The 287,226-nt window shown below is 44.0% G+C and overlaps 6 protein-coding genes and 2 long non-coding RNA genes across 49 annotated transcripts in view; 3 read left to right on the forward strand and 5 right to left on the reverse strand.

Moving 5' to 3' along the window:
- Positions 1–22,450: 22,450 nt before the first annotated feature.
- P2rx7 (purinergic receptor P2X 7) lies at positions 22,451–66,574 on the forward strand. 4 transcript variants are annotated; one of them, XM_005329606.5, is made up of 13 exons: positions 22,453–22,686; positions 38,171–38,339; positions 39,426–39,494; positions 42,972–43,044; positions 44,137–44,236; positions 47,719–47,799; positions 48,745–48,874; positions 50,236–50,372; positions 57,019–57,109; positions 58,423–58,488; positions 58,576–58,725; positions 60,545–60,646; positions 63,643–66,574. In XM_005329606.5, exons 1-13 carry the CDS (start codon positions 22,562–22,564, stop codon positions 64,138–64,140), a joined length of 1,791 nt encoding a protein of 596 aa, XP_005329663.1. In that variant the 5' UTR covers positions 22,453–22,561; the 3' UTR covers positions 64,141–66,574. The 4 variants fall into 4 exon arrangements, with proteins under 4 accessions (XP_040145428.1, XP_005329663.1, XP_040145432.1 ...); XM_040289496.2 differs by lacking the exon at positions 22,453–22,686 and adding an exon at positions 34,268–34,734; XM_040289494.2 differs by having other exon boundaries at positions 22,451–22,686; positions 58,423–58,725.
- LOC110598593 (uncharacterized) lies at positions 41,654–94,578 on the reverse strand. 2 transcript variants are annotated; one of them, XR_002484453.3, is made up of 4 exons: positions 94,335–94,578; positions 86,549–86,626; positions 83,243–83,331; positions 41,654–41,823 (listed from the first exon to the last, which is right to left on the reverse strand). It is a non-coding gene; the product is annotated as an uncharacterized LOC110598593 (long non-coding RNA). The 2 variants fall into 2 exon arrangements; XR_002484452.3 differs by lacking the exon at positions 41,654–41,823 and adding an exon at positions 67,016–67,307.
- Positions 94,579–95,076: 498 nt separating this feature from the next.
- On the forward strand, positions 95,077–110,065 carry P2rx4 (purinergic receptor P2X 4). Of its 2 annotated transcripts, none has more exons than XM_013360485.4 (12): positions 95,077–95,210; positions 98,807–98,954; positions 101,504–101,575; positions 101,684–101,765; positions 102,299–102,395; positions 105,477–105,557; positions 105,661–105,802; positions 105,898–106,034; positions 107,991–108,084; positions 108,214–108,279; positions 108,528–108,623; positions 109,082–110,065. In XM_013360485.4, exons 1-12 carry the CDS (start codon positions 95,077–95,079, stop codon positions 109,106–109,108), a joined length of 1,176 nt encoding a protein of 391 aa, XP_013215939.1. In that variant the 3' UTR covers positions 109,109–110,065. The 2 variants fall into 2 exon arrangements, with proteins under 2 accessions (XP_013215939.1, XP_005329661.1); XM_005329604.5 differs by having other exon boundaries at positions 101,684–101,756.
- On the reverse strand, positions 104,380–157,350 carry Camkk2 (calcium/calmodulin dependent protein kinase kinase 2). Of its 15 annotated transcripts, XR_013434821.1 has the most exons (19): positions 157,208–157,350; positions 141,583–142,109; positions 136,410–136,457; positions 135,443–135,496; positions 134,775–134,826; positions 134,261–134,394; positions 132,655–132,691; positions 129,119–129,140; positions 128,881–128,969; positions 127,548–127,747; positions 126,935–126,988; positions 124,911–124,984; positions 124,731–124,818; positions 123,503–123,631; positions 119,191–119,291; positions 118,716–118,758; positions 111,948–112,168; positions 111,221–111,285; positions 104,380–109,570 (listed from the first exon to the last, which is right to left on the reverse strand). XR_013434821.1 is itself a non-coding variant. In XM_078039194.1 (18 exons), the coding sequence occupies exons 2-17, from the start codon at positions 142,048–142,050 to the stop codon at positions 117,535–117,537; spliced, it is 1,629 nt and encodes a 542-aa protein (XP_077895320.1). In that variant the 5' UTR covers positions 142,051–142,109; positions 157,208–157,350; the 3' UTR covers positions 115,245–115,378; positions 117,528–117,534. The 15 variants fall into 15 exon arrangements, 10 of the variants coding, with proteins under 10 accessions (XP_077895317.1, XP_077895318.1, XP_077895316.1 ...); XR_013434820.1 differs by having other exon boundaries at positions 111,221–112,168; XM_078039194.1 differs by lacking the exons at positions 104,380–109,570; positions 111,221–111,285; positions 111,948–112,168 and adding exons at positions 115,245–115,378; positions 117,528–117,570.
- An 8,660-nt stretch (positions 157,351–166,010) lies between these two features.
- On the reverse strand, positions 166,011–205,676 carry Anapc5 (anaphase promoting complex subunit 5). 2 transcript variants are annotated; one of them, XM_078039201.1, is made up of 17 exons: positions 205,358–205,676; positions 201,468–201,547; positions 200,142–200,251; positions 199,075–199,267; positions 193,037–193,103; positions 190,065–190,166; positions 187,632–187,822; positions 182,133–182,214; positions 181,437–181,526; positions 179,706–179,848; positions 178,486–178,621; positions 174,736–174,810; positions 173,598–173,719; positions 172,967–173,074; positions 172,744–172,891; positions 166,992–167,154; positions 166,011–166,337 (listed from the first exon to the last, which is right to left on the reverse strand). In XM_078039201.1, the coding sequence occupies exons 1-17, from the start codon at positions 205,562–205,564 to the stop codon at positions 166,126–166,128; spliced, it is 2,229 nt and encodes a 742-aa protein (XP_077895327.1). In that variant the 5' UTR covers positions 205,565–205,676; the 3' UTR covers positions 166,011–166,125. The 2 variants fall into 2 exon arrangements, with proteins under 2 accessions (XP_077895327.1, XP_077895326.1); XM_078039200.1 differs by having other exon boundaries at positions 179,706–179,887.
- Positions 205,677–247,342: 41,666 nt separating this feature from the next.
- LOC144375244 (uncharacterized) lies at positions 247,343–252,288 on the reverse strand. The gene is made up of 2 exons (XR_013434831.1): positions 251,923–252,288; positions 247,343–248,420 (listed from the first exon to the last, which is right to left on the reverse strand). It is a non-coding gene; the product is annotated as an uncharacterized LOC144375244 (long non-coding RNA).
- Positions 252,289–252,360: 72 nt separating this feature from the next.
- Positions 252,361–270,043, forward strand: Rnf34 (ring finger protein 34). 8 transcript variants are annotated; one of them, XM_013360414.4, is made up of 7 exons: positions 252,365–252,507; positions 254,531–254,587; positions 261,661–261,879; positions 262,955–263,362; positions 266,224–266,328; positions 266,785–266,986; positions 269,134–270,043. In XM_013360414.4, exons 2-7 carry the CDS (start codon positions 254,558–254,560, stop codon positions 269,322–269,324), a joined length of 1,155 nt encoding a protein of 384 aa, XP_013215868.2. In that variant the 5' UTR covers positions 252,365–252,507; positions 254,531–254,557; the 3' UTR covers positions 269,325–270,043. The 8 variants fall into 8 exon arrangements, with proteins under 8 accessions (XP_005329655.2, XP_077895340.1, XP_013215868.2 ...); XM_078039215.1 differs by having other exon boundaries at positions 263,312–263,362; XM_005329598.5 differs by lacking the exon at positions 254,531–254,587 and having other exon boundaries at positions 252,361–252,507.
- A 4,357-nt stretch (positions 270,044–274,400) lies between these two features.
- Kdm2b (lysine demethylase 2B) overlaps positions 274,401–287,226 on the reverse strand; it is a 125,544-nt gene continuing 112,718 nt past the window's right edge. For 9 of the 15 annotated variants that reach the window (XM_078039207.1, XM_078039203.1, XM_078039206.1 and 6 more), the window contains 6 exons: positions 286,978–287,226; positions 286,248–286,411; positions 286,000–286,161; positions 285,131–285,349; positions 275,404–275,531; positions 274,401–274,767 (listed from right to left, as the gene is read on the reverse strand). The exon at positions 286,978–287,226 is cut by the window's right edge and continues 425 nt beyond it. In XM_078039207.1, coding sequence (XP_077895333.1) covers positions 274,615–274,767; positions 275,404–275,531; positions 285,131–285,349; positions 286,000–286,161; positions 286,248–286,411; positions 286,978–287,226 — 1,075 coding nt within the window. In that variant the 3' untranslated portion in view covers positions 274,401–274,614. Of the gene's footprint in view, positions 274,768–275,338; positions 275,532–285,130; positions 285,350–285,999; positions 286,162–286,247; positions 286,412–286,977 lie in introns of all 15 variants that reach the window. The other 6 variants (XM_040289507.2, XM_040289503.2, XM_078039205.1 and 3 more) reach the window with 1 other exon arrangement.

The following is a 287,226-nucleotide window of genomic DNA, read 5'->3' on the forward strand; positions in this document are numbered from 1 at the left end:
GACCTTCAGGTAAAGAGAGAAGAGAGATGCTAAGAAGCTTCCCAGGAAAGGGATGCAACTTGATAAATGCAGAGGGGCCCCTAAGAAGGCAGAAATACTCCAAGCAGGCCACACTATGAGTTCAGGGACTTCCAGTCTGGTAGAAGCTTTTGTTGTCCCAGGTCTGACATGGAGGCCTCAATGACATTCAACCTAAAAGGGCCTGCAGCCTGGGATGATGGGTGACCAAACAGCCACAAGGATGGGCCACCGAGTAGTGCCCCAAAGCTTTGCCACTGCAAAAGAGCCCTGGGACTTGGCATCTCCCAACGTGTGTTCAAGGTGTGTGTGGGGGGGGGGGCGGGGGGAGGGGTGGTAATAAATGGGATTACGTTCCTCTCCACCCTAGCAGGACAGGGGCTCAGAAATGGATTTCAGTGCATTATAAAATAATGTCATTCTTCTTGAAAATTTGAGTCATTGACTAAAATTGATTACCTCCGTAGGCATCGGTCGGTCCAGGGACATGACACTCTCCAGGAAACCAAGGAGAACTTAATAAAGCACTATTTATATGGTGTGGGCAGGGCATAGGGCTACTAACAATGGACCAGCAACAAAGGCAGCCATCGCTGCCCCTGAGCCTGAAGCAAGAAGAGAAGGGACAGGCGCCAGAGGGTCAAAAGAGCCCCTGAAAGGAGGGAGCAGCCCTAGGAGCCTCTGCAGGCAGCCAGTCCTACCCTGCCTCCTTGCACCCTCTCTGATCTCTTGCCTGGTCTTAGTGAAACCCACAGCCAGCCAAAGGGGAAGGGCGCTCCTCTGAGGCCACCCATGCAGATGCCTCCTGGGACAAAGAGGAGGGAAGAAGAACTCAGAGCAGGGATCTGGAGGGCGGGCTGATCCTCTAAAGACTGAGTTCTGTGGTCAGAACAATGGGCCATGAGGCCTTGCAAGGTCAGTCCATCCACCCCACATCTTCCCCTTTCTCTCTGGTAGCTGAAGTTCCAGGCATCACAGTGGGTGGGCTTAAATCCATCAGACCACCTGCGCCTGTGCAGCATCTCAGTAAATCTTCACAACAAACCTGCCCGGACCTTGTGTTTCCCCTCCATTTTATGATTAAGGAAATTGAGGCCTGGGAAATTGTAAAGCCACAGAGCTAGTAGCTGGCTGAGCTAAGATTCGGACAGGAGTCCATCGAACTTCAAGGCCATTTTTACTAACCCATTAAACTGGCTCCAAACCAGTTCCACAGTCTGGAAGAAGGACTAAATGAGACCCCTGAGCAAGCAGGGGAGGGGATCTCACTCAGGAGGGCTGTGGTCAACAGCTGGCTGGTTTGCTCTTTGCCTAGGTGCCTCATCTCTACCCAGGTAGGGCTAATGGTTTGAAATCCAAGCACATACCCAAAGTCAAAGGAGGAAAAGATGGAGAGAAAACACTTAGCCCAGGATGGGGGAAAAAAAAAAAAGTGTATTTTCATTTCAGATGCCTTTCAAGGGCTTTTTCCCAGCTGAATGTCTGGTGTATTTATAGAATTCAGGGGGAGTACTTAAGGGTAACCGGCAGTGGAGCTGCATTTTGGGCCATCAGGAAACTCAGGATCATGCAGGAAAAGGTTGATGGGAGGGGACAAGAAAAGGCCAAGAACAGCAGGACACAAACGGCTTTGTCCTTCATGCTGCCAAGACCTTCTCATCCTCCTGGGCTGGTGACGTCAAATCAAGGTCTGTGACAGGGCCATAGATGGAATTATAGAATCAAAAGGATGGGCAAGTGGATGGGTGGATAAACAAGTCATGGCCGGTGCACCAAGTAGAAGGTGACTGAGGCTCTGATACCAGGCCACGCCACACACAATCCTTGAAGACGCTCGGCTGAGGGAAAGAAGGGGCGCAATGGGACCCATGTTGCGTGACTCCATGGCATGAAATACGTAGAGTAGGCAAATTCATAGAGCAGAAAACAGATTGGTGGTTTCTGGGGAACAGGTGGAGGGGTAACACAGAACAAGTGCTTAAGGGGAGCCGAATTTCCTCTTGAGGTGACAAAAACATTACTTTCTTTGTTTTCTTTCACCTCTGGAAGTAGAGGTGATGGTTACATAATATCATGAATGTATTTGATGACACTGAATTGTTCCCTTTAAAATGGTTGATTTTATGTCACAGGAATCTTACCTCAATTAAAAAAAAGAAAAGGTAGACAGGGTCCCAGGAGGTCAAGCAGGGTACCTCAGGCCTTCCACACTGTTTTTACTCCCTACAGCTGAAGTCCCAGGCACTGGGTGACATTCACCTAATTTCATGACTTTCTTTGTTTTCTTTCACCTCCCCAAACAATGGTGTCCTTTATGTTGCAGGAACACCTTGAAGCTGCCCCAGCCTCAGGACCTTTGCACTGCTGTTTTTTCATCTTTCACCAGGTCTCCATTAGCCTGGCTCCTTCTGCTCATTCAGATCTCAGCTCAAAGTTTTCTTTTCCAGTGAGGACTTTCCTGAACCTCTTACTGAAAGAGGTTCAGGAAAGTCCACCCCACCAGTCATTCTCCATCTCTATATTGGTCACCTTGCTGGCCTCTTAGAGGATATGGAAATCAATTTGGTGGGTCTTGATTAACATTTTTAAAAATCAAACAAGGCCAAGCATCGTGGTGCACACCTGTAATCCCAGCTACTAAAGAGGCTGAGGCAGAGAATTGCAAGTATGACAAGTTTGAAATCAACCTGGGCAACTTAGTGAGACCCTGTCTCAAAATATATATATGTGTGTGTGTATGAGTGTGTGTGTATATATGTGTGTATGTGTGTGTGTGTATGTGTGTGTGTGTGTGTATGTATATATATATATATATATATATATATATATATATATATATATATATGGAGAGAGAGAGAGAGAGAGAGAGAGATTGAACCCAGGGCCACTTAACCACTAAAGACACATTCCCAGCCTTTTTTATTTTATAACAGAGTCTTGCTAAGTTGCTTAGGGCCTTGTTAAGTTACTGAGTCTGGTCTTGAGCTTGTGATCCTCCTACCTCAGCCTCCTAAGTCACTGGGAATATAGGTATGTATCAGTGAACCTGGCAAAATATAAAATTTTATAAAGGTCTGGGGATGTAGCTCAATGGTAGAGCACCTCTGGGTTCAATTCCTAGTTTGAAAAAAAAAAAAAAGAAAGAAAGAAAAGAGGGAAGGGAGAAGACGTTTTTTGCTTCCTAATAAATTGCTCCAAATGTTTTGACTTAATCAACAATTTCCTGAGCCCCAGCCCCAAATCTGTGGGTGAGCCAGGCTCAGCTGGGCTGCTCTTCTGCTCCTCACGGATCTTCTGGGGTCACTCACAGGCATCCACTGTGAACTCTGCTGGGGTCAGGCTTCCCTCCTGTCCCAGCTTAGTGCTGACTGCTATTTCGGTTTCAGGGAACATTCTCATCCCCCATCATTCCATGGTCTGAGCCGAGCTCTGTACTTGTACCATGAGCATGAAAGTGGAAGCCGCCAGGCCTCCTCAAGCCAAGGCCCAGACCAGGCACAGAGTGGCTTCTGCTGCGTTGTAGTGGCCAAGGCAAGTTCACAAGAGCTGACCAGATTCCAGGGAAGGAGAGCCGGCCCCCACCTCTTGATGACAGAGCAGCCTGACTGCAGCTATCTTTGCTAATGATCTTTGTCGATTGTTTTGTGAAAGTTTTATTTCAGTCTAATGCATGTGTGTGCTCTGTGACACATGGTAAACATTTCTTTACATTTTTTTTTCATAGCACTGAGCGTTCTCTGAACCTTGTTTACTTTATTATATGTCTCACCCATTGGAATAGAAACTTCCTGAAGGCAAGATCTTGTCTTGTCCATTGCCGTATTTCTAACACCTAACAAGGATTAGCACTTAATAGGTGCTTAATAAACCTCTGTTGTTCTTGAGTAGGTTGTTGTTGGATCAGTTATCATTTCTTGGGTGCTAAGAACTTAAAAGTATAATCTCATGTAACTTGTTCTGTACATATTTGAGTGCCTACTGTATGCCAGGCATTATTTGAGCTACTGTTGCAACAACAGGGAATAAAATAGACACTTAATATAGATTCACTGTAACACCAGGGGAGTATTGAACAGACAAGGAAACTGTCAGAGTGGTCAGGCACCTTGTCCAAGGTCGCACAGCTAATACCTTTACCCTGACACCTGGATCCCCTTCACTCTGCTGTGGTTGTTGGATTTCACCCAGAAATGGTCTTACATTGTTACAGGTCTCAACTCCTGCTCTTGCTTCTCGGAAGGATCAAACTCGTACTTCTGGGAATCAGACCCATGGGAACGAGAAAGTCCCATGACCTCAGAGTCTGTGCTCCCCCCGAGTGCCCCCCCCATCTATGACGATGGCTCACACCTGGGGTGTTGCAGATTTGAGCCACAGATCTCAGTCACCCCCACTGTCTTATCAACATGTGACATCCCCAAGTGGCTGGGGCCTGCAGGCCCGGTAAAGAATGCAGCCTGGGTAAAAATAAACCTGCCACATTCTTTGGCAGCCCCCTGCCCCTTCCCTCTCTGCAGCCATCCATCCGGGCAGCACAGTCTGCCAGGGAAGGCAGAGAGGGAGAACCGGGTGGAGGAAGCAAGTGGTGTTGCTGTCCAGCCCTGAGAAAGAGAGGGAGAGAGGGAGGGAGAGGGAGGAGAGGGAGGAGAGGGAGAGAGATCACCTTATATGGGAACATGCGCAGACAATATGTGGCAAGGGCTGAGAGGGCAGCACAGGTCAGATACCAGACAGATGGAAGAAATTAAACATGGACAGAGCGTGTTCCCCGGCCCTGAAAACAGCTCTTGTTTCACAGCATGGCCCCACAAAGCCTGGCCCGGTTTCCTTTTTTTGCCTAAGCCAGCAAGATGTGTGTCCCAAACTCCACAGGGCTTTGATTCAGACCCCGGCTCCGTGGCCTGGCTGGCAGAGATCTCAGTCCATTTCTTTGACAAACCAAATTCCTCATTGCAAAGCAAAAGGAAAAGACCTATTTGTCAAGAGTTTTCAATTTCTCTCCAAAGCACACAAGTGAGTGGTTCTTGATTAGCTGACTTTTCATTTCTCATTCATTCATTCAACAAATACAGAGGACTGATCCTCATGTCTGGAGCCAGGAGTTGGAAGCGCGGTATTAATGATGGTAATGATAGTTATGGCTCCTTGATCTGCTCTTATTTGATCCATATTTCAACAATTCGTAATGATTTCCTTAGTACCTTCCATGGTCCAGTCATTGATGATACCAGACGCAGGTCCACCCCCAAGGGGTTTAGAAGGAGAGTGAGGGAAGCCGGCAAACGGCCCTACTGGGATCTCACAGTGGCTCTGTGCTGGTCCCATCATGGTCTCCATTGAACCCAGGGGTTTTCGGCCTCACCCTACAGACAGCCAGGGCTGGCTGGGTCCTGGCCATGCACGTGCTGCTCTGTGCGTCACAGGGTATTTGGCAGGATCAGTAGCAGCCACCTCCTTTTCTCCCAGTTGTGACAAACAAAAAAATGCCTCCATATATTGCCAAGTGTCTCCTGGGGGCAAAGTGGCTTCCAGTTGAAAATCACTGATTCCGTTGATGAGGAAGCAGACTCAGTGTGGGTGAACAAACCTCTTACAGGCCATTCCACTGGTGGGTAGGATCCACACCCGCATTATCTGATTTCAGAACCTATGATCCTCACCATGACAGTGTGAAGTGTCCCCGTTCCCTTCAGGACAGATGGCTGTGAGCTTGGGTGGCTGCCAACTTCATTATCTCATTCCACAAAACACACATTCTGTATTCATCAGGATCCTCTGAAAAGCAGATGTCAAGATGGGCTTCCACTTGCAGGAACCCACTGAGGGAATGCCTGTGAGCGCTGGGTGGAAGCAGGAGTGAGTGGGAGAGCCCGAGACTGCCATGCAGGCTGCACCTGGGAAGCAGTGGGTGGGCGGAGCCTCCGACAGCATCCCTGTGCAGAGAAGGTTTTGGCCAGGCCCTGGGAGACAGGCACCCCTAAGAGGAATCCAAGATGGGGCAGCAAAGGGGCTGCACAAGGACTTTCCCTGTGCTCGGTCCTTGGCTGGGAGCAGCCTGGAAAGCGTGGCCTTGGCATGAAGTTAGCAGATCCAGAGAGACTGAAGGAAGGACCGTGGCCACCAGGCCACATCACCAAAGCGTTGTCCATTAGCTACGTTCACCTTTAGGCAAGGAGACTAAAAAGGCACCCACCATGTGGTGGGTGACAGGGACAGTGGGCACCTTGAAGCACTGTCTTGAGGGTTTTGTTTTTTTTCAGTACTTTACGACTGAGGAACATCCCTAGTGCCCATCCCTAGTGCCCTCTCCTAGCCTCCACCATACCTGGGCTGTCCCGAGCCTCTGCATGACCTTTAGAGCCAGCTCCAGCTCAATGGTCACCAGTGAGCAGTGAAGAATACAGTCTCCAGGGATGACTTACCAGTAGCCTGGTCAGAAGGGCACTTGGTGAGCCTTCGTTCCCATCTGCATGTCGGGGCTTACCCACCCGATGGCGGGAGGACTGAATGATTGCGTGTGAAAGTGTGTGGAATGACCGCACATCTCTTTCCAGATGAGGGTAGATGAACTGTGTCCATTCCTCAATATTATAAGAATATTTTCCAGCCGGCCATTCTCTCCCCCTTCCAACTAGGAGTCATCTCTGCATCTACACAAGGAAGCACTAATGGGCAATTCCATGCCCTAAATTTGACAGACAGCTAAATAGTATTGAATCACAGATTTTTTTTTAAAAGGATCCAGCATTAAAAATTAAGATATTTCATGTAAGAATCTAGGTGGCCAAAAGCAGGATTAAAGACTTGGCATCTCTGCTTCCATTTTGCACCTGTGTCCTTTGCACCTTGGATTCTGGGATAAAGGCCTGATGGATGAGCATCCTGTGGGGAGTGGAAGCTACCCGGCAGGCAACAGCCACTTTCTTATCATGGACAGGGCCCTGCCAGGCCAATCACCGAGTCACAATGAACCAGACCACACCTGATGGAGATCACCTGTTTGGCAGCTACGAAAAGTCTCCAGCTGTGCAAACCTCCAACCCTTGCCCTCCTTTCCTCCCTATAAATCTTCAAAGTCATCATCAGCTCCTTGAGGATGGGTTGAGCACAACATAAGGATGTGGGTCCCCTTTTCTTTCTGTTGTAGCCACATTGATTAAAATTCTCTTCATATTTTCACCATTACCTTTTCTGCTTGATTTTTAGGGTGAGTGGCCAGGCACAATTTGTTGGAAGCCTAGAGCCTGCCCTAGGACTCTGGTAGCAAAAAGGCTTCCAGCAAGCCGAGCTGGTGGCTCACACCTGTAATCCCAGTGGCTTGGGAGGCTGAAGCAGGAGGATCGTGAGTTCAGAGCCAGCCTCAGCAATGGTGAGGAGCTAAGCAACTCAGTGAGACCCTGTCTCTTATAAAATACAAAATAGGGCTGGGCATATGGTTCAGTGATCAAGTGCCCCTGAGTTCAATCCCTGATACCGCCCCCCTCAAAAAAAAAAAAAAAAAAAAGCATATAGCAAGCCAGCAGCAATACAGCTGAATTATGAGCACGATGAGGGCCTGCTGACTACCTTCCCCAAAGCCAGCCTCCCTTTCCTCTATTTCATATTCTCTGAGCCCCACTATTGACGCATCTTTCCTCTTCCTGTGGCCATGTGCTTCTTAGAAGCAGCTGTGAGGCCCAAACCTGTGCTAGAGGTGCACCCAGCCAGGCCTTCTGTGCAGTGGAGGGTGTCTAGCAGCGTCCCTGGCCTCTATCCAGTAGATGCCTGTAGCATTGCCTCTGCCCCCCACCAACTTGTGATGACCAAAGATGTGTCCAGACATTATCAAAGGTCACCCTGGGGTCAAGTCTAAGAGAACAAGAAGTCCGAAGTCTGCATGCCGATCTCATTGCCTTGGTGACCAGTTGTTTAGGCAGGGCTACACGATCCACTTCTGGCCAGTGAGACCTGAGAGCAAATGGGCTGGGGAGGGTCAATGCTTTGGTAAAGCAATGCAGGAAGACGGTGTCTGGTGGTCCTCAGGGTTTAGCTTCCTTGGGTGTGATGGCTGGAAATGCAGTTACCGTTTTGCAGTCAGTGGGGAGTTCATTCAAGGACAAAGGCTTCAGGATGAGGATGAGACACAGAGAGAATCTGCTGATGTTGTTGAGTGGCTGTGGAGAGTACCTTGCTGTTTTCTGGATGTTCCTTAAATTCAAGTGCTTTAGCTCACTTGAGTCCTGGTTTTCTGTTATAGTCTCTTACCCGATGCAGGAATCTGTTGGAGACAATGTGCACACAAGCAGATCAAACAACCACCAAAAATAGTGACTGGGCTGTGATTGCAGTGTGGGTGTGGGAATCTGGAGTTGGGGAGAGGGTATCCCCTGATAATCTTTTTCTTTCGAACCACCGCTAATCTAAGACTATTCTAGCACCATAAAGAATTGATAATAACTGGGGCAGGTTCTGAAACGGTGAAAGGGGCTCCATTCCTTTTGTAAAGCAAGGAACAGTAATGTAGACCAGAACCTTCTAACACTTCATCACACCAAAACTGCTGCAAAGCAGCAAGTTCTGTTGTCATTAAGCAAATATTTCTCAGAGTCCACTAAACAGCCTCTAAGATGGAGTCGATTAAGAAAGTGCGAAGCCAAGTATCACAACTTCTAGAAGCCTGTTCTCCACCCCCTGAAAACTGGGAAGAATGAGATGAGAATTTCCTGATATTGAGGAGCAGACGTGCTTCATGAACCATAAAGTAGGTACAGGATTATCGATGCTATGCAACCCAGACCCACAGGGATGTGCTTTTAAGATTCAAATGGTCTACATTTAGGACGAGGTGTGACCAGCATACCACTCAATGGTTTATATGAAACATTTTTAAGTTTATGCCTCTAGGGCTGCTTTCTCAGCTGTACATCATGGCAAGAACTTGTTCTGATTATGCTCTGAGGATAAAACCAAGACTGTTTGAATATTATTTCACCACAATTTTTTTGCCCAGGGTCAGGCAACAACAGCTCAGACGCCATAGTCAACGTTGGTGCGTTGCTGCCCTCTGCTGGTCAGTACTGGTGCCACAGAGGGTTACGGAGAGGACAGGCTCCTTGGACAGGGAAACCCCACACACAGCAATGCAAGGGATTAGCCCCAGGGCACAGGGCTGGTCAGGGACAGATAGGAGTTTTGAAAATGGCGCTCTTCACTCTGCTTTTTCTGGAAATTCTCCATTATGGTGTCATTTTGATTATGCTCTTGGGGGTTTTCCAAATAGTGATGGCAATTTTTGTCTCCTTTGCAACGCAAACTCATTTGGCTTCTTCTCTTTTTCTTCATGCCATGGTAGCCACTCGGGGCCCTGAGGTCCAAAGTCCTGTCCAATGCTGAGTGCTTTACAAAAAGTGGGGGGGCGGAGGTTGCTCCAGAAGAATAGAGTTACTTGAGATTAGGAAGAGTGGAGTGAGGGGAGGGGAGGGGAATGGGGTAGGAAGGAGAGTAGAAGAAATCAGACATTATTACCCTTTGTACATACATAACTATACGACTGGGATTCTACATCATGTTTAATCAGAAGAATGAGAACTTATACTCCATTATATATGGTGTATCAAAGTATATTCTACTGTCATGTATAACTAAAACAAATTTAAAAATTTAATTTAAAAACTTTAAAAAATTATCCTGGATTCTTACTTTGTAAGGGAGGCCAGGAAACTAAAGCTCAGAGAGGTTAAGACACTCGCCTGAGGTCTAACAGCTAGTAAGTACTTAAGCTGGGATCTGAACTCTTGCTTGAGACCTCAGGGTCGGCATTCTACCACCAAAAACCAAAAAACAAAGCAAAACATCATGGCAACTTGTTTTGAATATGTGATTTAGAAGGATCTGTGGCTTTTGAGTGCCCCAACTGGTATTTGCTGGGCGGACACATGATGAAAAGATAGACAGTAGAAGGAAGACTTTTTTGAACACCTATTATGTGCTGATGATATTCTTGTATATTCTCTTCATTAATTCTCCTACTGGCTCAAATGTGATCTTGAAACCTGTCCCTGGTACAGAGGCACAGATGAGAAAACTGAGTTTAAAGAGGTTAAGAAGGCTGAGGATATAGCTCAGTAGCAGAGTGATTGCCTAGTATGAATGAGGCCCTGGGTTTAATCTCCAGCCCTGCAAAATAATAAAAAGGTTAAGAAATTTGCCCAAAGTAACTCAGTGAAATAAGCTGGGATTTAGACTCTAATTCCTCTGCTTAGTGTCAGTATCTGAAAATATTATGCTCTTAAAAACATAAGTAAAGAAGCCAGACACAGTGGCACACGCCTGTAATCCTAGAGGCTTTGGAGACTGAGACAGGATCACAAGTTCGAGGTCAGCCTCAGCAACTTAGCAAGGCCTTAAGAAACTTAAAGAGACCCTGTCTCAAAATAAAAATGGCTGGGTATGTGGCTCAGTGGTAAAGTATCCCTGGGTTCAATTCCTAGTACCAAAAAATGAACAAACAAAAAAGCAAAAACATAATTAGGGGAAAGTATATGGTAGCCTGGTCAGGCTGGAGCACAGGTTTCAGGTATGGCTTGATCAGAATGTTCAAATGATGTCATCAGGAACTCTTTCTTTAAAAAAAAAATAGTTTCAAATGGTCACAATATCTTTATTTTAGTTATTTATTTTTATGTCATGCTGAGGATTGAACCCATTGCCTCACATGTGCTAGGCAAGCGCTCTACCACTGAGCTACAACCCTAGGCCCAACTCTTCCTGTTTCCTTGGTATTGGTGGCAGGAGTTCTTGGTCATCCTCACTGTGTGGATCCCTGCTTTCAGCAGAGAACATGGTCAACACAATAAGAACTGCATTTCCGGAGCTGAGGTTGTGGCTCAGTGGTAGTGCACTTGCCTAGCACGTGTGACGCACTGGGTTCGATTCTCAGCACCATATACAAATAAATAAAATAAAGGTCCATCCAAAACTAAAAAATATTAAAAAGAAAAAAAAAAGAACTGCATTTCCCACCTTGAATTGCAGGTAGGTAGAACTGTGTGACTAGTTCTGACCAATGAGCTGCAAGTGGAAGTGACAGGTCATGGCCTTGAAATAGGGAACATGCCCTTTCCTTCCCCTTTTCTCCTTCCAGTCTTCTGTTTGAATCTGGTCCTGGTGGGGAGTTATTTTGGACTATGCATCTGAGAGCATCACCCTAGAGGTGCCAGAGCTGGATCCTTGGATGAATTCATTGCCTACAGCTGCCACATCACCCCTGGAGCATCTTTATCGAGACTCTACGTGAGAAAGAAAGCCACCTCTACCTTACTTAGGCCACGGTTACTTGTGGTGTGTATGGCGTATGGTTGAGCTCACAGCCTAGCTGATGGAGTGCTGTGTCCAAACACTCCCACTGTCCTTAGGGAAGAGAAAGGAAAGACATAAAGATACCACCCCTTGATAAAAGCTGGTTATGAGGCTGCGTGACCTCATTTCATCATTGAGACACACCATAAGGTCGGCATGACTGTCCCCTTTTACAGATGAGGAAAGTGAGGTTGAGGGAAGTTAAATAACTTTCTCTGTCACACAGAAGTGGCTGGGTTGAGATGTGAGCTCAGAACCACTTATTCAAATTAGCTCCAGCAAACAATGTTTATAATAAGGACACAGCACCCATGGAATCTTCCAGAAAGACTGTAGCACTGGGTAGGGCAAGAATCAGAGCAATTCCAGGGACATCAACAATCAGTTAGAGGCCCCTTCACTCTTATGCTCCCCTTTTATGTGATCCCTTTGCAGTCTTGTCTCTTAATCTGCATTCTCCATAGTGAAATCCCAATGGGCCACCAGTGGCCAACAGTCTGGCTCTGTGGGTGGATGTCCACTCTGGTCCAATGAACCAGGACTAAGGATGTGGATGGAGTTTGTTTCAGACTGAGCTGGAAGGGGAAGTTGGGCATGGCAGGAAATCTACTCTTCTTTGCTATAGTTCAATATTGGAAAGTCAGGTTGTTGAACCTGGGCGTGTCCTTGTCTTCTGACTTCCTCTGTCCTGTCATCATTATCATCAGATCTTTATTTGTTAACAGCTGCAGTTCACCGAACACTATTGGGGAGCAGGCATGGGGCTTCGAATTGATCATCTTGTATTTCCCTTAATGAAAACTGGTGGCCAGGGACCTTTCTTCATTTGAGATTTCAGAGGTGCACTTTGGGCAAAGCAGTACCTAGGATCACTGGGCTTGCTCTCAGTCAGAGAAACTGAGCACCAGGTGGAGCTGAGGACAGAGGTGAGGGACCTACAGGCAGATGCTAAGTGGGAGACGATTCTAGGCACAAGGGAAATGGGGGTGCATAGGGAAAAAGCCAGAGAGAGAGGAAAGCGCTGAGGGGAACTTGATCTGATTGGAGAAGAGACCATTAGAAAATGGAGTGTTGCAAAGAGCAGGGGACAGTGCAGAGATGGACGCCTCTCCTCCCAGCCTTTGGCCAGAGCCCAGGTCCTTGCTGCACCCCTTCCTGGGGCCTCCAGGGATCCCAAACTTGGCTTCCTCTGGCTCTTTGGCTCTGGTCTCTCTTCCTGTTTGCTGAATCTGCTTTATCCCAGGGTACCATCTCTGTGCCCGGCCTTGGTGACATCACCCCGATCCTGCCTCTTCCACTGACTTCTGCATCTGGCCTAGAGCCCTTGAGCTGGACTGAGGTACTCTGATGAATGTCACGTCACTGATTTAACAAAACAATCCCCAGCACGTCAGCATCATTGATGGGAAGGTGCTGTACATTTGGGGGTGTCACAGAGTGAGGCTGGGCTATAGTGAGGTTTGATTGCAAGGCACAGATGCTCCAGAACCATACATCACACAACGAGGGCCTGTTGGGTGGGTGCCCAGAGGGAACTGTAGAAGATGGGATCTCATGGAAGAATAAGAGGGAAGCTGCAGTTGGGCTCTGGAGTCCAGAACTCCGGGGCACTTTCTAGGAGCACCTCTCCAGGGAGCCTTGGACTGGCGGCCTTCCCGCCCCAGCCCAGCCCAAGCTCCCCTCCCCCTCTTCTCCCTCTCTTGGTTTCGTGGCCTCAATTCCCATCTCTTCAGCAGTGACTTTCCTCTGCTTTCCCCTCTGTGCTCTGTAGCAGAATGTCCCGCTGGGATTTGATGGCTTTCATCTCTGCTCTAATGAGAGAGGAGGTGTCTCATTATTCAGGGAAGACCTGTCCTCTCCCCAGGGCAAGGTGTTCAGCTTTGGGGTCAAAAAAAAGGAGATGCTAGGGGCTGGGGATGTGGCTCAAGCGGTAGTGCGCTCGCCTGGCATGTGTGCGGCCCAGGTTCGATCCTCAGCACCATATACCAACAAAGAGAACTAAAAAATAAATATTAAAAATTCTCTCTCTCACTCTATCTTTAAAAAAAAAAAAAAACCTTTAAAAAAAAAAGGAGATGCTGTGAGGAGCACGTGGACACTGTGGTGGATTAAATAAGAAAAGAAAAACTACACTTGTTTCCTCAAAAATCATCATATGATCTAGCAGTTCCGCTGGTGACTATATGTCCCCCAAAGAATTGAAAGCAGGGACAAGAACAGAAATTTGTACATCTTTGTCCACAACAGCCACAAAAAGCAGAAACACAATGTCCGTGGACAGATGAATGGATAAATATAACGTGGAATATCCACACAGTGGCATGTTATTATTCCACGTTTAAAAGAAGTTGAATTCTAACAATATAAGCTACCACCTAGATGAGCCTGGAAGTGAAGCACCCACCCAGATACAAAAGCACAAATATTGCATAATTCCAGTTATGTGAGGCTCCTAAAAAAGTCAAATTCATAGAGGCGGAAGGTGAAGTTGTGGGTGCCAGGATGGTATGGGGCAGAGGAACAGAGGGTATTAAGTTGCAGTTTGCGGTAATAAAAAAAGATCTGGAGCCAGGTGCTGTGGCACATGCCTGTAATCCCAGCTCCTCCTTGGAAGGATGAGGCAGGAGGATCACAAGTTCAAAGCCAGCCTAAGTAATAGTGAGGCACTAAGCAACTCACTAAGACCCTGCCTCTAAAAAAAAAAAAAAAAAAAAAAAAAAAAAAACAAAACAAAACAGGGCTGTGGCTCAGTGGTTGAGTGCCCCTGAGTTCAATCCCTGGTACTGCTCCCCAAAAAATCTGGAGATGTGTGGTGCTACGGTTTGGATGTGTCTCCCAGGGCTCATGGTGGGAGACACATCCACCCTAATCCCCAGATTCATATGGTATTTGGAGACTGTTAGGGTTAGAGGAAGTCAAGAGGTGGGGACTCTGTGATCTCATCAGTGGCTTTATAAGAAGAGGAGGAGTGATCCAAGCTAGCACACTCACTCTGTCTTGTCATGTGATGCCCTCTGCTATGTTATGAAGCATGGGAAGATCCACAGGATCCAACCAGATGCCAGCGCCATGTTCTTGGATTTCCCAGCCTCCAGGACTGTGAGCTAAATGAACTTGTATTTTTGTTGTTGTTGTTGTTGTTGTTGTATTCTTTATAAATTACCCAGTCCCAGGTATTTTGTTATCACAACAGAAAATGGACAATGACAGACAGTGGTGATGGTTGCACAACAGTGGGAATGTGCTTGGCATTACTGAAATGTATACTAAATTATAACAGTAAAGATCACATTATGTGTATTGACCACAATTTTTTTTTTTTAGAGAGAGAGAGAGATTTTTTTTTTAATATTTATTTTTCAGTTTTCGGCGGACACAACATCTTTGCATGTGGTGCTGAAGATGGAACACCGGCCGCACGCATGCTAGGCGAGCGTGCTACCACTTGAGCCACATCCCCAGCCCCCACAATTTTAAAAAAGCTTTTGGTTTCCGGAAAGTTGGAGGTAGCCAGCCCGTCTGCCATTTGAGTGACAGACTCTCTGCTAGTTGGACTGCAGGAGAAGCTGGCAGAACTCTCAGGAGAGAGAAAGAAAAGGGATCTTCGCTTTAGGTCCACACAAAAGCAGATGCCTGAGCCACACTCCAGTATGGGCATGTTCCAGGGCCCATCTATCACCAGGAGCTGCCAGGGCGAGTGTACCAAGGGAAGGATGACAGGGGTGACCTGCCAGGTGCTAGACTAAAGATCTACCCGGAACCCAGGAAAACTGCCTCTCAGAAGTGAGGTTCTTGCCTATCTCTACATGGATGCTGTTTGTCCATCTGCCTGGATGGATCTCAAAATGCATGTTTAAAAAATAAGTCAAGTCAAAATGACTTAATGTGAAAACAGAAGTCCCGAGGTAGGGTAGCATCAGAGTCAGTTAACTTCATCCAAGTTCTTTCCAGAGGATGGGCCATCTGAGGACTGGGAATCATTCTGCTCTGCTATCCAGAGCGTGCAGCATTAGAAAGACTGTCCCTTCTCTGGACTCTTTCTTAGGAGTGACCTCTTCCTTTGGGTCCTGTGACGGCTCCTCTGACCTTAGGGATCCATGGAAAGAGAGGGAGGAGCACATGCTGAACCCTTTTATGGGGAGAAGCCATTCAAATGAGGCAAGGGGTGGGATTACAAAGGTACAGGGGAGTGCAGCTCCACCCCTGTGGATGCCGCCTATTCTAGGGCCACGCCTTGTTATAGGAGCCAGGGAAGAGTCGTGGCACTACCTCCAGCTACAGTGTTCGTTCAGATCTCCGTGGTGCGTCAGGTCCTGACTTAAGGTGCCTGCATTTAGAGTGGGATCCTCTCAAGCTTCAGTGGCCACACCAGCCTTCATACGCATTGCCTACCGCTGCCCGCAGGAGAATGGGGTTAGGACGACACTCCTAAATCGGAATGGTCATGTTTCCCAAGGTTGAAACCTGAATGATTTTGGGGATTCTGTTATCAAAGAAAAGGAGAAGGGGTCTCAGATGGGCCACAAGGAGCATCTGCTACTGATGAGCTTCAGCGATTCATGGATACTTGGGAAGGGCTCTTTTGTACTTGCTGTGGGTTAGGAGTATGAGCTCGTCACTCTAAGTCAGAGACAGCTTGCCTATCCAGCTGGTGAGATGAAGAAAGAGACGGGAGTGGCCTCTGCACATGGAGTTCTCTCTAGCTCCTGTTCTTTTAAGACCTGGGTCTTCCCTGACAGCCCCCACCCCCCACTTAGAGGATGCTATCCCTCTCCCGCTCCCTTGGTGTCCTCTCTGATCCACAAGTGTACCTGCAGAGCCACGGTCCTCTATCTTGAGTAAACTCTGAGGCTTATGGCTCCTGGCTGCACCACCTTCTATACCTTCTCTTTGATGATGTCCACTTTCAACCAATCAACCAACCATCAACCCTTTCACTCAGATGGCCCATCCTCTGGCCCATCCTTCCTCCCACCTCATTGATGACATTGGTGACTACGAAGCTGACCCAAGGCCCAGCCAACCTCCTGGTCCCTGCTCTTGTCCTTCCTCATTCCAATGACCTTTGTCTCCATTCTACCTTAACTACCACCTCTCTTGATCAGAGATTGGCCCCAGTTTCTCTTGGGACTAACCTTCTCTAAATTCTTCTATTTGCCTAACCACAGGCTTGGATCCTCTGTTCTCTCCATTATTATAGCCTCATTCTTTGAGCTCCAGAGGCCCCTGGCCCTTCCCCTTCTCCCTCTCAGTACTCTGCTCCTTCTACTTCCTTTCCTGTCCAATATAGATTCCATGCTCCTTACTTGGGCCATTTTCCTTCCAGTCCCTAGATGATGGACATTGTGAGTGACTCTTCAACAGCCCAGTCCAAGCTGGTCGAGGTCATTTCCTGGCTCTTGCCAGGAGAGGAAGAGGGTGTGACTGGCTTTAGCACTAGAGGGTAGGGTGATGGAGAGAGAAGGATTCTGAAAGATCTCCCAGGGTAGAGACAGAATAATAGATGATCGTTCTTTTTGAGGATGAACTCAACAGTAAGGGGGTGATAGGGCAGAGGGACAGAAAGTCCTGGATCATTGATCATGTGGTCAAGCCACTAAAGCAACCCCCCTGAAATTAGTTTAACTAATTTCCCCCAGGATATCCTATTCCATATGGTAATACCTTATTTCACATTTTACTTGTGTCAAGCAGTTGGCTCCTTCAGACAAAAACATACAAAATAACATCGTTTTCAATTTGCACCAAAAAACCCAATCCTGGATCAATATAAGTTTCCTTTTATTCTGTTTTCCTACCTTTCCTTCATAGACAGATGAAGAAAACCACAGGACCTTCATCCCCTAGAAATGTCAGGTGCCTCTCTGACCTCCACCATTGGCAGGAAAGCCTCAGTTCCCCCGTCCATCCCCAGACTTGGTGTTTAGGGTTGCAGAACGCCTCAGTTATTGTGTGACATGGCTGTCTTGACTAGGAGATAGATTTGCTTAAGTTCCCAAGGCTAGTACGTGGATCTAGCTCACGTGGCGAGGAGTGGAGGAGAGATCTTGGGGTTAGGATAAATTCAGCATTCACAAGAAGGAGAGAGCAATTATACCCAGAATAATCTGCATGAGCCAAGTCATTCCCTATGCCTGGGTGGAGTTAGGGGATAAAGAGGAGTGCTCTACCCTGTGTTGTGGGGATGGCAAGACTCAGAGAAAGGTGACTCTGGGGGGAAGGGAGGCAGAGAAATACAGCCAGCCTTCTGCTCCTGTGTCTTGGCCCTGGCTAGTTGAGGGACGTAACTTGGTTTACACTGTTCCAGGAACAAATGTAAATAACTATAAGAAACACAGATGACACCAGAGATCACAAATCCTAAACCAGCTGAACCACTTGGCAAGTCCTGGAGGGTGACTGGGTGCAGAGGTGGGCAGTGGATTGTGTGGGTAGACCCAGGCCCCTGTCATCATCTCATCCCAGAGACTGTTGTAACAAATGCCAGGTCTCTAAGTCTCAATGCTGCCTGGAGTTCCTGCTTTTCCTGCTGGCTCTCTGTTCTTGCTCACCATAGCAACTCCTTTGAATTCTCCTCCAGCCTCCTCCTGCCCGGTGCCTCCCCCTTGGCTCTTGTCAGGCAACCCTCCTCCTCTCTCACTCAGGAAATGGACCTTTCTCACTCTGCTGCAACTGGACTCGCCTTTCCCTCCCTCCCTCAGACACAGCATGACTCTGTCCAATAGAACTTTCCGCAGTGGTAGCCATGTTCTGTCCCATCACTATCTGAAAGGTAGCCACTGGCCAGGTGTGGGCATTGCAACAGCTGGTATAACAGGGGGACTGGATTTTTTCACTTCATCTCATTTTAAGTAATATAAATATGAACAGCCACATGCGGGAGAGGCCACTTACAGACAGCACCTGTATGGTGCAGCTGGAAGAAGACCAGAATGCCCGGTTTTCTGCTAACCCTTGACATCACTAAGCAGGAGACTCCTGACCAATCTATTATACAAATTCTGAAAAAGAGCATGAGACGAAGGGAGAGAGGGTTGGAAAGGCACAAATATAGTGGGGAAAATGTTGCTTTGACTTTTTTTAGTCATTGCAGTTCTTAAAAGAGAAGCCACGGTGCACCATGGCTGGCAGGTGGTGCATCTCAGGACAGTAAGACTCATGCCATTGCTGCAAAGCTGGCCTATGCTGACACAGACATGGAGTCTGAACAGGAGGAAGGACCAAACACCAACCAGGTAGAGGAGGGTGCGGTGTCCCCACTGGAGAGTTATTTTAAAGGGTATCTGGTTATCTTAGCATTTCCTACCTTAGTACAGAATGTGTGTGACTTGCAAGTCCCATTTTGTGTAGTGATTCAGCTCACTTCTGGTGGTTCCATGACATTCCCAATATTAACATAGCTTTTTTTTTTTTTTAAGAGAGTGAGAGAGGGGAAAGAGAGAGAGAGAGAATTTTTAATATTTATTTTTCAGTTCTCGGCGGACACAACATCTTTGTTGGTATGTGGTGCTGAGGATCCAACCCGGGTCGCACGCATACCAGGCGAGCGCGCTACCATTTGAGCCACATCCCCAGCCCTTGACATAGCTTTTTAAATCTGACAAGTTCAAGTACCACATCCCCCTCCCCCACACAGTTAACCAATGGCTCTGAGATGCTATTTTGGAGTAATTTATGTCTCTGCTGATTTTAAGTGTTTTTATGGTACACCAATCTCCTACCTATTTTGGGGTCAGTCTGTCGCCTGCTTACTAGTGCTGCTTTATCTACACAGCTTGGGCCAGGTTCATATGTCCTCTTGTGGCCCCTGGCCATGCTCTTCCTGTGGGCTTTGGCGCATATTGCCTCCTGTTCTTCCTCCCCTCCCAGGGACCTCTACTTAGTCTGGGCACTGATGTCCTTTTTCAGCCCCCTCTAGGTCACAGTACCCTTGACCCTGGACAGACCCATGGCTCCCTCTGCTCATTCCTCAGTGCAGCCAGAGGGGATTCTGCAAGGGTGCAAATGAGATCCTGCCATGCCCCTCTTTATACACCCGGTACACCCACCGACTGCTCTTAGGATAAATTCCACATTCCTGACACACATAAGCCTGAATGGGAGTGACCTTCCTCCCCAGCATACATCACCAAAGATCTGGGTGCAAGTAGTTTATTTGGGGAGTTGGGCCAGGAAGGAGAAGGTGGCCAATGCATGAAGCAGAAAGGGTAGGTGTGACTGAGGGCATCTGGGTTCAGTCCCACTGGGGACCTCTGGGAGGAGCCCTGGAACTGGGGCATTTAACCAGCAGTGCCCCTGCCTTGGGGCCTCTGTTCTCTGAAGGCCAGCTCTCCCTCCCTTCTGACCCTCCTCCTGCCTCTCCTTATGAGGGCTGCCCAGATGTCTGTGCCCTACCCATAGCCATATCCAACTGGACCACAGATCAATAGCTAAACCAATCAGATTCACTCCCCTTGGATCCTGGAATTGGTTTGCAGTGAACTGTGGACACCTCACTCTGAAGGGTTTTTGCTCTCAGAGAAACAGAGAAAGCCAGAGCTGGCAGTGGGTGTCCAGAGAGACAGAAGAGGGACTACACAGCTATACACAGGACGGAAAGCAAGCCCAGTGTAGGGCAGTTTAGTTTCTGCTTCTAGTAACTGGTTTTCTTGTGGTTGGGCCACATTTCCTGCACTTGAGTTCTTTCCCCACCCTTTTCTTTCTTTATTACTTTTTGTTTTGTTTTGCGTGTGTGGTGCTGAGGATTGAACCCAGGGCCTTGTGCACTCTACCAACTGAGCTATATCCCTAGCCCAAAGTCATCACTGTTTTAAGCCATGAGATTCTGAAGGTGCTTTGTTATTGCTGCATGATCTGCCCTGTCTTGACTGATACGAACACAAAAAAATGCTCAGAAAGAATGGCTGGAACTGCTGACTATGGAGAGAAGAGAGCTCTAGAAAGATAAGATGGAATCATGGAAGTGAAAGTTAGAAACCAGGAGAACATGGGACCAGGAGAGTCATAGAAATCAAACAGAGAAATTGCTCCAAGAAGTATAGAAGGTTGGTGGTGCTGAATGTGCCCAGGGGTCAAGTAAAACAAGTAATAAAATATATCCACAAAATCTGGCGACCAAGAGGTTGTTGGCATCCTTCCTGAAAACAGCATCGTGCAGTGGTGGTGATGATGAAATGGGACAGAGGGCTGAAGCAGGAAGGGACAACTGGGAAGATTCAGCGGCAGCCGGAGATGGCAGGAGCAAAGCCCTAGGGAAGCACTCTGCCTGCTCTGAACACTTCCTGTTCATTGAATCATAAGAGGTGTGGCCATCTGTGTCTGGCTCCTTTTGCTTAGCATGAGGTTCTCAAGCTCTCCCGTGTTGTAGAATGTGTCAGCGCTTCTTTCCTTTTTACGGCTAAATCATATTTCTTTGAATATGTTGATTGGATGAAACTTTTGATGATCCATTCATCCATGGACGGACATTGGACTTGTTTGCCTGGGCAGAGCTGTATTCCTGAGTTTCTGGTGCTCTTGGGAATGCATGAATGAATGAGTGAACAGAGCCGTCCAAGGTCACAGAGTTGTTAGGACACAAAGGCAGGACTGGGGGCCAGGCAGCTAGCCCTCTGGAACTGCATTCTAACCATCAGGCTTTACTGCCCAGTGCAAGTCCTGTTCATCTCCTGTTTTTATAGATACAGGTTGCTGTGTCACTCAGAGTGCTGGCAGGAAAGCTGTCACATACTCAGGTGGCATAACGGATGAGGGACCTTTTACAAAGGTGTGGGCAGAGTTAAGAAAAAGCATTGAGGGACAATTGGGCTGGGGCTAGCAGCACCCCGTAAGGAGGGAGTGGTGGCACCAATATGCAACTGAGCAGGGAGGGGCCAGGAGACTCGTGTCCAGCCTCTATTCTCCAGCCTCCTGACCTAGAAATTAGGGAGGCTCTGATGCAGCTTATCTGGGTGAGAAAGAACAAATTAGCTCAGACTGGAAAACTAAATATCTCCCTGGCCATTTACTAGCCTGGAATAACAGGAAAATGGATAAAGTCAGCCACAAAGATAACAGGGAACAATATGTCTCTGCATCTATGAAGTGATAATATTCCCATCCCATCTTTGACAAACTGCTGCTTTCTTCCTCCTGAGAAACACGCCCCTCTGAAATCACACACAGTCAGAAACTTGGCTATTTGCAGTGATATGACTTGGAATGAAATCTTTCACTCTTGCCCTGAGGATCTAAGTCACTCTGACCCAGAGAAGTGCCTCTGTGTGTACCTCAGAGCTTCAGATAAAGGGTTTCTGGATACAAGGCTCTCATCATTGATCTTGGCTTTATTGCTTCTAAGGAAACAGGGCCCTGGGTCCCCTTTGCAATCTATATTTGAAGTTGTCTGCTTTCCTCTGAGCCTATTGAAACACAACTTCATCTCAACTCCACCTTCCTTGGAATCCTACAATAGCCTCATCTCCTCCCTTGTTTGGTGATATCCTGGGCTCCCATGGTGGGGCATCTCTCTCACAGGAAGGTCAAGAAACACAGTGGACTGCCACTTAGTTCCTGGTGATCTGAGGCTGATTGGGCTGTCATGGGTTCACCCCCGCCTCTAGGGCACAAAGGAGGATGGAGAGTAAATCTAGAGGATCAATTGGGAGAGATTCAGCATAGAAATAAAGTACCCCACCATCCAGAGTATTGTCAAAGATAGGGGAAGGAAAAGGGGACACTTTCATTCAAGAAGTGCTCCTATACATCTGGGGTTGAATAAAGAGCTGTAGAAAGGAATCAATCTGTGAGTGGGGTTTGAGGCAATGGAAAGATCTAGGCTCTTTCCACAGGCACAATGGAAGTATTGGGTCTCCTGACATTTGAAGGGCTGCCCCTTTCTCCCAAATGAAATGAGTTCAAAAAAGCGAAAGGAAAGAGGGGAAAGGGAGAATTCTAAAAATGCCACACTCTGAACACCATCTTTGTGCAGGCGTCTGGGGGAGGCCAGCTGGGGCGGGGTCCTTTGCCAGTCGGGCCTGTAGGACTTGGTTCTTCTTGTTTATCCCAGTCACATCTGGGGCAGCTGCCAGAGCCCGCCCCCACTCTGCCGTCATTGGAGGAGCTCAAAGTTAAAGGATCCCACTAAGAATCAGTACGTTTCATTTTGCGGTTCCTGGGGGGGAAGTGGCAGTCGCCCTGGCCTTGAGCAGGGAGCCAGCCTCTCACCATGCCGGCCTGCTGCAGCTGGAGTGAGGTTTTCCAGTATGAGACAAACAAAGTCACCCGGATCCAGAGCGTGAATTATGGCACTATTAAGTGGATCTTGCATGTGATCATCTTTTCCTACGTGTGGTGAGTGGCGCAGGGGGTGCGCAAATCTCTGCAGCGAGGAAACCCCAAGGGGCCGTTTCAGGTGCACATCCTGAGTTCACGTGCCTTTCAAGGCTGAGGACCTCCCAGCAACTGGGAGGAAGCTGCGCAGGCTGCAGCCGGAGGAAGCCACTGAGGGAGGCGAGTGTGACTCCATTCAGCTCCAGCCCAAGCCTGCCAGGTGGCGCAGGGCTGGGCATGCCTGGGGAAGGTGGGAACACAGGGCGACACCCTGGATTTCCAGGGAGGAGGCAGGGATTTCAAGTACACCTGGTGATACTGTTGGCGTCTGGATAACCATGCTGAGGGGAAGGAATAGGACCAGGCTTGTAAATGTCTCTGTGGGCTCCCTTTGTTTGTGTTTTGTTTTATATTCGTGTGTGGGTATGGTGCTGGGGATCAACCCCGGGGTGTTGTGTCTAGAAGCTGCTCTACCACTGAGCCACAACCCCTGCCCCTGCTTTTATTATTTTAAAAACAGTTCATTGAGATTCATACACTGTACAACTTGCTCATTTAAAATGTATAAGTCGCTAGTTTTTAGTGTGTTCACAGAATTGTGCGATTATCAGTATAATCAATTTAATACATTTTCCCCTCCCAAAAAGAATCCTACACCCCTCAGCCATCATATCCAGCCTGCCTCCTATACCCCCCTCAGCTCCAGGCACCCACTAATCCACTTTCTGTCTCTGTGGATTTACCCTTTCTAGATATTTCATATAGTTGGAATCATGCAGTGTGCGGTCCTTTGCGACCCACCTTTTTTCTTTACCATGTTTTCAAATGTTCAACCATGTTGTAGCATGTATCAGTACTTCATGCTCTTTAATGGCTGAATAACAGTCCATTGCATGAATAGGTCACGTTTATTTATCCATTCATCAGTCGATGGACATTAAGGTTGTTTCACCAATAATGCGACCATGAACATTTGTGTCTGAGGTGTGGTGGTGTGTTCTCATTTCTCTTGGATGAGCACCTAGGAGTGGGATTGCTGAATCATATGCTAATGACATTTCACCTTCAGAGAAACAGATGGTCCGTTTCCCACAGCTGCTACATGTCTTCACATTTCCACCAGTAGAATGTGAGGATTCCAGTCTCTCCACACCCTCACCAACACTTACTAGTGTGCCTTTCTTTTTATTATAGCCAACCTAGTGGGCATGGGGTGGCATCTCTTTGGGTTTGACTTCCATTTCCCTTAAAGCAAATGCCTTATTCTCTGTGGTGGTAGTGGTGGTGGTGCTGCTGCTGCTGATAATAATAAATTGTATCCACACAGGGAAACACTGTAGTGTACTAAGAGAACATCTATTTTATAATCACTTAACCTCTCTGAGCCTGATTCTGCATCTGTTCAAATCATTGTTGTGTCAAACAGGGAATGTAGCTGGGTGTGGTGGTTCATATTTGTAATCAGAGACTTGGGAGGCTGAGGCAAGAGAATCACAAGTTCAAGGCCAGCCTCAGCAACTTAGCCAGACCCTATCTCAAAAGAGAAAAATAAGAAGTGCTTGAGATGTAGCTCAATTGTATAACAGCCCTGGGTTCAATTCCCCAGTACTGAAAAGAGGGGGATAGCACCAAAATCCCTTATGAGCACCATTAACTGGTAGTTATTTTTAAAAATTATATTTGTGAATGTAATTGGACATCCTGTCCTTTGAGTCTCAAAGTAACCACATCCAGGCTTGGATTTGAGATCTCAGGATGAAGATACAAAATTTTTCTCCCATCTTTGGGCCTTGGTTCCCTCATCAATAAAATAGGGATCATTGTTGGGACCATTAAATGGGCTAATAAATGCAAAAGTGTTAGAGAGATGTATGGCACATAACAAGCCCCTGTCGGAGTGTTAGTCCTTATTAAAACACCATTGTTAGGATTATCATTATTTATTTCACACATTTACTATTTAACAAATATTTATATTTATATATATATATTTTTTAAAAAAGCTAGAGGTCTGGGGTTGTGGCTCAGTGGTAGAGCACTCACCTAGCACGTGCAAGGTGCTGGGTTTGATCTTGAGAACCACAAAAAAATGAATGAATAAAATACTAAACAACTAAAAAAAATTTTTTTTAAAAAAAGCTATAAAAAAGATAACTCTAGGGGCTGGGATTGTGGCTCAGCGGTAGAGCACTCACCTCAGCACCACATTAAAAAAAAAAAAAGCATTGTGTTGTGTCCATCTACATCTGGGGAATAAATGTTAAAAAAAAAAAAGAGTAAAAAAAAAAAGATAACTCTACACAAAGTGCTTTTTTCCCCACTTTTAAAAAATCTGGTCCAATTAATTATATATGACAGTAGCATGCACTTTGACACATCATACATAAATGGAGTATAACTTCTCATTCTTCTGGTTGTACATGCTGTAGAATCACACTGGTCATGTAGTCATGTAAGCACATAGAGTAATAATGTCTGATTCATTCTAATATCCTTCCTAACCTCATACCCCCTCTCTTCCCTTCACTCCTCTCTGTCAAATCCAAAGTAATTCTGTTCTTCCCTAGCCGCCCCCCTATTGTGAATTAGCACCTGCATATCAGAGAAAACATTCAGCCTTTGGTTTGGGGGGATTGGCTTATTTCACTTAACATGATATTCTCCAGCTGTATCCATTTACTGGCCAGTGCCATAATTTCATTCTTCTTTGAGGCTGAGTAATATTCCATTGTGTATATATACCACATTTTCTTTATCTATTCATCTGTTGAAGGGCACCTAGGTTGGTTCCATAGTAGAGCTATTGTGAGTTGAGCTATAAATATGGATGTGGCTGTGTCCCTGTAGTATGCTGATTTTAAGTCTTTTGGGTATAAACCGAGGAGTGGGATAGCTGGGTCAAATGGTGGTTCCATTCCAAGTTTTCTGAGGAATCGCCATACTGCTTTTCATAATGGTTGCACCAATTTGCAGTCCCACCAGCAATGTATGAATGTGCCTTTTCCTGCACATCCTCGACAATATTTATTGTTGCTTGTATTCTTGTTAACTGCCACTCTGATTGGAGTGAGATGAAATCTTAGAGTAGTTTTGATTTGCATTTGCATTTCTCTAATTGCTAAAGGTGTTGAACATTTTTTCATATATTTGTTGGTTGATTGTATTTCTTCTTTTGTCAAGTGTCTGTTCAGTTCCTTAGCCCATTTAATGATTGGGTTATTTTTTTTTTCTGTTAAGCTTTTTGAGTTCCTTATATATCCTAGAGATTAGTGCTCTATCTGAGATGCGTGTGGTAAAGATTTTCTCCCATTCTGTAGGCTCTCTCTTCATGTTACTGTTTCCTTTGTTGAGAAGATTTTTAATTTGAATCCATCCCATTTATTGATTCTTGATTTTATTTCTTGCACTTTAGGAGTCTTGTTAAGGAAGTCAGATCCTAGGCAGATGTGGTAAAGATTTAGGCTTACATTTTCCTCTATTGAGCGCTAGGTCTGTATTCTTGTGCCTAAGTCTTTGATCCACTTTGAGTTATTTTCATGCAGGGTGAGAGATAGGGGTTTAATTTCATTCACAAAATGCTTTTTTTTTACTGTTTTATTTAAAAATATAAAATCAAAGAAAAAATATTGCTAATTTGCTTTCTTCCTCTTTGTTAATGGAGTATCTATTAATGTTTCACCAAATGGGGTCTCATAGCTCACAGCTTGGGAATGCTGCCTTAAGTGACAGGCAACCAGGACTCAGCCCGCTGTGATGCGGTAGACCGCAGGACTGGGAGAGGTAGTTTGCACCAGGTAGTACTGACCTGGATCACAGCCAGTGGGGGGCTCTTGGGCTGAAAGGGCAAAGAGCCAGGCTAAGGAAGTAAAGTGAAGCCTCAGTTCTGAGCATGGTGAACAAGGCAGGGGCTGGCTACAGGAGAAATAAGGCAAGAGCCTGATCAGCTTCTTGGTCTCTCCCAACCAAGTCTATATCTGGAGTTGAAGGCAAGAAGGCACCGACGAGAGGCGTCAGGCAGCTCCAGCTTGCTGGGCTGTAGGATCGTGGGGACAGGATGCTGACCAGGACTGTCAGTCAGAGTTTGGGGTAGTCATTGACAAAAATCTAACTCAAGTTAATCACAAAGCCACCATGTGGGATCTATTGGATCATGAAACTGGGCAATTAAAGAGATGGGGCTGTCCTCAGACAGGAATGAACATGAGTTTAAACTAGGTCACTGGGGTGGGGCTCTCTCCCCGAATCTGTTTGGCTCTACAGATGCTCCTTGGCTTATGACAGAATTATGTCCTGAGAAACCCATTGAAAGTTAAAAATATACTAAGTCCAAAATGCATTCAATACACCTATCCTATTGAAGATCACAGCTCAGCAAAGCAGTACACCGTACAGTGCAGTTGTGATCGTGATTGCTGGCTGTCTGGGAGCTGAGGCTCACAGCCTCTGCTCAGCAGCAAGGGACAGTGCTGGGGACCAGAGCTGTGGCTCAGTGGTAGAGTGCTTGCCTAGTATGTGTGAGGCACTGAGTTCAATTCCCAGAATCACATAAAAATAAACAAATAAAATAAAGGTATTAAGGTATTGTGTTCATCTACAACTAAAAAAAAAAAGCTCAGGGAAAAATGATCAAAATTAGAAATACAGTTTCTACTGAATGCTTATTCATACCATTGTAAAGTCAAAAATCATAAGTCCAATCACTGCTTGGTTGGGGACGGTCTGTATGTAGTTTCCTTCTTGATCAAGCTAAGTAGCAAGATGACATATCCTCACACCCTCTCCAGCAGCTTCAGGGGAACAAACCAATCTCTCCTGACAACTCTGGTAAGAAGGTCCCAAGGAAGACTCTGATTGGTCAGATCTGAGTTAGGGGTCCCATCCCTAAACCAATCACTGTAGCTAAAGGGATGGTGTCTTCTGAATTGTCAGCCTTGGGTCACGTTCTGGCTCCTGTGCCAGGAATTAGGGAGAAGAGGGCAGTGTGAGCCTCCCCTGAACCACTCCCAGTGAATTTGCCTTAGGAAAGAATTCTGTTACCAAAAGAAATGGGAGGAGGAAATGGAGAGGGTACACACAAAAAGACAAATATATCTTACAAGGTCATTTTAAAAGCCAGAAATTCCAGGGACCTCTGAAGACTACTCTGTAGTCCTGGTTTGTCTCAGCCTTGCAGCTGGGCTGTGGAGACTCTGCCTCAGGTCATTACTGAGGCTGGGTCCTTCATATTCTTACCTCAGCCCCTCTCAGTCTCCCTAGGAGCCCTGCTCCCTACTGGCCCATGGGGGTCTGCTGACTCATCCTGGTACTTGACCTCTATTTGGTTTGCTAGTGACCACCAAGTTATCATCTAAACCAAGCTCCCTAAGAGAGGCTGGGCCTCCTCCAGCTGAGTAGAAGTGAGGCCACCAGAGAGGTGGTGGAGGCATCAGAAGCCAAGGAAGAGCAAATCCAACACAGCCCAGCCCCGGGGGCCCCTGGGAACAGAACTATGAGGAGATTCACCACATGCTCAACCCACCCTTGGTTCTGGGTGATTGAGTTTCGGGAGCCATGGGGTCAAACAAGACCCACTTCAGGAGGAGACCCCTGTAGGAGGAAAAGACTCCCACCATGTGACACAGACAACCAAGAGAATAGTCGTTGAAAGGTCTGGACGAGGAGCAGCAGGAAGGAGGGAATGCTCCAGAACCTGGTGAGAGAGGAGGGAGGAGCAGGGGCCAGGGCACGGAAAGGGCTGGAATCTGACTCGCAGTGCCAAGAGAAGCCTCTGAAGAGTCCGACACAGGAGTGGAACTGTCTCACTTGTATGTCTAAAGGCCACTGAGCTGAGTTGGATTGTGTTGGGACAAGAATGAGGTGTAGGGACCAGCAAGAGGCTGCTGAGGTCAGCCAGATGAGAGAAAATGGCGATGGGTGGAATGGGATGTTAGAGTTGGGCAGACGTGGACCAAGGCGGGATGTGCTCTGAAGACAGGACTGGTGGATTTGCTGGGGGTAAAGGAAGATTTAGGATTCTGGTGGATGATGATGACAATACCCTCTCCCCCATGTGCAGGACCTGGGAGAGGCGCTGCAGCATTCCCAGGGACATCAAGCCAGCAATTAAAATGCCCCAACTCCTACCGTCAAGCAGCATCCTTTTATTAATATTGAACATCAAAACATGAAAAAAAACCCTGAAAATAATATTAAAACAATGCCACAAAAATGCATTGTGCTTTTTTTTTTTCCTTGAGTACTGGGGATTGAACCCAGGGTTGTTGTACCCTGACCTTCATCCCCAGGGCTTTTAATTTTTTTGCTTTGAGATAGGGTCTCACTAAGTTGCTGAGGCTGGCCTTGAACCTGGATTTTCCTGCCTCAGTGTCTGAGTAGCTGGGATTACAAGCACAGACCCCTGTGCCTGGCAAGTGAGGGCCTTTCAAGTGAATGACTTTTAGGAAAAGCTGCCTGGTGGACTTTTCCTATTTTGCTGTTTGATGGCAGAGGCTTCTAGGTGGACAGGTTCCTGGGGATGGCAGCAACCCTGCCTCCCACCTGGGGCTGGTCTCTTTCAGCCTTTCTAAGCCGTTAGCACAGCCTGAGAAGAGGATTATGGACCACATGGATGTCACCTAGCCAGAAAATACAGTGCCTGAAAGGGAAGTCTAAGGGGGCCTGGAGGAGGGCCAGAGTATAGACAGCCTTGAGCTCCACCCTGGTACTGAGAAAGCATGGAGAGACATTTCCCCACACCTCTACATCTTGCTATGAAAATGTTCAAACATAGAAAACATTAAGGGTTTTATACCTATTGTTTCATATTAGAGAAATCTTTGTGTCATATGTAATAATACCTGCTGAGCACTGTGAGTGCTTAGCATGTGCCAGGTTCTGTTTCTAACATGAGATGTGGGTTAGCCTATTTGACCCTTGCAGATAATCCTATAAGACTGGTTCTTGAAGTGAGCAATCATGACTGGAACACCAGAACTATGTTCAGAGGAATCCCACCTTCCAAGCTCTGCCTTCAATAGAGGTTGCAACTGAATTTCCCAGCCTCCTTTGCAGCTAGGATGTAGCACGAGACCCAAGCTTTTCTAGTTTACATGCCATGTAGCACTTTGGTATGCAGGGAACAACATGGGGTGATGGGTATGAGCAGAATTCAAATTTAGGAACATAAAGTATTGCCCTTTGACCTGGGAGTTCCCCTTCCCTGCACCCCAGGCTTTAGAAGGTCCTGCTCTGTTCCTCTTCCAATAGTGAGCTTCCCTGTGGATTAGGGGGCATGTGAAGCTGTATTAATTTCTATGTTACTGAACAATAGAATCTAAAGCAGCCCCGCAGGTGGAAATCAAGATTCAGGGCTCTGAGTTCTTGCCTGGAGATGGAGGAAAAAGCCACATCAGAGCTCCTTGGCTGCTGGCAGAATTCAGTTCCTCGAGGCTGTGGGACTGAGAGCCCTGTTTTCTTGCTGGCTGTAAGATCCTGAATCCATCTTTGTTCCTCACCATGTAGCCCTCCCAGTCCTCAAGCCTCAACAGTGGGAAGAATCGGTCTTGTGCTTCACATGCTTTCCCAGAACCAGGTGAAGAAAACTGTCTGCTTTTAAAGGACTCATGTGATTGTGTTGGGCCCAGAAAGATGATCCTCCTGTTCCAAGGTCAACTGTACCATGTAACATAACCTGGAGGAGAATATCCATCATAGCCCAAGGTTCTGGGGGTCATACAGGATGTACACACAAGATGCAGGACATCCTGGGGCCATCGTAGAATTCTGCCGTCACAGGGGCAGAATGTGCCCACCCACCCCACTATAGTCCTGGTACCCAAGACACCAGAATTTTCTTCTTAAGTGGCTCTGAGCCTCTTTCAAGATTTGTCCTCCTGAAACCACACCACAGTGCCCATGAGCCTGCTTGTAGGCCCAGGGGTAACCAGTGGGCAATGCTTGTAGGTGGAAGGCATGGAGGGAGTGTGGGCGTATGGTCTGAGTCATACAAACAGTGTGCAGCAGGAGCCAGAAGTGAGATGAGAAGGTGTGGATTGTGGACCAGGAGCCTCTTTAACCAGCACTTCCATGTTCTAACACAGAATTCTAAGGAGCCTAAGAACTATAAATTTGAATCTGGCCTTCCATGTTGTAAGGAAGGTATATTTGTCAGGATACATGAACAAACTCATTTTATTTATGGCTTTCAAATGTTTAAACATGATTCCGAGGTGCCTCTGGGGCCTGTACATGCATATGGACCTCTGCTTGTTCTCTTGCCCAGGTATAAGTTTCTTAAGGTTGCTGTAACAAGTAAGCACCAACTTGGTTTCTTTTTTTTTTTTTTTTTTTTTTTTTTTTTAGAGAGAGTGAGAGAGGAGAGAGAGAGAGAGAGAGAGAGAGAGAATTTTTAATATTTATTTTCCAGTTCTCGGCGGCGGACACAACATCTTTGTATGTGGTGCTGAGGATCGAACCCGGGCCGCACGCATGCCAGGCGAGCGAGCTACCGCTTGAGCCACATCCCCAGCCCCCAACTTGGTTTCTTAAAACAACAGAAATGTATTCTTCCACAGTTCAGGATGCCAGTATTACTGGGCTGAAATCAAAATGAGCAGGGCCATAATCCCTCTATAGGTTCTCAGGGAAAATCTGTTCCTGGCCTCTTTAAACTTCTGCTGGCTGCAGGTGTCCCTTGGCTTGTGGCCACATCATTCTAGTCCTCAAGACCAGTGTCTTCCATTCTCTCTCTGCTCTATCTTCCACAGGACCTACTGTGTGCATCAAATCTCTCTGTGTGTCCCTTTCATGAGGATACATGTGATGGCATTTAGGATTCACCTAGATAATCCAGGATAAGCTCAACCCTTAATCATATCTACAAAGACTCTTTTCCCTAATAAGATTCCAGGGGTTAGGACTTGATATCTTTGTGGCCATTATAGGCAGCATACTATAGGAGGTAACCTTGATGGCATCCTCATGCAAGGAGTGGCAGTGGCTGCGATCTGGCACCCATTCCCAAACACTATTGGCATGAGCTGCTCCCTGTTTGTGAGTTCCCACATAAGGGTGGAGCTGTGGCCGCCAGAAATCTTTTTCTAGAACAGCGCCCTCTCCCTGGGTATTGTTCCAGGCTGTGTGGTGTCTGCGCAAAACTGATTCAGCCCTCAGAGATTATATGAACTGCCTAACATTCTTTAAACTGTTTTTGTCCTTATTTTTTCACAACTTTATTGAGGTATAATTTACATATTATGAGATCACTAAAAATTTTAAGTATGCACTTTAGTGACTTTATATAACTTTATCAGGTTGTGTGACCATGGCCACAGTTCAGTTTCAACACATTTTGTCACCCCATGAGGACCCCACATGCCCATTGCCAGCCACTCCCTGCTCCTGCCCCCAGGGTTTGCCCATCCCAAGGCAATCAATGATTTATTCTCTGCCTCTATGGATTTGCCTTTTTTAGATCGTTTTCTTCCTAAACTCAGCAAAATGGATTCAATTATTTAGAACTAGAAACCCTGCCAGTAGAATTACCTTTATCATTTTAGAAGAAGGAACAGTGACTCTGATGGTTTAGATACCTTGCCTAAGGTCACCTGGCTAATCAGAGCTACCTCTGGACCTGAGCACCTCACCCAGGTCCCTGCTCTCACTAGAGCAGTGTGGAGAGGGAACAGGATGGGGCAAGACTGTAGGGAGGGACACCGTGTAGGGGACTCCTGGGTCACCCAGGTGGGAGTGGGTGGGGGCCTGGGCTGAGGAGGTGACAGTGGTAGAGGAGAAAGGTAGCTGGAGTAGAGAACTTTTAGGAAGATTAGAACAGTATTTGTAATTGAGTGGATGAGGGGGAAAAGGGACATGAGGGTCCAGCAGTGTGCCATGTTCCGGCTTGGTGGTTGGAATAATTTCCCAGGATAGGAAATGCAGGGGAAGAAGCCAGTTTGGGGTAGAAGATGAGCTCAGAAACCAAAGGCACCCAGTCCAAGGTGCCCCTGGGACCTGTACAGGCTTATTTTGATGGTATTGGACACGTGAGTCCAGAGCTGTAGATACAGGTCTCTCTATGGCCAGCATGCAGATGGTTTGTAGAACCCCAAGAGGAAGCTGCAGTTGGCCAGCAAGAGAAACAAGGAGCCCTAGAACAGACCTCGTGCAGCACTAACCTTCAGGGGTAGGGAGCACAGAAGTCCCCAGAGGATTTTGAGAATAGAAACCACAGAGATCAAAGAAGTCAAGGGACTGTGGATTCTTGGAAGTTAAGGGAAGAAGAGGAAAGTGGTACCTGGTCACTGGTGTCCACTGCCACTTAGAGTTGTGCAACCATCTCAGGAAGATCAGACCCATGGCGTGTCTGCTGGATTTAGTGGAAATCACTTGGCAAGGGAGGCCCTGGAGAAGCAGTGGAGGTGGGAGCCAGACTAAAGTGGGTGGAGGAGTGAATGGAGACGCGGAAAAGGATGTGGTGACTCACTCTTTCAAAAGACTCGGCTACAGGGGAGCAGAGAGGCATGGAGCAGTGTATAAGAGTGCGGGACTGAGCGAGGGTTTATTTTTAAGATGAGATGTGGTATTTAAATGCAGATGGTGAAGAGACAGGAGAGGAGGGGAGTCGATGGGAACACGTGGAAATCATCCTCATTATCATCGTTATGTTTATTGTCACCAATGAGCAATCACAGGAACGCTTGCTCTGTTCTGAGACTGCTCTGATTGATAGACCTTTCTTACTTGGAGCCTGGTCCTTTCAGCTCTAAGTCTGACCCCTCTGGTCCCAGCCCTGTCCTGTGTTCATTCTGCACTCCACATGGCTCTATGCTGCTTGCAACTCTCCTCTCCACCACACTAATCTCCCTGAGCCCTCGGGCCAGCACCTCCCCACTGTCCAGACCCTTGACTGTTCTGGGGAGACTCAGAAAATATACTAAGTCTGAATTTGAAGCAAATCAAAGAATTTTATTTTACCTCTATTTCCCTGGCGAGGGACACTTCTACCATGCCCAAACGACCTTCTGATAGAAGCGCACCAGGCTGTCTGTGGTTCCAATATTTAAGGAAGAATAGCACATCCTATGAATCTGCAAATTGCAAGCAAGCAGGGTTCAAGGGCTGAAAAAAAACAGTGAGCAGAGCAGAGTCAGACGACCGCATCCTGGGTTCAAGCCCAGTTGTGGTTGTACATCCTGGGTTCAAGTGCATTTGCAGATGTGTGAAGCTCAGAAAACCAGTTTTTTAAATAATTCTTAAAAACAGCTTATATAACAGTTTCACACGAGAACCATAAAGATGGAGTCATTGGTTATACTTACTATTTTATTAGTCTCTATATTTTTAATCTATATAACTTATTAATTGTATTGATTAATTCAGACCATAACATTGACCCTCTTGGCCAAGCCCACATGGCCACCACCGAGTTTGTGAAGACCCTCCTAAAAGGTGGTGTGCTGGGGCTGGGGCTGGGGCTGGGGCTCAGCAGTAGAGTGCTCGCCTAGCATGTGCAAGGCCTGGGTTCAATCCTCAGCACCAAATAAAAATAAATAAGATAAAGGTATTGTGTCCAATTACAAATAAAAAATAAATATTAAAAAAAAGGCGATATGCTCACTCTTTGCTTTGCTGGTAGAAGCATGAAGTGGTTCTCTGTGGTCTGACAAGGGAGTGGAGATGTAAATGTGTGTGGCCTTTGGCTAGATGTTCCTCCTCAGGAGCTAGCGCCCTGGGTGGGAGAAGATGGAGAAGATGCTTGTGTGAATGTTCCTGGTGACACGGGTGGAGGGCAGATAGTGAGCCCAGTGGTCAGGCTCTGGGCTGGGCGTGAGTTAAACAGATGTGAAAGTAATTCACCCTCAGGGCTCTCCTTTCACTTTGGAGCTACCTTTGCTCAGGAAGTCCAGGCGCTCTCAGCTAGAGACAGACTTTGCTGAGAGGTACTTCTTCCCGGCCCAGCTCTGAGAACTGTCTGGTCATGCTGTCCGGGGGCCAGCTCTGCGGGTATAAGTCCGTGAGAGTCCTTCATATCCACAGTGTGTGGGTTGGGACCCTGAAGAACACCTTCCTGGTGGGCACCTGCATCTACATCTGGTGAGTCAGGCTGTGAGCCAGCCAAGGGCCACATAGCCCACCTCCCTTCACCTCCCCCTGCCTGTCACTCAGTGTCCCCCTCTTCAGCAGGAATGACCTATGGGAGCCCCTGGGATGGCCCTGGCTCTTCTCATGTCAGCTTTCTTCCTCGGCCAGATTCTCCCCAGCTCTCCTCTCCCCACCTCCATCTTACCCATCCTTCCAGGCCCAGTTAAATCCCCTGTCCCTCATGCCCTCTTTGTTCCAGGGACCAGAGGCTTTGCCTGCTGCAGAGAACAAGGAACCATGGCTTTCTTAGAACTGAAAGGACATGGGGATGAATGAGCCCAGAGTTATCCCCTCACTCAGGGATCAAACCCAAGGCCCAGAGAGGTGACATGGCTTATCTGAGTAACCAAGCAAGGGCAAGAGAATATGGCTGGGGCGGTCATGAGCATATTCCTTCCAAAGGGCAGAATATTGTAAACTCTCTTTCATTCCCTCTTTTTTCCTTTGATAAAGCTCTGACACGTTTTAATTCCTAAAATTTATACATTCCTCATGATGCAAAGACAAGTTTCTGATTATGAGACAGTTGGGTTCTATTAAAGCTGCACATTCTGGAATGAACACAGAGAGAGATCAGAATTGAGCTCTCCCAATGGTGGGTCAAACTGACCCAGTATTGTTCTGGGACAATATTGCAATGTCCAAATCAAAACACATCATTACATTATCATGTATGTGTTTTGGGGCTGGGGGACATGTGTTACTGAACAAGTGTTATCTGTGTCACGTGTGCTGATTAGTCCCAAGTCTGGATCTCTAGGCCCAACATATTTTTCCCCAATATCTTCCTTCCTTTCTTTTTCTTTCATTCTTCTCATTATTAAGTTTTAGTGGTACTAGGGATTGAACCCAGGGCTTTGATCATGTCAGGCAGGCACTCTCCCATTGAGCTACATCCCCAGCCCTTGACAATTTTTCTCTCTAAATGAATGTCATAGAAATTCTGGCACATGTTGTGAATAACGTAGCTCCCATGTGCCACCATGTGATCTAAGAAATAAAACATTACTGACCCAGTTGTGCTCCCTGAAAACCCATCCATCATCCCATTCTTTCCTCTCTATTTATAAAATCATGTGCTGTTTGCATTCCCTTGTTTGTTTTGATAGTTCTACAGACATATGTCAATGTCTGTAAAAATATATAGTTTTTAGCTCTTCTTTATTGAGGTAAAATTCATATAACATAAAATTAACCATGTTAAAGTGAACAAGTCCATGGCATTTAGTATATTCACCATGTTTACAACAACATCCTCTATCTAGTACCCAAATACACTCATTGCCTTAAAAGGAAATATCATATTTATTAAGTGTTACGCCTCATTTCTCCCTCCCCTCCCCTCTGGCAAACACCAGTCTACTCTGTCTCTGTGGATTTACCTTTTCTGAATATTTAACTTATAAACGAAATCATAGGAGATGACCTTTGTGCCTGGCTTCTTTCACTTAGGAGACAATGTTCTTGAGGTTTATCCACACTTTAGCATGTATCAGTACTACGTTCTTTTTTATGGCTGCAGAGTATTCTGCAGAGTATTGTATCTGTAGACCGTATTTTGTCTATCCATTCATCATTTGGGTTATTTCTACCTTGTGGCTATTGTGAATAACACTGCTATGGACATTCCTGTTTGAGTATTTGTGAGTACACAGCATTGCTTTGGATTTCTTCAGGCTTTTGACCATACTGTAGCTTGCTGTGTTTGCTCGGCATTATTGTGTTACTTCCTCCTTGACCATGCAGCTCTGGGCAGCTCACAAGACACTGCTGCAGAGCCTCCCATTGTGAATCCAACTATTTATCAATCCACTCAATGTTTGAGAACATTCAACTATTTCCAGTTTTCTTCTCACAACGCTGCATGAACATTCTTGTACGTAGCTCCATGGACCCACGTGTGACAGCTACTCAGGGGCAGATACTTAAGATGCCATAGCTGGGTCCTAGAAAATGCCTTTTTCCAAATGTACTTGCTGTTGCCAAGCATGGGCTGTCTTTTCAGAAGTCTCCTGGCAGGTCTGGCCCCTGGCTGTGCGTTACAGTCTCCTGAGGAACATTTAAGAAAGACACAAGTGTCTAACTAACTGCCCAGATTGTCCTAATCAGCCTCCAGGGACAGGGCTGGGAAGCCACGATTCTGAAAGCTCCTGGGTGACTTCACTGCTCTGCCGGGTTGAGAACAGCTGGGAGCGTGTCGTGGTCCACTGTGCTTTGGCTTCCCAAGGTCAGCTCAAAGAGGGCGACCCTGGACTTAGACTTATGGCCGGAGAATTGCACTCAGGGGCTGGGCAGAGAGGAGGGACAAAATAAATAGATGCTGAATGTGTAAACAAAGCATTTAAAATAAGATCTTAATTATTCAGGGCAACAAGAGACATGGAAAACAGAAAAATGGGGATAGAATCTACCTTTTTCTTGGCAACACTGGGGATCAAACTCAGGACTTAGGCATGCTGGACAAGGGTTCCACCACTGAAGGACATCCTCAGCCCTTTTTTAAAAAATTATTATTTTGAGACAGGGTCTCGATAAGTTGCCCAGGCTGGCCTTAAACTAGCAATCCTCCTGCTTCAGCCTAGAGTTACAGGTTATAGGTATGTGCCACGGCACCAGACAGAACCTATGATTTTTAATTATTAATTCCACTTTTTCCCTTCACCCCCCCCACCTCCATCCTCGAAGTAGGATGGTTGGCTCTGGGCAAAATGTAGACTAATGGTGGACCTCAGTTTCTGCCATGAGCTGTGTAACTCTGGGCAAGTTCCTTCACCTCTCTGAGCCGATTTACTCATCTACAAAAGAATGGTGATTGCAGTCACTATCTCTTATTGCTGTGAGAATTGAAACAGTTGATGCATTTAGAGAACTTGGCATATCTAAGTGCTTGGTAAAGAGGATCTGCTATTATCAGCATTATTGATAAAGCAGGTGGGTTCCTGAAAGCAGGTCAGGCTGCTGACCTGCCAGACACAGTCTTAGATAGGAAGGTGCTGACGTGTTACTGAGCCCAGGACAAAGGTGGTAAAGCAACCTGGAGCTGCACGTTATTACATAGGAAGCTGTCCTACTGATTTTTTAGTAGGTCTATCCTAGGTAACAGTGAAGAAGGGGTGGAGGCCACTGTTTTTTGTAGCAAGGGCCCACCACGCAGCACATGCTACACCAGGGGGTTTGCACACGTTATCTCATTTGAGTCTCACAATGATCCCAGGAGATAGGTTTAACTATTGTTCCCATTTTGCAGAGAGGGAAAGTGAGTCACCAAGAAGCAGGACACCTCGCAGGGCTAGCATTTGAAAGGATGTGGCCTTCAGGGCTTGCATCCCAAATGGCCTCAGACCCCCCTGGAGAAAGCCACTGATACCTTTCTGTGTCTGCCACTTAGTTTCGCTTTGGTGAGTGACAAGCTATACCAGCGGAAAGAGCCTGTCATCAGTTCTGTGCACACCAAGGTGAAAGGGATAGCAGAGGTGACGGCAGAAGTCATGGAGAACGGGGTGAAGCGCTCGGTGCAGAGCGTTTTTGACACTGCGGATTACACCTTCCCTTTGCAGGTGAGCATTGGCATCCCTGGAAACCATCACCAGGGCCTCTCGCTCTTCCCCTGGGACCCCCACTCCAGAAAAATGAACACTGGCCCTGTTTTAAAAGCTCTATGAAAATCCCTACTGAGAAAACCTAAAAAATTGAAAAACTGGGTCAGATCCAGCAGCTCAAAGAAGATAGTTCTTTGCTCTATCAAGTCCTATAGGGTTTCTCAAAATAGCAGCGTGTCCTGGCGCATTTCAAACATGGTCTGATTCCCTCTCGCTCGGTGTATACTGACATCTGCACGGCTCTTCAGAACCCTGGCCACCAGGCAGCAAGGTCTGCCTGCATTCTCCAGGGCAAAAAAAAAAAATTGCCACCTGGAGAGTGCCAGCCTTTCTGCATTGTCTCTGTGGCCTTTTGTCACTAAAAGACCTCCAGGAGGCCATTTTGGAACATTCATACCCTTTAGACACCAAAGAAGGATGTAGGTGAGAAAGAAGAGCAGGCATGGGTCACAGGGCACAGGTACAGGAGCGTCTTGGCCGCCAGGCAGGGAGACTGAAAGCAGAGTTTCCAAAAAGGAGAAATTACAGAGGGGTGTGGGGAGGCCCAGGGACAGCTGGGGGACAGGAGGAACAAAAGGGCATGTTTGCAGCTGCAGGAGCCGTCAAGGCCAAGCCACTATCTGCTTGTTTCTTAACAGTGGGTTGTTAAAATCCAGCCATCGGCCAGCTGGCAGGATGCCCTGTTGCCCTTTCATTAAAGTCTTGGAGAACTGAACAGCCTGCCCAGCTGCGCCCCCGCCCCGCCCCCGCCTCCCCAGGTCTCCGGAGTCTCGGTTTAATGGGATTTTATGGTGACAAGTAAATGAAGGGCCGCTTTTGAGGCTGGATTAGAAATGACTGCTCAATCTGTTTGCATGTTCCTTTGCTCCCCCTCGGCCCAGCAGGACGGCTCCTCCAGCTTTGCTATCAAGCCCCCGGCATAGTCCATGTGCCCACGGAGCCTGGTTTCTAGAAGCTTAGAGGGGTGCGCCGGGAGCTCAGCAGCAGGCTGGGTCATTGTGATTGAGCTGTTCTGTTCCCTTCTCTCCTCCTTCTGCTCTGCAGGGGAACTCCTTCTTTGTGATGACGAACTTTCTTAAGACAGAAGGCCAAGAGCAGCGGCTGTGCCCTGAGGTAAGGAGGGGACCTGTGGGGGTGGGTGATAAGAGTTCCTGGAGGAGACTGGGAGGGGAGACAAAGGGGGATGAGCCAGGATGTTTTCAGCCCACCCATGTCTACTGAGCACCTGCCTCCGTGAGGTGGGGTGGTGAGGTAGGGCGGTAGGTGGAAGAAGGTTGGAAAAGCACCGTAGGTCTCACCCCCAGCTGCCAGATCTTTGCCATCTCCCCTTGCCTCCAGCTGCAGTGGCCTGGAGACCTGCTCTTTCCCTTGGTAGCTTCCTGGGCATCTCAGCAACATGATTCTTGGCATTTGCAAATCTGATTTCATGTCACTGGAGCCCACAGCTTCTCCTGCCAGGGTCCACCATGAACTGTCTGCAAGGCGGGTCCCAGGAAACAGTGCCAAACAGCTCTAGATGGCCCATTTCCCCCTCTTCTTAAGAGTTTCTATTTCTGTATCAGGCCTCCCCACCCAGACCACCCCACACAATCTTCCCACCTCTGTACTCTTGACCTTCCCCTACCTCCCTCTGGAAAATGTCTTCTCTCCAACTTCACAGTCAGAGTCTGCTCTGTCCAATGGGATGAAAGGCTAGCTCTCTTTTAAGTTTGTACCCATGAATCACCCCTAGGCCTTACCTGTTCCTCCCCTCTCTGGGGACACACCTGTGCCTTACCAGGGACCATTCCCTGAGGGAAGCAGCCATGGTGGCCATATCTCCACAGGCCCTCTGCCCACGGGTAGAAGAACCAGCCTGGCCATGCGGGTCCTGACCCATCCCTCTGGTCACAAAGCCTAGTTTTCTGAGTGTCTGGAAGTTCCAGTGAACATGCTCACTCCTTGTACAGTCTTTGTCACCATGATACCCAAACTTGGGACCAAACTGACGTACCCTTGGTGTCTATGTCAGTGATGCACCCACTGCAGAGACCTCTGGACATTCCTTCCCATCTCCCCGAGAGCGCCCCGCTCTGAGGAATCAGCCAAAGCCAGCCCGGGTCAACTCACCTTCCTCCGCCCTTCCCAGCAGCACCCAGTGTCCAGGCCAGTTGGGAGCCCTGGTTCTCCTTTGCCCTGCAGTCTGGTCATCTCTATGTCACACTCTAACCCCATGTTTTCAAAGACATTTTTCATGTCACTGAGACTTGCAAGAAGTTAAGGACAGCTCAGGGGGAACAGCCCGGGCTTGATGCAGTGTGAACAGTTCACAGCTTGACTTATTGGCCTGGTGACTGCATGGGCGACTTCACTTCTCTGTGCCTTGGTGTGTTCAGAACCTTGCTCTCAAGGTTGCTAAAACAAGTGAGCAGACGCCTGTGACATGACGGTGCATTGTGGCATTCTAAATGGAGTTGTTAGGGTTTAAGGGTTCCTTTGCCGCAGAGGTCACTCTGAGCAGCTCCAGGGAGGCACTGCTGGCCCAGAGAGCCCCAGAAAGCTCTCTGGGATTTTAACCAGCTGGTTCGGGTCAGTGTAATGGCACAGTCGCCTCCTCTCTTTGCACATTGACACTATCTACTACTATCTCTGGTCATCCCAGGGATCGTGGCCAAGCCCTGGGTGCACAGAGTCCTATATGAGTGAATGTTCCAGTTATCTCTTCAAACCACTCTGAACTTGGTGGGCTTCTCAAAGCCCTGTGTGACTCTCACAGTTCCATGGTGGCCTGGGCTCAGCCAGCAGTTCCTCTGCGGGTCTCACTTGGGGTCTGTCGAGGGGCTACACTCACCAGCAGCTGGTGCTGGCCTTCTTTGGAGGCTCTCCTGGCACCAGGGGATGGCTGGGGACCTCTTCCTCTCTGGAGGGTCTGTCTCCAGCAGTGTAGTGACTTAACAGCAGCACTGGGTTCCCAAAGCCCAAACGCAGAAGGTTCCAGGCCCTCAGAAGGCTGAGGCTGGAGCTGGCACCATGTTACTTGTGCTGCTTCTGCTGGTCCTGCACTCAGGTCACCCAGCTTCGGAGGGGGCAGGGGAATACTCCACCTCTCAACCTAGATGGTGACTGAGAATTTGTGGCCGTCTTTAATCCACATAATATTCACAAAATAAAACTAACTTTTTTCCTTAATTTTACAGTTTATTCTAGAAAATAAAAGTGAATCAATTTATCTTCTTTCCTGAGAATTCCTTGCAGTTGATAATGGAAATGTAACTATCCATGAGCCACAGAGGTTGATCATTCATTCATTTATTTCATGTTCATCAGACCTACTACATGTCAGGCAAAGATATGACCAGGCTTTGTGGTCCAAGGGCTCTTCTATGAAGGGGTTCATAGCCTCATGGTGGTGGCGGGTCAAAAGGAGGAGAAGCTGGGGGTCTGGAGGGTGACAGAAGGCAGCCTGGGAAGAAAAGAGAACGTGGCAGAGTTTGAAAAGCACAAGCAAAGCTCACTGAGCAGCACTTTGTGCTGAGGCCTTTCTTTGCATAACTCAATAGTCTCCACGGTGACTATGTAGACAAATCTGTCTCCCCTTACAGATGAGGTAACTGAGGCTTAGGGAGCAAGAAAGGGAGCAGCTGTCACTGAAGCCAGATGCACCTGGGTCTTTGTCTTCGATTTCTGAAGAAGCCACAAACTGCCCAGAGGTCCTTGAGCAGAGGCTGTTCCACATTTATGTCACATTCTGGCCACTCTCAGATTGGCTGGCGCATCTGTTCCCCAGAGAGTAGAGTCAGATATGCCCAGACCAAGCCATCTTGCTTCTCCTCCTGATTGTGTCCTTCAGCCCTGAGACACAACTGACCTCATTTTCTGTGGCCAGGAGATAGTGCTGGCTGATGACCCCTGTTTCCACATCACCTGCTGCATCTTGGCACCTGTCTGTGTTGCTCAATTCTGAGCCACAGAGCCACCTGGGCCAGGCCACCTGCTCTCCACCTGCAGGGCCATTGCCAAAGGTGGCCCCCTGGCTGCTCTGACATCTGCTATTTACATTCTTATCTGTTTTTATTTTTTATTGAATCGTAATTCACGTACCATAAAGCGCACCACTTTAAAGGAAAGAACTCAGTGATTTTTATTCTCTTTGCAACACTGTACAACCATCACCACGGATTCCAGAACACTCCATCACCCCAGAGAAAAATCTCATTCTCATTTGCAGCCAGTCTGCACTCCTTCCCCCAGTGCCTGGCAGCCACCAAGCTGCTTCCTGTCTCTATGGATGTGCCTATTCTGACATTTCCTGTACATGGAATTGTATAGTTTGTGACATTTGTGTCTGGATTCTTCCAATCAGCATCATTTTCAAGGTTTATGCATGACATAGTGTGGGTTGGTGTTTCACTCCTTACAGCTGAGTGACAGTCCACACAGGAATGTACCACATGTCATTTGACCATTCACCTCTGACGGTCACTTGGCCTGTTAACGCTCTCTGGCCTTTGTGGGCAGTGCTGCCATGAGCACTGTGTGTGGGTTTCTGTGTGGCCAGACACGGACTTCTCCATATCTCAATGACACAGTGCCCCTTCTTTCTCCCTGCAGAATCCCACTCGCAGGACACTCTGTTCCTCTGACCGGGGTTGTAAAAAGGGCTGGATGGACCCACAAAGCAAAGGTACCTTCTGGGTTTTCTCCTGGAAAACAGGGCGGGAGGGGATCTGGCACCTTGGTGACATTCACAATCCCCCATTCAGGTCCTCAGCCTCTGGCTCTACAGCCTTCTTCCACCACCACGAAGCCACAGGTGGACCCGTGTCTATCCTAGCCCTTGGCCTTCTCCAAGGCTGACCAGCTACAGCCTGGGGACTGGGCTCAATTTCCCAGCCAGAGAAGCTCCTCCGAGCGTGGCCTGTCCGGGCTGTGATCGGTGAAAAAATTACCTGGCCCATCACATTGTCTAAACTGAACTTTCTCCCTGAATTTTCTCAAAGGTGGAGGACTTAAACTCCCAGGGAACCTGGGGGAATAAACCTGTACTTGCCTGAAGAATCTCATGCTTTAACTTAGAAAGGTATTAGACAATGCAACAACAACAAAAAATACTGCAAAAAATAATTTAAAAAGAAAACTGTCAATGGTAATAATGCACACCCTCCCCAGAGGCATGTGGACATGGCTTCTATTCCATAGTGCACCGTATCTGAGTTGGTATCTGGCCACTTGCTGTGGCTTGCTGCTCACTTGATCCTCCCTCTCCTCCCCATGCTCAGGAAGGTACACCATGTTCATTCCATGGCTCTGCACATCCCTGGGCAGGCCGTGTGCCCTATGGGTAGGCTCAGATGCCCACTTGGGGAGCCAAGTGCTAGTCCTCTGTGCCCAGCGAGAGAAGATACTGCTCAGCTCCCCTCTCGGGCATCTTTCATCGTAAAGAAGCTGAAAGGGCCAATGGAACCCAGATCTCGCTGAGCTGATTCCAGAACACTCCACCCCACAAAGAAATCTCATCCCCGTTTGTGGCCAGTCTCCACTGCTTCCCCTCAGTGCCTGGCAGCCACCAAGCTGCTTCCTGTCCCTAAGGATGTGCCTGGTCCCTTCTAAAGGGCTTACTGTTCAGTGTGATGCTCATCTGCTTTGTCTTGGGGTGAGGATGGGTTAGTTTTATTTTGTGAGGAGCGGAGGCTGCTGCTTGGGTGGTGTCCATGACGCCTGCCCTGGAGAATGTCCTCCATTCACATCGGAGGCTCTTCACTTCTCGACCCCACAGGGATCCAGACTGGCAGGTGTATAGTGTACAAAGGGAACCAGAAGACCTGTGAAGTCGCTGCCTGGTGTCCCACCGAGGCAGTGGAGGAGAAGCCCCCCCGGTGAGTTGCATGGATGGGGAGCAGACAAGGTGACCCTCAGCAGTGGCCAGGTGACGCCTTGCCAGGGTGCCTGGGCTTTTATTTCCCAGAGCAGCCCACAACGCTCTGGGCCTTTCTGCCTCAGGGTCCCCAGGCCAGGCGCACTCTAGGCACAAACCACTGTCCCTGGGAAGTTGGCGCTGTTGTTGACGTGGAGAATAGTTCCTTACCTGGTGGTGCATTACCACTACCCAGAGCACCCTTCCGGGCCACCTCCAGACCCCTCCTCTAGTGCCATGGCAGGGTTTGTTCTGATACACCAGTGTTCATATTGAGTGAGTAAGGGTAGGAAATGGAATGGGAGGAGGGAGAGAAAGAGAAGGGAGGGGAGGCAAGGAATCTTCTCAAATTAAACACTCACCTGACATACAGATTTGGTGGTTCCCTGTATTGATAGTTCTCTTTAACACACAGGTTGGGATATTAAATCTTAGAAACCACAAAGGCTGGTGCATTTCAGCAGAGAATAGTTAGAAAGACCTGGATTCAAATCTTGCTTCTAGTAGCTGTGTGATCTTGGGCAAGTAGCTTAACCTTCCTGAGTGCAATCTCCTCATCTGTGAAATGAGAATAATAACTGCTCCTACCTCATGAGGTGTTTGTAAGGATTAAATGAAACAATACTTGTGCATAGTGAAGTGAGCCCCATGCCTGGCTTCCACATGCTCACACGCACACGTATGATCTACCCCGGAAGTGTGCTAGTTTCAGACCAGCACCGTCCAGTAGAACTTCTGCAATGATGGGAAGGTAGTAGCCATGCTGCCCAATGTGGTAGCCACGACTTGAAGTGTGGCCATGGTGGGTAAGCAACTGGATTTTAATTAAATTTAAATTTAAATAGCACACCTGCCTAGCAGCTACCCAGACCAAAGTGGCTCAGGGCCACTCTCCTAGCATGTGTGGGACAAGGGAAAAACTGCTTAAGGGGATGTGTAGAAGGCTCAGGCCAAGGTCCCCAATGCCGAGGCAGGGCCGCCCTGTCTGGCCCACAGTTGTTAAACTGGGTTCATTTCTAGATCAGGGAAGTTTCTTGGTCACAGAAGAAACTGCCCAGCTGTGGGTGGGACATCTTCCCACACCCAAGTGACTCTTAGTTCAAGACAAGGGGCCCCTTGCTTAGCGCTGGCTTTTAGTTCTGACTCTGCCACCAACTCATTCATCAGCTAAATACCACATGCGTCTCCAGCTGCCTGGCCCAAGGCTGATCTGACTGCTCTCCAGTTTCCGGTGTGCTACATGAATTAGCCAAGACGGCTCATCTTGCCATTCACCATTACCATGTAGTAGGCACTAGATATTTCACATGTGATGATGACTGCTTCTATGTGAAACACAAGAAGTTCAGGTATGGAGCAGGCCCCAGGGCTCTTTCAGTCTAAAGAAGAGATAAGACACATGCAAAGAGATCTGTAATTCAAGATAGAATGTTGTAAATGTCACATGAAAGCAACGAAGAGCTTTGATCCTTAAAAGTTTTGGATCCTGTAGTCCTCTGATTGTCAAGAGTGCTGCTCAGGAAGTGTGAGGTTTAGAATGTTCTACAGGTAAGAGTCTAGCACACAGCAGGCATTTGTTGTAAATAAGATTTTTTTCTTTTTTTTTTTTGGTTTTGTTTTGCGGTACTGGGAATTGAACCCAGGGGTGCTCTGCCACTGAAATATGCCCCTAGTCCCATTTTAAATTTTGAGACAGGGACTCACTAAGTTGCTGAGGCTGGTCTCAAACTTGCAATCTTCCTGCCTCAGCCTCCCAAATTGCTGGAATTCCAGTTGTGCACCACCATGCCTGAGAATTTTTTTTTTTCAATGTAAATGACAGAAATCCAAATTAACTGACTTCAGAAAGAAAAAAAAAAGGGTATTACTTTTTGGCTTTTTTAAAAAATATTTTTTATTTGTAATTGGACACAATACCTCTATTTTATTTATTTATTTTTATGTGGTGCTGAGGATAGAACCCAGTGCCTTGCACTGCTAGGGGAGCGCTCTATCACTGTGCCCCAACCCCAGCCCCTGGCTTTTGTTTTTGATTCCAGTAATTCAAAAACATCCAGAGGTCCTGGCTTCAGGCAAAGCTTGGTCCAGGCTTCAAATGATGTCAATGAGATTCTCTTTCCCACTTCCTTCCTCTCTCACCCCTCTCTTAGTTATTCTTTCTTTAATTCTGGCTTTCCTTGCACTGTGGTCCAGGGAATTCCAAGTTGACACTATCCTTATTACTAACAGTCCAGCAAAAAAAGAGTTTCTCTTTTCCAGTTGTTCCCAGAAATGGTTCTCTTTGGCTTAAATCATGTGACCATCTCTGAACCAACCCGATGGCCAAGGGGAACAGACCACACTGTTTAGCCAGCCCTGGGTCACATGCCCATGCAGAAGTGTAGGAATAGACAGGAAGTAATCATCCCCACAGACCCTTCTGGATGGCAGCGGAGAGCTGGCTTCTCCAAAGAGAGAAAACTGAGCTTGTACCATCCAAAGGGGAGAAGATGCTGGACAGGCAAAAAGATGGGGTTTGCACACAGAGCTCCCACACACACAACCAACACTGGGTCCTGGGGTAAAAGGCAGGCCATTCTTGGTGCCCTGTCTTTGCCCCTTCCTGTGCTACTCAGACACGGCCGGCAGCAGGGTGCCAGCTGAGCCTTTCTATTCACAGCCAGTGTTCTCCATCTTTCATAAACTATCAAGTGCAAAAGGGCAGAAACGTTGACAGTTGCTCATCACTGTATCCCACTGCCCAGTTCCAAGCCCAATACTTGGCGTTTGCTGAATGGAGGGATGGAAGGATGGTGGGTGGCTTCCTGTCATCTGGAATTTGGGCTCCTCTAACTCACAGAATTGTACACTATTCAGCCTCTAAGAAATGACTAATGCAGTCAGCTGTCTGTCTGTGTGGCCCTGGTCTAAAGGCTGAGGATGCCGGGATTAGAAAACTGTTGTGCCAGCCCTGAAGGAACTCTAGGCCTACTGGGAGAGCCACAGATAGGGGTGTGCTGGAGCTGGCTGGTAGGTTCACAGCCAATTGTGCTCAGCCCATCCCAAATTCAAGTTTGTGATTTCCCTTTGGTAGTTGGAAACCAGCCATGGTAGGAGTATTTATAGCATGATAATCAGCAAACACATATTAGCCTTTTTTTTTCTCCTTAGAGTGATGGATGTCAAACATTTACCAAAACACTACTGCACGTAACTAAATATACAATTATATCAGAGTGACAGAAGGGACACCGTAAATGCTATGGGGTCTCAAGAAGGAAGAAATTCTTAGAGAAACTGAAAGCCTTCATAGAGAATTTTGGAAGGTTTTCTCTATTAGATTGCTGCATCCATTTTTCTTATCTCATCCCCAAGGCTAAAGTAGAAAACCAGAAGTCCCTGGTCTCACTGACACACTGGCGCCCCCTGTCTCTGTGGTCACTGATTCTTATTTCTCTCTCCCAGGCCTGCACTTCTGAGCAGCGCTGAAAACTTCACTGTGCTCATCAAGAACAATATTGACTTCCCTGGCCACAACTATACCACGTAAGTGTCCAGAATGTGTGGTATAGCAGTTACCTACATACAGCTGTGTAAAAAAGAAACATTCTAGGGCTGGAGTTGTACCTCAGTGATGGAATGCTTGCCTAGCATGTGTGAAGCACTGGGTTCGATCCTCAGCACGATCCTTTATTCATAAATAAAATAAAGGTATTGTGTCTATCTACAACTAAAAATACTAAAAAAAAAGAAACCTTCTAAAATGACAAATACTTATTGTCTCTCATTCTGTGGATCAGGAATCTGAAAATGTATTTGCTGGGTGGATCTGGTTCAGGTCCTGGTCTCCTTGGTTAAATTCAGTCTGTCACAAGGCTGCAGTCATCTCTAGGCTCCACTGGGGCTGAAGATTCCCTTCTAGGCTCACTGATATGGTTATTGACAGCAGGCCTCTGTTCCTTACCAAGAGGATCTGACCCTAGGATCACATGTTTCCTTAGGACATGGTGGCTAGCAAGCAATTCAGGAGAGTAGTGGCCAGGGATGGTGGTGCACACCTGTAATCCTAGCAGCTCTGGAGGCTGAGTCAGGAGAATCTCAAGTTCAAAGCCAGCCTCAGTCATGGCAAAGCACTAAGTGAGACCCTGTCTCTAAATAAAATCAAATAGGGCTGGGATGTGGCTCCGTGGTCAAGTGCCTCTGAGTTCAATCCCTGGTACCAAAAAAAAATTAAAAAGAGAGAGAGAGAGAGAGAGAGTGAATAAGTGAAAAAGCAGGTAACTAAGATGGAAGCCACAGTCTTCGGAAGTGGCTTCTGCCATATGCTATTAGTCAGAAAGCCCAAACTTGATACAGTGTGTGGGGCACTTCACAGGATTCCCAGGCTTAGGGGTCATGAAGCCCTCTGTGGGGCCTGGCAGCCACACTGGCTCATTCCAATGAGATGGATCGGTTTCCTAAAAATGTCTGTTTGCTTTCAATTTTGCACAGGAGAAACATCTTGCCAGGGTTGAACATCAGCTGTACCTTTCACAAGACTCAAAATCCACAATGTCCCATTTTCCGGCTAGGAGACATCTTTCAGGAAACAGGAGATAATTTTTCGGAGGTGGCAATCCAGGTGGGTGGACTTGTCTTTGTTCAGTGGAGATGAGTGTCAGAGGATGAAAGATGTCAAGAGATGAACCTGGGGTTGTGGCTCAGTGCCGGCTGCTCACCTTGTGCGGGCTGGGTTTGATCCTCAGCACCACATAGAGAATACATGGATAAAATGGAGTTATTGTGTCCATCTACAACTTAAAAAAAAAAAAGTTAACGGGGAAAAAAAAAGATATCAAGAGTTCAGACCCCTGGGCCTAAAAAATATGGCTCAGTTTATTGTGTATTTGCCAAAGGCTGCATCTACATCACTTCGGTCATCTAACACTCAGCGCTGGGAGGGAGCTGCTTGGTGTTAGCTTTCTGTAGCTGCTGTAACAAATGACCACAAACTGGATGGCTTAAAACAACACACACTTTCTTCTCTGTCTGGAGGTCTGAAGTCCAAAATCATTTTTGCTGATATGAAGTGGAGGTGTCTGCAGGGCCATGCTCCCCCTGGAGGCTCTGGGGAGAAGCACGTCCTTGCCTTTCCCTCTTCTAGGGGCTTCCTGCCTTGTGTTTCTTGGTTCTCACTCCCTCCCCCCATCTTCAGAGCCAGCAGTGAGGCACCTTGCTTCAGAGGTCATGCTGGCTCCTTATTCCTTCTCCTTTCACAAAACACTAATCTTCATGAGAGGGAGCATGTATAAGATGAGGTGTTTATGGCCCCCTGCCAGGGGTCCAGGATCATCTCCCTAGCTTAAGACCTTAATTTGCTCACACTGCCAGAAGCTTCCTCTAGGGATCAAGGAGAGAGAATGCAGAAGAGATATTTGGTAGAGTGCCCTGAATTCCTGTCTGACAAGTTCGTCTTGTTTTGTTTGGTGGGGGAGGTTTACTGGGGATTTAACCCAGGGCACTTTACCAAGGAGCTACATCTCCTTTTTAATTTTTTTTTTAAATTTTAAGATAGTGTCTTGCTAAGTTTCTGAGGGTCTCACCAAATTGCTGAGGCTGGCCTCAAACATATAATTTTCCTATCTCAGGCTCCCAAGTGGCTGGGATTACAGGCTTGTTCCACTGTTCCCAGATTCAACTTTATTTTTAATAGGGGGTGGGGGTCATTAAAGGTGTTTGAGTGCAGGAAAGGTTTGTTTAAAGTTGTATTTTAGGACTAAGTCTAAGGGTGGCGTGTCCTGGATAGGAGGAAGAACAGGGAGACGCCTTTGGGACTGTCCTAGTAATCTAGCTCACCTTCATGGCTTGGAAACCTTTAATCTGCATTTTCCCTTTAAAGAAAAAACCTTTCCTGCAGCGCTGATCCCTGAGCAGGGAGATGTCTGGTGATTGCGTAACCTACCTCCAGCCAACTTAGAGACTGCTTCTTGTTGACCCTCCCAGGGAGGGATCATGGGCATTGAGATCTACTGGGACTGCAACCTGGACAGCTGGTCCCATCGATGCCGGCCCAAATACAGTTTCCGTCGCCTTGATGACAAGACCACCAATGAGTCCCTGTACCCTGGCTACAACTTCAGGTAACAGGGCTTCAGGTCAGACTCTCAGCAGCTGGCCCCAGGGAGCTTCTGGGTGGGGCCCAGCTGCATCCCAGCAGTCAGTCCAGTAGAGCTGGGCATGAAGTACACTCTTTGTAAATCAAACGCAAAGTTGGGAAACAGAGAAAGGGTGAATTTTCCTTGGTCTGTACCAATTCTTCCATGAGGCTCATAAGAGATCATGGCACACATATACTTTGGTATTCTGTGAGATTTTGTTATTCTTATAATTATTTTTACACCTAGGACACTTCAGATTCTTTGTGGCCATCACACTGACCATCACAACATTCCGTGTGTGGTGTACTGACAACATTTCTGCAGCTTAGGAAGGGTCTTGTACAAACCAGGCACTCACCAGCACCTCCCCACCCCTTCCCCGTGGGGGGAAGCCAGGAAAGGTTAAATTATCTGCCCAGGGCCCTCAACTAAGAACCATACATCTAGGCCAGGTCACCTTATCTCCAAATTAACACTCCTTCCCTCTCATCTCCTGACTTTCTCACCCATTCCTCCAACACTGAACATTTGGCTATTTTTACTCTTTTTATTTTAAATAACTTTATGTGGACAACTTTGCGCAAAAATCTTTATTTGAATTCCAGATTGTCTCTTTAGGTAAATTTCTAGAAGCAGAATACTTGGGTTGAAAGTTATGAACATTTTATCATATACTTTTAGATTTTTAAAAGTTTCTATGGCTGTATTTTTAGTTCTAGGATTTTTATTTAATTTTTTTAAAGTCACCTGCTTCAGTGAGTTCCATTCCTACCTGTAGATTACTCTTTTTGCCCATTCTGTTGTCTAATTCCTCTCGCATGGGCCTATCCTCTGAAGGAACTTGGGTGGATTTCTCCCTGTGGATTTTGGGATCTTTCCTGGGAGCTTGTCTTCAGCAGGGATGGCCTCAGGACATTCCTCTGGAGCCATAACTGTCATTTTGTAGTTGTTGCTGTTGGGACTATGTGGCAATTATCAACTGTGAGCCAGTTTTTAATTTAATATCTGGGCTTGAGATCTTTCACTCTACTAAAAGATCAGATTCCCGCTCCCTTACTGTGAGAGCCTTCAGCAGCTCCAGTGCCCTTCCCTCTAACTGTGTTCAAATCTAGCTCCTGGGAGTTGGATCAGGTTCAGCTGCTCGTAAGGGTCACATGACTTCAATCCCCACTCACTACCATGTTGAGCAACTGAAAAAGTGTCCTTTTTTGTTTTAAGCACCATAATGATTGGTATTTTAATTTCTCCTGTGCTGCAGATTGAACCCAGGACCTTGTATGTGCTACACAAGTTTTCTACCATTGAGCTGCACCCCAGATATTTTATCTTGCACTTTCATGTGTATGAGGAGGGTGGTGAAGCTTCTTATACAGCTGGCTCCTTGGTGTACAGTGGGGTTGTGTCCTGATAAACCCATTGTAAGTTGAAAATATCATAGGTTGAAAATGCATTGAATATGTACTTAACCAACCAAGTAGCCTAGCTTAGAAACGCAGTACACAGTAGACTATAGGTTGTTTTCCCTCATGACAGTGATGGGGACTCAATGCCACGGCCCAGCACTGAGAGAGTATCTCACTGGCCCAGAACAAGATCCAAATCCAAAATCCAGTATGGTTCCTACAGAACACATATGGTTTCACACCATCATAAAGTCAAAAAATTCATAAGTGTAACCATTGTAAGCTCAGGCCTCCATCTTGATCGGAAGTCCCTTTTGCATAGTGATGGAGGCTGAATCCAGGGCCTCATCCAGGCTAGGTGGGAACACTTTGAAGCCTTGATGTCATGGGCCACATCTAATCCTCATGTGTGGTGTTTTGAAGTTTCTTGGTAGGGCCTGGTGTGTGTGCCTCTGGCTTCTGGACTTCAACCCTATGAACTCACCCACGGTCTGGTTCCTTTGCACTCCCATGCCCTCTTGCCCCCATGGTGTGACTCGGGCCTGTTTGGATCCTCTACACAGCTCCTGATGCCCCTGTTCCTGACTCTTTCTTGGTAGTGAGCCAGTGCCATCCTAACTTAGTTTCCATCTTACCTCCTGTCTGGATCATCTTTTCAGCCTGGTCCCTACAACTCTGTTAGTAACTTGGCCCTAACATGGTCTCCATGACCTATCACTGCCTGTGAGGTGAGACCCTGTTTCAAGAAAAAAAAAAAAAAAAGGAACAAACTACTGGAACATGCTACAATATGGATGAATCAGTCCCACCGACATTGAGTGAAAAAAAACTAGACTAAATAAGCACATACTTTGTGTCATTTAGATGAAGTTGAAGAAAAGGTAAACTCCATCAATGATGATAGAAGATAGAATAGCAGTTGCTGTGCTGGGGGGCTGCAAGCTGTAGGACTTGGCATGAAAGGAATATATGAGAGTTTTATGGGACAAGGGAATGTTCTGGGATAATGGAATTTTGATAGGGATACAGATTATAGAGGACACTTGTTTGTCAAGATTTTTTTTTTTTTTTGGCAGTACTGGGATTGAACTCATTTGTCAACACTCATTAAACAGAACCCTTAGGGCTTATGCATTTTCCTGCATGTAAATTAGGTCTCGATAGAACAGGTAGACAAATCCAACTAGACCATTTCTGGTAAATGCCATCAAGAAAATCAAGCAGGACAGTGTGATGGGGCACAGTGACCAGGGAAGACCCCTCCAAGCAGGGTGGGTAGGACCCTATGGCATCTTTCCCTTTCTTGAGGACTGTGCTTTCCTAGTTACAAAGACAAACTTTACAGATGAGAACTCAGGTTCTGGGAAGCAACTTGGAAAACATGTTAGCATTCAAGAATCAGCTCTCAAAAAGTGTGGCTCAGGCTCAGCATCCATGGAACTCAGAAATGCACGTTCTTAGGCCCACCCTGATCTATAGAAACAGTCTAGGGGTGGTGCCCAGTGACCTGCATCTTCATGTCTCCATAGGAGTCTGCTGCTCATTTGAGTTTGAGAACCATTGATCTAGACCTGAGTCCTCAAAGTGTGGTCCTGGAACCAGTGTCATGGGCCTCAGTTGGGAGCTTGTTGTACTGAAGATCATCACAGGAACCCCCCCCCCCATTACCCAACTCAATGAGTGAAAATTTGCACTTGAAGAAGATCCTTAGGAAATTCGTGTGCATATCAAGGTTTGAGAACTGCTAATATCATCTGGCATCCCAAATGTACTTTCTTTTTAGATGCTTCACCTGATGACATTCTGGCTCTGGCTCTGGCTCTGTAGCTAGGGTGCGAACTTCTTGAGAAAATGAATAAGATGCCTAGTTTATCTGTACCTGCATGTGCAAGCGTGTGTGCACACATGTCCCCTCACTGCCTCTGAACCCCCCTCCTGGCATATTCACTGACTTTGGAGGGGTCAAGTAATGAGATCTCTTCATATTTTATTCAAAGCAGCATCATGAACCAGCAGGCAGCCCTTGACGGTGTTTTCACCGTACACCTTTGGTGTACTTGTTTTAGCCTGGCAGTATCTTTTTTTTTTTTTTTAATGTTTATTTTTAAAAATTTTTTTAGGTGGACACAATATCTCTATTTTATTTTTATGTGGTGCTGAGGATCGAACCCAATGCCTCACGCATGGCAGGCGAGCGCACTAACACTTGAGCCACATCCCGAGCCCCCTGGCAATATCTTAAAGCTTGAGAATACATAAACTTTAAAATTTGTAGAATATAGAAAAATCAAGACTTCCTGCCTTTCCTAAAAAATTAAACTATTTGAGAAAACAAAATGTGAACCCTGAGTCCATATTCACCTGACAAGCCATGGCTGGAGCTGAGTGTCGGTCCCTCTAGGAAGTGCATGTATTTTGGGGGATGTCACTGCCTCCTTGTGCTTCTGGCCTCTTATCTTCATGGCCCCTGTGGGCATTTGAGTTCAAGTTCTAAGAGGTTGACTAATGCTTTCTGCCTCCTCTGGGTCAATGGAGTTTCAGCCACGGCCCTGAAAACAGCTCCTAGTTTAGGTAATTTTTGGATCATCCCCTGCTGCTCTGCTAAATGGGCTTATTGCAATTAGCAAGAAGAGAGAACAGGATCAGCGGTCCCCTGGCTGCCCTTCCAGGCTGTATTCTTCACAGTCAGCAGAAGCATGCAAAGCCACGTACCAACCAGACGTCAGCAAATGTCCTCCGAGTCTCTGAGCTAAGCCTAAGAACATCAGCTCCTGGTGGGATGTGAGCTTTCTGAAGCCCCAAGGGGGTTATGACATTGGTTTTCTTTTAGAACAAAGCATTAGCACATTTGTTGCCTGGAATGAGCACCAAAAGAAATCTTTGGCCAAAAATAAATTGTTGAGATCTGATGGGTAAAAGAAAAAGTTATTTTCAAATAGCCATACAAAAGAGAAGGAAATTACATGTTAAATGAGAAAAATGTAACTTTCTAAAACAGAAAGTTAAAGAAGTCAAACAAAATGCAGAATTTTATATTCAACAAAAAGATTCACTGTCAAATATCCGTATTCAGTGAACATGTGATTTAGCTGATTTTCAAAAAGTGTAAACTAGGACAGGCCCACACTGAATTCATGACGCACTTGTCAGATCTAAAACAGTTTGTGTATGTATTAGTATTGTGTGGTTGCTATGACAAATTGCCACAAATATAATAGACATATATTCTCTCACAGACACCAGAAGTCAGAAATCGGGTGTCAATAGGGCCATAATCCCTCTGAAAGCTCATGGGGAGAATCTTTTTTGCGTCTTATAGCTTCTGGTGGCTCAGGCTTCCCTTACCTTGTACTGCATCACCTCAAGCTCTGCCTTCCTCTCCACTTGGTTTTCTCCTTTGTATCTGTATGTACTTATTTCATAAGGACTCCAAACATTGGTTTAGGGCCTACCTTAAATCCAGGATAATCTCATTTTGAGATCCTTAACTTAATTGAATCTGCAAAGACCCTATTTCCAAATAATATATATACATAGATCCTGAGGTTTAGGGACTTGAACTTTGGCAGGCGGGGGCGGAAGGCCAGTACTGGGGGTTGAACCCCAAATCTCATACATCCCAAGCAAGTGCTTTACCACTGAGCTACAGTTCCAGCCCTTGTTATTTTTGAGACAGTGTATCACTAAATTGCCTATCCTGGCTTTGAACTTACTTTCCTCCTGCCTCAGTCTCCTGACTAGCTGGGATTACAAGCTGGCACTACTGAGCCAGTATTCACCCATCATGATGTGCACAACGGCACCCCGTCCAGTTCCAGTGATGCTCACAGTGTGGAAACATCTTGCACCTTCTGAAACCACACTTTGGGGTTCAATCCCAGGAGTTTTCCTTTTGGCCACATCTCCCCACATGACTCTCACTCCCAGTTTTAGAACCACTGCACCAAGACACTGAAAGCAGATATTCCAGTACCTACTGTACGATGCTAACTTCTTAGGTAAACCAGCCTGCATAGGGCCCTAATGCCAGCCCTAGGGTCTGGAGTGGTGATTCAGACTTAGCTTGAGTATTAAAAAAATGAATCACGCAATAGAGAAGGAAGAACTGTCTTGGAATGGCACAATTAGATGCAAGGAAACTGAAAGCCCTCCAGCCAGAAACAGGCATGGAGGTAAGTGCCTGAGAATACCTAACTGGTCTCGACGTCAGATTTTGAGACCTCTAAATAAAGTTTCAGGTGTTTGCACTCTATTTTGGCAGAGCATCTGTCTTCTGTTTTCTTTTCTCCCTACACTTGTAAGTAGATTGTGAATTAGTAATCAGAAAGAAAATACATACCCTTATGTAAAAATAACCAGCACAATGTGGTGAGAGGGAGGGACACACTTAAAAGTTTCCTGAGGCATTTATTTAAGTGTTCCTGATTACTTACAAAAAAAATAAAACCTAGTGCTTTTCCTGACTACAGCCCTAATGAGAGCTTCACATTTGGAGTGACTGTGATTTGTGCCAGGCCCTAATTTATGAAGGTGACTGAGTGATGACGTAGAAAGGTCAATGCTGCTGAGAGAAGAACTCAGTGCTGCATTTCTCAAGAGGCGGGAGCAGGCCATGCCACACAGGGACTTGGGGGAAGCTTTGATCCAGAGGGGGTCAAAGGGAAGCAAGGCACAGGAATGTTCCCTGGGAAAGGTGGGCAGGGCTGGGAATAGCTGTGCTGATCCTTCCTGGGTGACTGAGGGCATGAGAAAAACAAACACAGAATCCAAGAAAATACAGGAGGACAGAGTGCTGAAGTAAACCTGTTCTCAATCCAGTAATGAGTGTCTAAAATTCACCACTCCTCCTCCATGTTTTCTCTAGAAGCTGAAACTATTTTTCTTTCTTAAGCAATAATCACATCGCTTGAAGTTATTTTTTAATTTCTCAGCTTATTGCTGATCCTGAATTGGTTAAAAATGTGTTCATTTTAATCTTAAATTAAAAGCCAATTTCCTGTCACTCTGAGGTGATGGAAGCAGAGCAGGTAACCTGGGGGTGCTCTGTGGTCTGGGTATTCAGAGAGTATAATTCTCTCTGAATTGTGCTATCCCTCTGCCAGCTGCATCAGACCTAGAAGGCACACAAGGAAGACTGGATTGGCTACTGGTTTGGTTTTTCTTTCCATAGAATTCTAGCACTTTCAAAGAGATCTTTGTAAACATGGATTCTTTTTTTCTTGCAGATACGCCAAGTACTATAAGGAAAACAATGTTGAGAAACGTACTTTGATAAAAGTCTTTGGGATCCGTTTTGACATCCTGGTTTTTGGCACTGTAAGTCTGTCTTTTCCAGCCCTGGGCACCTTCATCCTATGACTGTGTCCCAATTATTGCTGTTGTGGCTCCAGGGAGTGAACCTTTTTGAGTCACAGCCATTAACTAGTGCTGTGCATTTTGCTTGTGGGATAAGAGAAGGGGAATAAATGTCCTTAGGGTTCTATCCACAAATGAGCCATCTGTAGGGTACAGAATGGGACTGGGAAAAAAATTGTTAAGAGTCAACAAGAAACAAAGATAAGAGAGAAGGGGAGAGAGAAAAGGGAAAGGAGGAAAAGAGAAAGGGAGGGAGGGATAGAGGGATGAAGGAAGGAAGGAAGGAAGGACCCCTACAGAATAGTTTATAGTAATAGAATCCAACTCAAATGGCCTTAGGGGAAACTTTGTTTTGGTTTGTTTTTATTCATAAATTGAAAGTCCAGGGGTATTGCAGGCGTCAGATATGGCTGGATCCAGGTATTTTTGAACAAGATCTTCAGCAATCTGTCTCCCTTTGTCTCTTACTTAAATCTGTTCTCCTGTCTGGGCATTGTTCTCAGGCTGGCCATCTCTATGTGGTGGTGTCAAGCAGTCCTGTTGTCTTACTAGTTTAGCAACCTCAGGGAAAAAAGAACACACTTTTCTAGGAGTTTCAGGAAAGGATTCAGGCAGCAGCCAATGATTCTGACTGGCTCAGTATGGGCCACATACCAGTTGCTACCCTAATCACTGTGATCAGATTCTGCCATGCTCTCAATGGCTGGTCTTGAATGAGCCTTGACCAGCCTAGGATCCAGAGGAGAGGGCCCATATGGAGAAAAATGGTTGTCCAACAGACAAATGAGGTGCTGGCTCCAGAAGAAGGAGGGAGAGAGTGCTGGACATGAAGAGTCAGCAGGTCACCCCAGCACCCTGCTCCACAGCATATGGCTTATGTAACATGGGTTCTTGAACCACAAGAATAAGATAGAGCTGAGAGGATGAAAGGCTATTGAAAATAGAGACCACAAGGACACTGCCAGTAAGAGTCAGAGTTTCTGCAGACATTTCTTTCCTTCTGCTCCTGAAGTTACCTCACACTACTTCTAGGGAAGGCTTGTCTGAAATTCTCAACTTGTATGGTCAACAACAAGCCTTCAGTGGTTGAATGTATTAGCTTAAAACATCCATGGTCCAGAAAGAGCCTGGACAGCAGAAACAGGACAACAGAATCACACTCCCCGTCTGCAATCTGCTGCGTGAGCACACGGGTGCATCTAGAACCCACGACTGCAGGTGACAGCAAGAGAGCTCTGGATCTCAGCTGAGTAACATCCTCACTCTGTTTCCAGGGAGGAAAATTTGACATTATCCAGCTGGTTGTGTACATCGGATCCACCCTCTCCTACTTTGGTTTGGTAAGAGATTCTCTTTCCCACACTTTAAGAAAATGGTTTGGCCAAAAGAAGTTTCACTACCCTGGTGCTTGTCTGGGTTCCCGCCAGGCCACTGTGTTCATTGACTTTCTCATCAACACTTACTCGAGCACCTTCTGCCGGTCCCGTGTGTACCCCTGTTGCAAGTGTTGCGAACCCTGCGCAGTCAACGAGTACTACTACAGGAAGAAGTGTGAGTCCATCGTGGAGCCAAAGCCGGTGAGGCATGCCATGTTTAGGGGATGCCAAGGTCCCCAGAGGTTCTTCTAGGTGGCTAAGAATGCATAACAATTCAGCCTAAATCACAGGTTTAATCCCATGGTGGTAAGTCCCTGGACTACCCCAGTGACTATTTCTCTGATGAAACTTTGGGTCCCAGGGAAGAATAGGAACAAAAACAGAGAAGCTAGGAGGTGAAGATAAATTTTTATGGTCCAGGATTTGTCAATTTTGTCATTTATTAAATTGGTACAGTCCCTACAAAATAGCATAGTGACTTTGGAGAACAATGTGGCTGTGACTGGTAACTTTTAAATGAGCCATACATTATAGCTGGGGACTTCTACTTCCTCCTCCCCACCCCAAAGAAGCCCTCACATGAGTGCCCAAGGTGTCCACAGCAGCACTGTTTGTGGCCACATACCAGTTGTTGCCCTAATCACTGTGATCAGATTCTGCCATACTCTCAATGGCTGGTTTTGAATGAGTCTTGACCCAGCTATTAATAATCAATAAATGATTATTAGCCACAAAGAAACAGCATCCACCCAGGTGTCCACAGGGTGAACAGTGAAAGAGACTATGATAAAACCAAAGTAATGCCAGGGACATGCTTAAAAGAATGAGGTGACAGTTATAACAGCAGACATTTATATAGCACTGATAAGTGCTGGGTATACATTAGCCCATTCGACCTTCACAGGCATCACTGTTATCCCTTTGTATTTGTGAGGAAACTAAGGCACAGGAAGGTCAGAGAATTTGCTCAAAGTCCTACAGCTAGTGAGTGGTGGACAGGAAATTCCAGCTTAGGCAGGCTGGCCTCAGAATGTATGCCTGATCTGCGAAGTTAACAGCTATTGGCAAGAGCAGACAGGATACTTAGTTGAGAGGGGGAAAAAAGCAAATGGAAGAACAATATGCATGGTATAATATATGTGTTAAAAACAGCAGATACACACATAAACTAATCCACATGTTCTCCATGTATTCCCTCATATTTATTACACGTTTATTTTATATACAAACATATAATCACATATGGGTGTGGACATATGTATATATACAAAAAGGTACTATGGCACACACGAAAGTGGTCATGGTGGATGCTTCTGGAAGAGAGCCTAGGACTGGAGTATAGACGCAGGGGATTTCAGCCTCAGCTATATTATTTGATTTGGTTAATCTGGACTTTATGATGCAGGTTTGCTAAATTCAACTCCATGATTTCCCCCTAAAGAGAAATCTTGTACCTAAAAACAAAAGGAAAGAGGGTTCCTTTGTTTTTCCCCCATCCAAGAACACTGCTGTCTTTTTCCAGCAGCTGAGTGCACAACTTATTGTCCATTATACATGTGCCCACGACTGAAATGCAAGTTCACTCTTGCAACTAAAAATAATTGCCATTTCATTATCTGAGATGATATGAAATTTCACAAACATATAAACAATTTAAGTTGCAGTATCAGAACTTCCTGGAGATACTGAATCTAGAGTAGCCATACCTGACAGAACACTACATAGGAATGTTACCTGGTGTTCAGGGAAGCTAAGCACTGGGCAGTAGGAGGTGGATGGGCTGAGTTTACATATTAAGGTGCAAGGGGTCCCAATTCTGATTTGCCTCTAGACTCAGAACTCATTCCTTCTTGTTCAACAAGAGTTTGGGGTTAGCATGTTCAACAGTTTGTCATTTGGTAAATGACAGCTGCCTTTAAATATGTTTAGATAGGCAATTCGTCTTCATTTTTTTTTTTGATAGGCAATTCTTGATAATTCTTTACATAAATGGGTAAACTTCTTAACCTTCTTTTCCTAGACATTAAAGTATGTGTCCTTTGTGGATGAACCCCACATTCGGATGATAGACAAGCAGCTACTTGGGAAAAGTCTACAACATGTCAAGGGCCAAGAAGTCCCAGTAAGTTAAAAGATTTAGTCCTTTTTCTTTTTCTTTTTCTTTTTTTAAGAAAATTTACTTTTAAATATAAACACATCTAGAAATCTGTATGAATTTTTAACAATTAAACCTATTTATGTAACCAGCATCCAGATTAAAAAATTTAATATTCTTGAGTTAGAGGTGTAGTTAAGCTGTAGAGCTCTTAGCTAGTATGCACAAGGTCCTGGGCTCAGTCTCCAGCTGGGGATTGATATTGGCCAAATAATATTGTAATGCTGTTTGCATATATGAATATGTAACAATGAATTCCACCATTATATACCAATAAAAATATGGAAAAATAAATAAAAATTGGTCCTTTACCGATTTAAAAAAAAAAACGTATTTCTAGGAGAAGTCCCTTTTATGCCCTTACCCAATCACTACCCTCCCTAAAAACAGTCATTATCCTGTATCCAAAAATTAGTTTTTCCTGTTGCAGAATTTTATAAAAATTGAAATATAGTTAAGTACTCAGCATCTACTCTGTTCAATGTCTGGCTCCTTTCACTCAACATTATTTTTGTGAGTTATCCATGACCCCGCACAGGGCCCCCCCTGGATCTCACTGTTGTATAATTTTTATTTTTTTTTAATATTTTATTTATTTATTTTTATGTGGTGCTGAGGATTGAACCTAGGGACCTGCACGTGCAAGGCAAGTGCTGTACCGCTGAGCCACAACCCCAGTACCCCACCCTCCCCTGCGGCCCCCCTTCCTTCTAATTTCTGTTTAGTAAACATCCCACTTATGTATCCATTCTTATATCAGTGGACATTTAGGTAATTTCTAGCTGGGGTTAATGCCAATCATGCTGCCATGGTGAACATATGGCACTCTGCAGGGTGACTGCCCAAGAGTGGAAGTCTGAGTCACTAGGCAAACGTATGTTCACTTCCGCAGTCGCTAACAAACAGTGCTCCAAAGTGGAGGTTCACACACTCCCCAGCAGTTCTGGTGGCTAAGCATCTCCACTAGCTCTATTCATTTCCTAGGGTCGCCATAACCAGTTACCACAAACTAGGGTACTTAAAACAATAGAAATTGATTCTGCTGCAGTCGGGAAGCAAGATGTCTGAAATTAGGGTGTTGGCATGCCCTGCTCCCTCTGGAGGCTGATGGGAAGGATCCCTCCTTGCTCCTTGTAAACACCCAGCATCTGGTGTTTACAGCACTGGCCAGGACTCCTGATGCATACAGTACCACACAGAAATGGTGACAGCAGGAACCTTTTGTCTCATTCCCTGTCTCAGAAAGAAGGCACTTCCCATGTCACAGTCATTATAGTATTTGTGGTAAGGTTTTTAAGAATGCTCTTTCAGAGTAAGAAAATTCCCTTCTGGGCCTAGTTTGCTAAGAATTTTCGACACAGGGCTGGGGATGTAGCAGCTCAGTGGTACAATACTTGGAGGCCCTGGGTTCCATCCTTAGCACCACAAAATTTTTTTTTTCATGAATGGATATTTAATTTTAGAATAATGTTTTTTTCTGCTTCTTTTGAAATGATCCCTGAGGGTTTTTCCCCCATCTGTGATGTGGTAAATTACACTCACTGATTTTCAAATATTAAGCCAACTTTGCATTCCTGAAATAAACTCAATATGAATGTGATATACTATTTTTTGTATTGACAGCTCAATTTGATGGCTAATTTCTTTCCATTCTTGTAATGTCCTTTGGGGACTGAGTAGGAAGTGAACAACTAATTATTCACTGCTTTTGGGTATGTGGTAAAACACATATAACATAAAGTCAAACATTTTGATCACTTCAAAGTGCATGATTCAGTGATAAGCAGCACAGTCCCAGTTTTGTGCAGTCATCGCTCCAGCTTACTGCAGAGCTTTTCATCACCCAAAAGGAAACCTCACCTCCATTGAGCAGCTACTTCCCATACCCATTTCCCATTCCTCTTTGCCTCTGGAAACTACTAACCTACTTTCTATCTCTACTGACTTGACTATTCTAGAAATCTGGAGAGAATGGAATCATACATTCTGTGGTCCTTTGTATCTGGTTTCTTTCACTTAGCACGTTTTCATAGCACGTATCCTACACCTGAATGTGACAGAACACGTGTTCGTCCACTCGTGAAGTGATGGATACTAGGGTTGTTTCTACCTGTCAGTTATCATGACTAGTGCTCCTGCTAACATTCATGTACAAGAACTGCTCAGTTTTAGTGACCTTGATTCAGGCCTTCTTTGTCACAAATAACAGCAATGTAGTAGGAAGTGAGGGTCAGGACACCAAGAGCTGGAAACAATACTTTATTAGTGGCACCACAGCCCAGAGGGATAATTCCCAAGTCTGAGCCCAAGCACAGCAGGGCTTTTACTTTTATACATCGGTAAGTTTGGGGCACATCAAGGCAAGGGGGTTGGTGCAGTTCTATTCTATTGGAGGTGTATCCTACATTCCTTATATGAGTACAAGCTTGTCAACAGCCCAGGGACTCAGCCCACAAAGCTTAGGGACTTCTACTGCACTAACCCTAAAGGGGGATTGCTCTTTCCCCGTTGCTCTGTTTCCTGCTTCTGCTACTGCAGTTATCTTTTACAGGTACCTGTTAGCAACTGCAAGGTTCTATGGTTAAATGTCAGTAAGCAGAGCTGCTGTGTGTCGGCATGCAGAACCACAACCTTCAGCTCTACAACTTCTAAAGCCTCCATGTTGCTCTATCACTGCAATTACGGCAACTTATCTTGGAAGATAACAAACAGATCTTCCAGTAGAGTATCTGGAAGCCCAGGAAAGAGTGGGATGAGCCAACAGATATTTACTGTTCACTGTGTGCTAAGCACTGTCCTAGGCATCAGGGACTTGTAAACTGACAGGATCCGGTTTTCATATGAAAGAACAGTAATTAGGTAAACATAAATTATTAAATATAATTTTATAAGTTAGTAAAATTAAAAAATCTGCAACCCCAGGCATTGTCACTGCTGACGGGTATGGCAATTTCACTTTTCAGAGACCCCTGATGGACTTTGCAGACCTGACCAAGCTGCCCCTGTCTCTGCACGACCCACCCCCCATTCCTGGACAACCAGAGGAGATGCAGCCACTTCGTGAGGAGGCGACTCCTAAATCCAGAGACAGGCCAAGCTGGTGCCAGTGTGGAAGCTGCCTCCCGTCTCAGCTCCCCGAGAGTCGCAGGTGCCTAGAGGAGCTGTGCTGCCGCAGGAAGCCGGGGGCCTGCATCACCACCTCTCAGCTGTTCGGGAAACTGGTGCTGTCCAGACATGCTCTGCAGCTCCTCCTGCTCTACCAGGAGCCCCTGATGGCCCTGGAGGCGGAGGCCACCAATGATCGATTGCGGCACTGTGCCTACAGGTGCTACACCACCTGGCGCTTTGGCTCCCAGGATGTGGCCGACTTCGCCATCCTGCCCAGCTGCTGCCGCTGGCGGATCCGAAAAGAGTTCCCCAAGAGTGAAGGGCCGTACAGTGGCTTCAGGAGTCCTTACTGACAGCCCAAGGCTGCAGCAGTCACATTAACATCACTGCTGCTAACACCTAGAGCGTCACTGCAAAGATCTGTGGCCAAATTTTCAGCCAGAGGGAAATATGCCTTCCTCTCCCACTGCTCTGCACGCTCTACCAACCAACCCACCAACCTCCGCCTGGCCCCAAAGACCAGTGATTCAGATCTGTCTCCATTCTGTATCTAGGAAGTTGTGTGACACCAGTAGACCTTTAACATTTGTATTTCAGCCGCCTTGTCATCCAACCTACTATCTTAGAGCTACTGTAAGGACAGACTGAGACGGTGTACGTGGACTGTTGTGAGTGTGTAGAGAGCTCTTCGAACACAGAGCACTTCATCATGAGGTTGGATGGGAATAATATCCAACTAGCAATAAACCCTTGGGGTCCTAAGTGGAGGACCCAGCCAGGAGGTGCCCACAAACTGTCTGACGCTTACCCCTCGAGATCCAAGCTTTCTGTCTCCTTTCCTTGAGTCTAGGAAGCTCTGGGGGTTTTATCAAATAGTGGACGTGATGCTGTGTCAATTTCAAGATGTCAGTCTTAAAAGAATATGGCAGCTTCCACTTCCTGTCCCTTGGAACTCTTGCTGAGGGGGAAGCCAGCCCCATATGGAATCTGACTGTTCTAAGAACACTCTGCTGGAAGCCCAAGCAGCCGCATGGGGGAGGAAAGTGTCCCCAGCTCATGCCACACAAGCCCAGTCGCCAAGCCTGGGTGAGAAGCAGCCTTCAGGTGATTCCAGACCCTACAGACCTGTGCCTGAAACTGCATGAAACCCCCACGTGAGAAGTGCCCAGTCAACCCAGAGAACCAAGCTGCTGTGTTAAGTCACTAAATTTTTAGGTTGTTTGTTACACAGCCACAGATGCCTGGGGACACAGCCACAGTCCACACCTTCCCTGGTTCTGAGGTTCATAGGGAGCCCCTTGGGAGTATAGGTCTCTGTTGGACAGTTCTAAGAAGGCTGCAGACCAAATCAGGCAACACACCAGCCCAGCCCGGGAAGCCATCAAATCCAGCTGTGTGCTACCCAACACAATGGTCTTATCACTGGAAAAAGCTGCCTTTGTGCCTTAACATCCTAGACTCTGCAATCAGTCAGAATGAGTGCAGCGGGATGCTGCTTTCAAAGCAACCCACGCCCTAAACGTCACCATTTCTATACATCAACCACCAAGGATATGAAGACAAATAGTCACAGGTTTGGGGCCTGTCTCAGGATTTCCTTTCCATGGTTTTGTCATGACCATTGGCTATTTATTTCTAAACAACTATTTCAAAGAATTGTTTAGAAACCACTATGAATAGCATTGAAATACTATGACTGGTGATCTGTGAGTGCTTTTATACTCCAAGACTTTACATTTTGATATTTTTTGAAAAACCAGCAGCTTTCTACTGTATTAATGCAAAATAGCATAAATAAAAACTTTTTTTGAACCAGGGCTTTATCTGGCTTTAAACTCAGGAATCAAATTAATTGTGCCAGATTGAATTTTCCTTTTTGCTACCTTTTCAGGGATATTTTTATAAAGTTAATTATATATAACTTCATACTTTTTTTTTAATGATGGGGATTTGCACATACTAGGCAAACACTCTGTCACTGAGCTAAACCCCAGGCCAAGAACTGAAATGTTTTACTCCAAGAATTCTATGTAAGAATTCTATGTAACAAATGCAGGTTTCCATTCTGATGGCCTTTGACTCTTTCTACCTTATTTTTGGTGCCTTCTTCGCAGTGTGTTTCTATCACTTTGCCGAGGCCACAGATGGAGCCATAATTTGGAATAGCAAATAATCACTGGATCCTTCTGTTTTCCTTCATCTTCCCCACGGATGCTCTGGGTGCAACACGATGTGCTACTGGACTGTGAAATGTCTGAACTTCCTACAGTACCTGGGATCATATTAGTATTTTTATTTTTAGTCTACTACATACAATATTGTTGCCAAAGGCAACCGAGCGCACATTGGGTAGGCATTAATTTGCCTTAAGTGGGGGGCATTCTTCTATTATGGTACATGCACAGCCTTCACCACTTCCCACTTCATCCTGTGTCAGAGGGAGGAAGTCTGCTTTCCTACTGTGGACATGCTGACTTTATACAGAACTGATAATGGCTTTACTCTCTTAAGGGACTCATTTTTAAACCCTTCCAAATTCTAGATTGGCAATGCAGATATTCTTGATTGTTTTGATAATTCAAAAAAAATGATGGATAACTTATTTATTTAAACCTTCTCTTTCTGTTTTTTTTTCCTTCAGAATATTCCCAAATCAGAGTTAACACATTCATTTTCACATTCACTTAATAAAATATTCATAAAAATGTCACTGGAGACCAATGACAGATAAGACTGCTACTCTTATGGGAATATAAAAAGATACATAAATAAAATGATTCAAGCAAATGCAAATTTGCAATTTGTGATGAGTTATGATGAAGAAGGCAAATGATCATTTCAGAGTCTGTAAGAGAAGACTCTAATGTATTTGGGGAGATCATAAAAATCCTTCTTGAGGAAAGAACAAACTTTAGCTAAAAGCTAACATAAGTACTATTAACTAGGTGAATGGGAGGGAGCATTTTTAGGTAGAAAGACTGGCACATGCAAAGGTCCCAGGGCAGAAAAGGCATAGCAGGTTTGCTGCATTTGAAGAAGACCTATATGACTGTACCCTAAATAGCATGGGGAGTACAGCATGAAACAAGGACTTGTAGGCTATAGTAGAGTTGACTATATCCAAGGGACAGCCATGAAGGGTTTTAAGCAAGAGCCTGATAAAATCATATTTAATTTTTAAAAGAACTCAGATTGCTATGTGGGAAAGAAACTAGGAGTGGTGATAGATCTGGTTTAAACATTTATTTCAGCCTTTCTCATTTCATGAAATGGGTTGCCCCAATACGCAGCCAAATGGACTTGTCTTTTTTCTCTTCCTCTTGGCAAGTCACGAAAAGATCAGCAGTGAGAGAAAAGGAGGAAAAGCTTTGGGGAACCTTCATTTTTAGAATGTTCCTGTCCCAGCTGGTGGGGATGAGGTCACTTGCTGAGCTTCAGTCCAGAAGCAGGAGTGGACCAAATGGAGATTCCAAGGTCAGTCAGCAGAACCAATGAGGTGGAACACCTTGTGGCAGAAGACCTAAAATTAAGGTCTCATGTTACACAGTGCCTCGGCACCCAGGAGAACCAGGAGGCCCTAGCAAGTCCTCACACAACTCCTCTCCCCAGTCCTCCCAAAAGGTCACCAACTCGGCAGCCTGCCTCATCAAGCAGACCAGATGCAGCTCCTGCTTCTCCCATGGAACTGTCCCAACGAACCAATCACATCCTCCTGTGGTGACATCCTGGTGTCACAAAGCCTGTTTCCCACTGGCTCTGCTCGCTCACTCTGTTCCCAAGTACTCCTGCAGGCACGTGTGTCCTCTGAGCTGTGAGTGTGCCTGACTAACAAATGGCTGCCATCTACCTGTCCAGCATCGGGCGTTGTTTGCTCGGCTCCCCCAAAACCCCAGGATGGTTCCCTCCTCCTCCTCACCAGTGGGGTGAGAAGAGTGATTAAAACATCCTTGAGTCCAGGCCAACCAGGAGCCCTCAAAAATCAGAGGCTGGGCCTGCCTCTGCCCAGGCATTGACAAAGCCATCGAGGAAACATGGTCTTGCTGAAATGATCCATCTGCGCCCTGGGGGGCGTCACTCTCTGCTGCTTTTATGTGTCCCAGCCCATATTCAAGTCCCAAGACTTGTCAGTCATCCTGGGAATCCTGGGGGTTCCTGATTCCACTCCTCTCTTCTGAATGGACTTGGAAACCACTCTCCTCTTGCCCCTTTGGTCTCCTATTTCTCAGTCCCAGAGGGTTATGAATGATGTTTCCTAATAAGTGAGAATCCACAGGGAGGATTCTGCCTTCCTAACATCCTGGGCTCTTTTAATGAATTATCAAGGTCTCTCAAGCTTGAGTCTACCTGCATCAGAGGAAGAGAGGAGGTGGCCGACAAGGTGACTTTCCATTTTAACCAAGTAAACTGTTACACTGGACCAGCTTGGATAAGGGTCAATGCAAACTGACAGGGCCTGATGACAGCCTGTTAGTGTGGGGTCACAGGGGTTGACATTTTATTTCCTCTCAGCAAATGAGCCAAGAACTCATCCTGATTTTGTGTCCCCTATATACCTATGTGAACACAGGAGTACAGTGGACACTGGACACAGGCCTCCTGGCTCAAGTCCTGGCTTGGCTACCTAGCATGGAGCCTCGGGTGGCTCATCATGTCTAACCATGTAAGCGTTTATTATCTAGATGGTGCCCAAAGGCCACTAGGGAGCTGCAGACTCATACATCTGGCCAGCTCTGGATATTCTACTCAAATAGTTTAGAGGCATCTCGAACAGGCAGGAGAGAGAAAGCACGGTGTCTGCTCCTTCACCCCACCCTCGTATGCACGTCCAGAACTTCCAAGTCGCAGTTAGTAGTACAACTGCCATTGGCTCAATTTCCAACCAGAAATGCAGAGCACAGCACCGCCATCCCCCTCCTCCTCCCTATTCCATCAATATTATCAGTTCCTTCAGCAAACACTGACTGACACCCTGGCCCTGGGCAGTACTAGGGATAAAGAGGAGAGCAAGCCAGGCCCTCCCTCGCCTAGTGGGGCAGACAGCAATCCATGCGTAAGGAAGTGGGGTGAGGATGGCCAGAGACCAAGAATTTCACGGAATGAGCAGTGCATGGCAGGAACGATGGAGTTACCTGGTTCAGGGTCAGGAACACTTTCCAAGGAAGGGACCTTTATGCCAGATGTGAATATCAGGAAGGAGCCAGCTGTGACAAACTGGAGGAAAGGCATTCTGGACAAAGGGACAGAAAAGGTGAAGTGGGAAAGAAACGAGTGTGCCCCAGGAACAGTGAGATGCCAGAGTGCCTGCATGTTTAAGACATGGTCTCTGCCTTCTAAGTCCCGCTGAGGGCACGGGCATGGTGATCTTCTTACTGCCTTGTAGACTACATGATTCCCTGTCACCAAAACAGAAGCTCAAAGAAAGGTGAAATCCACACAGTCAAGCATGATCTCGGCAGCTCTGGAAAGCCTGTGAGATGTGAGCGCAGCCTCACCAGCTGAGGAGCCCGGGACATTCAGCAGGATGGGCAGAGGCATGTCTAATAGGCCAGCAGCACAAGCCAGGCCCAGAAATAAATGGCAGAGTAAATGCTGAGACCATACATGGACCAATTCTGCTCCAGGCTGGGAAAACTGTGGACGAGGGCTTAAGAGGGACAGACTAGGAAACCTTCAAAAGAAAAGGGCTGAGGTACTCCAGCCTGTTACAAAGTTGCCAAAGGCCATTCCTGGGCTGACAGGGGACTGGAGGAAAGCAGACAGCCGTGGGGATGATGGTCTATCAGAAGTCTACTGGGATCACATGGGAGTGACTGGTGAGCCCCGTGGACCACTGAATTAGTGTTAGTGATGGAGATGAAGGGAAGAAGCTGGAAAATTACTTTTAAAACTTCCCAAAAGTCCAACAGTAAGAAGTTGGTTAAATAAATGAAGGCACTTCCACGTAACAGAGGAGTACACAGCTATTTAACATGATGCCACTAAAGGGCAATCAGGATGTTCCAGGCAGAACACAACACGATGACCCTTCTGGCTTGAGGAGACTGTGAGCCTTAATTAGAGCTCTGTTTTTCTTGTTTGTTTTGTTTTTTTAAATTTCCTGCAATGATAGTTGTTAAAAACCTTTAACCCTGAATGCACAATTAAGGAAGACAAGAATCACCTAGCTCCTCATTGAAATATATCATGGATAAATACAAATCAGTCATTCAGAGATGTCAGAAAAGGTTAGTAGCATTTTCTAAAATCCAGAAAGTCAACTTAAAAGCCATCTTTTGAGTTTTCCCCTTTGTGATTTGGGACAGGTAGCTCAACAAGACCTGCCATGGGACTAGCACTATATTTCTCTTCTCCTTAATTGTAACAAATATATTTTGAATACAAAATCTAATGCTTGAGTTTGGCAGTTCATCAAAAGGTTGAGTACAGAATTGTCACATGATTCATCAACTTCATTTCTGGACATATGCCCTGAGGAACTGAGAGCAAGCAAATAGGGACCTGTAGCTGAGTGTTCATAGCAGCATATGGACACCAGCCTAAAGGTGGAAACAACTCAACAGATGAAGTCCATCCAGAGAGTGGAATGTTACTTGACCATAAAAAAGAACAAGGTTCTAGCTGGGCACAGTGGGGCACAGCTGAAATCTCAGTTACCTGGGAAGCTGAGGCAGGAATACCACAAATTCTAGACCAGTCTGACAGCAAGACCCTGTCTCAAAATAAAATTTAAAAGAGGTGGGGATGTAAGCTCACTTGGGGAGTGCTTGCCTGGCAGGTCCTGGGCTCAATCCTCATATCCCACTAAAAGAAAAGAACGGGGTTCTGAGACATGCTAGGGCATGAATGAACCTTGAAAAAATGCTAAGTGAAATCAGCAAGATACAAAAAAGACAAATATGGTATGATTTCACTGATATGAACTACCTACCACAAACAAATTCAGAGAGGCAGAAGGTAGAACAGAGATGATCAAAGGTGGAGGGAAATGGGTTGGGAGTTGCTCTTTTGTTGGGAGTTACTATTGTTGTTTTACAAACAGGGGATTGAACCCAGGGCCACTTGTATGCTAGGCAAGCACTACCACTGAGCTACATCCCCAGCCATGAGTTAGTATGGTTACAGAGCTCCTGTTTGGGATGATGAGAAAGTTCTGGAAATGGATAATGGTGATGGTTGTATAATACTGTGAATATATTTAATGGTACTAAATTGTATACTTTAAAATGGTTAGAATTGTAATTTCATGTCATGTACATTTACCACAATTTTTTAAATTAAAAAAAAGAAACCCTTTATTGCTTTGACAATTGTGAGAGTTTGACATTTTATGTGATGAGATAAAGATACTGTTTTTCAGTCTTTTGGTCTATCTCAATTGCAGGCTTGGGTCAGTTTGCTGGTCATATTTCCTTGTGTCCTTAAGGCATATTAACATATCTTGTTAAGAAAATATTCCAGAAACCCAACATGACCAGAAAACCAGGAGAATTTGCCAATAAGAAGGCATAAGCCAGTGGGTGAAGGGTATAAAACTAACCTTTGGCTTTCTTTCTTTTTTTTTTTTTTAAATCTTGGCAGATTTGTTTTCTGTCGATTATAATTTTCTTTTTTTTTTAAGAGAGAGAGAGATAATTTTAATATTTATTTTTTTTAGTTTTCGGCAGACACAACATCTTTGTTTGTATGTGGTGCTGAGGATGGAACCCAAGCCGCACGCATGCCAGGCGAGCGCACTACCGCTTGAGCCACATCCCCAGCCCAAACCTTTGGCTTTCTTAGGGTGAAACGCAAGGCCTGACCCTGCCTGAGGCCCTGACTTTGCCACCACTGCACTATTTCTGCTGACCTGAGGGCAACAGGTCTGCATGCAGCTTCAGTCAAAGTGCTAAAGGACGAGGACATGAAGCAGGCTTGCATGTGGGAGGGTGCCAGCCCCTGTGCCAGCCAGAGTTCGAGGATTGCCCAGCATAACCCCTGGACGCGGCCTTTGCTTGCTGTTTCACCTGTGTTATTAGCTCCCGTGTCACCCTGAGAGCAATGGGGCTCTGCCTCCAAGGAGGGTGTGTGGGAAACCTGCCATCGCAGGCAACTTACTGGTAATTACTGTGAGTACTGTGCCAGGTGGAGGCTTTTGAAGGTGTCACAGAGGCCCCATCAGAAAAGGGCTGGAACAAGTTGTACTGGAAGGGAAGGTGGCACCTAAGGGAACTCAGCAAGGGCTGAAGGAGCTGCCTCACAGAAGCAGAGCCAATGTGGACAACAAGCAAAGGGCAAGAGACTAGACAGCAGAACGCTTTAGAAGGCAGGGTGTCCCTGTGGGAAACCCACTTTAGGTAAGCTGATCTAGAGCGACTTGCAGAATAAGTAATGGATGGGGGTGAGTGGGTTTTGCTTTACAAAGGGACTCATAACAAGGTAAGAGTCCTTTCAATAGCATTTGAAAAATTATAAAAATCAAGTCTCCTTTTTTAGGACCTTCTCTACCAAAAAGACAGAGGGATGTTCACAGCCCAGCTAGGAAGCTGAGACCACTCTAGAGTTCATCTTATCTTTCCTGTTTGCAAAAGAAAAGGATTGGATACTCTTAATCCCAAGATGTTCTCTTCACTGTATAAAATGAGATCAGTGTGTACTTGATATTAAGCTCATGCAAACTGCTTAGCATACCATCTAGTAAATGGATGCACTGTGTTAGGTAAAATCAAAGTCCACATCATGACCTTGAAGGCCCAATTTGATCACCTCTGACTACTCCTCAGGACCTCAGCTCACACCCCTGCTCCTGACCCACTATGCTCCTTTTATACTGATCTTCTTTCTCTTCCTAGAATATATCAAGCTCTTCCCCACCTCAGGGCCTTTGCATTTGCTATTCTCTCTGCCTGGAATACTTTTCCCTGAGATTTTTCAGGAAAAATGGCTCTTTCCTGACATCCAGCTATCAGCTGAAATTTATCTTTTTTAAAGAAAGCTATCTCCAAGCTAACAGATACATAGAGAATTCAACACCCAGCCAGGAAGTCCCTTCTCTTAGAGTGCACATGGAACATTTATACAAACAGACTTGCATGTATTTCCTCAGTACATCCCAACATATATTATGATACAGAACAGGTTATCCAACCACAGAAACTAGAAATAGATTTTAAAATGTTGGGAAATTTACTAGATACATTAGATATTGCTAAATGTCTCTTGGAAATATCTAAAACTGAACAATGAAAATGTTACATGTCAAAACTGGTGGGAGGTGGGTAAATAGCACCTCAAAGGGAGTGTATAGGGGCTAGAGTTGTGGTTCAGTGGTAGAGCACTCGTATCGCACATGTGAAGCATTGGGTTCAATCCTCAATTCCACATATAAATAAGTAAAATAAAGGTATTGCATCCATCTACTAAACTAAAAGAAAAATTTTAAAAAGGGAGTGTAAAGGGCTGGGGTTGTGGTACAGTGGTAGAGTGCTCGCCTAGCACATGTAAAGCTCTGGGTTTACAATCCTCAGCACCACAAAAAATTAAGTACTGTGTCCAACTACAACTAAAAAAAAAAAAGGGAGGAGTATATAATATTATATACATTTGTCAGGAAACCAGAAAAGTCAGAAAAGAAATAAGTTAAGCATTCAATCTAAAATACTGGAGAAAGGATAACACAACCAGCTGGGAGAAATTTGAGGAAAATAATAAATATTAGGGCAGAAATCAATGAGATGCAGAATACATGAAACAACTAACAAAAGTCCTATGAAAAAAATCAGTAAGTTGCAAGTCTTGCCAGAGATGTGTCTCAGAAAAAGAAAAAAAAAAAAAAAGCAATAAACTACAGAATTAAAAGACACAGCACAACTCTGGTTAAACAGAATTTTTTTTAAAGACTATTACAAACAATTGTGCTAACAAATTCGAGCAGCTTCCCCTACTGCCCTCTTCCCTTCATTGTCTATTGTTGCCTCTTGGCTTGGAATATAAGCTCCCGAGACAAGGACTTTGCTTGGCTCACAAATAAACACCAAGCCCCAAGAACAGAGTCTCGAACAGGTTCAGCCTGAACAGCTACTCATGAACAGAAGGGTCAACGTCCCCAAGGAGCTGGCGGTGTGAGGCCAGATAAGTTCTTCCTATCGCAGACTTCTGATTGTCTTCATTGGATCTGCTAAGGTGGAAGGATGCCTGCAAGCCAGAGCTGAGAGGAATGGATCTGATGGAATCAATGGCTCAGTGCTACCCCGAGGCGACTGCTGGAGCTATTCAAAGAAACTAGGAACTTCTGCTATGTAATTTTACATAACAGGAAGGAAAAAAAAGAGAGAGAAGAGAGAAAAGTGTCATAGAGTGGGTAGAAAGAGGTGATGGGAGGGGAAGGGAAAGGAGGGAGGAATAGGAAGGGTAGCAGAATACAATAGACACTAATATGGCTGTATGTATAAACGTGGCTGTAAAACCAATGTGATACTACAATCTGTACACGTGGAAAAAAAAAGAACTCATACCCCACTTGAATCAAATGTATGATATGTCAAGATCATTGTAATGTTTTGAGCAACTAATAAAAAAAGAAAAAGAAGAAACTAGGAACTTCTGGCTCAGTGAACGTCACACCTGTGCACACAGCCCGGTGTGAAGAGAAAGGAGAGAAACCGTTTGACAGTTCCTCAAAAATTCAAACAAAGGATTATCAGATAATCCAGCAAATCCACTCCTTGATACAAACCGAAAAGAACTGAAAACAGGGATGCAGAAACCTGCACACTCGTGTTCACAGAAGCACTGTTCACTATAGTCAAAGGTGGAAACTGCCCAATGTCCATCAGCAGGTGAAAGGATAAACACAATGTGATATGTTCATACAATGGAGTATTATTCAGCCACAAAAGGGAAGGCGTCCTGATCCATGCCACAGTGTGATGAACTTCCAAGACAGTATGCCCAATCAAAGTAGATGGACACAAAAGGTCACAAATTTTATGATTCCATTTATAGGAAAAACCCAGGTAGGTGGTTCCAAAGAAACAGAAAGCTAGGGGCTCAGGAAAAGGTTTGTGGGTATAAGATCTCCTTTTGGAGTGATAAAAATGTTTTATAATCAGCAGAGGAGGCAGCTGCATGACACTGTGAATGTACCAAATGCCACTGAACTGTTCACTTGAAAATGGTTAATTTTCTACTTAAAAATTTGTTGAGCCAGACATGGTGGCATATGCCTGTAATCCCAGCAGCTCAGGAGCTGAGGCAGGAGAATCGCAAGTTCAAAGCCAGCCTCAGCAAAAGCAAGGCCCTAAGCATCTCAGTGAGACCCTATCTCTAAATAAAATACAAAATAGGGCTGGGATGGGGCTCAGTGGTGGAGTGCCCCTTGGTTCAATCCCCTGTACTCCGCCAAAATTAAATTTGTTGAGAATAGATCTTATGTTAACTCTTGAAAAAAAATTAATAAAAAGGTTAATTTTATGTTATGTGACTTTTACCTCAATTGAAAGAAAATAAATAAATGAAGAGTAAAGTAGTACTAAAACCCACATTTGGCCAGATGACTTGAATGTTATAATCAACATCTAGAGCTCAATATTACTGTCCTAGAATAAACTGACATGACACAAGAATAAATCTTGAAATTTTCCCCAAGAGTTTAATTATTACTTTAATTTTATTATTATTTTACAAACCAATTATTTCAATTTGACTTTTCTCATTTAGGAGCATTAACTCCTTAGCACCATCACCTGCTGGACCGCTCCTGGGATGGCTCACGTGAACATCTGGATACTGAGGAGATGCTCTTCCAAATGTAATAATGTGGCACTAAGAGGTTTGTTTGGTTGGCTCTGCCAGGATGGGACATCCCTGATAATGATGTGGCCATTTGCTATGACTGTTATATGTCCCCCCAAAATTCAGGTGTTACCAAAGTGATAATATCAAGAAGCAGGGTATTTAAGAAGGGATTGGGCCAGAAGGGTACCTCTCTCATGAATAGAATTGAGCCCTTACAAGAGGCTTCACACAGCATGTGGCTGGCTTGCCCTTCCAGCTGCCACTACTCCAGCACTCAACCTTCAAGGCACCATCTTGGAAGAAGAGAACAGCCCTCACAGATCCTGCCAGCACCTTGACCTCACACTTCCCAACCTCCAGAACTTTGAGAAATAAGTGTCTGTCCTTTATAAACTACCCAGACTTGGTATTCTGTCACAGGAACGCAAATGGATGAAGCTACCACCAACCTATTAAGTTTTCCTTTCTGCTAGACTGTACCTGACCATGGTAAAGACCTGCTTCTTCTTCTAACTCCATACTTGAAAACTGGATTGATGGTGATGATGTAATTTCATTTAAACAATCCAACAAATTGAAAGCTTTGCACCCTGCTTGAAGATATTTTCTGAACATTTTCAAAAGCAATTTGATTTTTTTTCATATTTTAAATTTCAAATATCTTTGTATCTATTGCATTATAATTATTATGTAGTCAAAAAAAATCTCTCCCATGTCTGTCAATTGATTTTTCTATCAAACTGTTGGAAAGTTCCTAGATATTACTTTGAAAATAAAAGTTTCCCATCAATTTTTGCTTTTTTCTATTTTAACAATAATAAATCTAAATGGTATAAACTACTGATAGGCTTTCAACATATAAAGTACCTAAGAATATATTTTTTCCCACTGCAGTTACAACTAGAATGCTCACCTACATTAGAAAGTGAATGTTTACATATGGAAGAATCTAGTGACAAGCCTTCCTTACGTGGATGCTCTGACTGGCAATGACAGTTACTTACATGATGCCCAATCACTGCTCTCCCACAAGTTCAGAGATGCCAGCACTGAGGTTGAAGTAGACATGTGACTACTTGACCTCCAGAGGCTGAGTCCAAAACCAAAGCCAAATGGCAGACTTGGGCCAATCAGGGGCTTAGGCTGATTGCGTTTAGTCGCTGGAGGCAGGCAGGGAGGAGGTGAGCATTCTGCATAATTCTCAGGGTAGGAAAGAGGCAACTTTTATCCCTCAACTGACCCAAAGAAAGTGGCTGCGATTTGTCATCCTTCTTCCCACTGAATTTCCTACTGGAGAGAGTGGAATTCACTGGGTGGAAAAAAACAGAAAAGGGGAAGTAAATAAAGAAAGGGTCAGGGTGCTGTGCTCCACAAACACTTCCTGCTGGTTGTGCTGAGAAACTGCCTACCAGGCAGCCTGTACAACTCAGCACAGTTCACGTCACATGAGCCTAACACTTGAGAGTTATAGAACTACTCAGAGGACAGTGTTCTGTTTTTTAACAGCTCCATTTAAGGGTAGAAAAGAATTGGGAAAACACCCTAGAGAATGCTTTGTGATTTGCTTATGTGAACTTAGATGTTATTCTTATCAATAACACCTCAATAGTTTGGGAGGCTGAAGAGTCTTGGGACCCTTTTCTCTTCAGAGAAGACTAATAACAACTATCATCAACTATTTTTGCATGGTGGATAGAGGGACACACGGTGAACCAGGAAAGGTGAGGAAACTTGCAGAATGTTCTATTGGAACTAATGAGTTGGAGGGTTTTTTGTTTGTTTGTTTTGTTTATACCTTTATTTTATTTATTTATTTTATGTAGTGCTGAGGAATGAACCCAGTGTCCTACATGTGCTAGGCAAATGCTCTACCTCTGAACTACACCCCAGCCTAAAGAGTTTATGACTTGACTATATAATAGGATTCATTGTACTACTCCCATACAGGTGGTCTTCAAAACAGAAATTGCTATTCAGAGCCAAAGAAACCTGGATCTCCCATTGGTTTGGATTGAGATCTGCTGGAGACTATTTATTTGAATAATAATTCAGTAATTGTGGAGGAATGGAAAAGATCAACATATTCACAGTCTATATTCCATTACAAGTCACATAAAAGGCATGCCTCTGACTCCTTCTGTTGTTTTGTTTTGATTAAACTTCCCATAAGTTACAACATCATAAGGAATGTAGCTGTAGAGACCACATTTCTTGGAAAGCCCCCCTGCTTCTTGCAACAGCCCTTTATCCTAGCAGATCCAGTTCAAGTTGAGTTGGTCCAGGGTTAACTACCATCTTGAGGGAAGTGTGGATGGGTAAGAGGATGAGGGGTGGGTGTTCATAGCTCTGGACCCCTGCTGCCATATGCCTTCCTGAAGCCAGTCAGCTTAATCCTTCTAAAGTTGGCCAGCTCATCCCATTTGCTCTGGACTTTCTCAGGGTTAGCACTGGAACCCCATAGCCTAGGAAACTTCTGGGTCACTGACATACCAGATGGCTGATGACCTGTGTGTTTACTTCCCCTGCTTGAAGCTGTACCACATACAAAAGGCAAGCCTGAGTGGCATTAGTCCCTCTTCCTCTTCAAGCTGTCACCTGTCATGGCCTCAGTCTTTCTACCATTGACTAGGACTTGAACCTAGTTACTCCAAAAAGTCATTAAGAATGAGGTGAACATTTCTATACTATATTTAAAAAATCTTTATTTTCCCATTTTTAAGAGGAAAATGTCTAAATTCACATGAATTAAAGTTCTTTCTTAAGCTGGCACTATAGATTCCTGTTGAAAAGTTAAGTATGCATCTATTTCCATCTTATTTCTATCTTTTGAAGGTAGACAGGCTATTTTGAAAAGAAGAATTTCAATTAGAAGATAAATTGAAGAATTTCAGACATACAAATATGTGTATTAACTCAGTCTTCCTGACTTACAGCTTCTAGATGTTTTTCTATATCTTTTTCATACACATCACATTTGAGAACTAGTTAGTACAATCCTATAGGAGGAGTTCTGAAATTTTGTACAGGTATTTTATGGTGCTCACTATGGTTAGAGGGTGTTCAAGCACTTAGGTAGGGACCAGAGATATATTCCACGCATGAATTGAACATCCTGCAAAAAGAAGGGCTATCCTATATTCGGCTCAACTTTCTTTCTTTTTTCCTTTTTTTTAAGTTATTTTTTTAACGTTTATTTTATTTATTTATTTTATGTGGTGCTGAGGATCGAACCCAGCATCTCACACATGTTAGGCAAGCACTGTACCGCTCAGCCCCAGCCCCAGCCCCTTGGTTCAACTTTTGAATGTCCACTAGACATTCATGTTGGTTTAAAACAAAACAAAATAAAACAAAACAAACCCAAAACAGCTTTTTCAACTTATTTAAACCTACAACCTAATTCCATTTAATTTTAGTCACAAATGTAACTATCACAAGAATTTATAACTATTATATATGTCCGGGAAGTGCTATACTATGTTTTGTTCAAAAATTGATAAGAAAAAATTCAATTAAATTTTTTAAAATAAAATAAAAAACCCAGCAAACTTAACTAAGAACTGTTACCTTACTTCAGGAAATCACATCACCACCAGCAATATCACATTTAAGTCATTAAGAAACATCATATTTAAGTCACCAAAAAACACATTTGTAACTGTTATACATGAAGTTATTAAGTGCAAATATGTAACACAGTTTTGAGGATTTTCTTTTTCTTTTTCTTCTTTTTTTGCATTAAGCATTGAAACCAGGGACATTTTTACCCCTTAGCTACACTTCCAGTCCTTTTTTGCTGCTGCTGTTGTTGTTTTGAAGAGGGGTCTTGCTAAATTGTTGAGCCTGGCCTTGAACTTGCAATCTTTCTGCCTCAGCCTCCTGGGTAGCTGAGATTGCAGGTGTGCATCTCCATGCCCATCTTGGGATTATTTTTAACTAATTTAGACCCCAATACTTTGAAATGGATGGGAGGCCTATGAAATATAGAGATGTTCCTAAATTTGATTAAAAGGGTGTTTCTTAAATGTTAATAAGCTTAAAGAGAAAAGTAGAATACTTCAATATGCTATATTTTCTGTAACAACAGGGATTGATCTCTCTCATTTGTGCGTTTCTCTCTCTCTCTCTCTCTCTCTCTCTCTCTCTCTCACACACACACACACACACACACACACACACACACACACACACACACTAAAGTATTTGTAAAAAGAAATCCCAAAAGGATAAAAACAATAAAAATGGCAACCACTGGATGGAGGGTGACAACAGAATGGCAGGAATGGCAATGTAACTTCTCTGAACATCTCTTTTAAATAGTTTTAAACAAAATAAAATCTTTTTAAATTAAAAATAACTTTGAATAGTTTGCCTTTGGAACTACATGTTCAACAAACTGAGTAAAAATCATATGTAATTTCACTATACAGTATTGCAATCCTATATTTAAAACATTTTTGTAGTTTGATGAAATCTGTTGTGCAAATCACAAAAATTATTAAATTTCAGTTACTCCTAATTTTCAGTAACACCACTCACTCACCATAGGGCTAATGATCTCCCCATTACCTCTCATACTCAGTCTCTTCCTCCATCTATCCTCTATTCTGCTTTGCCTATTAAAGGATGTGATCTCCAAAGTTTCCTTATATCCAAGAGACTGAAGGTTGAATGTGCTGCGATTTCAAGGCACAGTTATAAAAATAAGTCCAGCTTAACTGCAAGAATATTATCCTTCCCATTTTTTCTATTTCAGTAATCTATAATCCCTCCCACCCACACGGTAGGAGGAAACATTTGCAGCTCCTATATCTCATGAAGGACTTGTATGAAGAGTATATAAAGAACTTTTACAGCTTAAAATAAAAAGACAACCCGATGAAAAAAAATGGGCAAAAAATCTGAACAAGATAGATAAAGAGCCAATAAGCACATGAAAGGAAGCTCAACATCATTACTCATTATGAAAATGCTAACCAAACATGTATCTACACATATACACACACATATTTTAAGTACAGGGACATTACATTTCATATTAATTTATTTGAGGACAACTAAAAGGATGTTAGAAAATATTTACTTTTGCAGGGAACAGTGGTGCACATAATTCTACGTCCTATAATTCCAGGACCCTAGAAGCTGAGGAAGGAGGATCTCAAGTTCAACAAGGCCACCTTGGGCAACTTAGTGAAACCTTGTCTCAAAATAAAAAATGAAAAAGGCTGGGAAATGTAGCTCAGTGGTAAAGTGCCCCTGGACTCAATCGTCAGTAACACATACAAATTTTTATTTTTTTTTTAAAGAGAGAGAGAGAGAGAGAATTTTTTAATATTTATTATTTAGTTTTCAATGGACACAACATCTTTATGTATTTGATGTGGTGCTGAGGATCGAACCCAGCGCCCTGTGCATGCCAGGCGAGCGTGTTACTGCTTGAGCCACATCCCCAGCCCCACACATACAAATTTTTTTAAATTTATTTTTACTTTTTAAGAGATATTGGGTCTGCTGGGTGTGGTGGCACACACCTGTAATCCCAGCAACTAGGGAGGATGAAGCAGGAGGTTTGCCAGTTCAAAGCCAGCCTCAGCAATTAGTGAGGCACTAAGCAACTCAAGTGAGATCCTGTCTCTAAATAATATACAAAAAAGGGATGAGGATGTGGTCAGTGGTTAAGTGCCCCTGAGTTCAATACCCCATATCAAAAAGAGAGAGAGAGAGAGAGAGAGAGAGAGAGAGAGAGAGAGAGAGATTGGGTCTGACTTTGCAGAAGAATTCAATTAATCAACAAATATATGAAAAAATGTTCAACATCTGTAGCAATTAGAGAAATGCAAATAAAAACTACACTGAGATTTCATCTCATCCCAGTCAGAATGGTAATTATCAAGAATACAAGCAACAGTAAATGTTGGCAAGGATGTGGTGGGACTGAAAACTGATGCAACCATTAAGGAAAGTGGTATGGAGATTCCTCAGTAAATTTGGAATGGAACCACCATTTGACCCAGCTATTCCACTCCTCAGTTTATACCCAAAGGACTTAAAATCAGCTTACTAGAGGGACACAGCCACATCAATGTTTATAGCAGCTCAATTCACAATAACTAAACTATGGAACCCACCTAGGTGTCCTCCAATAGATGAATGGATAAAGAAAATGTGGTATATGTACACCATGGAATATTACTCAACCTTAAAGAAGAATGAAATTATGGCATTTCTGGCAAATGGATGGAGCTGAAGAATTTCATGCTAAATGAAATAAGCCAATCCCCAAAACCAAAGGCCAAATGTTTTCTCCGATATCTGGATGCTAATTCACAATAAGCGGGGCGGAATACGCTACAGAAGAATATAGGAACTTTCGATTAACCAGAGAGGGATGAAGGGAGGGGAGTGGGTATGGGGGTAGGAAAGATAGTAGAATGAATCAGACATTATCACCCCCATGCGCATGTATGGTTACATGACCAGTGTGATGTAGAATACTCCATTTTTGTATGATGTGTCAAAATGCATTTTATTGTCATGTGTAACTAATTAGAACAAATAAAAAGAGATATTGGGTTTGACAAGACTGAGATCCACTGATCTAGCAGGAAGCACAAAGATGATTATCTGATCAGCATGTGACCTTTTAGAGTCAGAGTTTCGTTTCTATGTTTCACAAAATATTCAGTCAAGGACTCATGGAGAAAAACAGAAAATAAATTTATTGATGCATTGTAATGATACATAATAGAATTCACAATGCTATATCTGTAAATGCATGTAGTGTGATCAGTGTCCTTCCCCTTCTCTTTCCCTCCTCTCCACCCTCCCTCATCTTCTCTACTAATTTACCTTCTATTATTATCATTTTAATTAGTGCATTTGAATTCATATGTACATTAAAATTTTTAAATATTTCTCACTTTTACTATCTCCTTGTTCTTTATTGAGATGTTCTATTTCTGGGTGTACAGGTACACATATATTTGCACATGCATCTGTCATTATGTTATAAACTGATACATTTCACAATATCTGTATGCCATATAAATGAATCTTACCTTTTTAAATGCCTAAACATGTAAGCAATTTTTGTTGAAGACATTCAGGAACAAAGAACATGATCTTGCTGGGCTCTTATGGCTAAAAGCCATTGTAACACACATCAGTCTTACCAAGCTCTACAACCTAATGAAGCCTTATGAACACTTGGGTCTGTCAATGCTGGCCTCTCATGGTCTAAATGGTCCTAGACTGATAAGCTTTTTACAGTTCTCTGCTCTGCTTTTTATAGGGACTTCATTCTTTTTATGGGCCATTTGTTTATTTATTGCTGCTCTTAGTGGCCTCTGGAAATGCCTCTCATTTCATTCTGACTTCCTGCATTCACATAAACATTTGTTTTAATGACTATACTACTGGTGACATTTTTTTCCCATATTTTTTATTGGTGCAGTATAGTAATATATATCCTTCTGGTGACATTTTTCATATGTTAGATCCAAGCACCACAGATGTGGTCTTTTCAATTCCAAGTTTCAAAAGGAACCAGTGTAAGTAAATAATAAGTAAGTCTATGTTATTATTAAGGAGTTATCTCCAGGGCAAAGGTGAGCCAGGGGTGCAGAAACAGGAACTGGAAAACTCGGCAGAATCCCCAGAGGCCCTTTTCTTAACCTCACTCACCTCTGCAGCTCTTTGTCCATCTCTTCCATTTTCTCTTCTGTAGTCTCTTCTGGCTTCCTCATGAGCAGGATGGTTACTGTTCCAGTCACCTGCAGAGAACAAAGAGCTGCTTTAATCACAATGCCACTGCCAGAGAGAATCAGACTGGCTGGGTTTAAACCACAGACTGGTTGCCACCTGGTCTAATCAGCTATGGCCAGGAGGATAATGTTCATTGTTTTGTTACCAAAGTTTTATTACCAACTTTCTTCTCCCTGTTTACTGTTACTAGGGAGGTGTCAATCACATGCTAAAACATTTGCTCTTTTAAGATGTACAACTCAGGGATTTTTAGTCTTTTCACAGTTCAGCAACTATCACTGCTGTTTCATTTCCAGAACATTTTTCATCACTCCAAAGGAAACCTCCCACTCATTAGCAGTCATCTCCCATCCTTCCTTTCTCCTGGCCTCTGGCACCAATAATCTACTTTCAGTTTCTATAGATTGGCCTGTCCTGGATATTTCCTATAAATAGAATCTTACATCGTGTGGTGTTTCATCTGGCTTCTTTCAGCATGTTTTCAGGCCCACTCATGGTGTGGCATGGATCTGGACTTATTCATTTTTGTGGCTGAATAGTGCTCCAATGCATGGACAAGCCACATCTTAGCCATTTACTCATTAACAGAAAAAAGGCCATTTCCCCTTTGGGGTTATTAAGAATGTAACTGTGAACATTCAAGTCTTTATATGAATGTATCTTTAAGTCTCTGAGGTACAAACTTAGAAGTGGAATTGTTGGCTGCTATGGTAATGTTTAACATTTTTAAAAATTATCAAATTGACTTCCAAAGCAGCTGCACCACTGTGTATTCTCCAGGGATATGTAAGAGTTCCAGTTTCTCTACACTCTTGCTATCTTTTTTTTATTGTCCACCTGTTTATTTATTAGAGCCATGTTAGTGGGAATGAAATGATAGCTTGCTGTGATTTCGATTTTCACTTCCCTAATAACTAATAAGATCAAGCATCTTTTCAGGTCCTATTGACCATTTATATATCTTCTTTGGAGAAACATTTATTGAATTAACTTCTGCCCTTTTTTTAAACTGGGTAGTCATTTCATTGGTGAGTTGTAAGAATTCTTAGGGATCTAAGATATTAGACATTTATGAGACAGATTTATAAATATTTTTTCCCATTCTCTGGGTTGTCTTTTTCTGTCTTGACAGTTTCAATGAAGAACAAAAATTGTATTAAACTTTAACAAAATAGTACAATTTTTTCCTTTAGTTACTTGTGCTTTAGGCATCCTATCTTAAAAAAACAGATCTTTGTAATCTAAGGTCACAAAATCTGCATCTTGTGCAGATCTTCACTGAAGAGTTTAATAATTTGAACTCTCTTATTTAGGTCTTTAATCTGTTTTGAGTTAAATTGTTTATGTGGCAGTAAGTAGGAGTCCAACTTCATTATTTTGCATATGAATATTCAGTGGTCCAATGCCACTTTTTTTATATTTATTTTTTAGTTGTAGTTGGACACAGTACCTTTATTTTACTTATTTATTTTTATGTGGTGCTAAGGATGGAACCAAGGGCCTTGCACATGCTAGGTGAGCACTCTACCACTGAGCCACAACCCCAGCCCCCAAAGCCACTTGTTGAAGTCTATTCTTTCCTCATTGAACTATGTTGCACCTTTATTTTTTAGTACTTTTATTTAAAGACTATTTCTATTAGAACTAAATTCCCAGAGTTGTTCAACAACTGACTGCATGCAATAGAGCAAGCAATAAAAAAGCAACTAAATGAGATTAGGATATGTGCATTTGAAAAGCCATGTAATCAGTTACTTGTATTTTATATACATACCAAGAATATACTGGCTAGTATAATGGATATGCTGATTGGGTTATGCCAAACTTGCCAAAATGTATACATTAAATGTATGCAGTTTATTGTTCATCAATAATACCTCACTAGGGCTAGGGATGTGGCTCAAGTGGTTGTGCGCTCACCTGGCATGTGTGCAGCCCGGGTTCGATCCTCAGCACCACATACAAAACAAAGATGTTGTGTCCGCCAATAACTAAAAAATAAATATTAAAATTCTCTCTCTCTCTCTCCCTTTCTCTCTCTCTTAAAAAAAAAAAAAGAAAAAAGAAAAAAAAGTTTAAAAAAAAATAAAAATAATACCTCACTAATGAAGTTTGGTTTTGGTGGTGGCATTTCCAGCACTGGGGATTGAAACAGGGCCCTGTGCATGCTAATCACTGAGCTATAATCTCAGGCCCTAAAGTGATTTTTTTTTTTAAAAGATAAGCCAAAAATGATGGTGCATACCTATAATTCCAGCAGCTAGGAAGGCAAGAGGATCACAAGTTCAAGGTCAGCCTCAGGCCCTAATCAACTTAGACCCTATCTCAAAATAAAAAATAAAAAAGGACTGGGAATATAGCAAGAGTGTAAATTCAATATTTTATTTCCCTAATCATTTTTCAGGATCAGCCTCCTGGGACTCGTGATGTAAGCAACTAGTGATTCTTGAAAACTTTTATATTTCTTTTAACTGATCTTGCTCCAAAATATAAATAAACCACTTGAATTCAGGATTTATAATGCTGGGGTTAACTCATTACTATGGGATAAATATTAATGAGGGCTGGACATGTGTTCCGATTCTTAAGGAAAACCATTTTTAAGTCATCTCTCAATGAGGACTTAGAAAATTGACTAATCCTTTTCTACATAGCACTCCCAAGTGCACCAGCCATTTTGGCAGAGACTTCAGCCATCTAGCACCTCCATATCCCTAGCATCAAGAATGCTGCAAGCACACAGCATGCACTTAAATCTATCACCATCTTTCCTGGGACCATTTTGGATTGAGACAGGTGGCATCTTTGTTCCTCCTTCTAATTTAACAATTCTATGTACAGGGGCAGATGCTATCTTTTGAAAATTTTCTTATTAATACACCTTTTTATATTTGGAAAACATGGTGGTATGGCTTAGGAATCTTACATCCAAATAATGAACAAAAATTTCTGTCAAAGATTTTGTACATAATCTACAAACTAAAAAGCAATTGGACTTGGGATGGAGCATCTGCCTAGCATGCACCAAATGTCAGATTCAATCTCCAGCACTGGGAGAGACCCAGGAAGTAAACACATGGGAACATTTAGGGGAAGCATGGCACACTGTTTGGAAGAAATAGTGCATCGATTTAAAAATGATCATTATAAGTCTACAGTGACATGGAAATTGGGAAGTATGAATTGGAAAATGAAAAGGACTTTGATTACAAACTAAGAAATTACCTGCTAGAATTTGCACTGCATGAAGACAGGATGTTTTGCTTGTTCTGTTCCTGGTCAGTACCTGGCACCTGGAAGATACTTATTAATATTTGTTGAAAGCATTAGTGAAACTAAATGTTAAACATTTCTGAAAACAAAGCTGCAGGTGTAACAGTGGTCCACTTTTGAATATAGCCCTCCTTGCTCTGAGTCTTATTTTTAAAGGGACCTGTGCTTTTCTCTCTTCTCCCCTCTTCCCCTCCCTAACATGAGGGAGACAGTGTTATCTTTTCTTCCCTTAGTTAATTGTCCTTGAACACACCCACCACAGGAAGGAGATATCTACCAGAGGATCTAAGAAGTGAATTTCAACACACCTTCAGGTTGCACCTGGGATCCCCTGTCAGGACACACCTGGAATGTGGCCTTTTTTGGGGGGAGGGGGTGGGGACAAGGATTGAACTCAGGGGCACTTGATCACTGAGCCACATCCTCAGCCCTATTTTGTGTGGTCTTTGAATAGCTTCTTTTAAAGCCCAGTTCTCCCTGATAGGCAGAAACATAGCCTCAGGGACAGGAGATCCCTGTGTTTCTCCTTTGCTAGCAAAGCAATAAATCTTTTTTCATTTTTCTCAAAACTATTGTAAGGGTCTGGCCAAATGTCAGAGGGAGAGACCACCCAAGAGTCTGACTCCATGCAATTGGCAAAAGGGGATATTTATTGAGGATCCATTCCAGTGCACTGGGACTCTGTGCTCACTCAAGGAGGGAGAGCAGCCCAGAGCCCAGAGCAAAGGTCAAGCAGAGCTTAAGTACACTTTTTGGAGAGGGCCGTGAGCTTTGCATACATCAGAACAAATCATCATGAGGCGCGGGAAATTGAACAACTCTGAGACGTGATTGGCAAATTCATTGGCGGGAACAGCTCGGGCAGGGGTGATTGGTCATTCCTAAGGGGGGGGTACACATTCAAACTGATTGGTTCAGGCCCTGTGACAAACTGCACAGGGCCCTAGGCTAAATGGCTAGTAGGGTGTTGTCTTAACTATCTCAGGAATCTGGGTGTAACAGAAGAACTCAATAATACCTAATCTTTTACATTTTAATTCAAGCCTTCCAGCTTAGAAACTTTACCCTTTCACTATATCCTCATTATTAAATTGACACTAGGAACCAGGACCCAGCTTTCCAGTGGTTACAAAGGGAACACACAAACATTCATGTGGAAAACTGTAGTCCCAAGGCAGAACTATGGTGCTTCCCCGCTTGCCCTCTATTCTCCAATTCTCCCTAAAACTGTTCTCCGTCCAAGGATGGCCACAGGAACACCTCTCCTGGCCCTGATACTTTCTCCTCCGACCTGCAAATAAGGAAGCATGTGACTTGGAGCAGGGATGTTGGTCTGGCTTCAATTCCAGCAGGAGTATTTTACTGGGCATGAGGTTCCAGCCTGGGGTTCTGAGGACACCCAATACTTAGTCTTTTCCCCCAGAGGCTTAGAAAGCAGCTCTGCCCCAGGTCCCCTATATAGCCTCCTGGTAGGTGCTGTTCTCTACGCCCCGGGTCCTCTATGGATGTCACTTTTACCTAGGTTACTAAGGGATCGGCCGTTGCCCCTGAAAGAAGAACCGATGCAAGACAAATCATGGGAGAAGTTCCACTTTATTTCAAAAGGCTATGTGCTTATATAAATCTAAGGATAGGAGCCAGGATTTAGGTAAACGACAGGGCGCTTGTTTATTGGTAAGTTCTTCCAGATGTCAGTTCTGGAGCCTACGAAATTAGTTCTTTTGGGCTGGGTTTTCTGCCAGCAGAATTGAAAATTGGCACCAGTGGAAACAAAGACACAGGAAGAGAAGCTGCCTGGGCACCATATTAGATAGGGCATATATGACCAACATTCCCTCCTCTTTTGTGTTGTTTTTGGAACAGGGACATCATTCGACTCTGGCTACATCCTGCTGAGTAGGGGTGGTGTGGGGCATTATCCCTGGATGGAGGAGGTCATTGGGGTTGGTCACCAGCCATTAGGTCTCGTAACAAGGGCTCCAGGAAGCATCGGGAGCGCCAATGTCATGTCAAAATAGCGCTTCCAGTATTTCCTAGTGTCCCTGTCATAAGGGGGCGTCACCAGCACCTGAAGAAGATCAGTGCAAACAAGAACAAGATGAAGATAAGAATTAAAACAAAGGTCAGTTTTTGGCGGGAGTTCCATGCTGGAGGATGATAGAGAAGAGGCCAAGGGCCATGAGGAGGCTTAAAAGGACATAAAGGCTCAAAAATCCCGGTTGACAGGCTAAGAGATCCTCTGCCATCCTGGATTTTTGTCTCCCGCTGTCCGATGTCCGTTGTTTTTCATTGTGCCTGGTAGTAAGCTTCAGCACTGAATGAGCTGTTCTCTTGAAGATATTCAGGGTTCATCGGTCATCAGAGGCTGGTAGTTCCTAAGCAGAAGCTGGTTGAAAGTTTGATTAGAAATATTCTGTAATTGGGTTTTAAGGAACTTCGTTATACAGGGCAAGAGAGAGCAAAAAAGGAGTATCCCAATAAGGGGCCCCAAGAAAGGTAGCAAGTATGTGGCGAGAGAAGATTGGAAGAACCCTGCTATGGGATTAGGAGAGGTGGTTTTGAGCAATTGGGTCAATAATTCCTGCAATTTAACAACATTCTTTTCTATTAGCCCAGACTCATTGATATAGAAGCAAAATTCCTCTCTAAGGAACAGGCATGTACCCCTTTTTCTGCAGTGAGGAGATCAATCGCCCACAGGTTCTGTAAAGCCACTTGTGCTAATGAGGAAACCTGCCGATGCAAGGACCCCAGAGATTCAGCAGTGGTATCGAGTGCTTCTTGCAGTTTTTGTTGAAGGTCATTGGATGCCCATAGAGCATGACCTACAGCTCCACCAGAGAGTCCGAGACTCGCCACTGAGGTTGTTAATGTGAGGCCTACCAGAACCGGTAGAAAGACTGCCCTACTGGTGCGAGAAGTGGGACCAATTGTCGGAATTCAAAGACAGCTGAGGAACTACAGTAACCAAGAAACAGGTGCCAGAGACATTGATTGTTGCGGAGGTGGGAGAGGCCTCTGTCAAATTAGTTATGAGAGCCGAATTAGTGATCATATTACCTTTGGTGGTAAGTAGACCTCGCTCCTTCCAGATTGGAGAATGGGATAATAGAATATGGAAGACATATTTTGAGTCAGTATAAAGGGTGAGGGATTTGCCCTGCACTAGAAGGCAGGCACGAGTGACTGCTACAAGTTCAGCCTGTTGGTTGATGGTTCCTGAAGGCAGAGCTTTGGCTTCTATAATCTCAGTGGCCGAAACAATGTCATATCCAGAGTAATGAGTGCCATTTTGCCTAAAGGAACTGCCGTCAGTGAACCAGATAAGGTCGGGATTGGTGAGTGGTCCCTCAGAAATGGAAGAATGACAGGGGAGGAAATCATCCAAGGTTTCTAAGCAATTGTGAACTAGAGCGTCAGGTGTGGAGGTCGTTGGGAGCAGGGAGGCAGGGTTCAGTGTAGAGCAAGAGAGGAATGTAATATTGGGGTTTTCCAGAAAGGAAGTGAGGAGTGACAGAACTCTGGATGGCGGAAGGGTTTGAAGGCCCTTATAAGCTAAAAGATCCTTCAAATGGTGTGGGGAATGGATAGTTAAAGGGGCCCCAAAAGTCAGCTTAGAGGCTTCTTTGTGTAAGATTTGTCCAGCAGCCAGAGCTCTTAAGCAAGGGGCCCACCCACGGATGGTAGGATCTAATTGCTTGGACAGATATGCCACAGGTGCGAATGTAGGCCCATAGGTTTGACCCAAGACCTCAAGTGCTTGTCCTCCTTTTTCATGGACATATAGATGAAATGGCCTTGAAAGATCTGGAAGGTGAAGGGCAGGTACCTTTAAGAGGAGTTGCTGAAGTTGCAGAAGTGGTAGCGGGGGTGGGGGGGTGGGGGAGGAGGCGAGAGGTTCATCAGGGGGTCCCTTTACTAGGTCATACAAGGGTTTGGCTAGAAGAGCATAATTTGGGATCCAGGCCCTAAAATATCCTGCTAGTCCTAGGAATGACAGTATTTCGGCTTTCGTATGAGGCACCGGAAGATTAGAAAGGAGTTGCCTCCTATCTAGCGTTATTTCCTTTTTTCCCAGTACAAGGTGAAAGCCAAGGTAGGTGACAGCAGACTGGGAAACCTGGGCCTTGTGGGAAGACACCCTATACCCCTAATCTGCCAGGAAATTGAGAAGCTGGGCGGTGTAGGATTGAGACTTTTCCCAAGAGGAACTACATAGAAGAAGATCATCGACATATTGAAGGAGGGTAGGGGTGGAAGGATGTGATGTCCTGGGCAAGAACCTGGCCAAAGAGATGGGGACTATCCCTGAATCCCTGAGGAAGGACGGTCCAGGTAAGCTGATGAGAATGGCGGGTGTGAGGATCAGTCCATGTAAAAGCAAAGATATTTTGAGACTCTAAAGACAAGGGAACAGAAAATAAGGCATCCTTTAAATCTAGGACTGAGAAGTAGGTAGTAGTAGCAGGGATCTGAGAGAGAAGGGTGTAGGGGTTGGATACTAGCAGATGAATGGGGACCACGGAGGAGTTGACGAGGCGAAGGTCTTGAACCAATCCATAGGACCCATTGGGTTTCTTAACTACCAGAATGGGGGTGTTGAAAGAAGAGTACATAGGCCTGAGATACCCCTTCCGTAATAAGTCCTGGATGATGGGTTCTAACCTGAGGAGGGCTGTGGTTGTAAGTGGATATTGTGGTAGATTAATGTATCTTGAAGGGTCCCATAAAACAATACGAAAAGGACTGCATTTAGCCGCAGAGGGCGTAGTTATGTCCCAAACCTCGAGGTTAACTGGTTTAGATAGTCGTGGGAGAGTGCATGATGGACGTGTATCTGTCCCTAGGATCATCATGAGGAAATGAGAGGCGGGGGAGGTGAGGGTGATATGTGAATGGTGACCTTCAATAGTGAGAGTATGTCCCTTCCCAGAAGGGGAATGGGGCAATGGGTCATAAAGAGAAAGGAGTGTGTTAAGGACAAAAGGGATCCCTGCATATAGCATGATAAGGGGGGAATTTTTCGAGGGAAAATCTGTTTACCTCCTACCCCGACAAAAGGAGTTTTCAAAGGCGTGGTAGGGCTCCAATACTCCCTCAAGACCTCAAAAGTGGCACCAGTATCCAAGAGGAAGGTAATGGAGCGTCCATCCACCAGGAAGGTGACCCTGGGCTCTTGCTTCTTGATGGTTATAGTAGGGAGGAAAGGCCCAGGGCTCTGTCAATCCTCCTCTGCCAAGCCTAGGAGAGGCTGGGGTTGCAGGGCGGCTGACCAGCCTCCCCTCCGGGTTGTTGGACAGTCTGACTCCCAATATCCACTTTGGTGGCATTTTGGGCAGGGGGTGGAAGGTGTCCTTGGCGAAGGACAAACCTTGGCCCAATGTCCCTCCTTACCACATTTGAAGCAAGCTCCAGGGGGTGTCTTATTAGGACAGTGTGGTGATGGCCTTCCCTGAATGACCTGGGCCAACATTTGGAATTTGGCATTTTCAGTCTTCTGCCTGTGGCATTCACTTTTGTCTTCCCTACCATGGAAAAGCTTGAAAGCGACCGTGAGGATTTTGGTCTGAAGGGTAGCAGGGCCCTGTTCAAGCTTTTTAAGCTTGGCCTTAATGTCAGGGTAGCTTTGGGCCAGAAAATATGTCATTAAGACATGGCGACCGTCAGGGGTTTCTGGGTCGAGGTTTGTGTACTGTTGGAGGGCCTTAGTTAGTCTATCCAAGAATTCTGAAGGTGTTTCTTCCTTCTTCTGAATGACCTCCTGCACCTTTTGAAAATTAACGGCCTTGCAGGTGCCCTTCTTCAGGCCAGCCAAGAGGCAGGATGCAAAAAGTTCATGAGAATGCAAACCTCCAGGGGTGTTGTAATCCCATAGAGGATCTTGCTCTGGGACAGCGTGTGGGCCCGAAGGGTGGTTGGGATTGGTTCTATGATTTTCATTGGCCTAGCCTTTCCTCAGGGAGAAGTATATAGGCCAGGAGCATGTAAATGTCATGATGAGTGAGGCTATATGCTTGCAGAACCCATTGAAATTCCTGAATGTAAGTGGTGGGGTCAGTGGTGAATGAGCCTAGCTTCCTTTCTAGCTGCATAAGATCGGACATGGAGAAGGGCACATGTACTCGGATAACACCCTGGGGCCAGCAACCTCACAAAGGGATGCTATTGTCATGGGGGTGGGAAGGGGTCCCTTGGACCTGGTAACAGGAGGGCTGAAAGAGTCGGTCGGCAACGGACAGGAAGAAGGGGAAGGGGAAGAGGACGAAATGGAAGGCTGAGGATCTGTGGGATCAGACGAAGGAGGAGGAGGGGATGTCGGGAGAGGAGGAGCAGGTGGGGCTGCGGGATAAAGTGGGGGTTCGTCTGCCGGGTCAAATGAGGAAGAGTCCACTAGGTCAGGAGTGGAAGTAGGGGAAGGGAGGGGTTTGCGAGCAAGAACTTGAGAGGGAGAGCAGGATAGGCAGAGAGCAGGGTGCTATGCGAGAAGGCTAAAACCTTCAACGTAGGGAATCGCCTTCCATTTTTTCAGATGCTGGCAGTAGTTAAAAAGGTTCCAGAGAAGCTTTGGATCTAATGAGCCTTCTAGAGGCCAATGATTGCCATTATCCAGAGGATATGTAGGCCAATCTTGGGTACAGAATTTGATCAGGAGTTTGGGCTTGATGTCTGGTGTGAGAGAGAGTGTGGCCAGATTTTTTATTAGACATTTGAGGGGTGAGGTTTCAGGTATGGACGAGGAGGTGCTCATGTTCACAGAGAGAGAGAGAGAGAGAGAGAGAGAGAAAGAGAGAGAGACAGAGAGAGAGAGAGAGACAGAGACAGAGACAGAGATAGTGATAGACCCAACCTGATCTTTTCTTAAAATTGGGAGCCATCTTGCCACAAAGCCATGAAAAGATAATTTCGGCTTTACTATAAATTACTGCAAATTCTGAACCTGCTTGGAATGCCTGCCCGTGCCTTGAACTCACCCATGCCTGGCTCTCTGACCAGGTAACAGCCCTCTCTGAAACTTAGTGACACCTCATAAATATTGGTCTTCCCTGGCCAGACAACGACCTTCTCTGAGGCTCTAATGGTCCTCATAAATTCTGATGTTGGGGCCAGCAAAAAATGTAAACTACCATTAGTGTGATGCTTGTCAGAGTTCTGTTATCTGTAACCCCCCCTTTGTGTAACTTTCTGGGCTATAAAGCTGGGCTGCAGGAAAGCTACAAGGCTATCTTGTTCCCGCCCTTTTGGGAGGGAGAGGCAGCCCAGCAGGTCGAAATAATAAGCTTGCTTTAATTTGATTTTAATTGGAGTCAGTGGTCTTTTCTTGTGTCCTGGTCTAACAATAGCGAAAGAGAGAGACTACTGGCAGGAAAAACGATCAGCAAGGGCTAAAAGGGCGTCCCCTTCTAAGACCCTGGGGATCGTGGAGACTCTAGGAAGAGTTGGAAAGGAAAGGCAGCGAGGGGCAACTCTCGAGGGGCAAAAGCCCGAGGCCACGAAGAACCTAGAACTAGGATTTCCTGGTTACAGAAGGAGAAGGAAGAAACAGAGAGGTCTCTCACCTGAACCCAGAAGCCTCACACCCCAAAAGAAAACGGGTTGTCAGAGAGTTCACTGCGGCTCTAAAGGCCTTAGTGGGGTGGGTTCTATCCCCTCTATCTGGGCGTCAGGAGTGTGCCAGACGATCACGGTCCCGGTTCTTGCGATAGCCCGTGGAGGGTGACAAGCCAGGAGGGGAACTTACCTAAGCCGGATCAGTGGTGGGTGTAAAGAGCCAGCGCCTGAAAAGGTGAACGAGATGTCTCCTGGAGCCGGAGATGGGGCTCTGTTAAAACGAGCTCACCCGTCTCCAGGGTTTCGGGAGACAAATGACCAGAGAAGTTCCACTTCGTTTCAAAAGGCTATGTGCTTATATAACTCTAAGGATAAGAGGCAGGACTTAGATAAACGGGAGCTTGTTTATTGGTAAGTTCTTTCAGATGTCAGTTCCAAAGCATACGAAATTAGTTCTTATTGGGCTGGGTTTTCCGCCAGCGGGATTGAAAATTGGCGCCGAGAAACGGAGACACAGGAAGAGAAGCTGCCTGGGCGCCATGTCAGATAGGGCATATATGATCAACAGCCCCTACCCGACCTCAGCCCCCTTGTGGGGTGACTCCTTCCAGAAAGAGGACCCTCTTCTTGCTGGCCCCATCCTCCAGGGGAGGGACTCTCATTCCATCGAGCCCTTCCCATGGGTCACTACCCACGCCCGCCACGCTGGAGGCTGTCACCGCGCCCCTGCACCCGCGCCTGCGGTCACTGGTCCCTGAGAGGGAGGTAACCCTTTCCTTCATCCCCGAGGGGTGGTGACGCCTCCCCGGGCCCGCGCCGCCTCCTTCCGGGCCCTCCCCCGCGACGGACGGCGGGGAGGCGGCGGCAGGGCCTCCTGGGCGGGACTCCGGCGCGGGGACCAGGCGGCGGGGCGAGCGGCGGCGGCCGGGGCCATGGCGGGCTGCTGCACGGTGCTGGCGGCCTTCCTGTTCGAGTACGACACGCCGCGCATCGTGCTCATCCGCAGCCGTAAAGTGGGGCTCATGAACCGCGGTGTGCAGCTGCTCATCCTGGCCTACGTCATCGGGTGAGCGAGCGGTGGGCCGGCGGGGCCGGGGCTGGGGGTCCCCGACGGCCGGCAGCGGGCACCCGCCCCCTTCGGCCCGCGCGGTGCACCTGCCCACCCTGGCCACTTGCGCCGTGCACACACCCGGGCTCGGGCCACCGAGACGGGCTCTGTCCGGGCCTCGGCGACGGGAAGCTGCTTTGATTCAGGGTGCTGAAGGGAAAGCCTGGCTAGACCGTCACCTTGCACGTTTACCTTTCAACTTGCTCCTTGATGGCCCTGGGCTGTGGGAACTTTGCCCTAAACGTCTCAGTTTCCTCTCTTCACTTGCCATTCTGATGACCCACTGACAAAACCAAGGCTTGGGGTTTCCATTTGGTTCCTTCTGAGTCTGTGGCTTCCTCTCCTTTCCTTTGATCATTATGCGGTAACCCAAGATAGTGGAGAGGTCGCACTTCCCAAAAGTGTTTAAAGGACAGTGACTGTTTTACAGCATTGTTTGGGGCGGAGGGTGTGGATACCTGCTTTAGTATAGTCATTCCCCCTTGAGCCGCTTGTGTTTATATATGCCCTGCTAAATGTTTGATTTAATTGAATGCACCTGTTATAGTGTAATTCAACCCAGGGAAGGAGGTAGCAATTACCTTGCCAGCTGGGCTCTCTTTCAAGGTGGAGCATTATGGTGTCTACAGATGCTGGGTTAACAGATACATCTGCTAGATCACTTTCCTAAAAGGCCTAGAGTAGTGGTCCCCAAACTGCTCATTGGAACCATTTGGGAATCTATAGAAAATATGATTGATGGCTCTCATCCCAGACCTTCAGAATCGGCTATAGAGTATGGCCAACTCCCCAGCTGATTCTTATGTTCAGCAAAGTTGGTGGTCGGGTGACCTGGTGTTTTGCAAATTTACCTTATTAGGAAAGATCATCTGAGGAATTTTTGAAAAGTAACAGATTCCCCCACCTTGGGATGAAGTTTGGAATCTGTTTACCCTGCCCAGGGGTATTCACATAGTCTGGTAGTTTTGGCTTCCAGCATCAATCAGCCAGCCCTGCAACAGCTGGTACTGAGTGTTCATGAGTATGTCTTGCTGGGGTTCAGTTCCGTGGTGAAGTGCATGCTTAGCATTCATGAGGCCCTGGGTTCCATCCCCAGTACACAAAAAGTTAAAAAATCCAGGTAGAGACTCAACATAAGAACCTCCTGGGCTATACCTGGGTTTGGACTCATTAAGTCTTAGGGATGAAATAGTTCCAACATGACCAGCTTCTCCCCCACAATGGTTGTGATGCACTCCTGCAGAATTTGGGATCAGAAGTTCTAGGCAGCTTTTAGGTCTTAACTTTTATTCTCATGAGAAGATTGGTTCACTTCTACCTTTGGGTACTTGTAAAATTCTTACACCTTAAAGAAGCCACTAGTCACAGATGGCTATTGAACACTTATCCATTTCTACTCCAAATTGAGATGCACTGGAATTGTAAAAATATACACTGGATTTTGAAGAGTACAAGAAAAAGTAAAATATCACATTGATACTTTTTGAAATTGATGACTGTTAAAATATTTTAGACATATTGGGCTACCTAAGAATTATTTTTTTCTGTGTCTTTCTACTTTTTAATGTGGCCTCTAGAAATTTTTAAATCACACATAGGATTCACCTCATGTTTCTAGTGCAATTCTAATTGCTTCTTGTCCTTTTGGCTAAGATCAAGTGTAGTGCAGTTCTGTGGGGTTCTTAGAAAGTGTTGTCTGCCTTGATTATGAGGGTTTTTAAGCAGCAGTGCCTTGCTTTTAGACATTTTGCTATAATCAGAGCCAACTCTGTTCTGAGGAATGGGCTTTAAAAAAAAAAAAAAACAACTTTTAAACTTCCTGATCTAGTTAATCTTGGTGAAACTGTGGTCTCTTCTCCCAAACAACTATTCCTCATAGAGACTGAACCCACAGTCCCCAGTCATCTAATTCAGTTATCAGTCACATGATGAGGAAATAATCACATGATAATGACTGGTATGAAACAATCTGTCTCTGATTTCGCAACTCCCTGTACTTGATAGTAAAATAATGATGACCTTCCTATTGAATGGGAGCTTTCCAGCAGCTGAATTTCTAAAAGCCCCAAAGAAGAGGACTTGTCAAGGGCAAAGCCCATCTCTAGGATGGGCAGTGAACTTGGAGATTCCTCAGATCAAATAAACCCATAAATAACCCAGTGTCAAACAGCTGATGAGTGGCAGAGTCAGGATTTGAACTTGAACCAGAAGCCCTTAAGCCTCTTACCCATGGTGCTCCCTCTAGAAAAGAGAATCCTACCTTGACCTTTCAAGGTACTTTTTTTTCCCACAATAACTTTATTTTATTTGTTTATTTTTATGTGGTGCTGAGGATGGAACCCAGTGTCTCACACATGTGAGGCAGGTGCTCCACCACTAAGCCCCAGCCCCTCAAGGCACTTTTTATAGTAGTTTGTTTCTTTCTCCCAAGAATTCAGATCACATGTATGATTCTGTTTTCTGAAATGAGAAGGTTACTGTTATTTTGAGTGATTAAAAATGCGAAAGCATTTGTGGGTTGCGGTTAGGACACCAAAACACACTTTGGAAATAGAGTCTCAGTTCACAGCTCAGCTTGGCTCTATTGCTCACTAGGCATAACTTTGGCCAAGTGGCTAAACCACTCTGGGACTCAGTTCTTCCCATCTATCATATGGAAATGGTCATAGAGCTTCACCACTGTTATAGAATTAAATGATTTAGTGTATGTCACATGCATAGAATAATGTTTGTTTCAACCCACCACTGGAACATTATAGCAACCAAAACTCCTCCCCACCAGAGCTACTAAACATATGCCACAGACTATTATTACTATTATTTCTAGAATTGAGAAGTGTTAGGATCCACTTCCCTTCCTAGAAGTACTAGATGCTAAGATTTCAGAATTCACTAGTTTGGGTTACTTGTGGGTTCGTTTGATCAGAGCAGTCTCCAGATGGACTGCCCATCCTAGAGATGGGCTTTTCCCCTGAGGAGTCCTCTTCTTCAGGACTTCTAGAAATTCATCTGCAGTAAAGCTCCCATTCAATTCTAGTTTGACACATGGATGCTCAGGGCAGGATGGCCACATGTGTGTCTCCATTCCCTCCTCTGTAAATTGGAGATGATAATAATGATACTTGCCTCATGAAGTGGTCAGGATTAAATGAGTTCATACATATAAAATGACTTTAAAGCTGTGCCTGATCCTAAAATCACTCAAATGGAAACTATTCCTATCACAATGTGTCATCTCTTGGTCATTCCCTTAGGCCCCAGTGTATTGAAAATGCTCAAATATCCAATAAAGACAGTATTCATTGAGCTTTTCCTCTGTGATACTGGTGCTTTTCCTACACCATCTCATTTATTTCTCACAAAATAAATAAAGGGGCCACTCTTTCCCTCTTGCACAAATGGAGGTGGAGCCTCCAAAGGTTAAGCAGCTTTTGCAAAGTCGCAATTAGTAAACATGGTGGTACTTTCAGCCTCTGGCTGTCAGAGGCTCCCTGGCGTCCATTCAGATTCTCTGGATCCTAATGGCCACTTAAGAGGCCTGTGTTATTTTATAGGTGGGTGTTCGTGTGGGAAAAGGGTTACCAGGAAATGGACTCCGTGGTCAGCTCAGTGACTACCAAGGCCAAAGGCGTGGCTGTGACCAATACTTCTACACTTGGGTTCCGGATCTGGGATGTGGCTGATTATGTGATTCCAGCTCAGGTAGGTCTCCTACTCTGATCTGTCTGATACTGAAGCCTCCAGGTGTCACTTTCTCTGTACTAACTTATCATGCCTGCTTAATGATCGGTACCCAGGGTTCTACCATCTCTGATACCCAGACTGGTTGTTTTAGCCCCAGAAAGCAGCACAGCCATGTCTCTTTTGGGCTTCAGGTCTAAGGGGTATCATTCAGTCAGCTGTGGCTCTCCAACTCTAAAGTGTGGCTGGCCTCAGATGTCCTTCCATGTGGACATCTTGGTCTGTCTCAAGCTCTAAAAGGTAAGATAGCGAACGTCTTAAATTCTGGGAGAAGTTCACGGGGAAAACAGCACTTTCCCACATTTTGCATTTGCTTTATTATCTTACATCTACAAGGTCAATCGTCTCTGTCAGTGTCTACCACAGTTAGAGGACAAACCGCAGACCAAAAGGAGACAGCACAGGATTCCATCAGGAACAAAGTCAGGGGAGAAACTGATGGTGACATTCTAGTCTCCAGCCCATTAAGCTGCAAGTTAATATTTTGGTCTTTTTTTTTTTTTTTTTTTTGAAGGCGTTGGGGTTTGAACCCAGGGCCTCAGTAGGCAAACACTTCACCACTGAGCCACATCCCCAGCCTCAAGCTGCAAGTTAAATATTGACTCTTTAGCTATGTGCCACATGGCCAAACCCTACCATACCCCTCCAGATGGCTGATGTGTGCAGTGCCCACAGTGGCCAAATTCAGATGAGTTGCCAACTCTCTTTTTTTAATTGGTACACAATTAAAAAAAAGGGAAGCAGAGGCTTCAGCAGCTCTCCAATGTGTCCATTCCCCTGCCTTCTTAAGAGAATGGTCTGGTGGGGTCCAGAGAGAGGCCGGAGATGATGAGCTTTAAAGGTGCAATGGAACGGGGTGGTCCTGGGGACACCTGTCCATGCTCCCCGTGGGGGCACGGCCTCATCCTGGCAAGCTGTGGGACTGTCCTGCCCAGTCTGCTTTAGCCAAGGAAGGAATGAACCCTGCTTCTGCCCTGAGTGGAAAGGACCACCCAGCAGCTCTGCCACCTGTCACTCATGGGAGCTGGGGCTGTGGGCTCTCTGCTCTGCTCTCACTGTGTCCTCGGGCTTCTCCGTTGAGGGAACCCAACCACTGCATCTACTTGGCTCATCTTCAGACTGAAGTTTCCCTAAATTTGAAATAGATCAGAGGAAACAAAAAGTAGACCACACTGAATTGTTGGGAGTCCAGCTCAGAGAGGCTCAGGAGCAGCCTTCCCTCAACCTGTGAGAGGAGTGTGTTTCTCTTCGACACTTTGGGGATATGACCGGGTATCAGGAGAGACTCCCACCTCGAGCCTCCTCTTGTGGCCATTTCCTTGTCTCTGCAGGAAGATACCTACCATTTCTAAAGCTTCTACCACCTTGACATATTGGGGGGTGTCCATAGTGACCTTGGTCCCTGAGATGGCTCCCAGAGCTGACTGCTTTTTTCAGGAGTATGAAATGAAATGCTGGACGCTGCTGGCATCTCTTTAAAAAAATGCCCGTGCCCAGTGGAGGGGAGGGGTCCGACCAGAACCTTCTGGGGTCTTTATCTTTAATTCCTTATATTAGGTCCTTGTATTAGGAGATCAAAATTAGCAATTTTTGTTTGTGGCAGTTCTGGGGATAGACCCAGGACTTGCACACACAAGGCAAGTGCTGGACCTCTGAGCCACAGCCCAGCCAGTACTTAGCAACCCTTCAGTATCAGCCCCAGCAAGTGGCTTTCCAGAAACTGGACCAGTGCTTTGGCACCTCCAGATCTACAAGGAGAAAACAGAACCTTGTCAAGGACAGAAATGTCAGAAATGCCCCTGAACTTCTTCTCTAGAATGTTTTATTTCTTTTCAATTATAGTTATAAAAGAAAATAAGTCAGGAGGATCTCAAATTCAAAGCCAGCCTCAGCAATGGCAAGGTGCTAAACAACTCAGTGAGACTCTGTCTCTAAATAAAATACAAAAATGGGCTGGGGATGTGGCTCAGTGGTTGAGTGCCCCTGTACCCTCCCTGCTAAAAAAAGAAGTCAAGTTTGAGGCCTTGGGGGCTTTGTGTTTTAATACCTCAGAAGTCATTGGTTGACAGAGCAAGTTTTGAACTACTATTGGCTCTTTTCCCTTAATAAGTCAAAATCTGTTGAGGATCTGTTTCAGATTGTAGATTCTTTAAAAATTGAGGTAAAATTCACATAACAGGAAAATTAAACTTTTTTTGCAGGGGTGGGAGGGCTTGGAAATTGAACTCAGGGGCATCCTTTTTACTTTTTTTTGAGATAGGGTCTTGCTAATTTGCCGAGGCTGACCTCAAACCTTGCAATCTTCCTTCCTGAGCCTCCTAAGTCACTGGGATTACAAGCATACACTGTGCCCATTAGAGTCCCTGTTAGGTTATAAACTCTCATGGGAGACCATAATATTCGCTTTTTAAAATCATCCTATTAAGGAGATACCTAGCTTTTTTAACGTCCCAGCCCGACTCCTCTGAGGGTGATCTGACAAGGCTCCCTCCCTCTCGCCCTCTCTGCAGGAGGAAAACTCCCTCTTCATCATGACCAACATGATCATCACCATGAACCAGACCCAGAGCATCTGTCCCGAGGTAGGTGGCTCCTTGGGAAAGCCCTGGGCCTCACACCCCACTCTCCACAACCCTGAGTGAGTGGCTGGACCAGATGGAAATTGTTTTCACTCCATCTCCTTTGTTTAGATTCCTGATAAGACCACTGTGTGCAAATCAGATACAGACTGCACTTCTGGGTCTGCCGACATCCACAGCAATGGTAGGAATGGTTAGTAGTGACCCCTCAGCAGATGCTTAGCCCCAGGAAGGCAGTTCCTGACAAGATCACTGTCTCCACACAGCATCTCTGAAAGAGAAGTCTCAGGGATAAATAAATCCTCCCTATGCCCAGCGGACTGGGGGTGGGGCTCAGATGTAGAGGTGAGCTTAGCATGGCTGAGGCCCTGGATTCAATCCCCAGCACCAGAAAAAGATTCCCCGCACCATTCTCCAATGCCACGCAACCCCAGGTGAGCCTGATGTCAGAGGAGGCCCAGGGACCCTGTGTCATTTGAGTCCCAGAAGCCAGCCCAGATCTTGCTGCATTCTGTGACTTGGAATCACTTTGGTCCTGAGATTGCAAAGCAGAGATGTGGCCAGCACTAAGGCAACCACCTTCCAGTTCCAATTTCTGGATACCCTAAGTCCCAGAATTAGAATTGTTCCAGACTGGCTACATAGGATGTTATGAGGGGCTTACTCCCTACCTCACAAAGGGAGGAAATAGCCCCCTGTAGACCTGGCTCCCCATCCCCCCCACAGGAGTCAAGACTGGAAGATGCGTGCCGTTCAATGGGTCAGTGAAGACCTGTGAGGTGGCAGCCTGGTGCCCAGTGGAGGATGACACACATGTGCCAAAGTGAGTTCTGCCTGAGAGCGCCCCCAACCCTGGTTCTACACCTTGAGGGAGGCGGCAGGGAAGGTTTGGGGGCCATCTGTGTGCTCTTGGTGTCTGGGACAGTGCTCCTTAACCACAGAGCATCAACCTTCAGTGGTGAGGTGAGCCCCAAGTGGTCACTTAGGATAAGGGTGCAGTTTGACTTATTGTATGTTAGGACTCCGTTAGTTGCAAATAACTGAGAAGAAACAGATCTCAGTGCTTTATCATGGGTGTACACACACACACACACACACAGATCAGGGGTACTTCATCATTCAGCTAGCCTAAAAGACCTAGCAGGGCTCAATCTGAGGCTCAGAGACTGTCTATCCCACATCCGGCCTCTGTCTCTTTCCATGTCAGGTTCATTTGTTGGACCCCTGGCATAATCCCAGGGGGACCTCCTTCCTAGCTGTGCAGAGTCTAGACCTGTCCATAATCACGTTCTGGGCTACATCTCTTGATCTGTCACCGTGGCTGGGGGACAGTTTGTTTCTCAGCATGCCTGGGTCACATGTCCACCTCTAGAGTTCGGGCTAGAGTCAGCCTCACCCAAATGACCCAGGCTGAGAGTAGGGGAAGTGTGACTTCCAAAGGAAATCTGAGGTTCCATTACCGGAAAAGGGGGGACAGGAAAATAATAAAAATCTGCCAAAGGGTATTCTATAAACCAGAACAGGTTGGGGGTTGCCCTAGGATAACATTCTTCCCAGTTGCAATTTGCTGTAGTTTGAAAGGGTGGAGTCTAAGACCTTCCCTTGAGAATTCCTGTTGCCTGGGGCTTTGTCATCCAGAGATCAGACTGAAAGCCAGGGGAGCAGGGAGCTTCTGCAGCTCATCCTGGGCGTAGAAGAAAACATGGAGACTGCTGATGTGAACTAAGGAGTGCAACACTGAAAGGAAGGGAATCCTAGCTTTTCAGAGTCAGAAAGATCTCCCAGAGCTGTGCTCTCCAGCAGGGGAGCCACTGGCCAAGTGTGGCTGCTGAGTACTTGAAATGTGGCTGGGTCTTCTGTTGGTGTGAAGTACACTGTAGGGTCTGAAATTAATTATGAAAAAAAAAAAGAATATAATATGTACTTAATATGTTGGTTACATGCAGAAGTAATATTGTGGATATTTTGGGTTTTTATATAAAATTAATGTTGCTATTTTTATTTTTAAATGTGGGTACTAGGAAACTTTTAATTATAATGTGGCTTGTAGTGTGCCTCACAGTACATTTATATTGGATAAGGGTTTAGTAGATCTAAGTCTGTGTGAGACGATTTTTAAAAGCAAACCGATGCAAGAAATTGCATTGAGTCACATGATGAGAAAGATATTCCTATTTCCATTTTGGGTGGAGTGTCTTTATTACCTGTCACTTGCTTATTTCCATTTCTCACACTGAACAAGCCCCAGATTAGGAATGTTGCATAAAATATTAACTACATGTTTTAGTAACATTGTTTTTATTTCATTATATTTATTTAAACAATGACGTCTGACCTGATGTGAGTGATTTTTGTATGTGTGCAGTGCTGGGGATTGAGCCCAGGACCTCATGCATGGTAGGCAAGTGTTCTACATCCCCAGCCCTTTTTAAAAGATTTTTTAAAAAATCTTGAGGCATGGTCTTGCTGAATTGCCCAAACTGGCTTCAAACTTGTGATCCTCCTGCCTAACCCTCCCAAGAAGCTGGGATTACAGGCACATGCCACCACACCCAGCACAAGTGATATTTTTATGGTCATGAGGGAAAGTTTCATTTCAAAGTAAATATCAATTAAAAAAATGAGTTAGTCTTAAAGGTGGAATCAACCCAAATGCCTATCAGCAGAAGAATGCATAAACAAATTTTGGTGTGTGCATAGCATAAAATATTACTCAGCCTCATAAAAAGGAATGAAGCACTGACACCCCCTTACAACCTGGGTGAATCTTTAAAACATCACTGAGTAAAAGAAAACAGACACAGAGGCCGTATGTTATTTGATTCTATTCATATGAAATGCCCAGAATAGACAGATCTGTAGAGATAGCAGAGTGGGGTCTCAAGGCACTAACTCCCTGGTGGATGTACAGGTCCTCTAGGGCGATGCAAATGTTCTGGAACTAGATAGAGGTGACGGTTTCCCAACATTGCAGATGCACTAAATGCCACTGAATTGATTGATTCTTAAATAGTGAATTTTATGTCGTGAATTCCACATCGACTTTGTTTTAAAAGGTGAGTTGATCTTAAGTATTGCAGACAGGGTGCAAAGATGTAGCTGCAAAAGCTTTGAAATGGAAAATGGCAGATGTTTGCAAAGCTCTGCAGAATCCCTGCCTCTTGAGGGAATGGGGACATGGAGCCCGAGGGATGTGTATTGCTCAAGGCCTTTCCTTGGCAGTGGGGACTCAGCAGCCTTGTCAATGGCCTTACTCCTGTCCCTCCACTGAAAAGACCACTGATGTCACTTGTAGCTCTGCAATTTACACCTGGCTCAGGAAACTGCCCCAGCCCCTCCACAGAAGACTTAGCCCTGCGGTGCCAGATTCTCCCATAGACAAATCCACCAAAGAAACAGTCCCCTTGGGACAGGTTCACCTGGTAGTCAGCTGGGAGTCCACATGGCACCATTGGGAGGAGGCAGGTGTGCCGGCGGGGTGGGGGGGGCAGTACTTGTGTACTTTTCAGGTGAGGCCAGGACGCAGCCTGCAGGTGAACTCACCTGTTCTGTGACCTGTAAAGTCCCATCTTTCTAGCATCCCTTCCCCAGAGTAAGCCTGAAACTGGCAGCGGCCAGGAATGATTTCCAGGGAGGCTGTGAGACAGCAGCCCGCTTCTCAGTCCCTCAGGTTCTCCATCGGCCTCCTAGGGGAAGGATCCAGAAGGCCAGCTTAGACTCAGCTCTAGACCTAGTGCTTCTGCAGAAGAGAACAGAAAATGCCGGAAATGCTGCACCTCACTTTTGCTTTGACAAAGTGACACTGTAAATCATGTTTATGTGTTAGAAATATTACATAGCTATCTAAATGCATTTTATTTTTTACTTCTAGTAACAGTATGTTGCCTTCTTTTTTTTTTTTCAGGCCTGCTTTTTTAAAGGCTGCAGAAAACTTCACTCTTTTGGTTAAGAACAACATCTGGTATCCCAAATTTAATTTCAGCAAGTAAGTGGTGGCTGCTGTGTGAGTTCACCAGTACCTTGGAGAAACTTCTGGCCCTTCTCCGGGGTTTTTCTCACAATGGATTTCTGCTTCCTTCTGGCTCTAGGAGGAATATTCTTCCCAACACCACCACCACCTACCTCAAATCATGCATTTATGATGCCAAAACAGATCCCTTCTGCCCCATATTCCGTCTTGGCAAAATCGTGGAGAACGCAGGGCACAGCTTCCAGGATATGGCCGTCGAGGTAGGTGCAGGCCCTGGCTTCTCACAGTCCTGGACATTTCTCGTATCCAAGCCAGCTCTGATGAGAGCCTGGGTGTGTCTGCTTCTGTCCCACAGGGAGGCATCATGGGCATCCAGATCAACTGGGACTGCAACCTGGACAGAGCTGCCTCCCTCTGCCTGCCCAGGTATTCTTTCCGCCGCCTCGATACCCGGGACCTTGACCACAATGTGTCTCCTGGCTACAATTTCAGGTGAGCATGAGCTTGGACCGTCACTCCCTATGAAGGGGGGCTGATGGATGAGTTATTCCTCCGTGGGGGCATCTGTGCCTCCAAAGACTAGCACACGGGCAGCACCCCAGGGCAGGCTGTGCAGGAAGGCATGTGCTTGGGAGAGCACTCAAAGCAGGGTCTTGCTCTCAGGTTGAGCCTGCCCCAGGCTCTCGAGGGTGCAGTGGGTGCAGGTTTTAGGCCCAAGAAAGGCCTTTGCTTGTATCTCCTAATGAAAATGCTGTCACAGTAGTTTCTCTGGGCTGGAATAACAGAGCTGACTGCCTTGACAGAGATGGGTTCTGTAGGTTCTGGAGGCTAGAAGTCAAAAATGAAGGTGTCTACAGGGCCAGCCCCCCACTCCCAAGACTCTAGGCAGGATCCTCCCTATCTCTTCCAGCCTCTGATGGCTCTCAGCAATCCTTGGCCTACAAATGTGTTGCTTCTGTCTGTCTGCACGTGGCCTTCTTCCCTCCATGCATGTTTCTGTGTGTCTTCTTGTGAGAACAGTAGTCATATCAAATTTAGGGCCCACCTGAATCAAGTACGACCTGATCTTTACTAATTGCACCTCCAAGACCCTATTTCCAGTTAGTTATTTACAGTCACATCCACAGGTTCCGGGTGACATGAATTTTCAGGGAGGCACTATTTAATCCAGTGCAGCTAGTCATCTGATAAGAGGGCCAGGAGCGTATTTTCCATTTCCTTGAGGCAACAAAATCTGTAGCTGTGTACTTTTTCTTATGCTCCTTGAGGAATTTTCCCCAAACACACTTGCTCCTAAAACCAGGCCCTGCAAGGAACACTGGAATGGATCACAAGTTTTTTTGTTGCTCGTCTCCCTCTAGTGGTGGCATGTGGTATCAAATGCGCATCGTATTGTCAGAATCTCTGCAGATCCATAGTCCCTTTGAACCACCCCACTCCCTGGTGGATGGCAGGGAAGGTATTTGAACTCTTCCCTAGGAGTTGCTCTCTCTACCAGTACACAGTTCTTGTAGAAACCACAAGCTTGGATCAGAACCCTAGAGCAGAGAGCAGCTGGTGGAGCCTCAGCCAGTACCAGCCCTGCTGAGTCTACCAGGCCTGGACCTCAACATGGAAGCCGTAAACCAGCCAGATCCCAGGCCTCAGGTTTAGGCCTCGGCTCCTGGAGGAATGGGACCGCTCTCAGTGAGTCTCCCCTCCACCATTCCTTGCTGGTTTTTTGTTTCATTTGTATCTTTGAATTTTATGGCTGAATTAAGACTACTCTGTGAGCAATCACCCATTAAAGTCTAGAATCCAGTAATTTTTATATATTTACACATATGTTCAACCAGTCAATTTTAGAACATCATCTTCAACTCAGAAACCCCGATCCCTCTAGCTGTCACCCCTCCCACCCCGAAGACATAGGCAGCTACTTTGTGGCTTTGCACATCTGGACTCCTCTGTTAATGGACTCATACACCATGTGTCTTTTCATGACTGGCTTCTTTCATTTTGCTTCATGTCTTCAAGGTTCATTCATGTTGTAGCAGATAATAAAGCTTCACCTCTTGTTATGGCCAAATAATATTCCATTGTGTGGATGGACCACATGTCATTTCCCTCTTCATCTATTGATGGATCAGTGGTTCTTAGTTCTTTTTACATTTTAAAGGTGATGCTAAGTTTTGTGACCACACAATGCAGTCTTGGAGATTGCTGCTGGCTGGCCACATTCTCAGTTAGTGGCCAAGTCCCCTTGAGAGAGGTAGGGAGGTCAGAGAGGTAGGAGGTAGGAAGGACACTGAGAGCAAGGACATTCAGGCTTATGCTACCTTGTGGAAGGAGAGGGGTCTACCTGTGCCTCCAGCACCCTCCCTCTGTAAGAGACTCACTGCATCCTGCTCTAACATCCCTCTCCCGGAACCCTGTGCCCTTTCCCTCTGACCTGCCCTATGCCCACAGGTTTGCCAAGTACTACCGGGACCTCACTGGCGTGGAGCAGCGCACGCTCATTAAGGCATATGGTATCCGCTTCGACATCATCGTGTTTGGGAAGGTAGGCCTGCCACCAACTCCCTGTTGGCTGTTGTGGGGACCCCGCAAGGACAGGGGTGTCTTTCTACCTTGCATGTGCTCTCCCCTACCCCTGTCAGAGCTTTTCCTCTTCTTCTCCTGTCACATGCAGGCTGGGAAGTTTGACATCATTCCTACCATGATCAACATCGGCTCTGGCCTGGCGCTGCTGGGCGTGGTGAGTGGTTGGGCCTCCCCAGCAGTCAGCAGCACTTTCTAGTCTAGAGCCTCCAGGCTTCTTTCCTTGCCCACCCCCACCGTCCCTCCTCCCAGACCACTCCCCTCCGGGCTGGGCCGTACTTCACCCCCAGAGATGAAGGTGCTTTTCCTTCCTGTAAGAGATTCCAGACTTCAGGGGGAAGTGCACACACAAAGCAGCAGGAGCTAAAGCACCGGGCTCATCCTCTCAACCCTTGCTATGTGCAGGCGACGGTGCTGTGTGACGTCATAGTCCTGTATTGCATGAAGAAGAGATACTACTATCGGGAGAAGAAGTACAAATACGTGGAAGATTACGAGCAGGTGGGCACCTCCTGTGCTCCCTGCAGGCAGGGAGCCTCTTGTCCTGGGGAGGGAAGCCCGGGTCCTGGGCCACCTGGTATGGCCCTTGGACAGAGGCTGGTGCTGCTCTGGCAGCTGACAACTCATCGCCTCAGGCTGGCAGTCAGATGCCAGCCTCGGCGCCTGCTCCGTCTCTGGACCACCTGTTCTAGTATTTACTTCAGACTCTTCAGAACCTACTTTGGTTTCGATTAGTGATCTCTTGAGTTAGTCATGATAATGGGACCACTTACATCCTCACGGTAAATTCACCTTGCTTAACAAGAAGGGTTAGGTACCCCATTCTAGAACCAGCTGGAGTCCTCTTGTGAAGGGCTGTCCAGAAGCCCTCAGGAAAAGCTCCCTATTCCTGCCTGCCTCAGATGGTCCAGGGGCAGTGACTGCTGGGTGGACACTGACCTCCTTATCCCTCTTTGCAGGGTCTTGGTGGTGAGACAGGCCAATGATGCCTACCCGACACCTGGGCTCCCCAAAGCCCTCATCAAGCACAATGAGAAGGAGGGAGAAATGGCTGCTATGTCACCCCAGAGAACATTCCAGATTCTGATTCACTCTCCATAAGTACTCAGGGTTGCCTGGTAGCTCCTACATTTTGTGTGTAGGGGTTCATTTGTCCCCTGGGCACAGTGGATTACTGACCAGTATGTTGTTGGCTGGGCTGAGTTGCTGGGGCCTTCTGCAGGCCCTGGGGCCAGCTTTCCCCAGAAGCTGCAGTCTCCAGCCCTCGCAGACGGGGCCAATCCTGTGAGCCAAGACAACACCATTCAGGCACTTTGTAAGGAAAAGAAAGCCTCTAGGCTCGTGCTCCCTAGACTTTAACAGGCCCAGGCTGCTGCTCCTCTCCCCCAAACCAGGAACATTGTTCTTGCAACCATGGTACAGAGTTGGCTCTCTTCCTCTGAGAACAGCTGTGAAGAGATGGTTGAAGATCAAACATTAAAACAAGTGGTTTTTCTTACTCCTCGCATGCTGTCTCCTAGCATAGGCTAGAGCTCTCCTTCCTTCTCTTACTTCAGGGAAGTTAATATGGGATGAGGGGAAGGTGCCCACATATTTGCCTGATGACAAGAACAATTACTGTCTGTTCTGCCCACATGCAACCTTGCAGCGAAGGCCACTTCCTGGAACGGCCAGTCCTAACGGCAGCCTCACAGTCAGCTTGCCTCTCCAAAGAACTCTCCTGGCAACGGCTGCACACACGTCACAGTCTGCGATAAGCCCCTGCCACCAAACAACTTCTGTTTGGAAACATCTTGCCTGCACTTCTCCTTTTTAGTCTTGCTCCCCTGGGCCTCAGCCCCCCAAGGCCATGGCACACATAGCCTGGGTTGCAGTGACCCCTGAATAAACCCCTCTGCTGGTATTTCAGGTTGACAATTTCAAGTAAACCCATTTGTTGTCCAGCTCTGTCCTCAGGAAAGGTCTCTTGAAACAATCGTCTCTGCAACTCAGGCATTTCCCTTGCCTGGCTTTTCTCTTAAAGCCTAATTAAGCGTTTTGATCTTCATTAAGTTGTAAGTTTGTTTTTTTTTCCTAGTGGCATCTCACCTGTGCTGGCATTTTTTACATAAGATGGTAGTAATACACTGTAGGTGGCATAATTTTAGGGAACATGGAAGTGGCTCATCCCCTTCTGTTTTCTTCCCAAGCCTCCAACCCAAAGCAGGATCACCTGCACCTCTCGGTGCATGTGTGACATGGCAACGGAGCTACTTCCAGCTGTAACTTCAACTTCGTGCTTGATTTTGCATCAGGGGTTCAGGATTCCTCCAAGGGGGGCAGCCTGCCTCTCCCCTTCCCCATGAATCACTTCATTTCCAACTACTCTGGGGAATACTTTAGAAGTACTCTGCTTCAGTGGGAAAAAATGATCTACCTGGACTTTTCTTTGGGGGTGGGGGTTGCTAAATACTTTTCAACAATGTCGTGGTTCAGGCCGGGTGTGGTGGCACCCGCCTGTAATCCCAGCAACTCAGGTGGCAAATTTGAGGCCAGTCTCAGAAACTTAGTGAGACCCTGTCCAAAATAAAGGGCTGGGGTTGTGACTCAGTGGCACAGCATGGTTGGGTCACTCTACAGTACCAAGGGGGTAAGGAGCTGATTCATGCAGCCTTTTTTAAAATGCTCATTTGGCACTGGGGATATGGCTCAGTGGTAAAGCATTCCTGAGTCAAACAATCCCCAGTACCGTCCCCCCCCCCAAAAAGTGAGCTAGAATCTTTAGGAATCGTGATATGATCTAAATGTGTCCCAAAAAACTCATGTGTTGGAAACTGAGTCCCCAGTACAACAGGACTGGGAGGGAAACTGGGTCATAGTCCTCATAAATGGAACTAGGTGCCATATAGAAAGGGCTTGATGAGGAGCTCATCCCCTTGCAGCCCTTCCATCTTCTGGGCACATATGGAAGCAGGGAGCAGCCCTCACCAGACCCCAAACCAGCCAGTGCCTTAATCTTAGACTTCCAAAAAACTAATTTCCGTTCTTTGCAAATTACCCCACCTCAGGCATTCTGTTATAGTAGCACAAACAGACAAGAAAAATGGTTTGTCTATTACCCTGCAGCTGAGGAGTGATGGCAGTGGTCTTCTGTAATGGGGGGCTGCATTTGACCTTCTCTTTTCTGAAATGGAATGCAAAGGCCAGTTGGGGTGAGGGATGGGTGTTGGGCAGCACTACTGATTTCACTCACCAGTCTCATCTTGCTTCTGACCATGTCCCTTCTCACTGGCACACCCTGGTGCCATCAGGAGTCTTCTGTGCCCCTGGAGCTCTGCTCCATGATGCACCTGTGTGCACCCCTCCTCCCTTCCCTCAGATTTGCAGTGGGGTCTTGGGATGGCAGCCCCTTGCTCCTGAGTCTTGAAGGCCTGCATTTCAATGCTTTTCTGCAGCAGTGGAATGGGGATTTGTTAGACTTTGCCTGCTGTCCCCTAGTAACAGAAAAATGAAATTTAAAGCCAAGAGAGCACCTCCAAGGACTAGAGCCACACTTGAAATGCAGAGACTCCTCTGCCTTTGGCCTGGAGGAGCATCCAGATGCCATCAGAACCAGCAAGCACCAAGACTCAGGACGCCAAAGACCAGGGGCTTTGCCGACAAATTCCAGCCCTTAGACAACCAACTTAACTTTTCTGAGCCTCAGCTCACAGGTGATGATCCTCATTATGAGTTTAATACCCACCTCCTGGGGTGAAGTGTAACAGAGCAGGCCTGGACCGCAGGACACATTCCACATGAGGGAACTACTCACCTGTCTGGTCTCCGCCAGAATCTTGCCCTTACCTGTCCACTAGAGCAGGGCTTCTCAAACTTCAACCTGCAGGTGGGTCACCTGTGAGCGTGTTTAAGCGGGGCCTGAGTGTGTGCATTCTGCCCTGCTCTCAAGTGCTGTTGACACAGCTGGTCCTGGAGTCACACTGAGCAGCAGCATATGAGGACATGCCCTAAATCAGTGGTCTGCTGGCTACATTAGCATTGACTGGGACATGTAACCTTCTGTTCACCTAGGGAAGGAGAGCAGACACAAGGACAGATGGACAAAATAAACAACCAACCCAAAACAACAACAAAAAAAACCCCTGAGGCCCAAACTTTGCACCATTTTGCTGTCTCTTTATTTCAAGTTTACAGAGAAGCTTAATCATTTGTGGAAAAACACCAAAGGCTTATCTTTCTCTTAAGTTCATGTACTTGTGATAAATACACAGTATTTAACTTTGTACACCTGATAAAAGGAAAATGCATAGTAGAAAGGATCAGGAATAAAACAGAAGCATCGGGCATCGAAGATATCACAGAATAGAAAAGTCAAAAGTCCCATGAGACTCGGCCCATGAAGCTGAAGAAAAGATGGGACCCGTGACTATGAGACCTTCCCTAGCACCTTGGAAGCAAGTGGGGGTCCTGGTTCCACCATCAGCAACGTGAAGCTGCCCTAGGGAAGATGGGTGAGGGCCACAGCCTGGCCCAGCCTCCCCCAGAGCAGGGGTTCTCCTTGTTCCAGAAAGGCTTTGTGGACAGGAGCTCTACCCCATGGAAAGGCCAGAGTAATGGCCTCTGCAGGCCCAAATGCCAACAGGGGGCTCGATAAGGTTTCTGGGGACCACTGGCCACCTCTGGAATGGACAGGGGAGGTGGAAACAGGCAGAGGAAAAGAAAAGCATGTGGGAGGCTTGTGCTTTCTTCCAGGCCACAGGTGCAGGCCGCAGGGCTCACACCACACTGGTCCCAGAGGAGCCAGCAACTCGAGGAAGCACAGGCATCCTTTTTGCCCACTGGAAAAAGCTGCTCCTGACAGCTTCTCCCTTTTCCTGGCCAAGCTGGCTTTTAAAAACTCCACGTTTGTGCTCCAAGAGTGGTGGCCCTAGTGACAGCCATGTCTACTTATGCTTTCCACGAGGAGAGGTTCCTTTCCACAGCTTTCTTTGGTGTTTATTTTAAAAACTAAATAAATAAAAGTTATGGTGTGGACCTCCCCCACCCCACCCACCCAAATGGCTAGGTGCTGCCTGGCCACTGGGCTTCCCCATAAGACATCTGGGATGACGAGTTCATGGTGGGGAGAAATGGCATTGCCCGATGCGGCGTGTAAACACGAGAGGAGTTCTGCAGAGCTCTGCATGCAGCCTGCCCTCCTCGGCCACTCAGCCAGGCAGAGTCCGTGCACGCGGGCTGGGGCTAAGCCTAAGGACTGGCGACTTTAACCACTGCAAGGTGCTTATTGCAAACGCACCAGACCCCATCTGCTACCAGAAGAGGTGGAGCTACTGGGTCATTTCCCCTAAATTTAAAGCAGTGGGGAGACAAGCGCAAATACTAGGTTACAAAGACAAAGCAAGCAGGCAAGACGACCCTCTTTACACTGGAGTCTGTGCTCTTTGGAACCAGCATTCCCTAATTCTAACTGCTTCTACAACAGCACGCGAAACCTGGCTAAACTACAATCAAGAGCTTAAGAAAATCTATGGAAGCCAAGGAATGCCCAGGCTTTGTGAATGGCTGGGAGGGGACACAGGCTTTGCTTCTGTCTCTGTGCAAAGTCCTTGAACCAAGGCTTATCAAACTGAAACCACAAAAAAATCAGTCTTCCAAGGCCCAGCACTGAATTTACCTCCCAGGACCAGATCTCAAAGTCCTCCCAGCACAAAGTCCTTCCAGTTTCCCACCCCCTTGAACTTCACACTCACCAGTGTGTGGCTCTGGGCAGAGTCACATGCAAACCTCAGCCAAACATCTCAGCATTGGGAAGTTTCTTTTGGTTGGAAGTCAAAAGATCAAATTTTCTGGCTACAAAAGGGAACATCCCATGCTAGCTAGCACCCAGTTCCTCCATATCCCAAGGAATACTCTGAGTTTCAACAACCTTTCTCTAAAAGGGTGATCCAAGGTCACTGTGTGGACCCTACCAAAGCTTTGACGCTAAGGATGTTCATTTGTGTCTCAGCCAAGTGAGAGTATTTCCCTCAGAGCCCTCCACAAAGCAGGTAAAGTGTTTGGCTGACTGCAGCGAGTGAGCGGTTAAGATGCAAACTGAACCTCAGCAGGCTCAGGAATACACAGGTCATAAACAAGCTGAGCTACTAATATACAGGCATTAGATTTCATTGGCTCTCAGATCACACGGGGAAGCTGTGGCGTGTCCTGGAAGCTCTAAATAACCTCTGAACTTCTCTAGAGTTCAGTCTAGTTAGACAATTGAAAATATTTTTGTGTTGAATCATAAGCCATGTAATGTACATGGAAGTGTAGGATTTCACCCTGAAGTTTTTGTAACTGAACAAAGAGATTTACTGGAGCCCAGCCAACCTTTCCAGAAACCCACTTTGAGTGGCAGGTGTAAGGGCCCGCATTCTGTCCTCCAGGCAAACCTCTCCCCCGCCCCGGCTGCTGAAGGCTCCTAGGGTTGGCAAATCCCCTTCAAAAAGCAATTAAACTTCAAGCCCTTTCAGTTTTCCTGACTACAGTTCTACCCATAAAAAAATTTTAAAGTCCTTCTTGCAAATAAGTTGCATTGATGCTCTCTGCAGCTACTGAGGGCTAGCCCTGCTCATCCACGGTTCTGGAAGGTGCCTCGATTCGGGGTTTGCAGAAGGAGTCTCGAAGCCTTCCTTCCACTCCTCAAATGCAGCATCTGCTCCTTGGCCCCAGTCCTGCTGGAGTCTCCTGCTCATTCCTCTGCGCTGTTCAAACCCCGCACACATTCATTCCCTTGGTATATCTGACATGGTTTTGAAGGATTTTTGGCATAAAAACATTTTTAAAAAGCAATTATCCCAAAACGCACGTGGGTTTGGTCTGCAATTCCTCACACCCGCCGGTCCGGCCAGCCAGCGGCCAAGGTCGACGTCACGGAGTCAAGTCTTTTTTTTTTTTTTTTTTTTGTCCCCTTTAAAATAATAAAGGAAAAACACATAACCAGAGGTGACGGTCAAGGCTCTACACACGTGCTCGGTTTCCGTAGGACATGCTGCTATGGAAACGCAGGGTGCAGCAGCCCGTGCAGGGCAACATGGCCAGGCATGCGAGGTCGAGCGTCCAGGCAGCTACTCCGGCTCCAGTGCCTCCTCGGGCTGCTGTGGAAGCACATGTGTGGGGGAGCTGGGGCCGGGGGCCCCCCAACTTTCCACGCAGGGACCACCTTTCACAAGAGTACTTCCTCCTCCCCCACGGGGGCTGGCTCGGGGCCCCGGAGGCTGTCTTCGCTGCCTTGCTTCCTGCTCACCGAACAGAAAACCAGCGTTAAGGCCTGGAGAAACCATGGCAGGGCCCTGACCATCGCCCACTTCGGGACACCAACCGCCCAGGCGTGCTGCCTCGCACCACCTGCAAAGCGATCACGTCACCTGCCCTTGATCACTTAAATTTTTCCAAGAAGACCACGTCCTCCATAAATAGGGAAGCAATGCTTGCCCAAAACATAAAACTACAGCAGATGCAAGCAGGAGGTGGGCCCCTCTGTAGGGTATCCCCGAGGGTTGATAGTCTCACCACCCCCTCCCCAGGAGGCCAAAGCTCATGCAGGGCAGGAACTGTGAGTCCCTATGGTGAGCTCCTGGTGGGGCAGTGGCGGGGCCTACCCAATTTGGACTGGCACCTAGTGGCATTCTGGAAATGGCCACAACATTGGCCCTAGCTCCCTATATCCAGGCTCAAGGGAAGACCACCTGGGAGGGAAAAGATGGCCCCTCCCTTCTCAGAAGAGGGAGGAAGAGCCCTTCTGTCCCTGAAGAGCCCCCCACCTCACTGGAGCTGCTTGGTGTGGCTGCTGTGGGTTGAGTCTCAGGTCGTAGGAGGGGAAATCTCTAAGGAAGGGCCCAAGGACCTCAGCATCCTTAAGCTGAGCATGCCACTCAAAGCTACTGTCCAACATTCCCAGCGAAGACTTGTGTGCCCTTGGCCAGAAGGGAGCCTCTGTCCCTGCCTAGGGGCTGGGAAATCACGGTGCCTATGCATCCCTAGGAAAATCACATTTGCTGGCTTCTTGTCTCTGACAAAGAACAAGATGTAAAGTGCCCAGGGAGGACAGAGCTGTGACTAGCTGTCTGATGAGACCCTTGCTTTCTGCCCTCCGTGCCACCTGCTGGCACCAGCTGGGTCTCACTGCAGACAGCAGGCAGCCCGTGGTCCAGGACCCCCAGCTCTATAAGCTCCTAGAGCAAGACATCCTGCTCACAGCTGCCAGCAGGCAACTCCCAGGGTTTCTAGCACCAGAGGTGTGGAAATGAAGCAGCAGCAAAACACCAAGGGCTAATCTCAGTCTGTTGGTGTCTTGCAGTTATGAACTGAAACAGAAAGAAACAATAGAGCCAGGCTTGGTGACGCACGCCTATAATCCCAGTGGCTCAGGAGGCTGAGGCAGGAGGATCCAAAGTTCAAAGCCAGCCTCAGCAACTTAGCAAAGTCCTAAGCAACTTAGCAAGAGCCTGTCTCTAAATAAAATTTTAAAAGGGCTGGGGATATGGCTCAGTGGTTAAGTGCCTCTGACTTCAAACCCTGGTCCCCTCCATATCCCGCCTGCCTCCCCAAAAGGAAACAACAGACTTGCTCACAGAGGGGAAGCAGCCTTACTTTTGGCAGACCCTAAGAGGGAGACTAAGAAGAGAATGCCCAAGGAAAAGTCAGCCCATTAGGCTTCTACTATCACACTGTGAGGCTCAAACCAAAGGCCTGCCTAGTCACTGGGCTTCTGGGATATCTGGGAACAAGACAAGGTGTCGGGCAGCCTTCTGGGGCTGCTGAAGGTCGAACCTGATTGCTAATGCCAATGTGTTTTCCCTGCTTTTGTCTCAAAAGCACATCTCCAAAGCAGGGCCCCTCCTAGATTACTGCATAAGCACCTGGCTCATAAGTCAACTTCTCCTTATACACAACTGCATGCAGCATTGTTCACTTTTAACAACTAAAAAATAGAAATAATGTCCATCAATTGATGAATAGATAAACAAAATGTGCTCCATCCAAACAGTGGAATATTATTCAGTCATAAAAAGTAATGAAGCACTGATCCATGCTACACCAGGGAGGAACCTAAGAAACATGAGGTTAAGTGAAAGAAGCCAGACACAGCCAGGAATGGCAGTGTGACCTGTAACCCCAGCTACTCAGGAGGCTGAGGAAGGTGGATCCCAAGTCTGAGGCCAGCAACTTAGCAAGACCCTGTCTCAAAATAAAATTTAAAAAGCAGAGAATGGGGCTGGCTTTGTAGCTCAGTGATAGAGCACTTGCCTAGCATGTGTGAAGCACTGGGTTTGATTCTCAGCACCACATATAAATAAATAAAACAAAGGTTCATCAACAACTAAAAAAATATTTTTAAAAAATGGAAAAAAAAAAAGAGCCTGCGCACAGGCAGGCGGGTGTTACCTTGGGCTTAGACAGGGGCTCCCACTCCCTGGTTGTTTTTTTGCTGGAATTGCCAGAGGGAGGAAAAAGGGAAGTGAGAAGGGGCCACGGGGATACCACCCCCCGTCCCAGGGACAGCAGCTCAGTGGTGAAGAAGTGCTTGCCCAGCTTGTGTGAGGCCCTGGGTTCGTTACCCAATACCAAAAAAACAAAACAAAAAAACAGACTCAAAAGCATTTATAGAAAATGTCCAGAACAGGCAAATCCACAGAAAACTGCAAGTAGATTAGCAGTTGCTGAGAAATGAGGGAGTTGGATGTAGACAGCTCAAAGGTACAGGGTTTCTTCTTCTTGGGCTCATAAAAATTGATTGTGGTGATGGTTGCATAAGTGTCAATACATTCAAAGTCATTGAACTATATGTGTGTGTGTGTGTTCTGGGGATTGAACCCAGGGCCTTGCACATGCTGAGCAGGGATCCTACCGCTGAGCTGCACCCCCAGCCCCAATGAAGCTATTTTTAACTGCTTGGAGCTGCCAGTGGAGAATCAGGTAGCCACATCAAGCCTGTGGGAATGACACTGGGGTCTCCACTGTGCTGCAGGTACTTGGGGAACGAGCAGTGGTTCTGCCAATCAAAGCTTCCAGTCTTCTAGGGACAAGAATTCTCATTTGTCCTGGGAGGTGCTAGTAACATTGGCATGGAAGTGTGTTTGGAGGAGGGTCGGCCATCCCGGAGAGGAAAAGGCTGAGCTCCTACTCAGGCCACAGGATTCTTATGCCCCTTTGCAACAGGCAGAGGGGACTTATTTTCCAGATCTTAAGCCAGCAGACAAGTCACAGGGCGTAGCAGGCCTGACGTGTGCTCTAACCACTGCTCTCAGTAGCGGCAGCCCTGGGCCTGTGACAGAGCTTCAAGGCCATTGCCGTGCACTGAGTATGCAGGGACTGGGTCTAAAGACCAGGGTGAGTTCACGGGCATTCCGGGCGGAGCGCCATGCACCCGCAGCCCCAGCCCACATGCAGGACCCGCCATCGGGCCCAAGCCCCTCGAGGCCCCTAGTTTTATCCCCAGGTCTAGAGGCCCAAAATGAGGCTGAGCACAGCAGCCAGGCTGGAAGGAACATGGCCTGGAGAAGACGCCCCCGTGCTCTGCACCTGCCCCCCCCAGGCCCCTGCAGAGGCTGCGCACAGGCAGGCAGGCGTTACCTTGGGCTCAGACAGGGGCTCCCACTCCCTGGTTGTTTTTTTGCTGGAATTGCCAGAGGGAGGGAAAAGGGAAGTGAGAAGGGGCCACGGGGATACCACCCCCCGCCCCAGAGACAGCAGACCCCAACTCCTACTTCACATGGCCAGTGCCATGCAGGTGGGCAGACAGCTCTCTGCATTAAGACGTAGAGCCCCAGGGCAAGACCCAGTGCTCAACCATTACACAGCCTAAAACCCCACCCTCTGGGACTGTGCTTCAGGGCAGGGGTGCTGGTTATCAGGAGACCCCCAGTGAAAAGGCCAGACCTCAGTCTGGAGGAGCTCCCGACACAAGGCTGTGGGCTGGGCAACGGGAGGAGACCCAAGGCAGGGAGCACAGTGTGCAGGGCGGGTCTCCTGGCCTTTGATTTTGCTCCAGGGATGCCCTGGCCTACCCTCCAGCCCCCACCCTGAGAGGAAGGCGGTGGACACTCACAGGAGCAGGTTCCCAGGGGCAGACTGCGAGCGCTCCTCCCGCCGGCTGCCCTCAAATGGGTTCCCAAAGGAGCGTTTCCGAATCATGGTCTTCACCAGGATCTAAAGAGGGAGAGGAGGCAGCAGGTGACTGCTCGGTCACATGGGGAGATTTCAGGCAACAACCTTTTCCTTCCTTCTCCCAGACCCCCATCAGCTCCCTCAGCCTTTGTGGCAGCCCCCAACATACACCAGCCAGACCCATCCCCATGTCCCATGGGTCCACTCCCCGCTTCCTGGAGGCCAAGTTCAAATCCAGACTCCTTGGTCTAACATGCAAAGCCTGTCATTATCTAATCCCAGCCTACCTGACCCCACGGACCTCAAGCTCCAGGACAGCTGGCCTGCGTGTCCCTTGGGGCACACCTGGCACCATCTGTCTCACCTGAGCTATTGCTAGGTGGTCCTCCCAGCCCATCAACCTGTCTCATCTTCAAGCCCTTCTTTTCAGGGATAGCCAGCTGTGACTGCCCCAGTGACAAACCAACCATGTTTCCCCGGGACTGCTCTGGGGGTGGTGTGGGGGAGGGTGCTTTTTTAAAACCGAAATATATTGGGGCTGGGGATGTGGCTCAGGCGGTAGCGCGCTCGCCTGGCATGCATGCGGCCCGGGTTCGATCCTCAGCACCACATACCAACAAAGATGTTGTGTCCGCCAAGAACTAAAAAATAAACATTAAAAAAAATTCTCTCTCTCTCTCTAAAAAAAAAAACAAAAAAAAAACCGAAATATAATTCACATGCCTTAATTCACCATTTTAAAGCCCAGGAGCATCAGCTCAGAACGCACCCCACACCAGCTCCGGAATGCTGTGGATGCTCAAACCCCCTCACATAAAACAGCTCGGTGTTTGCACATCTACACACACCCTCTTGGTAGGCTTTAAACCATCTCTGGATGACTTACACCTAACAGAATGGAAATGCTACGTAAATACTGATCTCGCCATACTGCTCAGGAAAGGACGAGGGGAAAGTCTGGACTATGTTCAATATAGAAGCAACCACTATCTCTGAACATGTCTGATACATGTTTAAATTCACAGACGTGGAACTCGCAGCTATGGAGGGGCGAGTGTATACAATTCAGTGGCTTTTAGTATTTTCACATCACCATTATCTAATTTTGGAAAAGTTTAGATTACCTCAAAAAAACACAAGCCTGGGGTGTAGCTCAGAGGTGGAGCGATGCCTGGCAATGCAGGGAGAGAAGGAGGGAAGGCCAAACCCGGCAACAGCCACTCTGGGCCCCGACCCCCAGCCCTTTCGGTGTGGGTGCAGACCAGCTCTTCTGGACGTTCCTTGTGAAGGGAATCCCACAATCGCAGCCTCTTGCGTCTGCCTTTCACGGGGCTTGCCCGTGTTGTAGCAGGCATCAGTCTCTTTCCTTTTCATGGCCCTATAATGTTCCCGGTGTGGATGGGCTGCACTTTGCTCACCCACCCGTCTGCTGGACATCTGGACAGTTTCTGCTTTGGGGCAGATGCGGACGGTGCCAGGGTGGACGATGGAGTTCATATTTGTGTGTGAATGTGTTTTTGTTTCTCTTAGACAGGCATCTGTAGAACTTCTGGATCCTGTAACTGTACTTAACATTTTGAGGAACTCCCTGAGTGTTTTCTACAAAGCCCGAACTACTCTACACTCCCCCGGTCGGGCACAGCAAGAGCGATTTCTCGGGAGCCTGCATTTTAGTTGAGGATGAGAAACACCCCAGGACAAGGAGACCACCAGTTCACAGGCTGGTGTGGCGTGAGGGCACAAGGGCACAGAGGCCCTGGAAGATCCCACTGAGCCTGGGAGTGGCTGAGCCCTGGCCCAGCCCCCTGCCTTGCCCACTCTAGCCAGGACTGGGTAGAGGCTGCCTAGAGGAAAGGCCCCTCCTGGTCCCTCAGCCCTGCTCAGCTTCTTTTCTCTGCTTCTACTGCCTTGTCTCCCCTCATCTGTCCCCAGCTTTCTTAAAGCCCAGCCGGATCCCCTCAGCCTCTGATTAAGAATCCCTCACCTATAGGAAGTTGGAACTTAGCCTGTAACCATCCAGGGAGCCCTGGAAAGTTCCTTACTAATCACCCTTGGATATTGTCAAAGGAAGCAGGGTCACTGAAAGGCCGGGCTCACGCTCTGGAGGATGGTGCCTCTTTAAGCAGGATTATGGATTGACTGAGCTTCTGATTTTTTTTTAAAGGGTTTGTTGCTAATAATAATATTTTAAAAACACTAATTTATCAAAAAGTGGCCAATGTCCATTAGTTGAAGAACAGGTAAACAAAATGTGGTCTACCTATACAATGGAGCATTACTCAGCCACCTGCTGCAGCAAGGATGAGCCCTGGAAAAGGCCACATACGCGTGTGACTCCATTGACATGGAACGTCCAGACAGGACACCTGTACAGAGACAGTAGATCATCAGTGGCTGGGGAGGAGGGCTAGGGAGGGAGTTCAGGAGTAAGAGGTTTCCCTGAGGTGATAAAAGCACTTCAGAACTATCAAGGTGACAAATGCACAACTCTGTGAACATCATAAATGCCACTGAATTGTTCACTTTGATATAGTTAATGGAACTTCTACCTCAATAGGAGGAAAAAAGGAAAAAAGAAAAAAAAAGGCAGCCGGTTTGAGAATGAAGGTCTCGACCCCAGCCAGGTTCCCACAGTCTAGCCAGGTGGGCCTAGACCTGCCCACCACCTCCTCTGCCAGCAGGGATTCAGACCCTTCCTACCCTTGGGGTCAAGATTTAATTCTTTGTTGCACTGTCTCTGCAGTGCCTTGCTCTGCTTCAGCAGCCCTAACTTTCTAGAAGCTTCTGGCTGGCTGAGCTCCATCCCTACAGGAGACAGTGCCTGCACTCTTCCCTCTTGCTGGACTGCCTGCCCCGCTACCCTCTCTTGGCCAGGTCAACACCCTGCCTCTAACTTGTTGCACTTCCACTACTTTCAGGAAGCTATCTCCAACCCACCACCTGGGCCAAGTGTCCCTGCTCCAGGAGCAGCCCCGTGGCCCCCATTACACTGTGCCTGTATCTGTTGGTAGTCTCTCCAGGATGGCAGGGGCCATATCAGTATTGTTCATCACCACGTCCCTGCCTGAGAAACCGCTCTTAATTTTTAAGAAGTGGTTCCTGAATGGCTAATGCCTACTCCAGACCCCCGGGATCAGGGCGACAGCCAGGAACAGAACCCACAGTAGGCAGAGAGTCCCACACCAGTTGCCTCCCAGGCCACAGGCACGAGATGGGGTGTGGTGCGTGGAAGGGTGGATGAGGGAGAGTGGGTGAGGATGAGGGAGAGTGGGTGCGAGTGAGTCTCTACGGTGAAGGTCATGCAGAGGAATAGGCGGGAGGAGACATGGATGAGTGTCCTGGGGCTCAGGATTTAGAGGGAGACAGGCAAAGTGGGAAGCAGAAGTGAGCAGTGCAAAGCTAGAAGAGGAAGAGCCAGCATCTGGACTCCCCAAGCGGGGAAGCCCCTCCAGGCTGGACGCTGGCTTTGCAGGTTCTCAGGTCTCTCCCAGAGCCCAGGGTCCCCTGGCCTGCTGGGGCTGGAGCCGGCCAAATGCACCAGGGCTTTCAAGGTGGCCACAGAGGGCAGCCAGCTAGGACTGTTGCCTGGACCCCAGATCCCTGGATTCTTCCTGGAGCCAGATGCCCTCAGGGGCGGAGGCTTGGCGACTGGGCAGTTCCCAGTCTCCAAGGTTAAGGCTGAAGAATTCACATTCTGCTTCCTTCTTCCTGTGTCGGGACCCCAAAGTCAAGGCCACAAAAGGGGCTCAGTTCTTCCCAAGCCAAATTGCACCCTCGAGAGTTGGGAAGAACTTTCTGAGGTATGCAGAGAGGAAGCCCATGTCCTGGCTGGGGAACAGCCCACCAGGCCAACGTCACGTGCTGAGCTGTCTGCTCTGGAAACTGAAGCTCCAGATAGATGGGAACCTCATCTTATGAGACCTCGGCTCCAACCCTCATCCCTGGCCCCTGCCCAGTCCTGCTCCCCCTCCTGGCTCCTCTCCCCTGCCATGCTCTGAAAGCAAAAACTCAGGAGGGGCGGTGTGGTCTTGCAGAGGGGCTGCCTCACTCTGGAAACATGGGCCACGGGGCCTCACAGGAGACCGAGGCCAAGGTTGGCAGCTGTGGGCCAGGGGCAGCTCCCGGCTGCTTCCTGACTCTCGGGCTCCACATCTGCTTCCCAGGCCTCTGCTGTGTCCTGGCCCTGTCCTCGCCGCTGGCGCGCCTCAGGCTGTCTTGGGCCCTGCTCGTGGTTGGTGGTTCATCTGCCTTACCACGGTCGCCAGGCTGGGAATGTGTTTGACAGAATTCTCCACCTCCTCTTCGGTCACCTCGACCAGTGTGCAGTTCTCATCCTCCGATGGCAACGGCTCGGCCCCGTGTCTCGTGACCCAGGGGTGCAGCTTCAACGAATGACAGGATGGGTGAGGGGCAGGTGCAGCCACCTCCCAGAAGGTCCTGCCAGCGAGCGGAGCCAAGAAGGGCATGCAGGAGGGAGCAGCCGGGGCCTGCGGCCAGGCATGCAGGAGAGCTGGTGGGCAGGCCGAGGGCGGGAGTGAGATGGAAGGAAACAGGCAAAAGCCAAGACAAGAATGGGAGGGGCCACAGGGCTGAGAAGCGTTTAGACCCCGCTCTCCATCTGGTCCCAGATCTTGTGTGGCATGGAGGTGACTAGCGCCCATCACTCTGACTTGACACCTAGAAGCTCTGCTCGGAGCAGGCGCCATCCTCCGCACTGCACAGAAGGGAAAATGGTGGCCTGGGGAGGCAGTGAGACTAGCTGGAAGGACATGATCAGGAGGACCCAGGCCAGAGTTGTCCCCGGCCCCACTCCTCAGGTCCAAGTCCTTCTATGTGACCTTTTGAACTGCCCTCTCTTAAGACACCTTTCAGTGCTAGCCGCCCAGGTGCCTAGGAGACCTCAAAGCACATCTCAGGATTCCTAAAGGGCCAGATATGTGCTCGTGGCATTGACAGGCGGGTAGCAGATGGACACAGGTTTCTCTAAAAAGCTTTTTCTGCAACAGGGTAGAATCTGGCAGGTTGAGGAAGTGGAAGTGCTGACAGATTCCCTCCCACTCTCACTACAGTTCCTCAAAGGGACTGGCCCACATCTCTACATTCAAGGTCAAGGAAAGGAACAGAGTTTTAGCAGCCAGTGTATGGAGCATATAAAGTCCCTAGATCAGTCTGCACAGGGTAGACGCCCCATCAGCCCGAGCCAGTTGGAGCAAGAGCAAGGCTGCCTGGTTGATTGGTCACAGAACCCACAACACAGTCACAGTGAACACAACCCCCAGAACCTCCTCACTACCCCTTGCCAGCCCCAGCAACCCAGAGGCCCAGGGCATGGGAGGGCTGCGGTATGGAGGAGGGTGTTGTGCTGTGGACAAACGGGCACAGGGCTTGGCCAAGGCAGGGTGGAGCCAAACAATTCCAAGCACAGGACGCAGGCTGAACCCAGGGTGTCAGCCTCGGGGGCCAGCAGTGGCTTCCAGGTACCTTGATTTCCGGCACCACAATCCTTGACTCCGGGTTCTTATCCAACATACGGGTGATCAGGTCCTTCAGGTCCTCAGCTATGTCAGGCCTGGGGGAGGGAGACATGTCAGGGGTGGGATATAAAATGCACAGGACCGCAAGAAGACTCGAGGAGAGGAAGGATGGACAGGCAACACTCACTGGTCTGGGAACTCCAGGGCCTGACTCTTGATCTTACTGTGTAAACACATGATCCGCTCATCCATGAACGGGCACTGTGAAAAGAGGCCGGGGAGAGAGTAGTGGTGACCAGCTGCCACCTGTGTCCTTCAGAGGCTACCTGTGATGTGTCATTCCCTGTGAGTTACAGGACAGAAGTCAACAGCCATGGCCCAGTCTGGGGAAGGAGCGTTCCCATCTGCCCAGGGATGTCCTAGGAGGGACAAAAGCAAACACTCTGCTCCCCCCCAACGCCCACCCCCAACAGTAACCCAGGCTCTATAGGAGGCCTTGTGACCAACACTTAATCCACTGTCCCCCCTACCCAGTGTGATCTTCCCAGGGAAACTTGCATGGCTTATTCTCTCTAATGCAAGTGACCAATAAGCTCACCTTCCCTGTCCACCCCCACCCCTGCCAACCACTCCTTGTCAGTTCCAGGAGGGCAGGGATTTGCATCTGTATTGCTCACTGTAGATCCCCCATGTCCAGGACATTCCTGACTGGAAGCAGGGCCTCAGGTCATAAATACTGGATTATCTCTGTCCATCCCCTCAGAAGCCATAAGGAATAATAAGTGCTGGGATATAACTCAGTGGGAGAGCGCATGCTCAGCATGTGTTCAAGCCCCAGGACCCAAAAAGGAAAAAAAAAAAAACACAATAAGTATTCTTTTTACTGAGGAGAAAAACATTAGTTTAGAGAGGACACGTGCCAGCTCAGAGTGGGCTTTTCACCTCAATGGGACTTTGCACCACCTCCCAAGTGACAAATCAACTCTCACCAGGTGGAGGGCCTGATCCCATAGAAGCTGGTTGTCTATGCTGGTAAAAAAGAACTCTGGGGCTGGGGATATAGCTCAGTTGGTAGAGCGCTTGCCTAGCATGCCCAGGGCTCTGGGTTCAATCCATAGCACAGCACACTGGGAAAAGGTAACAAAGTCACCTACTCCACTCCTGTCCAAGGAAAATGATCTCTTTAAGAGCAATGTGTGGGCAGCAGCATCTGCTGGGCAGAACTCATTAGGAACATAGCACATTTCATTGTATGTAAGTTGTACCTCCAAGGGGGGGTGGGGGAAGACCACAGGTAAATATGGAGTTCTAGCCAATGACTGCCTTCTAAAGCACTTGGAAGAACAGTAGAGGTGCTGGCTGGTCATCTTGCAAGGCACTAAAAAATAAGATGGGTGGGGGAATGGAGAGCCACGTGATAAAGTAGGTATAGTGAGATAGTCACTGTAGACTCACTCCAGTGGTGGTGGTGGGGGGTCCTGGGTGTTTATGCAAAATTTTTTCAATTTTGTCATGTGACTGAAAATTTTCCAATCAAATGCTGGGGGGGGGGGATAGCTACAGACTCCCTTCCGCCTACACGGGATCAGATTCTTAAGCTTTCCTCAACAGGAGCACAAGCTCATGGAAGGGAAAATTTCACATTTTTAATTGCTCACATAATCAAACTGAACTTCACAGTTAAAAAGAGAAGCCTCTAAACATCAATAATATTGAAACCACCACTGCAACAAGAGTCACAATGACAAAAAGGCAGATTAGCACTCCCTTTGTCAAAAAAAAGTCAAAGGGACTTTTAATTCCCATTCCAATTCTGTCCCTGACAATAGAGTCTCAGCACACGCTGAGGAAAAGAAGCTCAAAGCAATATGAGGCAAAGGAGAAATAAGTGCAGCTATTGATTAGTGATGTCTGTCTGGGGCCCAGGAGTGGGAGAGGTGGTGTGTTTGTTGAGCTTGCCCTAAACTTAGCAATACCTCCAAACTCCAGAGTCTCTGCCAGCCCTTCTGTTCTATCAGACTCTTTTTCAGAAATCTGAGTGTCATATACAGATCTGTACCATGTCTAGGTGGGATTTCTTTTCCACATTCACGTCTGGCCACAGAGATAAAGAAATTTCAGATGAATAAGTGCTATCTCTCTGCAAGGATGACCATTAGTCCAAAAGGTCAGCCAGTAGCACTCAGGAGACAGGACACCCCACCCTCTTACCTGGCCAAAGACAAAGCAGTACAGCGTCACACCCATGGCCCAAACATCCAAGGCCTGCAAGGAAAAGAGAGCTTGGCAGGTGTGGCCAGGGGCAGGGAAGGGCATCTCCTGCTTTTGCCTGTCCAGCACCATTTAGAGAAGCACCTCTTCTCAGTCCACATAGCTGGGGAGGGTCAGGTCTTGGTCCCCCAACCTTTTTAGAGAGCACATGACCCAGGCATGGCCAAGGAGAGCACTATTCCCCCAATCATAGGATGGTCCAAGGACTGGCACATAACCCACCCTTGGCTGATCACAACCAGCCCCAGAGTTCTTGCTCTGCTCTTTAGAAAGAGGAATGCTCTTGCTACTGAGGTTGGTCAGCTGAAAGTAGCCTGGAGCTGCTGGTGCCTGATCCGCCTGCAGAGGAAACCAACTCAAAAAAGCAGCCAAAAGCTGGAGAAAGACAAATTCCTGTTTGCGTAACTGACTGGCAGAGCCCAAAGCCACACATGCCCACTCCTCAGCTGTACAACCCCAGTGCATTTGCTATTTAAGTTGTATTTGTATCATTTACAACCAAAAGGACCCTAACACAGGAAGATCTCAGCGGTTCAGACAGGTCCAAACCTACCTTCCCAGAGAAGATCTTGCGGGTCTCCGAGAGCGACTCAGGTGCCATGAAGGCAGGTGTGCCGACGGTGTTAGACAGGAGGGCATCACTGCCCTTGAACTCATTGCTCACACCAAAGTCAGCAATCTTGATGTGCCCATCTTCTCCAACCAGGAGGTTGGAAGGCTTGATGTCCCGGTGGATGATCTTCTGGTAGTGTACTGGGTGGGATGGCACCCAGGGAACAGAGGGACAAGAAACCCCTGTGAGGATCTGCATATGGCCACATGGCTCAGAGACACAGAGTGGCATCACCCTGGTGCCTCCTCTGCCATAGCCCCTGGTCTTTCCCAACCCTCCCCTCCCAAACCTGCTGGGCACCTCCATCCTCTAAAAGGTAAGGGGGAAAGTGTCTTCAAAAGATACTCATTCTCAAAAGGACTCGTTCCCAAAACAGTGACTGCCTACAGCCATTTGTAACCACCTGTTAGAATGTGTAACCCCCCTGTCTGTGTGGTTACCAGCACACACGGAGTTTTCATTGGGTTTGGTACCCTCCTAAGAGCCTCAGGACTCATGCCAGTCAAACACAGTTTCAATTACCAACGGCCAATACTAATTCACCGGAGCAACGATGACCAGAGCAGGCTGATTTGAAGTGTGAACCAAAAAAACAGAACTGAGGACTTGGCTCATCATTCCTGTCCGGTGTCAGCCAATGGCAATGGGCGGTGCTATGGTCTGGAAACCTAGGTGTAGTTTCTGGGGTGGTGATGATGATCATAGTATCAATGAGTACAGAGGGTGTCACTGTTGGGCACCCAGTCCTGGGCTTAGCTCTGTGCTAAGTGGTTCACATTTATCCCAATTAAACTTCAAAACAATCTTATGTGACAGGCAGGGATAAGAGTGGAAATGTTTAACAATCAGGAGCAGAAAGGACACCTGCCAATCAGAACCACTGATATAACCACTCAACCCTGCTGAGAAATACTTTGTCTCCATTTTACAGATGAGGAAACTAAGGTCCCAGGAGGTTAACAGGGTCCCCGTCCCAGGGTCCTTGGGAGGAATGAGAGATGACGAAGGTAATGCCCCAAATGGTGCCTGGTTCACACGGAATTCACTGGAGAAATGCTCATAACTACTATTGCTCTTCATTTTCTCTCTGTGGAAGGAAGAGCAGCTTCTGCTTGCCCCTGAGACTGCTCTCCGAAGCCAGCCCTGCTCTGCACTCACACAGTCTGTCTGCTGCCCACTGCCTTGCACACCAGGAGACCCTCCCATTCCCACCCTCCAGCTGGGAAGGCTGATCACCACCAGGCGTGAGGATCCTCCCAGGGGCCTCACTTACGGTACTCGATGCCTTTGATCAGATCCTGGAAGTAGAAACGGGCCTGGTCTTCAGACAGGGGTTTGAGGGTGGGCACATCCATCACGGGCCTGAAACGTCAACATGTATGACACACAGATCAGCCCTCGCCCTCTCCCCCCAGCAGAGCCCAGCACCACCTCCCTCAGCCTCGAAGGTCACAAAGCCAAGGGCATCACACCTGGGAGTGGGGACCATGCCTGGGAGCAGGGACACTCACCCTTGGTTGACAAGTTCAAACACTATAAGGAAGAAAAAGGGGTTAGGGTTAGGGGTTAGGGTCAGGGTCAAAGAAGAGAAAGGGGTCAACTGTTACACTGGAAAACTCCCTCGGGGTGCTCCCCATCTCCCATCCACCTCTAGAAACACCAAGAAGCACACAAACTGACACTGGGGGACCAGAGAGAGAGAGTCCACAGCACCCAAGCCACTTAATGTCCTGCTTTGCCGAGTTCCCACTGGGAGGCCAAGGAGATTTCTGTCGTCCCCAGGATCCCAGCCTGGCTTTTTACCTCTAGTGCTCAAAATGGCCAAGGATCCATTGGTGAAGGAAAACAAGGCAGGGGAGAAGGGGAGCAGGACGGGGGCTCCTAGGCTCCCTCCTGTCCCTCCACTTGTACCTTGGAGGTTCCAAGAGATAAGACTGACACTCAACTACATCCTCTGGTCACTCCCAGGGATTCAGGCACCATAAGCTTGAGTTAAGATAGACCTGCTGTTGGGGGCAGTGGTGCACACTATAATCCCAGCAGCTTGGGAAGCTGAGGCAGGAGGATCGTGAGTTCAAAGCCAGCCTCAGCAAAAGTGAGGCCCTAAGCAACTCAGTGAGACCCTGTCTCTAAATAAAATACAAAATAGGGCTGGGGATATGGCTCAGTGACTGAGTGCCCCTGAGTTCAATCCCCGGAATCCCCCACCCCCCACCCCCCAAAAAAGACACAGCTGCTGCTGCTTCAGGCTGTGGTGAGAAGCTCTGGCCTTTCCTGCCTCGGTTATTTATGTCTTAATTTGCAAGTTTCATGATTTCTGCACCTTCCTCCCACCCAGCCAGCACGGTAGTCAGCCGGCCTGGGGGAGGCTGGCCTGTTGGAACAGGTTTATTTTCAGTCACCGACAGTTCAGCTACTCTTGGGGTTGAGTGGTGGGTGGGAATTTCCTCTAGAAATACAGGCCGCACAGTCTACCTTTTGAAGGTCAGACCTGTGGTTCAAGTCCCTTCTTGAAACCTATCATCTGGCCCGTCTCCTCAGCACACATGGCCGTGGCTGGAAAGTAAAAGTAACCGCGTGGGAATTTTCCCAACTGCTCGACAGCCTGAGCTAGCATGGCTTCTCTCCCTCTGTGGCCTCGGTGGTGGTGCTGCCGCCTCACACAGCCTGGGAAACTCCTCTGTGATGCTTGGGCCACACTCTGTACTGATTCCTCTTTCCAGTCTGCTCAAAATCCCACAATGGCACCCTCCCTGCTAAGAGCTCAGAGTCAAAGCCATTTTTTTTGTTGTTTTTTGTTACCAGGGGCACTTAGCCACTGAGCTACATCTAGCCCTTTTTTTATATTCTATTTAGAGACAGGGTCTCACTAAGTTGTTTAGGGCCTTGCTAAATTGCTGAAGCTAGCTTTGAACTCGCAATCCTCCCGTCCCAGCCTCCCGAGCTGCTGGGATTAGAGGTGTGCACCATCATTCTTACAATGGTGTAAAATGCCCTCTGACACCTGGTCCCCACTGTCCTGCCTAAATGTCCCCTCAGAAGGCATTTGAGTTCCCATCCCCCTGACCTGGAACTCCCAGCTCCCCTCACCCTGCTAAGCATTTGTTATTTTTTTATAGTGTTGTCACCTTTAAGGCCTACACGTAACACTTAGGTAAATGCCAAGGATAAGGAGTTTTGAGTTTGTTCCTGACAAATTTACTGAATGAACAAATGATCTCCTCAGAAACAGCCCAAAGCCACTTGGAGTTGGGTCTGAGAAAATTACACCAGGGGCACCATTCTAGGCACAAACGACTCTGTCCTATTTCCCTGACCTGCACTCGATCACTTACTAGGTGTACAACTTGGCCAAATACATATGCTATGTAAATGATTACATATTTAACTTTTTTTTAATTAACTTAATTTTCAATTTTTTGAGGTTGTTGTAAGTAATAACATTCATGAAATCATGAGTTTGGTGTATTGGTTATAGTTTTTCCTATAGAGTTTTAAATTAAATGCAAAAAAAAAAAAAAGTTTTTTAAATGTTTTCTATGTGGCACCCAAAATTATCTCATATGTTTTTTGTTTGTTTGGTCCTGGGGATTGAACCTAGGGTTGCTCTACCACTGAGCTACACACCCAGTTCCTTTTTATTTTTTGAGACAGGATCTTGTTAAGTCACCCAGGTAGGCCTTGAACTTGCAATTCTCCCTCCTCAGCCTCCCAAGTTAGCAAGCATTACAGGAGCGTACCACTGCACCCGGCGTCTAAATTGTTTCCAAAGGAAGTCTTTAAAAAGTTGTAAGATTCAAATTTGGGCCACATTAGATGCTCTCAAGGAACAGGGATAATTCCATTTGGTTCTGGGTCATGTATGAGAATGTCCTTACTATGGGATGCACATTGAAGTACGCAGGGACTGGAGTCCTGAGATGTCTGCTACTTTATTTTTGAATGGTTTGGCAAAATAAAGAGACAGAGATGGTTGGAAGACAGCAGGGTAGATAAAGTCAACTGCTGAACCTGGGGCTATGTAGACAGCAATTCACCAAACTACACTGCCTTCTCTGTAGGCTGAGCTACACCACCTTCTCTTAGGCCGAGCATTCTCATAATAAAAACCTGGGGAGGGCAAATGAGGAAAGAAAAAAATGTCCTAGGCAAGAACAGCATCCTTGGAACTGAAGGGCTGCTGCCTTAGGGGAAGTCATACCCTGAGCTCTGTCTTCAAACCAGACTCATTACTTTATGAGCACACCCTGTGTAGCCCAGGGTCACTGTGTGGCCATCCAGGTGGCAGACCTGCCACCTCCACTGCCCTCACCTCCTCAGCCACTCCCCAGGCTGTCCTCTCTGTGCACTCAGAATGCACAGGCTCATCTGGACCTACCCCAGCCAGGCGTTCCTGGATACAAGGCCTGTCAGTCCGTGCCCCTGGGCCCGACAATCTGCTGACAGGTCTTGGTGGGTCCTGTCCTTCCTCCCTCATCAGCATTTAGGAGAGCTGACAGGGCTGGCTCATGTCCTGGTTTTTTTTTTTTTTTTTTCTTTAATGGGGTCTCTGAGGACACACCTGAGTCCTTTTATTTCTATGTCCAGTGCTCAAAACCTTTGGTGCCCCTGGCTAAGGCCCCAGGTGTCCCACCCTGGCCTCTCCCTGCTCTACTCAGACTCAGCCATGTTTTCCTTGAACAATATTAATCTCCTATAGCCTCAGGGCCTTCCCATGGCTGGTCCCTCAGTCTGGAATGCTATTCTCCAAAGGTTACAGGGCTGTGTCCTTGACACTCAAATGCTGAGTGGTCATCTCCTACCTGAGGTGGCCTGCCCACCACTCTCTCTACAATGTCTTCCCTGACTACGACAGCTTCACTTTGAACTCGGGGTATGGCCTTCTGTAGGGCTCACTGCGGGGCCCAGCTGGACCAGGAAAGGAGAAGCTGCCTTTGGTCAGATGTGACTGGGCCATGGCTGGGCCCTGGCTGCCTTGAAAGGACGCCTGAACACTGGCAGGTGCGGTTGCCCGAGTGAGAGCAGCAGAAGAAGAGGGGTCTCTTACCCATGTACAGATGGTCCTCATTGGGGTCATCCAGGACCTATTGGCACAGCCATCAGGAACAGGCCAGGACACGAAGTAGAGGAGAGGACAGAGAGAATCGACATGAGCAGGGGGGAGGCGTGGGAGGGTCCCTCTTCCTAATCAAGATGGAAGGCCCAAGAGGACTCCTCAGAGCATGAGATCCAAAGAGTGGAAAGTAAGCACCCCCAGCCCAGTCCTCGAGGTTCCCAAGCACCCAGAAAGGAGGTGACCACAGGGAGAGGCAAAGCCTCCTTTGGCACATGTGGGTGAGAATTCCAGCCCATCTCCTAGGAGAGACACGGACTGGTCTTCAAGATAAAATTCAGAGCCCATCTGGCTCTAGTGGCACCTCCATGAGGTGGCCCTGTCCCTCCCTACCCAGCAGGAAATGACATTTCCCTGTCCAGAACTGCCTCTCACCAATGGACAGCACAGGGGTAACCACCTCCATTATGTCAGTGGTGTCTGAGGCAGGGCTGGGCACACGGGAGATGCTCAGGGACACCTCGGGAATAAACAAGCCAACAGACCGGCAGAGTCTTGTTGGGCAGAAGACCAGATACCACAGGACACTAGGGAGAAGGGAGACTTTGCCAGGACTCAGGGCCACTTGCAAACCAACTGCCCCTGGAACTTCCTCTAAGATGGCCAATTCCAGCATCAGGGAGTCGAGAGCATGAAGCTTGGAAGCCATTATGGAGGGAGTGACCTGCAGCTGCCATTTCTCTCCTTGGACAGACTAGGCCTCCCACCTCTTCCCACATTCTCCAGCCACCCGAGAATCACCAACAGGCTTGGGAAAGGTGTGCACCCAGGCAGAGTTGGGCTGCCCATCAGGAGCCCTACGCCCCTCCCTGTGGGCAAGTCAGACCCAGGCCTTGCCCACCTAGGGTTTAGGGTCTGTAGGTCCCGGACAAGGTATGGCAGTGGCCTCCCACACATCAAAGGCAGGGATGTGCTCCCCAGGGGCCTCAACCTTGTAATCCTCCTGCCTCAGCCTCCCAAGTTGCTGTGATTACAGGCATGCACCAGAGCATATGGCAAGATTACTGCTGTTTTTAAATCAATCAATAAATAATTTTTAAATGTCTCAGTTTATATTCTTAGAAGTAATATAAATAAATACAACCTGCATAGGCCACAGTGATTTGGGCCTTTCAATCATCTTTAAGAGCATAAAGGAGTCTTGAGATTAAGATTGTAAGTACTACTGATTGCAGCAGGGGTTGGCAAACATCAGCCTGCAGGCCAAATGCAGCCTGAATCTGTTTTTGTAAATAAGGTTTTCTTGGAATTTATAGCATATGTGTTTCTGCTTCTGTACCACAACCACCCACAGGAGTGAGCGAAGGCAAACCTGAGTGGCCCTCGACCTCAACGTCTCCATCTGAAAAATGGGAATAAGGAGGGGTGACAGTGACACAAAGTAACAACAGTTAGGGAACCTGAAGCAAAAGACCACTTGGCTCTGCAGCGCCAGGTGGTATGACCTGGCTCTCCCTGGAAACCGGTGGCTTCGAAGCATCTGGGTATTCACAAAGCAAGGCAGGACCTCTATGCCTCCGTCCTCCACACCCCACCTCACCTCCACCAGCTTCACCACGTTGGGGTGGTCCAGCTTCTTCAGGATGGCAATTTCCTGGTACACCTGCTCAATGGGGCCCCGGGGCTGGATGCAACCTCCAGGGGCAGGACGGGTGCCTCGGGGTGGGGGGCGACCTGCAAGGAGACACAAAGGCCGCCTAGGTCAGGGCAGAGAGACTCCCCCCTGCAGAGGGCAGCTGTTGGGGGGGGCGCAAAGGTAGAAGAACTTAGCAGGGCAGGAGCAGCTGCTGCTCCCAGGGGCCCTGCAGTGAATGCTGGTGAAGACTCAGCGACAAAGCACCCATCATGCCACAGTGTGGAAAAGCTCACGGGAACAACACCTGCGTCACTTCAGTAAATATTCTTAAATGAAAGTGAACACAGAATGTCCGCAGGAGGCCTGGCACTGTCCTCAGGGGGAAGCTCTGGGGAGGGAGGGGACACCATACGTGGGCTCTGTCCTTCCTTGCCCCAGCAGTGCACCACAGGGTGAAGGCCCCGCCCACTGCACTCACGTGGAAAGCCAGCCTGTCGGATCAGCTTCTTCTTGGATAGCACCTTCATCGCCTGCAGAAGAAAAGGCCCCAGGTCCAGTTAAAGCAGCAAGGAGCAAACATGAGGAAAGGCTCCCTCCACCCCAGGCCTGGCGGACCTCCTGGCACCACGACAGCCTCGGGACAAGGCAGTGAGCTCCCCATCAACACAGGGGCCAAGCAGCCCTGGGTTCCAAGGAGGCTGGACCCAGAACACAGCTGGAAAACCTCAAGCCTTTGACTCTCTGCCCCTGAATCCAAATGTGAGTGGGCTACAGGGATGGTGAGGAGGGCTGAGGAAGGACGTCACTGGATGCTCTACACGGGGGAACTGAGGTGCCAAGGAGCACCCCCTGCCAAGGGCACATACTTGGCACCCGCTAGAGCCAGGTGTGAACCCACATTGGACCACCTCCACAGGGGCAATTTGCCCAGCTACTGCCCTTTTCTCAGTGCCACGGAGGAGGCAGAAGCTGCATTACTTCACCTTCCCATCTTGCCCTCTGTCCAACGGGCACCCTGCTTCCTCCCTGAGGTGCTACGAAGAAGATGAGCCCACAGATCTGTCCACCTTCCAGGAAAGTGAGTGCTGGAAAGAGGGCTTTGCTTTGGATAAGGAGGGGCCCAGGGAGGGGAGTGTGGGTACTCACATAGTACGTGTTGTCGTTCTCATTGTAGGCCAGCTTGACCACACCATAGGAGCCCTGGATAAAGGAGATGCCCGTGACACAGCTGCACAATGAGGACCCTGACATACAGGCTGCAAACCACTGCCTATTGGTCAAACATGCCCTGAAACTGTATTTTGGTGGATCTGCAGTTTCTACAAAGTTTGAATTTAGTTGACAATATTTGAAAAGATTTGATATTAAAAACCCACATTTCTGGCTTCTTTTGAAAAAAGCTGGGAGGTCTAACCACATGTAGATATCATTTCGCTAATGTTCACCATTGATTTCACTATTCCCTACTTTCATACCTAGCCTGCCTTGCTCAGGAGCCCTCATTTCCATAATTTAATGCTTTGCCACAATCCTCACTGCTCACTAGTATCTTCCATCTCACATCCACGCCCACTTATATCACTGACTTATTCTCTCCTGGCATTTGGGCTTTTGACCCTGTAAAAATACTGCTCTTTGGCTGAAACAAACAAACAAAAAAATACAGATGTGAGAATAACTTCAGGGGGGAAAAAATCTACTAATGGATGCATACGATCAGCACAGCAATATGGCATTGCTCTGGAAGCTTTCTGAGCTTTTGCAGAAACGTTTAATTTTAATATACAAAAATAGAAATACTAGACCATTAAAAAAATACACTAGACTGCCATCCATGGGCTGAGTGGGGCTATGTTGCACACAGTAGCCTAATGAGACATCACAGGCAAGACTCCGCTCTTGAAACCTTATCCCTGCCTTTGCTGTACCCCCTTAAATAAATGACAGGAGCCATCTTTTCTCTGTTCAATTGGTTGCTCCTATTACTAGACGCCCCCATCAGCCTTGCCTCCAAAGACTCCTCTCCCCACTCCCAGCTCCAATAGGCTCCTTCCACAGTGTCTGAAAGTCCCTGGACAAGGTGGAAAGCCAGCCCAACTCCTGGGGTATTTACCTTTCCAATTTCATCCTTCAATGTATACTGATTCAGCTGCACACAGTCCTAGAAAGTAAGTAATTTAAAATTTGTAACAGATACATTTTCCACAAACTGAACCCCCCCACACACAAAACCAGGACCCAAATCAAGAAAATAAAAACTCCCAGCTCCTCAGAAACACCTCCCAGGCAGTGTCCCTTCTCCAGAATGACCTCTGTCCTGACACAGATCTTCCTCATTGCTGTGCTTTGTCCAACTGTGATCACACAGGGCTGGAGGGTGCAGCTCAGTGGGAGAGCACATGTTTATTCAGCAGGGCCCTGGGTTGGATCCCCAAACCACCCCCACAAAAAAAGGTGGGGGAGAAATCATATAATATGCAGTCTTTATATCTATTTTTATAAGATCGTTCACACTTTCAAAAAGTAAATTTTAAATTTAAAAAGTATTCATGTGTCAGGTGCAGTAGCACATGCCTGTAACCCCACTGACTCAGGAGGCTAAGGCAAGAGGATTGCAAATTTGAGGCCACCCTCAGCAACCTAAAAGAAATAATCATGCGAGCTGGGGTTGGGTTCAGTGGTAGAGTGCTCGCCTAGCATATGTGAAGGACTGGGTTAGATTCTCAGCACCACATATAAATTAATAAAATAAAGACCCAATGACAACTAAAAAATATTTTTTAAAATAAAGAAAGAAGTAATCATGCCTACATTGTCATGCAAAAATACAAAGGGGTAAAAAAATCTCTGCAAACTTGGAGGTAGATAAAGGTTTCTTAGATCATACACAAAAAGTACAAAACACAAAAGCAAACAAATGATACTTTTGACTTCACCAAAGTCAAAACTTTTGTACCTCAAGACACTATTTTAAAAGGTCTGGTGGTGTAGCTCAGTGAGAGAGCACTGAGCATGTGTGAGGCCCTGGTTTCTATCCCCAGAACTGGGGGGAAGGGGGGTTGGAGAAAAAGAAAAGCCAAGGCCCACACTGGCTGAGAGGATTCATCACACATACATTAGACAAGAAATGAAATCCAAAATAAAAGAACTCTGGGGGAAGGGAAAGAGAGAGAGAAGGGAAATTGCATGGTAAAGGAAGGAGACCCTCATTGTTATACAAAATTACATATAAGAGGAAGTGAGGGAAAAGGGGAAAAAAAAACAAGAGAAATGAATTTCAGTAGATGGGGTAGACAGAGAAGATGGGAGGAGAGGGGAGGGTGGGGAGGAGGGATAGTAGAGGATTGGAAGGGCAGCAGAACACAACAGACACTAATATGGCAGTATGTAAAAAAGTGGATGTGGAACTGATGTGAATCTGCAATATGTACACGGGGTAAAAATGGGAGTTCATAATCTACTTGAATCAAATGTATGAAATATGATATGTCAAAAGCTTTGTAATGTTTTGAACAACTAATAATAAAAAAAATAAAAGAAAATAAAAAAATAAAAGAACTCTGGATCCTGGACTGGGGACGCAGCTCAGTGGTAGAGTGCTTGCCTACAGTGACGAAGCCCTCTGTTCACTCTCAGCACAGGAAAACAAGCATACTAAACTCTATGACTCAATAATAGTAAGTCCAACAACCCAATTAAAAAATGGGCAAAAGTTTGAACAGAAATTTCCCCAAAGAAAAATAAAACAAGTGGTCAATAAGCACATGAAAAGACTATTAGTCATCAGGGCAATACACACAAAAGTCACAGGGAGAGGCTGGCAAAAATCAAAACTGAGAAGACCAAGGCTCAGCAAGAATGCAGAGCAGACAAAAGCCTTAGCATTTGGCGGTTTCTTAACACACACCTACCATATGACCCTGCCATGCTGCTCCTGGTCATTTACCCAGGGGAAATGAAAACATGCTTCATTGGTAATGCTCAAAAACTGGAAGTAACCCAAAGGTCCATCAACAGGTGAATGGACAAACTGTGCCTCATTCATATGATGGAAGGATTCTGCATAAAAAGGCACAGCTGATCCAGCTGTCCCTCGTACCCACAGGAGATTGATTCCAGGACCCCCTGCAGAAACTGAAATCTGCAGATGCAGAAGTACCCTGCATAAATGGCACAGCTTTTGCATGTAACCTCCCTCTTATGCTTTAAATCATCTCCAGGTTGCTTATATGTTTAATGCAATGTAAATGCTATGAAAGTAGCTGTCATGAGGTATTGCTCAGGAAATAATGACGAGTGGTGGGTGGTAACACACTGAGTGCAGATGTACTTTTTTCTTTACACATATCTTCCACCCCAGGTTGACTGAATCTGCAGCTATGGGGACCGTCACTATACAGAGCAACATGGATAAATTACAAAAAACTAAGCTAAAAAAAAGGGGTGCATACTAAATGATCCCACCTCTATAAAATTATAGAACTTGCAAATTAATCTCTAGTGATAAAAGAGAAGATCAGCAGCTTCCTGGGAAATGAGAAGTCAGGGAGGGACGGTTGCAGGGCATGTTAGAAAAGCCCAAATGACTGGTTGTGCTGATGGTTTCATAGGTGAAGTCATGTATCAAAACTAATTTTTTTGGGGGGGTACCAGGGATTAAACCCAGGGACATTTAACCTCTGAGCCACATCCCCAGACTATTTTTGTATTTTATTTTAGAGACAGGGTCTCACTAAGTTTCTTAGGGCCTCGCTAAATTGCTCAAGATCCTCCTGCCTCAGCTTCCTGAGCTGCTGGGATTACAGGCATGCACCACCTCACCTTGCTCAAAACTAATTTTTTTTTTGTTCATTTGAAATGTGCAGTTTTTTATTTTACCCTTCACTTCCCTCCCCCATGATTCTAAGCCTTTTCCCAAACCTTGATACAAGTTCCGCATCCAAATTTGCAGGCCTTTTTTTTGGTAAGATGCCCTATAGAAAACAGAGTATTGCCTCAGGGAGGAGCTGGGGCCATAAATAGTGGCATCGTACTACCCCATTTCTCAACTTCCCTTTCTCTCTCACTGAGAGGGTCCTGAGATGGTCCTGGTTTCTGGCCTGCAAGTCACCTCCAGGGTTCATGGAGCCCCTCCCGAGGGTGGAAGCTCAGGCTGCTTCCAGCTTCCTCTCCTGTGCTGCTTTCATTCCCCTGAGCCCTGGAGGGATGTGATGGGCAGTTCCAACAGTCCAGCCCTGGCTTCCTGCCACTTCACAGCTGCAGGCTGACTCCATGGCCTGGCCTTCAAGGGCCCCTAAAACTCTGACCTTGCACAAGGCACTTAGTTGTCCACCAAATACTAGTTTTCCCCTTTCTCCTTCTAATCAGACCTCTGAGAGGCAATGTCCCATCTGGCAAACTTCACTTTCGGCTTATTACAGCTTAGAGTGGCTGCGTGGCTATGTTCTGGCCAGCGGGAGACAGGCAGGAATTGGTGGATAGAATTTGCAGGAAAGAGGCAGCCACTTTCTGCCCTTCTCCCCAGCTCCCTCTTCCTGCCTGGAACACAACTGTGAAGGCAGAGGCCACCACCACAGAACCACCACACCAAGTCCCCAAATGCCTGGCACCAGATTTATTCTGCTTGATAAACAAGCCCAGTTGCCTTAAAGCCACTGTTCTGGGAAGGGGAGTGTGTGTAGCATGGCACCCCTCATTATGGACCTTATACTCCAGCTAACTAAACCCCTCACTCCCCCCACCATACCTTCCACCCCGCGGCCTTTGCTCAGGGTGCAGACTTCCCTACACTGACCTTTCTATGTACACATGTCCAATTATGGAAGGTCTACCTTGCCTTCAAAATGCAGTCCCTTATAGCCAGGTTGCTCCTTTAAAACCAGCCAATTAAGAGTTTTCTTCTAATTCAATTATTATTGTTAATATTTTATAGTAGGGGGGCTGGGGATGTGGCTCAAGTGGTAGCGTGCTCGCTTTGCATGCATAAGGCACTGGGTTTGATTCTCAGCACCACATAAAAATAAAGATATTGTGTCTACCTAAAATTAAAAAATAAATTTAAAAAAATATATATTTTATAGTAGGGATTGAACCCAGGAGTGTTCTACCACTGAGCTATATCCCAGCACTTGTTAACTATTTGAGACAGGGTCCCACTAAGTTGCCTGGACTGGCCTCCTGCCTGAGTCTCACAAGTCACTAGGATTACAAGCACTGTCACCATACCCAGCTTTCATTCGTTCTTTTTTTTTTTTTTTTTTTTTTTTGTGTGTGTGTGTGTGGTGCTGGGGATCAAACCCAAGGCCTTGTGCATGCGAGGCAAGCACTCTACCAACTGAGCTACATCCCCAGCCCCTCATTCCTTCTTAATATGCTATGTTCAAGTTCCTCCTATGCAACAGTGCCTGGGCCAGCTGCTGAGGACCCAGTGGTGTGGAGGCAGCTCTCGGGGAGCCGCGGCTCCAGCCTGGGGGAGACAGCCAGTAACAACCAGAGAAACACACAGGTCATGAGAGGCTGAGGAGCACATGAAGGAAAGAAGGCAGGGCCACAGGAGAGAGGGCTGGGCTGCTCTGGAGGGGACCCCAGTCCTAACAAGGTCGTTGGATGGAGCTGGCCTTGGTGAGCCAGCAGCAGAGGGCAGGAGAAGGGTGAGGGCAGATCACAGGCCCCAGGAACGCCATGGGATCTGAGTATGGATTCACCTCCCAGAAGCAATGGTAAAGACCCTAGGAGAAAAGGCGCTGCCTCAACCATGTGGCAGGGGATCGCCATTGGGCCACGGGGGCTCTCTCTAGGGACTGCCATCTCTCTGCACCTGCACACCTGCTAACCCCGAGCACCTGCATCCATCTTTCTTCTTTTCTGGTGCTGCGGCGGGGGCTGGAGCCAGGCAGGAGCATGCGCTCTAGTGCTGAGCCGCACCCCCCAGCCCTTGCCTCTCTTGGCAGGAGACCCCCTGGCTCTGGAGATGCTCTGGTCACCCTCACACAGGTGGCCTCCCACCCCAGTGTTCCTCACAAGGATGGATGGCAGCCTGAGCTGAGCATTTGGGGCTCCCTCCCTCACCCTAGGCTGGGCATTGAGGCTGCTGGGCTGCGTGTGCCCAGGGCTCCCCAAAGCGTCAAGGCCGCTGCCCACGTGCCTTTGCGGACTTTCTTCCTTCCAAGGCAGACTCACTCCCCGCCACCCTGCCAGTTTCCTGGGGTTCCCTCCAGCTCCATGGTTGCACAGGATCCTCCTGGGATGCCCAGCTGACCCAGACACAGCGGTGGCAGCTCACGTACCTGCATCCCTGTGATGGAGACGTGGTGAGACTCCACAGTGGGCCGCCGGGGCAGCCGCGGCGAGGACTGCGGGGAGCTGATGGGCGAGTAGGGCAGGGACGGGTAGATGCAGCGGCCGTTCATGTCTAGGTTGCTGCTGGCCGCCGGCCCACCCTGGGACTGCTCCTGCAGGGACAGCTTGCGACCTGAGAGGTGGGGCAGAGCCTGGGGCCCCGAAGCATCAAGGGGGGCCTCTAGGCCATCGGCCTCCAGGGGACGGTCCCTGGCCAGGCCGAGGTCCACAGCACCGCCCGGCTCACAGTCGGTGACCACGATGAAGGACTCCATGCCCAAGTGGATGCTCAAGGACGAGAGGCCCTGCAGGGCCTCACAGGGCTTCTGGCCTTCGCTACTGCTGCCCCCGCCCCCCAGCTCATCCTGGGGGGCGGCCCGGTCGCTGCTGGGCTGGCTAGTGACACATGATGACATGGTGCGTGCAGCCACTTCATCCAAGGGGCCCGGGCTGTCCCATTCGGCAGCAACGCCACCTGCAGAGAAAGAGAGAGTCAAAAAGCAGGGCCTAGGGGCCCAGGCTGGGGCCTAACCTCTGCCTTGGATCCACATCCTAAAAAAACAAAATCCTGCAAAACATGATGTGATCTGACCTCTGCACTTCCTCTTGATAGGCCCTCCTCATGCACCTCATGAGGAAGGAGTCCAAATTCAATTCCTGCAGGAGCCAAGTAACCTCCAAGAGAGCACGGGCCCTGCAGAGCTGGCAGCTACTTCTGGCTCTACCCAATTGTTGTTTTCTAATTATTTCAAATATTTTTAAACACTGGGTAGGCCAAATGAAACACTTCCATCTAACTGCATCCTTCCCAAGGCAATGATCCAGACAGCACTTTACAGTTTACATGTATCAGTATGATGTCATAGCACCAGAGGTTGTGAGTCTGCTGTTATACCCCTGTGTTGAGGAACTGAGGCCCAAGAAAGGGAAAAATATTTGTCCAAGTACAAGCAGCTGTCTGGTCTGGCCTAGCCTCGGCGGATGATGCTCAACTGAGAAGTGGGGGTCAGGGTCTCATCGGAGAAAGGACAGTCACCAAGAGAATGGTGTGTGAGCCAGGGGAGTTGGAGGCTAAGGCAGGAGGATTGCAAATTCAAGGCCAGCCTCAGCAACTTAGCAAGATCCTGTCTCAAAAAAAAAAAAAAAAAAAAAATTAAAATGGCCCTGGGATGTAGCTCACTGGCAAAAAGCACCCCAATACCAAAAAAAAATTAAAAAAAAAAAAGCCAGTGGTGAAAGACTTTGACTTGCATGATTTCATTGATATGAAATTTCTAGAACAGGCAGATCCATAGAGACAGAAAGATGAACGGTTGCCTAGGGCTGAGGAGAACCTGGGGAGGAATCAGGAGTGGCTGCTTAATGAATGGTGGGGTTTCCTTTTGGAGTGACAAATGTTTTGGATCTAAAAAGAGGCAGCAGCGGCATAATCTTATATAAGTGCTAAATGCCCCTGAAGTTTGCTTTAGCTCAGTTGCAGAAAGCTTGTGTAGCATGTACAAGGCTCTGGGTTCCACACACACACACACACACACACACACACACACACACACAGATTACTTCCATGTTATGTGAACTTTTATCTTGATTTTTTAAAAAAGAGAATGACACTCTCCCTTGGGCTGCCAGCTCCCTCCATCTCTGGAACAGAAATATTAACTTTTAGTTCATGTGTTTGACAAATTCTGCTGGACAAATGTCACAGGCGCCGCTGGCACTCAGTGAATACATCCCAGCTGTGGCGGCCGTGCCATGTTCATCGTCCACACTGGCGGTGAGCACACACAGGAAAAAATGCAAGGGTGGCAGTGCACTGTCCTTGGGCCCTCGTGAAATAGTCCTTCCTCCTGAGCGGAGGCACGTGGCAGGGAAAGTCCAGCGAGAAAAGCAGTGAGGGAAACAGCCTCAACCCAGCACTGGCACACACAGCTCCTGGGGAAAGAACCTCAGTGAACCCAAGCGTGTGCCCAGAGGCTCAGCCTCCTTTACACTAAGTGGAAATTCAAACTTGCAGCGCAGTGGCTGGGTGAGCTGACAGAGCCACTCCTCTCCCTGTCAACACACCCAAGAACTGAAAGCAGGGATTCAAAGGTTCATAAGTCAATGTTCACAGCAGCGTGAGCGTGACCTACAATTGCCAAAAGGTAGAGAGAAGGCAGTAAGAGTCCATCGATGGATGAATGGATAAACAGAATGTGGTGGAACCACCCGAGGGCCATAAAAAGGAAAGAAACTCTGACTAATACTAAGAATCCTGAAGCCACCACCTCCACCAAACAAGCTGGTTACTAGGTGAGCGGTCTCACTTCCATGAGGCACCAGCAAGACTCTAGTTGGCAGAGGAAGCAAGCAGAACGCAGGTGACAGGCTGAGCAGGAAATGAGTGACTGCCTCAGGGGCACCAAGTTTCTTCTGGAGATGTTGGAAAGTTCTGAAACTAGATGGTGACGGCCACATGACACAGTGGATATAGTTAATGCCACCAAATTATAACACTAAAAGTGGTTAAGAGGGAAAATTTTATGTTCTATGTATTTTAGTAAAATTAAGAAGAAAACTAGCCGGGTATGGTGGCACACACCTGTAATCCCAGAGGCTTGGGAGGCTGAGACAGGAGGATCACAAGTTCAAAGCCAGCCTCAGCAAAAACAAGGCACTGAGCAACTCAGTGAGACCCTATCTATAAATAAAATGCAAAATAGGGCTGGGGATGTGGCTCAGTGGTTGGGTGCCCCGAGTTCAATCCTTGGTACCCTCCTCCTAAAAAAGAATAAAACTACAGTTAAAACACATTTCTTTCATCTATCAGATTGGCACGTCTGGCTCAGCTGCAGGGAAGTGGTCGCTTTCATCCAGGGCTGCCAGGGTGTGAACTGGTACCATCCCTATGGAGGGTAATACGTCAGTATTTAAAATTCCAAATGCACACACCTGGGACCTAGCAATCCTGCACCTGGGTATTCCCTCCATAGACAACCTTGCGCATGCAGAAATGATGTAAACACAACGTGATGTTGGCAGTGTGGTTTGAAATGACCACCCCCGGCAAACAAAATGAGGTACATCTATCCTGGGAGAAAAGCGTGCATTTTAAGACAGGTGGTTCTATGCATCTTGTGTGAATTAGTGCCAAGACACACTGTTACAGGGAAAAACCGAAGCACTAGTGGCTACTGCTGGCCCAGGAGGAAAGGTCCACACGCATGTCTAGGATGGTACATGCACTGTGGATTTCTGGAAAAATACACAAGAAGACAGTAACAGGGGTTCCAAGGAGAAATAACTGTTTTGAGGGCAGGGGTACAGTGGGAGGGAATGGCTTTTCACCATCCTTACTTTTGTGCCACATGCATACACTCAATATTAAAAAATGTATTTTTATTGTTATTTTTTGGTACCAGGGATTGAACCCAGGGGCACTTAGCCATTGAGCCACATCCTCAACCCTTGTTTTTGTATTTTATTTAGAGACAGGGTCTCACTGAGTTGCTTAGGACCTCGAGAAGTTGAGGTTGGCTTTCAACTTGCGATCCTCTTGCCTCAGCCTCCTGAGCCACTGGGATTACAGACATGCACCACCATGCCCAGCTCAAAAAACAAAAACAAAAATTTTTTGGGGGGATGCTGGGGATTGAATCCATGGCCTTGTGCATGTGGGGCAAGCACTCTACCAACTGAGCTATGTCCCCAGCCCTCAAAATTGTATTTTTAAAAGAAATCATCTCCACAGCCCCCACTGTTATGGCTCTGCATATCCTTTTTATGATCCATCCATCCAGAAGAGGAAAGCAGGGCCCTGGAGTCACACAGCTTGGGATCCTCCTTCTCCTGGCTCACCTTAGCCTCCGGCAACCTCAGTTGTCTTATCTCCAAAATGGGCACCCACCACTGGTCAGAAGCTTCACACAAGCCAGACACTTTGAACCGCTCCTGGCATAGGGTCAGATGCTCGAAAGCTGTTCTTTCAGCTGTACCTGCTGAGCGCCTACTACCCGCTGGGCTGTGGTCGCATGTTCCTGTGATGTACTAAGGACCTGGAGAACCCCCTGCTCCTGTGTGTGCTCCCCAACCCCGGCAGTGTGGTCCTTCCTCCCGGCGGGGCCGGTGCCTGTCTCCCCTTCCAGAGCGACCTCCGACAGGCCACCAGCATTCCTGAAAAGAAGACAGCCTGGCAGCGCCTGGGAAAGTCAATGGAGAATTTTTTTCCTTGCCAACAGAAAAACAATTGCTTATCGATCTCCACTCCAGACCAAGGACACAGAGCCACCCGCCCATATTCCTGGCAAGCCAGCGTCTGGCCTGGGCCTCCCTCGTGGCCTTTGACGTAGCCTCAGCCTTCAAGGGCTGGAGGAGGGAGAAGTGCCAGCTCACACCTGGGTCAGGGGCCATCGTGCTGCAGGGACAGGGGTGTCCAGGCCTCAGGACCCTGGCCTCAGGCACTCACAGGAGACATGTCCAGATGAGACAGCTCCAGCCCCACAGGGTCTATGCCAGTGTTAATGGCTTGGGGGTCACAGATCCTATGAGGATCTGATAAAAGCAGGCATGGTGGCCCACACCTGAAATTCCAGCTGCTTAGGAGGAGGGCAGGAGGAGTGCGAGTTCAAAGTCAGCCTCAGCAATTTAGCAAGGCCCTAAGCAACTCAGTGAGACCCTGCCTCTAAATAAAATATAAAAAAGGGCTGGAGATGTGGCTCAGTGGTTGAGTGCCCGGAGTTCAATCCCTGGTACAAAAAAAGAAAGAAAGAATCTGACAAAAGCTATCAACACTTTCCTCAGCAGAAAAATGTCATACAAAATGACAATAGTGGGCTGGGGCTGGGGCTCCGTGGAGGGCTCACCTAACATGTGTGAGGCACTGGGTTAAATTCTCAGCTCCACATATAAATAAATGAATAAAATAAAATCCATCAACATCTAAAAAAATACGGAGATGCCTGTCAAAACATACTTATTACAAAAATGTCAGGACTGAATGTCAATAAAATAAAAGAACTGGGAATTCTTAAAAAAAAAAAAAAAAGACAATAGCATGAAAACGCAACACTGACATCACGCTGCTGAGCACACACGGGATCAGGCACAGGGCTGACTGCTCTGTCTGGTCAGGTAACGCTCAGAGGACGGCCCTCGGCAAGGGACCAACAGCAAACAGAGTGTTTGATTTCAGGGGGTCCAGGGTTAAGAAGTCCATTCTGCAAAACTGTGTGGATGTGACAAAATGCTGAGTCCTCACTGCTGTGCCTCCTGTCCCTCCCTGGTCCTTCCCCCTGGAAATCTAAACGAGCCCAGCTCGGAAGGCCTCCCCATGACACTCAGTGTGAGCCGCCAGACCCTTGCTACAGCAGATGGACCGGACCCCAGCCAGGACGAGAATGTTCCTTCCTCTGCCAGGAAGCCAAGTGGCACAGGCCTCCAGGAAATGCTTTCCCATCTCCTGGGGGCTGCTCCCACCCTGTGCCTGCTACCCTCCAACTGCAGAGCTCCCGGAGCTGCAGCACAGCAAGAAGCTGGTGGTGGGTTGGGGAGGAGACCCCACCCCAAGGGCACCCTGCTCAGGATCCCTAGGTCCCCTCGTCTCAGGTACTACAGGAAAACCAAGAATTCAAAACAAGCCGGGCATGGTCCTGCTTGCCTATAATCCCAGCAGCCTGGGAGGCAAAAGGATCTCAAGTTCAAAACCAGCCTCAGCACAAGCGAGACGAGACGCTAAGCAACTCAGTGAGACCCTATCTCTAAATAGAGTGCCCCTGAGATCAATCCCCAGTACCAAAAGAATTCCAAATAGCTGCAAGGATCCTGCCAAGGCCAAGGACGACACTCTCCTTTGAGATAACAGGCTCAGCCAGCTATATCTTCTCTCATCTGAAGAAACTGAGGCCCAAAGAGATCCTAAAAGAAATTCGCTCATTAATTTGTGGGATTTGTTTTCGATCTTGGTTGGTTTGTTTTCCAGTACTGTGGATTGAACCCAGGGTCTCATGCATGCTAAACAAGTGCTCCACCACCAAGGTCCATCCCCAGCCCTTTTTATTTTTTTATTTTGAGGAAGGGCCTGGCTAACTTGCCCAGGCAGGCCTTGAACTTGCGACCCTCCTGCTTCAGCCTCCTGAGTTGCTGGCATTACTGATGTGCTCCATGCCCAGGTAGGTCATTTGTTCTTTAACAAGTCATTTTGGAGGACATACTCTGTGCCAGGAAAACCAAACAGAAGTAGTTTCTGCCCTACAGAGACAACAGCCTCTGAAGTAGACAAGCATTTTAAAGAGGGAACACCCGTGATTCCATGAACACACCCTGGGGAAATGCCCGGGGCAGGGCAAGGGGCCCAGGGCAGTGTTTCGGGAAGCAGGGGAGGGAAGGCCTTTCCTGGGGAAACCAGCAGCCCAGCAGGCAGAACAGGTGCAGAGGGGCAGAACTTGGTCCAGGCAGAGGAAACAGCTTGAATAGGCCCCACAGCCAGAGAGAGGTGAGAGAGTGGAGGGATCAGAAAGGGGCCAGTGGGGCTGGACAGGAGCCCGGGAGCAGAGCCAGAGAGGAGAGGGAGGCCGGCAGGGCCAGAGCTCGTAGGAAACTGAGGAGGAGAGCAGAGGGGCAATCAGGCAGAGCCACAGTCACATCTCAGACCTTGCCATCAGGTGACTGTGTCCCCTAGAAAAGATATGCTGGAGCTAGAGCCCTTGGTCCCTCAGAATATGGCGGCCTTACAGGGAGGCAGGTATTTACAAAGGCATTTAAGTAAAAATGGGGGCCTCTGGATGAGCCCTAAGCTAACAGGACCCAGGTACTCAGGAAAAAGGGGAAATGCAGACAAAAGACGGGGGTGGGGGGATGCTTCTGCAGGACGAGATGCCGGAGACCACGAGCACCCACCAGAAGCAGGACAAGGGAGGACAGGACCCTCCCTCACAGCCCCGTGAAGGGACAAACTCAGCTGCCGCTCAGACCTCTGCCTTCCAGCCTCCAGCACGGGAGATAGTGCACTGCTGCTGCTCAAGCCATCCGGGCCTCGGACTCTGTGTAGCAGCCCCGGGACAGCACCCAGCACCCAACCTGCCCGGGGGGCCAAGAAGCTGGCTGCCTCCGCAGGGAGACTCGAGCCTGAGAAGCTTGGCCATGTCAGCTCAGGCAATGGTGGAATATTCCAGGTTCTGCACCCTGGTTCAGAGTCATATCCAAGGGCTCATGCACCTTCTCTCCCTGAAACACATTTGTTTTTTGGTACCAGGGATTGAACTCAGGGGCACTCAACCACTGAGCCACATCCCCAGCCCTATTTTGTGTTTTACTTAGAGACAGGGTCTCAACTGAGTTGCTTAATGCCTCGCAGTTGCTGAGGCTGGCTTTGAACCTGCGATCCTCCTGCGTCAGCCTCTTTAGTTGTAGGGATCACAGGCCTGCACCATGGCACCTGGCTCCTTAAAACACTTTTGGGTTGAGGGGTACCGAAACTTACAGTGCCCAAAGACAAAGGTCTTCCCACATGAGACAGCAGGAAAGAGATCTCTGGCTTTTGAGTGCACAGACCCATCACAGTCCCTAGAGCACAAATAATGCAAATGATGACCCTTAAGTGACATCTGGCTACTGCTATGTTTTGCTTGGCATGCACCATGTTTAAAACTATTGGATTGAGAAGGCCAACATTCCAGAGCTAGGAGATTTCAGATAAAAATCAGAATTTCCAGAATCTAAGGCTAGAAATGTAGCTCAATGGTAGAACGCTTGCCTGGCACACATGAGGCCTTGGGTTGGATTCCCAGCACTGCTAAAAAAAGGAGCAAAACAAAATTTCCAAAATCTCTAAAAGCATCAAACACTCTGATAGTACTAGGCTGGGTCCCAGCTCTTGGCAGCTTTGGCCAGAGAAACACTCACCAGAGTGTCACAGAACTTACATCCCCCAGTGCCCCACGCTAATGTCAGGCTGCAGGCCACGCCCTGTGCCCTTTCCTTATCCTAGGTCCCATGACCTTCCTTACAGGTTTCTGAGTCTGCAGCCCCTGCTTTGAGGGTCACTGAATGACAATGTTATAGGGGCGTGTCTCCATGGTCATCTGCCCCAAACATCTCATTTTGCCGATGAGAAAATGGAGGCTTGTGATGATTTACTAATTTGTCCAAAGTCACACAGTGGTTCCAGGCAGAGTAAAATTGCTCTGAGTTTTGTTTAGTTTTGTTTTGAGGTTCAGGGACTTGAACCCGGGGCTTCGGGCATGCGAGCCAAGTGCTCAAGCAGTGAGCTACTCCTCTGTCCTGGTCTAATTTCTCAGAAAAGGACTAAACATTACAGGGACAGTCTGGTGATGGCCACATATTGTACCCTGAATAAATCTCAGGCTGGGTCAGAATCCCCAACCAAGGGAAACACGTGGCCCACACCTCTGTCTTCCTGGGACCTCAGCTTGTGTCCAAAGGGGAAAAAGCAATGGTGTCCTGCCTCAACAGCTCGGAGAAGGAACGCATAGGAAGAGGCAGAGACTCCTGAGTAACTGGAGAGAGTGTGGCTTTGTCTCTTGTCTATTGCTGAACTCCAAGGCCTAGAACTTTCTAGGACACCATTGGCATTTGATAAATATTAGCTGGAAGTTATCGTATATTTCATCTGTCCCAAGGCCACTCAGAAGGTCAGAAGTGATCTTAGCTGGCGTAGAGTCTACGTTCCAGTGGTCTGAGAATAGCAGCCCCATCCCTCCATATGAGAAGTGGCCTGTGGAGCTGACCCCACCACCAGCTTCAGGATTCACACATGACTCAACCCTGGTCAAGCGATTGAATCAAGATTATATATGTGACCCAACTCAAATCTATTGGGTCTTATTCTGGGATTTTTTTGGGGAAGTGTTGAAAAGAATGTCCCTCTTTCTACAGTAACCAGGGGATGGGGAAACTCTGCCTCAGAATGAAGTCAACAGAGAGAAAAGAGAGGCAATAGATGGAGAAGAACTGATTTGGCACAGACACGCCTGAAGCCCATATATCCCAGGAGTTTTTAACTGCCTGAGCCAATATATTCCCATTTTTGCTTAAGCCTATTTATGATTAGCTTTCTGTCATGAACCAAGTTCTTTTTTTTTTTTTCCTGGTACCAGGGATTGAGCCCAGAGGCGTTTAACCACCGAGCCACATTCCCAGTCTTTTTTAAAATTTTATTTAGAGACAAAGTCTTGCTACGTTGCTTAGGGCCTTGCTAAATTGCTGAGGCTGGCTTTGAACTTGCGATCCTCCTGCCTCAGCCTTCCAAGCCACTGGGATTACAGGCATGCACATCGGCACCAAGCAGAAACCAAAGATCTTGACCTACAAGTGACAGAGTTGATTGACAGAAAAGCTTCTTCACTAAGCTTCCTGCAGACATTCAGTTCCTTACATCCTAAGCCCCTCTTTAGGCCAAACTGCTAGGTGTAAGCAAGTTCCTTGGCCACCTAGGGACAACCTTCATCTTGACAGGCAGAAGCTAATACTTCCCAAGACTTTTTTTTTTTTTTTTTAATCTTAAGGAAAAAAAAATTAAGGTTGCAAAGGGAAGGGCTGATAAAGAAAATGAGGGAAAGGAACTGGCTAACACGCTCAACACTAGACCCCGTGGTCATGGCAGCACGGCATGCCACAGCTGTAGATGTAGTTGTGGCTTCCCCTGGTGGCTGCTTGGGGCTGTTCTAAGCCTCTATCATGGTAACCTTCTGAGAGTTAGACACTGCTATCATACCTGTTCACCAGTGAGGAAGCTGAAGCACAGAGAGGCTGAGTGACTACCCCATGATCGCCCAGCTAATGTCTCAGGAGGTACAGGTGTGCTCAGAATCCAAGAAAGAACTTCAGCAGGTATCAAGTCAAACCTCCTCAACTGGTTTTAATTTATATTAAAACAAGTTTGGGCTTTTTAAATTTTTAATCCTACCATGCTAACTTAGCTCTCTTCATCTCTTCAAACCCTTGTCCAGATCCAGACCAAACACGTCGCATGCAGGTAATCTCACACCCTTGCCTCCCTGTGTCCCAAGAACCTTCACGCATTCACACAGCTCCTGCAATCGATCACCAAAGGCCAAGAAAGGACTCTGAGACCTGAAAAGGGGAGGCCACCTGGCCAATGCACTAGGCCCGACAACAACCAGGGGTACTGATCCTGCAGCCCAGTGCAACTAAGGACACTTGATTTGGTCTATAATTAAGTATCATTGAAAGAAGGGGCCAATCTGAGTCAGGCATCAAAAGCCAGGTATGTACAGGTGGCCCAGCCTTGATGATCCAGGACGCAGGACTGAGTGGCTGAGTATGGGAAGGGAGAGGCAGTGGGAGGAGGGGCCCTTCCCATGCCTTCCGCTTCTCCCATCAAATTCCTCCCTGTCTTCCACGGAACCCAAGGAAGCAGCAGAAAAACAAATGGAATTTCAATTTGTAATGGAAAGAAAAAGACTTCCTCTCGAACATTCTGCAACTTGGCAAATCAGAGACAGAGGGGGACAGCCTGGCGCCCACGGGCATCCATGCCTTGCCCACCCACAGGCCCTCTCCCTCTCCTTCCCTGCCTTTCGGGGGTGAAGCTTAATCTAGATCCTTCCCTCCCTGCCTCCAGCACAAACTACCCCAGCAGAGAGGGCAAGGAAGGCCCTGGAACCAGATCTGCAGGGCCCACTCCATCCCCCACACCTAGAACTGGAGGCCAGAGAAAATGTCTAGGAGGAACCTAAGTAAATTCTCTACCCAATGAACCTTGAAAACAATACCCCAGGTTTGTTTGTTTTGTTTTAATATGGTACTGGGAATTGAACTCAGGGATGCTCTACCACATCTCCAGTCCTTTTTATTTTTTATTTTGAGAAAGGGTCTCCGGCTAAATTGCTTAGGGCTTTGCTAAATAGCTCTGGCTGGCCTTGAACTTGCAATCCTCCCGTCTCAGCCTCCAGGGCTGAGATTACAGGCAGGTGTCACCAGGCTGGGCTCCTAATGCACTTTCAAAAGCTCAAAGGGGAATGTGCTCCCCTTCTTGCCCCCCCACACCTAACCCCCTTTAAACTCCTCCAACAGAAGTGTGTGTCACACACCACCCACCAAGCCCTCCCCCATGGGCTCAGTTCCTACCACCTGCCAGAGACAAGGGGGCAGAGGGGTAAGATCTTGGCCCCTGCTCCACCACCCCCATTTCCTCAAGGAACCATCCATCTCCTTTCCAGGTTGGAATTAGCATTTTTATCTCTGCAACTGCCATCTCTCAACTATTTACAGAAGCCACCAGGATAAAAGAGGCAACATAAAAATAGCGGCTTCCAGGATGGGGTGGGGGTGGGGGCACCACAGAATCTTCTAAGTTTCTTTCTCTCCTTGTCCAAAGGGAAAAGAGGTTCTTCTTTTCCAAAGGGCTTCCCAACAATTCACAGACCACTAACCTGGAAGCTCCTTGGGGACAGGGACCAAGTCCCAGTGTGCTTCAGTTCCCCAGGGCAGAATTTGGTCACCAGACCCCCCCAAATAGAGGCAACTGACTGAATGATCATGGATCATCATCAAAGTTCCAGAGCCAGGGCTGCAGAGAGACAGCATCCTGCCCTGCCCTGCCTGCCCCTGTCACTTCCTGGGCTCTGTTTAGTCTTGCAAAATATAAGCCACTCCAAAAAACCAACCCAAACAAAACTCTGGCTTTTTTTCACTGCTTAAAATGTTTCGTAATTGGGGAAAAAAAAAAATCAGCAACAACAAACACAACTAAAACCAAAAACAGTGGTGGCTAAGATGATCCCTTCCCCATTTTGATCACTGACATCCAGGCAGGGAACCAGGGGCCTGAGGGCTTCCCAAGTCTCAGTGCGAGCCTCAGTTTAAAGAAGGCTTTTTGGGCTGGGATTGTGGCTCAGGGGTAGAGTGCGCATCTACCACAGGCGCAACCAGGATTCAATTCTCAGCACCACATAAAAATAAAGGCATTGTGTTGTGTCCATCTAAAAAAAAAAAAAGAAAGAAAGAAAGAAGGCTTTTTGTGATTATCGAGGCCCATCAGGGAGGAAAGAAAAAATAATAATCTAAAACCTTATTTTTTTGCAAAAAAAAAAAAAAATATATATATATATATATATATATATATATATATATATATATAGTAAAATGATGTAAAGATGGTCCCCATGCTTACCTCCTGGCTCCACCTGAGAGAAAAAGACACGATCTACCAGCATAAGAAGCCCAGGCAGCCTAAGAGCTCAGGATGGGAAGAGGTGTCAGCAAATTACACAGATCCCAGGGGACCTTGCACACGTAGGGTAGCCCTTCTCTAGGAAAGTGCCCAGCACACAGAGACCACCACGCAAAGCCATGGTCCCCCTTCTCTCTGGGACCCCTTCTCATCTTCACAGGAGGCCCGAGGCGCAGCCTGGCCTCAGCTGGCTGGGAAGACCCAGGACACTCCACACCTGGCCACAGCTCCTGGCACTGGTCATCTGGTGAGGTTTTCTCTACTTTGTGTTGTTACTTCTCTGGAAGAAGTCTCACGAAATACAGACCCACAAAATCACCGAAGGAATCACCAGGACGGAGTGAAATCTGAGTGTCCGAGAAGGCGCACCTGAGGACTCAGGGGGCCGTGGGCTGGAGGGGACTGGGTTCTCATGGACAGTCACCAAGTACAAGAAGTTATATGATCCAGTGTGAAAAATCCAGAACAACCAAATCCTAGAGACAGAACGAGGGCCGGTGGGGGCCAGGGCGGGGCTGGGGCAGGGGCACTGGGAACAGGGAGGGACTGCTCTACAGTACAGGGTTTCCTTTGGGGATGATGAAAATGTTCTGAAACTACACAGGTTGATGGTGGCCTGGCACCATGAATGTCTTAAAGTGCCACTTGATCACTTTAAAATGGTTAAATTTATGCTACAGGAATTTTTCCTGGTTACTTTTAAAAGAAAGAGCCCGGGATGTAGGTCAGTGGAAAGAGCGTGGCTTAAAGGGAGTGAGGCCCTGGGTCCAATCCCGGCGGGAGGGGGAGGGGGAGGGGGAGGAGAAGGAGAGGGGGGAAGGGGAGATGCCATTTCCCAACTTCCAAGAAAATCCTGGGGCGAGGGTCACTGCAGCGCTGAGCTGCCCCCTGAACCCATCTCCAGCTTCTCTAACCCGCCCGAAGGGGAGCAGCCACGGAAGGAAAAACATCCGAGGAAAAGAGGCTCTGACTCAAAGGAAAATCTGAAATAGCATTTGCCCCAAATCCCCTGGATGGCGAGAGGAAATGACATCCACATGCTTCCCCCAGCCACCAGGAGGAGGCATGTTGGGGAGGGAAGAGGGTGGCAGGTGACCCTGAGCAAGTGACTCAGCCTCTCTGAACAGGGTGACTTTAGGGCCCATGTTAAAATTTGAGCTAAAATGCCATGAACTCAGGCTTGCCTGCCCCACCCGGAGCGGCTGTTCCCATTGTAAGTTGCCTGGGCAGCTCCTTCCTCATCCAGGCTGAGGTCCCCAAGATCTACTCTGAACCAATCTCCACTTTCCAGTCCATTCTTCCAGATTCAGTACACATGACACCTCCTTCAGGGAGCCTGCCCAGATTCACACCCAAAAGAAGAAATTTCTCCAGGACTCCCAGGGCCCCTGCTCAGCCCAGTCCCCCAGCACTTGTTGTTCTTGTAACCGTGGAGTTACTGCCATTTAGAGCTGGGGCACTGATCTGCTTAGCGGACAGTTGGAATCCCCACTTCCTGCCTACCAAAAGCCAGGAGTGCTTGGCAACATTCTGACAACCAGAGGTCGCCCCCACACTCCTAGATGCTCACCAGGAGGGTGGCACCGCTCCCCTGATGAGAACTACTGCATAGTTATTAGCGAATATATTTGGCTACCGGCCCACTAACAACCTGGAGGCAAAGACAAGCCTGAGGCCACGGGCATCACCACAGGGCCTGCTTAGATCTGGGTCCTCACCTGCTGCTTGGTAAACAAGTCTGGCCTACTCACATCCAGGAGGTCTTGTAAAAGCCTCTGCTCTAGAATAGGTGGTAATACCTGACATACCTGCATTGGCTGTGTGACCCTGGGAAAGTTAATTAACCTTTCTTTGTAAGCCTCAATTTACTCATCTCTACAATCGGAATAAAAATCCCTGCCTTGAAGGATTTGGGTAGTCAATACATGAGATAATGCAGGCAGCATGTAGCATAGGATCTCGCACACAGCAAGAACTCAGTAAATGTTAATTATCAGGAGTGAGCGTGTAGCTTGGTGGTACAGTGCAAGTTTAGTTTGCTTCAACCCCTGGGTTCAATCCCCAGCCCTGAGAGAAAAAGTTATTAACATTATTATTATCCTAGGTGGGGGCTCACCAAATGAAGTTATTAATCTGGAAGGAGGGTCTGGGATTCACCCGAAAGCTGTTTATCACCCGAAAGCTGTTTATATGGTACGCATTCTATTCATTCTGAAATTGCAGGTTTTGGTTTTAATTTGTGGGGTCAGGGATAGAACTCAGGGCCTCCTGCATGCTAGGCAAGCACTCTACCATTGAGCCACTCCCTGCCCCTTTCAAGGAACAAAGGAACTTCAGGGACAGACACCCTCCCCCTCTTCTCAGGGGACACAGCCAGGGGAGGAGGAGTAATGGAAGCACAGACCCAGGGCACCTGAAGTTTCTGCTCTAGGACTATGGGGCCAGGCCGAAGAAGGCAAAAGTTGCCTGTAGGCAGGTGAGCACTGCTTGTCCCATTCCAGGCCAGTCTGCCCCTCATGATGCTGGCACTGACATGCCCCTACCCAGGCTCCATCCAGGAGGGGCCCAGGTGCCACATCTCAGCATCAAGTGAGTGCAGCCACAACTGTCAAAGCACCCCACTCCCCAAACCCGGCAGGCAGCGGGTGGGGAAAGCCAGAAAAAGCTGCACCCGGGTCACTGAGACCCAGTGCAGAGCCCGGCTGGGCCCGGCGCCCCGGACCAGGAGGGTGCCGGGGTGGGCGCTTCTCCGCATTCACAGTACGCTGCAGCTCCCGAGGTAAATTTAGGTCAAAAGGACCAATTCGGCCCGTGAGGTACTGGCTGGGGTGAGGATGGTCAAAGAGCGCACTGAAGAGCAGCAAAGGTCCCCCAGGACCCCACCACAGCTGGTCTCTGGTTCTGCCACCTGGCCCCCAAGTAACCAGGGCCTGGGTTGCCCTCGAGACATGTGAGACATGCGGGCTGCGGGGGTAGGGATGCTGCAGGTCCTCTGGCCCCCTCCCGCCCTGCGCGGGCCGGGTGTCCCCACCTGTCAACGCGAGGCGGGGACCTAGGCCGCCCCCACGACCCCGACAGCCCCGGCCCGGTGACCTCAGCACCAAACTCCCGGACTGCCCCTGCCACCGGGACGGGCGCGGCCCAGACAGAGGCCACCGAGGCCCTGGCCTCTCCGAGGACGCTGGGAAAGGGGCGCGGGGGTCCGCGTCCCTCCACGTGGCGGGACCAGGGGCGGCGGACATGCGGTCCCCTCGGTGCCGGGCACCTGGGACCAGCCTCCCGCTTTGTCTAAATCCGGGCGGTGGTCCCCGCCGCGGGAGGACGAGGGCGTCCGGGGCTGCGGCGGCGGCGTCCCCCGCTCGGCCCGGCCCTCGCCCGCTCACCTGGGCTCCGCGCCGCCGCCTCCCGCGCTCAGCGCCCCCGGCTGGGCTCCGCTCGGCGCGGCTTGCTCGGCGCAGCGGCGCGCTCCTCTCCGCGGCCCGGGCGGGCGGGGCGGGGGCGGAGGAGCCGCCCAGCCTGTGCGCGGGCGCGGCGCCGCCTCGGGCTGCGAGCCGATTGGCCGCGGCCGCTGGAGTCCTGCGCGGGCCGCGCGCCCGCCGCTGGGCCACGCGCGGGGAGTGGAGGGGAGGGCCGAGGCGGAGGGGAGAGGAGCGAGGGGAGGCCGGCGGCGGAATTAGCCGGTGGCGCCGCGGGAGCGCGGAGAGGCTAGCCCGGTGCTCGGGCGCGCGGCGCTGCCACCTTGCCCCCTCCCGCAGCGCGCACCTTCCCGGGTCGTCCCTCCGAGACTGCTGACCCCTGGGCCAGCGGGGTGCGCCCCCAGCGCTCGCTGTGTTCAGCCAAGCGCCCGGACCGCAGGGTGGCGGCCACGTATCAGGAAGTTTCCCCAGCCCGCGGGGAGACCCAGGGTCCTGCCCTGCGGCCTGGCACTAGGCGCCGGGCGATGGATGCGGCCCGGGTTTCGGGGCCCACCCACTGGGGAAGCCCCTTTCTGCAGCCGCCTTTCAGCCCACCAGTGCTCCCAGGCCGGCCCTAAAGGCTGAGGGATGTTCTCTCCTAATCCCACTCCACCCGGATGCACCAACTCCAGGCAACCGTTGAAGTCCTGATTTTTCCACGAGTCTATTTAGAAATTATTGTGAAACACATTCTCTTCCCATCCACTCTCCCCTTTGTGGTGCCCGACTTTGCTGGAACCTTAAATGTGTGTTTAATCTCCCAGCTGGGTAACAGCAGGGCCAGGAGAAGACAGCGGGTGGGACTTCATGGGATCCCTGGCCCGCTGGCCTTCTGAGATCTGGCAACCCTGGCGATCCTGCCGAACAGCCAACAGCCGAAAGGGAAATCAAGAATTGGGTTCAAGCAGGGCGAGGTGGCGCACGCCTGTAATTCCAGCGGCTCGGGAGGCTTGTGGGTTCAAAACCAGCCTCAGCAAAGGCGAGGCGCTAAGCAATTCGGTGACACCCTGTTTTTTTCTAAATAAAATAATAAGTAAAATACAAAATAGGGCTGGGGATGTGGCTCAGTGGTTGAGTGCTCCAGAGTTCAATTCCCGATACAAAAAAAAAATTGAGTTCAGAGGAGAGTCAAGCACAAACTAAAGGTTCAATGCTCTCTTGACAAGTGGATGGATTTCCAGACCCCTTCTGTTAAGCTTCTCTGGTATTTCTAGGCTGCACAGACACACACAAAAAAAAAAATTCCAAAGAGATGACAAAGATTCCAACAAGCCTTCCAATGAGATGACCACTTCTTCTGATGCACTTGTTGGTAAGAGCAAAAACCTGGCCACAACCTCCTGCATGTGAATTCTAATGAATGAATAAACTTCTTATAGTCATTTGGTGGCATACTACAGTTAAAAGGAGTTGTGTTAGACTTATCTGTGCCACACACACACACAAAAAAAAAAAACAATGTTGAGTACAAGAGCAATCTACAGAATACAATATGATGTCACGGCTAGGTGGCCTGTGCCTGTAATCCCAGAGGCTCCAGAGAGTGAGGCAGGAGAATCACGAGTTCAAAAGTCAGCCTCAGCAAAAGCAAGGCCCTAAGCAACTCAGTGGGACCCTGTCTCTAAATAAAATACAAAATTGGGCTGGGGATGTGGCTCTATGGTGGAGTGCCCCTGAGTTCAATCCCCAGTACCCCCCCCCCAAAAAAATATGGTATGATGCACAATTTATGTATATATTTTTTAAACCCACACTGTGTTGTTTATGTACATATGCTTACATACAAGATTTTTTTTTTTAGAGAGAGAGAGAATTTTTTTTTATATTTATTTTTTAGTTTTCAGCAGACACAACATCTTTGGATGTGGTGCTGAGAATCAAACCGGGGCACGCATGCCAGGCGATCGTGCTACCGCTTGAGCCACACCCCCAGCCCCAGCAAGACTTTTTTGAAAGACAAAAGGAATGAATATTAAATTCATGACAGTCTGCCACAAAGAAGGAAGTACAGTACTGGGGTTGTCACTTAATGGTGGGACTCTTATGCAGAAGGCCCTGGATTTGATCCCCAGCACCAAAAAAAAAAAGGTGGCAGGGGGACAGAGAATGGGACAGGGAGTGTGAGGAACATTGTGAAGTTTCATTCCTTTTATTTATAAATGCATATGAAACAAATGACAAAATATTACCAACAATCAGTTCTGAATGGTGAATGCATAATTCTGTATTTTTATTTTTATTTTTTTGGTACTAAAGATTGAGCCCAGGATGCTTAATCATTGAGCCACATCCTCAGCCCTTTTTATTTTATTTAGAGACAGGGTCTCACTAAGTTGCTTAGGGCCTCCCTAAACTGCTGAGGCTGGCTTTGAACTTGAGATCCCCCTGCTTAGCCTCCTGAGCTTCTGGGATTACAGGCATGTGCCATTATGCGCAGCTTACTTTTCAGGAGATAGGGCCTTGCTAAATTGCCCAGGTTGGCCTCAAATTTGAGGTGTTCCTGCCTCAGCTCCTAAGTCGCTGGAATGACAGGTGTGCACAACCACAACCGGCCGTGTGTGTGTGTGTGTGTGTGTGTGTATGTGTGTGTGTGTGTGTGTATGATTTTTTTCCAAAAAAGTATGTGTTAGGGCTGGTGGGGAATTCCAACCCTTGGAACATTTATAATTCTAAGGTAGAGATCAGCAAACCCTTTTCTGTAAAGAGCAGATAGGAAGTATTTCAGGCTTGCAGGCCTTGCGCTATCCAAGGAAATGGCTCAACTAACAGCCACAGATAGTGGTACATGAAGAGGTATAATGGGGTCCCAATAAAGCTTTATTTATAAATGCTGAAAGTTGAATTTTACATAATTTTCACGTCATAAAATATTACTATTTTGGAAAGAAAAAAAGTAAAAAATTTACTGTTTTGGTTTTCAACCATTTAAAAATGTAAAAACCATTATTAGCTGGTCTTAAAAAAAATGAGTGGTGTGCCAGATTTGGACCATGGGCAAGAAATACTTTGGCAACCATACTTAACCAAAATAGATTTTGGTGTCTTTTCCTGTTATTTGTTAAAATATACAATTCCATGTATTTACATTATGTTACTAAATGTCCTATGTTTCATTTCAACACTGTAGCTAACAGACAAGAATATGTCTGTATAAACTTAAAAACCAAGTAAGAAAGGATAAAAAGTGCAGGTAAGAATTTAAACCCGAGGGGCTGGGGATGTGGCTCAAGCGGTAGCGCGCTCGCCTGGCATGTGTGCGGCCCGGGTTCGATTCTCAGCACCACATACAAACAAAGATGTTGTGTCCGCCAATAACTAAAAAATAAATATTAAAAATTCTCTCTTTCTCTCTCTCATTCTCTCTTTAAAAATAAAATAAAATTGACACTCTTTAAAAAAAAAAAAAAAAAAAAGAATTTAAACCCGAGTCCAAGATTCACTTCCTCTTTGAAGTTTCCTGAAATGTTATGACCCAGGACCTCCTTGACTTCTCTGTCTCTCTGATCTACTGAGTTAAAGACTGTACCATTTATTTAATGCTCAGCTACCATCTTGATTTTTTCCTTCTTGACTTGCGTTTTTGTTTCTTTGTAGTGCTGGGGTTGGAACCCAGGGCCTCTGCATGCTAGGCAAGTGTACTACCACTGAGCTGCACCTCCAGTCTCACTCGGGGTTCTGACTTGCCAATAGAGCTATAAAAATCTGGCATCTAGGCAGGTACAATACCCAAAACATTTGTTTGCTGTCAACATTGTGATTGAAAGGTGTGATCTGGGAGTCAGACAGACTCAGTTCAAATCCCAGATCCATTAGTTACCAGCTCTGTGAGTTTGGGCAAGTGAGTTGATCTCTCCCAGGTTGGTTTCATCTGCTGTCAAATGGTGATAATAATAGTACCTAACTCACAGGCTTGGCATGGGGTTTAAATACCAATAATGTGTTTAAAGATATTAGCTCAGGACCTAGCACATAAGTGCTCAATGCTGCTATTAATATACTTAGCACAGGGCTAAAAATCCCATCAATTTATGTGCCTTTTTATTAAAGTGAATTAGAACAAAGTACAGAACATCATAATTGCCTGTCATTGACATTGAGCCCCTCTTAGGATAGGAATCATCCCACACAAAGAAACCATTTTCTTCTTAGAGATAGGATAATAAAAATTAGCTTTGCTTTTTGGGTCTTCCCCTCCAAGAATACCAGAAAATCCTATTCTAGGCAAACAGATCTTGTTGTCCTGACAACATAAATTGCCAAGAAAATAAGTAAACAAAGCTTTTGAATGTTATTTTTAAAGAAAACTTGAACAATACAGGGAGGGGGCAGAAATGTAAGACTTGAAAATTGTCTCGCCCACTAGAATGGCATCATGATCTCCTGTCCAGGCTTTGTCCTTCCTTCCTGTGCTCTTCTGTGTTCTTCCTCCCTGGCCTTGAACATCCAGAACCAATCCCAGCAACTCAGGAGGCTGAGGTGGAAGGATTGCAAATTCAAGGCCAGCTTCAGCAATTTAGCAAGATTGTCTTAAAATTGGGCTGGGATTGTGGCTCAGTGATAGAGCGCTCGCCTAGCACAGGCAGGACCTGGGTTCAATCCTCAGCACCACATAAAAATAAAGGCATTGTGTGGTGTCCATCTATACCTAAAAAAAACCCCAAATATTAAAAAAAAAAAAAAAATTTAAGAGCTCAGTCTAGAGCACTTGCCTAGCATATGTGAGGCACCAGGTTCAATTCTCAGCACTACATTTAAATAAATAAATTAAAGTCCATTGACAAATATAAAAAATATTTAAAAGGGGAGGCGCGGCAGCTAGAGATGTAGCTCAGTGGTAAAGCATACCTGGGTTCAATCCTCAGTACCAAAACAAAATGAAAATACCCAAAATGTCAGGGTATTCAAACACTCAAAACAAGTATAAATATCCCAGACATTTAGGTGATTGTAAAGGAAGCCCAGTGGTGAAAGAGGATCTGTGGAGCCTCTAATAACTACAACATGCTCTTCATTCTGGTCCTTACCCCTAAGGGGGCTGGGACAGGCTATACTTTCAATGCTCAGTTTCCTCACCTGTAAAATGGGGATGGCATTGAGTTTACAAGCATTAAAGATGGTATGTGTGAAAATATTTAACATTTTCTGGCTCACATTGGGTACTAGATAAATGATATTAGATGTTCAACAAACTGAAAAAGAATGTTCAGAGAAACTATTTAGTGCTTTTTAAAACTTGAGGAGAAGGCAGCTCCAGGATTAGATGACACATCAAGTAGGTCAGAATCCCAACTCTTTGAGCCACTGGTTCACAAGCTTGAGCAAGGTCTTAACTTCCTTATGCCCAGGTTCTTTATCAATGGAATTAAATGCTGTTGCCCACCTCTTAGGTTTGTGTTCATATGGGAAAAGAAAATTTGTAAATATTAGCTATTGTCATCTACCTCAGGACCAGAAAATCTCAACACCAAACCTATTGGGTAGAGTTCCCACCATGCCCTTTGGGTCAGAAAACCTTTTTCTCCTCCTTTGAGGACATATTCTGAAGGTCTCTGGTATAGACCCAAATGCCTACTGGCTAATAAGCTTCAACCAACCCCTTTTCCCCTTTAACCAGATGATAAATTCCTATACTCCTCCATTAACCCATCCATAATTATACAATTATATAATTACTCTCTTCTCCCACCAAATGTTCCACCAGAAAAAAAGCTAGTTAGGGGCTGGGTTTGTGGCTCAGTGGTAGAGCACTTGCCTAGCATGCATGAGGCACTGGGGTTTGATCCCAGGCACCACATTAAAAAATACTAAAAAAGACATTGTGTCCATCTACAATTTTTTAAAAAAATGCTGGTTAGCTGTCCACCCAGAAAGTTCTGCATTCTGAGGTCACTTTTGATATTTCCACTTTCTATTCAACCCACTATTCCCTCCTGAAGATAGGCTCCAGCCAACAGATCTGTCGACAGCAGGAAACCACAGACCAACTCTGTTAGCTTTGGATTTGAGATTTGCTTCCATGCCAAGATGAACATGGAGCCAGCTGAGAACATAGATAGTTTGTGGGTGCCAGCCATTTGGAGCTCTGTGCTCTTAAGGGCGCCAATACTTGGCTTAAGACTGCTGCCATTTTGAAATTATTTTGTGTGGGTTTGTGTGTGCATGCCATATATATGAGAACTTTTTTTTTTTTTTTTTTGGTGCCAGAGATTGAACCTGGAGTGCTTAACCACTGAGCCACTTCCCCAGCCCTTTTTGAGTCAGGATCTTCACTAAATTGCTGAGGTTAGTTCTGAATTTGTGATCCTGCTGCCTCAGCCTCCCAAGCTGCTGGGATTATAGGAATATGCCACCACGCCTGACTCTGAAATTCTCATTTTTTGTGGGGCGGAGGGTACCAAGGAACTCAGGGGCACTAAACCACTGAACCACATCCTCAGCCCTATTTTGTATTTATTCAGAGGCAGGGTCTCACTGAGTTGCTTAACACTTTTTTTTTTTTAGTTATAGATGGACATAATACCTTTCATTTTATTTTTTTTAAAATGTGCTGCTGAAGATAGAACCCAGAGTGAGCACTCTACCACTGAGCCATGATCCCTGCCCAGCTCCTTGCTTTTGCTGAAGCTGGCTTTGAAATCACAATCCTCCTATCTCAGCCTCCCACACACACAGGTGTGTGCCACTGTACCTGGCTAAGAAATTCTCATTTTTAACAGAGGCGTTCCTTTGTTCCTCACAAATTCCACAGTTGGTCCTGGTTGGGTTTGATGATTTCTGGTATTTGATACCTGTGGGATCAGCTAACAACCTGATTCCATTTCTTGGACCTCATTCTGCAGAGGCAGAGTGGTTACAGCCACTTCTTGGATTGGATCTTACTTAATATGCACTGATCAAAAATAACATCATGGGGGCTAGAGTTGAGGCTTAGCGGTAGAACACTTGCCTTGCATGTGTGAGGGACTGGATTTGATCCTCAGCAACACATAAAAATAAACAAAATAAAGGTACTGTGTCCATCGATAACTAAAAAATTATTTTAAAAACATAACATCATAGGTCTAGGGGGTATAGCTCAGTAGTAGAGCTCTTGCTTAGCACATGAGAGGCCTTGGGTTCCACCCCTAGCAACTCCATATCCCTCCAAAAGACACCAGATGAGAAAATACATTTGAAACAAATAAATGTAAAGAAATATTTTAAACATCAACACACCAAATTAATGTTTCTACCTCCACACTAAATGTTTCCGGAGCAGACGTCTTTTGGCCAGAAAACATTCTAATAGATGCGAGTTTTTTTTTTTTTTTTTTCACTGCTTCAGAAAGAGCTCTGGAGAGAAACTGTTTCTCATTAAAAAGTTTAAATTTAACTGAAAAAGAGGCAATGACAAATCTGCAAATTTTGGTTGGCTGTTCGTTGCTTTATCAGGGCTGTATGGGCATAGCTGCAGCCTTAGACTTGAAATACAGGCATTTTTCTGTTCATACTCAATAGGAAATTCATGAACAGACAGCAGTAACTGGCCCTGCTTGACTACAGGGATGAACTGTAAATTATGCACACTGTATGTTTGGTGAGAATATCTACGCACGTCTGAGCTTTGAAACCTTTCTCAATTTATAATCACCTTTTCATGAATTCCTAGACTTAATTATCAAAAACCCCTTATTTATATAGTTAAATAGAAAAAGCATACCCATACAAAAGGTATTAAAAAAAGCCAACCCCTAAGAAATGGCTGAAATAGGATTCTTATCATTGGTCTAAAAACAAATTGGGGGGCAGAGTACCAGAGATTGAACTCAGGGACACTTGACCATTTGGTCACATCCTTGGACCTATATTGTATTTTATTTAGAGACAGGACCTCACTGAATTGCTTAGTGCCTCGCTGTTGCTGAGGATGGCTTTGAACTCATGATCCTCCTGCCTCAGCCCCCCAAGCTGCTGGGATTTCACGCATGACACGCCCACCTTAAAAAACAATTTTTTGAAAGTCTTTTTTTTGGCAGTGGTGGGGATGACATCTAGGGCATCCTGCATGCTAGGTAAGAGCTACACCCTTAACTCCCCTGTCCTTATTAATCTCTGGGGTGGACATGTGCTTATGAGCACATGTGAACCACCAGACCCACTCAGGCCAACTAAAGGAGAAGGAAAATCCCTTCATTTGCCCTTACCCTCCTACCAAACATGCATGTGGAAACACTTTATATGCTGCATAAAATTTCCTTCCTCTCAGAAGGAAATCCAAGCCTCATGAAAACCTTTGGGGAGACCCACCCACTCCCCAAGTAGCTCCTCTCTGTTCACATGTGGTAAACAGATTTATATATATAAAGATACATTTGGGGCTGGGTGTGGTGGAACACCGCTGTGATCCCAGTGGCTTAGGAGGCTGAGACAGGAGGATCTCAAGTTGAAAGCCAGCTTTAGCAATGGCGAGGTGCTAAGCAACTGAGTGAGACCTTGTTTCTAAATAAAAAATACAAAAAATAGGGCTGGGAATGTGGTTCAATCCCCAGTAGCTTTGATCCTCAGCAGCACATGAAAATAAACAAAATGTATTGGCAATTCTGCCCAGAGAGAACCTTATCTCAGACACCTGAGCTAACTGGTTGGCAAATCAGCTGTTACATAACAAAAAGTTGGTGTCCTTTGCTACCAAAAGGAAATAAAAGGGGGAATAAAACAAATACATACTTTCTAGCAATCAAAAAAGACCAACTGATCAGAACATAGTTTATTAACAAGATAGGGTGTCATGGATACACCATTGATATGGTGGGTGGAGCACAAAGTCTGTCTTAAACTCTGGCCATAGGCCAGTAAAGATGTGTTCTCTAGAGATGGTTTATCAAAGGCACCCCATGGGAGGGCAGTTCCTGATGCAGCTGTCGGAAGAGCATCGCACACCGGTTCCTCTCCTGTGTCTTCCCCAGGGTGTGGTACAGTCTGGCCTGGAAGTAAACGACGTCCCTAATTCGCTCTTTGCAGTCAACTTTTGCAAAATAGTTCTTGGCTTCATTGAGGTTCTCGATGGCGGCCTCCAGAGCTGATAGAGAGTGGGTAAAAGGTCATACACATTTACTCAATATTTTTCTTTTCTTTCCTTTTTTTTTGGTACTAGGGATTGAACTCAGGGGCGCTTTACCATTGAGTCACATCCCCAGCCCTTTTTATTTTTTGAGATAAGGTCTTGCTAAGTTGCTTTAGGGCCTTGCTAAATTGCCAAGGCTGGCTTTAAACCTGTGGTCCTCCTACCTCAGCCTGGAATTATAGGCATGTGCCACCCCATGCCCGCTTGGTAAAGTATTTTTAAAAAATATTTTTAGTTGTAGATGGACATCATACATTTTATCTATCTATCTATCTATCTATTTATTTATGTGGTGCTGAGGCTCAAACCCAGTTACTCACATGTGCAAGGCAAGCACTCCACCACTGAGCTACAACCCCTGCCCTCCTTGGTAAGGTTTTAAAACAGATTTTAAGCCTTGGAGGTTAAAATTGCCACTCAGTTGCCCCTAACCCTCCTACTAAACATGCATATGAAAGCATTTTAAAATGCTTATAAAATTTTAAGGAAATATTTGTGAACACTCAGAACTTACTGTCCCCATTTTAATGTCTTTTCCTCTTCTGAGTCCTAAATTTTAAAAGCTTTCATGAAAATGAGCAATGCCTAACAATCTTTGCAGTTTCCTACCTTCTGCTTTCTTTGGTGGATCATAGGAAGCTGCTGAAGCCACCTGGCACTTGGCTACTAAGAACATGGCACGGCCTTTGTCCAAGATAGCCCCATCAGCCAGGATGGGCTCAATGGCCATGTGGAGGAGGGTTAAGGCTTGTTCTGGGATTCCAAGGATGAGCTGAAAAAGAAACACCACGGCACTGTACACACCATGCCCACCATGCTGCTGGGAAGAGTGGTTTCTGGCCGTCCTCATGACACTCTAAGCTTATTTTCTCCCTGACATATACTGCATTATGGCAGGCACCACACTCCTGCAGTAGGGAGTAGTTACTCACATGTGCAAAAGTTCTGTCTTTACAAAGCTTCAGAATTGATATCCTTTAGATTGGTGATTCTGAGAGTTTGATCTCTTATGAATTACTGGGAGGAGAATAACAACTAAGAAAATCTAACTCAAAAAGTGTAGAGTGAAAGAATGGCAAGGGAATTAAAATAATGAACTAGAAAATAGAAAACATCTATTTAACACAAAAGAACGCAATAATGAAGGAACTGTGGTTCAAAGAAGGTATGATATATAGAAACAAATAGCAAATTAAAAGCAAGTCCTTTATTTACATTCAATGACACTGAGTGACAATGAATATAAATAGATTAAATGAATTAAAAGAAATTCATAGAATGGATTTTAAAAATTATCCAACTATATGCTGTATATAAGAGACTCACTTTAAATTAAAAGGCACAAATAAGTTGAAAGTAAAATGACAGAAACATATTCAATGCAAACAGTAACCAAAATAGAACTAAGTGTCTATATTAATAATCAAGCAAAATAACCTCGTTCAAAAACTGCTATAAGAGAAAAAGGCCATTATATGCTCATGAAAGGATTAATTTATCAAGATATAACAACTGTAAACATATATACACTACAAAGTCTGAACATATACAAAATCTAAAAACAGGCAGAACCGGAGGTAGAAATAGACAATTCAACAATAAAAGCTAAAGAGAGCTGGGTATGGTGGCGCACACCTGTAATCCCATCTGCTCAGGAGGCTCACGAGTTCAAAACTAGCCTTAGCAACAGCGAGGCACTAAGCAACTCAGTGAGACCCTGTCTCTTAAAAAAAAAAAAAAAGACCTCAGTGTGTGCAATATCTCACTTTTCAATAAAATAGTAGATAGGGGCTGGGGATGTGGCTCAAGCGGTAGCACGCTCGCCTGGCATGCGTGCGGCCCGGGTTCGATTCTCAGCACCACATACCAACAAAGATGTTGTGTCCGCCGAAAACTAAAAAAAAATAAATATTGAAATTCTCTCTCTCTCTCTCTCTTTAAAAAAAAAAAAAAAGAAAAGAAAATAGTAGATAGAAGATCAGTAAGGAACCAGACGACCTAAACAGACATCTAACAAGCACATCATCAATGATATCAGAATACAAATTCTCAAGTACATATGTAATATATTCCAGGAGAGACCATATGTTAGGCTACAAAATAACAGTAAATCCCCCCCACACACACACACTTTTTGATACCAGGGATTGAACTCAGGGGCACTCAACCCCTGAGCCACATCCCCAGCCCTATTTTGAATTTTATTTAGAGACAGGGTCTCACAAAGTTGCTTAGGGCCTCACCATTGCTGAGACTGGCTTTGAATTTGCGATCCTACTGTCTCAGCCTCCAGAGCTGCTGGGATTACAGGCGTGCGTCACTGTGGCTGGCACCCCAACATTCCCTTCCTTTCTTTAAATATTTTTATTAGTTGGTCATGGACCTTTATTTTACTTATTATTTATATGCAGTGCTGAGAATCGAACCCAGTGCCTCGCACATGCTAGACAAGACCTCTACCACTGAGCCAAAACCCAAGCCCCCAACCCTTTTTTGTGTGTGGTGCTAGGACTAAACCTAGGGCTTCACTCACACGGCAGACAAACAACTCGGCAAACTTAAAAAGAATGGAATGATGAAACGACTACATGAAATGAAATTAGAAATTAACAGAAGGAAATTAGGAAATTCGAAAATACCTGGAAATTAAACACACTCTTAAATAACCAAAGGAAAAATCACAAGACAAATTAGAAAATGCTCTGAGACATATAAATACACAACTTAACAACAAACAACTTTTGAAATTTATAAGATGAGGTAAAAATTCATGGGATGCAGTTCTCAGGGAAATTTTTAACTGTAAAGGCACACATTACAAAACAAAGATCAAGAAAGATCTCAAATCAACAAGCTAATCTTCCACTTTAAGAAACTAGCAGGAGTAGAGCAAATTAAACTCACAGCTAATAAAGGCAAGGAAATAATGATGTTAGTGGAGACAAACAAAATAGAGAATTAAAAAGCAAGAGAGAATCAATAAAAGTTCATCCTTCAAAGAGATTAGCAAAATCAACAAACTGAGTCAGATTGACCAAGAAAAAGGAGGCGGCACTGGGATTGATCCTCAGCACCACATAAAAAACAAACAAATAAAAGATTTAAAATGGAGCTTTAAAAAAAAAAAGAGGGGGGGATTCCGCCTTTTGGGTCCCCTTCTTCCTCTCGGGGGAAGTCTTTTACTTCCACTTCTACTCTTTTACTTCCACTCTAACAACAAAAAAAAAGATATCTGAACAGACCTACAGAAAGTAAAGAAATTGGAAGAGGTGGAAAAGAAGGAAGAGGAAGTGGTGGTACAGCAGTAATCAAAGAGGCAAGAAAGGGAAGGAAGAAATTGAATCAATAACCAAAAAGAAGCAGTGACAAGGAAAAGGTAGGAGCCAACTCTGCCAAACTTAAAATAAAGATATTGTGTCCAACTACAACAACAACAAAAAAATTATTTAAAAAAAAAAAAAAGGGTTAACATCAATTCTTCTCAAACTCTTCCTAAAAACAGAAAAGGAAGACACATTTCCTAACCCATTTTGTGAGGCCATTATTACTTTAATGCCAAAACCAGTGCTGCTGGGTTTGGTTTGCTAGTTTTTTCTTGAGAATTTTTGCATAAATGTTCATATGGGATTTCAAAAACATTTTAAATATACATTTTTAGTTGTTGATGGATCTTTATTTTATTCATTTATTTGTGTGCAGTGTTGAGGGCTGGGGTTGTAGCTCAGTGGTAGAGCGCTTGAGCACATGTGAGGCACTGGGTTCAATCCTCAGCACCACATTAAAAAAATAAATAAAATAATGGTAATATGTCCATTTAAAAAAATTTTTTTTTTTCAAAAAAAAGAATATATACAGATGGTCAATAAGCTCATGAAAAGATGCTCAACATTACTGGTCAGAAGGGAAGTGAACAGAAGCACAATGATATACCAGTCCACTAGGAAGAAGACAGCAATAAAAAACAGAAAATGACAAGCACTGGCAAGACTGTGGAGATTACATTCTGACCTTGCAGGTTGGAATATAAAATGATGGGATGCAGTCATTATGTACCATTTAGCACCATTTGTGCCAAAAATATTTTGGCAGTTTCTCAAAAAATCTAACTAAATGATATGACCCAGCAATTCCATCTACCCAAGAGAACAGAAAACAGGTATTCAAACAAAAACTTCCCCTTGAACATGAAGAGCAGCTATTCAGAACATCTAGAAATTCAAAACAATCCAAATGTCCATCATCTGATGCAGGCACAAACAAAATGCAGCCTCTGCATATCATGGAATATGATTCAGACATTAAGAAGGATGAAGCCTGAGAACAGTCTGCTAAGTCAAAGAAGCAAGACACAGAAAGACCACATAGTGAAACGTCTCCAATAGCCAAATACACAAAAATAGAAAGCATTAGTGGTTGCCAAGGGCTGGAGGAAAGGAGGGAGGATTTAGGAGTGAATGTTTTAATATACAGTTTCCTTTTTGTATCATGAAAATAACTCTGGAATTAGACAGTTACAATGGTTGTACAACACTGTCAATATTCTCAAAATTACTGAATTGTACATTTTTATTTAATATTTTATTTTTTAGTTTTAGTTGGACACAATATCTTTATTTTTATGTGGTGCTGAGAATCGAACCCAGTGCCTCGCGCATGCCAAGCGAGCGCTACCACTTGAGCCACATCCTCAGCCCCTGAATTGCATACTTTTAATGGTTAAAATGGTAAATTTATCTTAACAAGAAATAAGAATCACTGATGAATTTGGCTTATAATGAACAGATTGCTAGACTCTATCCCTAGAGATTCTGACTCAGGAGATCTAAGACAAGCCCAGGTATGTGGATATTTTTAAAATCTCCCCAGGAATTCTATGAACCTCTGCTTTAGCCAATTCCTCAAGTGATTCCCCTCCCCCGGCTCCCTTTCTTCCTTCTGCACCAGGGATTTAACTTAGGGGTGCTTTACCACTGAGCAATATCTCCAGCCCTTTTTCTGATTTAAAAAAAAAAAAATTATATATATATATAAATTTTTTAAGTTATAGACAGACACAATACCTTTATTTTCATGTGCTGCTGAGGATCAAACCCAGTGTCTCATACTTGCAAGGCAAGTGCTCTACCACTGAGCCACAATCCCAGCCCCTCCCCCACCCCTTTCTTGAGACAGGGTCTTACATAGGTTCCTGGGGCTGGCCTTGAACTTGCAATCTTCCTGCCTCATTCTCCTGAGTGGCTTGGGATTACAGATGTATGCCACCATGCCTAGCCTCAAGTGGGTTTTAAATTGACTGAATTGCTCAACAATATTTACTAGGTATAGGTCCTGCTAGGTATCAAGGGATATAGCCATGAATAGAAAGTCCATCATGGCCTTTACCAGGGGAGAATAAAAAAGACATAAAATATAATCTGATTTTGAAAACTTTTCAGGGCTGAGGTGTAGCTCAGTGTAGAGTATTTTGCTTAGTTAGCATCTAAGAGGCTCTAACACACACATAAAAAGAAACAAACTTTCAACATATAACTCATTTTCTCTCTTTTTTTTTTTTGCCTAATGAACTTATTGAAATGGGAGGGGTTTTATTTATTTAAATTTGAAGAAATGTTAATATGTGTGTATTATTACATACAATCTTATTCTACATTTAACAATTTTATTTATTTATTTATTTTTGTTGCACATGGACACAATGCCTTCATTTTGTTTATTTTTATGTGGTGCTGAGGTTTGAACCCAGTGCCTCACACATGCTAGGCAAGCACTTTATCACTGAACCATAACTCTAGCTCAACTTAGATTTTTGGCGGTGCTGGGGATTGAGCCCAGAGCTTTGTGAATGAGAGGCAAACACGTACAACTGAGCTGTATCCCCAGCCCCTCTTTTTATTTTTTATTTTGAGAAAAAGACTTGCTAAATTGCCCAGACTGGCCTTGATCTAGTGATCCTCTTGCCTCAACCTCCAAATAGCTGGGATCAGAGATATGGGCCACTACACTGGACCTCTTCTCTATATTCACATTCCTTTGTTGCTAAACCAAGTATCACTCTGTGCCAGCTACTAATTACAATGATAGAAGTGTCCTCACTGAAGAGGGGAGTCCCCTTTACTAAATGCACATATCAGGAAAGTCAGTGCTGCTGGAAAGTGTCACCTTGTCAACGGGTTCACAATTCTACAGGTGTCCTTGGAGGGCTTGCACATGGAGGCTCCCTTTCCAGACTCCACCACTGAGCTACACCTCAGCCCTGAAAATTATTAGCCCTCAATATTACTCTTTTCAATACCAAAAAAGTAGTAACTGACTCACCAGTTATTAAAGCACAAATGTGCTATAAAAACAGAGATCAGCTTACCTGGGCAAAAGCCAAATTCAGCACGGTTTCAGAGGCCAAGTACTGTAACCGATACTCCTTGGAAAGGGCCAGAGCCTGCAGCAGCACAGGCATCGCAATGGTAGGGGAGGAAGATCGCCAATACAGCTCTGCCACCGAAAGCAGGACACTACAGCAAAGAGGAAAACATGGGATGAGAAGATCCACCACACAATCTCCATGAAAGGCACAAGAGACTCCTTACCTGATCACCATTTCTGTGTTCTTTAATTTCTGACAGTATGTCAACAATTTTTGTAAAAGCTTGTGTGCCTCTGACATTTGGTTCTGAGCTTGTAGTACAACTGCTTTTCTGAAACAGAATCAAAATAAACACAAGTAGTTCTACTGATGCTTGCAAGTGTTTTAACTATAACCACTTCAGGGGTAAGACTCTATTTCCTCAGTTAGAGTGTAACCTCCCAAGGGGAAAACTGCCTATTTTAATTTTTTGTTCAAAGAAAAAAATACAAACAAAAAACCCTGTATGTGTGTATAAATGTATATGTGCAAGCATATACATGTATATGCATGCCAGAAAAAAGTTAAGAATTACAGTTATTGCAATATTAGTGACTATCTTAGAAAACAAAACTGCAGTAAAATTAAGCCATTTAAAAATTATTTTATGGGCTGGGGATGTGGCTCAAGCGGTAGCGCGCTCGTCTGGCGTGCGTGCGGCCCGGGTTCGATCCTCAGCACCACATACCAACAACGATGTTGTGTCCGCCAATAACTAAAAAATAAATATTAAAAAATTCTCTCTCTCCCTCTATCACTCTCTCTTAAAAAAAAAATTATTTTATTCTAGGATTAAAGTTTTCCAACTTTCTTACCTATATACACCTTCTATGCCATTAAGAGCTGTGATTCCTGTGACAAGTGAATCAGCCAAATGATATTTGCCATCATTCATTGCTCTGTCAAATTGTATTTTTTGATCACATAGCATCCATAACTAATAAGGAAAAAAGAATTAAGCATCAAATGACAAATGTTAACATTATTAGCCAATGAGGACACAAAAGTATTTTATAAGTATTTACTTAGCAAATATCCTTACTGTAATTCACACATATTCCCTTTTTTGAGATTAAAGTTTTATAATATTTCAAGCTTGCATGAAAGCATGAAGAACAAAATAACAAATATTTAACAAATATAATAATGTGCCACCAATTAACTTTATCAACTCACATATCGCTTTTATTAGCTCACGTATTTACTCCAACACTGTGACATACTATTGGAGTTCTTCGCAAATTCCATTTCCTCTCACTTTTTCAAGTAGCAAGCACTCAGTTCGGTGTCTGCTATTCCCATTCCTATTCTTTTATAACACATATACTTACCCTTAAACGCTCATAGTATAAGCCTGTATGTTTTTGTTTGTTTTGTGGTACCAGGGATACAACTCAGGGCCTTACGTACTGAGCCATATCCCCTGCCCTTTGTATTTTTTATTTTGAAACAGGGTCTCACTAAATTGTTCAGGTTGGCCTAGAACTTTCAATCCTCCTGCCTCAGTGCTGGGATTACAGGTGTGTGCCACCACACCTGGGGAGCCTGTATTTTTTTAAGCTTTGTACTAAAAATAAATAATATCACCCTATATGTGTCCTTTAACAATTTCATTTTTAACTCAATATTTTTCTTTCTTTTTTTTTTTTTCCTTTTAGGTACTGGGGATTGAACTCAGGGGCACTCAACCACAGAGCCATATCCCCAGCCCTGTTTTGTATTTTATTTAGAGACAGAGTCCCACTCGAGTTTTTTAATGCCTCACTTTTACTGAGGCTGGCTTTGAACTCACGATCCTCCTGTCTCAGACTCCAGAGCTGCTGGGATTATAGGCATATGCCACTGCACCTAGCTCAATATTATTTTTCTGAGGGAACATTGTAAAATATCCTGCTTTTTGTTACAGTGGAAAAACATTGTTTTCAGAAGTAAACTCAAGATCATGATGGTTACCTGGGCATGTTGGGTATTAGGTGGGAATCGTTCCTTCAAGTGCTTTAATACTTCAGCAGCTGCGGCAAAACAGCCCTAAAATCAAAGGACAGGTTTTGATTCAGATGTGTTGAAACCACATCTGAACACCACAGGCAGGTCCACACGGTCCCTAACTCTTGACACAGCCAGTGAGAAGACACTAGGCAGACTGTGGAACTGCATTTCTAAGGGCTGTTCTTTTAAAGGTTCTAATGAATTTCGTTCATTTTCAAAAACGTTAAGAAAATTATCATGTAAGATATGTTTTTTTCTAGGAAAAAAATTACAAAACGTGTAAATAGTAAGAAAAGACAAATTACTTTTAATTCCATGAAAGCTAATCACAGTTCATGTTTTGGCATACATACCTCCTATGCTTCTTTTACTCATATACATATTAAATACATAAATATTCCAAAAATACCTATCTATACATGTTATTTTTGTCAATTATGTATAACACTACCAACATGGTAGTCACTCAATAAAAATTTTTTAATAAATTAATCTTTCCAGTGTCCATAAATGAAACCTGTACCACCATAATATATTATTAGGCAAATTAATTGTGGTACATCAAAATAACCTTTTAGGTTTGGATATTTTGGTTGCTTTTAATTTTTCCATTTAAAAAAATATTATAATGAATATCTTGATGCCCAGTTTGCATGATGTCCAATTATTTCCTTAGAATTAAACCAGAGAAGTAGAAATGATGGGCATTTTTAAGTTCTTTGATATAGGTTAGTAATTACCCTCTACAGCCGCACCAGTATTTTTGTAGCAGCATCCTATCCCTTCTTCCCCCCTAATAGTTTTGCATCTTGGCCTGATACTGAAAACTACTATTCCATTGTTTAATTCTTCCACAACTAGGCTGAAATTGATTTTTGGTCATTTAGGCCATTTATGCTTTTTCTGTGAATACTATTCATATTATTTTTATACTCATATACTATCAAACCCCAACTCTTATTAGGTAATGCACACGTTGTAAGTGGAAATTATACTGAATTACAATAAAGATCGTTAATATTTGTTCTTATGATTTTAACTGGCCAATCTTTTGTTTTGGTAGTAACGGGGATTGAACCAGGGCTGCTCTCCCACTGAGTACAATCCCAACCAGTGTTATTTTGACACAGGGTCTCACTAAGTTGCCCAGGCTGGCTTTGAACTTGCAACCATCCTGCCTTAGCCTGTGGTGGGATGACAGATGTGCTATCACGCTGGTCTTAATTGGCCAACCTCGCAACGTATTTTCATGACTGTCACAGTGAGCTAAACATATGGATAGATACAGGCCAAGCAGAGACACCTTAAATTGTATACCCAAAACACTCCCATTGTGCCCTGTTACACCCAAGGCTAAGAGAGGACCCAGAACTACTCAGAGAACACAAAAGGGGCTGGCAACCTTAGAAAAAGAACTAACTCTACTCCCTCTGGGTTGCAGCAGGGAGCTCCACGAGCAGTTCAGAGTCCCTAACTAGTTCTTTTTTTTTTTAATATTTATTTTTTAGTTGTAGTTGGACACAATATCTTTATTTTATTTTTATGTGGTGCTGAGGATTGAACCCAAGGCCTCGCACGTGCTAGGCAAGCGCTCTACCACTAAGCCACAATCCCAGCCCCCAGAGTCCCTCATGTCTTTACAGGTTCTACCCAAGCACTGCCACACCAAAAACATAGTGCAGCATCTAGTTTATTTGGAGTTCAGTTTAAAAAGCAGACAAAGGAAATGAAACACAGACTCATCATAAAGCTGCCTTCTCCACAGTAGGCAAAGCTTAATTTCACAGGTGCAAGTCTAACCTGTATAATTAAAAATGTGACAGTCATCAACCCAGGGAGTATATTCACATGCTTCATGTTCTAAAACTAGAAAAGTCTTTCTAAAGCAGGCAGGAGAAGGGGAGAAAAGGACAAGTCTTGAAACAACACTTTAAAGGCGAATTAAATGGCATTGAACTATATCTCAATAGAGCTGTAGATAAAGTCACAGGAGGCTCATGCTAAACATCTGAGTGTTCACTGACTCCCTCATTAACAAGTGCTCCACTTACCCAGGACACAGAATGAAAAACAGTGGTACTGAAAGTTCCAATGCCATTAAGAAGGAAAAAACAAGATGTGGACATGAAACATTCCTGGGGGAAAGTGAACAGCAAGCATTGCTGGTCTGCTCTTTTGACCTGGTATTGCCCAAGATGTGTGGGCACAGGAACAGGAAGGAAGTAGTCCAAGGGCACAGTGGCATCCAAGAGCCAGAGCCCAGCTACTGAAAGGACTAAAGTGCTAAAATGTGCTCAGCAGAGGGGAAGTGTTTCCAGACTTCTGAAAGGGGTGGAAACCACCCTTCAGTCTTCACACTGGGATGAAGGAATACTGAGCATTATGAAACAATCTAACAATAATGTACACCACAAAACTATCAAGAAAAATAATGTGATCAAGGAAATGTACTTATAGACATAGTATGTTCAGTGAGATGGAACATACACTAAGATGCAGGCTTCCCGATCTCTCTCTAATCACCCCCAAAAAATTTTCACCACAGGGAAATTTGCTAGAGCAGCATGAGAGATGCTATAATTCATCCCTTTTAAAGAGAATCAAATAAAAGGAGTCGGGCTCTAAGTCAAGGTTATGCTCAATTGATACCACTCCTCTCTGGGGTCAACCAGACTTGACTGGAGACAGGACTGACACATACTGGTAGCTGGCATTGAGCCAGCTCTCTGGACCTCAATCTCTTGTTCTGTGAAACAGGGGTAATGATAAAGCTGACTTCATGGGCTGGGGCTCAGTGATAGAGTGCTAGCCTCGCATGTATGATGTACCAGGTTCGACTCTCAGCACTACATAAAAATAAATAAATAAATGGTGTCCAGCTACAACTTAAAAAAAAAAAATTGCTGACCTCATGAAGCTACTAGAAGGTTCTGTAAGATAATACATAAAATAACAAAGCACTGGCCTGGCACAGAACAAATGTGAACAAACATTAGCTATTATCATTTTAGCTATCCATTCATTAGTCTCTTCCCCTTTCATTTAAACACAAACCTGTACTTCACATTTTAATGATTCCTTTTTGTTCTATTTTTTTTAATGGAACTAGCCAACCTCTTACTTCCTATACTAATGTCAAAAAAAGATCCCAACTTCAACACATCTTGCAGACTCCAGCTTTAAATCTTTTTCCATAAGTGGGATTTCACTTGACTCACAACACCGAGACCCATTCAAGACACATGCAGTGATTTTTTTAAGCACTAAGGGAGAGAAGTGGCAGATCCTCCAGTACTCCAGAAGCATACTGACCTTACCACCTGTGCTACAATATGGACGTGAAATGTCCCCCAAAGGCCTATATGTTAAGAGGCTTGGTTCCCAGCCTGTAGTGCTGTTGGGAGGTGGCAGAACCTTTAGAAAATGGAGCCTAGTGGAAGGAAGTTAGGTCATTGGAGGCATACCCCTGAATGCAACATTTGGACCCACACCCATCTGTCTCTTGGCTTCTCAGCTGCCATGAGGTAAGGTATATAGACTCCTCCGTTGTGTTTCCACCTTGATGTATGGGGCTACTACAGGCCCAAAGAAATAGGGCCAAGTGACCATGGGCTAACCTCTGAAGCCATGAATCAAAATAAATCTTCCCTTCTTTTAAGTTGATTATCTCAGGTATTTTATCACAGAGACAAAAAGCTAACCCAATCTGCCTACCTGCTCTGCGTGTAGCTCTGCAAGATGACAGAGCGCGACAGCAAAGGACTCTGTGTTGTTCTGCTGCACTCCGGAATTCACTGACTCCAGGCTATTCATGCTCAGCAACATCTGGGCTTGCTGCAGTGCCATAGTGCTGGGTGAGGAGAGGGAACAGGATTTCCCTTCAGACAACAGGCCCAGACTACCCCTTGGCCATAACCTACAGTTATCTTAAGTGGAAACACAAGGAAATTAACCCCTCTGCAGGCTCAGGCCATGTAGAAGCAACTACCTCCCAACACCAACTCTCCGGCCCTTAAGTCAAGGAGAGCAGAAAAGTATCCTAGATGTAAGGCCCCCAGGAAATGTGGAGTGGTTACAGCAGAGCTGGGAGCTCCAAGTTCCCAGATCCCCCGCCCCCTACCTCCCCACCCTCAATTTCCCCTGAGGTCACAGAATGCTAATTAGGTTTCACGGGTAAATGCAGACCCGATGCCATCCTGGCACCGGCTGCTCTGGCAATGCAAGCAGTGGCCAGTGTCGGCAGCTGTTTCAGAGCACGCCGTGCCAAAAAATTATCTGAAATACAAAAACAAGACTGGTAAAAGAGGCACTTCCTTTTATTACTGAATTCCTAGAAATAGCAGATTGTCTAGGTAAAAGGCAAGATAGTGACAGGGCTCCAGGGTTACAATCTAGTTAAGTTTACTTCCAAGCTAAAGGTGGCTAAGTGGAAGAGGAAAAACATGAGGCTAGAAACATTCCAGACAAAACACCTTGGGTAACAGAATAGGTGCAAGGAATGAAGGACGCTCAACTTGCGGGAGGAAGGCCATGCAACCTACAAACTAGAAGAGAGGTTCTTGTTGCAAAGCAAAAGACTAAACGCTTGGGATCAGAAGATCTGTGTTTGAGACACTGGTCAACTACATTTGAGATCTTGGGAAAATGTGAACCAGAAGGAGATCACCCATCAGTTATTCACAGAGCAGTTGGCAGGAGTAAATAATGTGCATGGGGAAAAAAACCTTGCAAAGGTCGTGCAAACTACAAAATGTTTTCAGATTTCAAAGCATTTTATCTAATCCCCTGCATGAACAACTTCCAAAGGTGGTTAAAAAAAACCTTGTATGTCTGGCCTTTCATAGAACCAGTGTGCTAGCTCCTGCTAACCTAGATTCCTGTGAATCTGAAGGATTCACACCACCAAGGTCTTGGCAATGTGCCTAAAAACCTACCTGCGGCCATAAAGTCTCCAGATGGCCGTTTTCTGGGCGATGCTGATATCGATGAGCTCCGACAGGCTGTGTTTCCAGTGCAGGAGGTCAGAGTCCTTTAGGGCATCCATCAGTTTGTTGGCCGTCTTCCCAGCAAAAGCTCTCTGTTGAACAAGGGACTGTATTCCCAGGGAGGCGAGGTACTAAGGGGACAGATATACCCACGACCCAAGATAGAGATTACATGACAGAATTTGCTTTGCTCTTCAGAAATGTGGTGGATTTCACATTTCAGCACATGCACAGTGATAGCTCTACTTAAAAGGAAAGTACCTACAACCTGACCTTAACCCTGACCCATGTGAGATGTGTTGCTGAAAAACTAAGGCTGGAAGAGAAGCAGAGGATACACAGGAAAGAGCCAGGGCTTTGGCATTAGGTGAACCTGGACTTAATCACTGCCTCTGCTACTTACTGTGTGACTTAGGGCCAGTCACTTAGCTTCTTAGCTAAGCCTCAGCTTCCTCATCTGTAAAATGGGCATCAAACCTATCATAAAGAATTGTTGTAAGGATTACAATGAAATAATATGTCAAACAGTGCGGGGCACATTAGGTTATAGGAGATCAAAAGAGGATGCCTATCAAGAGCAACAAATTATCTTCTCATTATCTACTAGTATAATCTTCAAGGATGAAAGCTCAACTAGAAAGAGTCAGCTTAAATCCATAGCAAAAATTGAACTTAAGAAATCTATCATTTATTTCAAGGAGCCACTTCATTTCTAGCATGTTAAGTTTCCTTTCTGAGAAGTAAATCACACGGATGATTTACAGACTTAAGAAGCATGTGCGCTAAATGACTGCACATAACCACTTTCGTTTTTACTGAAGATTCTAAGACAGAAGCTTAAACAGTTCTACTTCCTATGATCCAGTATGTGGTAAATGTTTCTGAGAGAGACTAAGGTTCTTCAAGCAACAGTAATCTCAACTTTCAGTCATTACTACCTCCTGGAAACAGACTATGACCTAGTAATGCCCTCAGTATAGGTCACTGAGGACTATAATTCAGGTCCTTTCCCGTCACTCAAAATGAGAAAGGACAAATTTGCCTGTCAGGTTTACTGGTTCTTGGATTTGAATATGGTTTAAAACAAGGATCAGCAAACTTGTTCTAAAGGATTAGAAAGCAAATAATTTAAGTTTTGCAGGCCATATTTGGTTCCTCTTACATAATTTGCTATGTCTTTTACTCCACAACCATTTAAAAATGTAAAACCCATTCTTAACTTGAAGGCAATACATAAGCAGGCAGAACACCATATCTGGCCAACAGGCTGTAGAGTTTGCCAACCCCTGGTTTAAAAATAAAGACATCCTGGACTGGGGATATTGATAAATGCTTGCCTAGCACTTGTGAGGCCCTGGGTTTGATCCCCAGCACCACTAAAAAACACCTTTCCTAAAAATCTTCCTAAGTGTCTAGGTGCTAAGTAAATGTTGCTCAATAAACTAAACAAAGATCTCTTAACAAAGCAATAGAGCTTCCACAGATGATGTTAATAAAAGGAACAGAGAGAAACCTACCAAACAGAATTTAGTAGTTTGATTAATAGTTAAAGTCAGAGAAAACTACCACGTCATAATACCCGTCCTAACCCTATCACTGGTTCATGACAAAGGTGGGTGGAAAAGAGACAAAGGCTCAACACCACTTATTTAAACAATCTCACAGAAAGATGAGCCTTACCGGTAACCCAAAATGTACTGCTTTCTTCACAGAATGCTCCAGCAGAACATAGCTATCGGATCTCTTCTGCCCCAGCACATAAAGCCAGCTCTGGCAAGAGACAATCACCAAATTATATCATAACATGGCTAATGTTCTAGTGAAATATCAATATGGTCACAAGAATTAAAAAGGGAAAAAATAATCCCCCTAAAATACTATCACAAATTATTATCCTAAATGAAACCTATCAAACTGAAATAAACAAGTCACAGCTTCCTTTGATAGTGGCTGAGTGGCAGGTGTTTCAGAGAAAAGCACAAAGTCCCCAAGTGGCCTTTGAGAAATGAGATTCTCAGGTGATCCTCAAATGACTTCTGCTATTCTAGCTGTATTTCATGATTATATTTACAGAAATGTCTCACCCAGTTACTAGGTGTAACATACATCTTTTTGTTAATGCCAACATTAAATGTGATAGTTGATATTTACTTTTATTATGGTAAGTTGCATTAAAATATGAAGACAGGAAATGCCCCCAAAGCAGAAAAGGTAAACAAACATGGGTTGCCCTTTCTGAACCTCCCACCACCAAAGAAGTTTCCCTTCATTACTGAAGAACTTTGCTCCAACTGCAAAACAACTTGGTTCAAACGAGGCCTTTGGAAGGCCACCTCGACCCATGAGCAAAATCCCAAGACCAGAGGACGGCCTCACCAAACAGTGCTGGAGACACACGTGATCGTTGGACTCCTGGGCAATCCTAATTGCCTCCTGCAGGGCGAGCTCTGCCTGTTGACTAATGACAGACTAAACATTAATAACCATTAACAATTACAAACATGTGCAAACATCGGTAGCAGGAAGTCATCTGTACACAAGTCATTGGAGAGCAGGACTCTGGGCTGGAAGTTATAACTATTTACGGTTGGTTCTCTCGGAGGCGTGCCCCAACCTCTGCAGCAGGAAACACCAACAGCAGAGATATAAAACATGTGCCTTCTAAAGTGAATGTCTACTAAAAAGGGAATGAAGAGATGGCTTTTATGTCTGTTTCTGAGATGTTTCAGTTGTCAGCCACTGAGAGGAGAGGCAAGGAGAGGGGTAATATTTTACTTTTCACTGCATTCCTTTCTGCATTGTTTTATTTTTTCTTTAATATGTGCATTTGTTGCTTTTATTATTTTTTCAAAATTAGTTTTTAGAAGTGTTTTAAGGATTCCCCCCACTTTTCTTTTTTTTAATTGTTGATAGGCTGTTTATTTTATTATTTATTTATATAATTTATCTCAATTTCTGTGGACGTCTAGCCAGCTATTCTCAGTTCTGCTGAGCACTCACTTCTGGAAACACCCTGTGTGTTTCATTAAATATTACTATGTACTACCTTCTACTTACTAAACCTGTATTAATTTTATTTCATCAACCACTTTATAAACCTCTAGATGGTAAAAGCCACATCTTAAATTTTGGCCTTCCCAATGGCAAATTAACAGAATAGAAGCTTTAAAAACACCAGGTTACTAAAGATCTAAAAATAGGACCAGAAATTCTTGGGTGTCACTTACTTAAGGAAAAACATATACAATAAACTTTCTTCCAACATTAGCAATAGCCTCACATGAGTAATCTGAATTGGGTAGTGCTGAATTTTTTTTTCCCTCAATAATTGTTTGTTCAAATAAAGAAACCAAGCAAGGGCCAGTGGCACATGCCTATAATCCCAATGACTCAGGAGGCTAAGGCAGGAGGATTGCAAATTTGAGACCAACCTGGGAAACTTAAAGACACCCTGTCTCAAAAAAAAAAAAAAAAAAAAAGAGGAGCCAGGTGTAGTGGCACACACTTGAAAGAGGCTGAGATAGGAGAATCACGAGTTTAAAGCCAGCCTCAGCAATGGCGAGGCGCTACGCAACTCAGTGAGACCGTCTCTAAATGAAATACAAAACAGAGATGGGGATGTGGCTCAGTGGTTGAGTATCCCTGAGTTCAATCCCCAGTACCAAAGGAAAAAAGAGGAAACCAGATACATTTTACCTACTTTGCCCTTCTTTTAAATCCCTTTTAATGTTGCTCTAGAACATAAGCTATTTAAAGGCAAGAAGCATAACTGTACATATAAGTCCTTCACAAATATCAGTTGATTTAACTTCATGGAAAATTGATAATCAAATAATGTTATGCTTAGGGGGTGAAAACACTTTAGGAGAATTATACAGATAGTATTCTAAAACTGGCCTAAAAAGAGATATTTTTTCCAAGACAGGAAGAAAATGTAGATTTACAACACAGAAAAGTCAAGAAAGTCAAGACAAATCCTAAAGGGATCTTCTTGTTTTCCATTGCTGTTAATCAAAAAATCCTAATAAGAGTTTTCAGTGAAAGAGAAGAGACAAATTGGTTACAATATCTGAAATGAATGAGGTGTCTGCTATTTTCCAAATGCCACAGCAGACAGGTCTGTAGCCTCTGAACAAGGGCTTTCTGTGTCACTTAGAGTTAAAGGCAAAGTCCTCACCTGGCTTCTAGGACTGCTCTGATCCTGCCAGCTCCCTAACATATTCCCCTCCTCCTCACTTACAGGATTCCAAACACACTGTTTGCCACATAAACCCTGCCTCAGGGCCTTTACACATGCTCTTCTCACTGACATGAACATTATCTCCACCACAGAGCACTCAACTCCCATAAATCCTTTAAACCTCTGTTCAAATGTTAGGTCGGCAGAGATCAGAGAAAGCTGAGCTGCTACCTGTTTATAGTGTCCATCTCCTTTATGATAAGCTCCACAACAGGTTGGTTCATTTCTCACTTCTATATCCTTAGGAGCTGAACTGTGCCTAGTGCATGGTAGATGCTCCACAAATAAAGATCAAGATTTTCAAGAAATCTCCACAATTATTTTAGTCAAATGACACAGATTTATACAGGATCACAGATACAGGAAGGGGGGGGAATGCCTGGACATGAGTAAATTGAGAAGAATGACACGTTAATAAAAACCCTCTGCCAGGCATGGTGACACACGCCTGTAATGCCAGCGGCTCAGGAAGATCTTGAGTTCAAAGCCAGCCTCAGCAAAAGCAAGGTGGTATGCAACTCAGTGAGACTCTGTCTCTAAATAAAACACAAAATAGGGCTAGGGTGTGGCTCAGTGGTTGAGTACTCCTAAATCCAATCCCTGGTACCCACCCCCAATAAATAAATAAATAAATAAATAAATCCCTCCTTTTCTCACTTGGATTCATCCAATTTTAGCTGTCTATCCACTGACAATATTGTAAACACAAAGAAATTCTGCAGACCAAAAGTTTATTTGTATCTAAGAGGCTGTATACAAATTTCTTTTAAAATTTTTAGTTGTTGATGGACCTTTATTTTATTCATTTATTTATATGTGGTGCTGAGAATTGAATCCAGTGCCTCACACATGCAAGGTCCAGTGCTCTACCACTGAGCCACAACTCCAGCCCTGTATACAGATTTCTGAACACCAGCAAAAGCTTTATGTATTTATTTTTGGATACTGGGGATTAAACTCAGAAATGATTTACAGCTAAGCTATATTATCAGCCCTTTTTTATTTTAAAACAGGATCACACTAAACTGCTAAGGGTCTTTGTCAGTAGTCAATTTGAATTTTCCTGTTTGAGTCTCCCAAGTCACTGGGATTACAGGCATGATGCATGTGACAGGAAAGCAGTTTTTAACACAACTACTGGTGCCAAGTGTAGTGGCACTTGTCTGTAATCTCAGTAGCTTCGGAGCAGGCTGAGAAAGGAGGACCATAAGTTTGAGGCCAGCTTTAGCCACTTAGTAAAACGGGGCTGGGGATGTGGCTCAAGTAGTAGCGTGCTCACCTGGCATGCATGCGGCCCGGGTTCGATCCTCAGCACCACATACAAACAAAGATGTTGTGTCCACCAAAAACTAAAAAATAAACATTAAAAAAAAAAAATTTCTCTTTCTCTCTCTTTCTCTTTCTTTAAAAAAAATAAGAAAGAAAGAAAAAGGCCTGGGGCTGGTAGAGTGCCTGCCTCACACGTGTGAGGCACTGAGTTCGATAATTAGCACCACATAAAAATAAATAAATAAAGATATTGGAAAAAAAAAAAAAAGAAAGACTAGAGATGTGGCTCAGTGTTAAGTACCCCTAGGTTCAATCTCTATAAACCTCCCAACCAAAAATAAAAAAAAAAAGAAAGAAAGAAAGAAAGAAATTATTGGCAAATATTACAAATGGTATTGCTATTATTTATGAATATATAAAATAATGAAAGGTCCTTGCTGCAGGAATGTACCACAGTGGTAGAGGGAGTGCCATCACACACAGGACACTAAGGGTTCTATCCTCAGCACCACAAAAAAGAAAATACAAGACAGACCTTAATCAAGTGGTTATTAAAGCTAGGCAGAGAAAAATTAGTTATTATAAAGTATTATGGAATGTCACAAAATCAGGGAGTTTGGAGTATCCTAAACATTTCCAAGTATCAATCTGCTGTTTGAATTCCCTTGATGACATTCCTGGCCTAAGCCTGAGTACCCCACTAACACCTTTATCAGGAAGTTCTATATAGAGAAATTTGCACCCCCTCCATTGTGGGAACTAAAATCAAGGCCTCACACATGGTAGGCAAGTACTCAATCACTGAGCTACATACCCAGCCCCTTTTCATTTTTTGAGCCAAGGTCTCACTCAGCCTCTCAAGTAGCTGGAACCACTGCACCTGGTATCTACATAAAATGAAGCACTACACCCTTACCTGGTGCTCAGCTCCCCTCAACCTTATCTGGCAGCCACATCTCAATCAATCCAAATCTTGTTCACATGACCTTTCACTACCTGAAGATGTTAACAGATACTTGGCTAATATGTTCTCCAGGCTAAATGTTCTTACATCCTTCCCACGTTATTCATGTGTCCTAGCTTTTAAGACTGTCCCCCACACAAGCTCCAGCTTGTCTACATCTCTTTTGAAACCTGACAACGAGGAAGGACATGGTGGCATGTGTCTGTAATCTCAGGTTTGAGACCAGCCTGGGAAACTCAGCAAGACCCTACCAAAAAATAAAGAAGTTTGAAAGACCTGGGGATGTAGCTTAGTGGTAGAGTGCCCTGGGTTCAGACCCCAGTACCAAAATCTAACAACCAGAAATTAACAGAATTCTCTGGGTGCTTCCTGGTACTTCTTTATTCTTGAACTTTGAATACCATTCTTCTATTAACACACCCTAATGTCTCTAATCAAAGATGTCTATAGCAGAGATGTACTGGGGAGTGAATCCCGGGGTGTTCAACCACTGAGCCACATCCCCAGCCCTATTTTATATTTTATTTAGAACTAAGGACTCCCTGAGTTACTCAGGTCCTCGCTAAGTTGCTGAGGCTGGCTTTAAACTCACAATCCTCTTGCCTCAGCTTCCCAAACTGCTGGAATTACATGCATATACCACCATGAGCAGCAACAGTTTTGTTAAATAGTAAAAAGTCACAGGGTGGGGTGTATGGGACAATATAACTCACTCAACTAGTAACTTCCTACATTTCACCATTATTCACATCATTTCCTCATTTCCAAAACAGCCTCTGGTCAGTTATTGAAATCTAACTCTATTTACTAAATAATAATTTATTTTCCTATTTTTATACATTAAAATACAGGTATAGCTTAGCAATAAAATAAACCAGTGTCACCTTACTGGCTGCCTGGACTCCATCCAGAAGCAAACATGTGGCTTTTAGCAAGCATGTGCAGTCTTTATTACAATAAAGGAAAAACTTCCTTTTCATTTTTTTTTTGTGCTGTCTGAAACAAGTTTTTCTTATTTTTATTTAATTCATTTTTGAAAATACTAAAAATGGCTTTTAAAGTCCCATTATTACCTCCAAAAATTCCTGCAGGGGATTTCTGGCCTAATTGCCTAATTTCTTTTTCACTGAATGGCTGTGCTGTTTCTCAGAAGTAATGAATCCAGAGGCCTGGCACTAAGACAGTAATGCTAAATTGTGACACCAAGGGGCGGACTACTTAGGTAAAAGGCTTTCATTAACTGTGCCAGTGCAAAAGGGTCTATTCACTCTTTGAAGTCAGTGAAAAATTTAGTTGAAGACTCTCTTTTCTTATTTTTAAAAAATACAATATTTTTTAAAAGCACATCTCAATTAACATCGTTTTTTTAATGTCTGCATGGAAAAAAAATCTATAAACTTACTAGTGACCGAAGCGGCAGTGCAAAGCAGCCAGGTTCAGAGCAGCATATCTCAAGCTCCGGCCATAGCCCTCTTCCCCATTACTCTTACTTTCAGCTCCGGTGAGAATCAGGCGGTCAAAATAATGAAGGAGGCTGTGTGTTGAGCTGAAAACATCCTGGACGCGGAGGTTGTTCAAGTAGCTAAGGTAATGCTGAAACAAGAAATAATCCACATTTTTAAAAAATATTTATTTTTTAGTTGTAGTTGAACACAACACCTTTATTTCACTTGTTTATTTTTGTATGTGGTGCTGAGGATCGAACCCAGAGTTTCGCACATGCGAGGCGAGTGCTCTACTGCTGAGCCAAATCCCCAGCCCCTCCACATTTTTTAAAAAGTTGCTCTTCCTCTGCTGGAACATTATTATGGAGAGCACCATGGGCTAGACACTTGTTATTTCCCCTACCCTTGAGAAAAGTCAAGATTTATCTTATCTTTTCTCAATAGGAGCTAGCACAGTTGCTCCAGAGGGAGTCCACGAATAAAAATTGGGAGTGTCATTACTGTTTGTGTCAATTTTATCCTAAACATACATCCATTAGGCCTCTGATTGCATTAGGATCCATGAATGACACACAAGGGCAGCAGGCCTCACCTAGTTCAGGTATTGAGGAACACCGTGAGCTCAAATCTAAATATCTTAAAACCTAAATTCATCGCAAAGTACAAAACTGATTTTTCTAAATGCCCAAATTAAAACACAGTGAGTTACTGAAATTAAAATTCATTACTTTCTTTTATTTTGAATCACTGAATCAAACTTTTTGCTAATTTACAACAAAGAAAAATGGGCATATTTCCACATATAAATAAACTCTTATGTCAAACCCAGATACTAAGTGAATACTTAGTGAAGAAAAATTTTCAGAGTTAAAAATCCTAAGGAATTAAATTATTAAAATTTAAGGAAAAAAACAGCTACACATGGTGTTGCTCGCCTGTAATCCCTGTAACTTGGGGGACTGAGGCAGGAGGATCACAAGTTTGAGGCAGTCTGGGCATTCAACAAGACTCTGTCTCAGAATAATATAAATAGGGCTGGGATGTAGCTCAGTGGTAGAGCACTCCTGGGTTCAATCCCTATTATGGAGTGAAATAAGGGGGTGATAAAAATGTTCATAAACGGACGCAGCAGTGCACACCTATAATCCCAGCAATTCAGGAGGCTGAAGCAGGATGATCACAAATTCAAGGAAAGCCTCAGCAACTTACAAGGCCCTGTCTCAAAATACAAAATAATAAAGTCTAGGGATGTAGCTCAGTGGTTAAGGACCCCTATGTTCAAGTCCCTAGTAAAAAACAAACAGTAACAACAATTAAAAAAAAAAAAAAAAAAAAAAAAGCTGAGGAAAAGAGTTTTTCAGCCCCCAAACCTTTTTTTTTTTAAATTGGTTGTTCAAAACCTTACAAAGCTCTTGACATATCATATTTCAAACATTAGTTTCAAGTGAGTTATGAACTCCCATTTTTACCCCAAACACAAGATTGCAGAATCACATCGGTTACACATTCACATTTTTACATAATGCCATACTAGTAACTGTTGTATTCTGCTACCTTTCCTATCCTCTATCCCCCTTCCCTCCCATCTTCTCTTTCTATCCCATCTACTGTAATTCATTTCTCTCCTTGTTTTTTCTTCCAATTCCTCTCACAACCTCTTTTATGTAGTTTTTTATAACAATGAGGGTCTCTTTCCATTTCCATGCAATTCCCCTTTTCTCTCTCTTTCCCTCCCATCTCGTGTCTCTGTTTAATGTCAATCTTTTCTTCCTGCTCTATTCTTAGTTGCTCTCATTATATCAAAGAAGACATTTGGTATTTGTTTTTTAGAGATTGGCTAGCTTCACTAAGCATAATCTGCTCTAGTGCCATCCATTTCCCTGCAAATTCCATGATTTTGTCATTTTTTAGTGCTGCGTAATACTCCATGGTGTATAAATGCCACTTTTTTTAATCCATTCATCCATTGAAGGGCATCTGGGTTGGTTCCACAGCCCAAACCTTTTCTTTTCTTTTTTCTTTTTTTTGGTGGTGCTGGGGATGGAACCCAGGGCCTTGTGCATGCAAGGCAAGCACTCTACCAATAGAGCTATATCCCCAGCCCATCTTTGTTTTTTTCTTTTTTTTTTTTTTGATCAGTCTATTCTATCATCATCTGTCCAAAGCTCACATCATCAGAGAGATGACAAATGAAAGAACATCAAAAGCTAAGCAATGCCCTACAGCCAGGTGAGGGTGGGAAGAGCTTTGCAACTTGTGCTGTTTCTTGTCAATATTCTTTCAAGAACTTAGGCCAATGTTAAGATTGGTCCTCATTTGTGTGGCTATTTAATATACCAAACAGCCTTGACCTTCTTCCATCTCAGCAACAAATTCCAGAAAAGACTTACCGCTTCAGCAAAATCAGGATTAAATTTCAACAAGTTGTTCAATTCTTTCTGCAAGGAAGCTGGAGTGAGGGCTTTAGTCTCATCATTCTTTAACAAAGAAGCCTGAAATTGAAAATGTCAACTCAGTAAAAAGATATGGTTAATTAACACATGAAAATACATACTAACTAGCATCACTTGATAATTTTCTTTTCCACAGAGAGCCCTTAAGGTCCAGTCCTGGTCTCCTCAGTCCTTGCCTTCTGCCCTCACTCCAGGACCTGACTGGAACACATTCTCCTCCTTACCATCCACATGGCTGCTTCCTCTCCTCAAAACACCAAGTGTCCTGAACACCATTCCCCATCTGTACACCCTTCCCAGGACTAGCCAACTATGCCCACATCTAGCTCACCCTCCAGGTCCCAATTTAGATTTCAGCTACTTGTTTCTATCACTTTCTAGACTAGGCAAGATCTTACAAGCCTTCTGTACTTTCCCTTCCTGTAGCACCTAAGAGACTACATTAAAATGGCCAGTCTGACCCTTCCCAGAAAGTAAAAGCTCCTTCCAGGCATGCAACATGTTTACTTATCCTTCTAACTCCAGTGCTTACTTGCAAAGTGCCCTGTGATATCCAGGTCCCTGTCCCACCCTAGTTGTTTCTTATGGGTAATATCAATAACAATTATACAAATCATGTTGCAATAGTTTGGATGTTAAATGTCCACGTGTTAAAGCCTTGGTCCCGAGGTTGGCAATGCTGCAGGGAAACCTTTAAAAGACAAGGCCTATGAATGGACTTAGGTCATTCAGAGCATTCCTTTGAAAAGGACAGTAGAATATTGGTCTCTCAGTCTGTTTCCTCAGTCTCTGTTTTCTGGTGAGAGACGTGATCACCAGCATATATTCCTACCAGGATGTGCACCCCTCACTAGAATCCCAAACCAATGGGGCCACCTGATCTTGGACTTGAAACTCCCAAACTGTGCCCAAAATAAACCTCTCTTTACCTCCTAAGCAGCCTATGTCAGTTATTTCATTACAGTGATGCAAAGCTAATGCATGTGTAGAAAACTAGTTTCAAACTAAATGCTTAATGAGTTTATAGACAATTTACTCCAATTTTGTCTAGTTTTTGCATAAGTAGTAGCAATGCCAGGCGAGCGCGCTACCGCCTGAGCCACATCCCCAGCCGTTTCACTCACATTTATTGCAAATGCTTTTACATTTTGTTGCTTGCCTTCTAATTTTGTTAGAGCTTGTTATGACATGAAGACATTAATTTTTATGCTGAAAAAGCAAATGATCCTCTACTTGTTTTCTTCCCCAGCTTTTATGTTTAGAAAGTCTTTCCCCACCCAGATCAGTTAAAAGTTAATATGTAGTTCCTACTGTTCTAATTATAACTTTAAGCGTTCACATTTAACTCTTTAATCCACCTGTAATGTAATGAGATGTGAGGGGGAGAGGAGGATACAGCTGACAAGCATTTTTTTCCTTAGAGTTAACCATTATGTAGGTGAGCTTTTCTAACCTGTCTGAAATTAACCTGCAGAAGTGAGTACATAAATTTTATCTAGATCTAAATGTTATATCTTCCTGCAGAAAAAAAACTCCTCGGGAGTATGGGGGTATTGGGTATTGAACCCAGGAGTGCTTTGCCACAGGGCCACATCCCCAACCCTTTTCATTCTTTGAGACAAGGGTCTCAAACTTGCCATCCCTCTGACCCAGCCTCCCAAATCACTAGAATTACAGGCATGTACCACTGCACCTAACCAGAAAGAAATTAACAAAATCAGAAAAAGCTAGAAAAATAGGATGAAAAATAAAAATTCTATACTGAAAATAACAGAAGGAAAAATGTTCAGCTTACATTACCAAGAAAATGAAAACATGTGGCTCAAAAGCAGCAAAAAGAAATGTTTGTATCTAGGCTGGGGTTTGGCTCAGTGGTAGAGTGCTCGTCTACCATGCATGAGGCACTGGGTTCGATTCTTAGCACAACATAAAAACGAAATAAAAATACAGTGTCCACCTACAACTAAAAAAAAAAAAAAAAAAAAAAAGTCATAATAATAATAATAACAATAATAATAAATAGGTATATTAGAAAAAGAAATGGTTATATTAAAGTATACTGGTGTCTGCAACTTGCAATACATCAAAAAATAAGATAAAGCTGGGTGTGGCTGCACAGACCTGAAACCCCAGCAATTTGGGAAACTGAGGCAGGAGGGTCACAAGTTTGAAGCCAGCATGGGCAACTTAGTGAACTATGTCTCAAATTAAAAAATATAAAATAAGGGCTGGGGATGTGGCTCAAGCGGTAGCGCGCTCGCCTGGCATGCATGCAGCCCGGGTTCGATCCTCAGCACCACTTACAAAGATGTTGTGTCCGCTGAAAACTAAAAAATAAATATTAAAAAAATTCTCTCTCTCTCTCTCTCTCTTTAAAAAATAAATAAATAAATAAAATTAAAAGGCCTAGGGATGTAGCTCAGCTGTAAAGTGTCCCTAGATTCAATCCCTAGTACTGCAAAAAAATAAAGATGAAATCAGATAGAGGATGGGTAAATATTTATAATTGGCTAAAAGATAGGTAAGTATTTGGTAAACACAACAAAATATTAACTGTGGGATAAAGGTGATGGGCTTACGGGTATTTATAATTTTTTTTGACATTTTTAATATATGAAAAATGTCCATAAAAAACAAATGTTGGGAGAAGGGAAGCGCATCTTCTAACTCGTGTGTTTCTGGGCACATACCATTACTAAAGGAACCTTCATTATAAAGTTAATAGAAAAATAAAATCACAAAAAATAAGGGATACATAGCTACAACTACACTGTTGGTGGAAAAGGTAGAACCAAGAGTCAAGGATAATGCAGATTCACTAATAAACCTCAACATCACAGGCATATGCCATAATACAGAATGTCACAAAAATCTTTAAAACTTCATGATAATTTGCAGAATTAACATACCTGCTGAGAAAGAAAAAATTCTGCTTGTTTTTGAGATAGAGGTCCACTGCAAGATACCTCTTCTTCTCTGTAAAATAACAAAAATAGTAATAAATTAAACAAGAGTAAAAATGACATTTACAAAATCAAAGATTTTTGCATAAAGAGTCCAAAAACTTTAAAATAATTCCATCTTCTCAGACATGTAATCGAAAAATGATCCATCAATTCCACTTCCAGCTATACACCCAAAAGAACTGAAAGGAGGGACTCACGCAAGCAAATATTTGCACACCCAGGCTCATACTGGCATTATTCACTACAGTCAAAACATGGAGCCAACCCAAGTGTCCTATGACAGAAAAACAAAATATAACATGTACACACAATGAAATGTTATTCAAATTCTGGCATGTGCCTCAACATGGATCGATGAAATAAATCAATCAAAAAAGACCAATCCAGCTGAAAGCAGTGACGTACACCTGTAATCCCAGCAGCTTGGGAGGCTGAGGCAGGAGAATCATGGTTCAAAGCCAGCCTCAGCAAAAGCGAGGTGCTTAGCAACTCAGTGAGACCCTGTCTCTAAATAAAATACAAAATATGGCTGGGGGATGTGGCTCAGTGGTCAACTGCCCCTGTATTTTTTTCCCCCAGTACCAAAAAAAAAAAAAAAAAAGACGAATACTGTATGATTTCACTTACATGAGGTACATAGGATCATCAAAATAGTAAAAAGCAGAATAGTAGTTGCCAGGGACTTGGGGGGAAGGTGGAATGAAGGGTTATTATTTAATAGGTATAGGATTTACAAGATAAAAAGAGTTACAGAAGCTGGAAGTATAGCACGCATGAGGCCCAGGGTTCAACCCCAAAACCAAAAATCCAAATCATGGAGATGGATGTTGGCGATGGTTATACAAGTTAAATAAATGTACTTAATGTCAGTACACTTTTTACCACTTAAGATGGTCAAGATGGGGCTGGGGATGTGGCTCAAGCGGTAGGGCGCTAGCCTGGCATGCGTGCGGCCCGGGTTCGATCCTCAGCACCACATGCCAACAAAGACGTTGTGTCCGCCGAGTACTAAAAAATAAATATTAAAAATTCTCTCTCTCTCTCTCTCTTAAAAAAAAAGATGGTCAAGATGATGGGGCTCAGGTGGTGGCTCAGCAGTGAAGCGTTTGCCTAGCACGTGAGGGCCCTGGGTTTGATCCTCAATACCACATAAAAAAACAAAATTTAAAAAAGGTATTGTACCCAACTACAAATAAAAAATAAATATTTTTTTTAAAAAAGAAAGATGGTTAAGATGGTAAATTTTATGTCAGGTGTATTTTACAATAAAAATTTATTGGGGAAAAAAAAAAGTGATGTTGAATGACCTGCCAAAGCTCATACAAGATAATCATATAGAAATAACAGATCTAAATTCTACACAGCTTCCTTTCTAAAATGCAAATCTACCGTATCACCTGTGATGTAAAGCCATTCAGGAATTTCCCACCACCTTGCAAACTGAAGCTTAGCCAGGGAAGAGTGGTGCATTAGGTCCTGCCTCTCCCTCTTACCTACATTCTGCCCTTTACAGGCACCCCAGTGCAACAAGACACTGCCACTGCTTCCTCAGCCTCAGAGCTCTTCTCCCAACCACTGTTGTACTTCATACATCATCCATCATTCAGGACTAACTCAAAGGTAATATCCTCCAGGAATTCTTTCTACCATCCCTCACTTGAGCTCCTACCTCTCCTAGTGATGGCCATCATGCCACCTATGCTTCACTACCATGGCTGTTCCTCACCTGTGCTGCAGGCAAACACCCAGTACACTCTGTGCCTCCATACACTTCAGGCACTCAATGTTTGGGAAATGAATGAATAAAGTTTGTAACTCCTTGCTAGAGAGACGAGATGGTTCTACAATAAAAAGAAAGAAAGAGGCCTTTTCTTGGAAATCACCATTTGTTAGCATTTTAGATTACACAGAACAGATAAACAAGAAGTATACTATTATAAATCTTGACTCCAGGACTGGGGATGTAGTTCAGTGGTAGAGCACCTTCCTATCACACACAAGAACCTGGTTTCAATCCTCAGCCATGAAAAACCAAACAAACAAAACAAAAAACATCTAGACTTTAAAAAAAAAATTCATATTTGCACAAATAAAAAAATTTCATATTGAAAGCAAAGTATGAAAAATATCCCTTTGTGGGGCTGGGAATGTGGCTCAGGCGGTAGCGCACTCGTCTGGCATGCGTGCGGCCTGGGTTCGATCCTCAGCACCACATACCAACAAAGATGTTTTGTCCGCCGAGAACTAAAAAATAAATATTAAAAAAAAAAAAAGAAAGAAAAATATCCCTTTGCCACATGACTCTGAAGAAATGTTTCTCTGTACAGGATTACATAAGAAAAAAAAAAAAAAAACAGGCTGGGTGTGTTGCCACACACCTGTAATCACAGCAATTTGGGAGGCTGAGGCAGGAGGATCCCAAGTTCAAAGTCAGCCTCAGCAACTTAGTGAGGCCCTAAACAATTTATTGAGACCCTGTCTCAAAACAAAAAATAAAAAGGACTGAAGATGTAGCGCAGTGGTATAGCACCCTTGGCTTCATTCTCCAGCACAAAAACAAAAACAAAATCTCCAATGCTCAGGTTGTACTGTCCTCCATTGCATCCATGTCAGTTTGTCCCTGTGTTGGGACACCTAGCTCCCAATGTTAAGAGGTCCTCTCTACAGCTCCCCTAACCCAGTCACTCTATATCCCTGTCTCCCATTTCATTTTTTCACTGCGTTGACCCTCTGTGAAACTATATATAGTTTATACTCTATTATATACCATATTTATACTCTATTATCTGTTCAATTCCACATAACTACATAAGGAGAGGGACTTTCTCTCTTTGCAGACACACAGCATCTAGCACAGTGCCCCACAATGCCTTCCAATAAATACTTGTTGAATACATTAACGAGTTTGGGAGACTGACATTAAGCCACTGATGAAATACTAGAGAATTCCTACATTTGTGAGGCTCTTGTAAAAACCCACAGAAGAGGTGGCTGGACTAGCCTGCAGCCTACCAACCTTCATGACAAGCTCATGTGGTGTAACCCCACAGGTCTCTTCTAGTGCAGTATGCAAGAACTGCAGCATAGTAACAGCAACCCACAAAACACACACACTCACTCTCAGGCTATTTCTTCCATAAATGGATTTTCAAGACATTTGGTAAACATTTATTGACTGAATATTTATCTCCTCACTGCTAAACTAACAGTTGTATTCTCATTTTCAAACAGGAATAATTTCATTGTGAAATGGGAAATCAGCAAGCTATGCAATATTACTTAATGTGCATATTTTTTACCTTTTTAACTTGAATACAAATTTCTAAAGCAAGAAAAATTATTTCCCTGAAGAGCGTTAAAAATATTCTAATAACTATAAGAACAAGAGGGAAGGAAGGAAGGAAGGAAAGACTTTCTCAAAATGCAATAAAACATTAGAAAAGATTACAAAAGGGCTAGAGCACTTACCTGGTACACAGGAGGCATTGGGTTCAATTCCCAGCACAAAAAAAAAAAAAAAAAAAAAATCACAGAAAGAAAAAATTGAAATCTTCCTTTTCATACAGTTAAAAAAAATTTTCTAGGGGCTGGGGTTGTGGCTTAGCAGTAGAGCACTCGTCTAGCGCAGCAAGGCCCTGGATTCGATCCTCAGCACCACATATAAATAAATAAATTAAATAAAGGTATTGTGTCCAACTACAACTAAAAAATTAATATTAAAAAGAGGCTTTAAAAAAATTCTCTAGCAAAATAATGTTTTGGACAAAGAACAGTACTTGTATTTATATTCAAATAATACTTCTTTAATTTTCATGATGAAATTCAGTTTCCTATGGGCTGGGGATTTGGCTCAGGCGGTAGCACGCTCGTCTGGCATGCGTGCGGCCCGGGTTCGATCCTCAGCACCACATACCAACAAAGATGTTGTGTCCGCCGAGAACTAAAAAATAAATATTAAAAAAAAAAAAAATCTCTCTCTCTCCCTCTCCCTCTCTCTTTAAAAAAAAAAGAAAAAAGAAAAAAGAAATTCAGTTTCCTAAAGGTACACTATTTTCTGAAAACATACCTTTATAGTAATTATTATGTTCAAAAATGAATTCTTTTTTTTAATATTTATTTCTTAGTTGTAGATTAATATCTTTATTTTATTTTTATGTAATGCTGAGGATCGAACTCAGGGCCTCGAATGTGCTAGGCAAGCAATCTACTGCTAAACGACAATCCCAACCCCATAAATTCTTTTTTTTATTATTATTATTTAATTATAGGTGGACACAATGTCTTTATTTTACTTTATGTGGTGCTGAGGATTGAACCCAGTGCCTCACGCATGCTAGCAAGCACTCTACCTCTGAGCCACAATCCCAGCCCCCCCATAAATTCTTAAATAGGGAAAAACAACAAAAAGATGTAGTTAAACCTAATTGAATTAGCACAGGGGGCACATATCTGTAATCCCAACAACTCAGGAGACTGAGGTAAGGAGGAGCCAAAGTTTAAGGCCAGCCTGGACAATTTATCCAGAGCCTGTCATAGAATAAAAATAAAAAGGGCTGGTAATGCAGCTAAGTGGTAAAAGCACTCCTGGTGTTTAATACCCGGTGCACCAACCAACAAAAACTAATTAAATCAGATTAATTTAAGAAAAAGCCAGGGGCTGGGGATGTGGCTCAAGCGGTAGCGCGCTCGCCTGGCATGCGTGTGGCCTGGGTTCGATCCTCAGCACCACATACAATGATGTTGTGTCCGCCAATAACTAAAAATAAATAAATAAATAAATATTTTTTTTTTTAAAAAAGAAAAAGCCAAAATAAAACATGAAAAGTCTAAATTAACATTTCCAAAGAAGTGATGCTTCCCTACTCTAAGCAAACAAAGTACCAGAACAAGGATTACAGTATAGCATAGAGGCACTGCTTAGGGGAATTGACTGAAAGAGAAGTTGGAATAATAATTAACATTTATCGAACACTTTCTATTTACTAACCATAGTTTTAAATATTTAATATAATATAAACTAATTTAATTCTTCTAACATTCTTCTGAGGTGGAATGAGCCCCATTTCGTAGATGAGGAATTTGAAGCACAGAGAAGGTGAGTAATCTGCCCAGGGTCTAAGAGGGAGTAAGCCTCTGAGAATTAAAAAATTCTCTCTAAAAAAAATAAATAATAAATAAATAAATAAAAGGCTATCTGGTGATGAGAACCATGAAAGAAGTAAAGCTGAAAGTGTTTGGGATGGGGGAGACTCATACCTGGTCAGGGAAGGCCTGTCTGAGGACATGGGAGCTGAGTTCTGGATGGTAAAATGAAAAAATCAGGTGAAAAATCAAGAAAGAACATTCCAGGAAACCTGTGACACACTGGTCTGGAGTATTGAAAAAAAAAACAAAAGAAAGCCAGTGAGACTGCCGAGAGCCGAGGGTAGAGCAAGAGCAAGAGGTTGGAGAAGAGTGCAAGGCTAAATCAGGCAGGCCTGGAGCCACAGCAAACTGGGATTTCTGTCTCTGAATTCCAAGAACAACCAATGAAGGGTTTGGGACAGAAGAGTGCAATGACCTGATTCACACTCTTACAGGTTTCCCAGGAACTGGGTGAAGATGGACTGTAGAGAGACAAGAGACCAGTGAGGATGCTGGTAAAGACGTGCAGTAGAGATCTGGTGCTTGACTCTCAGGGCATTAGTGGTGATGAGAGACACGAACATGATCAGAGCATGCTGGGAAGGAAGGACTGAATGGACCTGCAGAGGGACTGAATTTCAGGGTGAAGGATAGGGAGGAACAAAGGGTATCGCTAGTTTCAAGTCTGAACAACTAGGTGAGCAGTGATACCACTTGCCCAATGCCTAGACCTTAGGAGGCATTCAATAAAATTTCACTAAATTAATGATTGTTAATTCACTTTGATATAATGAATGCTACCAGTCACAGCCTCCCAGAAAAGAAACAACACATTGAAATTGCATAATTTCACTTACCTTACGGACACATCAAGTTCTTCTTTTTCCATTTTTCTTTCTCCTTCCTCTCTACTTGTCAGCTCCATCTCAGTATCCTCCACTGTCTTTTTCTCACCATTTTGGAAGTACTGTTGAAGGGCAGTGTATAGTTTAAACACTTGACTGAAAGAAAGTTTACTGTAGGCCAAGATCATGTGACGCAGAAATAAACCTAGAAAATAAGACCACAGACAAGATGAAAGTATTAACTGAAATCCAGCTACAGGATACCAATGACTATGTGGCACAATCCTTCCTTCACAAGAACCAAAGAGACACTTGCAGGTGCTGTTTCCTCCTCCTGGAATGTTCTTCCCTCATTCTTACAAAGCTCACCTTTCCTTATTTGGGGCTCAGTCCTCCCATCCCAGTTACTCCATTTTCATCCCTCACAGTCTCTATTTTAGTTTCTTTATAGTTGTTTTAACTATCTGAATCATCTTATTTATTTCTTTACTTTTTACCATCTGGTTTCCCCCACCAAAACATCATCTCCATTAAAGAAAAATCAATGTCTACCTTGTATATCCAGAGCCTGGCACAAAGGAGGAGATCAATAAATACCTGATGTTGAGTAATATAAAAATTACCATGCAAAAAAACCCAGAGAGATGGAGCATGGATACAAAGCTAAGAGAAAAGCTTAGAAAAAAAAAAAAAAATACATATATATATATATATCTGCATTTTATATACTGTTAACAATAATATATTTTTACTTACCTCTCTTCGTAAGTTTGGTTGGTGACCCCCACTTACAGTTGCACAATGCAGGCAAGTGATCCAGAGAACTGTAAGAAAGAGCTGGCAAACCCTAAAAACCCCAGAACCAGGCTCGGACTCTGACTATTACAGAAAAAACAGAAGGTACTTTTCCATAATTATTCTTAAATATCAATTCTTCAACAGCAAGGCAATAAATACAAACCATAACATGTCTAATATCCCTACTGTTTGTTCACAGATCAAGCAAAGTAAAGGTGTCACTTAGAAAGTTGCTCATTTCAATGAAAATACTCTCTGCTCTTCTTGGAAGAGTTTCATACCTACTACACTTGTTTTGTGAACCTCTGGTTCAGTTCCAGAAAAAGAATCTGAAAGGTCATCAAAAAATTGTTCCATATCCTTCAATTCGCCTTCAGCCATCAGTTTGATTCTGAATGAGAAAAGTGAGGTGTATATTTTAGGAAGGCCCATGCTCCATATTTCTGAAGTATTTCTTCCCACTTTCCATATTCCTGAGTTATCTATTTTAAAGGTGATTCAGAGATTTGTATAAAACAGTAACATGTAAAACAAACTTCATAATCTGAAATGTCACTCCCATATTTCTGAAAAGTAACACTGCTGCTTTCTTTTTTTCTCTTTATATTTTTAGTACCAGGGATTGAACCCAGGGGTACTCAATCCTGGGCCATATCCCCAGCCGCCTTTTTAAAAATATATATATTTTTTTTTAAGAGAGAGTGAGAGAGAGAGAGAGGAGAGAGAGAGAGAGAGAGAGAGAGAGAGAGAGAGAGAGAGAGAGAGAATTTTTTTTTTTTAAATGTTTATTTCTTAGTTCTCGGCGGACACAACATCTTTGTTGGTATGTGGTGCTGAGGATCGAACCCGGGCCGCACGCATGCCAGGCGAGCGCGCTACCACTTGAGCCACATCCCCAGCCCTAAAAATATTTTTTGAAGGGCAAAAAATAAATGGAAATTTGAAGGGCAAAATAAATAAATAAATAGATAGATAGATAAATAAATAAATAAATAGAAATGTTTTTATTTAAAGACAGGGTCTTGTTAAGTTGTTGAGGCTGGCTTTGAACTATCAATCCTCCGGCCTTAGCCTCCCAAGATGCTGGGATTACAGGCGTGCACCACCATGCCCAGCATCATTGCTGTTTTCTTGATCATAAAATTTATCCAAGTATCAGCCCATAAAAATAAAATTATCTGCAACAATTAAAAAAAATGAGGTAGATCCATACAAAATAAAAACTTCAAGGGAAAAAAAAGCTGCAAAAAAGTATGTTTAATGTATCCATTTTCTTTTAAATTCATTAAAGGTACTTAGGAAAACAACCCTTAGAATAAAGATAACTTTATTTTTTGGTGGTACTAGGAATTGAACACGCGATCTTGCATAGGTTTGGCCAATGCTCTACTTTTGAGCCACAACCCAGCCTATTTTAAGTTTTATTTTTAGGGGGGAAAAATGTTTTATTTGCAAAAGAGTCTAAGTTGCCCAGCTGATCTCAAACTTTCCATCCTGCTGCCTTAGACTCCCATATTTTACTTAAAAAATTAATTACCACATGCCCTTTTGTAATTTTTATCTACCTTGAAATCTTTTCTGTATATACAGAAGAAAATAAAATTTACCTGATCTGTACTGAATTTGCCAGCTGAGGACAAGAGTCTTCAATTAACTTGTATAGTTTTGACAGTGTAATGTCTGGGCCCTGAGGAAGGGAGAAATAGGAAAATTACAGATAAATGTTAAAGACCTGTAGACTGACAAAGAACTACAAACATAAATTCATTTATCGACCTCTCTGCTTTAACAATCATTTCAAACATGAAATATCGAATCAGATTTTTCTTATCTACCTAAAACATTAAACTAATACTTCAAAATTGCATATTGTCTTTTAGTCAGTAGAATAGTCTAAAATGAAGTTTATTAATTTACTGTATGAGGATGTATAATTCCTTCCTTCAAGCTCTGTAATCACCGCAAAATTGTAACTTCTGAGTCCCAGTTTCCTTCATTAGTTAACAGATGTAATAACAATTATCTTCCTTATTTGCAGCAAAGATCAGGTAAGATAATGTAAAGTGCTTTGTAAACTGGAAAACACTATTAAAATGCAGTTACCATTTTATTACCAGATTATGTCACAAACATAATCTCATTTGATTCTTTCCCAGTCTTGTAAGGCAGGCAAACACAGTATTTGCTAAGACCATTAAAAGTACCATGATGGGGCTGGGGTTGTGACTCAGAGGTAGAGAGCTTGCCTAGCATGCATGAGGCACTAGGTTTGATCCTCAGTACCACAAACAAATAAAATAAAGGTATTGTGTCCACCTATAACTAAAAAGTAAATATTAAAAAAAAAAAAGTACCATGAGGGACTAAGAGCATCAAACTTCTGCTATGAAGATTATAATGGGGGGGCTGGGATTGTGGCTCAGCGGTAGAGCACTCACCTAGCATGAGAAGGGCCCTGGGTTCGATCCTCAGCACCACATAAAAATAAATGAATGGGATAAAGGTATTTTGTGTCCAATTACAACTAAAAAATAATAATAATAATAAAAAAGATTATAATTGGGGCTGGGGTTGTGGCTCAGTGGTAGCACGCTTGCTTAGCATGTGTGAGGCACTGGGTTCAATCCTCAGCACCACATAAATAAATAAAATATTGTCCATCTATAACTAAAAAAAAAAAGATTATAATCTAGGGGCTGGGGTTGTGGCTTAGAGGTAAAGGGCTTGCCTAGCATGCATGAGGCACTCAGTTCAATCCTCAGCACCACATAAAATAAAGATACTATGTCCACCAATAACTAAAAAATAAACATTTTTTAAAAAGGTTGTATCTAGCTGTATTTTAAAAGAAAACATTGAGTCTTTTTTGAGCAAAAACACAGTGTATACACCAAGTTTAGATGTGGATAATCCAGCAAATCTACTTCAGGGGAAGTTATATTTGGCACACATTGTTTGAAATGAAGAAAAACTGAAAAGAACCTGTAAGTAAAAAAAAAAGACTTAATTCATTATAACAAAGTTAAACTATGTTGCTTATTTTACTATGAAATATACTGCAATCATTAAAAAAAATATTCAAATGTGCTGACATGAAAATATCTCCAAGACTTGTTAAGTGAAAGGAGCAAGCTGTGGAATAGAAGTAGCATTTATACAAAAAAAAAGCAAAATGAAATTAAAAGCACACACATATATATTTATATATACCTATAATCATATGCATCTAGACATCTAGAAAGATCCATTCCAAAGTGTTACTCAACAGATGAATTAATGTTTATAATGATAATCTTTGGAAAGGAAAAGAATTGGAAGGCATGCAGAATTATCATCTTTCCATTGATTTTTGTATTAAATAAAGTTTTTACAAGACACCTTTGTGCATTACTTGAGTGGTTACAATTTAAAATTTGGAGGCTCAGTTGGTAGAGTGTTTGCCTTGCATACACAAAGCCCTGGGTTCAATTCCCAGCACAACGGGGAAAAAAGTCAAACAGTAATAAAGGAGCTGTTACTAGAAGAATTATGTATAAACTTTGATTAAAACTACATGGTAGTTAGCCAAGCAAGGAATCAGAAAGAATTCCGGGGGAGGGGGGGGGCACATATGCTAAGGCAGGAAGATGGGATTAAGATACCAGGATTATTGCTACTTTTCTGTTCCTACTAATTTTAGTATTTTCACTTTTATTTAAAGAACAGGGAGAAATGCACTTATAGTAATAGTAATGTGGATAAGACTACAGCCAACAAGTTATAGAGATGCTGTCCCTTTTATTTAACTATGTTGTCCCTTTTATTTAACTAAGCAAAACACTTAAGCACTATGTCCTAGGTTGCCACCTTTCCCAGTTCCCCTCCCCCACAAATTCAGGTGAAGGGATATTTTGTGTTTGTGGTACTGAAGATTAAATTCAGAGATGCTTTATCACTGAGCTATCCCCAACCCTTCTTTTATTATTATTATTTTTTTTTTTTTGAGACAGGGTCTCACTAAACTGGCCTCAAACTCGTGATCCTCCTGCCTTAATAGCTATGATTACAGACCAGCAACACCATGCCCAGTTGTGATGGATTTTCGAACCCCTTATAAAGTATACTGTGTGGCAAAAATGAACAAAATGTATAATTTTGTTAAGTTTATCACTTATGATCTCATCATTTAGAGGCTCAGGCGCAGATCTGTTTCTGTCACCACTATTCCTCAACAAACAATTGCACATACTTCAAGGTCCACCAGCTTAACATTCCATCTTCTCTAAAAAAGGGCAAATCAAACCGGGTGCAGAGGTGCATACCTGTAATCCCAGCAGCTTTGAAGGCTAAGGCAGGATTGTTAGTTCAAAGTCAGCCTCAGCAACTTAGTAAGGCACTTAGCAACTCAGGGAGACCCTGTCTCTAAATAAAATTAAAAAGGGCTGGGGTTGTGGCTCAGTGATTAAGTACCCCTGGGTTCAATCCTCAGTACCAAAAGCAAAAAAAAAAAAAAAAAAAAGGTAAATCAGGCTGGGTGTGGTGGTGCACACCTGTAATCCCAGGACTCAGGAGTCTATGTAAAGAGGATAGCAAGTTTGAAGCCAGCCTCAGCAACAAGGCCTGCAGCAATTTAGTGTGATCCTTTCTCAAAATAAAATTTTAAAAAGGGTTCAGGATATGGATCAGTGGTTAAGCATCTCTTGGTTCAATCCCTGGTACAAAAAAAAAAAAAAAAAGGAGGGGGGAATCACATTTCACTCCTTCCAGGAATAACTTCTCAGGCACTTTACAAGGCTTTGGGGAATGCAAGGGTGAATAAAACAGGGCAAGTATTGTGTTCCGGATACAATCTAGTGAGGAAACAGACATCAATCACATAAACACACAAATACATGGAAAAACTACAATTGAGAGGCTGGGGATATAGCTCAGTTGGTAGAGTGCTTGCCTCGCATGCACCACAAAAAATAAATAAATAAATAAAAATAACACAACTGATATAAAACTGAAAGCGTTAAGGAACTTGCTCAAGTGACAGCTAGTTAAGTTGTGGAGCTCCGTGGCGTGAATCTGGAAAATGAAATAGGGTATGTGAAGTGCTGAACACACAATAAATGTTCAGTCTTTGCTCGTTACTAGGTTTTATGTCGTTATTACTACTTATTATGGTCCCCTAAAGTAACTAAGCCTGTATGATTCATCTCCGTCTCTGCAAAGCTCAGGACTGTGGAGCTCCACTTTACAAAAGATCTAAGATGATACCTCTCCCCACGTCACTCAGATAATACTGGTGCCAGACGAGAACCTGCAAAATAATGCATGTAAGGCGCCTAGCCCCTACTAAACGCTCATCAAGTGTTAGTTGGCGGGATTTACTACCTTTATTTTTTCACGTTCCTCTAAAGCAGAAAGAGTTATTTGATGAACCCCCGTGTCCCCAGAACAAGGCCAGTGTCCTGCACAGTGCAAATGTACACTAAGTTTGCTAAATGAGCAGGAGCTAGTGGGCGCCCCTCACCTGCAGCAGCGGCAGGAGTAGCTGGTTGAGCTTCCGCCGCTCCAGGAGGCTGACCGCGCCCTCGCCCTTGCGGCCCATCTCGTTCAGCAACACCAGTACCGCGATCTTATATGGCGTCACCCAGTCCTTGATGCCGAACACGTTGGCGTGCACCACTCCATTGGTCATCATTGGATTGAAATAGAGGCTCTCGTGGACGCTGGCCATGGCGGCCCTCCGAGACTAAGTCTCGGAGACCCGCCACGCGCAGCGCCCAGCCGACGCCTCACGGCATACCTCAAGCGGGCCTGCACTTCCGCCCGCCAGCCAGTATTTCAGGAAACTGGCATCCAAGCTCTCGGCGGCATGTGGTCGGCCAATCATAGAGCACAGGGGAAGGCTGTCACCAATCAGGATATCCAGTGGTACAGTGAGGGTGGGGCAAATATGGTGCATTAGGTGACTGATTCCCTACGGAAACAGTTGCCAAAGGAGAGCAAATTCCGGGTCAACGTGGGCAGAAAACAAGAATTGTAAAGAAGAGTTGGGGCTTGTTGTCCCAGACTGAAAGGATTGAGAGGCTGCCCATTTGTTCATTCAATTTGAAAGCAGTTCAAGTTCGATTTTGAAATGGATGTGTTTAGAAACAATTGAAATTAGCTGGGCTTGGGGCTGGGGCTGGGGCTGGGGCTGGGGCTATAGCTCAGTGGCTGATCACGTGCCTACCATGGTTTTTTTTTTTTTTCAGTATTTCACAAATGCCATTTGCACCCAGCCAAGTCAGGTTACATAATATGTCCTTACGTGAAATAGAACATAAAGAATAACCTTGCCTAATAAACTACAAACTTAATAATGTGGCATATTCAAAATCTTCAGCCCCTTGCTTGACTTTTCATGTCTGACTTTAAGTTTTCTTTCTTCAAGACACAAGAACTGGGGTTTGGAGCTTCAGTTCCCCATGCTCCTGGGAGGGAGATACTTATGGGCTGAAAAACAGAGAAAGAAAGTCATTGATGGAAGCTAACTTCTATATCTTGAGAACTCAAGCTGGCTTTTTGCAGGGAATTAAATATTTAAATAATCTCTTTCTTTGCCTCAGTTTTATTCCCTCTCCCTTTTATGAAAAAAGCAGAATTACAAATTCGCAGCTCTCTCAAGATCTTTTTGCATTTTGTACATAGAATTAAATGAAATTTGACAAAAGGTATTTGTGGAATAAAAGTCTGTCCAACTTGAAAATCCCAAATAGAGACTCTTAACAAATGTAAAGAGCCAAATAATTTTACAAAATCCTGAACAATTTTACTACTTGGTAAGACTTCCAAGTCATTCTTTTTTTTTTTTTTTTTTTTTTGGTATTGGGGTTTGAACCCAGAGGTTCTTAAGCACTGATCTACATCCCCATCCGTTTATTTTTTAATTTTTAAAAAACTTTTTAGTTGTTAATGGATCTTTTTTTTAAAAAAAATTTATTTGTATGTGGTGCTGAGAATCAAATCCAATGCCTCACGCATGCTAGGCAAGCGCTCTACCACTGAGCCACAATCCCAGCCCTAGGTCTTATTTTTTTATTTTGAGACAAAGTCTTACTAAGTTGCTTAGTACCTCACCTAAGTTGCTGAGGCTGGTTTTGAACTTATGATCCTCCTGTCTTGGCCTCCCAAGCAATGGGATAAGCATGTGCCTCCAGGCCTAGCCATTCATTCATTTAATCAATAAATATGTGCTGAATTTCTATTGTATTCAACCTCTATTCTAGGTGCTAGGGACCAAAAAGGGGTGAATTTCTAGACCAGAAATTGTAAATTGGTGATTTCTGAACCAAATGTGGCCTATTTGACATTTTTATTTGCCTTACATAATGTTTCCAACACTTAAAATGAGGAAATTTTAGCTCCTCCCTCTCCAATCTGTATGTCCAGCTTCACTTGAAAATTAGAAAATTTGGCAACATGGTTTATTCCTAAATGTTAACAATTGACTGGATATAATCAGTCAAATAAATCTTTATTCAAGGCTCTTATCTCCATCTTGTCACAGTCCTCATCATTCTTTATTGTTCTTTAAGAGAGAACTTGCTTCACACATTTACCCTATGTTACCCACTGACTCAGCTTCATCAGCTACCATTTGAGTTGGTAACTCCTGTTTTATACTTCTCTGTTATTCGTATATACAGTAGTCCCCCTTTATCAAGACCTCCAGTAGATGCCTGAAATCTCAGATACTGCCAAATAAAATATACAAGTACAGTGATACCTTGACAGTTCATCTGGCAACAGACAGCTATTATATTACTAACAGGAAGGTAGCCTATACAGTGTGGATACCCAGGACAATAGGATGATTCATGCCTCCATTGGGATGGAGTAGGATGGTAAGAGACATTATCAAACTATCCAGAACAGTGCACAATTTTAAATTTATGAATTGTTTATTTCTGGAATTTTCCATTTGATATTTTCAAACCATGTTGACCATAGGTAATTGAAACTGCAGAAAGCCAAAACACAGATAAGGAGAGACTACTATAGCTGATTTTTTAAGAACATGGTTAAGGGCCTAGGTTGTGGCTCAGTGGTAGAGTGTTCACCTAGCATGTGTGAGGCATTGGGTTCAATCCTCAGCACCATATATAAATAAGTAAAAGGTCCATTGACAACTAAAAAAAGTATTTTAATAAAAAAGGATATGGTTCAATATTATCAAAAGTCTGAAAACATTTTATTTATTTTTTTTAAAGAGAGAGGAGAGGGGGAGAGAGAGAGAGAGAGAGAGAGAGAGAGAGAGAGAGAGAGAGAGAGAGAGAGAGAATTTTCAATATTTATTTTCTAGTTCTCGGCGGACACAACGTCTTTGTTGGTATGTGGTGCTGAGGATCGAACCCAGGCCGCACACATGCCAGGCGAGCACACTACCGCTTGAGCCGTATCCCCAGCCCCTGAAAACATTTTAACTCCTAGAAATTTACTCTATTTCCTTAGAATTATTGAGCATCTTCCTACTATTTTTTCATGCTTCATTTATTATGTGCAAAATTTTATATAATTATTGGTATAAGTAATTACCTCCTCTGATGGGCTGTGAGTGCCTCAAGGACAAGGGCTTGTTTTTGCTTTTGTTTTTCATTGTTTGCATCTATGATATGCTCAATTATTGCCAAGATTCATTTGAATCAGAAGGGCTACAAATCCTCAAAATTCACTTAACAAATATTTTGGAGGAAATATGATGTGCTAAACATTGTGTTCAGTTCTAGGAATACAGCAGTGCGCATACAAACTATGTACTTGACCTTACAGAGGAAAAACAGTGTCATAGGACACTAGTCTAAAGTACTTTGATGAGGGCTGGGGTTGTGGCTCAGAAGTAGAGCAGCGCTCACCTAGCATGCATGAGGCACTGGGTTCAATCCCCAGCACCACATAAAAATAAAATAAAGATATTGTGTCCACCTAAAACTAAAAACTAAATATATATATATATATATTTTTTTTTTTTAAAGTGCTTTGATGAGCTAGTCTCTGTCTCCACGAGCCTAAGGAGAACTGCTACTAGAGATGGAGACTGGCCTCCCTCACACTAACCTTTCAAAGCAGCACTCCAAGGCAATAAAGGAAACAAAGCTTTATAACTTGTAGTGGACTTTAGAACTTGTAGTGGTCTTGTAAACAAACTTTATAACTTGTAGTGGACTTTGTTTTGTCTGCCTACCATGCTCTACCATCCTCTTTGCACAGTTACAGAACATTCTCCTGTGGATATAAGGAGGGGTGGGTGGCCCTGCCAGAGCCAATCCAGTATTTCTCTGGGATTGCTCTATGGTCTCTAGAGAAAGAAGCACTCTCTTCTGAGACTGCTAAACAGGGATGTAGATGCCATATTCTTTGGTGCCTGGAAAAGACCTACTGTAGAGAGACCAAGGACAATCCACAAAGAGAAAATGTAATTCAAGTAGTTTTGTTGTTGTTTGTTGGTTGGTTGGTTGGTACTGAGATTTAATCCAGATTTAACCCTTTACCACTGAGCTTACATCCTCAGCCCTTTTTTAAAGTTTTAATTTTTGGGAGGAGGTAACAAGGATTGAACTCAGGGATACTCAACCACTGAACTACATCCCCACCCCTATTTTTTCATTTCATTTTGAGACAAGGTCTCATTGATTTGCTTAATGCCTCACTTTTGCTGAGACTGGCTTTGAACTAACGATCCTCCTGCCTCAGTCTCCAAAATCACTGGGACTACAGGTCTGTATAGATTCTTTTTTTTTTTTTTTTTTTTGCCTACCTGGATTTTTGATTGATGAAATAGCACATCTAGAAATCAGAATACTTAAGTTCTAGTCTTGGCCTTGAAACTATCTCTATGATTCAGGGAACCACTTAGTCTTCTCTTGAATGTGGGTTAGACACATTAACAATGAAAGTTTTGGGCTTATCATTTATAAATGATAAGTGAAGTCCTCTGCAGTGCTAAAATTCTGTGACTTGTTACTCTATTTTTTAAAAAGTTTTTATCATGGAAAAAATACTTGTAGCATAGAAATTACCATCTTAACAACTTGAAGTAAACAATTCAGCCTTCACATAATGTACAACCTTTACTACTACTTAGTACTGGTACATTTTGGATTACTCCAAAAGTAATAAAAAAGGAAAATCATATACATTAGGAATAACTCCCCATACCCTCCACTCTTCAGTCCCTGGACATCTTGAGCCACTTATTTTTTATTTTTTGGTAGTTGTAGAAACAGAATGCCTTTATTTATTTTTTTATGTGTTGCTAAGGATCGAGCCCAGTGCCTCACCCATGCTAGGCAAGCACTCTGCGGTTGAGCTCCTTTTTTGAGCACTTTTTATCTATGGATATTTAGTATTTGTCTTTGAGATATTTAGTATGAATGGAATCCTACAACATGTGTGCCACAGTGCAGTCTGGCTGGTCAAATGACCAGGAGGTGACAAGCAACTTGAAGGTTGAAGTGGGAACTACTTTATTGCAAGTGAACTCAATGGGAACTGAGTGAGAACTCAAAGTAGCGAGTTCCTAAGGTAGCAGGCTCCTAAGGTAGCAGAACCACTTCTCTGCCGGACAGCAGAGATATATATACTAAACTAATTACACACAGCTTGACTCAATTAACATCATCTAGATACAGCAGTCAGCCAATAAGGAATCCTCATCATCTTAATGGCTTGCTGGCGTTGCTTCACAAACTACTCCTCCTGGCAAAGTGCCAGGCGGCATCTTGACTTGATTTGCATCCCCAACGTCTCCTCCCTTTTGTTTTATTAAATAACAAGTATATGGCTTAGGGACTGTGCCTGTTTTAGGTTGTCCAATACTACATATGGACCTTACCCGTCATTGGATGGTCTGACCTCAAATCGTCAGCCTCCTGTCTTAGGTTGGTACCATTGTAATTGGATCTTACCCGTCTTTGACTACCGGCCCAACATAATTAGCCATAATTGTGGATAACGACCATAGTGGTTTTTACACAAACACCATAAACAACCTGCCACAAGCAGAAAGGAAGAGGATACAAAATGCCACGATATCAAGCCATTGACAGCTGCAAGTGAAAAACCCCTGGAAAAACTGAACCACCAATGACACCATCAGCAAAGATACCCTGGTACTATTACAATTTGTTGTATCAGTTCATAATGCATATAAGTGATACACAGTCCAGGTAAGTCCTGCATGCAGCTCAAAGCAGAGAAATCCATTAATATGTCTATTTCTTCTCAAAGCAAATCAACTCTTTGAGCATTACTTGTTGAGTTACATTATTTATTGATGCATCAGTTTATACAGTTTGTGTGATAGCTATCGAAGAAGCTGTAGTGGCAGCAGCAGAAACAGCAACAGCTGTGATGATGGTAGCTGTAATTCCTAAGTCTCATTTAGTTTTCATTAATACTGGAAATTCTTTTTTTTTTGTCTTAAGGTAGGAATTCTGGCAATGATAGCTAAAGAAAATTGTGTAGCATTCCATCAGGCACTAAGAAAACAATTTACATTATCCTCAACAGAATTATTGGATATAATGAAAAGGAAAGGTGAAAGTAAACAAACAGATCTGTTAACCTCCTTATTTGTCCACATATTAAAACAATACCTAATTCAAATTAAAACTGTTTAAATCATGTGAATAAAAGATATTTGGATCCATTTTTTCATGAGCGCTCTTGATATATGGACATACACACACACAGACATACAACACATAACACAAGTGTGCACACATAACACAATAGTAAAGGCCTTGTAGCTTTTCACAGGTGAAATCTCCATTGCAATGAAGATTTATTTTTTAATCCATTTATTTTATAATCCATTGATTTTTAATCAACTCCGCAGTTGATTAAAAAATAAAACTGATCAGAAAAACATTAACCTAGGTCTGTATGAGCTCAAAAAATAAAATAGAAAAATTCTTTTTGTAACTTGCATATGGGTTTGAAGGTATTCCCACAAGTAAGCCTCAAGATTTTTTACATTTGAAATAGGCCTTAATGGTGCTCATTAGCCTCCAGATATAGAAGAACCATAATCACAGATGTAAGCATAGCTAAACTGGGGTTCTGGATATCAGCTGTTATGGATTTGAGCCAAATCATCTTCTTTTTACATTATCCTGAATAAATCACTTTAGTTAGTCTCTCTGGAATCCAAATTGGCTACTATTCTCCCTGTGCAAACACACAAAACAGACCCCCAACTTCAGACAATCACTGGGTCAGGACCTTTCCATTGTCCGATTAGAATATCCTTCCAAAGTACCTTTGGCTTATGTACATTTTTTTGGACACATGTGCCTTTCCACAGCACTAAGTCCTGATGAATCCAAATTTTAAAAGTTTAATGTAAAAAGGGTTATGTTAAGTTTATCTTTGGGGGAGTTATATCCCTTCCCAATTCCCTCTTTTTGTTTTAGTAAGTACATTTTAATAGCTTGATGAGCTCTTTCAACTGTGCCTTGTCCCTCTGGATTATACGGGATTCCCGTTATGTGAGTAATGCCAAATGATAAGCAAAATTGCTTGAAAGAAGCAGAAGTATAGACAGGGCCATTATCTGTTTTTAACTGTTTTGGAATGCCCACAGTGGCAACATTTTGTAAACAATGAAATATAATATCTTTAGTTTTTTCTCCGGTATGAAGGGAGCCCATTAAATATCCGGAAGAAGTATCAACTGTAACATGCTAATATTTTAATTTTCCAAATTCTGGCAAATGTGTGACGTTCATCTGCCAGATATGATTAGATATTAGTCCTCTAGGATTAATTCCAAGATTAACTTGTGGTAAAAAGGTAACACAATTTTGCCATTGTTTTATTATATGTCTAGCTTGTTCCTTAGTTATTCTAAAATGCTTTTGCAAGGTATTAACATTGACATGGAAGGATTTGTGAAAATTTGTAGCTTCTTCAAGTATAGAAAAAATATGTATGTCATGTGTGATTTTATCTGCTAAATTATTGCCCAAACTAAGGGCTCCAGGCAATCCTGTATGTGCCCTGATATGTCCTATAAAGAATGGATCTTTTCTGTCCCAGATTAAACTTTGTATAGCAGAAAGCAAAGAGAAAACAGTAGAGGAAGGGGAAATCCTATCAGCATGTTCAAGGGAATTTATAGCATTAACTATATATAAACTATCAGAAAATAAATTAAATACAGAATCTTTAAACATCACAAAAGCTTGTAATACTGCATTAAGCTCTACCTATTGAGCTGATTGTTTGGGTACTAAAAATGTAAAAGCTTGATCAGGGGTAATTACTGCTGCTGTACCATTATTTGACCCATCAGTGAATATAATTGGAACATTCATGATAGGTGTTTTTCTTGTCATTTTTGGAAAAACTACAGGATTCGAGGACCAAAAAGACAACAAAGGATTGGATGGTAAGTGGTTATCAAATGAACAAATAGATTTGCGCATATTTATTGCCAAAGTATTTAACTCATTAGTTAACTCATTAATTTGATCCATAGTATATGGAGTGATAATTTTATTAGGAGAAATTCCAAACACTCCCTTTGCTGCTTTTATTCCTTTGAGTATTAATTGTCCTACAGCTTCAGGATACCTAGTAACAATAGTGTTAGGAGAATAAGATAAAAGTATCCATAATAATGGACCTTCTTGCCAAAATACTCCTGTAGGAATATTTTTTGTTGGTAGTACAATAAATAATAAAGGCAAACTTATATCAATTCTATCCAAATGCATATTTTCCATATATGTTTCAATGAGTTTTAATGTCTTTCTTGCTTCAGGTGTTAACATGTGGGGTGAATTTGGATCTGATGGACCTTTTAGGATATCAAATAAAGGTCCCAACTCTCCTGTTGGTATGCCTAGATAAGGCCTTATCCAATTTATGTCTCCTAAAAACTTTTGAAAGTTGTTAAGTGATTTAAGTTGATCTACTCGTATTTGAATTTTTGGTGGACGGACCATGGTCGAGGATAATAAAACTCCTAAATAATTAATTGGAAAATTTAATTGTACTTTATCTATTGCTATCTCTAGATTATATTTTTTTAAATAAGTTTGTAAGTGTGGTATAACATTATAGCAATGTGTTTTATCTTTGTGTGCTAATAATACATTGTCCATATAGTGAAATATTTGTAGTTCAGGATTTTGATTTCTAAGTGGCTGGATTGCTTTGTTAACATAAATTTGACACATAGTTGGGCTGTTAGCCATCCCTTGAGGGAGTACTTTCCATTCATTTCTCTGATCAGGACCTTCATGATTCAGTGCAGGAACAGTAAATGCAAAATGTGGACTAATCTCAGGATGAATTGGAATTGAAAAAAAAAACAATCTTTAATATCTATAACTAAAACATACCAGGTTTTTGTCAAAGCAGACAATTGAGGAATCCCCGATTGAGCAGGTCCCATAATAACCATCTCATTATTAATAGCTCTTAAATCTTGCAGTAATCTCCATTTACCAGATTTCTTTTTGATGACAAAAATGGGAGTATTATGGGGAGATATAGAAGGTTGTATATGTCCCTCCACTAATTGTTGTTTGACCAGGTCATGGGCTGCTTGTATCTTTTCTTTATTCAGGGGCCACTGAGGAACCCATACTGGCCTTTCTGATTTCCAAGTAATCTTTATTGTCTCAGTGACTGTCGCGACCCCTCGCCAGCAAAGGAAACACGACACAGGACTCTTCTTTCAGCAGTTTACTCAGGACCTTTGAATCATGATGAGAAAACAGGAACAAGAAAGGAAGAGCGCGAGCGGCCGGTCTGCCCTAGCTTAAGTACCCAGCCTCGCCAATGAACTAGCACCACGTGGAGGAGTCTAATAGATGCAGCACAGCAGAAGCAGGCCAGAGCCCAGCCCCACAGCCTTACAAGGAGTTGTTTACTTCTAACAACTCTAACCGCTAAGTCATCAGAAGCAGGAGGCCAGCGCCATTTTCAGGGTGCGGTCGCCGGCTCCCAACAAGTGACCCCTCCTGAAAACCCAATCCATGTCTGTTTTTTGATCTATTTGTATTGGTGCCACTATACCTTGTCCTTGTTCTCCTAATCCTTTTTCTTTCCTAAAACCTTGTCTAGCCATAATAGTGGGCACATTTGAATTGATGTTATTTGTTAATGTTTTTTTAAAAGAGAGAGTGAGAGAGAGAGAGAGAGAGTGAGAATTTTTTAATATTTATTTTTTGGCAGACACAACATCTTTGTATGTGGTGCTGAGGATTGAACCCGGTCACACGCATGCCAGACGAGCACGCTACTGCTTGAGCCACATCCCCAGCCCTGTTAATGTTAATCCTAATTGATCTAGAACATCTCATCCCCATAAATTTATAGGAAGATGATCCAATACATATGGCTGTATAGTTCCTTCACATCCTTCAGGATCCTTCCAATCTAATACCATCGCACTTCTATGGGGATTAGTCGCCACTCCTAGGTCTTGAAGCATTTGAGTGGCTTATTGTAACAGCCAATGTTTTGGCCATTCTTGATGAGAGATGATGCTAAGGTCTGCACCTGTATCCAGTAGCCCATTAAATTCATGTCCTTGAATATTTAGTTGTAGCATGGGGCAAGAATCTAAATTTAAAGAAAGCATAGCCCAAATCTATACCTGTGGAGCCTAATACCCTGGAACCTCTTTCTACAGTATGACTGGAAAATTTATCATGTAGGCTGGGTATTATTAATAACTGTGCAATTCTATCTCCTGGTGAAATTACTGATATACCCCTTGGAGAACTGGCTATAATTTTCATTTCACCTTCATAATTGGGGTCAATTACCCCAGGACTTATCATAAGTCCTTTTAGAGTAGAAGAACTGCGTCCTAATAATAAGCCTACTGTTCCTTGGGAAAGAGGTCCTTTTACCTCTGTGGGAATGATTTGAACTCCCATCTTTGGAGTTAGTACTGCTCTGGCAGAGGCGAAGATGTCCAACCCTACGCTCCCTCTGGTTTGTCTGATAAGGGATCTAATGGATAATGTGTCCTGGGCACTACCCTTATGGTGTTGCTGGGTTCCTCCAATGCCCCGTATATTTGTGGTCGTGGGCCCTGGAGCATTGGGCCCCCCTGTCTGTTTTTTGGTAATGGAGTCCAATGTTTTCCTCCACGATATCGTGGGTAAACACCTGGTCCTTGTCCATTTTTTTTTTCAAAAGAGAGAGACAGAGAGAGAAAGAGAGAGAGAGAGAGAGAATTTTTAAAATTTATTTTTTAGTTTTTGGCGGACACAACATTTTTGTTTGTATGTGGTGCTGAGGATCGAAGCCGGGCCGCACGCATGCCAGGCGAGCGCGCTACCACTTGAGCCACATCCCCAGCCCCTCTTGTCCATTTTTTGACAACGGAGTACCCTCTACAGTAGTCTGAGAATGGCATTCATAAGCCCAATGTCTCCCTCTATGACATCGTGGGCAAATACCCGGTATTCTACCCCTTTGATCATACCCTGTTTTGTTAAACCCTTCTCCTATGGGGCAACTCCTTCTAAAATGTCCTGTTTGTCCAAAGTTATAGCATGTTTTTGGCCTGGTACCTAAAGCCTGTTGTACTGCAGCTGCCAATACTTGCCCCTGTTCATTAATGTCTCTACATAATTTAATATATGTGTTTAAATCTCTGATCTAATGGCTTCCCTACACCATCTATTGGCTTGTTCGTAGGCTAGCTGTTTCACTAATGGCATCGCTTGTTCTGCATCCCCAAAGACTCTGGTAGCTGTTTGTATAAGCCTAACTACAAATTCAGCATAAGGTTCATTAGTTTCTTGTATTACCTTAGATAATTGACCTTGTAAATCTCCATGTCCTTGTAAAGTTTTCCATGCCTTAACCGCAGCTGAAGCGATTTGTGAGTATATGGCAGGATCATATCCAATTTGTTGCTGCTGACCCTCATAAGGTCCCTCTCCTAGCAACATATCTATATTTTTCTGAGGATAACGGCTGCTGCATTTCGCCTAGCCGTCTCCATACAAAATTCCTGATTGGCAACTTTCCATAGCAAATATTGTCCTCCATTTAGCACAGCTTTGCACATGCTAGCCCAATCTGCTGGTGTCATATTCAAATTGGTAATGGAATCAACCATACTTACAGTGAAAGGGGCTTGAGGACCATAGGTTGTTACAGCCTCTTTCAGCTGCTTCACAGTTTTGAAATCTAAAGCATGGTGAATTCACTGCCCTCCTGCCTCCTCAAATACAGGGCATGCCAATCTTTGAGGTCCTGTCTCAGGATCCCATCTATCAACTATGGGGGTTGAGGGCCACCCAGCACATGCTGTCTCCGTATACATAGGTGGAGCTATTGGTTGAATACTTACACCCTCTGGTGATAGAAAGGGGCTAGTAGCAACCTCCCATTGCAACTTTTCCCCTGATAGCCCTTTCTCCTCTAAACTTTCTTCCCCTGTCTGAGTAACTCGAGAGACTTCCTCTTTTATTTGATCTAAAATGTCTTCTCCTTGACTAAGCAAACAAGGTCGTATCAACATCCATAATGGCAATGTGCCAACTGGCAGAGTTCCTGGGCTTTCCTTTTCTATCCTTTTTAAATCTTCACCATGATGGTTCCATTGTGATATATCCAACAACCCCTCTTTAATGAACCATGGGCTACATTTTTGTATTGTCTTCACGTATGCCCTAACTGTTCTTGATTTTACTGAGATGCCTCCTTCCTTTAGCAATTTACTTAACGCCCTTTTGGTTTGGTTCTTACTAATTTTTAATTCCATATTTCTGTGACGAAGATACTGCTCACAAAGATAATGCAAAACAAAACCGAGACAAAACGAAACAAAAATGGAACAAAAATTCATTGTATCAATTTTTCTGTTCTCTTGAAATGTCCATCCGTCCTCTTGCCTTATCTGTTCTCCTGCAATGTGAGCCCCACCCCCGTGGGGCGTGCCCAACAGCAGAGGACACCATGGTGTCCTGCAGCTTGCTGCAGAGGCACGCATCCCCCGGGGCGTGGCCACACGAGTGCCTTTGAGCAGCTTTTGTCCTGTCCTATTTATTTCCAGGGACAGGCAGCTCAAAAATGAAATGAAGCAAAACAAAACAAGAACACACTGCTTCCTGAAATGGTCACCCATCCTTTTACCTTGTCACTTGCTCCCAAGCATCCTGAAGATTCCCCGTACGGGCCACCATATGCTGCAGTCTGGCTGGGCAAATGACCAGGAGGTGACAAGCAACTTGAAGGTTGAAGTGGGAACTACTTTATTGCAAGTGAACTCAGCGGGAACTGAGCGAGAACTCAAAGTAGCGGGCTCCTAAGGTAGCAGAACCGCTTCTCTGCCAGACAGCAGAGGTATAGATACTTAACTAATTACACACAGCTTGACTCAATTAACATCATCTAGATACAGCAGTCAGCCAATAAGGAATCTCATCATCTTAATGGCTTTCTGGTGTTGCTTCACAAACTACTCCTCCTGGCAAAGTGCCAGGCAGCATCTTGACTTGATTTGCATCCCCAACACATGTGGCCTTTGGAGTCTGATTTTTTTAAATTTGTATGTGAGGGACAGGCATTGGGGATTGAACCCAGGAGGGCTACGTCCCAACCCATTTTATTTTATTTTGAGACAGGGTCAAACCTAGGTTGGCTTCAAACTTGTTATCCTCCTGCCTCAGCCAAGTTGCTGGGATTAGATAAATTACACTACCACACCCAGTCCATCATTACTTCTAATGGATGAATAATATTCCACTGTGAGAATAAACCATCTGTTAATGCACTGATTAGTTGATGGAAATTTGTGAATCATAATGCTATGAACCTACTTTTACAAATTTCAGAAATATTTAATCTTCTCAAAGGGCCACCAAAGAAAATAGTGTTTAACAAAATATAATATTTGAATGGCTGAATTTCAGCAAGTGTGGGTCAAGAGCTTTTGAATATCCCCTAGACTACACTCCCCTTGGCACATACTAAACAATCAGTACCTATTGGTTGAATTATAATCTACTCTCTGTCTCTATATATTTGCCTATTCGGAACATTTCATATAGGTCTGTTCATACAATATGTGATCTTTTGTGTCTAGCTTCTTTCCTTTAGTGTAATGTTTCTGAGGTTCATTCATGTTGTAGCACGGACAGTACTTCATTTCTGTTTGTGGCTGAGTAACATTCCAATGTATGAATAGACTACATTTTGTTTACCCATTCATCTGTTAATGGGTACATGGGTTCTTTTTTAAAAAATAATTTTAGTTGTAGATGGGCACAATACCTTTATTTATTTATTTTTCCTTTTTTTATTTGTATGGGTGCTAGGATCAAACCCAGTTCCTCACATGTGCTAGGCAAGCACTCTATGACTGACAACCCCAGCCCCACATGGGTTCTTTCTACCTTTTCACTATTGTGGATAAAGCCGTTTTGAGCATTCATGTATACTTTTTTGGGTGATCTTCCTTTTGGTTGTTTTGATTTTGTTTTTCAATATTGCCAGGAATTGAACACAGGGCCTTGTGCTACCAGGCAAGTCATCTACCACTGAACTACCCTTCTCCCAGCCCCTGAATATATATATATATATATATATTTTTGGTACTGGAACTTGAACTCAGGGCTGCTTAACCTCTGAGCCACAGCCACAGCCCTTTTTAAAAAATATTTTATTTAGAGATAGGGTCTCACTGAGTTGCAAGTGCTTCACTAAGTTGCTGAGGGGATCCTCCTATCTCAGCCTCCCGAGTCACTGGAATTAGAGGCATGTGCCACCGCGCCCAGTAAACATGTTTTCCATTCTCTTGGTTGTATATCTAGAAGTTGAATTTATGGGTCATATGGTAACTCCAAACTAGTCATCCCATTTCACATACCAGCCAGCAATGAACGAGGTGGACTATGCATCTAACCGAGGACCGGGAACCTAGCTTGCTATTTAATTGTGCATCATATTCAGAAATATCATGATTATAAAACAAATAAAAATTATCAACGATTTAAAAACATCCTGAGTAATGGATGCTCAGGGTCATGATTTCCTGTATCTCTGAAGGCTATATATCCTGGTGAGGACTGTGGCAAATAGAGCCCATTTTCCTGTTGCTGACATGGCATATTCAGCTCCCACTACAGATGGCAAAGGCAGCACTGTCACAGAACAGCATGCCTTAGCTGCTGCTCATCAGATCTAAAACTTCTGGGAGTGACAGACTCTACCCACGGTGGTTGTGCAATTTTAAGACATCACGTTAGAGGAAATGGGCGAGTGCTCTGATTCCTCCAAACAAGGGAAATGTAAGAAAGCCAGTCCTCCTGCGTGCATACAGAAGCACTGCCTTTTGATAATCCAAAAGAATCCAGCTGAGAGGGAAGAAAATAACTCCTATTGAATAAAATGAGCCCTGATTTTGAGAGAGTCAATGAGAGTCTCAATCAATACGGAAGATTCTGGGTTATTAACTGAAATGCTAGGGAAACTTGATCACTAGCTTGGCAAGTATTACTAAATATTTCCAAATCCAAAGTAACATCCCAGCTTCTCAAACTAAATGGACCCCAATCCCTAGGGAAGGGAATTCTCCTCATTGTCTCTGGACTTCCTATTTCATCCAAAGTGGACATCACCATCTGCAGTTGGAAGGATCAAAGCACAAATCAATTACCTAGAGCTGGGTTTACATTTCTACTCCACCAGGAGACCAGCACACTGGTTTCATTAAAGAGGTTCGTGGCATAGAAGTTAACTAGTGAGATCAAAATAAAACACACAGACTCAATTACCTTTTTCTATGACCAGGCCCGAGACAGCTCTCTCCCCTCTGGCTCTCACCTCGAACCACCCCGTGGGGCAGCAAGGCTTACTCAGGACTAGCAGGAGAGAGAGAGAGCACGCCAGGGAGTGGCCTTTTATTGGGGAACAAGAAATGCAGGGGAAATTCCATCCAATGAAGGTCGAGGGGGGCAGAATTCCAAGGTCAGGGTCAGTGATTGGTCTCAGGGTCAGTGGTCAGTCACATCCCCACACGGACAGGCTCTTGCACCTGGAGAGGGTGGGGATAGCTCTGACACAGTTTGGCCAGAACGCCTCACACCCAATCAGGGAGATGCCCAATCACGTGCGAGAATGGCTTCCCACATTCTACCATCAAATTTTGTCACTTGCTTGGGTGAACCCACTTCCTGTATCTCTTTGGTGATTATGAGCAAAAGATAATTCATAATTTTCACAAGTATATGACTGTATTTACACTCAGTTTTCTATTTTGTTTCTGGGCACCCTGACTTATTCTCAATATCAGAGTGTCAATGTCCAATAGAAGGAAAAACATTATTTGTTTGTTGTTTTTGCTTATTTACAGGATGTTAATTCCTTGCTTTGTAAAAATTTCAGACAGTTCATTTTGAAAGAGTTTCTGGACCTGTGAAGTCTGGTGAATATCTAGTGCCAAATAGTGGCAACATATCAGTTCTCTACTCCCACGATAATGCTGTGTGACAACCGTGACAAACTACAGGGGTATAACAATGAGCTTGCTTGCTCACATCTTGGGGTGGCTGGCAAAGGAGCCCTGCTGCTCTTGGGGAGGGGGCTGGCTCACAGATCTGGAAGCTAGCTGATAGATGATCTAGAATGGATGTGGTTAGGTGGCTCTCTTCCTCCAGCCAGCCTCCCAGGGAGAGTATTTGTGGTAAAGGTGGCTCAGTCCTCCAGTCCTCAGTTCAGTGGTGCCATGCAACAATACTTCTGCCACATTCTGCAAGCTAAAGCATAAGCCAGCCCTGATTCAAGTGTTCCTTAGAGATAGGAACAGCAAGTCACATGTCAAAAAGCCCAGATACAGGGAAAGATGAAGAATTGGCCAAAAAAAAAAAAAATTACAACATACTGAAGATAAGTCCCTTTTCATCTTTGTTTTCCCCTCCTTCTTCTTCTTCTCCTCCTCCTCCTCCTCCTCCTCCTTCTTCTTCTTCTTCTTCTTCAGCAGTGCTAGGAATGGAACCCAGGCCTCCGGCACACTAGCCAAGTGCTCTACCGCTGAGCTCCATCCCAAGCCCCGCTCACTGCTGGGGTCTAAGTCCCAAAGAATGAGAAATTTTTCCCTTATTTTTATTTTGAGGCAGGATCTCGCTAAGTTGCTCAGAGCCTTACTAAGTTGCTGAGGCTGGCCTCTAACTAGCTATGCTTCTGCCTCAGCCTCCAGAGTGATCCCGCAGTCAGACCATTCTTAAATTTGAGCTGGTTTAGGCAAAGCAAAGGGTGGGAGCCAAGAGAAAAAGATAAGACTAGTTTTCAATCACAAAAACATTCTCATAAATAGATTTAGGGATTGATTTCATCACTTTAGATTTATTATTCTAATTCCTTTTTTGATTCTTTCACCCAAATATATTATTCCTCACTTCTAATTGGGGTCAGCTGTGAATAAAACTTCCTAATATTAGAAATCAAAGTCAGAATGTAACTTTGCAAAGTCTTAGTGATAAATCAGAACAAATTGGAAGCATGTCCATACCCCTTTGTACCTAGTCTTTTTAAAAACACCCTTATTTTTATTAGAGCTTAGCATATAATGTGTGCTTGATCTAATGCCTAACCTGATTTGAGGGAATGACTAATAGAACTTAAGGTCAAGTCAAATGTATTAGAGTATTCAAAGTGGTTTCATGTTTCCAAAGCAAAGCATTGAAGCTCCTGTTTCTCATAAGATTCTGGAACTTCTGAGCCTTATCCATTCAATCTTAAAAGTTGGATGATTCTTGATGAGCGTGTGACACACTCCTGTGACTCAGGAGCCTGGAGCAGGGGGATCACAAGTTCCAGACCAGACTTAGCAACACAGTGAGGTCCTAAGCAATTGAGTGAGCGAGACCCCATCTCAAAATAAAAAAATAAAAAGAGCTGGGGACGTAGCTCAGTGGTAAAGTGCCCCTGAGGTCATCCCCAGTACTAAAGAGAGAGAGAGAGAGAGAGAGAGAGAGAGAGAAGAAGAAAATACAAGTGAATGATTGTTTCACTCCTTCTAATGGTCTTGAACCACAAAAGCAATTAAGTTGCCAGAGAACATTTCAAATAGTCTGCTCATTTTAAGTTCTTTGAGAGGTATTTTATTCATTGTGTGTGTAGAGCAGAAAGAATGGGAACTTTTTTTTTCAGGAAATTAATTTGTGTCAATTAATGAATAAAAGAATGGACCGCCCCCCCCCTTTTGCTATGGATTAAACCTAGGGCTTCATGCATGTTAGGCAAGTGCTCTAGGTTAAGCCTCTAGCCCCAAGAATGGACATTTTTAAAATATCTTTATTTATTTTATTTTTTTTTTTAGAGAGAGAGAGAGAAAGAGAATTTTTTTTTAATATTTATTTTTTAGTTCTCGGCAGACACAACATCTTTGTTGGTATGTGGTGCTGAGGATCGAACCCGGGCCGCACGCATGCCAGGCGAGTGTGCTACCGCTTGAGCCACATCCCCAGCCCAATATCTTTATTTTTTTTATGTGGTACTGAGGATCAAACCCAGGGCCTCACACATACTAGACGAGTGCTCTACCGCTGAGCCACATCCCCAGCCCCAAGAATGGACATTTAAAAAAAAAATTTGTTTTAACTAGTTATACACGACAGTAGAATGCATTTTGACACATCATACACAAATGGAGCACAACTTCTCATTCTTCTGGCTGTACATGGGGCAGAGTCACACTGGTAGTGTAGTCATAAATGTGTATAGGGTAATAATGCCCATCTCATTTCACTGTCTTTCTCTCCTCCATACCTCCCCTCCCCTCCCCTCACTTCCCTCTGCTCAATCCAAAATTCCTTCATTCTATCCTCACCACCACATTATAGATTAGCATCCTCTGTCAGAGAAAACATTTGGCTTTTTTTTTTGATTTGGCTTATTTCACTTAGTATGATATTCTCCAGCCCCATCCATTTGCCAGCAAAAGCCATAATTTCATTCTTCTTTAAGGCTGAGTAATATTCCATTGTGCATATGTATCACATTTTTTTTTATCCATTTATTTGTTAAAGGGCATCTAGGTTGGTTCCATAGTTTAGCTACTGTGAATTGAGCTGCTATAATTTTTTAATATTTTTTAGTTGTTGATGGACCTTTATTTTATTTATTTGTATGTGGTGCTGAGAATCAAACCCAGTGTCTCACGCATGCTAGGCAAGCACTTTACCACTGAGCCACAACCCCAGTCCCGAGCTGCTATAAATATTGATGAGGCTGTGTCACTGTAGTATGCTGATTTTAAGTCCTTTGGGTATAAACCAAGGAGTTGGATAGCTGAGTCAAATGGTGGTTCCATTCCAAGTTTTCTAAGGAATCTCTATACTGCTTTTCAGAGTGGTTGCAACAATTTTCAGTCCCACCAGCAATGTATGAGTTAACCTTTCCCCCACATTTCTCGCCAACCGGTATTGTTGCTTGTATTCTTGATAATTGCCAAAGAATTAATATTTTTAAAAAAGGAAGAAAGTCTCCAGAGAAGGAACTCATTAATCTAGAGGAAAAGAATTTGTTCAGAGGAAAAGAATTTGTCCATTAAAAGTGGACTCATATTTATGAAATCTTTCCAGCCTGGCTTTCCACCATCCACATGTCTAGAGAAGAATAATCCTGAGAATAGACATTCAGGAAAGCTATTCTTCAACCCAAATAGTATCTCAGGGAAAAAGAAATAAATTTTAATCAGCAAAATAAAATTTTAGAGTTTTATAGTAAAGGACTAGGGATGTAGTTCAGTGTCAGGGTGTTTCTGGATTCAACCCCCAGTTCTGAAAAAAAAAGTTTTAGAATCATTAAATAAAATATTTAAAAAGGCTGTGGGTATCGCTCAGTTGTTAAGCAGCCCTGGGTTCAATACCTGCTATCAAAAAAAAAAAAAAAAAAAGTGGGCTGGGATGTGGCTCAAGCGGTAGCATGCTTGCCTGGCAAGCGTGCGGCCCGGGTTCGATCCTCAGCACCACATACAAAGATGTTGTGTCCGCCGATAACCAAAAAATAAATATTAAAATTCTTTCTCTCTCCCTCTCTCAAAAAAAAAAGTAATATAGAGCTAGGAGCTAGGGATATAGTTCAGTGATAGAGTTCTTGTTTAGCATGTGCAAGGCCCTGGGTTCAAATCCCAGTGCCACAAATAACAACAAAAACAATACAAGGTTGTAGTATAAAACTTTAAAAAATACAGGAAAAGGGCTGGGTTTGTGGCTCAGTGGTAGAGCACTTGCCTAGCACGGGTGAGGCACTAGGTTCAAACCTCAGCACCACATAAAAATAAATAAGTAAAATAAAGGCATTGTGTCCACCTGCAACTAAATTTTTTTTTTAAATACAGGAAAGGATTAAGCAGAAATAGTACAATTGACTGTCATTCCTCGACCCAGTGATAAATTCCATGTCATTCTGATATTTCCTTTACCTCTGCTCATTGCTCCACATCCACACTTAGAACAACATCTAGCATGCAGTTGGCTTGTAATAATTACTTGTTAAGTATCCCAGTTATTGGATTGGATCCCTATTGAGGGAAAGCTAAACCAAGCTAATTCTACCTTAAGAGAAATTAGAAGTCATGTGCAGTGGCCCACACCTTTAATCCCAGCAGTTTGGGAGGCTGAGACAGGTGGATCATGAGTTTAAAGCCAGCCTCAGCAATTTAGTGAGGCTCTAAGCAACTCAGTGAGACCCTGTCTCTAAATAAAATACAAAATAGGGCTGGGGATATGGCTCAGTGGTCAAATGCCCTGGTATGTCTCCACACCTGCCAGAAAAAGCTGTTAGATATAGGTAATAATTCTGTTAACCCTGTATCTTTTGGTTTTCAATTTTGTGGGACTGAGGAAGTATTATAGAGAAGCCTAAGATTTGGAAGCTACATGAACTTTTTTCTGGCCTCTGGAGCATGGTATAGATTGTCAAGACCCTTTTTAAAAATTTTTTTAGATATTGATAGACTCTTATTTTTATTCATTTATTTATCTGTGGTGCTTAGAATTGAACCCAGTACCTCACACATGCCAGGCAATTGTGCTACCACTGAGCCACAGCCCAGCCTGTCAAGACTCTTAATCTATCTGAAAGCTGAGTTCCTTGAGAATAATGAACAAGTCCTTTGATGGTGAATAAATTTTCCAGTGCCTGAAGGAGATCACAAATTATGACTGACAAGAAGTTGTTAAGCAAGTAATTGTGAGGCGACACATTTTTTTTTTGTAGAAGCCTGAAATTTTTTAAATATTTATTTTTTTTTAGTTGTAGTTGGACACAATACCTTTATTCCATTCTTTTATTTTTATGTGGTGCTGAGGATTGAACCCAGGGCCCCCCGTGCATGCTAGGCGAGCTAGAGATGATGAGCATTTTTTCATATATTTGTTGATTGTATATCCTCTTCTGAGAAGTGTCTGTTCAGGTCCTCCACCCATTTGTTGATTGGGTTATTTGGAGTTTTTTTGTTGTTGTTGTTTTGTTTTGTTTTGTTTTGGTGCTTAGCTTTTTGAGATCTTTATATATCCTAGAGATTAGTGCTCTATCTGATGTGTGAGGAGTAAAAATTTGCTTCCAGGATGTAGGCTCTCTGTTCACCTCACAGATTGTTTCTTTTGCTGAGAAGAAACTTTTTAGTTTGATTCCATCCCATTTATTGATTCTTGGTTTTAATTCTCAATGTTTATAGCAGTACAATCCACAACAGCTAAACTGTGGAGCCTGCCTAGATGCCCTTAAGTGGATGAATGGGTTAAAAAAAAAAAAAGTGTGGGGGCTGGGATTGTGGCTCAGTGGTAGAGTGCCCGCCTAGCACAGGCAGGACCCAGGTTCGATCCTCAGCACCACATAAAAATTTAAAAAAAAGATGTTGTGGGGCTGGGGATGTGGCTCAAGCGGTAGCGCGCTCGCTTAGCATGCGTGCGGCCCGGGTTCGATCCTCAGCACCACATACCAACAAAGATGTTGTGTCCGCCGAGAACTAAAAAATAAATATTAAAAAATTCTGTCTCTAAAAAAAAAAAAAAAAAGATGTTGTGTCCACGGAAAAACTAAAGATAAATATTTTAAAATTCTCTCTCTCTCTCTCCCCTTTCTTAAAAAAAAAGTGGCATATATACACAATGGAATTTTACTCAGCATTAAAAGAGAATAAAACCATGGCATTTGCAGGTAAATGGATGGCACTGAAGAAGATAATGCTAAATGAGGTTAGCCAATCCCAAAAAACAAATGCCGAATGTTTTCTCTGATATAAGGAGGCTGACTCATATTGGGGTAGGGAGGGAGAGCATGGAAGGAATAGATGAATTCTAGATAGGGAAGAGGGGAGGGAGGGAAAGGGAGGAGGTAGGGGATTAGCAAAGATGGTGGAATGTGATGAACATCATTATTCAAAGTACATGTATGAAGACTGGAGTTGGGTATCAACATACTTTATATATAAACAAAGATATGAAAAATGGTGGTATACATGTGAAATAAGAATTGTAATGCATGAGGATGTGGCTCAGAGGTAGAGCGCTTCCCTAGCACGTGCGAGGCCCTGCGTTCAATCCTCAGCACCACATAAAAATAAATAAATAAAGGTATTGTGTCCAACTACAGCTAAAAAAATTTTTAAAAATTGTAATACAAAAAAAAGTACATGTATAAAAGCATGAATTGGCATGAACATACTTTATATACAAAGATATGAAAAATTGTGCTCTGGTGAAGGCGTTCCTATACTCGCTGTCTGACAGGGTTACAGCGTGGAACCATTAGGAATGTTAAGTGTTTTGTTTCTGATACTCATGATATAGATAACAGGGCATACGTCAATCAATAATAAAAATTCGTATTGCCTGAGATTGCAGGAAAATTCTCAGAATGAGATTAAGGATACAATGGAGACAAGCCATGAGATGCGTTTCAATGTCTCTCAGGATACAAACAATGGTGTTATTCCTCAAGCCTGAGCAAGAAGAAATATTTATCCCATGGTTAACAATTTACACTACCCACCCCACCCCATCTTAAAGCCACAATCTGTACAATAGCCTAGCTACAGAAAAACAATTGCTGTTCCAACAGTACAAAGACCACCATATGTAGCTTATGGTATCCCCCAGAGGGCAAGAGGCTAATAAAAATACATTCCCCAACCAATAGATCCTCCTTTGCTTTACGCAGAAACTTATGATGAAAATGGAAAACACATAGTTAATATAAATGACAAATGAGTTGAGGTGTAAAGCCTGCCCTTTAATTAAAGATTACAAAGACATAAGAATTGGTGTGCTTTGACCAAGGATCAAGGAGTTCTTTAAGAAAGCAGTTGAATAGGTCATAGGAAAAAAGGAAATTAAAAATAGAATAATGTAAAATTAACATAGACATATTTTAGAGGCACTTCAGTAGACTTTCACTACTTTAAGTGTGTTTTACTGGGATTTTAGTTTAGAAGTAAGAAAGCTTACCAATAATCATAAGTATGCTTGAAAGTTAAAGGTTAATGAAATAATTCAGTTAGAAGTGAATAATAGGTCAGGAGTCATGTAGTCTAATTGTGTCGCCTAGCACCTAGTGATTGAGGTGAAAACGTGAAAGCTTAATCATGATTGTCGTTACAGAAAAATATTTTGAACAATGTACTCAATATCTTAGGTAATCAATGTATGTCAGGAAAATATTGTAACTATTGAAAATCATGTAAATCAAAAAGGTTTCAGGCTTTGAAGCTATCCATCAACTACCTGAAAAAAACACCTGTAAAAAAAAAGTATAAAAATAAAGATCCCCCCAGAGGCAAGATGAGATGTCTTCGGAAGGTTGCTCATAACTTGCAAACTGTAGTCCTGACTCTTCTTTTGCTGATGCCACTCCTGCTTCGGGACCACCCTGGACCCTCACTCCTCCCGCCAGGGCTGGACCTCAGCAGTACTCTATATGTGTAATAAGAATTGTAATGCATTCCACTGCTGTGTATTTAAAAAAATAAAATAAAATCAATAAAACTAAAAAAATGAAAAGAAAAAAGAAAGAAAAAGAAAATGTTAAAATACAGATTCTGATTTAGTTGGTCTGAGACAGGCTGGGGATGACTAGCAAGTCCCCAGGTGATGTTGAGGTTGCTGGTTCTCTGACCAACTTTGAGAAGTAAGGTACCATCACGCAATGCTGAAGAATAGCAAAATAGGTGTCTACTATTAAAACCCCAGGGCAATGAATAAATAAATAAGATCTCAGGGTTCTGTGCTATAGATTCAACAGAGGTATTTGGCTGGGTTTCATATGGAGTTATCTCTTCAGCTGATCTAAATCATCTCTATTTTATTTTTAATGTTTATTTTATTTATATGTGGTGCTGAAGATCGAACCCAGGGTCTCACACATGCTAGATGAGTGCTGTACAGCTGAGTCACAACCCCAGCCTCATCTCTGTCTATTTTTGAAGTGCCAATAAATAGACAAAACCACATTCATTATTTTCTCTTTCTTCATCTCTTCTTAAATTGAGGTGAAATTTTCATAACATGAAATTAACTCATTTCATTTTTAATGGTACTGCATCAAACCAAGGGCCTTGCAGGTGCTAAGCATGGGTTCTGCCAGGGAGCTACACCCCCAGACCAAATAAACCATGTAAAAATGAACAATTCAGCCAAATGTGGTGGTGCACACCTGTAATCCTAGCTACTCAGGAGGCAGAGGCAGGAGGATCATGAGTTTAAGGCCAACCTCATCATTTTAGACAGACCCTATCTCTAGATAAATAAATAAATAAATAAATAAATAAATAGGGCTAGGGATAAAGCTTAGTAGTAGAGTACCCCAGTGTCACAAAAGAAAAAAAAAAAAAAGAGCCTTTAGTGTGTTTACAACCGGGTGCAACCATGACTTCTATGACTTCTATCTTATTCCAAAACATCTGCTTCCTATCTCTATGGATTTATTATTCTGGATACAGTATTCTATATCCAGATGAAAATGTTCTGAAACTTTACCTATAAAGGTAGAGGTAATGGTTACATACACTGTGAAGATTCTAAATGCCACTAAATTGCATACTCCATCTGGTTAAAATGATGAACTATATTATGCTATGTGATTTTACCACAGCAAGAAAGTATAGACATCTGCACATTCTAGCTAAAGCCTCTTTTTAGTGATTTTTTTTTGGATGTAGATGGACAGCTTCCCTTTATTTTGTTCATTTATGTGGTGCTGAGGATCAAACCCTGTGCTTCACACATGCTAGGAAACACTCTACCGCTGAGCCACCACTTCAGCCCCTCTGGTGATTTTAAGAAACTATTTGAGGCCTACATGATGAGGAAACCTAGACTGCTTATCCCCTGAGCCTACTTGTTTTCAGCCAATAAGGCAACAACCCATTTTTACTTATTTTTTTCTTGGTACCGAGATAGAACTCAGGAGCACTCGACTACCAAGTCGCATCCCCAGCCCTTTTTTAAATTTCATTTAGAGACAGGATCTCACTGAGTTGCTTAGTGCCTCACTAAATGGCTGAAGCTGGCTTTGAACTCGTGATCCTCCTGTCTCAGCCTCCTCAGCTGATGGGATCACAGGAGTGGGCCACCACGATGGCCAACAACCCATTTTTGATAGGACACTCTATAGCAAAGAAATCAAAGATCAAGATCTGCTCCTCAAGGTTCGCAGTCTAATTGGAGAAACAAAATTGTCACATGAGACCAAACAACCTATCACCAGATAAAAAATAATAATATGTGCAAAATGAAAACAGGTAAATATTAGCATACAGTCTGGGAACTCTCTACATACAGCTCTGAGGATTCTTTCCTCCCTGCATGGAAAGCAATTTTAAAAAATGAACCATGCAAACCAGGCCAGAATAGGTACTTTGTTAACCTATTCAAAATGCAACATCTCTGTTCTGAAATCAATGGTGAACTTGCTAGTTCTAATGTTGTACTTTGAAGTGAGGCCCATGTAATTGGACTGCCTGGGTTTGAACATGGCCTTCTGACTATGTGGGACTTGGACAACTTCTTAACCCACTGTACATGAATATCTCAGAGTTATTGAACATGCTGAAAATCATATCCCTTTCAATATATGATTCAGACTTTTCAATAATTCAGATAGACATTTTCTGAAACAGCACAAATTATTGAGATTTTATTTAATGTCAAAAGAAATTGGGCTAGGAATGTGGCTCAAGCGGTAGCGTGCTCGCCTGGCATGCGTGCGGCCCGGGTTTGATGCTCAGCACCACATATCTCTCTCTCTCTCTCTGTCTCTCTCCTCTCTCACTCACTCTCTCTCTCTCCTCTCTCACTCTCTCTTTAAAAAAATAGAAAGAAAGAAAGAAAGAAACTAGTGTGTTGCTAGGCTAGTGGTACATGCCTGTAATCCCAGTGATTTGTGTGCTAAAGTTGGAGGCCCACTTTGGCAACATAGTAAGACTCTGCCTCAGAATAAAAAAATAAAGACTGGGGTGTACTTCAGCCATTAAGTGCCCTTGGGTTCAATCCCCAGTAGCAAAAACCAAAACTAACAAACAAAAAATATTGTGCATTTTTTTCTCTTCTTTGAACAAGATTTCTTTTCTGGTACCAGGGATTGAACTCAGGGGCACTAGATCACTGAGCCACATCCCCAGCCCTATCTTGTGTTTTATTTAGAGACAGGGCCTCACTAAGTTGCTTAGTTCCTTGCTTTTGCAGAGTCTGGCTTTGAACTTGCAATTCTCCTGCCTCAGCCTCCTGAGCAGCTGGGATTATAGGCGTGCGCCATTGCTCCGGCTCTTGAGCGAGATTTTTAAAGTCTCTTTCAAAATCAGGTTGAAGGAACCTAGACAGATAGAAAAAAAGAAAGAAGAAAGAAAGAAAGAAAGAAAGAAAGAGAGAGAGAGAGAGAGAGAGAGAGAGAGAGAGAGAGAGAGAGAGAGAAACACCTCATAAATGGGATGACATCAAATTAAAAAGTTTCTATACGGCAAAAGAAACAAGAATATGAAAAAAGTCCTTACAGAATGGGAGAAAATCTGCTACCTACTCTTCAGACCGAGGATTAATATCCAAACTATATTAAAAAACTTAAAAAAACAACAAAAAATATCCCCCCAAATAAAAACAAATACCCCTATTAATAAACAAATGAACCAAAAAGTCACTTCTCAAAAGAGGAAATCAAATAGCCAACAAATATATATGAAAAAATGTTAAAAATCATGAGCAATTAGGGAAATGCAAATCAAAACTACACTGAGATTTCATCTCCAACCAGAATGGTAGCTATCAAGAATAAAAACAATAATAAATGCTGGAGAGGATACGGAGAAAAAGGAACACTTTTACACTGTTGGTGGGATTGTAAATTAGTACAACCACTGTGGAAATCAGCATGGAGTTTCCTCAAAAGATTAGGCATGGAACCACCACGTGATCCAGGTATATCACTTCTTGGTATTTATCCTGAAGAATTAAAGTCATCATGTTACAGATACCTGCATACCCATGTTTATAGCAACACATTTCACTATAGTCAAACTATGGAACCAGCGTAAAAGTCCATCAACAGATGAATGGATAAAGAAAACGTGGTATAGTATGGGTGGTGGTACACGCCTGTAATGCCAGCAGCTGGGGAGGCTGAAGCAGAAGGATCACAAGTTCAAAGCCAGCCTCAGCAAAAGCAAGGCGCTAAGCTACTCAGTGAGACCCTGTCTCTAAATAAAATACAAAATAGGGCTGGGGATGTGGCTCAGTGATCGAGTGCCCCTGGGTTCAATCCCTGGTACTAAAAATAAATAAACAAATAAGGGGCTGATTATGTGGCTCAGTGGTTAAGTGCCCCCGGGTTCAATGCCTGGGGGTGAGGAAGGTCAGTGGACTAGGTGAATTTGATCAGGAAAAATATTTTAAGTAAAAGATCTGTAATTTGGGGCTGGGGATGTGGCTCAAGCGGTAGCATGCTCAAGCGTGCAGCCGGGGTTCGATCCTCAGCACCACATGCAAACAAAGATGTTGTGTCCGCCGAAAACTTAAAAATAAATATTAAAAATTCTCTATCTCTATCTCTCTCGCTCCCTCTTAAAAAAAAAAAAAAAGATCCTTAATTTGGGAAAAGGTAGGGAAGTATAAGAGAGCCAAGACTAGAAAGATAGTAGGGTGAGAAAAAAAAATGTTGGCAGCAATTGTCTTCTCTGTTCAAAGATTCTGGAATAATATCCATTTTCTTCTTACATGTTACGATTAGTCAGCCCAAACTGACTAATTGCAACATGTAGCACATAGCCTGGGTGACTTAAACAAAAGAAATGTACTTTCTCCCAGGCTATGAAGATCAAGGCCAAAGTGCTGGTCAGTGCAGTTTCTCCTGAGGACTCTCTTCCTGGCTTCCTGTCTCCTCACTATGTCCTTACATAGTGGAGAGAGGTTGCTTTCTCCTTCTCTTCTAGGGATATCAATCTTCATCTGTCTTATTAGATCAGGGCTGTCCCCTTATGACCTCATTTGGCCTTAATTACTTCTTAAAGCACTTATCTGAAAATACAGTTAGAGGTTCAACCTATGGTTGGGGGAGGGGGGACACCGTTCTGTTCAAGTATTTTCTGAAATTTTTTTGTATGTGTGTCGGGTGGGTACTGGGAATTGAACCCAAGGGGGTTTTACCACTGAGCTATATCCCCACCTTTTTTATTTTTAATTTTGAAACAGGTTTTCTATAAGTTATCCAGGCTGGCTTGAACTTGCCATTCTCCTGCCTTGGCCACCCAAGCCATGATTATAGGTGTGCTCCACCATACTCAGCAGCATTTTCCAAGTTTCTGTGAAGAGCATTCATTACTTTTATGATATGAGTATTTGTTTGTTTGTTTGTTGCAGTGCTAGCCTTTGAACCCCTAGCCTCAAGCATTGCTAGGCAAATACTCTACCACTGAGCTATAAAAGACTGAAATGAAAGGAAAAGGGGTACTCCTAGAGGTACTCAAAGGAGTTGCTGATCTGAAAGAATGTGAAATTACTTCCCTAAAGTTAAACAGGAATAGGGAGCCCTATGAATGCACAAGTCAGAAAGGGGTTCTAATTTGAAGGATAGGGTGGTGAGTTTCTCTGTCTCACCTGAAGTAGGATGAGGTCTCAAGTGCCTGCAAGAGAAGCCATAAAGGCAATCATAAAACAAGGCTGGGGACACTGGATGGTCAGGTTATCTCAGAATTCCCCCAGGAAGTCTATACTCAGGTCAAACCAGCCCTGACCACCCCAGCTAGGATGATTTCTTCCTATTTGGAATTAATGGAATATCAGTCCTTGCCTCTCATTTGGCACATCTTTTATTTATCCATTCATTCTGAAATAGTTTATGAACATCCTTTGTTCAGTATCACTCAGGGAGGGAGTGAATAGACCAGATGTGGGGTTCAGCAGTGAGTAGGGAGGAAAAGGAAGAGATGTAGAGTAATGGAAGAGCCCCCCCCCCAGGGATTTTCCCCCTGACAGATTTCAGACACCTTCAAAATTATGTAGCTGATTGCTAATATGTCTCACACAAACAATAACTATTCCTTCTTCATGCAAAAATTTAAAAAATATATCAATATAAAATTGAAGATAAAAATTTATCTGGCAAACAGGTGCTAAGCATCAGCTGTGAAGAGGTAACTGAGCATCTCATGATTGTCTCCATTGATAATGGAAGTAAACATTCAGCTAATCTCTTAATTCCCCTACAGTCACCCTTGAGTAATAGGAAAAAGATGGTAATCTTTTGAATTTAATTCTTCCTTTCCAAGTACGAATTATCCTGTGAACATCAATTGCAGGACTTTACTACTTTTTTTTTTTTCAGATAAAAGACTGAGGAGGAAATTAATTTGGAAAACATCCTGTCAGGGCTGGGGTTGTGGCTCAGTGATAGAGTGTACACCCAGTACACTTGAGGCACTGGGTTCTATCCTCAACACCAAATAAATATAAGGATATCGTGCCCACCTAAAACTAAAAAATAAATTTAAAAAAAGAGAATCTGGCTCTCAAAAATCCTGTCAATAATTTTCTATATAAACATTAGTAATTAAATAAGCATTGAAAACATAAACATGTTAGGGAAAGTAAGAATATTATGAACACACTATATTGAAGAGTTTGTCAAACTTCTCATAAGACCAAAATGAAAGACTAATTTTTTTTTTTTTGGTACTAGGGATTGAATTCAGGGGCACTCAACCACTGAGCCACATCCCCAGCCCTATTTTGTATTTTATTTAGAGTTAGGGCCTCATCATTGCTGAAGTTGGCTTTGAACTCCTGATCCTCCCAACTCAGCCTCCCCAGCTGCTGGGATTATAGGAGTGCGCTACTGCACCCAGCTGAAACACTAATCCTTTATTTTGTAATTTTTAAAAAATTTGAGATGAAATTCACATAATATGAAATTAACCATTTTAAACTGATCGATTCAGTGATATTTAATATATTCACCATTTGTACAACTACCACCTATATACTTATTCCAAAATATTTCCATCACCCAAAAAGGAAACCCCAGACCCATTAAACCCCTTTCTCCACTGAGCTATATCTCCACCCTTTTTATTTTTAATTTTGAAACAGGTTCTCTATAAGTTGTCCAGGCTGGCATGAACTTGCAATCCAACAGTTGGCTTTCTGTCTCTGTGGATCTACCTATTCTGGGTAATTGAGACAAATGGATTCATACAGTATATCATTATGTGTGACTTTTTGTGTCTGGCTTCTTTGACTTAACATGTTTCCTATGTCATTCATTTTAGCCTGAGACCCGAGATGGCTTCATGAAAGAAGATTTGAATTGTGAGAAAACGCTAGGGAGTTTTAAATTAAAGAGACAAGACTCTAATTACCTTTAAACCAGCTCAGGGGGGGCTCCTCCTAGCTCCAGCCTCCAGCCACCTACTGTGGTAGCCAGGTTTACTGAGGAGGCCAGAGAGAGAGAGAGAGAGAGAGAGAACGCACCAGGGAGTGGACTTTTATTGGGGAACAAAAAATCCTGGGGAAAATCACATCCAATGAAGATTAAGGGGGGGCAGCATCCCAAGGTCAGGGGTGACGATTGGGTCTTCGGAGTAGTAGCCAGACATGCCTCTGCACAGACAAGCCCTTGGACCTGGAGAAGGGTGGGGAAAGCTCTGACACAGCTGTGTCTAAGCGCCTCTCACCCAGCTAGGGAGGTAACTCAAATCATGTGCAAGGATGGCCTCTCACAATTTATGTTGAAACGTGTATCTGTACTTCATTCTTTTTATGGCTGCATAGTATTCCATTATGTATCTACAACAACTTTTTATTTCATTCATCAAGTGATGGACACTTGTGTTACATTTATCTTTTTGGCTATTATTTTTAGTGCTGCAAAGAACTTTTATAAACAAGGACTTGAGTACCTGTTTTCAATTTAGGGGGTATATACCTAGGAATGGAATTGGTAATTCTTTAAATATTTCCTATTACTCTTAGAATACAGCATAGCCTAGGCCTGAGCTGCTTGATGAATGATTTTTTTTTTTGACAGAAGCAAATTTTTTTAGCAGGGTAGAGCGATTTTGTACATCAAGAGCTACAGTCTGACATATTCATCAGACAGTAAAAAAAATTCTCAAGAGATCTACATGCAATATACATGTTTTTTAAAGATTTTTTTAAGTTGTAGTTGGACACGATGCCTTTGTTTTATTTATTATTATGTGGTGCTGAGGATCCAACCCAGGACCTTGCATGTGCTAGACGAGCACTCTATTGCTGAGCCATAACCCCAGCCCCATGCATGCAATATATTTAAGAATATATTCGAACTGAATGTGGTAGAGCTTACCTGTAATCTCAGCCTGGGAAACTTAGTAAGACACTGTCTAAATATAAATAAATAAAACTATGTTTGAAAATGTACTTGTTAAGTTGTTGTTGTTGTTGTTTGGGGTATCAGGGATTGAACCCAGGGGCATTTAACCACTGAACTATATCCCTAGTCCTATTTTTTAGTTTGAGACAGGGTCTTGCTAAGCTGCTTAGGGCTTTGCTAAATTGCCAAGGCTGTCTTATAAACTTGTGATCCTTCTGCTTCAGCCTCCCAAGTTGCTGGATTTACAGGCATAAACTAACACTCACAGCCACTTGTTAAGTTTTGACAGTCATAGGAGCTATGTGTGTGTGTGTGTGTTGCTGGGGATTGAACCCAGAACCTTGTACATTCAAGGCAAGCACTCTACCAACTGAGCTATATCCCCAACCCAAGGATCTACCTTTTCATATTCAAGAATCAGTTCCATGGGGTAGGGGGGACATGGATTAGATGAACTCTAGATGGGGCAAAGAGAAGGGAGGGGAAGGGAGGGGGCATGGGGGTAGAATGAGATGGACATCATTACCCTAAGTACATGTATGAAGACACAAATGGTATGACTCTACTTTGTGTATAAATACAGCTATGAAAAATTGTGCTCCATATGTGCAATAAGAATTGTAATGTATTCTACTGTCATATATAACAAGTTTTTTAAAAAATTAAAAAAAAGAATCAGTCACTGTTGAAAGCATGTTTATTTATTACAACATGACTAGCCACTCTTATATATGCAGATAATAACACATTTAGCTTGGTAAAAAAAAATGTTCAACTCAAGACAAATAATGCATAATTTCATTACATACAGAATCTAAAGAAATTGAACTCATAGAACAGAGAGCAGAAAGTCGATTGACAGGAGATGGGGGTAGGAAAAATAGGGGGAATCAAATGACACAAAGTTTCAGTTACAAGAGAAATAAGTTTTGGACATCAAACATACTGGATGGTAACTCTACTTAATAATAATAAATTATAAATATGAAATTTACTAAGAAAGTAGATTCTAAGTGTTCTTACCACATACATACACACAGGAAAGTAATTCAAAGAGATGATGGACATGTTAAATAGCTTGATTGTGATGATCATTATACAATGTATATCAAAACATCACATTGTACACCTTGAGTATATAAAATTTATTTGTCCATTATATTCTAATAAAGATGGGGAAAACATAAAAGAAAAAATAATCAGCTCTACCCAAGATAAAGGAGACACAAACCAAAAGAGGAAAGATAGTATTAGTTAGATGCAATATTAGCCAAGATTTAAATAAACTGATAAATAAGTGATAATCATGGCACAAGAATCATGTCTGCTGGGTGCAAGCTTCTAATCCTAGCTACTCGGAAGGCTGAGGCAAGAGGATCTTAAGTTTGAAGGAGCCTGGGCAATTTAGGGAGATCTAGTCTCAAAATAAAATTCAAAAAGAGTGCACACCTGGAATCCCAGTGACTCAGGAAGCTAAGAAAGGAGGATCCTAAATTCAAAGCCAGCCTAGACAAACTAGCAAGACCCTATCTCAAAATAAAAAATAAAAACAGCTGGGGATGTAGCTCAGTGGTGGAGTATTCCTGGGTTCAAGCCCCAGCATTAAATTTTTAAAAATTTTAAAAAAGAAAGAATTGATTCCTTTCTTTGTAAAATTGATAGGTTGACAGGAATGCAAATTGATACAAACTTTCCCTGGACAAAATCCACAGTGCTTATCAAATCCCTAAAAAATGTTTATATTCTTTGAGCCTATTATCCTTTCTGGGATTTTATTTAAGAGAAAAATCATGAATATTTATGATAATTTATGAATTCATCATTCATTGAAGTGTTCATTAAAATGAAAAATTGGAAGCTATCTAGAATCTATAAATAGAGATTTAGTGACATGAATTATGGTTCATTCATATGAAGGAATATGGTGAAGCCAAATTATTTTGTAGGCAATATGGAATGACTTGGAATAATGTTAGTGTCATGATATATTTTTAAAGAGAAAATAATATGTACACTACAATACTAAAATTTTCCAAATAGATCTATGCATAGAAAAAAGTCAGCTTCCCTGCTCTAGAATACAGAAATAATAATATGCATCTCATGTAAATATTACAAGAATAAAATAAAAACATCCAAGTTCTAATGCTTCACATAGTGCTTAGGTTATTTAAAGAACTCAGTAATTAATTTATATATATATATATATATATATATATATATATATATATATACACACACACACATACACAGAGAGAGAGAGAGAGAGAGAGAGAGAGATACATACATAAAGATATTATACACAGAGTCTCACTCTGTTGCTCAGCCTGGTCTCAAACTTAGGGCTCAAATGATCTTACTGTCTCAGCCTCCTGAGTAGCTGGAACTACAGGTGAGAACCATTCAGTAAATTTAGTAAATGTTAACTATTGCTATTGTAGTTGTGGAAGGTTGTACATCAACATGCTAACAGAAGTTATCTTTAAGTGGTAGACTTGTGAGTGATTTTAAATTTTCTTTTGCATGCTCTTCAGTAGTTTTCACAATTAACATTTTAATTTCATAATCAGAAAAAAATAAAGAAAGCATTAAAAGAAAAACATTAAGACTTTATAGCCATATAAGACTTTATAGCCATCTTTTCAATCAATATAATTCTGTTCAGGATAAATCTCACTTTCTTGGGAGAGTAATTCCATAGCGGATACCATAAAGTTTGAATATTTGTGGAACGTCATTCTGATCTTTGCTAATCTCTCTTAAGAAAAGAGTAGATGCAAACAGCCAATGGAAAAATATTTCTATTAAGTCAGTTCTACACACACACACACACACACACACACACACACACACACACGAATGCAGATTGAACCCAGGGATGCTCTGCTACTAAACTACATCTCCAGCTCTTTTTATTTTTATTTTGAGGCAGAGTCTCCTTGAATTGCCCAGGCTGGCCTTGAGCTTCAGGTTCTCCTGTCTCAACCTCCTGAGCAGGAGGATTACAGGCATGAGCCATCATGCCCAGCTTCTCCACAATATTTATATTTTTATTCTTAGACATAAAATAAAACGTTCAGAGCTCTCCTTTAGAGGCTTGACAAGAATTTTAGAAACTCAGGGATTATGACAGATCTGGACATTCCTCTCCCTACCTCCCGTTAAGTACTAGGAACTAAAAAACTCAATGATGAATCATCATTTACAGAAAAAACAAAAAGCAAGAGAGTTGGAATTATATCATTTCGTCGCCCTTTTTTACCTATTCTAGTAACTCTATATGACTCAGTCAGGCATTTAAGGTCAATTGAAAGATATTTTTTCAGAGTGACTTGAAACGTGGATTTTTCTGAATCTAAGTATTGGAGTTTCAATTTTGAGTCTTTCAAGTTCACACCCAGAAATAAAAGTGTCAAGAGAAAATTCCAAGAACTCTTCTTTGGTTTTCACTTCCAATGCATGTAGTTAAAAAGAAACCGTTCACAGAGAGATTCCTCTATTTAACCATCGTTGGGTATGGTGTGAAAGCCCCAAATTTCCCAGCCTTTTAGTTGGGTGAGACTGGCAACATTTTCAGCCAATGAAACAGCTCCTATTTCTCAGCCACAGTGATTGGTCCAGTAATAGGCACATGACCCTTGTTAGACCAATCAGAAGCAACCAGATTCAGTTCTGGGGGTTCTGGATACGTTCTTTCCCATTAAAGGAGACTGGGTACGGTTTTGGCTTCGGAGCGGGGACCTCTCCTCTAGACTCTTGCTTGGGAAAACCTACTTGGAACTGCGAATCTGAGAAATAAATCGAGTCCTGATTGCAGTGTGAAAGCGCAAGATTAAGCTTGGCCTAAACAAGTGTTACTGAATTGGCCTGTTTAGGCAGTTCTTCACCCTCTGTTTTTGGTGCAGGCATCTTTGATTCATAATTTGGATCGGTCACTTAAAACTAAACAATTCTAACTGACATAGAAGGAAAGAGTGTACAAAATTCATAATTAATTATAATTAATTATAATGAAACTACACTGGATAATATTTTTTCAAATATTTATTTTTTAGTTATAAGTGGACACAATATCTTTATTTTGCTTTATGTGGTGCTGAGGATCGAACTCAGTGCCTCACGCATGCGAGGGGAGCACTCTACCACTGACCTACAAACCCAGCCCCTATACTTGATAATTTAAAATCAAATAGAACTCTTTCCTTATATTGGTAATGTACGTATTTCTCCACCTGTGGTTCTTTGAACAATATGCTGTATTGTAAATCATCTTAACATTCTTCTCTCTTTTTTAAAATTTTTTTCTTTAATTGTAGTTGGACACAATACCTTTATTTTATTTATTTTTATGTGGTGCTGAGGACCAGACCCAGCACCTCACATAGCTAGGCGAGTGGTCTACCGCTGAGCCACAACTCCAGCCCCTTGAGTCTATTCTTATGCACTGTTATAAGCAACCTAACCTGGGTTCATTCTCAGCAACAAAAATAAATTTAAAATAGGCTTAACGTAGAACTCATCCTACTTCAGTATTTTTTCCAAGTGTCAAATGGTGGGATAATTAGCTGTTCAAATAAAAGAGGCCATTCTAAAGAACTAACTCAAAAGAATTGAGGCAGTTAAAACAAAAACATCTTCAATGTAAGGCTCGAAGAGCTATATGTTGGAAATCTTGCCAACAGTGCTTGGAAGAAAAAAGCTATTTTATTTTAGCACAGACATAGTTAGATGTGAATGATATTTGGAAATATCATTCAAATTCATGGTATATAAAATTGCTACAAGTATTGTGTCCCTAGAAGGCATAAGGGTTTCAGAATGAGGCTGGATAAAAGCTTGACATTTTGGGGAACAATTGTGAGGCATGTATATATTCTTGTATGACTAAATGAATGTGATGATGGAGAAGAGTACTAATTTTTTTTTATGTTGTACAACCTGAAACTGGAATTTTTAAGGCAACTCTACTTATTACGACCTAATAAGTAGTAGAGTTGCCTTAAAAATAATGTTTTTAATAATGTTTGTCTTGTTCCTTTATCAGTTTATTTAATGTTTGTATTTCAATGTATCTGTCCAATTTGGCTATAAATGGGCAAGAGCGTCAGCCTGTCTGCCTTGGATTGTAAACTGCTGGGGGGGGAGAGGCAAGGTTTAGCTAATTTTCTCTGTGAATCATTTACCATGACATAGCAAGGCACACAATTATGGATTTAATAAGGGTGTTGATTTTGATCTTTAGAATGATGCTTAGTCCCATTTATTATCTTCTTGATCCTGCCAGCACTTCTAAGACGATGGGGAAAGTTGACTTGACTTGATGTACTTATAATACATTGTAATCCCTGGAAACTTATGTTAAATAGGATAACTGAGATCTACAGTGATGTCTATTGGTAAATGCCTGAAGTTTTATATTTTCACTCTTCTGTAGCTGTTTGATGTGATTATATATATATATATTTGGAAACTTGAATGTTTTAAATTTTGATTCACTTCATATGAAACTCAAAAGTTGTGTTATTCAAAGTGATAGCTTTTAAATAGAGAATTACAAATCTTATTTTGACTTTTACCAATTGTTATTGGAAATAGAATACTTACCCTGACATTTAAAAAATATTTATTAATATGATTATGGTTATTCTTGTTTTTTTTATAATTATTTTTTGTTGATGGACCTTTATCTTATTGGTATGTGGTGCTGGGATTTGAACTCAGTACCTCACACATGCAGGCAAGTGCTCTACTGCTGAGCCACAACCCCAGCCCCTGATTATGGTTATTCTTGATTGGGTTTTTTTGCTTGCTAGACAAGCTCTGTATCCCTAAGTTACAACCCTAGCTTCTTTCCACACCCCCACCCCCCCAAAAAAAAAAGAAAAGAAAGGAAAAAGAAACCAAAGGATTAAAACAGGAAGAGACAAAGTCCAATTTATGGTATAGGAAGCTAATTTGTCCACAAGGTGGGAAATGGATTGGATGGATTGGCAGAGAGCTAGACTAACAGAGGGAGGCAGGAGACAGGCGCCCTTGCAAGAGGTGTGGCCTGAGAAAAGTTCAGGGGCCAAGGGAATGGAGAAGTGGCTCAATGTGAGTGGCACATGCGGGATAGAGTTGCCTGGATATGGGATTAATGGAGAAAGTGAAAGATGACTCCCAGATCCTTGGTATGGATTCCATATACCAAGATAAGGCACTCAGAAAAAGCAGCAGAGTAGGAGGGAGGTGGGGCAATGAGAGGGTGGATTTGATGGGCAGCTGAAGATGTGGATGGTTAGGGCATAGGACATTGTTGATAGGTCTAGACTTGGGGGCTGGAGGTGTGGCTCAGTGTCAGAACATTTGCCTAGCATGTGTGAGTCCTGGGTTTGATCCCTAGTACTAACAAAACAAAAAAACAAATCTAATCAAAACAAAATACCCAGATCCAGACTTGGACTTCCTGAGAATGATTACAGTGTCTGGAGCATCAGGGCCCGCTGGATGAGGTCCTCCAGGGAGAATCTGTAGAGTGAGAAGTAGAAAGGCCCAAAGAATTTGTATGAAGACCACAATTCAAAGGGTGGATGGAGGAGATCAAGAAGAAAATGGCAGAGAGAGAGAGAGAGAGAGAGAGAGAGAGAGAGAGAGAGAGAGAGAGAGAGAGACACACACACACACACACACACACACACAAAAGAGTAGATGACAAAAATATACAAGGGAGGAGAGTTATTGTTTGCATATTTGATGATTGTTTGCATCAGTAGTTCTCAACTGGAGTGACTTTGCCTTTTAGGGCACATTTGGCAATGTCTATGGACATTTAAAATTATCACAACAGTCGGCGGCGGCGGGGCGGGTGTGCTACTGGAATCTAGTTTTTAGAGGTAGGGATGGTGCTTAATATCCTAGAATTCACTGATGGCCCCTCCCTTCTCAACAAAGTATCAGTATTGCCAAGACTGAGAAATCCTGGTGAAAAGTTCATATTTTCCTTACTTAGTATAATGCTGTGTGCATCATTATTCAGAACCTTATTATTTTGTTTTATAGTAGCTAACAATCTGTTATATGTCAGGTATTATTGAAAGCACCTTACAAAACAAACACTTAGCTAGATATACACCTGTAATTCTAGCAATTGGGGAAGCCAAGGCCAGAGAATGACAATTCTGAGGTTGGCTTCAGCAACTTAGCAAGGCTCTAAGCAACTTAGTGAGACACTAACTCAAAATAAAAAATAAAAGGGGATGTGCTTCAACACACCGAATTCAATCCTCAGTACAAAAAAAAAAAATCTTAATTGCACAGGGAAAGTATTCTGACCCTGCATTTATTTCATGGAGGTGAATTGTTTCTCGATACTCTTCAGTGTTTACAATCACCATTAAGAGATGTGAATTCAGATTTACTGTACAAGAATGAACTTGTTATGCAAGATCTCTTTATTAGAAGAATAGAAGTACAAGTGAACCTGACATTGGACTGGGGATAGAGAGTTGGCAGCTAGTCTAACTTTCATCACTGTTCACTGCTCACTGTGAAGACAGTTCAGTGGTGGTTCAATTTCCCAAGATATGAAAAAAAGAAAACTATCCTATTCTCCCTACTAAGGAGGATTATAGAGGGGGAGCATGAAAATTGTCTCTACCTTATTTTTTTTTTTTTTTACTCTCTGGAAACCACTTCAAAATTCTGTTTCTGTTTCATTTTCAGTATTCTTCAAACATTCAGCAAAGTTGAAGACAGGCTCCCAGTTAATAATCCTTAACTCCATTTTACAGATGAAAAATTTAAGGTAGAAAATTACATGTTCAAGGCAACAAAGTGGGCTGGGGATGTGGCTCAAGTGGTAGCGTGCTCGCCTGGCATAAGTGCAGCCCAGGTTTGATCCTCAGCACCACATACAAACAAAGATGTTGTGTCCTCTGAAAACTAAAAATAAATATTAAAAAATTCTCTCTCTCTAAAAAAAAAAGGCAACAAAGTAATTCACTGGCAGAATTCCAAAAAGATTCCATGAGCCCAGACCAAAATGATTCTCTATAGCTGCAGAGATGGTTTTCTAAAGTGCAATAAGTGTTGTTGACACCATTTTTAACGTAGTGGAATTTGATCCAACAACCCAGCCAGGATTCAGGTGAGACCTGGCTTAAGCAATCAAATGAAGAGATACATTTTCATTCTACCAATGAATACACCTTTTATTACTTGTCCACAACCTTGCCATTTGCAAATTTAGGCTAAACTAGGTTGGTCTTTTAAATCATGATAGTTAAGCAATGGCTACAAAGATGAATCACCTTGTCTTGGTTAAATAGTTATATTTGTGAAAGTGACCAAATAGAACACAGTGAACTAGCTTCAATTCTCAAATACTTTCATTTGGCTCATATCTAGGCAACCAGAGTCATGCACCCATCTAATGATGCAATTAAACTCAGATGAAGGGTGGGTGGGGAGTGGGTAGAGAGACACAAGTTCTGGAGATGAGACAAGAATGGCAGAATATAGAGAACTGTTAAAACTGGGTGATGGGTACATAGGGGTTTCATTATAATCTATCTACTTCATATATATTTGAAATTTTCCAAACTGAGAGTTTAGTGCAGCAAGTTGTTAACCAACTTCGCAAATGCATTACTTTTATTGAAATTGTGTGATGTTTAAAAGCACAAATATTTGTCAATCTTCAGGTCTCTACTCCAAGTAGTTAAGAATTTTTAAGTTTTCCAGGTGATTTAACCATTCAACAAGAATATATTTTTAAAATATTTTTATTTGTTGATGGACTTTTTTCTTTAAGACTTTGGCAGTATTTTTATTTTTGTTTATTTATTTTTATGTGGTGCTGAGGATCGAACTCAGGGCCTCACATGTGTGAGGCTAGTGTTCTACCACTGAGCCCCAGCCCCAGCCAGTAGTTAAGAATTTTGAACTCATGTGTACCCTATTAATTTCCTTATGACTTTCAAATAATTATATTTTTTTCCAATCTTCCAGAAAAAAATAATTCATTCAGACAGTTACTGAGATCTTGTTTTATGCTAGGCACAGATCTGTGTGTTGGGTGAAAGGACACTCGCAAAGTTCAAGGACCACACCACACACCAGAATCCCAAGCAAGAGATTTATTGTCAGAAGCATGGAGCAAATTGACAAGGCTGTCCATCTGAGCATAGCAAGCAGCCTATCGGCACTCACAGAGCAGCTTTAAATTTCACAACCATGCTAAGGGGTTACATCATGGGCTGGAGTGGGGTCCACCCTTTAGCAGGCACATGTTCTTATGGGAGGCTAAGAAGAGGCCTCAGAATCTCTAGATAAAATGTTTCCTAGGGCTGGGTTTGTGACTCAGTGGTGGAGCACTTGACTAGAATGTGAGAGGCACTGGGTTCGATTCTCAGCACCATATATAAGTAAATAAATGAAATAAAGGCCTATCAGCAACTAAAAAAGTATTTTTTAAAAAAATGCTCCTAAACAGAAACAGAGGAGTCCCTAGATAAAATGGCTCCTGCCTAAAATGGCGGACCTAATGCCAATATTCATCTGATGTCAATATTGGGGACAAAGATAATACAAAATTTTCCCAAGAATTGCATTGTTTTAAACTGTCCCCCAATACTCCTTGCCCTTCGTTGTTCTAGTAGTTTTTCTGTGGCCATTCTTCAGCTGCATTAAATTTTTATATTGGTGTAAATCAATGGTAGTGTGCCTAGCATGCCCAAGCCCCTGGGTTCAATCCCCAGCATCAAAACAAAATGAAACAAATTTCATGTTGTTCTTTGATATTATTATTTTTTAAAAATATTTTTTAGTTGTAGTTGGATGCCATTGAGAAACTGATGTGACTCCATTTTTGAAAAACCAGCCTGTACCTCAGAGCAGGGCCTGTCCAAAGTGTGTGTGGGGTGACCCTTGTCCTTTGAAAACCCATTTCTAGGTACATAAGTTACCCTGCTTGGTCATTTGTATATACCAGATGTCCTTCACTCAGCAAATGCAAGTTCCTGAAAAGACCAAAAGAATGCATGAGGCCTAATTTCAGACCATAGCAACAACCAGAGTGAGACAGGGATAATACGTGAAATATCAAGTGCCCCTCCCAGTAGTTCTGGTGATTGATAACATGATTAGGCAACCCTGTAAGTTTAGCATATACACTCTGGCAACCCCTCGTGATGGCCCAAACCAATCGGTTCAAATGTATCTACAACTTGAACTAACCAATCACCCTTACCCAACTTGTTCCCGTCACTGAATGTGCTAATCAATGTTAAGAGTTGTTGTTTGATTTTCCTACAGTGTGAAATGATTTGCTGTGTGATGTTGTGACACATAGAGTATCCCTGAAAAACCTATAAATCCTCACTGAACTAAGGGTCAGGACTCACTTCTCGGGACCGCTGCGACAGAAACGGTTGTGAGTCCAGGCTTGGGCTTGCAATAAAGACTCTTATGTGATTGCATCGGATTCAGCTCCTGGAAATCTATTGGGGTCCCAGGAATCTGGCATTACATCATACCTTTATTTTCTTTATTTTTATGTGGTGCTGAGGATCAAACCCAGGTCTCCCACATGGTAGGCAAATGCTCTACCACTGAGCCACAACCTCAGCCCCATAATTGCCACAGTCTGGCTGGGCACAAAATCACGAGCCACTCAAGCAGGAACAAGCTTTATTTCCAAACCTCCCGCAAATGCCACACACGCGGCCTTCTCCCGGGACACATTCCACACACGCTCCCAGGAAAAATGCCGACCGCCATGCCACAAAGCTCCTCCCGGGGACACACTACTAACAGGAAATCTCTCCTCCGGAATTCCCTCCTACCGCACTTCCCCAACCAATGGGAACTCAAGAGCTCCAAAGTAGCAGGCAGAGGCAGACAGCAGTGGTCTAATGTCCAATTGAATGCACATCTTAACATAATCATTATCATCTCAATGGCTTGCTGGCATCACCTTTCAACCAAAAATGCCATGCTTGTCATTCCTACTTGGCTATGGCTCTCAGCATTTCCCCCTTTCTGTTTAATTAAACAACAAGCAATGTGGCTTAGGGACTGTGCCTGTTAGGTTGTCCAATACAACATATGGTCCTTACCCGTCATCGGATGAGCTGACCTCTAGGCATCAGCCTCCTGTCTTAGGTTGGTACCACTGCAATTGGATCATACCGGTCACTGACTACCGGTGCAGTATATAGCCATACTTGTGGATAGGCCTATGCACCAGTCGGGGGGTGAGGTTCTTTGCCTCACCTCTGTTGGTCCCCAAATTTGGCCTTTGCACCAGTGGGGGGGTGAGGTTCTTTGCCTCACCTCTGTTGGCCCCCAAATTTTAGACCATCACTAGCAGAAGGGAGGAGGATACAGAAATGCCACGACACTAAGCCAGTTGACGGCTCCTTTGAAAAATTGTACCACCAGTGACACCATCAGCAAAGATACTCCAGCATTACCACAATTCGCTGCACCAACAGATAGTTAATAATGTATACAAGTGATACATAGTCCAGGCAAGTTCTGCAAGCAGTTCAAAGCAGAGGAATCTATCAATATGTCCATTTCCTCCCAAAGTAAATCGATTCCTTGATTGAGCATTACTTGTTGAGTTATTATTCATTGATACATCAGTTTATACAGTTTACTGTGATAGCTATCGAAGAAGCTGTAGTTTGGTTTTATCCTTGTCTTCACCGGCACTGGGATGAAGATAGGAATTCTGGCAATGATGGCTAAAAAAAAAAAAAAATGTAACATTCCAACAGGTACTAAGAAAACAATTTTCTGAACAATTTACATTATCCTGAACAGAATTATTAAATATAATGAAAAGGAAAGGTGAAAGTAAACAAACATCTGTTAACCTCCTTATTTGTTCACATATTAAAACAATCCTCAATATCTGTTTACCCAATTTAAACTATTAAAATCACATGAATAAAAAAAAATTCGGATCCATTTTTTCATGAGTGCTCCTCATATATGATATATGGACATACACACACACAGACATACAACACAAAACACAAGTGTGCACACATAACATACAAGTAGCAGGCAGAAGCAGACAGCAGGGGTCTAATGCATGAGGCCTAATTTCAGACCATAGCAACAATGCACATCTTAACATGATCATTATCATCTCAATGGCTTGCTGGCCCTTTTATAAGGGTCCAGCGGAGTGTTGGAGAAAGAGACCACACGAGAGACTGACTTCATGCAATTGGCAACGGGGATTTATTGGGGATCCATTCCAGCACGCTGGGGCTCCGTGCTCACTCAAGAAGGGAGAGCAGCCCAGAGCCCAGAGAAGAGGTCAAGCAGAGCTTAAGTACACTTTCTGGAGAGGGCGGTGGGCTTTGCATACATCAGAACAAATCATCATGAGGCGCGGGAAAATTGAAAAACAACTCTGAGACGGGATTAGTACATTCATTGGCGGAACAGGGCGGGCAGGGGTGATTGGTCATTCCTAAGCAGGGTACAAATTTAAACTGATTGGTTTTGGAGCCTAGATGCTTACGTGCTGGGTTACCTGGAGTCCTTAGCTATTAAACAACCAGGGAATCAATGGAGATATTTACTGGGCAGTTCCCGCATTGTCCTAACAACTTGCAGAGATTACAGGTTCTGGGGGTAGCAGAAGAATTTTAACAATACCTAGTCTTTACTTTTTAGCCCAGGCCTTGCCATTTAGAAGCTTTACAATGCCCAGTCTTTTACACTTTAACTCAGACTTTTGTAGCTTAGAATCAGCTTAGAAATTTTACCTTTACACTTTCAACCAAAAATGCCATGCATCATTCCTACTTGGCTATGGCTCTCAGCACATAATGATATTATTGAAAGGAAAGCAAGGAACTGGGAGACAGGTGAGCAAGAAATGAAACACAGAGACCAGGCAGAGATACACATAGTTTGTCACAGCTGACAAGTAAAAGCCATCTCTCCATAGATGTAGAGAGGCAACACAGGCTTGGGGTTTGAGACTTTTATGGGGGAGGCTCAGGGATTAGAGCTGGGTGGGCCCTAATGTGAGCCGTTAAGGGTGGTTTCGGTATGAGGGAATGGTGGGCCTTTCTCTGAAAGATCCTTGGGTGGGAAAGCAAAACTTTTTCTTAAGATGGCAGCTGTCACTTAAAGATGGCCAGATGCTAAGCAAGGGCCTTACAATTATTATTGTAACTACTTTATTGATGTATAATTCACATAGCATAGAATTCACTTATTTAGATTTCACAATCCAATTTTTACTATATTCACAGAGTTTGGCAACCATTCCCACAGCCAATTTTAGAACATTTTCCTCATCCAAAAAGAAATGTGAGCTAGCCAGTAGTGCATGCCTGTAATCTCAACTACTTGGGAGGCTAAAATGGAAGATTCAAAGTTCATGGCTGGTTAAGCCAGAATTAGACAGGCAGTCAGTATAGATAGGTAAATCTTGCATTACAGGGTAACTTAACAAGACTGTCTAAAAAAACTTAAAAAAGGGTTGGGGTAAAAGTTGGGCATGGTGGTGTAATGCCAGATTCGTGAGACCCCAATAGACCTCCAGGAGCCGTATCCGATGCAATCACACAAGAGTCTTTATTGCAACTGGAGCCTGGACTCACAACCGACTGCATCGCAGTGGTGCCGAGGAGTGAGTCCTGACCCTTAGTTCAGTGAGGATTTATAGTTTTTTTGGGGGGATACTCTATGCGTCACAACATCACACAGCAAATCATTTCACACCATAGGAAATCAAACAACAACTCTTACATTGATTAGCACATTCATTGGCAGGGACCAGTCAGGTAACTGGCTAGTTCAAATGGTGGACACATTTGAACTGATTGGTTTGGGCCAAGAAGGGTTGCAAGAGTGTATATGCTAAACTTGCAAGGTCAAGGGTCATCCCCCCCTCCCTCCTTTGGACAGGCCCTGCTCTGAGGTATAGGCTGGTTTTTCAAAAATGGAGTCACATCAGTTTCTCAGAACATCAATTTAAAACGGCACCTGGGATTTGAGAGCCCTTGGTTGTCCAAGTGTTTTCAATAAGCCTTGTTCTTAAAGGCTTAGCCTATTACTTGCAGTTTGGCTGCTAGAGGAGACCCTAAGTCATTATCATCCAGTGGGCACAGTGAGCCCAGATTTAAAGATAGGTCCTTAGTGTAGTTGGGTAAATGCGGTCTATTATCCGGTAGGATAAAGAAAATGGAAACCATATTGAGACTGGAGTCCAAAAAGAAGATAGAATCCGCTGTGAGCCCAGGAAACCAGAACAACACCTGGGGAAATTGAAATGTTAATGTCTCCAAGGCTTAGGGCCCATCTTAAAGAACTGTCAATGAAGTAGCTCTCAGCAAACAGGGACGTGCTAATCAAACTACCCCAGGCCCTCCCTGCCCAGTTGGTCCACCAATTTCCCACCTTTTGGCCTCCTCACCTACATTCTATCACTGCAGGAAAACAAAGGACAGGAATGTGGGGGACTAAAAGAAGACCTTACATATAAAAAAGGGAGGATCTCCTCTTTCCATGAATTCCTCCTTTCAGGTCCCCTTCTTCCTGGGGGGGGCGGTCTTTTCTGCTACCCTTTAATAAAGCCTTCCACTTTCCATTCTACACTTGCCTCCAGTGCTTCTCTCATATTATACTTGAGCATTTGGGAAGTAAGGATTGGTAAAAAGCGGTAACAACAAGGCAGTGTTAGCTCCAGTTATCAGTGACAGTTCTGCTCCCTCACATGTTGAAATTTGAACATTAGAGAAGTACCCCAGGAAAGCACATAAATCAAGGTTTACTTAAAAAGGGGTAACATAGACCTCTCCTGGGAGGGAGAAGAGGGCCATAGCTGGTATCCCCAGAAGCCAGGTGTTCTGCCCTTGGTATGTGTCTTAGGCTTCCTTTGTTCTCCTGCTCTCTTCCCCTTATCTTTTTCCTTCCGGTGTACATAACTAGGCCCAGCAAATGCTCTGTGAGATGGCCAAAAGGTGTGAAACAAATGGGCTGAAGAGGGAAGGACAGGGTGGAGCAGCCCAGGACACATTAATTAACAACTTTTATCACTGTCTTTAGGGAGGGGCCATTCCTGGGACTGGTTACCTTAGTAACAGGTGGGAGCAGGGGCAGGTTCTTGATAAGGGTGGAGGAAGGGCACAGAAGGCATTAACGTTTCAATCTCTGAGAGTACAGTCTCCAACTTCCCCAACTCACTCAAAATGGGCCTCCTTGATCCGATTTACTTACCGCCCAATTCCTGCCTCAGCAGGTCAGGCAGGAGGAGTGGGAGGAAGATCTGAGGCCTTGCTCTGAGGTTTTAACAAAAGCCTTCCAACCACAGGCATTTTCATATTCACCACGGCCCTTAGAGCCCTCCGCGCTCCGTAAACTTGACCCACCCACTCCAGAAAGCCCACTCTGCAGAAGGAGGGCCCTCAGGTGACGCTAACTTCCATTTCAGTCTCCTAAGAAGTAGGGTATGGAAAGCCCTTTCCGCCACGCCCACACTCGCCCATCTGGGCTCTGGACGGAGCAGAGTCCTCCAGGGTCCGCCCGCCTGCGCTAGAGGCCCCACCCCTCCCTGACCCTTCATTGGCTCTGTTGACCGGCCCCCCTGGCTTTGGCTTTCTATTGGTCAACAAGGCCGCCGCTCAGCTTTCTTCCCGGGGCGTGCGGCGAGCGTGACCACGCCCCTTACGTCCGGACGCTAGGTCGCCTCGGGAGGCGGCGTAATCACCGCCTAGGAGGAAGGAGGTCGGCTGTTCCAGGAGCTGCTATGGTGTTGAGTTCCCCGGTATCGCCGACCGAGCCAAGGCGTTCGCTGCCATGAAGGTGAGCAGTCGGTGGAGCTGGGCAAGCCCTCCTCGCCCCTCCTGTACGAGAGGAGTGCCTCCTTTCTTTCCGCTTTAGCGGGTACCCCACCGGCTCCTCGGAGACCTCTGCGGAGGGTGGTCGCCGGTCGGCGACTGGGGCCCTGGGTTGGAGGCTGGTCTCCCGGACCCTCGAGCTCGCATGAGCGAGCCTAAGGAGCCGGGAGAGGCCGTGTGGGCCCGGCGCAGAGAAGGGCTTTCCTCGGGGGCAGGAGGCAGGACCAGTAGTGCTCGCTTTAGCCCTCCGTGGCTTTGCCCACGGCATGCCCTCTCCCTCCCCGAGTCCTTGAACTAACCCAAATGTTGGGAACATCACGGGACCAAAAGGAAAAAGAGTGCCGGGAGTGAGGAGGCTGGGGCCAGGCTAACAGGCTAGAAATGCCTGGAATAGGGGATCCTACCCTCAAGGAGTTCTTGGGACGGTGACCTGGAGCACCAGCAAGGTAGATGTGGCTTCTTCGCCACTAGGTACGCAGCAAATAATTTGACAGCTTTTCTCCCAGGTGGGAGTGAGAGCGTGGGAGCATCACTGATGAGAAGTTTAAGAAAAGGGGGCAGAGGGGAAATTCCGGCCTACTTTTCAGAGACGATTCTCTCAACTTGGTCGCTGAGAGTTCTAAAGGGCTTCTCCATACAACGATCAATTCGAGTATTGATTCATTTGCCGAATTCAGATGAAGTGGGATGAGTCATAAGGTGGTGATACGCTTCCAGACATGGAGGGTTTCATTAATCTCAATGAACTGTGTTTGATGTGGGTAAAGAAAATAACAGTGAGCTGTTTGTTAGGTTAACTATCTTCATAAAGCCTCGAAGTTTTACTGTGGAAGATTGAAAAGGGGTAGGGACAAGTGGGTAGGGACATTCAGTAAATATTTTGTTGAACACTTTCTGTTTTGGCCAAGAGGAAGACATGGTGAGTAGGAATATTTCAAAATACAGTTTCATCCTTAGTAAAGAAGGATTTTGCCAATAAAGGGAAAAGACATTCGCTTGGCAGCTAATTACATTTCAAAGCAGAATGATCTAAGTTATCCCCCCCCCCCCCAAAAAAAAAAATTCAGAGGCAGGAAAAGATACCTCTAACTGCAGGAAACAAGCTTTTTGGAATAGGTAACTTTTGAACAGTGCCTTGAGGTATGAAGATATTATAAGAGTATTTATAATTCCCATTTTAGTTATAAAATATTTCAACTTCGGATACCTATTAAAATATCTAGATATATTTTATTTCCTGAAAATCATTATCTTACTGTTAAGATTTAAAATCAAAGCAGGGGGCTGGGGATGTGGCTCAAGCCGTAGCACGCTTGCCTGGCATGCGTGCGGCCCAGGTTTGATCCTCAGCACCACATACAAACAAAGATGTTGTGTCTGCCAAGAACTAAAAAAAATAAAAATAAAAAATAATGAAAAAAAATAAAATCAAAGCAGGGAAAAAAAGACAATAATAAATCAGGGGTCTCATACATATACCTCAAAAATATCATTGACTTGTTAATGTTAAGTTTTTATTTTTAATATTTTTTTAGTTGTTGATGTTTATTTTATTTGATATGTGGTGCTGAGAATCCAACCCAGTTTTTCACACATACTAGGCAAGTGCTCTACCAGTGAGCTACAACACCAGCCCACCTAATGTTAAGTTTGTGCCCTCTCAAGGAACTAGATAGATATGGAAGAGAATTAGGAATAGGCCCAGTGTTGAAATTTTTAAGTATGTTCTTTAAAAACAAGTGTTTTTGAACTTAAGTGGAAGATACTGCTAGGTTGAAATTTTTAGAAACAGTTAAATGGCATTTGGAAACGTAGAAAAGATATTTTCTGAAGCACATTGCAAACTTGGGTAGTTATATATCTATGCAAGATGATAGGAATCTAGCTTTCATTTTTGGTTTTGTGAAACTGGATTTACAAAATTTAGGATTGGACTTTTTTTTTTTTAATTATTGAAACTGTGTAATTGTGGATATTATTATCTGTAGATTTCTGGGAAAGACCAGTGACTCCTGATGTCATGGAATGGTAACATGAATATTCATGTAAGCAAATACTTTGTATTTATTTATTTTTTTAGTTGTAGTTGAACACAATATCTTTATTAATTTATTTATTTATATGTGGTGCTGAGGATTGAACCACAGCATGTGCTAGGCTGAGCCACAACCCCAGCCCCTCCCCCACACACACATGTAAGCACATAATTTGAGTTAGGATTAAAGTTACTTCAAAAGCTAAGTGACTAGATAAATACATCTTCATTCAATCCCAGGAATATGTGGAATGCATGTATTCTTTTTTTTTTTTGATTTGTTTAGAAACTGATGTTTTGGCATCAGTTTACTTCTTACATGAGTGAAGGACTAGAATTCATCTGCTTACCTCTAAAAATTTAGATTTTTAAGACAATGGATTGTCTTAAAAATCTAAATTAGTCTCCTGTGTTAATTTGATTTTGCTCCTCCTCTGTTTTTCCAAGTTTATATTGATCTCATCCTTAATTGTGCTAATCACATTCAATATTCCTAGCTCAAAATGAGTTGTCAAGGATAAAGTAATCTACTAACTGTAATTTCCTGTTTTTTTTTTTTCTCTGAAAGGAGGGGGAGTGGTGCTAAGGGTCAAGTGTACTGTTTTAAAAGACAAAAACCCAACATGAGGAAGGCAACATTTATGGTTTATACATGCTTTACCATAATAAATCTATCAACTTGACCAATGTCTTGCCTACAAATATTACATTTTAAAGGCCAACATCTGTTTTAGGATATAGCATTTATTTTTTTGTGGTATACGGTTGGATATTTTATTGTTAAAAAGGCAGAGTTCCTATGTGTTGTATTTCATTTGAAGCAGCAATTTGAGTAAGAAGTCCTTTTACATTCTAAGCACTATGTTTCTCAAGTGGCTCTAAATAGGGTAAAGATTTTGTTTATCTCAACTACTTTTTTTCTGTTTGTTTTTAACTTCTCTAGGAAGGTTTAACTACTGAAATTTAAACTATAAAATGTGTTCTTTTATATCACTGGTACAAAAATTTGAAACATCTTTTTCTTATTTTTTAACACAAGTGCATTCACTGAATTTTATAAAATTAAAAGTTGTCCATAATTTAAAACAGAACCCATAGTTAGTTCTTAATAATAGCTGAGAAAATTAATATTCCTGAATATGAAACTTCTATGTTCATTTTTAAGATAACTGTAAAAATATTACTGCATATCGATTTAGAATTTTCGTAAGCAAAGTAGTACACTCTTAAGAGATGGCATTATTACTGCTGTTTACTTAATCAAAAACAAATGACTTAGATTATTTTGTTTTTATACCTACCTTTCCCTACCCTCTGTACATGTGTCCTCCCTCCTGTGTCAGTCTTCATGGAACCTACCATCGCTTTTCTAATTCTTTATTCTAAATAGTCTGGGTGGTTAGTATTACATTTGATGGAATCATTAAAAGGGCTCCTATGCTAATGCAATTGAGAATAGGATCCAAATTTTGTAGTAAACTTCAGTTAATTCTTTAGATTATTTTGAAATATTTTTACATAGATTCTAAAAGGACATTAGATCATGCACATGATCAAAAACTGCAGAACCTGAGGCCATTTGAAAACTGGCACTCTGCCACAAAGAGGGCTGGGCTGTTGCTCTTGTAAACATACAGAACACATTTCCTCTTGGTTGAGTTGACTGAAATAATGATTCAGAATGAGTTTGTATTGTTTGAGTCTGATGAACCTGAGAGAGTACTTATAACATTGGTGGTCTATTGTTGTGGAAACCACAGTGCTGGCAACTATCACCTTCATCCAAATTATATGGGCTTGTAGGTAGTACCTTCCTTTTGCTCCTGCAGAGGGGTAAGACAGTTTGTGAACACTTTTAGCCTTCCTGCTACCTGGAGAATATAGAGGAACTTTGATGTTGGTGAATTTGAGTGAAGGACTAAGTATGCTTGGCTCAGTATATTCAGGATGAGCTCACATCTGCCCTCTGAGAGAAGATGACATTTTGGTTTCCATCAGCTAGCTAGGTGATAAGCTGCCCTTGATTAATTATGCCAGTGGCTAGAAGGCATATTAAGACCAGTTAGTTGGCTGCACAGCTGAAGTCATGTTCTCCAATTGGTGTTTTCAGTACAAAAGCAAACATTTTAATTTTCATTTGTTTTTTTTTTCTTTTTTTTTTTTAATATTTATTTTTTTAGTTTTCAGCAGACACAACATCTTTGTTTTGTATGTGGTGCTGAGGATCGAACCCGGGCCGCATGCATGCCAGGCGAGCGTGCTACCGCTTGAGCCACATCCCCAGCCCTTAATTTTCATTTGTTTCTTTGTTCACATTGGGAGTTATGGGTATGAGCTGCTTTAAAATCTTGGTGCCTGGGCTTTGGAAAAAAAAAAAGGCCAGAAATGTCATTGGATGCTAGAATAACATAAAGAAAACTAATTGTTAGGGGAACTCCAGGTGGGTTTTAGAATTTCTTACTACAAACTATGTAAAGTTTTTAAATGATGTCTGGTTCTTAACTGATGCACAAGACAGGAAGACCATGGTCTCATGACTGATCTATCAGGACCAATTTTGGTCAAATGGTTTAGATAGGAAATAAGCTGCAAACACAGCTAAATTCTCTGAGGTTGGGATTTTGTGCCAGGCATAAATTATTATGTTTCAAACTACATTCATGGTCAAGGGGAGGGAATTTAGCACCTCTGTAGATTGCTGTTCTAACATCTTGGACTCGTGATGTAGCCTATATAGCTCTGCTATCAACCATGGCCCTGAGTAGGGCATGTGATTCCCAATCAAGACTTAATTTCTAGTGATCCTGACTTTGGTTTTTTTTAATACTCTTTTAAAATTATTATTATTTTTATTTGTTCTAATTAGTTACATAGGACAGTACAATGCATTTTGATACATTGTACACAAATGGAGCATGACTTCTCATTCCTCTGTCTGTGCATGGTGCTGAGTCACACACAGTATTTATGGGTTGGTGTAGATAGGGTAATAATGTCTGTCTCATTCTACTGTCCTTCCCATCCTTACTGCCCCACCCCTCACCTTACTCCCCCCTGCCAAATCCAAAATTCCTTCATTCTCCCCCAACCCCCTGCCTAACCCCGACTTTGGCTTCACAAATAGAATTGTAATTTTATTTATTTATGTTTTTTGTAGTGAGAATTGAACTCAGAGTGCTCTACCACTGAGCCACAACCCTTACCCTTTTTTGTTCATTTGTTGGTACCAGGGATTGAACCCAGAGGCATTTAACCACTGAGCCCCCATCATCAGCCCTTTTAAAAAATATATTTTATTTTGAGACAGGGTCTTGCTAAGTTATTTAGAGTCTCGCTATACTGAATTTGCCATCCTCTTCTTCAGCCTCCCAAGTTGCTGGGATTATAGACATGTGCCTGTGCCCTGCTCATTTTGTTTTATTTTGAAACAGGAACTCAGTTCCTGAGGCTGTTCTTGAACTTGCAATCCTCTTGTCTTAGCCTCTGGAGTTGCTGTGATTACAAGTGTGCATCACTGTGCCTGGCAAAATGAAACATTTAAAGGGGAGCCAGGTAGATGAGTTCAAGCCTGGAAATATTTTTCTTTTGGGTGGATTCTTAACTACTTAACGATGAAGGACAAAAATAGTTTAAACAATAGGATTGCGCTCAGGGTTACTTTACTACCAAGTTATATTTTTTGTCCTTTTTATTTTTTACCACAGGGTCTTGTTGAGTTGCCCAGGATGTGATCCTCCTGCCTTAGCCTCCTGAATAGCTGGAATTGTAGGAAAGCATCACCATGCCTGCCAATGGCTGCTTTTGACACACCCTAAAAGTCACACTTTCTCTCTATAGTGGGAGATTTCATACACCAAAACATGCATGAGTGTTAGGAAACAAAAGCTTGGGTAAAGAGTGAGTTAAATGAAGAAAATCACCAAATTTTAGCAAAAGTAAGAGGGAAAGGAACTAACTTAATCAGATCAAGTTAAAAAAAGGCTGAGCATTTCTGCACGGACTGGGGGAAACTGTGGACTGATGTGAAACTCTAGGGATATGTCCCATTACTGCAGGCATGGCTGAGGTATTTGTCTCAGAAAGGTAGAGGCACAGGCTTCAGAAGTACCTGGGCCCCTTTTGTTCAGTAGTCTGTGGATGGTGATTTTCCAGTGGAAATAGTATAAGCAGGAAGGAGAAATCTTCAGACTGAATATCCTTGACTTTAAATTTTTTTTTTTTTAGTTGTAGATGGATATAATACCTTTATTTATTTTTATGTGGTGCTGACGATCAAACCCTGTGTTTCACACATGTGAGGCAAGTGCTGTACCACCGTGCTCCAGTCCCAGCTTTTGACCTTTTAACTTTGGCTGTATATCAAAATCACCTGCTTAGGTTTTTTTTTTTTTTTTTTTTTGGGGGGGGGGATGCCCAGGATCAACCTCAGACCAGCAAAATCAGTGTCTAGGACTGAGACCCAGGCATCAGGATTTTTTAAAGGATCCTTTGATGAGTCCATGCAGCCAAGATGGAAAACCTCTCCCTGTCTTAGGGCAGTTTCATAGCAGTTCTTACCAAGAGGCAGTGACCAGTCCCTGAGGTACAGGACTAAAACTGCTCCAGAGTTGGGGAAGGTCAAATCACCAATGAAATTACTTCCATTACCACACCAGGATGCCAGGAAAATGGGGTTTAATAGGGAAGTGGAAATAAGTTTTTCAAACATACTTAACCGTAAAGAAAGGTATTTCACATAAGACTGGTGATTAGGACCTCCGTTTCAAATTTCTGAACTATCAAGAAGGTTGGAGTGTTGCAAATGCTATTTTGAAGATGAGAGCCGTGCATACATGGATACCTTTCAGTATTCTAAGAGTATGCTCTTTTTTTTTTAAATTTTTAATTTTTTTTAAGAGAGAGAATTTTTAATATTTTTTAGTTTTCGCTGGACACAACATCTTTGTTTGTATGTGGTGCTGAGGATCGAACCAGGGCCGCACGCATGCCAGGCAAGCGCGCTACTGCTTGAGCCACATCTCCATTCCTAAGAGTATGCTCTTAATGCATGACTTATTATTGGTTTATTTTGTCCAAATTTAAATTCACAGATCCTAATGAGGCTGCAACCTATATTTTCCATGTTGTTTTTTCTCCTTCTCCCAGACCCCCTTTTGTATCAGGGATTGAACTTGGGGGGGCACTCAACCAACCACTGAGCCGCATCCCCAGCCCTATTTTGTATTTTATTTAGAGAGAGCGTCTCACTGAATTCCTCAGCACCTTGCTTTTGCTGAGGCTGGCTTTGAACTAGCAATCCTCCTGCCTCAGCCTTCCAAGCTGCTGGGATTCCACACTGTGCCCAGCTTCTTCTTTTATTCTGTGATGTCTTTGGCTAACAGCAGTAAAGTATATCTACATTGCACTGAGTATTGGGTTAGAGCAACATACTCCTGCCTGGGATATTTTGGAGGTTGTCTTGGGCTTTTTTGTTTTTAAATCTGGAGATGGCTGAGGGGAGATAAAAGTATTTTTTGTTATTTTCTTTTTGGGGATGTAGAGGAAATTCCCATATTCTTGTAGAAATAATGAGGAATGGGACAACATTGTTACCTTCTAATACTGACCTCTACACAGAGATTCCACCTGTTTTCCCCAAATAAATTCTCTGTTCCCTTCACTAGATCTGTGTAGATAAAAAAAAAACATTTTTAGCCTGAAGAATCTTTTTTTGAGAGAGAATTTTAATATATATATTATATAATATATATAATACAATATAATATATATAATATAATATGTATATATATATATATATATATATAGAGAGAGAGAGAGAGAGAGAGAGAGAGATATTTTAGTTTTTTTGGCGGACACAACATCTTTGTTTTTGTATGTGGTGCTGAGGATCGAACCTAGGCCGCATGCATGCCAGGCGAGCGCGATACCGCTTGAGCCACATCCCCAGGCCTAGCCTGAAGAATTTTGATGATCATTCTCATTAACATAGTTTGAAAATTATATCCTTCCTTAACTTGTAAGATTGTCTCTGGTAGAAAGGGTGAAGTATGACTTTTTAGAAGTACTGCCTTTAAAAGGGAGTTTCATTGAGGTTTTCACCTGCTAAATCATGATCTCTTTTACCTTAATTGTTCTTTACAAGAAAACAATTTGAACCACTTAATAATGTGCAAAATTTAAATAATGTTACATTGCCTGTAAAGAGGTAATACAAAGAAACCTTTTGCACAGGTGTCAGCCATGTGGAACTAGAGTCCTTGGAAGAAAGAAGGTTGTGGTCAAGGAAACATCTAGGGGAATGAGAAGGGGGATAAAAGCAAATAGGCCTCTTAGCTCATCAGTAGCTATATTAGCAGCAGGCTAAAGCTTCCTTAAGACTTTGCTTCTTTTGACTTCTATAATGAAGTGAAATTTGCCCAGTGGCAGTTCTGCAGTTGTATTCCCTCCTTTCTCCCAAAATTATGTGCAATTTGAATTTTTTAAAAACAATATGTTTTCAGTTGTTTTAACAGGGCTTACTTTTTTAAAATATTTAAAAAATATTTTAAAAAATAAAGGTATTGGACACAATACCTTTATTTTTATGTGGTGTTGAGGATCAAACACAGACAGAGCCTCACACATGCTAGGCAAGCGCTCTACCTCTCAGCCATGACTGTAGCTCCCTATTTTCTTTTTATTTAACAATATTGAGTGTTTTCAATGCCAAATATTCTTTGGTAATACCAGAAGATTATCTTTCCAAATAGCTTGAAATTTTGGTGCCTAGAGGAATGCAGGTTGAGCTTCTCTTATCCAAAACGCTTGGGATTGAAAATCTTTCAGATTTTGGTGTTGTCTGTGGAAGCTTCACCTGTTAAGTGTCTCCTATTCAAAAATCCTATGAGCATCTCTTATTAGAAAATTCAAAATCTGAAACTTTTTGGTGATTTCAAAATTTCAGATCAGAGATGCTCATCTCTAGATGTGAGAACTGTGTTCCTACAGTAAGTTAGTTACCCCACCAGAGTGGCATTCCCTGGGGATCCCAGACAGCCCAGGTTCCACTTAGCTTTAAACTGTGGCACTTGTGTTCCTTTTCAGGCGGGTGCCACATCTATGTGGGCTTCGTGCTGTGGGCTGCTGAATGAAGTCATGGGAACCGGAGCTGTCAGGGGCCAGCAGTCAGGATTTGCAGGAGGCACTGGTCCTTTCAGATTTACACCAAACTCTGATTTTTCCACCTACCCACCAGCAACTCCTGAAGGGCCTAATATAGTTTGCAAAGCCTGTGGACTTTCATTTTCAGTCTTTAGAAAGAAGGTGAGTTGGATGACTTGTTACATACAAGACACATGGGATAAGAATTATTAATCATAGTTTATTTTGAATAGGTAATTAATTTTTTCTTATAAAAATATGAAAACTTGGTCCCATTGACTTTTTTTTCCCATTTAGAGAGGTATGCAGTCAGGGATTATATTCCTGTTGAGTGTTATACATAGACATTGTTATGTGTCACATTGTCAGGCATCCTTTTGTCTGAACTCTGACCTGTTTGTACCATTTCATTCTTCCTGATGACACTTATTTTTTTGAAGCAAGAGATTTAATTAATCTGCAGTTTCATTCAGAGATGATTTACTATAATTTCGATCTCAAGTTTCAAAAAATTTGTCTCTAACCATGCTCTTAACTCACACGAAGAAATGAGTGTAATAAGCTAAGTGCTGTTTAGAGGCTAAACATAAAATGGGCTTAAATTTAGCTCTTTTCACTTTTCTTTGATCTTCATTTCAGTGTTTTGAATATGCAGAGAAAAAACTGTTAGCTTATGAGAATAGCACACCAGGCAGAAGTGGCCACAGCTGAGTCTGTGAAGTTCTCTAGGGCATTGGTGTGGGTTGTGATTAAGGCCACATAGGTGACAGGTTCCTGGATTAGTGGGTCCTCTCTTGAATTGACTTGGAAAGATCAGTTGCCTTTCTCTTCATTCTCTGTGGGATTCTTTTTTCCTCATCTTGAAGTGAGGAAGTCCTTCACATGGGAGACTAGGCAGAAAGTGTGTGGCTGTGTTTTCTGCTCCATGTGGTTCAAGTCAGCTGTGTTCTGCTAATTACATGTTTGCACCAAGGGGCGGGAAGGTTTTAATTCATTAACACAAGAGTGTCTGTTTTCCTTAAAGTGCAGTATTTGAACTTCAGTGAATCCAGACTGCCTTGGCATCGACCGTGTTGATTTTTGTGGCTTTTGGAACATTAAAATTCCTGTGAAAATGGTGCCACAGAGGATTTCATAAAAACTAAAATTTAAATTTTAATAAAGGCAAGAATAAGGCGTGGTTTTCATAATAGCTTGTATCTTGCTATCATTAAATGCTTCCCTTCTGTCTCTTCAGCATGTGTGTTGTGACTGCAAGAAGGATTTTTGCTCCGTTTGTTCAGTCCCGCAAGAAAATCACCGTAGATGTTCTACTTGTCACTTATTACAAGAGACTGCCTTCCAGCGCCCTCAGTTGATGCGACTAAAAGTGAAGGATCTTCGGCAGTATCTCATTCTTAGAAACATACCAATAGATACTTGTCGAGAGAAGGAAGACTTGGTAGATCTAGTACTGTGCCACCATGGACTAGGCTCTGAGGATGACCTGGACACAAGCAGTCTGAATTCTTCACAGTCCCAGACTTCTAGCTTTTTTACACAGTCATTTTTTTCAAACTACACCGCCCCCCCTGCTACCGTGTCTTCCTTTCAGGGGGAGCTTATGGATGGAGATGGCACCTCGAGATCTGGAGCACTGGCACAGGTACGAGAGGGTGATAGATTACCGGGGTCCCTGCATGCTTAATCTTGGCCATATTTGGTGTCCTTTAGTGCCTGATGACTTCAGATAAACCGGAAGTTAGGATTTGGAGCGGAGGTTCTGCACCCAGCTGAATTGGCACTTACAGCCTCTCCCGCTGCATGTGGTCTTTTGTGTAGATACAGGGTGGCCCCAGAGTCTACTGCCTGGAGTGTCCAAAAATAGCTCATGGATTTCTTGACCTTACTTCAGCACTAAATAGTACAGAAGCTGGGCATAGCGGCATACCTAGGTCATTCCAGCTACACTGGAGGCCAAGGCAGGAGGATTGCAAATTTAGACCAACCTGGGCACCTTATCTCAAAATATAAATAAAAAAGGGCTGGGGGTGTAGCTAAGTGGTAGAATGCCCAGTGTTCAATCCCCAATGCCAGATACACACACACAAGTGATGACTGAAAAAGCAGCATGTACATATTTGCATGACTATTTGTACAAGTGTCAGTAACCATAGAAATAATCAGTACAGTAAATTAATCTGATGCCCTCTCTTGACATTAGTGAAATTGTTCCTAGTTTAGATATTGAAAGCGCCATCTAAGTAGAAAAATGTAGTTATTTACTAATTTTAATTTGAATATTATCCCAATGAGATTCTTCAATATCCTGGTTGAATAACATGTAAAGACTTGTAGTGGATATTCCCTGGTGTGTGAGTGATTATAAAATGTTGATTTAAGCCCGGCATAGTAACATTCACCTATAATTCTGCTACTTGGGAGACTGAGGCAGGAGGATTGGGAGGTTGAGGCTAGCCTGCGCAATTTACATAGACATTTTTTCAAAAATCTCCGAAAATAAAATGATTTTTTTCCACATTTAATTTTCATCCCTGAAGAAAGGGGTTTTTGTTTTGTTTTTTGGGGGTGAGGGGTACTGGTGATTGTACTTGGGCACTTGACCACTGAGACGTATCCCCAGACCTATTTTTTTTTAACCTTTTGTTGTTGTTGTTTTTGTGCTGAGGATTGAACCCAGGACCTGTACATGTGAGTGCATGTGAGTCGAGCACTCTACCAACTGAGCTATATCCCCTGTTGTAGATGACACAATATCTGTTTTATTCATTTATTTTATGTGGTGCTGAGTATCAAACCCAGGACCTCATGCATTCGAGGCAAGTGCGCTACTACTGAGCCACATCCCCAGCCCTGTTTGTATTTTATTTAGAGACAGGGTCTCACTGAGTTGCTTAGCACTTTGCTTTTGCTGAGTCTGGCTTTGAATCTGTGATCTTCCTGCCTCAGCTTCCTGAGTTGCTGGGATTACAGGTGTGTGACACCACACCCAGCAAGAAAGGGGTTATTAAAAATAGATTTTTCATCTGTATTTTACTCAAAAATAAGTCCAAGCTGGGAGATTTTATTATTTTCTCAAATAAGAACTGGCATAATAAGACTTTTGTATCCTTTTCGGGTATAAGATGCCATTTGGGAGATGTGGGTGGTTGGATGCTACAGTATGGTACCTATGAGTCAGTCAATTGGGAATTGACCTAGACTATTGTAGAACTGTGATTGAAATATATTGAGAGAAAAGATGTGCAATGTGTGGTGACACATGCCTGTAATCCCAGTAGCCTGGAGGACTGAGGCAGGAGGAAGACAATGGCAAGATCCGGGCCAGCCTCAGTAACTTAGTGAGACCCTGTCTTTAAAAAAAAAAAAAAAAAGTCTGAAAGTATAGCTTAGTGGTTGAACCTCAGTGTTCAAGAATAGGGCTGGGGCTCAGTGGCAGAGCGCTTCCCTAGCACATGTGAGGCACTGGGTACAATCCTTGGCACCACATAAAAGTAAGTAATTAAAGGTATTATATCCATCTACTCTAAACAAACAAAAAACAAAAAAGATTTGAAAGGCATATGATCATAATTGAAGGGATTTCTGTTTTCCTTAAAGCAGACTGATGGTTGAGGATTTTTAAAAACTAGAACCAGCACAAACACTCTGAAACAGATTAGAAAGCCTTCTTTGGAATTAGAAGTGTGACTTAGGATTGAGACCTTTCAAATTGGATGCTTATGACACTGGGGTGGATCCTGGTCAAATTAGCTTTCTTTCTGTTTGTTCAATTAAATTAGCCTTTTGCATCTTGTAGTGCTACCCCTTTATCCTTGGCGGCTTTGGCATTCCATAATGGGATGTTTCTCAGGGAGTTAGTCCTTTAGTTTTATTACAAATTCTCTCCCTCCCTCCCTTCCTCCCCTCCCCCCACCCCATGAATTTGTTTCCACATAACTTGATGGAATATAAATTCTTTTTCTTCTTAATATTTTTTAGTTGTAGTTGGACACAATACCTTTATTTTATTTATTTTTATGTGATGCTGAGGATCGAACCCAGTGTCTTACACATACTAGGCAAGCTCTCTACCACTGAGCCCCAGCCCCAACCTGGAAGGTAAATTCTTTAGTCATGTGGGGCCCAACTCTGTGGGAGGGGCAGCAGCATTGAGGATCCAGAGAAGATGTGGAGTGTGCAAGGTATCTGGGTCATCCTTTTTTTTTTTTCCCCCTCAGTACTGAGGATGGAATCCAGGGCTACTGTATTTTTATTTTGAGATAGGGTCTAAGTTGCATTGGGCCTCCTTGCTAGATTATGGAGGCTGGCCTGGAACTTGTGATCCTCCTGCCTCAGGCCCCTGAAACACTGGCATTACAGGAGTGCCCCTACCAGGCCCAGGCCCAGTTTGAATCATTCTTGAGGATGATCAGTAGAAAGCTTTTCTTTCTCTAGTGATAAATATGGGTTGATAATATTAGGAAAACATGATTCTTGACCTAATCAGATGCATCATGTATATAGGTACAAAGTGAAATAGCTTCAGCAAACACAGAAGACGATGATGATGATGATGACGATGATGAGGATGAAGAAGAAGAAGAAGAAGAAGAAAATTTACAGGATCGGGTGAGACCACTTATAAAATTTTTCCCTAGGGGCTATGGTGGTAGCTCAGTGGTAAAGCACTTGCTTTACATGTATGAGGCCCTGGGTTCGACACTCAGCACCACATTAAAAAAGATAAGTAAAATATTGTGTCCATCTATAATAACAAAAATATTTTCCCCAAGGGCTGGGGATATAGTTATGGTACATTGCTTGCCTAGCATGCCTGAGGCCCTAGGTTTGATATCCAGCACAACCCCCCCCCCAAAAAAAAAATTGCTTTCCTAATATTTGTGAGCCAGCAGGAAGGGCAGGTGCCCATATAGACTTCTCTAGGATAGCATTAGTTTGAATGTAAGACAGTACATTAAAACCCTTCAAGGACTTCTGAGAAGTCTAGGAATCCCCAGTGGGGATTGTCTGGTAAAAGGGGTCTGGACTCGTGGGAACAGAGGTAATGGGACACTCTGATTTCAGACCCTTGGGCTCTCCAAGAAGCGAGTGAGAGCTTCGCTGTCTGACCTGACAAGCCTTGAAGAGGTGGAGGGGATGAGTGTGCGCCAGCTGAAGGAAATCCTGGCTCGGAATTTTGTCAACTATTCTGGCTGTTGTGAAAAATGGGAACTGGTAGAGAAAGTTAACCGGTTATACAAAGAGAATGAAGAAAACCAAAAGTCATGTAGGTTTCTTTTTTCTTTTTTTTTCCCTATAGTATCTTTCCTTAGGCTTTAAAAAATGGGGTTGTGTCAGATTTAGTTTTGGGAAAACTATTTACTTTTTATTGAATCTGAATTAGTTATATGAGCCTGTTTATAGAACTGTTAGATAAGCTCATTGTGTGATGTTGCTCTGAGACCACCCTTACCAAGTGTGTTCAAGAAATTATTTGTTGACTTGAAAGGTCCTTTCATCACTCTTGTCATTTTAGTGTTAATCTTAAATCCTGGCTGTGATATGGCATCCATTGACATTTATGCTCAGAATAGGCAGGAAGTCTTTAGGCACATCTACTTCCAGGGCAGTGCCACAGTGGCAGGCTCAGGAAGCAGTCCACAGAGGCTTTAGAGGTTGGAGGCCGCTGGCAGTGTAAATCCCTGCACGGTGCTTGGTGGACATGCGCGGAAGCCCCACCCTCAAATTTTTGGTGTAGGAAACCATGACGTGGCTTAAGAGTCTTTTTTGGTTAACTGTTTAATTTAACCCTAGGTCAGTCTGTTTGGACACTTATTTTGTTTTGAGCATAGCTGGGACTTTCCTAGCTTGATTGTCTTGACACCACTTATGCCAAGATTGACCCAAACAGTCTGTACTCATAACCTGCTGCTGGACTATTTCCTTTCTTGGGCCCATAAGTTGTAAAGAGTTGGAAGGAACCTTCCTACCCAGGAGAGGGGGCCAAGGCCCAGATTCCAATCTTACCCGAGTTCTCAGATGCCTGTTCATCTGCCATTTTACGCTATATATCTTCTCTGCAGGTCCACACCAGTCATGGACCATGAACTAAGACCCCACATTACAAGATCTCTTGACATTGCAGGCTGTGAAGTTTATTTGTCTGTCTGAAATCAAAATATTTCAGTCCTTCAAGCTTGAATTCTGGTTCTGTTCTAACCATGTTTCCCATTGCTCCCCTCTCTGACCTGTAGAAAGGGAAGCCTCCAAACTTCTAGCTGTAGGGTCAAATCTCAGCTGAGGTTAACTTTTTAAAACCCATTCATTGCCTTTCTTACTCAGAGCCTGGATTTTCTCAAAACCTGAGTATGGGTCATGGAGCCAGAATGGTTCATCTTGTTTTAGGTAGATGGACTCCCAAGAATAAAATGGCAAAAGTATTTCTAGGGTTGTGGCTCAGTGGTAGAGCACTTGCCTAACATGGGTCAGGCACGGGGTTTGATCCTCAGTACCACATAAAAAACAAGTAAAAATAAAAGTTAAATTCTAAAAAAATTTTTAAAAAGTATTTCTAAGGCTTCAGGGGAGGGGACACAGAACTATTTGATATAGGCAGAAGGGTTACAAGTTTAAGGCCAAGACTAGAGATGTAGCTTACTGGTAAAGCATTCCTGGGTTTAATCCCCAATACTAAAAAGAAAATAAAGGGAAGCGGGGGGTGGGGTGGTGAGGCTCTTTTTTCCTACTGAGATGGAATTCCAAAGTGGCCTGACTCCTAGTCAAGTGCACAGTGTTGCATATCTGTCATCTCAGCAACTGGGGAGGCTGAGGCAGGAGGACTGTGAGTTTTAAGCCAGCCTGAGCAACTTAGACCCTATTAAGTAAAATAAAATATTAAATAAATAAAAAGGGGGGCTGAGGAATATAGCTCAGTTGGTAGAGTGCTTGCCTTACATGCACATGGCCCTGGGTTCAATCCCTAGCACCCCACCCACTAAAAAAATAATAAAGGACTGGGGATGATGCTTTGGGCTTAGTCCCCAGTACTACCAAAAAAGGGGGGAAACCCATTGTGGCCTGACTCTGGTGGCCCACATATAGAAGGCCAGGCTGGGGTTTAAGTTTCTTTTTTCTAAGTATAGAGTCAATATGTCTTTATGAAAACACCTTAAATTACACCAAGATATAAAATAGAAATAAGTAGCTGACATTTGTTGTGCATCTTACCTGGCCCTAAACACAAAACCTTGAGGTGTAGACACGGCGATTTCTAATGAAAAGAACCAAAGTACACAGAAGTCAGGGATGGTCTCTTGAACAGCACTGTGCTGGTATCGGGGCCTTCGATGGTCACCCAGCAGGTGGCTGCTCAGCGGAGGGCAGTGCAGCAGGGCAGGAGGCCTGGTCCACATCTCCAGCTCTGTTGCCTTTCAGATGGTGAGCGGCTGCAGCTGCAGGACGAGGAAGACGACAGTCTGTGCCGCATCTGCATGGATGCTGTCATCGATTGTGTCCTACTGGAATGTGGGCACATGGTCACCTGCACCAAGTGCGGCAAGCGCATGAGTGAGTGTCCCATCTGCCGCCAGTACGTGGTGCGAGCTGTGCACGTGTTCAAGTCCTGAAACCAAGGTTCTCCCCAGTGGGACACGCACCCCCAGACTCTATCCCAAACATTTCAGTGCACAGAAGGGACTGGAAACTTACTGTTCAAAGGCAGAAGCTATTTTTAAAAATTATTTTCACTACTTATTGGGGGCATAAAGTTTCATCCTAAGATGAAGAAACATTGGTCCGCGCCATGAGCCTGCCTACGATCACGAGCTTCCTAGGTTTTACGGGGTTCTGTCACTTGTCCCTCGTGAGCGCTAGTTGTTGAAGTCAGACTTTTGGGCATCAGCTCCTGCTCTCTGGCCAGTACTTACCCCATTCTTGTTTCCCTTTGATCCTATGTTGGAAACTTCTGTTCTCTTTGGGTGAGGTGAGCTCACTGTCCACAGTGGCTCATGTGGAACATGCTAAGCAGCGGCCCCTTTGAATGTTCAGTTTATTAGTCATGTATATTTTAAATGCTAATATTTGATGAATGTAAGTTTCCACATTATTGCCATTTCTGGGTTTAAACATAATTGGGAACAACTGACAGGGCCTTAGATGAAACATGTCCATTTTTGTTTAGGTGCAGCTTTTTATGCTGTGCCTAGCTTCTTACATTAGGAGTGTGTGTGCTTGATTTTTTGTTAATGTGTAATCAGTTTACACTGTTTTGTATAGTGAAGGTGTATTTTTAGTGCTACCTGCTAGCTAATTTCAACTTTAGGAATAAAATTAGATTTAAAGGAAATGTTTTTGTTTACATCGTCTCAAGTCGGTTCCTGATTCATTTGCATACAGCCTGAATGGTATCTGTAACCTGGTCTAGCATCCTCTTCAGAATAAATGAGAGCACCTTCAAAGATGTCATAACAAATTGCAATGCTTATCTTTGCTGCTTACTTACCAGAAAGGTCAAGTACTGTTTAGCTGTTTATTAAAATCGGGTGTTATGCTTGATGCTGTGTAGTTTCCAGCAGTTCTCAGTATAAATCTGGATAGATAGTGCCCAAGAAGTTAAAGGACTGTACAGAATCTCAGTTAAAATGTGGCTGTAGCTGGGTACGGTGGCACACACCTGTAATCCCAGCAGCTCAGGAGGCTGATAGGAGCAGCTCATCGAGACACTGTCTAAATAAAATACAAAACAGGGCTGACAATTGGCCCAGTGGTTGAGTGCCCCTGAGTTCAATCCCTGGTAAACCCCCCCCACCAAAAAAAAGGTGGCTGTATCAGGATCTGGGATGCTGTTTAGTGGTAGAGCACCCTGTAAGCATGCACAAGGGCTGGGCTCCATCTGATACTACGAGGGGAAAAAAAGATGGTTATGTCAGAATAATTGGAACCTAGCTTAGATGTCAGTTTCTTTTAACCTTCTCAATACGACATAGCAAATAAGAAACTTCAGATAATTATGTTTCTTTCCTTAGGTCCCATTTGAATCAGGGTGTGCTTTTGGTTGATCCCAGCTGTGGATTCTTCCTATTGGTAGGGGGCAGATGTTTTTAGAAATGGCCAATTTAAAAAATCTCCAGGTTTTTTTTTTTTTTTTTTTTTTTTGACTATGAAGCTGGTAACTCATGCCCTCATGTACTGGGGGATCTACTAATAGATCTAAAAATAGCTTTGAACTTAGGGCTGAAACATGCCTTTCTGCCCTTTTTTCCCCTCTTATCAAGGCCCTGAGGGTATTTTCAAATGCTGAACCCAGGCTGGGCTGGCAGCTCCCAGCTTGAGCGATCTATGTAAGCTACAGCTTTGCTGCCCATTCCCTGCCACAGCTGCAGGGGCACTGGCACCTGGTCTACATTTCAAGAGTGAAATCTTGAAATTTAATATCATCCCCACCCCCTGGCCCTGCAAATCTCTAACTTGATGGTGGGAAGCCTTTAAATTCAGGCCAGCAAATGATGGTACACAAATTCAGATTTATTTACATGTTAGCTTAAAACATGCTTCTTATTCTTGACTTTTGGATTTATATAGTTGGACACAGTACATCTGTTTTATATATTTTTATGTGGTGCTGAGGATTGAATCTGGCCTCTGCATGTGCTAGGTGAGCGCTCTACCACTGAGCCATAACCCCAGCCCAAATGGTGGATTTTTTTTTTTTTTAAAGGTAGTGCTGAGATCACTTAGTTCAGTGACAAACTGACAGAGATGTTTAGTACAACAGGCTTGACAAAGTACGGACAGCCCTTTTGTATCTGTGGATTCAACCAACTGAGGATTAAAAATATTTGAAATATTGGGCTGGGGATGTGGCTCAAGTGGTAGCGTGCTCGCCTGGCATGCATGCGGCCTGGGTTCAATCCTCAGCACCACATACACAATTAAAAAATTCTCTTAAAAAAAATATTTGAAATATACTAAACATGTATAGACTACTTTTTCCTTGTCATTAGTTCCAAAACAATTAGTTGTTACACTGTAACAACTATTATGTAGCATTTACATTGCATTAGGTATTATAAGCCATCCGGAGTGACTGGGAATATATAGGAGGATGTGTGCAAGTTATGTGCACATGGTGCACCATTTAGTAAGGAACTTGAGCCACTGCAGACACCAAGGGATGGCTGCTAACTTGTGTGGCAGAAGGCCAGTCATTTCCCCTGCAAGTTGCATGTTTTAACTGGCATACCATGCATCTTTACGTTAATTCTTTGATTAGGTAATGTCACATGGATAAAATTCTGCAGGTCCACACTGGAATATAGTGAAGTGCCTTATCCTCCTCTTTTTTTTTTTTTTTAATATTTTTTAGTTGATGAACCTCTATTTTATTTATTTTTATGTGATGCTGAGAATTGAACCTAGTGCCTCACGCATGCTAGGCAAGCTCGCTATCACTGAGCCACAACCCCATCCCCCTTATCCTTCACAGTGACAGGGTAGTCATTTGAAGCTCCAGTGTACCTTTCTTCATCAACATCAAGTTCCCTAGAGATAGGACTTCTCCTCTGAGGTGGGAAGCTATGGTTCAGCACAGCGAGTGCAGTCAAGCAAGTGACTCTTTCATCTGCCCTGTGTGGGCCTACAGCTGTTGGCAGCAGGTAGCTTAGGCTGGCTTCACCCTAAGTTTATTTATTTTTCTGAATGGAAATCTTTCATTTTTTAATTTTTTTTTTAAAAAAGAGAGAAAGAGAATTATTTTTTAGTTTTCGGTGGACACATCTTTATTTGTATGTGGTGCTGAGGATTGAACCCAGGCTGCATGCACACCAGGCGAGCACGCTATCGCTTAAGCCACATCTCCAGCCCACCCTAAGCTTATTTTTAAAAGGTCTGTACAGAGACCTTGGATTTGCATTGGGGTGAATCTCACCAGGCTGTTTAGTACTCTTGTGGCAAGCTCACCTATGGCCTGTCTTGCATGCCTAGAATATGTCAGGACATTGCTGTGTGTCCCTATGATAGCGTGGATCTCTAGCAAGTGGCAGTCCTGCCACAGGTGCCTCTCGTAGACCTGTGTGCTTCGAGAGTCCTTATAGGAGAGGTACTGCCTTCTAACATGGAACTCTGCTATATTTTAAGCAGTCACAGCTTAAATGAATATAAGGACCTCTGAAAACCACTATTACTCTTAAAGCTATTTCCCAAGGAAGAGAATAACCCAAGTAGCAAGGTAACTTTCATTTGCAAGTTCAAAGGACTAAGGCTACTAAAAAACAGAACTTGTGTCTCTCCATCATGAACCATCAGGACGAGCAAAGATAAGTTACACTTTTATACTTAATTCTGTTAAGTGGACCACTGAATTAGTTATAGGGTGCAATGACTTCAGTGTCATTTTGCCACAATGGCATAATAAGGAAAAGGAGGGTAAATAAAAAATTGGACTGTTGCTGGGCATGGTGGCACACACCTGTAAGGCCTGAGGCAGGGGAGGCTGAGGCAAGAGGATAACAAGTTCAAGGCTACCCTGTCTCAAAAAGGGATGGGGACATAGCTCAGTGGTAAAGTACCCTGGGTCTCATCCCCAGTATTGCAAAAAACTGGACTATTAGCAGGAAGGGCTTGTCTAAGGGGGACAAGATTTTATGTTCTTGACTATTGAGAAAAGAAGTTGGTTATCCTCCCCATCTTCAGATTCGCCACAGCAGTTATTTCTGTACATGATTACGAGGTTATAAGACCCTACTTAAAAAAAATTAAGTGATCTAAAATTATTTCTAAGAAGCCAATCCTGGCAATTGGGAGGCTGAGGTAGGGATATTACAAATTCAAGGCCAGCCTCTGCAACTTATACCCTGTCTCAAAATGAATTATAAAAATTGGGGCTCAGTGGTTAAGAAGCACTGGGTTCAATCCTTTACCAAAATTAAGGAAAAAAAAAAAATTCCTCACTAGTTTTTCTGCCACCTGGGTAAGAAGTGTCCTCTCTAGCTACTTTGCAGGAGGGGAACCTCTCCTTGAGTTGTCTCCTGTGGGAGATTTTTTTTTTTAAAATATTTATTTTTAAGTTTTAGGTGGACACAATATCTTTATTTTACATTTATGTGGTGCTGCTGAGGATCAAACCCAGTGTCTCGTGCATACTAGGCGAGCTCTTTACCACTGAGCCACAACCCCAGCCCCATGTCTCCTGTGAGAGATTTGAGGAGATGATGCCCAACCCCCACAAATCTTGGAAACTTCATAGGATAGGTGATACGAAGCAGCCATGGAAGTTATTGTACAGATACGGCAAGAGGCCTCCACACAGGTGAGCTGCCCTACCCCTTAAGGAAAGTCTGTTCCTTAATTTCTATATTTGGCCATATTACTTTATAGTCCAGAAACAGCTGAAGGAAAAAAAAAAATCATGTACTCTTGAGGCTGCTATACTTTTCAGATTAAAGAGAAATTATATTGACCTACAGACCCTGGGCTTTCCAATTAAAATTCCTAATTCTCTCCTCAAACAAAAACCCCCGAACACAAAGATTTTTTTTTTTTTTTTTTTTTACAACTGTTTATACAAATTCAACAAAGGTAAAATCGCATCAGGGAAAGTCTAGGAAACACCACCATACGACAATGGCACTTCTGAATGCAGAACATTACAACTAGGAAACAGCCAGGTTACGAACCTAAATGAGAACTCAACTCACACTTCAAAGGAGAGGAAAAGAGGCTGTGTGGGCGCATTTATTCTACTTCTTGTCTCACGGTATAAATTAGATCTATGTAGAGTACAAGAGCTCATGCTGGAGCAAAACCCTCCTGAGTGCAAAGGCTGAAGTCTGATTTGTAAAATTTCAGAAAAAGGTGAATTCTCTACAGAGGAAACTTGGCAGAGTGTCTTACTTCGACTGTAATTTACATCTGTCCACATCATGCTCGTGTAACTTCTTGACATACCAAGCAGGCTCCACTTCCAGTTAAACATGCTTTTAAGTGGAAGGTCTTGGCCCACTCTGTCAGATCTGGGCACATTTGTAGATGAGTTCTTTGTGTTGATGAAGTACAGGTTAAGTTCTCTCCTACCTGAAGGAAACCAGGAAAGTTGGCAATCTCAAAACAATAAAAATACTGGTATGCATTCAAACCTTGCATAAATAACTTTTAACAATTTGTACAAAAATAGTTCTGCATAATGTAAGATGTAACAAAACCAACCAAACAAAATGTGTCAAGACGGCAGCAGATGTGGTGTGTGGTCCACTTTATATTGACACCAAAAACCTCAGCATTTCAAGGAACAAGGTGTCCAAAACAAAAACACCACAGGGGGTGGGGTAGGGAGAACCCCTAAAGCTCATGCTTCAAAGAAAATTCCTCCAAAGCCCATCTTCCTGCAATGGGAATGTCTTCTTGTAAAGGCCGCTTAACTGTGGTCCAGAAAGCAGTGCAGTTACAACGCAGAAAGACCAGAGGGAAGAAAGAGTCTGGCTCACACATCCCCAAATGGGTGGCTTCTCCCTTGGCAAGACTTGCAAAATGGAATCGTTCTATGGTCTGTTGTTCCAAGTTCCATGAGAAATAAAAGCCCTCGTGTTTTGTGAAGTCTTTCCCCTCCCCAGCTGCGCCCACCCCCACCTACCCCATATTTACATACTTGTCCTTGGACTAACTCAGTTTTTGCAGGAGTTTTTCTTCCACTTGCCCAAACTGGACACTCACAGACATTTCAGCTATGAACTGCTCACAGCCTTCCTTGGTGACTTGCTTGCAGTACCTCAGGTCAATATGACAGATATTTCCACAGCGTTTGAAGAAGGACAGGCACTGATCAGTGACCTTATTGCAGTCTACAGGGAAGACAAAATTATGTTAAAAAAAGAAAATGTGAAGTGGGGGAAAAGGTGCATTGTACAAAAGCTCCTCCTGGCACTCTACAGTGGAACCAGGCACAGCTGTCTCACATGCAGCCTCTAATGCCCTAAAACAAAATGTATTTGCTTAAAATTTTTCTTCTTTAAATGGGCAATGGTTTCATCCACCAAATATACAGGGTTCATTCGGACTGGGCTGGGGATGTAGAGCATTTGCCTAGAATGTACAAGGCCCTTCGGTTCCATCCCCAGTACCACTGGAAAAAAAAACAACAGTATATCAAGTGAAAACCACTTAGACCACAGAGCTGCCTCTTCATGTACGCTCAAGCAAATCCATCTATGCTGTCAAGAAGCTTTTTCCTTCTAATATACTGTTGAGTACTTTTCTATGTGCATTATTGTATACTCTTATGCCTATTCCCTTTCAGATAATGCTCAGGGGGACATTGCTGGATCAGAGAGAATATTCTGTAAGGTCATCCTGGGGATCCTCCTTTGCCTCCTGGTTCATTCCCCCCCCCTTTTTTTTTTTAAATTCTGAATGTCTACCTGTGAAGCAGGATATGCCCAATATGTATGCTGGAAGGGGATGGAGAGGTTCTGTCCAGAAAGTAAATCAGAATGTATAACCCTAAACCACATAAGGCACCCCCTTCAGCTACATATGTCCATATGTCCATCAATTTATACTTTCTATTTTCCTTGAAAACTGAATCCACGGTCAATTGCCTTAAATGTCAGTCAACATCTGAGATTCACCATATAGCAAAAGGAATGATTTCTTTTAGGGCAAATTAAATGGAGGAGATAATGATTCCTACCTTCCTCTAAATAGTGTCAACCCAAGCTTTCAATTCTGCAAATATTTCAACAAAATTGATACAGGTGCATTAAAATAAGTTGGAAACCATAAACAGAACATGAGGACAATGTGCTATCTTTTATACATATAAGCTGTCCTATAAAGAGAACATAGGGCAAATGATCCCTGGGATGCTGGGACATGTAAAGAAAACTCATAAAGGCAATGGGAATTCATGAATGGGGAATAGGTGATGCTGAGAGGCTGTCTACACCACCTGCAGAGTCACTGACAATGAAAGCTGGGCAATTAGTGAAGGTGGGAGAACTGACAAGGACCCTGGCAAAAAGATGCCTCTCACTTTCTCTAGAGCAATCCTTTAATCTAACTAATCCTTCAAAAATGTTCCCCCAAGAGAGCCACATCCCCAGTCCTATTTTGTATTTTCTTTATAGACAGGGTCTCACAGAGTTGCTTAGTGCCTCACCTTTTGCTGAGGCTGGCTTTGAACTTGCAATCCTCCTGCCTCAGCCTCCTCAGCCACTGGGATTACAGGTGCCCTGCTCACTTTATAATCTTGTACAAAAGTCAAAGGAAGGATATTATATATGCTAACATATTAGTCCTTCAGAAAAAGATGCCCTCAAAACAGTAATTGAGTCATTTTAAGTGTAAAGATAAGGATTTTGGCAGTGATAAAATATGCTTGTTTTCGCTACTCAAAATTTGACATGAGGCCCTACATCAAACAGGTCTTTTTCCCTGAGATCCAGTTATCCTTAGATGGCAAGAGTCGCTTATGGTGTTCACCTAACCCGGACAGTATGAGCAAACTCCATGGATGACCAGCTAACCAGGGGCTCTAGTGTCAGTTGGTAGGGTGCACCTGCCTGTGGAAGTCTGAGAAACGAGGCTGGAAGAAGTCTAATACACAAAAAGAACCTCCCCACAAGAGTCCTTTCTATTCAGCTTTCTGAAGGGACATGCCTTTGGGCTTCAGCTTCAGGGATTTTTTTTTTTTTTTTTTTTTAACCAAGGGGGCTGGGGTTGTGGCTCAGTGGTAGGGACCTTGCCTAGCACGTGTGAATCCCTGGGTTCAATCCTCAGCCCCACATAAAGATAAATATGTTGTGTCCATCTATAACTAAAAAATATTGAAAAAAACTTCCCCAAAAAACCCAAGAACCAAGGAGCATGCTGGCTGACATATGATCCTCCAAGGAGGTGTCAAGGCTGTCTGCAGGAGCCAGATAAGCACAACAGAAAGGTAAGCATCAAGACACAACTGAGGCCACTCAGCTGCAGGACTTGTCCAGCAGGCCTCTCTAGCTAGGGGACCATTTCATGGGAGGAGTGGTGATGGCAGTTGGGATGGGGGTAAAACTGGACAGCTCTGAAAGGATCCCCTTCGGGAGGAAGGTGGGTGAGTCTGGAAGATTCTCAGGAGGACTCAAGGGAGGGGTCTAAAAAAGGTGCCTGAGTGTGTCAGCAATGGCAGCCAGGAGAAGGAACTGCCTACAGCAGGTGGGGCCATTCTCTGGTGTAATGAACTCTGACCAGCAGTTCCAAGGCTGGGAACTCACCCTGAAGAACACAGTATATGATTATCACCTGTGATGTTTTCTTGTCAAAAATATCCACATTGAATTTAAGCAAGTCTACAGTTCACAGGAAAAATGAAAACACAACAAGTTAAATACCACAAAGTCAACAAATTCTGAATGTGCACATTCTTCTAAGAAAACCGTAGAAAGACTAGAGGGATTGTAAGGCTTTTTAATTTTTTTTTGATGGCTTTTATTCATTTATTTATATGCAGTGCGAAGAATCAAACCCAGTGCCTTGCACATGTGAGGTAAGTGCTCTACTACTGAGCTACAACCCCAGCCCTTCAAAAGTAGTTTTTTTTAAAAAATATTTTTAGTTGTTGAAGATGAACACAATACTTTTATTTTATTTTTATTTGGTGCTGAAGATTGAACCCAGTGCCTCACCTGTGCTAGGCAAGCACTCTACCACTGAGCCACAACCCGAGCCCTAAGCAGCTGTTTTGATAATGATTTTTTTAAAAAATATTTATTTTTTAGTTTTTTAGGCGGACACAATATTTTTTTTTTTAATATTTATTTTTTAGTTTTCGGCGGACACAACATCTTTGTTTGTATGTGGTGCTGAGGATCGAACCCGGGCCGCACACATGCCAGGTGAGCGCGCTACCGCTTGAGCCACATCCCCAGCCCCAGACACAATATTTTTTTAATCTAATTTAATTTTTAATTTTTTTTCTGGACACAATATATTTTTTCATTTTTATGTGGTGCTGAGAATCGAACCCAGGGCCTCACACATGCTAGGCATGCGTGCGCGCTTCCACTTGAGCCACATCCCCAGCCCAGATAATGATTTTTTTTTTAAAGGGCTGGAGATAGAACCCAGGTGTCATGCATGCTGGCAAGTGCTATCACTGAGCCAGACCCTCACCCTACGGTTCCTTATCTAAGGATAGCTAACTGATAACAGGAAGAGGCCTGATGAATATGGGGGCCCTTCACCATGAATAGTAGAAAACAAAAATATATGGAAATAAGCATATTTTATCAAATAGGCAAAATCCCTCTCCTATTTACACTTTTATTCTTCATTTGACTTGCACGGTCAGCCATCTTGGTATGTTTGAGGGATTAATTAGAAGAGTAAGCAATGCCTTTAGAAAAAGTTAGAGGTTACTTGAAGCATATTTTTTGTGCATCTCCTTTTTGACAGTTTTCCCGTCTTCAGTCTCACTGAAGAAAAGGCTACATTTGGTGATTTTTAATCTTTTTAGGTGTGGGACTATTGTTGTAGTCCTTATTCTTAGCAAATATACACAGAAGTATTTAAAGATGTTTAGGGGTGAAATGATGTTTGTAAACCTTCAAACAAATAAAAAGAAAAAATATGTAGAAAAAGCACGTGTGACACAATATCTACAACTGCTGCATCTAGCTGGAAGGAAATGTTTCAATTGTTCCATTTTCCAGTTTTCCTGTATGTTTGGACATGTTCAAAATACAGAACTGGTGGTGTGAGGAACTCTATGGATAGGTGAAGAAAGATGTTTTTCCTCAACTTTTTTAATGGTGAAAAGTAGAAGAGTCCAATGAAAGTAAGCTGATTAAGAGATACAAACCTCCATTAGTACAGTCCATAATAAAGAAGTGTTCCTACATGATAACAAAATTCTAGACAAAACATTCAGTGTAAAAAGTAATAAATAAAAATGATCTGTTTGCAGATGACATGATCTTACACAAAAGAAAACCCTATGATTCTACCCAAGAGGTGTGGGGGGAGAGAGCTTTTTATTTTTTTTCCTTTTTTTTTCCTAATAAACTAAAATTCAACAAAGTTGCAGGGGCTGGGAATGTGGCTCAGGCGGTAGCGCGCTCGTCTGGCATGCGTGCGGCCCGGGTTCGATCCCCAGCACCACATACCAACAAAGATGTTGTGTCCGCCGAGAACTAAGAAATAAATATTAAAAAAAAAAAATTTCTCTCTCTCTCTCTCTCTCCTCTCTCACTCTCTCTTTAAAAAAAAAAAAACAAAGTTGCAGGATACAAAAACCACACAAAACTAACACCAGTGAACAATTATGAAAGGAAATTAAGAAAACAAGCATTCACAATAGCATCAAAAAGAAGCAAAAAAGGGCTGGGGATGTGGCTCATTTGGTAGTGCACTTGCCTAGCATGCATGAGGCACGGTTCTATTCTCAGCACCACATAAAAATAAAATAAAGATATTGTGTCCACCTAAAACTAAAAAATAAATATTAAAAAAAGAAGCAAAACTTAGAAATAAATTTAAACAAGGAAGTGAAAGACTTGTACAATGAAAACCACAGAGCAGTGCTGAAATTAAAGATATATAGGGGCTGGGGATGTGGCTCAAGCAGTAGCGCGCTCGCCTGGCATGCGTGTGGCCCGGGTTCGATCCTTAGCACCACATACCAACAAAGATGTTGTGTCCGCCGAGAACTAAAAAATAAATATTAAAAAAAAAAATTTCTCTCTCTCTTTCCTCTCTCTTTAAAAAAAAAAAAAATATATATATATATATATATATATATATATAGCAGCACAATTCACAATAGCTAGACTGTGGAACCAACCCAGATGCCCTTCAATAGATGAATGGATAAAAAAAATGTGGCATTTATACACCATGGAATATTACGCAGCACTAAAAAATGACAAAATCATGGAATTTGCAGGGAAATGGATGGCACTAGAGCAGATTATGCTTAGTGAAGCTAGCCAATCCCTAAAAAACAAATACCAAATGTCTTATTTGATATAATGAGAGCAACTATGAATAGAGCAGGGAGGAAGAGCAGGAAGAAAAGATTAACATTAAACAGAGACATGAGATGGGAGGGAAAGGGAGAGAAAAGGGAAATTGCATGGAAATGAAGGGAGACCCTCATTGCTATACAAAATTACATATAAGAGGTTGTGAGGGGAATGGGAAAATAAACAAGGAGAGAAATGAATTAGAGTAGATGGGGTAAAGAGAGAAGATGTGAGGGAAGGGGAGGGGGGATAGTAGGGGATAGGAAAGGTAGCAGAATACAACAGTTACTAATAGGGCATTATGTAAAATTGTGGATGTGTAACCGACGTGATTCTGCAATCTGCATTTGGGGTAAAAATTGGGAGTTCATAACCCACTTCAATCTAATGTATGAAATACGATATGTCAAGAGCTTTGTAATGTTGTGAACAACTAATAAAAAAAGAGATATATAAATAAAAATATTCCATCTTCATGGACTGTTCATGGATTAGAAGACTTAATACTGTGAAGATATCAGAGAGATCTATAAATGCAATGAAATTGCTAAAAAAATCCCCAATGTGTTTTTTGCAGAAATAGAAAAATCCATCCCCAAACTGATGTGCAATGCAATGGACTTGAAATTGCCCAAAACTCTTGAAAAAGCTAGTTTAGGAGACTCTTGCTCCGATTTTGAAACTTAGCTGCAAAGCTAAAGCAATCAAAACACTTGGTACTGGCATAAGGATACCATAATTGAGAACTCAAAAACAAACTCTTGACTGCAGAGTCGAATGATTTTTGACAAGGGTGTCAACACCGTTCAACAAGGGAATAGACAGTCTTTCCAGTAAATGATACTAAGAAAACTGAATATCCATATGCAAAAGCATGAAACTGGACTCCCTACCATACACCATATACAAAAATTTAACTCAAAATGACCTAAACATAAAACGTAAAGCTGTAAAACTTTTCTAAATCAGAAAATCTTCATAGGATTTGGGAAAAGGAGGAAAAATTGGCCTTCATCAAAATTTAAAACTATTCTATGTAAATGACACTATTATAAGAGTGACAAAACCACCCAAAGAATGGGAGGAAATATTTGCAAATCATTACCCAATATTCAGAATACATAAAGAACTAAACAACCTGATTAAAAAAATGAACCCTGAAAGCATTATACCAAGTGAAATAAACCAGTCAGCCATATGAAGGACTGAATGATTCCACTTCTATGGGGTATGTACAGGAGTGGAATGGAGTGTTTAGGGGGACTGGGGTTCTGCCCAATGGGTATGCTTTTTTAAAAAAATTTTATGTTTTTTTTTTTTTCTTGTAGATGGACAGCATGCCTTTATTTTATTTGTTCTTATTTCTATGTGGTGCTGAGGATTGAACCCCGTAGTTGGTGATAACCCCAACTTCCTTCCCCATGCCCAGCCCAAGAACACTGGTAGCTCAGCCTACACCCACCAGTTTGGAGATCCAGGAGTCTCTGGTGACCCTGATCAACTTAAGAGGAAGACAAAATCTGGTGTCTGGGTTTCTGCAAAGAAACCACCAATGAAGATGACTCTTTAATGGCTGTCCATAGCAGGTGAACTCCAATCATCTGCCCAGAGTGTCCGGTCACCCTTGATTAGACAAGCAACTGAGTGTCAACATTCAATCTCAGGACAGCCTCTTATGAATATAGCTTGTGAAATTAAAAATATGGCTACCATTTGTTTTTGATCAATATAAACAGCAATTTCACATGGCTCAATCTACATGATGACAGTAGAAATGGAAAACTCACTGTATACATTGTATGACAAAAGAGAAGAAAACTGATAGAAAACAGCAAATAGATATAGAGGTAGAATATAAGAAGAAAAATGGATGATAGCAGGAGTAGGACAGAAAGAAACAGAAGGGGAAAACAATAAGAAGAAATTCAAGAAATTTTTCTAGAATTGAAGAACATATGTATCTAGATCAAAAGGGCTCATGAGTGTTTAGTGTGATAAATCAGACTCAAGCCAAGGTTCATCATCAAAAATTATGAGACAAAGACAACTTCTATAATCTTCCCATGAGAGAAAAGAGATTCACTGATGGATGAAGAACCAAATAGTTTTGGATCAGGCATGTGGATCTGGAGGACAGTGGAACAATGCTGCTCACTCACTGAAGCAACATGTCTCCCAAGCTAGAGCTCTAGACCCAGCTGAATTACCAACAAAATGAAGATCTAATAAGGACATGTGTCCTCTACCCAATGAGAGTCAACCTCGAAAGATGATATGGGATCAAGGAAGGAGGGCAGAAACAAAGGCAGAAACCCGAGGGGATGATGGTAAAAGACCCAGCGGTACAGCAGAGGTAGCCAGTCCCGTTGGGATCAGGAATCCAAACAGGAAAAAAGAAAGGGAGGATAAAATGGTGGCCAGAGGGGAGGTCTGGTTGTGGGATTGATGAGTTTGTGTGGGGTAAAAGATTACTCTGTTCTGTTGTTTAGTTTGCTTAGAAACCAGGCAAATAAAAATGAAACATTAACTCTAGGAAACCCAAAAACAATTGATACAGGAAAGGAAGTTTACTCACAATCCACTATGTGGCTCAACAGTGACCAATACTCGCATGGTCATAATAAATAATAGTAGCTTAACCAAAAACTAGACTAGAAATAAAAGAAAAAAAGGGTGGTGGTGGGGTGCCAAGAGGATGCAACAGCAGTGAATCTTCATGTTCTGTAATAGCTAGTTAATAAAGACTAATGTCTAAATGGAAATGGCAGTAGAGGGGCTCACTCTGGAATATGGGGGTAAATACTGGAATAGAGAACTCGAGCTAAAGGATTGCCTCAGAGGGAAAATGGGAGGTGAGGCAGAAGCAAGGAACTGCCTTGAGCATTCAAAAAAACCTTCTAGGTTGAAATATGGCCTGGGTGACAGCAGCTAGAATTTCAGTGTCATTTATCATGAGATCAGATCCTCCAACCATATTTGTGGATCATGAACATGTCAACTGCAAACTATTTTGTGGCAGAGACTTATTTTATAATTAACTAGTTATAATGGTGGGAGAGGGGGAGGAAACACCAGAAGAGACTACAGAAATATACCTTAATATACTTCATGGCTAATAACAAGAATGCAGAGCTCCATCTGTGTGTAGTGAGATGAAAAGGTGACTTCAATGTATTATGGTGGAAAGATAAAATACCCAGAGATGATTTACACACACACACCCCCACTCCCTATACTTCCTGAACTACACTATTTAGGGGAGGGGATTTAGATGGAGATCTTTGCTACACACCCACAGTAACTAAGCCAGAACACGAAGAGTCACATCAAGCACTGAGAACAAGACACCATCTAGCCCTTCTCCAAAAGGCAGGTCCAACACCAGTCCAGGCCAATGAACGGAGTTTCAATCTGGTGCCTCTAAGGAGAAACCTCTTTTCAGCACAGCTCTTTTCTTTACCTCTAGGAGTGGGACAATCCCTGTCACCAAAATTTCATGAGGAAAGGAATGGTATCCTAGGTACAGTGGGATCTCACCCAGCAGGCAGGCCTGGTGTGCAGCATGGATGGTGGGGGGTGTTCATCTGTCATGAACTGGGATGCAAAGACAGACAAACAGTGAACCCTGAAGAAGCAAAACCCCAAATGGAGTCATGTAAAAATGGAACTTAAATGAAGTGAGGGTATGCTTTAATACTTAGTAATTTCACAGGAGAAAAAAAAATAAAGATTTAAGTTTCTATTTCTTTCTTTTTCTTTTTCTTTAAATCTCATCCAAATGTGACACCCCAACCCAAGCCATCCTAAGCTATCAAACCAACACTGCATTAGATGAGTAAGGATAGGCAGCACCGCCTCTTGGCTACTGCATCATACATACAGCCAAGCTCCCAGTCCTTCAGAACCAACTCCCACCCCATTAGTAAGTGAGGATTCCATGGTGTGACAGACAGATAGACAAGGAACAACAATGGAACTAACTGAAGTTTTTTTTCTCTCCATCAACAGGCCCTAGATAGCAGGGCCATGAGGAGTACACACAACAACAACAAAGGCAGAGACTGTTCCACTGCTTCCGCCTGGCCACTGGTCTCTAGATAGAAGCCCTGTCACCGTGGTCCTTGCCCCATGCCTACTGCTGTCCCCCTACCCTGGCTGGAAGGCATCAACTCAGTTATACCACCTTCAGGAAGTTATCCCTAGCCTGTATGTTGGGTTAGAAGCCACTGCCATATGCTCTTACTGCTATCAATACTATTTTTTTTGGTAGCTGTTACTGCAATTCCAGCAGGGACTTACGTATGAGTCTCCCCTAGACCAGGCTGTCTCATTCTCTGGTGTGCCCTAGCACCTAACGCATATAAGAGTGGGCACACCATTTTCAACAAACATGAAACTCCCACTGTGTTCTGTAGATTTGGGAGGAGGGGGAACCTCACCTGACAGGTTGATCTCAGTTAGAGAGTCTCGGGTGGTGGTGCCGACAGCAGTAAGCAAGTTGATGGACTGGTCGGTGACGTGGTTACAATAACTAAGGTGGAGTTTGGAGAGCAGGGGCATGTGGCGGATGATGAGCCGCAGGGAGACATCTGTGATGTCCAGCCCTGCCAGGCGCAGCTCCACGATGTTCCGGAGCTTACTCCGATTGTCCATCTGACCTGGTAGGGCAGGAAGGAAAGGGGCAACCTCTGTCAACCTGACAGGAGATCAGGTCATACTGACATGACTTTAAAAGGCCTACAGACAGATATAACAGTTAAATTTCATTTAGCCACAAAGTGCTTCCTCCTAAAACCAGAATTCTAACATTTAAAAGTCAGGAGTCTACATAAAGAGTTAATTTCCAGATTTTCTAGAAAAAACAGAAGATCTAGAAACCTGAACCAACATTTCACTCAGCGACAATCAGCTAACTGAAACAAGGTGGCCCAGCATCGCTGCCCCCAGTACCTTGGGCACCATGTAAGCTGTGAGAGTCACTGACCCAGACAGTGGACCGTGAGTGGGCTGTGCTACAAGCTCTTCTGCAGCCACCCGATCCGGAGGCTCAAAGAGGTCAAGCCAGCAAGAGGCAAGTTAATATGGAAGCAGCCAGAGTGTGCTGAACCCCAGGTGCAGAGTCTTGGCCTCCTCCTGGATCCCCTCTGTGCCCAATGCTGACTGAGAACACAGCAGCAGGGACTCTTCTCTATGTCCTCTAGAGAAGGGCTGACGCTAGAGGAGGCTTCAGAACACATGCACAGGATCCAATGGCACAAGTCACCCCATCCACAGGACCCCCTGGGCACACTTCTGGACTGGAACTTACCTGGCCTATTATCTGTAGGTGGAGACAGGAGATCCCGCATCTGGGCATCCTTTAGTCCTTCTACCCACTGGACATCCAGAGTCCGGAGCAATGGACAACTGGAGCTACAGAGGGCTGAGACTGCGATCCACGAGCAGCCCGACAGCACCAAGTCTCGGAGCCCTGGAGGGACAGGGAAGGAGTCATGGGCCAGGTGATACACAACAGCACCCATGGCTTCCCACTCGGGTCCCTGGCCCAGGGCTCACCAGGCAACCGGTTGATGAGCCAGCTCAGCTGCTTCTTGGAGATATTGGTCCAGCTGAGGTCGAGGGAGACAGGCTGTCGCCGGATGATGCCGCTTAGCATCAGGGGCGTGATGGACTTGCAGTGGTTCAAGTCGATGCGGGTCCATAACCGCTTATCGCAGCACCTGGGGACCCAGCAGGAAGGACAGCATCAGAGATGGGGGCTCATTTGGGGAGCCCCTGCATGGCCACCAAACCCAAATGGGAATCTGTTCTCTGCACCTTTCTGTTTAGCACTCATCCTGTCCACACGTGGACACCTCTGCTCTGATGGCCACAGGCCATCAGTGGAAGGAGCTGGCATCCACTCTCCATCAAGTATTTCCTGCGGGCCTTACTACATTCTCTAAACCACCCTGTAAAGCAGGTATCATGCCTATTCATACATGAGGGTGAGAACTTGGCCAATGCTACAAAGTTGATAAATGTCAAGCTGGGTCTAAAGCTGGTACTGGTACCCCTTGCTCTTAACCTAGGCTAACTCTAGGGACAAGGACTCTACTTGGTCTTTACTGAGCTGCAGGGAAGAACAGGCTGACAGGAAGTCCTTGGTGGTCAACAGTTAAGCTCTATCAGGGCTCGGCAGGAGAGAGAGTACCATGAGTGACTAGAGTGGGGATACACGCCCAAACGGGCCATTCCAGGCTGAGCCAAGCCTTAACCGAGAGCCTAACACAGGGAAGCCCCTCACCAGCGGTTCCAGGTCCTGCAGACCCGCATGCAGACACACAGGTCTTGGTGGCTGAGGTAGCTGAAGACGGCCATCCACACCTCCCTGTGCATGACATGGGCTGCCCCATCATCCAGGGGCAGCGAGTCGGGTGGGGGGCTGATAGGGGGTGGCCGGATCACGTGGCGCTCCATCTGGATGCATTTGGGCGGGGACACAGAGGGTGGGGGCCGGGAGATGACTCGGGGTGGGCTGCGCAGGCTGGGCCCC

The sequence above is a fragment of the Ictidomys tridecemlineatus genome, chromosome 2, assembly GCF_052094955.1.
Source record: "Ictidomys tridecemlineatus isolate mIctTri1 chromosome 2, mIctTri1.hap1, whole genome shotgun sequence".
Lineage (NCBI taxonomy): Eukaryota > Metazoa > Chordata > Mammalia > Rodentia > Sciuridae > Ictidomys > Ictidomys tridecemlineatus.

What these genes read in the sequence shown, in the direction of transcription:
- P2rx7 (XM_040289494.2), top strand. Translation starts at nt 22,562, where the DNA reads ATGCCGGCCTGCTGCAGCTGGAGTGAGGTTTTCCAGTATGAGACAAAC. An exon ending in ATTACACCTTCCCTTTGCAG is followed by an intron (nt 38,340 to 39,425) that starts GTGAGCATTGGC and finishes TCTGCTCTGCAG; the next exon opens with GGGAACTCCTTCTTTGTGAT. An exon ending in TTTCGGAGGTGGCAATCCAG is followed by an intron (nt 48,875 to 50,235) that starts GTGGGTGGACTT and finishes TGACCCTCCCAG; the next exon opens with GGAGGGATCATGGGCATTGA.
- P2rx4 (XM_013360485.4), top strand. Translation starts at nt 95,077, where the DNA reads ATGGCGGGCTGCTGCACGGTGCTGGCGGCCTTCCTGTTCGAGTACGAC. An exon ending in GATGACACACATGTGCCAAA is followed by an intron (nt 102,396 to 105,476) that starts GTGAGTTCTGCC and finishes TTTTTTTTTCAG; the next exon opens with GCCTGCTTTTTTAAAGGCTG. An exon ending in TCTCCTGGCTACAATTTCAG is followed by an intron (nt 106,035 to 107,990) that starts GTGAGCATGAGC and finishes CTATGCCCACAG; the next exon opens with GTTTGCCAAGTACTACCGGG.
- Camkk2 (XM_078039191.1), bottom strand. Translation starts at nt 142,050, where the DNA reads ATGTCATCATGTGTCACTAGCCAGCCCAGCAGCGACCGGGCCGCCCCC. An exon ending in GCAAGATCTTCTCTGGGAAG is followed by an intron (nt 126,989 to 127,547) that starts GTAGGTTTGGAC and finishes TTTTCCTTGCAG; the next exon opens with GCCTTGGATGTTTGGGCCAT. An exon ending in ACTGCTTTGTCTTTGGCCAG is followed by an intron (nt 124,985 to 126,934) that starts GTAAGAGGGTGG and finishes CTCTTTTCACAG; the next exon opens with TGCCCGTTCATGGATGAGCG.
- Anapc5 (XM_078039200.1), bottom strand. Translation starts at nt 205,564, where the DNA reads ATGGCCAGCGTCCACGAGAGCCTCTATTTCAATCCAATGATGACCAAT. An exon ending in TGTGTCTCCAGCACTGTTTG is followed by an intron (nt 181,527 to 182,132) that starts GTGAGGCCGTCC and finishes GTCTCTTGCCAG; the next exon opens with AGCTGGCTTTATGTGCTGGG. An exon ending in AACACAGAAATGGTGATCAG is followed by an intron (nt 172,892 to 172,966) that starts GTAAGGAGTCTC and finishes TCTTTGCTGTAG; the next exon opens with TGTCCTGCTTTCGGTGGCAG.
- Rnf34 (XM_013360414.4), top strand. Translation starts at nt 254,558, where the DNA reads ATGTCATGGAATGGTAACATGAATATTCAT. An exon ending in AAGAAAATTTACAGGATCGG is followed by an intron (nt 266,329 to 266,784) that starts GTGAGACCACTT and finishes CTCTGATTTCAG; the next exon opens with ACCCTTGGGCTCTCCAAGAA. An exon ending in TGAAGAAAACCAAAAGTCAT is followed by an intron (nt 266,987 to 269,133) that starts GTAGGTTTCTTT and finishes GTTGCCTTTCAG; the next exon opens with ATGGTGAGCGGCTGCAGCTG.